Source organism: Canis lupus, chromosome 9, assembly GCF_048164855.1.
Source record: "Canis lupus baileyi chromosome 9, mCanLup2.hap1, whole genome shotgun sequence".
Taxonomy (NCBI): Eukaryota; Metazoa; Chordata; class Mammalia; order Carnivora; family Canidae; genus Canis; species Canis lupus.
This window is the reverse complement of record NC_132846.1, coordinates 50,696,384-50,984,741: the sequence shown is the minus strand read 5'-3', so window position 1 is coordinate 50,984,741 and position 288,358 is coordinate 50,696,384. Positions and strand designations below refer to the sequence as shown.

General features: G+C 48.6%; 1 protein-coding gene, 4 long non-coding RNA genes and 1 pseudogene across 13 annotated transcripts; 4 read left to right on the top strand and 2 right to left on the bottom strand.

The window, feature by feature from the left end:
- Positions 1-63,357: 63,357 nt before the first annotated feature.
- LOC140640287 (uncharacterized) lies at positions 63,358-74,222 on the bottom strand. Its single transcript, XR_012036955.1, has 2 exons — positions 73,947-74,222; positions 63,358-63,612 (listed from the first exon to the last, which is right to left on the bottom strand). It is a non-coding gene; the product is annotated as an uncharacterized lncRNA (long non-coding RNA).
- LOC140640288 (uncharacterized) lies at positions 74,168-79,821 on the top strand. Of its 5 annotated transcripts, none has more exons than XR_012036957.1 (5): positions 74,168-74,308; positions 75,399-75,542; positions 76,649-76,702; positions 78,281-78,370; positions 78,595-79,821. It is a non-coding gene; the product is annotated as an uncharacterized lncRNA (long non-coding RNA). The 5 variants fall into 5 exon arrangements; XR_012036956.1 differs by having other exon boundaries at positions 78,239-78,370; XR_012036958.1 differs by lacking the exon at positions 76,649-76,702.
- A 7,041-nt stretch (positions 79,822-86,862) lies between these two features.
- Positions 86,863-201,420, bottom strand: ESRRB (estrogen related receptor beta). Of its 5 annotated transcripts, none has more exons than XM_072839424.1 (8): positions 146,023-146,494; positions 145,543-145,907; positions 143,897-144,306; positions 125,929-126,045; positions 104,935-105,045; positions 104,324-104,485; positions 95,635-95,904; positions 86,863-89,931 (listed from the first exon to the last, which is right to left on the bottom strand). In XM_072839424.1, exons 2-8 carry the CDS (start codon positions 145,767-145,769, stop codon positions 89,687-89,689), a joined length of 1,542 nt encoding a protein of 513 aa, XP_072695525.1. In that variant the 5' UTR covers positions 145,770-145,907; positions 146,023-146,494; the 3' UTR covers positions 86,863-89,686. The 5 variants fall into 5 exon arrangements, with proteins under 5 accessions (XP_072695525.1, XP_072695530.1, XP_072695528.1 ...); XM_072839425.1 differs by lacking the exon at positions 86,863-89,931 and adding an exon at positions 93,507-94,826; XM_072839429.1 differs by lacking the exons at positions 145,543-145,907; positions 146,023-146,494 and adding an exon at positions 201,123-201,420.
- Positions 169,569-170,734, top strand: LOC140640620 (small ribosomal subunit protein uS10-like; annotated as a pseudogene).
- LOC140640286 (uncharacterized) lies at positions 197,045-208,522 on the top strand. The gene is made up of 3 exons (XR_012036954.1): positions 197,045-197,818; positions 199,981-200,110; positions 206,493-208,522. It is a non-coding gene; the product is annotated as an uncharacterized lncRNA (long non-coding RNA).
- Positions 208,523-249,929: 41,407 nt separating this feature from the next.
- On the top strand, positions 249,930-256,005 carry LOC140639446 (uncharacterized). The gene is made up of 4 exons (XR_012036162.1): positions 249,930-250,063; positions 252,002-252,143; positions 253,824-253,954; positions 255,375-256,005. It is a non-coding gene; the product is annotated as an uncharacterized lncRNA (long non-coding RNA).
- Positions 256,006-288,358: the final 32,353 nt, after the last annotated feature.

The following is a 288,358-nucleotide window of genomic DNA, read 5'->3' as shown; positions in this document are numbered from 1 at the left end:
TCCAATGCCACCATAGGCTTTTCCCCCCATTGTTTTTATTGTGATTTAAAAAAACTCTCATGTAACATAAAATTTACCCTCTGAACCGTATTAAAGGGTACAATTCATTAGTGTTAAGTATATTCACATTGTTGTAAAACGGGTTTCCAGACTTTCTTGTGTTGCAAATCTGAAACCAGCCCTGGGCCACCACCATTCTGCTTTCTGTTTCTAGGGATTTGACTACTCCAAGGGCCTCATAGAAGAGGAATCATACAATTTTTGTCTTTTTTGCAACTGGCTTATTTCACTTACCTTAATTCCTCAAGGTTCATGCATGTTTTAGTAGGTGGCAGGATTTCTCTGCAGGTTTTTAAGATCACCTTATGCATCTTATTATTCTATTTATAAGTTGGTTTACAAATCTTGTTATTCTTACTTTAGCAATCATTTTGAGCGGCCCCTGAATTCTAATTTTGCCCCATTTTAAAACCTAGTTCAAATATTTTTGAGAACTTAAAACTGCATTTGTAAATATAGTTTATTTCCTTCTTAAGTACTTCCATTTCCTTACTTAACAGTCTTCCCAAGTACTCAAATAATTTTCAAAAATCTATAAAATTAAACTAATAAAGTACGTATAAGTTCTTTAAATGTTCTAGCATGTACAATGCAAACTCTCAAGTCTTAAATCAATGATATAATGACACATTTTAAACTGGAATAGGAAGTTCTTACTCTAAAGGCCAAAATCCAAGTATAGAGGATATCCAATTTTTAAAGATTCCCTAATGCAAAAATATTAAAATGTAACTTTGATTTCTTTAATTATATTTCCTAGATTATAAATTTTCCTGGGGTTGAACGATGTATGGTCCTTGGAAAGCAGTGACACCAGTTAGCTGAGGTTACTGATGATTGAGATTTTACCAGGGTGCTGCCTGGATTCTAGTCCATGCCTCTTTTGGGATGCACTAAATCTTATTTATGGTTGCTATAATGTTGATGCCTCCACAACTCAAAGTGGGTAGTGGTGAAGTTCACTAACCATATATCCACGTTATATGCATTCCAGAAAGCCAGCAACTTCCAATTAGGTGTTAGAGGATTGCATCTTCCTTTTTCTTTCCCCCTCCCAAATTTTATATATGTCTTCTTTCCTGGGTAAAAACTGAATAAAATTCTGCATTCTTATTATATCCTTCCTATCTTTTTAATATATGTACAACTCACTTATATTAATATCAGATTGAATGTTGGGTATTTTGGATATCTCGCTTGGTTTTGTCTGTTTTGCAATTATATCATGTGAGATCATTTTACTGACCCAGATGAAGAAACTGAAGCACGGAAAGCTTAAATGAACTCCTTTGGGTCTCACTGTGAATCAGGGACATAGCCAGGATTTGGTCTGTGGACTCAGGGGCTAGTGGTCTTTCTACTGCCACATTGTAAATGGTGTAAGTCAGGCATTTACAGGTTAGAGTAGAGAGTTTATATAACTCCTTTCAAAATAATTACTCAATCAATCAACAATATTGAGCTCATGCTGTGAGCCAGGCTTTTGCCACCGTGGAACTCATAGCCTGGAGGAAACCCGTGTTGGCTGCCGGCAGAGTAAGGAAGGGCGGTCTGGGAGGTCATAAGGGGTGACTTAACCCACTCTGAGGGGTCATGGGGACTTCCCAGAGTGGACCTGAAGGAGGGTGAACATTCCCCAGGTCAAAGTGTGAAGGATCACTGAAATGATCGTGGAAGTTTTGTGCTCAATGACATGTTTCTAGTTTTTAGGAAATATATTGATACCACAGTTAAGATCATGGAAAAGAAACGTTAGAAGAAAGAATATGAAAACCAAAGACACAGAGAGAGGCCAGTCAAATGTAGGCCCTTTTTCCTGTGCTCATTCCCATGCCAGAGACAGGTCAGGTCCTAATGCCCTTAACCCCACCTGTGGGGTTGACCTCAGATGTTAAAATGCTAAAACCTGCTTCCTGCCTCTGGTTGGCTCGACTTCCCTACAGGGGAAGAGCACAGTGGCCATTTTTCCTCTCTTCTTTCCTTTCTCTTTTCTCTCTTTTCTCCCTCATCTTGCTTGAGTTTCTACTAAGTTCCAGGTCCTATGCTAGGGGCTGGGTGACATGAGCAAAAACAAAAGTGGTCCCTGTCCACCATGACGAGGTCTTGATGCGATGGTTTTTCCTATCCCTCTACAAAAGATTTCAGTGCAGGAGTTTTTTTGCTTGTTTTGTTGTTTTATTGTGTGTCCTCTCCCAGTGAACTTAAACGTTCATAAAGCCTGAGCCCATTTCCTACATCAGATGTGGTTCTTTGACCTAAAATACTCCTTACGAAGTTTCTTCTTATAAAGTTCCCATGCATTATACTTCAGATTTTAAGGCCTCATTCGTCAGGTAGATAAACACACACACAAGAGCATGCATGTGTATTAAAAAGGCCACTGCATGGAAAACAAATGAGGAAGAAATGTCAAGAGGGTCTTATCAAGTGGGTTATCTTGGTATCTTTTAGAGAGAATCCCAACCACTGACTGCAAACAGATAAGGCAGGAGGGAAACAATGATAAAATAGAAAACATTATAATATTTTACTCTGTTGAGTGTGTGTCTACAATAGTTTCTGAGGCGGAATTCCTTTATTCCATTTACGAGTCCTCCCCGCCCTGACGCGTATGAACACGCATGTACCCAGCATCACACGCCGCTGTCCTTGGTTCCGGGAGTGTGTGTTGCCTGGCCATGGGCACGCAGCCCTGCTGTCGATGCGGGCAGCATCCGTGATCTTCCCAGCCCATCCATATGCATGTGTGTCTGTATCCCAGCAGCGGCCGGCATCATTCATTTCCAAAACCAGCATGCATTCATTTTCATAACTTTTTGTTCCATTACAATATTAATGGGACTCTCAATGGGAAAGGACAAGAGAAGCATTTTTAATGTTTATCTGACAGTTGCAAATTTCACTTGAGGTTGTTTACTGGGATCTGATTGTTGGCAGAGAGGAGCAGGAGAGGCGGCAAGATTAATGGGATCACAGGAAGAGGAGATGTATTTATGGGCCTTCTGAACACCATCTAAGAGTAATAAAAAGTCCTGCCGCACCCTTCCCCAAGTGAGACTTAAGAAGTTTTAAACGCTGAGAAATGAGGGATTGTTTTAATTAACTTCCATCTAATCCAGGTGGCCTGTTCAAAGTGAATCATGTTGCATTTATGTCTCAGTCTATTAAAAAATAGACAGCCCTCTCCCGTCCCCCACCTCTCCTCTCTCTGTCTCTCTGTCTCTCTCTCTCTGCTCCCATTCCTCTGCCCCACTCTGGCCCTGGATTGCTGTCATTCTGGCTTGCCCTATTTTCCCCTCTTTCTTAAACTCCTATGCAGTCTTCAGAGAGGACCTGGCTGGGCCTTTGCCCAGGAGAACAGGAGAGAGAAGGAAGAGAGGAAGATGCTGAGGTTGCTAGGGGGTAAGGAGGTGGATACTTAGCTTTGGACTGGAGATAGGAGCTTCATGCTTCCCCCAGAGCCTTTCTCTCTGTTTCTGGCTGCTTAGGTCTGATGCCACATGGCAATCCCCCCCAAAATCCCCAGAGAACCTCTGGAAAGTCACCTTAGTGAAATGAAGGGCTTGAGATAGATATATAGGAGGACCCATCCTGAGCCTCCCAGGAAGAGATTTGGCTGTGGGAAGAAATCTTCCCAGGAACAGGCTCCAGGCACACCAACTTCTTCTATGACTTGCTGTGACCACTTGCCTGGCTGAGCTCTCTTTCTTCCTAGGGTCCTCAGTAGGATTACCAATTGAAATACAGAGCATCCAATTATTTTGTTTTGTTTAAAGATTTTATTTGATTGAGAGAGAGAGTGCGCACCAGAGACAGGGCACAAGTCAGGGGAAGAGGCAGAAGGAGAGGGAGAAACAGATTCCCTGCTGAGCAAGGAGCCCAGTGTGGGGCTTGATCCCAGGACCTTGAGATCACAACCTGAGCCAAAGGCAGATGCTTAACCAACTGAGCCATCCAGGTGCCCCCACATCCAGTTATTTTGAATTTTAGGTAAACAATGAAACTTTTAAAAGTATAAGTATCTTCCAAATATCTCATGGGACATATTTATACTTTAAAAAGTATTTGTTGTTTATCTAAAATTCAAATTTATCTGGTTTCCTGTATTTTTATTTGTTAAGTGTGGCAACCTGACCGGGAAAGAATCCCTACCTCAGTTATGGTTATGATCCCAAAATCATAAAATCATCATTGGGTTATGATCCCAAATCCTGGTTCTGCATCACCTGCATTCAGAATCTAATTGCTATTAATTTTGCTTCTCTGACTTCAATTTCTTCATCTATTAAATGAGGACAGCAACATTACCTATACCTAGGAATAGGATAAGGATTAGATTAAATGCACCAAGTATTTAGAACAGGGATCAGCAGACTTTTTCTGTGACGGGCCATATCGTAAATATTTAGGCTTTGTAGCCCAGATGACCTGTGTCATAGTGACTCCACTCTGCCGGCGTCGTGGGAAAGCAGCCACAGGCAATATGGACACCAGTGAGGGCCACTGTGTTCTAGTAAAGCCTGAGTCACAAAAGCAGTCGGTGAGCCCCATTTGCCCACTGGCTGAAGTTTGCTGAGCCCTGTCTGGGCATAGAGGATATGCTTCAAAAGTGCAAACCATTGTTAGTATTTATATTATGAGTCTCCCGGCCAGGATTGCTCAGTAATGTGAACTGAGTAGTGTCCCCAAAAAGCTCTTCTTGCCTCTCTCACTTGCCTGCTTGCTTACTGACGCCTACAATCCCAGAGATAGAAACTCAGTCTTTGGGCCTAACTAGCTCTGGGAGAAGTCACTCTTTAGCCTTCATCCTTTAGCGGGAAGGCTGATACTTAACACTGACCAGCATTTAGAGAGCACTTAGGCTCTGGCCAAGCAGGTGGTGTCCTGTATGTCATTGCCCTCACCCTCACAGGGTAGAGTGCCATTATTATTTGCAACTTACACCTAGAAAGCTGGAGGTTGAGAGTGCAAGTCATCCTGGGCCATGTAGCCAGTCAGGGCCAAAGCGGGTGTTTGGATCCAATTCTCTGGCTCCGCTGCACAGTTCCTGGGCCCCTGGGGGCATGTTGTGTCAGAGCCCGGCAGGGCCTGACACCTTCATCATACCAATGTGGAGATTAATGCTTGTCGTCTCCGGGAATGGGGCTGAGACCACGAAAGCAGGACAGACCTGAGGTTGGCAGGAAGGGATGAGGGAGAAGAGGCCGGAGGAAGAAAGTGGGCCTAGAAATCAGGATAGAAAAATCAGAGGAAAGATCTCAGAGAACTCAGTTTCGCTGAGCCGTGCTACCTCCCAGCCTCTGTTTCTGACATTGAGTGGCTCCTAGAGCAATGGCTTCATCCTTTACCTTCCACCCTCTAGGCACTGTCTGCGGGTGTGGACCAGGAGGGCACATAGCCAACTTTTCCTCAAGTCTCCACCCCTGGACTGGGATGCATGCACCCAGATGTTCAGCTTCCCTCCTGCTCCCCTCTCCCCAAATCACGCTCATCTACAATTAAATGCACCATGTGAAACAGAGCAAACAAACTGATGTTGCAGGCATATAGAAGAGGTCTGCAAGCTTACCACTTCACCAGCCCCGCCTTCCACGCTGAGTCTGAAGCTGCAGAAGAAGGAGCCCTGGTGCCATGAAGGATACAAGCTCCAAAGTTAGACCCACTGCCCATGTCCCAACCAGTGAGCCTCTCTCTGCCTTGGGTTCTTCCTTTATAAACGGAGGTGAGACTATGTCATTCTGGAGCTATTGGAGGTTTAAAATGAGAGGCGCAGGGCCAAGCTCACTGTAGAGCCCAGAGCTCACTGTAGAGCACTACAGATGCTGTCAGGGCAGTGACCATGTGTGAAGTGTCTCCAGTAAGCCAGCCAAAGGCCTAAGCTCGCTAGGTATATCTCCTACCCCAGCAACCAAGTGGAACAGGAAAAGATGAGTCAAACATCTTGAGGGTCATTCTTCCCTCTGTCATCAGCTTGTGCTTCAGCTTTCTTTTTTTTTTTCTCTATCAATTGTCATTAGAATATATTCTCATCTGACAATGACCCTCCAGAGTCATTCCAGGGATTCCAACAGGAACAGAGCAGAGTGAGCAAGCAGGTTCTGGAGTCAGACCACAGTTCATAGCCAGTTCTACCTTTAACCCCACTGCATACTTCATTCGCCTCCTCTGGGAAATGGCTAGAAGAACAGCACAGACTCTTAGGCCATTGAAAGGTGAAGCATGCAATGGGCTTAGCCTGGTGTCTAAAAGTAAATACACGTTCACCACAGTCATTATTCCCTTAGTTCAGTCACTATTTGTTGAGCACTGACCACATGCCAGGCTCTGGGCCATGAATATGGTGGTGAATAGACCCAGGCTGTGTCCCGAGAGGTCCTCTTTTTGGTGGCTCTCGGATCAGCCACCTCCTCTCCACTGCCACCCAACCTGCTGCCCCTGCCAGCCCCTGTCAGCCCCTGTGGGGGTTCCATACTCCTCTCCGTCTCTATCCAGCTCTGTCCTCTACTTGACAGCAGGAATCTCCTCCTTCCTCAAGACCTGGCCCTCTCTCTTGAAATACTCCTCTGGTCACTCGGGGATCAGGACCCGTGGGATAGAAATCCTGTTTGGGAGTATAGGGACCTGCAGCCAGAGAGGTTTCTGTTTCCTAGACACTGCACTGCCCTCGCCTTGACTACACCTTCTTTGTACCCTACTGTCAGCCAGGAGACCTGCATCCCACTTTTCCTGTAGACTTCCTACATGTGCAGTGCTTCACAGATCATTTTTGAGGCTTCATCCCTCCACATGCCCTCAGACATGACCACCCCCTGATCTCACCTTTGCCCAGATGCTGACCAAGGCCAGAGTCCTAGTCTTGGCCTATACCCATTTCAGACAAGAACAGGTGGGGGCCCATGGACTGTCACCTTACTTTCTGTGCACTCAGAGTCATGCAAATAAGCATGTAATTAACTTGAGAACCAAACTATCAGCCTAGGTATAAACCAATAATTTGCTAAGACATATCTGGAGTATTTAGGCCCCAATATACATAGGATCAAAAAGTCTAGAGTTGAAAGGGGCATTCTGTTTACTTGACAAATGAGGAAATTGAGGCCCAGGGAAATAAGAATGTTGTCCATAGTGCCATAATCATCATCCCAGGACTCTAGGACTTCTTCCAACTTCCAGACCATCAGCCTATGCACACACCTCCACTCCCCACCGCTCACCGCATGCCCCAACACAAGCAGAGTGCAATATGTTTGTCACTCATTTGTGTTTACTTTAATAGCTCTTTGACTGGTCATTTGTCCAGCCTCATCGTTAGATGGTAATACACACTGGGACAAGGGCTAGCCATCAATTCTTCCTTGGGGCCTAGTCCAGAGATTTTCACAGTATGGGCGCTTATTGACTCTCTGATGCATAGATGGTGTTGAAGAGCCTGCAGGGCATGGGCCCTTTCTAAACCCCAGAGCCCTGCCTCTCAGCTGGAAACTGTCTACTCGGTGTTTGCCATGAGTCCAGTAAGCTAGTCCGATAAGCTAAGGAGGAATGGATGTTTCCTATGGAAGAAAAATGGGCCACACTAGGCCACTTTCTTGGATAAACTTTGGGATAAGGAATAACCTTTATAATATGAGCTTTTCATTGAGAAATCTACTTCATTTTCATTAGAATTTTTTCTCATATATAAAAGAGTAATAATAAAATGTTTCAAGAATAATAATAAATTGGGCATCTCTGTACCCCCAACTCAGCTTAAGAAATAGAATCACTAGTATCTTTGAAATCCCTGTGTGTGTGTGTGTGTGCGTGTATGTGTGTGTGATGCTCAGTGCCATCTGAGCCTTCCCACTCTCTTAGTCCATTCTGACTGCTGTAACAAAATATAATAAACTAGGTGGTTTCTAAACAATAGAAACTTTTTTTTTCACAGTTTTGGAATTTGGGAAGTCCTAGATCAAGGCCCTGGGGGATTTGGTGGAAGGGGTGAGGGAACTCTCTGGGGTCCCTGTTGTAAAGGGCCTCATCCCAGGCAGGAGACCTCCACCCTCACAACCTGACCACCTCTCAGCACCTTGCCACCTACTGTCATCACACTGGGGGGTCAGAATTTCAACACAGAATTTCAGTCCCTAGCATCCAACTCGTAGAAGTCTGTGTTGATCATTCCTTACCTTTCTTTAACAGTTTTGCCACATGTGTATGCGTCCCTGAACAATATGTTGTTTAGTTGTGTCTGTTTCAAACTGTGTACACACAGATAAATATAGAGAGAACCATACTCAGTGTATTCTCCCACAATTTGCTGCGTTCAACAAACACTATGCTTTTGAGTTTTATCCACGTCAGTGTGTGGCTGTTTGTCCGATTTCACAGTTGTGTGGTTTTCATTGCATGATTACACCAACATCTACTTATCCGTATTCCTGTCAAAGGACATTTGGATTCTTTCCAAATTTTGCTGTTATGATCAGTGTTGGTATGAAGATTCTTATTAGGTTCATCCTGGGCGCACAAGTTCAAGTTCCTTACAATACGTACCGAGAGTAGAAGGCTGCAGGACGCAGGGTATATGTGTTCAGCCTTCATAGTTATAACCGAGTGGCTGTGCCAGTTCCCACACCCACTAGCATCCTCATAGCGTTTCATGTCACACTCAAGTTTTGGCCAATAGTGGATGTGAAATGGTATCTCAGCATGGTTATAATTTGCATTTTGCAGATTACAAATGTTTTAGGTTTGTTTTCCCCTCTTATGCTCACAGACTATTTCTTTTAGTGGGTATTTCTTCTTCATATCCTTTGACAGTTTTTATTGTGTTCTTCCTATTGATTCATATGCCCTTTTTATGTATTCTAGATATTAATCCATTAATCCTCTGTTAATTATCTGCATTACAAATATTTTCTACTTTGTGGCTTATCTTTTCGTTCTTATTACAGTATCCTTTGGTGGATGAAAAATCTTGATTTTAATGTAGGCAAGATGTAATAAAATTTCCCTTATGGTGGTTTACACTCCTGTGTCATAAGAAATCGGGTCCTACAATGGGGGGCATATAGTCCTATTTCTTTTATTTTCTTCACTAGGGCTGCCATCTTAAGGGAAGACATCCCTGAGGCCCTCACTGGTGGGTTGTCTGCTATGTCACCCTGACTGTCCCTCCTTCACAGCTCTCCCACTCTCTGTTGCACTGATACTCATTTACCTTCCCGCTGCCGGGCTGTGAGCAGGGACTTGACATCACTGAGTTCTAACTTGGCAGCTCTTGTAGTGCCGGGCACACAGTAGCCTCTCTTCTCTATGCCTCATTTCCTGCCCTCCTGCAACCTGTTTTTTCTTTGACTGCAGCACTGGGTTCTCAACCATAGCTGTGCACCTTGCTAGGCCCCTCGCCTAAGCTTTCTGACTTAAATCGTTCTGGGTGGGGACCCCGGCATGAATGTTTTCTTTAAAGCTGATCTCATGTGCTGTCAGATCTGAGAACCCCTGCCCTGGGGTTTTGTGAAAAAGGCAGTGTCCGGCATCAGCCTTCTGTGAAGCAGACTCTCACATCACCATCCTCTGGCTCCCTACTTCAGCTCCAGTCCCAACTAACAAGTCAGGAGGGGATGCTGAAAATGGAACTGAACTGCAGGCCTTGGAAAGTCCCAGAAGGTGGCCTGCCAAGGGCCCACCAGTCTCCACCCATCCAGGCTGCCATATTGGGTGGTATCAGTCACCACTGATGGGGAAAGGATGAACATGGGCATGAGGAGGTTTGGAAGGGGCAATAGGACATGAGTGCCATCTGCGAGAAAGGCAAAGGGATGGAGGGAGAAGCGAGAGAAACATATTTTGGAAAGCGCCAAAGTTTTGACAGGAATCTGCCTCCTTCTCCCCTCCTTTTCCCATCTGTTTTGGAGAAATGTAAATGCGCCCGTGTTCCCAGGTGACTGGCCGGCGGGTAGCCTCTTTGGAATTCTGCGAACTGGCCATCTGTCGTCCCGTAATAAATGATAGCTATAAAAGAAAGTGATTATGGCGCCGATAGGGGGAGAGGCATTTGTTTATATTCTTATAATATGTATCAGATTGAATAGAAATTATCACTTAAAATTGACAAATGGAGAGCAGGGTTCCTTGGAGAGGGAGTCAGGGACACAGCAGCAGTGATGGGACCACGGGCAAACTTTATTTGACCAAGTGTCAGAGACCAGCTCAGCCTCAGAGGTTCCCAGAATACACCAGATCCCTGACGGTGGGAACCCAGCTTCCAGCCTCTGGAGGGCTTGGGTGTGCATTCGGGGAATGTGACTTGGCTGCTGCGTGAGAGGATCATCTGTCGCTTCCTGCTAGGGAAGCAGGAGGGGGTGTCGGTTTGAGATCAGCACAATGCTGGATTTGGCTCATCTGTCCCGGCCAGGGCTACTTGACCTTGTGGCTCCTATGCATGCCCTTCAACAGATGACTGCTCCTCTATTTGATTTTTTCCCCTTGCAGCCAAGCTTTTCCAGCCTCTAGTGCACAGCCTGCCAGCTGGGTCTCCACCCTTCCAACGTTGCCTTTCTCTTCTCCCTCTCCCTGGCCCCCATTGCCTTGTTTCCTGTCCTTTCAGGGCAGCGTGCTTCCTTGGAGGTTCCTGGGGGGGCTCACTTCCCTAACATGTGGCCCCAAATTTCTGGTTACCTCCTGCTTCCTGGCCCAGCCTCCAGGGAGGCCACAGCTCACCTCCTCCAGAGAAAAGCAAAAGACTTAAGTAGCTCCACTGTGTCCCCACCTCCTTCTGCTCACACACTTTGGCTAAGACCCCAGCTCCCCAGCTCTAGAAGAGAGTGTTCTCACCAGGTCTCAGAATACTGCAATTTGATGTTTACAGAGTGCTGGCCACTTCTACATACCTTCTAGGATAGACAAGAAGGTTTTATTCCCCCATCTTCCAGCTGAAATAATGGAGCGTCAGAGAAGTTACCTGGCCAAGGTCACATATAGGCAGGCAGAGTGACCCACTATTCATTCCTTGCCGTAGCCTTTTACGTCTGATTAACACCTACCAGGCAGTCAGAAAGCTTCTTTTAGATTTCACATACTCTTCATAAATTCTCCCCCTTTTTGGATAATTTATATACATCTATACATATACACATATTTGTTGACATAAACATAAAAATACATTTATATATTAAATATAAATGTTTATGTATTAAATACATTTACTTTTTTTTAAAAAGATCTTTAAAAAAATTGTATTCATGAGAGACACAGAGAGAGAGGCAGAGACACAGGCAGAGGGAGAAGCAGGCCCCATGCAGGGAGCCCGATGTGGGACTAGACCCCGGGACTCCAGGATCATGCCCTGGGCGGAAGGCAGTCAGCGGTTGCTAAACCGCTGGGCCACCCAGACGTCCCCAAAACATTTACATTTTTAATGCTTATCTCTAGTCTTGGTCAGTATTGTTCCAATCATGCTGTCTTTGTTCATTTTTAGTGAAGTCCTTAGGAGGGGCTCTTGGGGATTTCTTAACATTCTATACTTGGCTATCAGTTTGTATGGACATAACATCCTTCACTTGCTTTTACTTTCCTGGAATAGCCTTAATATTCTGATCTGTTTTTAAAATTTTGGGGGGCACAAAGCATTGCTGTTGAAAAGTCTGATGACAGTTTGATTTTCTCTCCTTTATAAATGACTTGGCCTTTTTGCAGGACATATGATTCTAATCCTTTCCCCTTGCTCTCTTTTAAGATTTGTGTTCCTGTACTGTTAGGAAGGGAATATGGGCAAGACAGCTTTCCTAGCTTTCTGCTCAAGACCTTGCTCAGTGGTTGTTTTATCAAAATGATTAAAATATATATATATATATATGACCTTTTTCTTTTTTTTTTAATATGACCTTTTTCTTTCTGAGCTCTCTGCTTCTGTCCCACACCTTTACCTCTAGCCCTTTCCTGTACAACTCTCTAGGATGATGGAAATGTCCTGTGGCTGCACCGTCCAATACAGTAGCCATACAATGGAAACCACCAGCCACACGTGGCTATCAAGAATTTGGAATGTGATGATTGCAACAAAATAATTGAATACTAAAATTTAATTTTAATTAGCTTAAATGTCAAAAGCCATTTGTGGCTAAGGGCTTCCACATTGGACAGCACAGAATTTCAGATTTTCTCTCTCCTTTGCCTTATTGTCCCAGGCCTCCTCAGTTGGAAGACCAGTAGTCCCTCCTCTGTGTGGGGTTCTGAACTGAAACAGAGCTCCTCTGTGTTAGTTTTGACAGTTATGAGGTCCAGACTGCTCTAACACACTCTCACCTGCATTCCTGAACCTGCCAAGATCCTCTCCAGCCTGAGTGTTCTTTTTCCATTGGCCCGTCATGCTTTCGGGCCAGTACCTGCCAGTTGCTTGGAGGGTGTCTAGTTTTTTTGTTTTTTGTTTTTTTTTGGTTTGTTTGTTTGTTTGTTGTTTTTTGGTTTTGTTTTTGTTTTTTTTTTTCATGAGAGATAGAGAGAGAGGCAGAGACAGACAGAGGGAGAAGCTGGCTCCTTGCAGAAAGTCCGATGTGAGACTGGATCCTGGGCCTCAGGGATCATATCCTGAGCTAAAAGCAGACGCTCAACCACTGAGCCACCCAGGTGTCGCAAGAGGGCATCTAGTTCTCATGGCCAGTAGAATAGCTTCACCTCGTCACTGCTGCCTCTGGCACAATTGCTGATACCACAAAGGCCTTACTGTTATTGGAGGCTTACCCTCACCCACTCATATTTGGAGGTTCATAGAATTTCTCTCCACCAATTTTGTCATAGATATTGTCTATGGATTTGTTTGCTTCCATTTCTTTGTTCCTCTGCCTATTTACCTGGGAGGGTTTAGGGAGGTTTGAACCTATGCTGACCTTGGTACCATCATTGTTTTTATTTTGAAGACCTTGCCCATGTGTGTATATCTCAGAAGTATAACCATTCTTGTGGGTTTTCTAATGCTTGTGTCCCAGCAAGAAAAGCTACACATAGTGAAGTCCTTGGTATATGGGAAGCACTTAAAAAGTACTTTATTTATTTATTTATTTATTTATTTATTTATTTATTTATTTATTTTGGAGTTCAATTTGCCAACATATAGCATATCACCCAGTTCTCATCCTGTCAAGTGCCCCCCCTCAGTGCCCGTCACCCAAACACCCCCACCCCCCGCCTACCTCTCTTTCCACTACCCCTTGTTCGTTTCTCAGAGTTAGGAGTCTCTCATGTTCAGTCATCCTCACTACTATTGTCACTCATTTTCTCTCTTTTCCCCTTTGTTGCCGTGTACTATTTTTTATATTCCCCAAATGAATGAGACCATATACTGTTTGTCCTCCGATTGACTTATTTCACTCAGCATAATACCCTCCAGTTCCATCCACGTCGAAGCAAATGGTGGGTATTTGTTGTTTCTAATGGCTGAGGAATATTCCATTGTATACATAGACCACATCTTCTTTATCCATTCATCTTTCAATGGACACCAGTGTCCATTGGGAAAAAAAGTACATATTAAATGAACAAAGGCTCTTAACAATACTGGGCCAACTTTGGACACTTGAATAGATCCTACTAGTGTAGCAGAAACTCTGGGACCCTGTGCAAAAATGGCAGAAATGGACTTCTGGTGCAGTGAAGATTTAGTGGCCAGGGCTGGGTGGCATCTGTGACTTTGAAGCCCAGTGGGTAGCCAGCTCTAGAAGAGCAGTGATCCTCAATAAACTGAAGCAGGATCTCCCAGCAGTTAGGAGGGAGGCAGTGAATCTAGAGCTGAGTGCTAGAGGAAGTGACAGATATGGCTTATGGGGAAATATTTATTATGTGCCTGGTACAGCACAGGTATTGTGAACTGAATAAGGGAGGACCAAATGAATGAATAAAAACTTGGGGAGCGTGTGTTGGTGAGGAGGCAAATCTTGAATGTGCTGCATGCGGCTTAGCCATCCTGGTACTATAGTTCTCAGGTTGCTCTCCTGTGTAAAAATAGCCTCACAGGGGGTCCCTCTGGGTATTGACCCCCTGGACCCCCCAAATCCTATACCTATGACAATGTCTGGCCTAGAGCTATCTCCTGAGCCTAGTTGGTTTTGATCCCTCCTTGGTACTCTCTGATGAGTTATACCATCATCCTTTTGCCCTTGGAGGCGAAGCCCTTATACCAAGGGCCCCAGGTGCTGTGAGGGTGGGTTGCTGCTCTCCCCTTAGCTCTGGGGCTCCACCCAGCTCTTGAGCAAAGGTCCCACTAGAGAATCAGAAACTCTTTCTGCTTACCCTTGACTCAGTATCAACTAAGAAACTTGCAAGAAAGTGTGGTCATGGACCAGAGATCTGCAAAAGGCCCACAGAAGCCAAAAGCCCACCAAGTCTCCATGTACACCCAAGGGAGCCAGAAACTCCCTGACCTGGTGTATGGAGGCCTCCACTGCTGCTCACCACCTAGGGCTCACCTCTCCGTATCCTTGGCCTCAGGCCCCAGCCCATCAGCAGGAACCTCAGTCTACCCTCTTTCTAACCAGTGTCCTTCCTTCAAACACATGTACATGGCAGCTTCTCTTCAGCACAGCCTCCAGGGAGTCCTAGCAAAGAACGGCCTTTTGGCCCCTTGGCTTCTCTTCTTATCCACTTCAAAGAGCTGGGATTAGGGGAGCCATGAGGAAGCAGCCCACTTATACTTGCCTAGGATGTAGACAGCCCTTCCTTGTTGCCTGCAAGAAGTGGCCACTATCCAACCGAAGGACCAGAACAGAAGGAGTGGAGAACCCCAATCTTGCTCTGGGCTGTACTGGCAAGGTGGTGCACACTGCAGCCCAAGGACCATGATTCATTGCAGGGCTAGAGCCCTCACTGGACATGGACTCAGAGGAGAACTAAAGAAATTGTCCCAGGGCCTTCTTTCAACCCCATCCCAACCTAATAGTGACTTTTTGAGGCTTTCTGGAGGGCTACTGTGTGGGCCAGAAACATTTGTGCTATCCTCAGAAGCATGAATTGAGAAATGCAGGTGGGTAACACCAGTGTCTATCCATGTGACCTCATGCTAATAAATAGATCTTCTGGGGGCTTCCTTCCTTTCCTGACAATGGGATGTCCAGGAGCCTGTGTCCTACACTGGTTCCTAGAAGGCCTTTGTCCTCATTGTTTTGATGAGAACAGTAATAAGACAATCACTACCTGACTTGGACTCACAATCTAGTCCAGTGGACTTCTGAGGTTACTTAACATCTCCCAAACATGCCTCCACCATACCCCACCTTCCACAGGTCACCCATTATGGATCTATCAGTATATATTTCTCTAACTCTCCAAGAATCTATTTCACTTTTCTTTTTATTTTTTAAAAAGATTTTATTTATTTATTCATGAGAGCCACAGAGAGAGAGAGGCAGAGACATAGGCAGAGGGAGAAGCAGAGTCCCTGCGGGAGCCTAATGTGGGAGTTGATCCTGGGGTCCCAGGATCATGCCCTGAGCCAAAGGCAGATGCTCAATCACCGAGCCACTCAGGTGTCCCTCTATTTCACTTTCAATCTATGTCAGGTAGGATTGGTTTAGCAGCAATTAACAGAAACCCCAAATGACAATAGTTTAAACAAGTTAGGGGTTTGTTTCTCTCTCAGACAAAGGACTAGAAACAGTAGGTCCAGCCCCTGGATGTGGCCAATGGGCCTGGCACCTTTAACTTTCTGCTCCACCACCCTCAGAGCACGGCTTCCAACCTCAAGGGACCTCAAGGCTGCAAAATGGCTGCTGCAGCTCAGGTTGTCCTATCCACCTTTCTGGCTTAAAGAAGTGGGGAAAGAATAACTTTTCAAGAAGAGTCAGCCCATGTTAAAGGGATTTCCTGGAAAGTCCACACAATAACTTCCTCTAACATCTATCTCATGGGCTATCCCAACTCAAGGGAAGCTAGGAAATGTAGTGTTTAAGCTGGACATCTTGCCATCCTCCACAACATGAGGATTTTGTCAGTAAAGAATGATCTGACACCTAACCTTTATTGGGCACTTATTTTATACTGGTTCTAAACACTTTACATATTACCTCATTGAATACTCATAACAACTCCATAAGATAAAAACCATCATTACTCTTATTTTCCAAAAAGGGGAAACTGAGGCATAAGAATTTAAGTAAGAGGTTAACCCTTAGATTCAAGGAAGCAGGGGAGACAGCCCAGTTCCCCAAGAGATGGCAGGTGCTGCAGCCAATTCAGAGAGAACAGGGCACCAAGCTCCTCACTCAGCTGTTCTCCACCTGGGCCTCTTTGCCCTCAGTAGGAGCCGATCAGTATGACCTTGCTTTATTTCAGGTCCCCAGAAACCCTGTCTCCACAGCCTGTTGCCTGATGCAAAAGCCTGGCCTTTGGGGTCAGAGAGGCCAAATCTGAAGCAGCACTTAGAGATCTGAGCAACCTCCACCACCTCTGAGGCTCCTTGCCCCTCCGTATAGCATGCCCAACCTTGTCACTAGCTGGTCCCCTGTCCTGTCCCACCTGCCCTCCCCTGTCCCTCTTTCCATTGTTCTCCCCCCCCCCATTTCTGTCCTCCCCTTCTGTCTTCCTCAAACAACACCCTTTCTTTCAAATTGTCCTTAATCCTTTCTTTAAAATGAAAGAAAGGGTCCTGCACCCAAGATTTAGGTTTTATACCCTCGCCCTGCCCCACTCCCTCCCCTCTCTCCTCATCCCCCCACAGCCCCAGGGGCGCCCCCCTCAGCCTCCACCTGGCACACAGCCACCCCCTGAGCTCACCTGGGGAGCAGGCCCAGGGCCCTGGCCGCCAAGCTCGAGCCATACATGTGACAGAGCTGGCACAGCCCCGCTCCCCAGGGCCAGCAGTCACTCACTGTGGCTCACAGGCCCATGTCCCCAGCTCCCTTCAGGTGCTCAGGAGGAGAAAGCCCAAATGAAGGGGACTTTGAGTTTCCTCCGAGGGAGCTTTGACTTCCAGTGGCCGCTGCGATTCTCTCTGCCCTGCTCCGGGCCCAAGCTGGCAGCTTGAAAGAGTGTTTGGCCCAAATGGGCCTCTCTCCTTCGCTCAGCAAGCACTAATCAATTAGCAAGAATAATCGATAGAACCCATAAAGAGCTTGTGGGGTGGAGACTGCATCTGGGGAACGGAGGGCTGCCCGGTGTGTGATGGGGGTGCTGGCGCCCGGGCCTGGGTCTCCTGTCTCCCCCTGCACCTCCTCCGACCCTGGGGCTGTGATTTCTGTGTAAAAGTAACTCCTCCTGCCACCAAATTGGTGCAGCTCATCTTACTCATCCTCGGAGCAACCCCTCTTCATGGGTGAGGCGGCGCCCAGGTTCAGACAGCGGCGGGAGCCAGGCTCCTGCCAGAGGCCGCCCTGTTTCAGCAGGACCAGGGAGGACAGAAGTGGCCGCCAGCCTGAGGCAGGACTGTGTCCGGGTCCGGCTCTGCCCAGCCTAGCCGTGTGAACTCGCGTGGCTTTGGAGTGGCTCTGGGTAGCCACGTGTCGACTCCCTGTCTTTATACAGGATGGAAAGCCACATACCGCATCCCCAGGGTCCTCTCCAGAGACAGCCATGTAACTCAAGTCCCATGGGTGCGTGCACAGAGAAGTTTGTAGAAAGCTCCAAGGAAGATTTGTGGTCTTGGTGGATTACAAAACAGGGCTTTTTCTGCCTATTCTTTTCCTTCCTGCTTGGCGCAGTGGTATAGGGGTATCATGTTGAGAGCTGAGGCAGCCGTTTTGTGGGCGTGAGGTGCCAACCTTTGGGATCAAAGCCAAGATATCAAAGGATATAAGGAGCCCAAGTCATCAAACACCGCCCCCAAATCCCAACTCTCACCTCCAGACTTCTTATTCCAGTAGGAGAATAAACCTCTATTTGTTTATGTTGTATGTTGCTACCATACCAGAATAATGCCCCTCACCCCAAATATGTTCATGTCTTAATCCCCAGGACCTATGAACATGTTAGGTTACATAACAATAGGGAATAAAGGTAGCGGATGGAATTAAGACTGCTAATAAGCTGACTTTAAAATAGGGAGATTAGGCCAAGGGAGACGCTTTCAGATGAGAGGAGAGCTGGAGGCTACTGGGGATAAAGGGAAGGAGCCAAGAATGACAATAATGATAACCAAATCCCCGAAAGCTCCGGCCCTGCCCCCCCCACCCCAACTTCATTCACCATTATTCTTCCCTTGGTGTCGTGGCCTTTCATTTCCTGAGCACACCATCCTGTTTCCTGCTGTAGGGCACCCACCACAGCTATTCCTGGAATCCTCTTTCTCAAGGCCTTTTCCTGCTCATTGACCTCATCATGAATGTCTCAACTCCAATTTCACCACCTCTGAGAAGCCTTCCTTGATCACCCAACTTCAAATCATCCCTTGCTCCACAGCTACCCCAACACTCTCTATTGTATCACTCTGGATTACTGTCTTTCTAGTATTTACACTCTGAAATGGTCCTGTCAGCCCATATGGTTACTTGTTTGTCTTCTGACACTAAACATTTTACTATGAGGCTTTTGTCTTTTACTATGGGACTCAGTTTTGGTAAATGCTGGGGCTGGTATCCTCAGCCTCTTGGAAATATCCCAGCATTGATTAAACATTCAACAAATGCTTATTTATTAAATGACTAGGTGAAATAAGAAAAAAAAATTAAATTTAATTACCTGAAAAAAAAATAAAATAGAGAGATTAGGGACGCTGCGGGGCTCAGCGGTTGAGCATCTGCCTTTGGCTCAGGTCGTGATCCCGGGGTCCCTACAGGGAGCCTGCTTCTCCCTCTGCCTATGTCTGTGCCCCTCTCTGTGTGTCTCTCATGAATAAATAAAATCTTTAAGTAAAATAGGGAGATTATTGTGGATGATCTGATCTGGGTGGGCCCAATGTAATTGTATCAGTCAGGATTCTTCAGACAAACAGAACCATATAGGATATATTTAAGGAATTGGCTTATGGGATTGCGAGGGTTGGCAAGTTTGAAATGTGTAAGAGTAGGCCAGCCAGCTGGAAATTCAGGTAAGAGCAGATCTTGTAGTCTTGAGTGCAGAATTGACAGGCCGTAAACCCAGGCAGGGCTCCATGTTGTCGTCTTGAGGCAAAATTGCTGCTTCTTTGGGAAATCTCAGTCTTTGCTCTTAAAGCCTTCAATGGATTGGATGAGGCCCACCTTCATTACGGAGAATAATCTGCTTTACTCAGTCTACTGATTCAAACGCCAATCACATCTAAAAGTACCTTCCCAGCAACATCTACACTGGTGTCTCTGTCCAAAGAATTGGGCCTCATAACCTGGTCAAGCTGGCACATAATATTAACTATCAGTAATCACCAGGTTCCTTAAACTGTAGAAGAGAGGTGGAAGGGTGAGTGTCAGAGTGATTCCATGTGATAAGGACATGACTGGCCATTACTGGCCATTTAAAGAGGGAAGAGGGCCAAAGAAAAACAGGGAAGGGAGCCCTTGAGACCTTCCAAGGAATGTGCCAGGGAGTGTAGGCAGCCTCTGGAAGGCATACGAGGCAAGAAATGGGTTCTCCTCTGAGCGTCCAGACGGCAACATGGCCTTATGACACCTGATAAGACCCATTTGGGACTTCTGGTCTTCAGAACTGTAAGATGATCTATATGTGTCAAGCCACTAAGCTTGTGGTAGCTCGTCACAGCAGTCATAAGAGTGAACACAGCCACCAGATACTTGCAGCCCAAAGCATCCCTATCGTTCACTTGGGAATGCCAGCTTATCCCCGGATGTTCAGTTCACCTCTAGGAAAGGAGACTGGGGAACAGGCGCTACACACAGCACTCTGCCTGCTCCGGTCCTGCCTGTCTTGGGTTCCAAGCCTACCCCACCTGGGGGTGACCCATTACTCCCTTGCCAGGTTCCTCCTCTGCAGGATTCTACAACCAGCACTCCAGAATATTGGCCTGTTTGTTGGCTGCTACCTTTGAGTTTCTCTGGCCACATGCTAAGCATTTCAGGGAAAGGAGCCATGTCTTCTCTTTTCCTTATATCTCCCTCCAGCACCCACTGCATGAGTCAACTTTTTCTAGCATGCTCCTCTCCCCAGCTGTGTGGCCTTGGACAAGTTACTTAGCCTCTTTGAGTCTCATGTTACTTGTCTATAATAAGAAAAAAATGTACCTACCTCGTGGACTTAGTATAAGGAATGCATGAGCTAGGGGGCCATAAATATCGAGTGCAGTATCAGATATACAGCACACGCTCGATAGATATCACTATTCTTGGTGGTGGTGTTTACCACAAGTAAATTGTTCACCACAGTAAATATATTGACAAGTGTTGCTCTCACCATTTTGCTAATAAGGAAACCGATGTTCAAAGAGGTCAACAAACCTGCTTGAGACTACAGTGTTAAGGCGCACTTAGACTTGGAATTTGGATCCCTCCGGTTAAGTCAAAGGAAACCACCTGGTAAAGTACCTGAAACGGTGCCTGACACACAACAGCTTCTTGGTAAATGGTAACTGCCACTATTTCTACTATCCTGATTTCTGGCTGATTCTTCCATTGACGTTTATTGAGGGCAGGCTATTTTTGTGTCAAATCCTGTGCCAAGCCGGAAGAATACAGTTTATCCATCCTCTTCAACCAGTTTCTATAACTTAATCACAGTAGTGCAGCCAGCCTATCCACAGGAGTAGGGATGAGGAGGTGGGGTGCAGGCCACATGGCAGGGATCCCACTCTCTAGCCTCCCCTGTAACCTATGGGGCTACCTTTCACCTCTGGAAACAGACTTTCCCTTGTTTGCCCTTGGTCCTTGCTTGCTGACACTTCCTTACCCACCCTGGGAGGCACTTCCTCTCCGTCCCTCTCCCATTTCTGCCTTTGGAAATCCCATCCATCCTTCAAAGCTCAAATCAGCTACTCCCCACCCCACCCCACCCCACCGGCCCCCTGTGACCACAAAGGCTTCCTGGACAGCCTCACGGATCTTTCTTTGAACAACTCAGGCTACTGTATCCGTGGGTGATGGTCTAAATATTTGAGAACTGTGTGTCATGGGCACCGGGCACCCATGGGTCAGGATGCTCCCCAGCTGTAAGTAATCATAAGGCTCTATGGGCAACCCCGCCCCTCTCCCTGCCCCAGCTGAAGAGCAACCCCTAGAGGCCACTCTGCTGGCACTTGGTGTTTGTTGGCTGCCTTGGATGGGAGGTATTTTAAATTTGTCACCTTTTTGCTCTTTCTCGTGACTAAATTGCAAGTTTGTTTGAATTTCTTACAACACCTGGCTTCGTGCCCTTATCGTGTGTATTTATTAGGGACACTCTTAGAGGTGCACTGGGTGTTACCTTATATGTAGGCAAATTGAATTTAAATAAAAAAAAACCCTTAAAGTGAAAAAAATTTTAAAAATAAAGTAGGTTTAGATGCACATAACAGAAAGAACAATTTGTGTTTTACAGAAATAAAGGGTTATTCCACCCCCCCCAAAAAAAAAACAAGGAGTCTGAGAGGTGGTTCAGAGGCTCAAGAGTGTCAGCATCTTTACACATCCTTTGGCTTTCCCCCTCATGTCCTACCAACAGCTGCCAGTGTCATCACCAGTATCTATCTGCCTTTTCAATCTTGCCCCCCGAAATCTTATTGGCCACAACAGTGTCGCGTGACCATCGATAGCTGCACAAAAGGTTGGGAATCTAAATATTTCCCCTTTTTCAGCCTCTGAGGTGGAGGCTGCTAGGAATGGAGGGGTTGGAGCTGGGCATCCTATTGGAGAGCCAGCCACCAGTGCCCGGTGCCCTATCCATGAGTGAATGAATGAGTGCTGGATCTGAGACGGAGTTCCCACCTGGCCAAGTCCAGGATAGAAAGGAACTTGGGGATCTGGTTTTCAGAGACCTGGTGGTCACCAGGGTTGCACCTGATGAGAGCTTGCTTGCAGCTCTCCCTCTGGCCCACCTTCTCTCCCTCCTCTGCAGAGGCCCCTTGCACGCACCCCTCAATTGTGGAGCAGCCTCACAGAGTTTCCAGGCAGGGAGAGACAGGCAGGGGTCCGTCCCTTCTGCGGGTCCCTGCCCCCATCCTGTCCATACAAGATTGATAATGAAACCAATACCTTTCACCAGCGTAATTTTCATATTTAATGAGCGTGACTCAAAAACTATTACATTAATTAGTCAAATCCCACAAACCGTTAATGGTGCACGCGGTAATTAATATCGTATTCAATTAAAAAATGACCTGTTTGGGGGGCTTCTCCCAGGTTGGGGGCCCGGGGGCCCGGGGGCTGTTTGCAGACATGCTGGCACAAGCCGTGCGGTGGTGGCCGCTCTTTCTTTTCCTTCTTCCTTTCCCAGTGCTCTGCGGAGGGAGAAGGTGCCCGTAGAACATGGTCCTCCCGGCGCGGCTGCCCGGCCAGCGGCTTGCTTCCCCTCTGTTTGGCTGCTCTCCCCCTCGGCCCCTTCCCTGTCTGCCAGGCAGACAGCCTACTTGCTGTGATTTATGGGAGGACCTGGCACAAGGCTCACAGACTGGAAAATTTCCAGTTTACACAAGAATTCCCTGAAAAATGAGCTTGGTTAATTTATTTCTTTCATTAACGAGTTTGAACTGTGAGATAATCTTTCTGAACACCCCCCCTCACCCCCCGCCGTGCCCACCCTGCATTGTTCATGCATCCTGACAAGCTATGCCCTCTCCTCCCCTCCCACCTAGGCAGGGTCCCTCAAGGGCTGAGAGCCAGCCTCAGTGGGTCTCTGCCTATTGGCCCATCTGCCAAGACTGGGGGCCTATGGCCAATCAAGGATCCTTTTGTCTCCCACCCGGTTAATTACCGGGATTGAAGCTGGAGCTAAACCAAAAGACCCCTTGGCTCCGTATTGGCTCAATATGCTTACAGAGGGCAGAGCACCTTGTTCAGGGCCTGGGTGCCTGTGGCCAGAAGGACTTTAAGTCAAAGTGCTCCTAAACTGGGAACGTAAGGCTGAAGTTTGGAACTAGGACCTATCAGCAGGGTACAAGTAGAGGGCAAAGTCTGAGACCCAGCCCACCCCTCACCTGCGTGTGTACCAGGGGCATCCTCAACTTGCAGCTCTCCTACACCTTTTCCCCCAAGACACCCCAGCCTCCACTGTACAGTTTGACCCTCTGTGCCACACAGCTGCCTCTTGACCTTCCAGCAGGCCAGAGTGAGCATGATGGTGGCTCAACTCACCTCCCCATGGGGGACCTAGGCCCCCATGTAGACAAAGGAAGCCACGCAGGCCCAGGTGGACAGCGACTTCTGAGAATGCAGAAGATGGTCTACAAAGGGTCATAGGCTTCATTCCAAGGAGTCATGGGGAGGAGCACAGTTAGAGAAAAGTGACAGTGGAGGGATAGGGACCCTGTTGTCCAGATGTAAGGGCAGATCTTATGAGATTGTGATGGAAGCACAATTTGAAGCCAGAAGGAGGACAGGTGAAGCCAAGGAGGCAACAGGATGTGTGGGTGTAGTACCTGGGCTTTGAAGCAGAGCTGCTTGCTTGGAATCCTGACTCACCCACTTTCTGGCTATGCAACTAGGGTCATGTTACTCAACATCTCTGGTCTCAGTGGTTTGGTTCTATGATTGGCACAGAAATTGTTTCATCATAGGACTATTAGGAGTTAGGTAACATGTATAATGCACAGAGCCGCTCTCTGACACATAGTAGGGATTCCATTAGTAGAGTGATTATTATTATATTAATGGCAGCATTATTAGGAGACCTAATGACAGTGCTTTGGAAACACCCAGTCTTGTGGTTGATAGTGAAGATTCTGGAGGCACCTGTTTCTACCTATTACCTGCTGGGAGATGGTGTTCAAACCACATAAATTTTTGTGCCTTGGTTTCCTCATTTGAGAAAAAGAGATCACCTGGTAAGACATTATATAAATGAAGTGGGATAATGCAGGTTAAGGTGAGCATGCGATGAGCACACAGACAAAGTCAGTTATTATTCTCTGTTAAGCATTGGAACCACATTAAATATTTGGGATTTGTCATCACCACCCTCTGAAGCTTGGTGGGATGAGTGTGGCAATGTACACGAGTCCCCGGGGATCTTGCTAAAATGAGTTTCCCACTCAGCAGTTCTGAGGAGTCTGAGATTTCTGCATCTCTGTCCAGCTCCCAGGAGCTGCTGCTGGTCCACGGACCACACTTTGAGTAGCAAGGCATTATTTTTTTTTAAGATTTTTAGGTTTATTTATGAGACAGAGAGAGAGAGAAAGAAAGAAGCAGAGGGAGAAGCAGGCTCCCTGCAGGAGCCCGATGGGAACTCGATCCCAGGACCCTTGGATCACGCATGAGCCGAAGGCAGAGGCTCAACCGCTGAGCCACCCAGGCGTCCCAGCAAGGCATTATTTTACCTACATTACTGATGTGCCAATGGAATTTCAAAGAGTCGTGCTCCTCGCACCGCTTGACTAAGACTAAATGGTAGAACTGGGGTTCAAAAAGAGGCATTTTGGCTCCACAGGACCCTGAAGAAGCCTGTTTGGGATCTGAAAACTGTCAATAAATGAAGACTTGATTGTGCTCCAGGTCACTCCAAGGTACAAACGCCATTTGCATACCTAAACCCTGGGAAAGGTAAGCTAACATGTGATTAGTGCTACACATTTGAAGTTCATTGTCTCATGCATCCTATCTGCCTTTTCTTTCTTTGGCTCAGTTGCCCACCTCTGTAAAATGGGTACAATAACAGTTATTATGTCCTAGGATTGTGTGAGGAAGAAGTGAGTTCTTTCAAACAAGTCACCTAGAGCAGGGCTCCCTGTGACAGACGATGTGGCACAGAGGTTAAGCACACATCCTCTGGAAGTAGAAGACTGGCTGTGCCATTTATTAGCTGTGTGACCTCTGGCAGTTGAAATTTGCTACTGCCTGGCTTAGTTTCCCCATCTGTAAGAAGGGAATAATAATAGCTGTTGCGAGGATTAAACTTCTTAGAATAGTTCTTGTTTAAGTCCTATTGTTATTGTTAGTCTCTTTTTTAATTTGTTTTTTATTTGTTTTATCGAAGTTCGGTTTGCCAACAACATAGTATAACACCCAGTGCTCATCCCATCAAGTGTTCTCCTCAGTGCCCATCACCCAGTTACCCCAACCCCCTCCCCACCTCTCCTTCTGCAACCCTTTGTTCGTTTCCCAGAGTTAGCAATCTCTCATGGTTGTTATTAGTCTCTTTAAGGGACCTGTGAGATAGTTACTATTGTCTTACCTGTATTACTGATGTGTAAACTGAGGCTCAGAACTTATTGCCCAAGGTCATGGAGTTAACAGCAGATCTGGGATGTGAAAGCTGGCATTCTGAAGCTGTTTCACTCCAAGTCAGCACTGTTGGGGGTGGGGCCAGGTGGGGCGAATCTAAGAGGGACTTCTCTGTCCTTTTCTGTGCAGCGGAGGTGGCCCTAGCCCATAGGAATCCCCAGGCACAGTGTGTCGGCAGCCCCCCCCCCCCCAGGAAGGGGTAGGATGTGTTGGCAACAGCAGTTATGGTAGCTCTGGTGCAGGAGGGGTGCTGGTTGCTTTAGGAGGCCTGGGTGTTGCCTGCCAGCCCCTGCCAGGCTCTGGAAAGGTAGGTTCTATGCCCACCTGGCACCCTCTCAGCAGCCACTGGGGCGGTGGTGGTAAGGGGGAGTGGTCCCAGGGTACCTGGGCTGCACCCAGCCAGGGAGGTGGAAATGCTTGGCAGCAATGTCCACAATAGCCAAACTGTGGAAGGAGCCTCAGTGTCCATCGAAAGATGAATGGATAAAGAAGATGTGGTCTATGTGTACAATGGAATATTACTCAGCTATTAGAAACGACAAATACCCACCATTTGCTTCAACTTGGATGGAACTGGAGGGTATTATGCTGAGTGAAGCAAGTCAATCGGAGAAGGACAAACAGTGTATGTTCTCATTCATTTGGGGAATATAATAATAGTGAAAGGGAATATAAGGGAAGGGAGAAGAAATGTGTGGAAATATCAGAAAGGGAGACAGAGCATAGAGACTCCTAACTCTGGGAGGCGAACTACGGGTGGTGGAAGGGGGAGGAGGGCGGGGGCTGGGAGTGAATGGGTGACGGGGCACGGGGCGGGGGCCCTTGACGGGATGAGCACTGGGTGTTATTCTGTATGTTGGTAAATTGAACACCAATAAAATAAATTTATTAAAAAATTATAAAATAATAAAATAAAATAAAATAAAATAAAATAAAATAAAATAAAATAGAAAGGAAGAGCAGAGCTCACGTACTCTCCTCCGTGAGAAGACACAGTGAGAAGGCAGCTGCCTATAAGCAATGAAGAGGGTCCTCATCAACCCCAAACTGGCACCCCAGTGGACTTCTGACCTCCAGAACTATGAGAAATAAATGTCCTTCATTTAAACCACTCAATCTATGGTATTTGTTCTAGCAGCCTGTGCTGACTCAATAGAAATGGAGAAACAAAGGCGAAGATACTTTTGGACAAATATGGCTAACATCCAGGCAGGGACCCAACAGCATGAAGTGAGAGCGTGGGGTGGTTAGGTAGCTGTGGTTGGCATTCACTCTATCAGCTCTTCACCCCCAGTCCTCACTTCCACCAAATATTTTACTGTTTCCTTTACCACTCTAACATGAACTCCATAAATAATATAACCTCCCTAAATGCATAATGAAAAAATAATATTGTAGGTCCTGAGTGTGATATAAAGAAGAGATAAAATGACAGTCATTTATGTAAAAAATTATGTGACTTCAGATATATTTAAAGAAAAAATAAAATACAAATAATTTACAACCATTTAAATTATATTTATATTGGAGCAGGTTCAATGACACTAGCCGACATAAAGGAAGAATCAGACACAGAAATCTGAGTAAGGTCTATAGTCTAGTTAATCACGTTGTGCCAATGAATTTTCTGATTTTGATAATGAACTATAGTTAACTGAGATGTTTCCTTTGGGGGAAGCTGGGTGATGGGTACATGGCACTCCTCTGTACTATTTTTACAGCTCATTATGAGTCCACAATTATGTCAAAATATGAGCTAAAAATTGTAAAAAAGAAGTTGGAAGCTTGCACCTATTTGGTAGATTCACTGTGAATTTGACAGCTTTAAAAACAGACAGATCCATCCTGCCAGACAAGTGAAATGCTATGAGTGGTGTCCCCATTTTGTGATCTCATTTTCTGAAATAGTGAGCAATTCTTGGCAAGGTCCTGAACAAAACAAAGTCCAGTTTCACCTTGATTTACAGGAATGAATGGCTGGAAATTTTGGTTATCTAAATTTTTGTAAAAAAAATTGCTTTGTGTTTACATGTAAAAAAACGAGAGATCCAGACTCAGATCACTCAAATTAAGTTTTTTACATACATGACCGTCCAATGGAATGTCCGAAAATTCACATGGAACAGGAGACAATCTTTGTTGTGCAGGGTTGTCTTGTGTAGTTTTGGATGCCAGTGTCCCTGGACATACCCAGAAAATGTCGCCGTGGAAACCCCATCAGTGAAATAGCCAACCTTCCCCCTCATACATGAAAAGCCATTATCATGAACTGGGTTCCTAACATGAGGTGGGGGAGGGAGGCTCATTTAATATTAATTGTCCTGAATTTGGGCCTATACTGGTTGTGAGCCAGTTCCCTGCCACTCTAGGAACTGGCTCACAACCCCCTTCCTGCATATGTTTCTTCAACTCTGTCTTTCTTTAGTCTGGCCCACGTCAATCAACATCTTTCTGAAGCCAGGTGCCAGGAGCTGAATTCCTGGATATAGCTGCCATCCTCCTGAGACAACATCCTCCTGAGACAACAAGCATCCTTCTCAGCTTGGTGTAGAAAGAGAGGAGGCCTATTCACAATCCCAAAGACATTCCCCACTGTGCAGTCCAGCCCCGTGCCTAACACACATCCCTGCTCTCCCACCAGCTTTCTGGAATTTAGAAACTAGGTAGGACTTCCTGCCATCCTAATACATCCTCAGAGAATGAACTGCCCAATCAGGCTTCACATTTTCCTACTAAAAAAAGGAAAGTGCAGAACTGGGTTATGCTACCCTTGGCAAAACTGATCTCCAACAGAACCAAAACTGCTTACAAGCTGTGCAACTCTAAGCAAGTCATTTAACATCTCTGAGTCTTTATGTGCTCAAATTACGTACTGACCATGTGAAATAGTTTATATGAAAGAGCTCTGCAAACTGTAAAAGTTATATTAATGTGATAAATTGTTATTTGCACCAATCCAATGATCCAATGCCAATGAATTGGGGCATCCGGGTGGGGTCAGTTAAGTATCCGACTCTTGGTTTTGGCTTGGGTCAAGATCTTAGGATTGTGAGATTGAGCCTCATGTTGGGCTCAGGGCAGAGTCTACTTGAGATTCTTTCCCTCTCCCTCTCCCTCTGCCCTTTTCCCCACTCTCACTCTCTTTTTATCTCCACAGTAAATAAATACATAAAATCTTTAAATGAAAAAAAAAGTATGCCAATGAATAAAAGAACAATGGTTGGGAAGCCACATGAATAACAGGAATATAGAATACACATGCTCTTCAAATCTGTCACCTAGACCAGGGATTGACAAACCATGGCCTGTGGCAAAAATCTGACCCACAGTCTGATTTTGTAAATAAAGTTTTATCGGAACCAAGCCATGCTCATTCAGTTACATTGTGTCTTGGCTGTTTTTGCACAACAGTAGAGTTCACTGATGGTGACGGAGAGCAGCTGGCCTGCAAAGCCTGAAATACTTATTTTGTAGTCCTTTACTGAGAAAGTTTGCTGACCCCTGATCTCTATAGTCAGTGGAAAGATCTATCTAAAGGGTGCAACCATGTCTTTACCCACCCCTTCAGTGGTTCCTGATGATGACAGAGGAAAGCCTTTAACATGGAAAGGAGAGCCCTGCCCAGCATGGCCGCAGCCACCAGCCAGCCTCACTCTTCTCCAAACTGTGTGCTTTAGAAAGTCAGCTTCTTTATTATAATTTCCTAGCTCAGCACTGTGTCTCACCCTGTGGGTTGGCCAAGGACATGAGGCTGGCTTGGGATGGTTCTGGCAGGCTGAAGCCAGAGCACCTTTCCCAGCTCAGACTTGGATCTCTTGGCTCCATCCCTGGAGGCCTCAGCAACTCTGTCCTTGAAACATGGATGCAGTGTTTTCCTCTCAGCCTGGGAAGACCCTAAGGAGTGAGCATCACTCAGGAACTTGGCTCTGGGGTAAACAGAGCCCCAGCTCTGTGCCTGTCACCCAGGAAGTAGCAATGAATAGCCGCTATTATATATCACCACCTTTAGGCACTGCCAAGGCCCAAGGTTGCTCCAACTTTCATGGGACCTTGAGGATTCAAGAGGAGAAGACTCTTCCCCCACTACCTGCCTGCCGCCTCACTCTCTCTCCCCTCTCTGGGAGATGGCAGGGATTCTTTAAGGCAGATGACACTATAATTTCAAGTGCTGGGATCCCTGGGTGGCGCAGTGGTTTAGCGCCTGCCTTTGGCCCAGGGCGTGATCCTGGAGACCCGGGATCGAATCCCACGTCGGGGTCCCGGTGCATGGAGCCTGCTTCTCCCTCTGCCTATGTCTCTGCCTCTCTCTCTCTGTGTGTGTGTGACTATCATAAATAAATAAAGATTAAAAAAAAATTTCAAGTGCTGTAGAATAACTTCTTAGTTACACAGACGCTTAATAGAATTTCCTGAGAAAGGTTGTGTCCATAGTCATTCTAGACGCCCTATCGACTTCGGTGTAACTGCTGCTTAGTGGACAAAGGTATTTAGAGTGTAATCAGCCTTCTGGTTTCAAAGCAAACAGTTGCATGTGCTATGTTTGGGCAGATCTGAAGGGCGTTGCCATGGTGCCCAGACTCTGCCCTGCTTGAAAAAACCTGGTGGTCCAGTCAGCTATAGGACCACTGTACCAGGAAGGGAGCGGGTGTCCCATGGTAACCAGAGTAATGCCTCCCCAAGATGTTCACACCTTAATCCCCTGAACCTGGGAACATGTTACATGATGTAGCAAAACGGAATTGAGGGTGTAGATGAAATGAAGGTTGCTGACCTTAAAATGAGCAGACTCCTGGTTTATCCAGAATAACCCAGTATAACCCCAAGGATCCTTCCATGTGGAAGCGGGAAGCAGAAGAGAAAGTCAGAGAGAGGTGATGGGAAATGGACTCAGCCCACCACGCTGGCTTTGAAGAGGGAGGAAGGAGATCACACAGGTCAAAGAATGCAAGTGACCTCAAGAAGGGGAAAAAAGCAAGGCAGGAGATTCTCTTTGCAGAGCCTCCAGAAAGGAACACAGCCTGGTTACTGGTCAGCTATCATTTTGGAAAAAGCTTCCTTTGTGGGCTCAAAATCTCTGTCCCGTAGGTGTCGTTTGTCTGGAAACATGTCCCCTGCTTTCCAGCTGTCTTGCATTCCATCCCTGCCCCACCCCTGGCTCTAGGGGCTGCTGGTGTCGGGATGGCACACGACTCTGCCAGAAAAACTGGAACCAGTGCGACCCAATTCTTGGATTTTGGTGGGAGGACAGCCCCTGAGAATGAGACACTCTTCTCCCGGGAGGCTCAGGAACCTGAATTTGGAACAAGTACTCCAACTTACTGTATTGCACATCTACCGGTCCTACTTCGAGAAACACCTCATGGGTGGTGTTTGTCTGGAATCTCAACCTAAACCCCATACATGTGGACTCAAATACCAGTCCTGGAGGTGACTTTTAACCAGGATCTTATGAAGGCAAGAAAAAGATTATCTGAGAAAACTCGAATCTACATGAGAATAAACTGTGGGTAGTTTTGTTAAACATTGAAATATGTAGCTAATGAAGAGGATTGTAATTATAGAGTCACCCCAATTTACTTGAGGTCTTGTCAACTAGCTAAATAGTCAGCTAGGCTCTCTCTGTCTCTTTCCATATCTGCTCTCCTTCTCCTTCTCCTTCTCCTTCTCCTTCTCCTTCTCCTTCTCCTTCTCCTTCTCCTTCTTCTTCTTCTTCTTCTTCTTCTTCTTCTTCTTCTTCCAGATTTTATTTATTTATTTGACACAGAGAGAGCACAAGCAGAGAGAGCAGCAGGCAGAGGGAGATGGAGAAGCAGGCTCCCCGCTGAACAGGGAGCCCAATGTGGGACTCGATCCCAGGGCTTCGGGATCATGACCTGAGCCGAAGGCAGATGCTTAACTGAATGAGTCCCCGAGGTACCAGCCTCTTACCTTCTCATGCAGACTTCTCATTCCCAGGTTATGGAAAACAAAGAGGGGCACAGTCCTAGGAGCCCTCCTTTGCTCCCCCAGCCCTAGGACAACCAATGCACTCCTCCATACTATGCATCCATAAAGAGAGAAAAAAAAATGGGCATATTTTGAAAACAGAAAAGTTCTCCACACGTAGGAAGATGTGTTTTTAATGGCTTCACGGCATTGTTGAGGACCAAGAAGTTTACCTGTGAAAGAAAAGGTCTGGAAAGTGTTAGGCACCGAGCATAGATATTTTTATGAAATAATTATCCCATTACTGTGAAAGCAGAGCCGAATCTGATCACCGGCCTCTCTTCTCCCTTGTACCCGCTTCTGATAATTTCTTAACCATTGACACTCCTCTCTCTGCCGGTTTCTATCTCGCTTCTTCCCTCGAATGCGTTGCAAACAGGAAGAAGCAATCATCCCCGACAGCCCAGTTAGGGACACCGGATGGGTTAACCCAGCTCCCCGGCAGGCAGTGCACAGTTACCACTCCCCACAGGGGGCTGGGAACCCTTGTCTCCCTCTGGGGGTGTGTGTGTGCACTCATGTGTGCCCCCGGAGCATAGGGAGAGGATCCAGTGATATTTCACACAAATGAGAAATGTTATTCTGCAGATTAAAGCCTCGCCGAGCCTGGTTTTGTCTTTATTTATGCTTTTCCATTTCCCTCTGCTCTGACATGGGTGCCCATGCCGGGGAGCACCGAAGGACGTAATTGGCGTGGTGAAGGATTGTCGTGCAGCCCCGACGCTCCCTCGCAGGGCTACCCCCCCTTCTCTCCCCCATCTGTCACCATCTAATGTGACAAAGTTTTTATCGGGCATTGAGGCACAGGAGATTAAAAGTAAATACTGCAATCAGGAGGCAGCTGGGGAGAAAATGCAACGCATTTCACAGTAAGCTGCACAGCTCATCAGAGTAGCCTTGTGGCTCCAGGAGGCAAGGGTGGTGGTGGGGGGGGAGGGATGGAGAACTCCAGGTGGGGGTGGTAGGGGGAGGCCCCAGCAGCTGCGCTTTCACACTTTGGCCAGTAATAATAAAATGAGAGCAGCCACCATATATCAAATGTCTTATGACGATCATGTAAAGTTCAAATAGGCTCCTTCTTTAAAAGAACTTGATGGCCAGAGGGGTTAAGAAACACGCCTCGGGTCACACTGTGGGTGAATGGCCAGGATCTCCTCCCTCCTCCCATCACTTCCTGCCTTCTTCTTCAATGAACAAATATTGGAGTTTGGGTTGGCAAGATGAATTGCCTTAGGAGAAATTTGGTTTTGTTGCATCTTCATGACTACGTTGCACCAAACCATAAGCTGCCGTCATTAACTCAATCTATATTGTTTCATTTAGAATGTAAGCTCTATGTTCTGTTTGGATTTTTTTCTATTTGGTACCTCTAGCACTTGGAACATTCATTGACTGGCATATAGTAGGTGCTCAATAAGTATTGGTTGAATGGTTGATTGAATGTCTGTTGGTCCAGTCCAATATGGTACCTAAAGTATGGTTCATAGACTAGTAGCATTGGCATCATCCCGGTGCTTGTTAGGAATGCAGGATCTCAGGTACCACCCCAGACCTCTTGAATCAGAATCTGCATTTCAACAAGCTCCTCAGGTGATTCACATGCATGCTGGTGTTTGAGAGACATTGGCATATATATAAGACCCTTTGTCTTGATGACCCAAGCTTTCTTGCTTCATCACCATGGGTGAAGGGAGGTTGAATTTCACATTTACTTCTGTGATAGTGCTTTACACCATGCATCATTAAATCCCATTGTTAAATCACCACCATTATATGATCGTTTGAGGTGGTCCAAATCAGCTATGGATGGGCATCTGCAAATCCTTTCTTTCTTTGTCTCCCTGTCCCTTTACTTTTTCTCCTTTTTCTCAGGATCAGCTTTGTGATCCTGGCCAATGGTGGATCCTTGAAACCTTCAGACTGGGTACTGTCCTTGGCCATGTTACTCTCTCTTGAAGAGTTGATCCTCTCTCGTGGGGAAGAATACAGAGGGTGGGGAAGAAAGAGGACTCTAGCTGCCAAACTTTGAGCCAAATAAGACTTTACTTATTATAGTTCATTGGAAAACAGGGTCATATAGCTTGGGAAACTGAGGCCTGAGAGGAAGCAGAGGTCCCATGTAAACTGATGACACAAAACACTGAATACCATCAGGTCCTTGATAGGAAGCTGCAGCACTGGGCCAGATAATGCCTACACGCTACAAAAACAATTTCACTTGTTGGGCCTGTGTGTTGTTTCTCCTTTTCTGCTTCAGGCTTGTGGGCTCCACTGCCTTGGGGGCAACCATGAATGACTGTGACACTAGTTTCATGCTCCAGCCTCTAACATTGCCGGCCTCTGGCTGCCAGCCTTTCAATGATGTAGAATTTAGAGCCAAAAAACATTATGTCACCTACTTGATAGCATCCATTATCAAATTACCACAAATAACATTCAAGTACCATACATTTAAGTATGTTTTTCATATTTTAGTATTTCCAAAATTAGAGTGCAACTTACAATAGATAAGTACATTTAATATATTGCTTAATTAAATAAAAACTTTTATTGAATTGATGGTGTGTATTATAATTGATGGCATCTTAGAGTTGAGAGATTATGGCACTAATGCTCTACTTGAATGGGACACACACAGCACAACAACATTTTGATAGATGGTAAGGAGCTTAGGAAATGTAGGAATGAGGATAAATAAGCACTGAATAATCATAATTGATACTACTTACTGGTGCTTATTTTATGCCGATTATACATTTTCTCTAATTCTTAAATAATCCCCATAAGTAAATAATGTGACTTTATTCATGTAATCATTTTAAACATATGCATATTATAGTCTCCAAACTGCTCTTTTCCTTTCATAATAGCTTTATTGAGATATAATTCACATGACGTAAGATTCACCCATCAGAAGACTACAATTCAGTGGATTTTAGTATATTCACAGAGTTGTGCCCCTAGTCTCTTTACCTGAATTTCTTGAGGATATGATCTTATCTTCTCTTATATCTGCCATTATTTCCACATGGTGGATTATTTCCTCGTGCATTTTGTGATTTTGGATTGTGAGCTTATCTTGCTGAAGGGTTGATGTGTGAAGATCCTCTATCGATTGGATAGAGATGTGTCCCTTCAGAGTGGGGACTTGATCCACAGGGTCCAGAGAGGGGATTGGTGGCTCCCCCGCCTGGGTCCCAGCATCCACCCTATGGAGTCACTACTTGTGGCTATTGAGGAATGCCAAAGACGACGAAGCCTTACCAATGCCACCTCCACACTAGGGTACAAGCTGCCTGAGAGCAGAGGTTTGTCTTACTTTGTTCACCACTGCCCTCCTGTGTCTATCTCACTGCCAGCTTTGGTAGGTGTCCAATAAGTAGCTCTTAGAGGAATTAGTCATCCCCTGGGGATTAAAACAGGATATCTTCAGGGTACGATTATTCAACCTACCTCAGATCAGAAGGGACCTTATAAATAATCTTTTCAAATTTCTTGACATTATAGAGACAGAGGTCCAAGGAGGTCTCCTGGCATGCAGCCTCATCCTCTTTTGTCCTACATACTACCCTGGAAAAGAGGGGCAAGGCTTGGTGGGGACAGAGTCCTTGCGGGAGGAGCAGGGGCAAATGCCTGTTTATTCAGGAGTTTCCAAATAATCTTCCATCTGGATACTTAAGCCAAGGATGGAAGTAGTGATGGTTCTGTTCCATCTACAAGTATTTTTTGAGTGCCTCTTGTGTACCGAGTGTTGTACTGAGCTCAGCCACGAGAGGGATAAGACCCAACACCTATCTAGGGGAGAGACTCCTGGAAGTGGCGTATTATATGTTGGAAAAGAAGCCTAAGCTTTGGAATAGGACAGGTGTTGAGTTTGAATCCAGTGTTTCCACTTACTAGCCATATGACCCTGGGAAAATTAACCTTAATGATAATTTCTTCATTCATAAAATAGCAATTGTCATTAATTCTTTATAGTATATGGTGAGCATTAAAAGATTTGTTTTAATTTTTCCCTTATCCGGGAACCAGCACTTAATTGTGTGACTTTGTAACTGGCAAGCCTCAGTTTACCTATCTTTCTAATAGATATTTCACTCCATTTTAGAGACTGATGAAGCGCTGACTAAGCACTTTTACACTCAGCTCTGGCCACTTTGACAAGAGCCCAGGAGGAGTCTCTAAATGGCCAGACAAGTGAGCCCTGGGGCCCTCCCATCCTTCCCTGTCTGTCTCAAGGGGGTAGAGGGGGGTTCCACTGTGTGTGACCCATTTGTGCCCCTGGCACCCAAGCTGGAAAGTTCCACCTTGGAAGGTTGTGAGGAGAGCTAAACACATGATCCATGGCAGTGTTTCTTAACCACTGCACTATTATTTTAAGCTAGATGGTTCTTTGTGATGGGTGTTGTTCTTTCTATACTTTGTAGAATGTTTAGCAGTATCTCCAGCTTCTACCCACTAGATGCCAGTAGCAATTCCCAGTTGTGACAATCAAAACATGTTTTCAGGCATTGCCAAATATGTCCCCCTCTGGGGGACAAAATAGGCATTGGTTGAGTTATATGGAAAAACACTCTGTAAGTCTAAATGTGTAAGATGTCATTCTGGTAAGGAACTGTTATTATATTGCCAAATGCTGACAATATGCTACCTTTGAGGCAGTGTGTGTCCATTCTAACCAGAGCCCTGTGAAAATAGTTTGAGATGAAATTTAAACCGGGAACTTTGAGAAAACCTTAGCAAACAGGCAAGAAAGTGCTTTTGAAACAGCCGGACCGCATGTTGTGCACTGTAAGCAGTGTCTGCTGTGGCAGCTCCCATCTCTCACCACTGGAGCCTGGGTTCCAAGAGGCAAGAGACCCCATTCTGGTCTCAGCCGCTTTGCCACCTGCTAGGGACTCCAGGCAGGTCCCTCTCTTGGGCCTCTGTTTCCTCACTAGATGGACTCTGAGATCCCACAATATGTCCACCTACTCTGACCATCAACGTGGCTGTGGGTGAGGGAGTGTCACTGCAGGCCCCTGTAAGAGTAGACAGTCTTGAGTCATAATGGACGTGTAAGCCTATCTGCATGATGCTTTCATCAGATAGTTTTTGAGTGCCCACCTTGTGTTCAGCTGGGGAGGGGCTTAGATCAGAGTGGTGGTGGTGGAGATACAATAGAAGGCAGTGGCAGGGAAAACCGACAGAACTTGATCCAGATTGACTATCAGTGGTGTGGGAAAGGAGGTGACCTGGCTAGATCCTAGGCTCCTGGCTTGAGGATGGAATGGCCTGAGATGGGAACATTACAGATGACCAGGTCCTGGGGAGGAGGGGCATGGTGAGTTTGGTTTCAACCGTGTTTCGTGTCTCAGGCCTTCCCAACTTCCAAGTGAGAGTGTCAGATAGGGAGCCAGACACACAACACTAGGGCTTGGAGGAGAGGCTTGGCTAGAGTTACCTGAATAGTCTCTTGCCCACAGATGCCGCTGAAGCTCGGGGTGGAGGGCAGTGGCTGGAGATGCTTTCACATGAGACACAGAGGCCTTGGGTTGGGGACTTGCAGAGCACCAGCAGGAGGAGGGACTCACAGCCAGAGCCATCCTCTACCCTGCTCCACTGGATGCCAGGGTTGGCTCTGAGCCACTGCTGTCCTGACTTCTGACCTTGACTTCCTGGTCTTATTCATCTGAAATAAGCTTCTTAAAGGAAGCAACTGGGTCTTTCTTGTGCACTCCTGAGGAGAACGATGCTGGTGTGGCCTACCCTCTGTGCACTTGTCCCTCCCCTCTGCACCCCCTTTTTGCTCACCCTGCTGGTACTTGCTAAGGACCTGATTGGCCGAGGAAGCATTCTTGGTCTGCACAGGGTTAGGCTGGAAGGATCAGGGCCCTGACTCCCTGGGAGCAATCCTTGACATTCCCCGATGACCACTGGGAGCTAAGGGCAAATACCTCAGCTCCTCTGCCCTTGGAAGGGAAGACTTGCTCACACTCTTGCATTGCCTCACCTCCCTTTCCACTCTCAGGAGCCCACTCCCCTGGAGCTGCTGGTCATGCCTCTACCAACCACCTCACCCCCGTCCTATCTTTCCCTCTGCCTGGGGGGGAATTCAGCCTAGGACAGCTGAGTGTCCATAATGGTGCCCTACCTATGGCCAAATGGCTTTTTGAAGGAATCATGAATTCATGTATTTGCACTCCCTGGCACAAAGAGGCAACCCAGTGAACTCTGATTGGAATAAAAACCATTCATCCTGTCACTTACCCACCCACCCAACCTCTCCGCCTGTGCACATACCCTCAGGGGCTCTGGGTGGTCACCACTCAGCCCATCCCCCCGATCAAAGGAAGCCACCTGATGAACCAGGTCCCCGTGGCCCATGGAGCAACTTTGCACCGGCCACAGCAGCATGGGCTGGGGCCAGCGGAGCAGGGCTCTTGTATTCTTGGCAGTGGCCTGCAGACCTCCAGGATCTCATGACCACATCCTCTTCCAGGGGCTCCCAAAATATGGGCAGCCCCAACAGCATGATCTCCTGGTTGCTCCTGTGCTTACAAACTGGGGCTGATCAGATGACTGAGTGCCTGTGTGCCTGGCATTTGTGTGTGCGTGTGGATGTGTTTCGCTCCTGTGTGTGCGTGCGTGTACACATACCTATGTGTTTTTTTGCTTCCGTGTGTATTTGTGTGTGCGCACTGGCTGCTGTCATTATGCTGCTAATGGAAATACTGCCACGGATCGCAACTCTCAATTAGCTCCCGGGGCGATAGCTGTGACAGCCAGTTACTGAACAGCAAGGCCTAAAGGAATGAATTAATTTGTAGTACACGGCACTTAGAGTCACGGTGTTAGCAACAGTCTCCACAGCCAGAGACCCTGATTAGACGAGCCGGGACCATTGGGCACCTGTGGGTACCTGGGAGGTGTCTTCCTTGTGGGCCCGACCTGGGAAGGGGATCAGAGGAACATCAAGGACCTTTGCTGAGCCTAGGACCACATAGCCTGTCCACTGTCGGGGGCTGCATCAGCCACTCCCAGGAGAAGAGGGCCCCCGCTGGCACACAGCCAGACCAGAGGCCAGGGTGCCAGGAGCTGGGAGGGGCGGGGAGGTCTTGTTCTCTCTCTCTGCAAACAGGGCCTCCTATGGACTCATTTGGCTGGATGAGGCCGAGTCTCTTCAAGGAGGCATTCTTCCCAGGTCAGCTGGGGAAACCCTAGGGCACCAGGGAAAGGCAGAAGCCTCTGCTCCCTCCGTGTGTTAGGATTCTTTCTTTTTTTATTTTTAATTGAGATGAAACTCATATAACACACAACTGGGCCAGCCTAGTGGCATGTAGTACATTCACGGTATCATGCAGACACCACCTCTCTCTAGCTTCAAACCTTTTTCATCACCCCAGAAGAGCACCTCATTCCCTCCGTGTACACCTTCTGGCTTTCAAAGAGAAGAAAGAGTGCGGTGCCTGACCTTCAAGCATCTTCCTCAGGCCTTTTCCTCCTCATTGGGCCTTGGGAATAATTATAATCTCTTGTAATGCAGAATAATTGCTATAAAGCACGTACAGTGGGCTGGGAGCATTGCTAAATTTTGTTGGACAGATTATCTCATTTTCAACAACCCTGTATAATAGGTTCTAGCGTTGTCATTCCCATTTCTCAGATGGAGATACTGAGGCTTATAGATGTTTCCCATGCATGGTGCCCACAGTCACATGGCTTATAGGTGGCAGGGCTGGAACTTGAATCCAGGTCTGTGTGGCTGCAAAAACTGTGCTCTCCACCTCTACATTGTGCTGCTTCCTATGTCATGAGGCCTCTTATTTTCAGCTAAGTAGTTTCAGGCAGCTGCAGACAAAGCCAGGCAGGTCTTGTAAGATGCTATCCAGGCACGCAGCCCCAATACATATTTAGCTACTGTTGTCATTATTTTCATAATTAGGTAGCAGAATTTTTTTTTTAAATTGTATTTATTTATTTGGTGGGGAGAGAGAGTATGAGCAAGGGGAGCAGCAGAGGGAGCAGCAGAGGGAGAGGGAGAAGCAGGCTCCTTGCTGAGCAGAGAGTCTGATATGGAGTTTGACCCCAGGACCATGGGATCATGACCTGAGCCGAAGGAAGACATTTAACCTACTGAGCCACCTCGGCACTCCTTGGTAGTGGAATTTTTAAAGGAACATAGAATTTTAGACGAATGGAAGGCATCTCTGACCAACAGAGTCCTGGGTGAGGAGATGAAGAAACTGAATTTCTTTCTTGTCCCTGCTGATATATGATGTGCATTTGTCACCATTTTTCTGCTTCTGGTTGAGAAATGTATTATTTTCTTCTCTCATTAATGTCTTCTTGTGGAGGCATCATCTCTTTGTCCATAATCGAGAGCTCTGGTGAGTTAAAGTGTCCACCCTGGTGACCAAGGACAAGGAGACATCGGCCATGGCCCTGGTGCCACTCCAGCATTCCCTCAGTCAGAATGCAGCTGCTGTGGAGGCCAGAGAGCAGGATGGCCATGCCTACCCGGGGGTCGCACTGACCCAGGGCGACGTGCCTGCCCTCTGAGAGTCTTACAGAGCAGCGAGGAAGGGGGCTTCTTGAGCCCCAAAAGGGAATTAAAATATCCTTCAGCCCCATTGTCCTTGTTTTACTTTCTCACCTCCCTCTTTCATACTACCACCAAACTTCTTCAAGCATCTTCCGTAGCCTTCACCCATGCCCTGGATTTCCTCCTTCCAGTCTGGCTTCCCCTCTCCTGCTCCACTGAACAGGATGCAACAGCATCAGTCAGAACACAACTACCACATCCAAAGCCAGACCCAGCCTCCCAGTGGCACTTACACCTGCTGGCCGCTTCCTGCTCATCCTTTGTGACGCTTCTCCCCACAGGTCTCTGTGACCTTGTCTCCTTCCTTGGCTCTTCCTGCTCCTTCTGCCCCCTAGATTCAGGTACTTACCAAAGTTCTTGTTTATTTCCCAACCACCTCTACTTCTTCCCCTTGAGGAGTTTCTCAATCTTCCGGGGCTGCTGTAACAAAGCACCATAAACCAGAGGCTTCAACAATGAACACTCATTTCTCACAGTTCTAGAGGCCGGAAGTCCAGAATCGAGGTGCCAGCAGATTTGGCATCTGGTAAGGGTTCTCCATCTGGTTTGCAGATGGCCACCGTCTTGCTATGTCCCCACAAGTGCAGAGAGGGAGGGCTCGTCTTCTTCTTATAAGGACACTAATCCCATCCTAGGGGCTGTACTTTCATGACTGCATCTAACCCTAGTTACCTCCCCAAGGCTCCACCTGCACACACCATTGCTTTGAGGATTTGGGCTTCAACATTTGAATTCGGGGTGGGGGTGTGTATAAATGTTCAGTCCATAGCATAAGGGCACTTTGCTCCCACAGCCTCAAAGAGCAGCTCAAGGCAGATGATTCTATGCCCATCACTTCCTATTTTCCTGGTTCTAGATTTATAAAATACGTGTGTTGGCACTCTACTTTTGCAAAAATCTCTCCAAATCCAGGTACTGCAGCTTCTAATCCAACCTGAACATGCAACCAGAGTCATTGTCCCAAAGTTCAGCTGTATATTTTTTTCCTGCTCAGTAGCTCTCAATCGCTTTCCTTTGCCCTTGAACAACATTAACAATCCTTACTACAGCATTTACTCAGTCTTATTTTTCCACTACTTATTCGCTACAACCTTGATATGTTTTATTTTTTTATATTTTTATTTATTTATTTTTATTTATTTATTTATTCGTGAGAGACAGAGAGAGAGAGAGGCAGAGACATAGGCAGAGGGAGAAGAAGGCTCCATGCAGGGAACCCAATACGGGACTCGATCCCAGGACCCCGGGGTTAATGTCCTGCGCCAAAGGCAGATGCTCAACCACTGAGGCCCCCAGGTGCCCCAACCTTGATATGTTTTAAACTTTAAACCACTTGCATATCTCACCTCTATAAGTTTGCTCATTTCCCCGCCCCCTCTACCTGGAATAACCCTCCTAAGCTTTAAAAAAGTTCATTTTTTTCTGATTATAAAATATATAGAAATTATAACAAATAGTCAATAAAATCTGTGAGGTCTATTAATCCAAGGCATGATATTACCCAGAAAACACCCCCCACATCCCCAGATAGCCTTACCTGAGAATTCAGTCCTCTGAAGAACTTGAATTTAAAGCCCAACTTTGGCTTATGAGGTATTTCCTGTTATCAGAACTGTTTTTTTTTTTTTTTAATTCTAAATACTGTACTGGCTTTTTTACCTAAGAACAAAGATATTTTCTTAAATAACCTTAGTATAATAATTAAAATCCAATAATATCATAATTATCAATTCATTTAACATCAATATGGCACCAGTCTCTAATTCCCAGTTCATATTCACATTTCATCCGTGGTCCCATTAGTACCTTTCTAGCTATCCTTCCTTTTTTTTCCAGGACCCAGGATCAGGATTACATAGTGCATTCAACTGTCATGTTTCTTTCCCTCTCCTCTGATCTGGAACACTTCTTCAGCTTTTCCTTGCATTTCTTGATCTTGATATTATTTTTTTAAGAGAGCAGGCCAGTTGTTTTGTAGTGCTTCATTTTGGGTTTGTCTGGTGTTCTTTTTCATGGTTAGTTGTGGCTGCATTTGGACAGGGATTTCACAGAAGTGATACTGCGTTCCTCTCACTGGATGTGGATTTGCCCCAATACTAGTGAAATTAACTGTGATCATTTGATAAGGGGACATCTACCAGGTGACTCCATTGTAAAGCCCCATTGTCCTTGTTTTACTTTCTCATTGTAAATCATTGTAAAGTCACTATGATTCCCTCTGGGGTGAATCAATAATTTATGGGAAGATGCTTCGAGGTGATGAAGATATCCTGCTCCTCCTCAAACTTTGACCAGTGGGGTTTTAGCATCCATTGATGATTTCCCAACTCCATCACCCCTTCTGTGTTTATTACTTGGCATTCTACTACAGGAAAACCTTTTCCTTCTTTCTCATTTTCTTGTTTATCTATTTAAATCAGTATTTTATTCATGCAGCTATAATTCATTACCATTAATATTAATTCTGATGATCTAATTACCCCAGATTTGGCAACCCCTTCAAGATGGTTTTTGTGTCTCCATTATTCTTCGAGCATACATTACTATCTGGCACAACCAGATGTTTTGGGACCCTCTTGTACTTTCCTTGTTGCAGAGACAGAATCAACTTTTTTTCCAAGTAGGCTTCCAAGCCCTATTTGAGTTCACTTATCTGAAGAGCAGTAGAGGGCCTCAAAAGAACAATTGCCATGCATATGTCATTGTCACAGTGGTCCAGGTGGCATGTGTTGTATTAAGCTCTCTCACAGTATTTGTGGTTTAATAATATATAGTAATAATTATATCTTATTTATTGTCTACATTATTTTCATTTTTGATTTCTTGTGTTTTTTCTTTAAAGATTCAAACACACACACACACACACACACACACACACACACACACAGTGATATGAAACTACAGACCATCATACTGCAGGAATAGATACTGAAAGATTAGCAAAGTCTTCCTCCAGAGAACCAGATGAAAAACCAATCTAGACCAAAGGTTGGCAAACTACAACCATCTCCTGTTTTTGTAAATAAAGCTTTATTGCAACACAGCCATACTTGTTAGTTTATCTATTATCTGTGGCCACTTTCACCCTCCTCCACAGAGTAGAGTAATTACAATAGACTGGGTGGCCCAGAAAGCCTAAAATATTTACTATCTGGGTTTCTACAAAAAATGTTTCCCAGGGCAGCCTGGGTGGCTCAGTGGTTTAGCACCACCTTCAGCCCAGGGCGTGATCCTGGAGACCTGGGATCAAGTCCCACATCGGGCTCCCTGCATGGAGCCTGCTTCTCCCTCTGCCTGTGTCTCTGCCTCTCTCTCTCTCTCTGTGTCTCATGAATAAATAAATAAAATCTTTAAAAAAAATGTTTCCCAACCCCTGGTCTAGATGAACAGATGTTGAGAATCCAAACCAATAAGAAGAGCTAAACATTGTTGAAATAAATGAGGACCTTGATGCCTATGGATTTGGGCTCCCACATACAACTACTTACAACAGCCTTGCATCTTACATGAGGGACAGCTTGTGTAGTCAATATGTAAAGTGAAAATCACACACAGTCAAACTCACCCTGGAAAGGCTCTTGAAAGTTGCTATGCTGGAGACTGATCAACTCTTGCCCACAAAGTCCAGCACCGACTGTCTTACCAGGCTCTACAAATCTGCGTGGAGCATTTCAACAACGAATGCACACAAGGTGCATGGAGCTGCTCTAGGCAGCATCGCCAGCCCTGAGACCAGCAGGCTCAAATCTGCAGTGTAATCAACTGCAATTCTGTAACCAAATCACATATGGGTTGGCAGTGTTTACAGGGAATAAATGATTAAAAACCCTAGAATGGCATTCCCCAGAAGCTCTCTCATTTGGAAAATTGCAAAAGGAAATTGAAGAGAAGTGGAAAATGTTTTGCCAACATGAAAGCTAGGGAAAAAGCCCTCTTAGACATATGTTGAAAGAGACTTTATATTTTATATCCGTATCTTTGTAAACTACCTTGATTATTAGTGAGTGCAATAAACACTATCTAACTATGAGTGATTAGAAAACTGATTTGAAAGACCATTCCAAATATGTTTGAAATTCCATGCCCTGATTAATACAGTGACAAGGCACTATTTCATACCCATTGGACTGGCAAAACATACGTTGGATTACAAGTGATGGCCAGGATGTGGAGAGTTGAGAATGCTTGTATGTTACTGGTGGGATTAAAGTTAATAGACGCTCTGAGGAGCGATTTGGGAGTGACTAGTAAAGGTAAAATGTGCCCACCCGACCACTCGGCAATTTGTCTTGTGGTTAAACGCCCCAGAGCAGCAGTTCTCAAAGTGGGATCCCAGACTCCTGGGGATCCTGGAGGTGCTTCCAGGGGATCTACAAGGTCAAAAGTATTTTCAGAATAACACTAAGATGCTATTTCTCTTTTCTGCCGTGTTGACATTGGCACTGGTAGTTTAAAAGCAATGGTGGATAAAACTGCTGGTACATTAGCGCAGATCGAAGCAGGAGTTTTATTATTTTATTTTTTATTTTTTTGAGGCAGGAGTTTTGTTGTTTTTTTTTAAGATTTTATTTATTTATTCACGAGAGACACACAGAGAGAGAGAGAGGCAGAGACACGGGCAGAGGGAGAAACAGGCTCCATGCAGGGAGCCTGACGTGGGACTCGATCCCAGGTCCCCAGGATCAGGCCCTGGGCTGAAGGCGGCGCTAAACTGCTAAGCCACCCTGGCTGCCTGAGGCAGGAGTTTTAAACTGTACCAGCCGTCCTTGTATTCCACATTGCCATGCACTTTGTGGGGAGAAAAAGAGTTTTCTTAAAGAATACTCTTAATGGAGCAGTACAATTCTTAATTTTTAAAAATCTTGACCCAGTCCCTGTCTTTATAATAGTCTGTGTGATGAAATGGGAATTGCACATAAAGTCCTCCTGCTGAATGCTCAAGCACAACCATAGAAAATGTGTCCCCAAGGAAAGCATGTGTGTGACTGAGTTGAAAGATGAACTGGCTACTTTTTCCGCAGAACACTATTCTTCTTTGAAAGAACAGCTGACCGACAAACTACAGTTCTTTGGGTTTGGGGATATTTAACAGATATTTTCCCAGAACTGAAGTGAGCCTGTCACATTGAGGAGAAACAAGTAATAATATTTGTTGCCACTAATAACATTTGAACTTTGAAATGTTAGGACACTCATGTCTGCTACTGTGAGTGGGACAACTTCCCACTACTCAGGCTTTTCGAAGATCAGAGGTGATATCAATGAATGATAATTTGTGATATTGTCTACTGAAGTGTGCTAACATCTGTAAGATGTATAGGGCCTAGTGAATCAATATTTTCCAAATGATTCATGTATGATACAAAAATTATGAGTTAAAAATCCATTCAAAATGCAAGATAGATCAATGCATCTTAATGTAAGAATGCAAAAAAAGTTCACTGATAGAGTTTGAGATTTCACATTGCAGCTGATCTTTAAGAAATTATCACTGGTTGAATTTTGGTGCATTATCAGAGGATATCTATAATTATTGGAGCAGTACTACCCCTTTCCAATTATGTGTTTATAAGAGGACAAGTTTTCCTCATAGATTTCTACCAAATCAATGTAGTACAACAGATGCCAAAGAGATTTGTAAAAATGAAAAACATTATTCATCTTAGCATATATATCCTGGAAAACAGTTATTTTTCATAAAAATATGTTATTTGTTTTAACATGCAATGGGTTTGTTATCATTGTCTTAAATTGATGAATAAATAATTATTTTAAAAATTCTGTTTTAATGTATAAAATGGTAACTATGATACCTGTTGATAGATACAACCCCCTTAAACAGAAGGTCATTGGGGTCCTCAGTAATTTTTACGAATATATTTTTTTTAATTTTTAAGAATATTAAGGTGTTCTGAGATTAAAAAGTTTGAGAAGTGCTACCTTAGAAATCAATCTCTTCTACTAGTACAAGAAAAAGTGTATAAGGAAGTTCACGTGGCATTGTGTAAAATAGTGGAAAAACTAGAAAGAACCTGTCTCCCAGTAGGAGAATGGATAAATAGACTGTGGTCCAGTGATATAATAGCATGTGAATGAGCAGCTGAAATGAGTGAATTAAATCTGTATATATAAACATGGGCAGGTTAAAAAAAAAATCACAAGGTTTAAAAAGCAAGTTGCAAGGGACTATCAAAGCAATTTGATATTATTTATATAATTTTTAATTGCAAGACAAAATTATTAATGGGGACATATATAGTAAATGTATTAAAAATATGCATGGTGGGGCTCCTGGGTGGCTCAGTTGGTTAAGCAGCCAACTCTTGATTTTGGTTCAGGTTGTGATCTCAGGGTCATGAGATCAAGCCCCCTGTGGGGCTCCATGCTAGGTGTGGAACCTGATTAAGATTCTTTCTCCCTTTCCCTCTGCCCCCACCATGCAAATGTGCTCTCTGTCCCTCTCTCAAAAAAAAAAAAAAAAAAAAAAAAAAAGCATGGGGAAGCATACCTGATGGCTCAGGTGGTAGAGCATGTGATTCTTGATCTCAGGGTCATGAGTTCGAGCCCTACATAGGGCATGGAGCCTACTTAAAAACAAATGCATGGAGATGATTTACTTCACCTTCTAGACAGAGATTTCTCTGAATACAAGTAAGAGAAGAAAAGGTAAGAGAGCGAGTCTTCTAATATGTCTGTAATGTTATAAAATTTCTTAAAAACTTAAAAGTTCTAAAGCAAGGGATTTAAGATGCATAAGAATTTGTTTATGTTGTTTTCTATAATTTTCTGTATGTTTCAAATATTTTTAACATATTTATATTAATTATAATATATAATATATATGATATTATATATTATATAATTATATTTTAATATAAATATTTTGCAAAAGAAAACTAAAAAACCCTTCTTTTCAATAAATGTTTTATTTCAGAATAGAAATGGGTAATTTTGTTCTGTAAGTACCAGTTGTTCCCATCCTAAACTAGGATTAAATGTGTACTTAAAAACTGTCAGCATAACCTCTGTTAATTCTTTCTCTGACTGGGGAGCCCTTACACCTTTGCTTGGCCGTATGATTGGGGAATAGGAGGCATAAGGGAAGCTTTCACTGTTGTTTTAAGATATTATTTATTTATTTATTTATTTATTTATTTGAGAGAGAGGGAAAGAAAGAGAGAGAGAATGTATGAGTGGGTGGAGGGAGAGGGAAGAGCAGAGTTCGGAGCCCCATCCCAGGACCCTGACATCATGACCTGAGCCAAAGTCAGATGCTTAACTGACTGAGCCACGTAGGCGCCCCATGTGTGCAAGTCTTTTAAATTAAAACTGAGATCAAGTCACATGCTTTACCAACTGAGCCAGCTGGGCACCACTGTTTGTATCATTTTTACTTTTTCCTATAGTAATGTTTTATCAGGGAAAATAAATTAAATATGTTTCCACTGGAAAATAGCAAAAAGTTATGGCTATTTTCACTTTTAAGACCGTATTGAGATCATGCTCTTCATTTCACTATGGAGACTGATTTTTCTCATTAGACCCTGAATGATTTTTCTGTGCCATTAGTTAATTTTCAATATCACTATCTTCCAGGTTGCCTAATATTCCATCGTACAAGGTGCTGTTTTGAAAAATTATTCTTGTGTTTTTATTCACTTTGGCTGCTTCCCGTGTTTTGCTATTGTAAACAATATTGTGATGCATCTCAGCTGTTCATAGGTCATCTTGACTTTTGATTATGAAGTAGTTCAGAACATAGTACTCCAAAAATATGCCACTCTGGCACATTGGCTATTTTGAATTAAAGCCACTTGGAAAACAACAAATACAAGAAAAACATTCTAACTTGTCCTCTTTTTCTTAAAAGCAGGAGATGTTTTCCTGTATGAAAGATGTCTTTCAGGACACCTGGGTGGCTCAGCAGTTGAGCGTCTGTCTTCAGCTCAGGGCGTGATCCCAGGAGTCCCACATCGGGCTCCCTGCATGGAGCCTGCTTTTCCCTCTTCCTATGTCTCTGCCTCTCTCTGTGTGTCTCTCATGAATAAATAAATAAAATCTTAAAAAAAAAAAAAAAAGAAACATGTCTTTCCTATACCAGCAGGAAAGGAAAATAACATTCTTATCATCAAGGACAAGAAGTTGAGACAGAGAGAATTCTATCCAAACAGTCCTTGTTGAAATAACTCTTAGCTTTCATTAGCCTGCTCACATAGTTAAGTCACTTTTCTGCAATCGCCTCTCGTTGTTCAACTAATATAAAAGCAAGTAGGTTTTGTCATTTCTTTTTATTTTTTTTTTTTTGGTTTTGTCATTTCTTTGGGCCTTCATCCCTTGTGACAGCTCCCACGTCATGTAAAATGTGCATTAATAACTCTGTGTGCTTTTCTCCTCTTGACTGGTCTTTTGTCAACCTGATTTTCAGGGCCTGCCAAAAAGAACCTGAAGCAAAGCTAAAACTTGCCTGCCCCACAATTATTTCCTGAGATCTTAGCTGTGTAACTTCCCTTGGACAAAGAATTTAGCCTTTCTGAGCCCCAGGCAGGGCTGGAATCCGTTCTAACCAGGGGTGATTCTGTCCCTCAGGGAACATTTGGCAACGTCTAGAGACATTTTTGGTTGTCATAGCTGGGCGTGAGAGAGGCAGCTGCAGGCACCCGGGGGGTAGAAACCAAGGGTGCTGCTGAACATCCTATAATATACGCAGGACAGCCCCCACAACAGAGAATGATCAGAGCCAAAATATCAGTAGTGTCAAGATTGGAAACCCGGGAATAGAATGATCACTAATGTGTCTTTGGGCCCTGACAATTCCTGGGGACTTCTGGAGGGACTCCCTGTTTGAACAGGATTGGAGGAGGGGTCCTCACCCCACCTTGGCATCCCTTGAGGAGGATAGGCCAGAGCACTGAGGGTGTTTCCAAAATGACTCCTCCACTAGTTGGGGTACTTGTTACGCACAGGCTCTCCCCAGGGAGTCCCGCCCAGTAGGTTCAGGGTGAGGCCCAAGAATATGTGCCCAGAAGGAGCGCCCAAGGGGAATCTAATGAAAACTCAGGTTAGGGGGTTGGGTCCTACCAGGTCGCTATCAGAATCCCCCGGGGGGCTTTCTAAGCAAGGGTGGGGGTGGGGTCCTGGAATCTGGGTAGTTTTGTTAAATTGCAAAAGTGATTCTGATGAGACCGGCTTAAACGTTTACATCAGCTTTGGGAGCTATCTGTGGGAATTCCCTGAGCACTCATTCATTCATTCATTTGTTCATTTACATTCAAAGTGTTTAGCATTAAAGAGATGAGTTAGACACAGAGTCCACCTTCCGGGCCTCAAGATCTAATAAGGCAGGTGGACCCACTAGCAACTAATTAGCAATTCAACTGCCTTGTGACAAAGGTGGGCTAAAATTCTTTGAGAGCACAGGAGAGGGAGGGACCCACTGTGCCTGAGGGCTTCAAGGAGGAGCCTGACTTTCGAAGTGGGTCCTTTTTTTTTTTTAAGATTTTTTATTTATTTGTTCATGAGAGACACACAGAGAGAGGCAGAGACATAGGCAGAGGGAGAAGCAGGCTCCCCGTGGGGTGCCTGATGCGGGACTCGATCCCAGGACCCCGGAATCATGCCCTGAGCCGAAGGCAGATACTGAACCACTGGGCCACCCAGGTGTCCCCAGCTGCACGAATTTTAGAAGTTCGTCAGAGAAGGCTTCTCTTTGAAATTTCACCTGTCTCAAGTCATGTTTACACGTGTATGTCTGCCTGAGTTTTTGCCCTGTTTGTATGAGTAGGTTTTTGCCACTATAAACTCCATGCTTGTCTCTCACACTGTCCACAGGACCGACCAAGCCCAGGGCTGGGCCTTTTGTGAGTATTCAAAAATGCTTTCTGGATGAATCGATGAATATGAAATGACATAAACAGAAATGGAATGACCGAATGAAAGAACTAGAAAAAGAGTCCTGCTATTCCGCTGTCTCGAATTTGGGCGTCTAGGCCAGATGTCACAGAGCCTCATGTGGCATCCAGGCCCAGCCAGGGAGAGACCCTCCCTCTTCTGGTGGGAAGAAAAGGAGTTACTTTGGGAAGGGGAGAGCACTGGGTGGGGCAGGAGAGGGTTGGGCTGGGCTGGAAGGTGCGGTGGGATGGGGTGGAGGGTGAGGCTGAGGTGGGGGTGGAGAGGAAGCAGAAGAGCCCAGAAACAGGAGGGAAGAAAACAAAAGATCAATAAGGACCGTCAGGAGGTGACAGCAGCCAGCCGGGGAGCGCTCCTCCCTTGATTAGAATTCATGAACTCCCCTCTTACATTAAGTCTTTATATGACACCTGGCCTTTAATGCAAAGCTGGCTGCGAACATTAAAAATTAAAAGCCGAAGGTAGGCTACATCCATCTCTGATAGCGCAGCTCCCCTCCTATCTGAGGTCTGCACAAAGCTATTACACATTGATAAATTATTTTGGGTAATAGCCGAGATATTACATTGTTTCTGAGTGAAGGTAAAATCTCTCCCTGACACGGGCATTTATCAGGAGTGCCTTTCATCTTATTTATTATGGGCCAGGTGAGCATGGGACTGCGGCCAGCAGGGGTGCGGGCAGGGGTGCGGGCCAGACCCCGGTGCCTCCCCCACCTCTCCTCCGTCTCCCTCTGTCTCTCCCTCCAGGGGGTATTGGTGGGCTTGTGACAAGTTCATTATTAACTAGAGACATGCACTTCAGCTTAAAAGGGGCAGGGGCTCCTGGGGAAGAGGGAAGCTTGGTTAGTGACCCACCTTGGTCCCACCTGGTAAACCTGACTCTAGGCCCCGTTCCTGTCCTGCCCTCGTCACCTGGAAGGAAATTGGAACAGCCAGTGCCCGGCTCCCCTGGGCACCCCCCACCCATTCTGACAGTGGGCAACCAGTCAAAGTTGCTGGGTGTTTGCTCTGTGAAGGGACAAGAGGCTTGGAGGTCTTCACCCGCAGCCCCTTCCCAAAACACACACACCAGAAGCATGTGCCCAGAGGCCATGCTACCTGCTGCAGAGTTCCCAAACCGGTCATATCTGCTCCTGCCACTCCTTCCCCTTTTCCAACCTCCACACGCATAGGGTCCTTGGTACTAACAGTCCGAGGAAAAGACAGCCGTTGGCATCTGGTTTGACCGTAGGCCAGTCATTTAAACTTTCCGAGTCTCTGTGTCCTCAGCTGTAGTGGGAGCGTAATAGCAATGCTGACCTCTCGGGGTCACTGTGATAAAGGGTCACATCAGGCCTGGCTGGGGACCCCCGTGGGGCCTCGTGGGTGTGTGTGTGTGAGGTTGTGGGTGGACATACGTGGTAGCCGCTGTGCCATGTGGAGCCACAGCTGCCAATATGGGCCATTTGGTTTGGGGTGCTCAGGGGTCATCCACCCACATTCCCTTTTGGAAAAAGCCTTCCTTCTAGAGCTATTTGCCAAGTGCGTTTGTTTTCCGAGCACTGCATTAAGCGCGGACTAGATGGGAAGGAACATAACAGACTTAGTTCCTGTTCTCCAGCTGTTCACATCTGCTGGAATTGGCCTACTGTTCCCCAGAGCGGGAAAAGCAAGTGCCCGGGATGACTGTGTCCCCAAGGATAGGCTGGCTCACTGACCTTCCAGTCCTGGGTGTGTCAGCTTCATCAGGTGTGTGGCACACAGTCAGTGCTCGCTAACTATCCTTGCAATGGATGAGTGGGTGGCCAAGAGGCCAACGCCAATGCCCAAGTGGACCGGCATAGGCTGGCTGAGTCTCACTGGGCCCGAGGTATAGTCAGCCCTGCTTTCTAGGAGACAAAGGCTGCCAGCTCAGCTCAGGGTAGAGGCCATCTCAGAGCCCCAGGCAGGCAAGATGACCTCCAGCAAAAAAGGAAATTGGCCATTGTTGTTGGGTGTAAGCCAGGCACTGAAGTCCCTATAGCTGCCAGGTGAAGCCAGAGTGAGTGTCTTCTTTCCGGAACTTCTGCCTGTTGGCCAGACCTCCATGGTACCTACCTACCAGTAGGAGGAAGAGGAGAAGTTCACCCCAGGAGGAGAAGTTCACCCCAGAAGTTCACCCCAGTCCCTCTGGGCCCAGCTTTCCACTCAACCTGGGGGGTGGCTCAATGCAGAGGCCAGGTGGGTCCTGAAAGCGGCCTGGGGAGAGGTATGTCACTGTAGTCATGCTCTACAAGCCTGGCTGGCACCTCTCCCGTCTCTCTGGGTCCCCAGCCCACCCTCTTGAACTTGGGTAGGACCATCTGACTGCTTCTCCTTTTTGACTTCAGCCTTGCTGGCTGTCCATCCAGCCTCCCAATTCCATTCCTTGCCAACCAGGACCAGCCCCACCCGGGTACCCAGCCATGCTTCCCAAAGTCCAGGAAGGATGCCTGGCTCCCAACGGTGGATGAGTGCCGCCACCTGTCTGGCTTCTTTGGGGATTTAGTTGTCAGGCTGAACCAGCTCCTTCTCAATGGGTGTTTTCTTAGTAAGGAAACATGAATCTGAAACGGTGATCCCCAACCACTGTCGTGAGCTGTTTCCTCCTCTTCCCCAAGGCGATATACCCCACTGGCCAAACTGAGAGCCATTGCTGCATACTGCTGAGAGTGGGTCTTATTTCACAAGTGTGACAAGGCAAAATAAAGGCTGAGATGCTGCTCTAAAAAGAAGATTGTGTAAAGTGAAATGAAAAGAAACACCTTCTAAGATTAGCTCAGCGATAGAGTGATAATCAATCATCGTCATCATGATTAGAATAGCAGCTAACACCGAGTATACACTATGTGCCAGGCACTGTGATAAGCATTTTGTGTTCAGTCTCTCATTTAACTCTTCATAAAAACCCAGGAAGTTAGTTACAGAGGCTCAGAAGGATCAACAGTGAGAGGCAGAAATGGGGTTGGATCCTGAGTCTCATTCTAGACCACATGCTCTTAACCGCTACCCTGGAAAGGATCTTCATGACTAGCCACTCCATCTCTTACACAAGGAGACTTTACTTCCTTACTCTCCAGAGAGGGAAACCCATTGCCTAGAATCTGGCAGTGCAGGGACTGGATTCTGAGTACCCTAATTCCAAATCCAGAGCTTTTCTCTACTGTGCCACTTGTTCACTAGGAAGGGCTCTCCCTTCCTCTCCCCTGTCCCTCTGCAGCTGAGGGAGATCATAAGGGCAGAGAAAGAACTCAGAACTAGGAGAGCTGGGGTTGGGATATGAGCAAAATGTTGCCAAACTAACCAATAGGCATTGCCTGGAGCCCCTGGGAGCTCCAGGGAGCTGGTTTGAAGGACGGAAGCCAGAGTCAGGAGCCAAAAGAGCAGCCGGAGGTAAAGAGTGTATAGGAACCAGAGGGCCCAGGTAGGTCAGGATTCAAGAAATCCATGAAGGCAGCCGCAGCTGCCATGAGGCCAGTGTGTTGAGGACACTTTGGAATAGAAGCTGGTGGAGCCAGGGGTTTGTTGAGGCAGGAATGATCCCAACGGGCTTGAGTTAGAACCAAGAGAAAACAGGTCAACAGGCCAAAGGCAGAGATTTGGGAGCAGCAAGGCCCAGTGATGAAAGGGGGCATGTGTCCTAGTTACCACAGGAGAAGATGTTGGAGGGATAAGTGGCAGCTACAAGGAGTGGTGAGCTGGGGGGTAAGGGTTGGGGTTGAGGGGGAGCTTCATTGCTTCATTGCTTCACTGCTTCATTGCTCAGCAAACTAAGACCTTTGGCTGGGGCTTGGAGGGCTTCTTGGTTTCAAGTTGAGACTTAAGGAAGGAGAAGATATCCAGAGCATCTCAGAGGTCTTTCCCGAGCATCAGATAAATATTTTCCCTTTGTTATTTTCACAAGTAACTGTTATAAATATTTAACTTGTATTGATCACTTTTTTTGTCAGACTGTTTTTTTTTAATGGAAATTTGCGTTAAGACCAGACTGCACTGGAGCTTGAATTTTTAAGGGCTGTAGTTGAAATCAACAACAAAAAAATAAAAGATAATAAAAGGACGTGATGCTGCTGGAGCTACTACGTATGGCTCCCTCTCTGCATCATGTAAATTCAAAATTGATTTTTTTAAAAAAATGCTGCTAAGGGTGGGGTGCATGATATAGGGTATCATTTATCTTGAATTTACCTCTCATCAGGGCTTGCCAGGGTCCTCAAATGTCTTTCCATCTCCAAAAGGAGTGCTACAACCCAGTAGGAAGCATGTCCCCTACTCCCCATCTTTAAGAATGCAGAGGCAGGCTTGGAGAGGGAGTCCCCTCATCAGATTGGCAAACTAATCGAATCGCAACCATTCCGGATGCCTAAGCCCGGCAGGTCTTGCATCTGTAGTCTTCACTAATTCTGCACGTTCCTGATCTTAGCAATATTTCAAGCCGCTGGGCTTTGGACTTGGCTATTTAGAGTTAATGTTGCTCTGGGGGGAGGGGGGTGTGAGGAGGGGTGAGGAGTTCCTGCAAACCCAATGCCTCTGCACCCAGAGCCTGGTAAGGGGGCAGTGGTCAGAGGGAAACAGAGGGAGAGAAAGATATCAAGTGTAGTAATCAGAATGAAAAATGGAGCCGCGGTTGCTTTAAACAAGAGCTAATTCATCACAAGAACGAGTGGATAAGTAGCTGAGTTTCAGACGTTCAGTAAGTTCCCCGTTCTGCTCCAAAAATTATTCCACCCCTGTCTGCATGCTCCCATAAATCATCCCTTCTTCACATCAGCTCCGATTACCAATTACTCCTGCCTGTAACACGCATTCCTTGCCCAACACCATCTGATGGGGCCTTGCCTTTTAATTTTACAAATGCCTTCTCTTCCCCCACGTTTTCTTTCTTCTTTCTCCTCTGGTCTCTCCCCTCCCCCCCTTCCTTCTCTCCCTGTCCTCAGCCATCTCTTACCTGCATAGGGCCTCTCCTCCTCCCCGGGGCTCCTGCCCACCTGGCCATCTGCACTTGTCCCTTGGGAAGGGAGGGAAAGCCACCCTGGGGAGCAGTGGCCCTTGAGAGGCTTGGGAAAGGTGTAGGAGAGGGATATGTGGCATTCAGCCCTGGCCTGGTTCTTGGTCTGCAGACCCGGATGGAGTTTGAGGCCACAGTTCTGACAACCTGTTGGAAAGGGCTATTGATTGTCCCTACGAGAACAGCATTACACACCCCCACCCCCGCCCCACCCCATTCCCACCCCGGCACCTGCCATGATGACAGTGGTCACTGTAAATGTTTATGGTGATCTGTGTGGGCTGCTGGCTATGTGAGAGCACAGAGGTCTCTGCAGGGCTCTGCAGGGCTCTGAAATTCCTTCGAAGCAGCTCTGCCTACTGGCTCAGCTTCTGCTCCCGACAGAAGTCCCCAGCGCTGTGATCCCCAGACTTCAGTACAACTGTGGCATGTTCACGTTCTTTGCCACATGGACCATGTGTTCTTAAAACCAACTGTCAATTGATTTTGAGACTTACCTTTGACCTGAGCAAAAATACATGAACTCGTGTGTTTGAGGTGATAGGTCTATTTCCCCCAGTACCAGTGGAAATAAATGCTTAGCTACTAACCAACGAGTAGAGCTACATCAAGCAGCACCTGTACGCAGGCCACATGTTAAAGCTTCACTCTCCCCTGTTCGCTCAGGTATGTGCCCTGATCACCGAAAGGGGACAGAAGTCAGAACAGCTGGGACCTCCGAGAATGTCACTGCCCATTCCAGGCCCACCAGAGCCTGAGTCAGGAGGCATGGCACAGGTCCAGAAACCTGGAGTCAGAAAAGTCCCCCTGGGGGCCTCTGCCCCTGCCTTTACAAATACTAGTCTAGCTGTACTTCAAGCCTAATTTGCTTTGTGACCTTAGGAAAATCACTTCTTTCTCCATATCCTAATTGCTTAAGCTGGGAGAACCCTAGCTGTCCTTCCTACCTTATGGAGGTCAGAAAAGACCCATACTTGACAAACTCAGTATAAGATGGATTCTGAAAGGTGCCCAGCTCTGGTCAGGTGAGGTAAGGAGGAGTGGCTTGCCCCCTATAGCAGCTGCATGGGAGCGGGACCTAGCCCCACTCCCCCATGGGCTTTTGTGTGCTGGCCTTGCAGCCCCGCTTTCCCATCTTTTTTTTTTTTTATTATTATTATTCATTTGAAACAGAGAGAGAGAGTGCATGAGCAGGGAGAGACAGAGGGAGAGGCAGACTCCCCGCTGAGCCGGGAGCCTGATGTGGGGCTCAATCCCAAGATCTTGAGATCATGACCTGAGCCCAAAGCAGACACTTAACCATCTGAGCCACCCAGGGCCCTGCCATCTTTTTTGATTGGCTTTGAAAACCACAGATTCCTACAGGCTTGAGGACCCCAAAAGTGGACTCTAAGCTGGTTTCATCATGGTCATTTCAATACAATTGTATATGAGGTATGGAGATATCAAAAGTCACCCAGAAGTCCAGGGTGGGCACCAGGGTGGTGCCATCCAAGGATCCAGTGAACGACATTTAAAGAGGCAACCACTCTCAGGGGCTGACCCTGCTCTTGCACAAACCCGAGAGGGAAGGCTTCCTTAAATGCTGCGCTCTGGTGTCTGTCTGCCTCCCCGCCAGGCCTGGCTCTGCAGACGCCACAGTGTTGCTGGATGGGAGTCCTTGCAAGGCAGGGTGAAGTCAAGAGAAAACACCGTAGTTAACTAAACATCCAAGGGAAAAGGCACTATGCTAGTGTGTCCGTGCATGTCCTATCCTTTGATCTCTCAGGGGCATCATTAATTCATCTTACACCTAAGAACCTCCAGGCTTAGCGAGTAGAAGAACCTGCCCAGTAAAAAGGAGAGGAAGGAAGGAGCTCATAGATCTGGAATTCGAACTCAGAACTACCTGTGTTCTTTCCACTTTCCCTTTCTTGCCCTGAGTTAGTTAAAATAGAATTGATTCCACCTCGCAGATGAGGCGGACAAAGACCCAGACCCCTCATGTTTTCTATGCATTTAATAATTTATCACTTTTAAATCACTCATTGCCCAATAGGGTTTTAGATCACCGGTGTTCATTTGGACCTCTCACATCCATCTGCCCATCGAACATGACTGAAGAGGCATCCACGCAGACACAGCAGAAAATTGCAGAGCTTCTTTTTGGGGAATCTGAGAAGCCAGTTGGGAGACAAAATTAGCTAGGGATAATAAATGAGACCGAGGAAAGTAAAGAAAGGAGTGTCTCATGTATAAACAATGGGAGAGAGACTTATTCCAGAAAACTCAGGCCGAAGATGATTGTCAACAGACAACAGAATTTAACCCTGAGCTTCCCTGATAGAGCTGCTGTTGTTAGCCAATAACCCCCCCCTGCAAATCAGATGAGAGGGGCTTTCTCTACACTAAAGTGTAAGCGTAATTTGTTGCTGAGAATCTTTGCACAGGGGGCATTAACAACAGCAAAGCCAAAAATAATAATATAGTAGTAGTAGTAATAATAATAAAAATTATTATGGCTACCATTTATTGAATAGGTACTTCCAAATGCAACTTAATTGAATCTTCACAGTGAGCATTATTGTAGCCCTGTAATAGCACAGTCCCATGGTCAGAAGTGATGGAGAGTGGGTTTTTCCAAAGTGGCCTGTCTCCCTCAGCCACTCCATCTATAAGGCCAAGGCCACTGGTCACAGGAGGAAAATCACCGTTTACTACTGAAGGGAAATATTAAATAAATGACACAGATATTGTTAATTCACTGTTTCGCCCCCTGCCCTTTTATTTCCTGATCCACCTCGGTCTATGGAAGACAGAATTTCTTCATATCCCCAGTGTATTAAAGTCCTCTCTTCCTGTGTATTTGGGTTGCACAGAGCTGTGGGGGGAGAGCTCCCTCCCGGGAGGGGGACACAGTAAGGGAGAGAGCCAGCGTATTCAGGGGCCGGGGAGCGTCTGCATGATTAGGTAGGGTTTGAGTGAGGCTGTCTAGGGTGGCAGTTCTCCGAGTGTGGTCCAGCAGCACCTGGAAACTCAGCAGATCTGTAATCCTCAGGTCCCATCCCAGACCTACTGAATTGAAAACTGGGGTGGGGCCCCACAATTCGAGGTTTAACTGTGATTAGTCGTTTTCAACTGTGGCTGTGCACTGGCACCATCTGGAGAGGTTTTTGTTTTTGTTTTTGTTTTTTTTTAAGAATTTATTTATTTATTCATGAGAGACCCAGAGAGAGAGAGAGGCAGAGACACAGGCAGAGGGAGAAGCAGGCTCCATGCAGGGAGCCCGATGCGGGACTCGATCCCCGGACCCAGGATCATACCCTGAACTGAAGGCAGATGCTCAGCCACTGAGCCACCCAGGCATCCCACCACCCGGAGAGTTTTAAGAAACACTAGTGCCTGTGTCACCCTACCCCAGGATGTGGGATGTGTCTGGGCATTGAGAATTTCTTACGTTCCCCAGGTGATTCTAGAGTGCAGCCAAGGTTGAAAAGCCCTGGTTTGGTTTAGAGGTCAGAGGATCCTAGACTTCATCTCAGATTGATGCTCCCCAGTGACAGGATGGAGGGGTGTTCCCATGGTGTCAAGAGTTCAGACTTGTCACTTTGGTCTGAAATTCTTCTCAGCTTGAAGGTTTAGATTTAAGGTACTGGGAGTAAGGAGATAATATACTATGGAGAAAAGAATCTCGAATTGGAAAGACTTTGGAGCCTAGTACAAATCCGACATCCACCACTGATTAGCTATATGACCTCTTCCAGCCTATTCCTGATCTATAAAATAGTGGGATTAACACTTGTTTCCACCTCTGTTGATAAAGCACCAAGGGTTGTGGCTGGTGGTGGGCTGTAACTCATTAGATAGAAGACATGGTTTTTAAAAAATGGAAACTGGTCAAGGGGAATCGTGAATGTTGGGGGCTCCACTGTGACCCATAAGGTCGGGGAAAGGGAGAAAAGTGAATGATGATGTTGCAAGTAAGGAAGAGGCTAGTGGAAAGGATGAGGGGAAGGCAGCCTCAAGTCTGTCCTGTGGTGGTAGAAGGGTTCAGAAGAGAAGGGGTCCCCTGGAAATTAGCCTCACTTGTTGGTGGTTTGTTTAATCCTTACAAACCTTTGTGCATAGGTACTGTTACTATGTCCATTTTATAGATAAAGAAACTGAGACACAGAAAGATTAAATAACTGTTCAGGATTTCATAGTTGGGCAGAGCAGAGATTCAAATTCAGACTGTCTAGCTTTGGGGCTTAGTTTTTAACCACTCTACTAAACCTCCTTCAAAAAAATAAATAAATAATTAAACCTCCTTCAACCATCCTTTCATTTCCACCAGGCAGCACACTTGGAATGGGGTGTGGAAGACACTAATAGTTCTCCACCTGGTACCTGGTCCGCATTTCATCCCTGCCACTAGCACCCTGATTTTATTTAGGACTACAACTCATCACATTAGAAATACTCATTTTCCCAGATTTCTAGAATGATCAGATGACCAGAGTCTAAGTAATGAGAAATAATCTACAGGATAGGGCTTTGAAGGAGACAATCCCTATGCAGAAAGACGCCCAGCAAGACTAAATGGGAACAGAGTCAGTTGGCACAAGCCTTTCTGCCTTTGCTCTTCTCTCATTCTTTCTCCATGGAACATGGTAGAGAAATATGGAGGTGCAGCAGCCATTTTACAACCATGAGGATGAAAGTCACATGTCAAGAGAATTAGAGCCTGGGTTTTGATGATGTCCTTGGTGCTGCACTAGCCCTGGACTATCTTCCTCTGGACTTGTTGTTACAAGAGGAAGATAAAAGCTTTAACTGGTCAAGCAACTGCATTTTGGCTTCTGTTATAGGTAGCCAAATGCCGTACCCAATAAACACAGAGGATCATGCATCCTTATAGGCTCACCTTAATGGTCAGTCCTAGTAGTCCACTATTACCAACAGCAGTGTCCTTAAACTGGAGTATGCAGCAGAATCACCGAGTGGGCTTAGAAGAACTTGGTTGCTGGGCCCTACCCCCAGGGATTCTGATTCAGTAGGATGGGGGTATTTGCGTTGCATCACTAACAAGCCCCCGGATGATGCTGGTGCTACTGGTGCAGAAACCATACTTTGAGAACCACCACCGTACAGAGTGGGGCTCAAACTACTACTTTAGAACCCTTAGCAGTCTGACTCCAGGGACGCCTGGGTGGCTCAGTGGTTGAGCATCTGCCTTTGGCTCAGGGCATGATCCCACGGTCCTGGGATCAAGTCCCTCATGAGACTCCCCCCAGGGAGCCTGCTTCTCCCTCTGCCTGTGTCCCTGCCTCTCTCTGTATGAGTCTCATGAGTTAAAAAAAAAAAAATCTGACTCCAGCTGCTCCTCCAGCACCATCTCTGACTCCCTGCCTCTCCGTCCCCAAAGTGCCCTGTTCTCCGGTCGCACCAGGCTGGAAAATTTCCCCAGCACCCCCACCCATGCTCACCCCTCCAAGCCTTTGCCCAGGCCAGTCCCTCATCTTGCAGTGTCCCTTCTTCCCATTCTTCTGCAACCAAACCCCACCTGTCCTTGAAAGCTCAGCCTTCTTCTCCATGACCTACTCTCCAACTTCTCCTGATAATGAAATACTCTTTCCACCGAGTCCCCCAGCACTTTGCTTTTATCTGTTCTAGCATTTCTTTCACTCTGCCTGGAATTATAGGCAGTTGTGTGCTTGCTGTCTTTCACCAAGATGAGAGTTCCGTGGGGGCAGGGACCAGATAATAGTACTCAGCCCTGTGACTGTCCCCTTTGACCTGGAGCAATGCTATAAACACAGGAGCTGCTCAGGAAATAATCAATTGAGAGCACTTGGATGGAAAAGAGCACAGCTAGTGCTTACTGAGCGTAGTAAATGTCTCCTGAGCACTTGCTACGTGCCAGGACCCAGTCTACTTGCACTGTCTCACAGAGTCCTACCACAGGGTGTTACAGTAGGTTCTATCATCTGCCTTCTAGATGAGGAAACCAAGGCACTGGCAATTTAGGTAACATCATGCAACCAGGATGTGGGGGAGGCAGGATTTGAACTGAAGCCAATGGTTTAACCAGGCATTCACCTGCCTCTCAAGTGCAAACTCAGATCCGTCAGGTCAGAGACAAAGAAATATTAGCAAGAAACGTGATCCATTCCTGAATGACTAGGAGGTGAGTGACATTAATCAGGGTCCTTAAGTGGCCAAGAAATGAACTACCTATTAAAACCTGTCTTTAATAAGAAAAATAAAGTTAGGAAATGGGTGCAATTAGTAAGTCATAATAAAAAACAGGTAAAGGGTCACTTAGAAAAATTAAATGCTAGGGAGATACATAAATCAGGGGGTCCTATGGCGTGCAAACCGAAAGGTCTGGCCAGAATTAGCTAATGAACTTGAGGGACCCTTGACGTCTACTTTCAGAAGTAAGAGTGAACCGCGGGGGCCGGCACAGAGGAGGAAAATGTGGGACCGGACTTGAAAAACAGGAAGAAAACCGATTCCAACAATTTCCCCCCAGGGAAGCCATAAGTTCCGTTTGTAGGCAAGCCATAGAACAAATTTTATGATTAAAAATTTACGATAAATCTTATGAGTAGAAAATCCAGTAAGCGGCTGGAGGGCAACAGAGGCCTGAGCTATAAACTGAACTGGCAGGTTTACGCAGAAGTCATGCCGGGAAACCATAACGCTGTTTTATTCTAACTAATTTGTAATATTAGTGGGAAGAGGGTCCCCTGAAGATTTAGTGCTTTTTGATTTTTAGAAAAGCCTTTGATTCAGTGTCTCATGAAATCTGACTGGCAAAATTAATTTAAATTGGCATGGACAGGGACCGTCTCGGGATGGGTCTATAGTTCGGCTGAAAGGCTATAAACAGAGGTGTGATGAATGGGAATCACAAACTGGAGGGGCGAAGGGGCGGGCCTGGCCATCACTGGCAGGGTGAGTGGAGCAGAAGTGGGTACCCCATCACACTGATGGTCTCCCTGAAGATGAGGTTAATGACTGATCAATTAAATCTGCATGTATAATTTAACCAGGGTGACACAAACAGGGTTGGTGGAGGGAGGAGGCACTGAGAGACACAGAAAGGACAGAATTATTCCCAGGAAACAGTGTGTGTTATGTAGCAGTTGCCTGAGACTGGAAGACCCAAGGTCCACCTGGCTGGAGAAATCTGAGTCTAGGGAAGTTTTTGGCAAGATCCTTAATGGCTGAGGACACACATATTGGTCAAAGCTGGAAAGAGAAGTGCAAATTCACAGAAAAATCTGCCTTGAGCAATGGAGAAATTTATCTCACATGTAGAAATCAGAGACATGGGGTTAATTTCAGGCACAGAATGATCAGGGCTCTGACTTAGTTTCTATGCCACTTGCTGAGTCTGCCCTCCCCCATGGGTTGTGTTGTCCTCAGGCTGGCTTCACTCAAGATGGCAAGGGGTGAGTGATGGTTCCCAAAAAGATACATCCCTGTCCTGGGACCTGTGAATATGATCTTATTTGGGAAGAAGTTCTTTTCAGATGCAATGAAGTTAAGGATCTTGAGATGAGATCATCCTGGATGGGCCGTGTGGGCCCTATATCCAATGACAACTGTCCTTATGATAGACAGAAGAGGAGAAGACATAGGCATAGAAGAGGAGATCATGTGATGGCAGAGACGGAGATTGGAGTCATGCAGCTGCAAGCTGGGCAGCACCTGGAGCCACCAGAAGCTGGAAGAGGGAAGAAGGGCTCCTCTCTAGAAACTTCGGAGACAACATAACCCCGCCAACACCTTGATTTCAGACTTCGGGCCTCAGAACTGTAAGAGAATAAATTTATCTTCTATTAGCCCACCAGCTCATGGTAAGATGCTACAGAAGTTTCAGAAAATGTATATGATGCCTGCCAGGAAGCTGTGTGCTTCCTCGTGCTCACGCTAGCATTGTGTGGCTCTCTGGTAAGAGTGAAGAATTTACTATCCCATAAGTCCCAAGCAAGCCTCTCATCACATATCATTGACTAACATTAGCCCAGCCTCACCCCCGTAGGCAAGGGGGTAGAGACTCTATCGCGTGGCTTCCACTCATCACCTGGGTGGAATGGGGCGGCAGCCTGTGGTACCTTGGAGGTCGTGGAGCCTCACAGCCTCTGACCCCTGTGAGGGAGAAGTGGGGTGGAGACAACCAGCCTCCATGGCAAACATGCAACCTGGGTGAGAAGGGATCCCTTCCTCTGTACCCAGGCACTGCTGAGATCCGGGGGCTGGTTGTTACTGAGGCCTCCCTGACTGATACAGAGGAAATCACTGTGATATCTGGAAGGACTGGCAGGATTTTGACAGGAAGACGTGAGAGACAGTCCAGGCCGGCAGAACTGCATGAATGAGAGACCCGGGGGCAGCCGGTTCTGGGAAAGGCATAGCTGTGAATGAGGAAAAAATTGCTGGAAAGAAGAGTGGGGCCCAGCCAGCGAGGGACCGTGGCTCTCTAGTACAGCTGGCATGTGAAGCAGACGGAACACAGGTGCTCAGACAAATTTAGAAGCCTGTTTGCCAAAGTCCAGGTAAGAGTGAACAGAACCTGACCCAAAGGCAACCGTGAAAAAATGATAGTAATAGAGATATTATTTATTAAGGCCGCATGACGCGCCACCGACTGAGATGCTTCTGTGGCTAGAGAAGGCCTTCACGGCAGGTGTTCACGGGAGGAAGCCCATGTGCTGGAGACTGTGAGCATCGACACTCTCCTGCTGTAGACGATCCCCAGCAGGAAATAAGAGGCTATTACCAGGGCAGAGGGCAGGAACGCGGGGCAGGCGTGAAGAGCTGTCGTCTCCTGCTGCCAAGCTCCCGACAGAATGTGCCCTGGAACAAGACAGAAAAGCTGATTTCTGACACCACCTCCCAAATTTGTGCATGCTTCTGAACAGAATGTCCAGAGGTTTCATTGGATACTCAGACAAGACCGGATCTTTTTTCTTTTTTTTAAAGATTTATTTTTTATTTATTCATGAGGCACACACACACACACACACACACACACACACACACACACGGGGAGAGAGAGGCAGAGGGAGAAGCAGGATCCCTGCAGGGAGCCCGATGCGGGACTCAATCCCAGGACCCCGGGATCATGACCTGAGCGGAAGGCAGACGCTCAACCACTGAGCCACCCAGGCGTCCCAAGATCGGATCTTAATTCTGGAAATATTAAGAACCATTTCTCTAAAGAACAACCAGATAAGGTAGAATGATTCATGCTAATAAGGAATGATGACAGATCCAAACACTAGTCGCTAATCACTAATGGTAGATTCTCATGCTGCACAGGAGTGGTTCCCAGGGTAAAGATTCTTGGGATGAACTTACCCGGCCTTGACACCCCACAGAGAGTCATCCTCTCTGACCGATTACATATAAGATGATGGGACCACAGCTAATAAGAAACATTACCAATTTTGGATCTTTTAATAAATAATCTGTAGGGCAGGATGAATACGTATCATCCCACTTCAAAGAAGCAGAGGCTGGGGCTCAAAGTGGTCACACAGCAGGGCAAGCTTCTAATCTGGCTTCTTTAACTGCAACGAGGTTCCCCTGTTGTCCCACAGGTGACAAAAGGCATTGGCGAGAAAGTAGCACTTGGCCATGGGACTTTATCCCTCCAATTCAGAGCATGTTCCTTTAAGACTTTCCCCATGGCCCTAAGCCTTTGCTTAAGTCCAGATCCCACATGGGGGCTGCTGTCAGAATGCTAAGGGGTAGAGTAGGAGGAAAGCATGGGGCCCCAGGAGCCAAGTTCCAAAGAACACTACTTAGTAATAATGGCCACCCACTCACTAGGGAAAACAGGACAACAAATATCTCACCGAATCTCTAAAAGCATCCAATTACTGACTCGGCAGTCACTCCATAGAGCATTTTTGTCCGCTCTGTGCCCTCTTATAAATGTGCAAGATAAAGTTCCCACATGTCCCAGAAACATGATCTTTCTAGGTAACTGCACCTCTGGGCACCCATGCTAGCAAACTGTGCCCCCCACCCTAAATCACACCACCCAGTCAGCTCAAATTAATTCTCCAATGTTGGTGTTCAGAGGACAGCCATACCCAGTGGGAGAGAAAGAACTCAGAACACCTGTACATGCCCACGAGGGCTTGCAATCTGGCTGTAGTGGCTGGTAAAGTCTGGCTCTGGAGCCAGGCTATGTGAGTATGAGTCCTGGCTCTGGGACTCCCAGGTTTTATGATCTTAGGCAAGATTCTTAACCTCCCTTGTGCCTTTGCTTACTCAACTGTAAAAAGCAGATTAATAACAGTACCTATCTCTTGGATGGTTTTGAGAATTAAATGAATATATATAAAGTGCTTAAAACTGGCCCATAGGAAGTATTCCATAAATGTTAGCTACTTGGATGATTAACAAGAGATTGTGTGAAAGATGCCCAGCACTAGAGCAGAGGCCCCTTGAGACTTGTTGGTTGGTTTTATTCCGTCAACATTTGGTGACCTCCTGCAATGAATTATCATTTCATTGCAGTTTTCCTGTGGCTCAGAGATGAGTGTCTTGTGTCGAGAAGTTTTAGATTTGCTTAAATTTCACTCCCAAAAGGAAGAGGGGGGCGGCCTCCTTTAGTTTGACTGTGCTCATTGAACAGAAGACAATAGCCAGCTGCTTCTCTATCTCCAAGAACTTATGGAGAGGAAACTCCCTTGGGCTGAGGGCAGGAATTGGATTAGCTATTGGTCAGGCATGCTTTAGAGTCTTCTCCCTGAGAGTCCCGAGGATGAGCATGGAGGCCGCCTACCTCCACTGGGGACAGCCAGTTATTTGGGGGGGGGGGGGGTCATTGTCCTTCCTACCTCTACCCATCCTTCTGAATCTTGCTTGGCCTATTTTCTTTCAGGACAGAAGAATCTCACTATTTTATTTGATCTTTATAATAGTTCTCATGAGGTAGATACTATTTTATCTCTATTCTAGAGTTAAACAGAAGCACAAAGAAGCTAAGTAACTTGCCCAAGGTCACACAACTATTAATTAGAAAAATCCGGCTGCAAACCCAGGTCTGTGCATCCAATTCCAGAACCCATGATCCGAACTATTGCTGATCAGTAGCCAAAGAATGTCTGTAATGCCCTTGGCGGCCTTCAGTGATCTGCTCCTGAGCAATCAGGACATGAGCTTCCTCATTTAGATCCCTAACTCTTGGCTGCTCTGATTCTGCCCTTTCGTGATTGCTATGATGTAGGAAGCCCCAGGAGAGCGGAGCTCCAAGGCTCCTGAGTTTTGTTAATGGGAGAAGAGATCAAAGGAGTTCCCAAAAAGGTTCCCCAGTTGGATGACCCAAAGATGGTGATGATGCCACGGAGGGGAGAATCAAATGCAGTAAGAAGAAGCCAGATGCAAGAAAAGCAAACTTCCTACAAATTCTGTTTGCTAAGACTGGCTAAGACTGGCTCTGCTGGCACCTTCCTTCGCAGGCAAACCTTCCCAGCCTCCCCAGGCTCCCAGCCCCCAGCCCCCAGCCCCTGACCAGGAGGCAGCATCACAATGGGCTGTTTTTAATCCTTGCTAGATCTCTTTTATTTTTTTCCCCCTTTGCTGGGCTTCCTGGGCTGTAATTTTTCCCTCTGTGTCATCCATCACAGACACAACGTCGCTTGTGCAAATTAAAATGCACCTCAGAATAATAAAAAAGGGGCCTTCTTCCCCCTCCTTTTCCTTCCCAGCAGCAACTTCTCAACACAAAACATTTGTCTCTGGGCAAGAGCAGGAGCATTAACCCTGCGTATGCCATCACCAGGCCCATACGGTCCTCACAGCCACGTACGGTCAGTGATCAGGGACAGAGAGCAGCTGGAGAAAAGCAGAGGCATGACTTCACTGTGAGCCAGGCACTGTTCATACATTGCCTCTTCTGTCCTCTCCACACCCTGATGGGGCAGGAACTATTAATGTCTTCATTTTGCAAATGTAGAAACCAAGGGTAGTTAAGTGACTTTCCCAGTCACTTGTGCCAGAGCTTGGATTTGACCACTGTCTGACTCCAAAGTCCACACCCTACTCTTGCTACTTAAAGTGTGGTCCATGGACCAGTAACATCATGAGCATCACCTGGGAGCTCATTGGAAATACAGAATCCTGGGCTCCAGCTCAGACCTACTGAATCAAATCTGCATTTTTAACAAGAGACCCAGGTGATTCTTGAGCATAGTCAAGTTTAAGAAGAGCTACTCTAAACCACCATGCTGTATTCTCTTCTGCTCCCCATTCCTACCACCTTGATGTCCTCAGCTTGGCAGTCCAGAAAAGAACCTTTTCTGAGAATGGATTGGGAACTCCAGTGGATTCATCTCCTTCTCCATGAAGCTGGACTCCAGGAGCATCTGACCAGGTATCACAAGTGTAACGGGTAAAATAAATATACTTGCACTTATTTACCTACAAACCTGCTTTATCTCTCCTTTAGCTTCTGGAGCCTGGATTTGTGCCTAATTTTGTTTTGTCTCTGCAGTTCAAGTACAGTGCCTGGCACCTAACCAAAAGGCTGACAGCCACAATATGCCTATATCTTAATGCTCACACACACACACACACACACACAGAGTCACTCACTTATACTTTTTTCCTAATTATACAAGTTATAGTAGGACATTTGCTTCTGGGAAGATAGGCTAGGCTTACATTTCCCTATTACTTCCAACAGCAATTAGAAATTTTGGACATCATATATAAAAAGTATTCTGAAATGTGGAAGAATGAAGTAGACTGGTAAGGATGTTAAAACCCAAAGAATAACAGAGTGGTAAGTCTGGCGTGTTTTCTTTTTGCCTCATATCCCCCCAACTTGAAGCTAAAGCAGCTGGAAACTGGAAATACCAGTAGGCATGGATTTTAAAAAGCTCAAACAAAAGCCTGCTTTCTCTAGCCAAAGGATCAGGAAGGGAGCCTAGCAAGACAGAAATTTTGTAGACAGTAACTATTCTATTCTATCCAGATGCTGTCAAAAAACCCCTGAGGCCACACACCCCCCCTTCCAACAATGAGGACCAAGTGGGGAGCCTAGATGTCCATCCTTACCACGTTATGACAAGGTAAGGATGGACTCTAACCTCTCCACCAGGGCGCTATCAGAGGAGGCCATGTAGGGAGCTAGGGATTTCATCCCCTAGCTCTTGGTTGATAATGAGACCTCTCACTCCATAGTGTCAGTAGAGTCAAGGTGGAGAACAGTAGTGAGGCACTCCTACCCCTCCCAGCCAAAGAGGTATCAGTGGAGGACTGTTGGGACATCAAACTCTCATCCCCACGCAGAAGTGATAAAGAGCACCATCTTCTACCCACATCTGGCAGTATAAGGCAGCAGCATCCTCTCTTCCTCTGCCAGAAGGATGTGAGAAAAAAGTAACTAGAGAAGGCACAAACAAGATCCAGAGTCTTATAATGCCAACAATGTCCAGGTTTCAAAAAAAAGTTATACTTGGTGCCTCGGTGGCTCAGTTGTTTGAGCTCTCAATTTTGGCTCTGATCAAAATCTCAGAGTCCTGAGATTAAGCCCCACATTGGCTTCACATTCAGTGCAGAATCTGCTTGTCCCTCTCCCTCTGCTCCTCTTCCCACTTGCTGTCTTGCTCTCTCTCTCTCAAATATTTTTTTTTAAAAATATTTTAAAATTTATCATACCAAGATCCAGGAAGATCTCAAAATAAATAGAAAAAGAAAGTCAATAGATGCCAGCACCAAAATGACAGAGATGTTAGAATTAACTGACAAAGATTTTAAAGGAGCCATTAGAAAAAAAAGGCTTAAGCAAGCAACAAATATGCTTGAAACAAATGAAAAAAAAAAAAAAACAGTTGAAACAAGTCTTAGCTAAGAAATAAAAAGTTTCAATAAAGTAATAGTAAAAACAGCAAGGGAAAAAAAAGTAGACATTTTAGAACCAAAATGTACAATAACAGCAGTAGCAACAATGAACTATATTCAACAGATGGGAGGGGACATAGAATGAAGGGGACAAAGGAAAAAAACCAATAAACCTGAAGATAAAACCGTGAAAATCACCCAGTGTGAACAATAGGCTTAAAAAAGATGAACAGAGCCTCAAGGACTTTGGGGACAATAATGAAAGAGCTAGCATTTGCATCATCAGAGTTTTAGAAGGAGAGAAGAAGGGGAGGTGGAGGTAAAAAGTACTCAAAGAAATAATCACCAAAAGTTACCCCAATTTGGCAAAAGACATAAACCTACAGATTCAAAGTTGACCAAACCACAAATGGGATGAACCTAAAGAAATTCACATCAATAAAACAGTCAACTTCTGAAACCAAAAGACAAAGAAAAAACCTTGCAAGCAACAATAAAGGAATGCCCCTTATAAGGGAAAACCAGCTTGAATTGTCATTTAAGTAGATTTCTCATCAGAAACTATGGGGCCGGAGGAAATGACACAATAATTTTCAAGTGCCCAAAGAAAAGAACTGTTGACCTAGAATCCTGTCTCCAGCAAAAATAAAAGGGGAAGTCAAGGCATTTGAAGATGAAGGAAAACTGAGATATCTTGAGGTTATTAGATCTAACCTAAAAGAATGACTAAGAAAAGTTCTCTAAGCGAAAGGAAAGAATAAAAGAAGGAATTCTGGAATACCAGGAAGAAAGAACACAGTACACAGAATTATGTGTAAACATCATAGACTTTGTTTCCCCTCTTGGATTTTCCAAATTCTGTTTGATAGTTGAAACAAAAGTTGTAACATGTTCTGATGTGGCTCTAAACGTGTGTAGAAAAATATTTAAGACAATTACATAAAAAATAGAGGAGGGTAAAGGAATAGAAAGGGAGGTAAAGTTTTTATACTTCATTTGAACTGATAAAATGATGACACCAGTGAATTGTGTTATGTGTATATATAATGTAATAACTAGAGCAACCACTAACAAAATTATACCAAGAGATACATTTAAAAAAATCTACAAAGGAATAAAACCAAAATTCTAAAATATGTCAATAACCCAGAGGAGAGCAGGAAAAAGAGAACAGAGAAACACAACAAAGAGAGAAAACAAACAAAACACAACTTAAACCCTCAACATGTCAATAATGACATTAAATGTAAATGGCCCACAGCACATTTAAAAGATGGAGAGAGGTTTTTTAATGACCTATCTTAGCTCAGGCTACTATAACAAAATGACATAAACTGGGCAGCTTAAATCACAGAAATTTATTTCTCACAGTTCTGGAGGTTTTAAGTCCCAGATTAGGCGCCAGCATGGTCCAGTTCTAGTGAAGATCCTTTTCTGAGTACAGACAGCTAACTTTTTATATTTTCACATGGTGGAAACAGAACTAGCTAGCTGTCTGGCTTCTCCTAAGGATGCTAATCAAATTCAAAAGGGCTCCATTCTATGACCTAATCACCTCCAAAGGCCCCACCTCCAAATACCAACATATTAGGTGCATCTGGGTGGTTTGGTTAAGTGTGCAGCTCTTGATCTCAGCTCAGGTCTTGATCTCAGGGTCCTGAGTTCAAGCCTCACATTGGGCTCCATGCTGGGCATGAAGCCTACTTAAACAAACAAACAAACAAAAAGCCCAAAACAAAACAGACAAACAAAAAACAAATATCAGCACATTGGGATTAGTATTTCAACATATGAATTTGGGAAGGGACACAAACATTCATCCGTAACACCAGTTGAGTGTTACCTATAAGAAATTCACTTTATGTATAATATTATAGGAAGGTTGAAAGTAAAAGAGTGAAAAAGGTATGCCTCACAAATATTAATCTGAAGAAAACAGAAGTATCTATATTCATGTCAGATAAATTAGATTTCAGAGCAAAGAAAATTACCAGACAAAAAGCAGTACTTTGCAAAATGACAAATATCAACCCACAAGGAAGACATGGGAATCCTAAATGTATATAGACCAGACAACAGAGCTGCAAAATGCATAAAGCAAAATCTGACAAAAATGAGCAGAGGAATGGGGAAATTCATAATATGCTTGGGGACTTCAATACCCCTCTCTCAACAATTGATAGAACAACTAAACAGAAATCTAAACCCACAGAGTCTGATCAACATTTATAGAATACTTCACAAAGCAGAAAACACATTCTTCTCAAGTGCCCATGGAACATAAACCAAGACGGATCATCTTGGACCATAGAATAAATCTCAACAAATTGAAGGTATCTGACAAAAATGGAATCAGGCTAGAAATCAAAACAGAAACATAACAGAAAAATCTCCAACAATTTGGAAACTAAACAGTACACTTCCACATAATCTATGAATCAAAGAGGAAAGTTTCAAGAGAAATTTTTAAAAATAAATTGAACTAAATTAAAATGAAAATGCAGCATATTAAAATTTGTGATTTTGTACCTAAAGCCATGCCAAAAGGGAAATGCGTAGCATTAATGCTTATATTAGAAAAGAGGAAAAGTGTTAAATTAACCATCTAAGCTCCCACCTCAAGATCTTAGGAAAATAAGATCAAAATGAACCCAAAGCAAGTATAAAGAAGGAAATCAGAAAGATAAGAACAGAAATTAGTGATATGGAAAACAAAAAAATAAGCAATGGGAAAAAGAGCTAATTCTTCAAAAATATCAACAAAATTGACAAACATCTAGCAAGGCTGACAAAAAAAAAAAAAAAAAAAAGAAAAGAAAAAAGAAAGAGAGAGAGAGAGAAAAAAATGCATATTACCACTACAGGAATGAAACAAGGAATATCACTATAGATATTGCAGATATCAACAGAATAATAAGTGAATACGACAAACAACTCTATACACATAAATTTGACAATTTAGATGAAATGAACCTGTTCCTTAAAAAACACAAACCACCACAAATCACCCAACATGAAATAATTTGAATGCCTATATACCTTTTCTTCTCTTATTTTTTAATTGAAGTATAATTAACATACAATGTTACCTTAGTTTCAGGCGTACAATATAATAATTCAACAATTCTATACATTTCCTCAGTGTGCTTTTAATCCCCCGTATCTATTTCACCCATTCCCCGACCCACCTCCCTTCTGGCAATTGCCAGTTTGTTCTCTGTAGTTAAGCGTCTGTTGTTCTGTCTTTTTACTTTTGTTTCTTTGTTTTGTTTTTTAAATTCCACATACGAGTAAGGTCATATGGTTTTTGTCTTTTTCTGTCTGACTTATTTCACTTACCATTTTGCCCTCTAGGTCCATCCATATTGTTGCAAATGACAAAATTAAAAATAGAATTATCATATGATCCAGTAATTTCACTACTGGATTTTTACCCAAAGAAAACAAAAATGCTAGTTCAAAAGGATATATATATCCATATGTTTACTGCAGCATTATTTACAATAGCCAAGATTTGAACAGTCCTATAACTTTTGAGGAAATTGACACTGTAACTTAAAAACTCCCAAAATAGAGCTCTCTAAGCCCAGATAGTTTCACCGGAGAATTCTACCAAATGTTTAAAGAAGAATTAGTACCAATTCTATAGTAATCAAAACTGTGGAGATGGCAGAGAGACACATACATCAATAGAAAAGAATAGAAAAACCCAAAAATAGAATCCCCACAAACATGCCCAACCTTAATTCCCCTTTGTTGTGATTTCTAACATATTCTATGCTCCAAGAATTAGGATATAGACATCTTTGGGAGGCCATTATTCTGTCTGCCACAAATATATCTAAAGAAATCAAAGTTTTAAAATAAGACCAAGGAGGATGTAGGGCCACTTGACTATGAGATCTGTCACACCACTGATCGCCAGGGTTGATTTTGCTGATCTGGTTGGTTGTCCCCTTCCTCCCTCATGGCTCCATGTGCATCCCTCCTGAAGCATGCCTGGTTGAAAAAGACAGCATTACCTGATAGAGGAGGACCGGCTTAGGTCAAGGGCATATGAGTAGCTGTGCTCTCCTGCTAGAACCTGCAAATAGGCTCTCAAGGTCCATTTATAGGAGAATATGAGGTAGTCAAGTTTCCAAAACTCTAGACACATCCAAATGAGGTGCTGCATGTGGCAGTCTGCCTTTCTTTAAAAATAAAAATAATTTAAAAATAAGACCAAGGAATATGAAGAGAAAACAAACGTAAGTTGTAAAAATGGAAAACATAAAATCTCCATGGAAAGATTAAACAGAAGATTAGATACAACAGAGGAGAAAAATACTAGTAAAATGAAAGACAGATTCAAAAATTTCCTAGAATTTAGCTCAAAAAGACAAAGATAGAAAATAGGAAAAGATGTTATAGAGGCACAGAGGGCAGAGTGAGAGGGTCTAAGATAAACCTGGCTCAGAATCAAAAAAGGAGAAAAAGGGAATGGGGATGAAATGTTTGTAGAGATCATGCCTGAGGACTTCCTGAAGCTGTTGAAAGACATTAGTCCTACATCTTGGAGGTCCAACAAACTCTAAGTACAATAAATTAAAAGAAAGTCATACCAAATGCAGCACATGTAACATTGCAAAACATCAGAGAAAAAGAGATTCTTTTCAGAGGGCCAGCAAGAAGACAGATCGCTTACAGAAGAACAGCAACTGGGTGATGGTTCACTTACCAGTAGCAATAATGGAAGCTAGAAGACAGTGATGATACTATCTTCAAAATGTCAACTTAAAATCTATACCCAGTGAAACTATCTTTTCAGATATAAAGTTAAGTAATACATTTTCTCATGATTAATGACTGAGTTTACCTCCAGTAAATATTTTATTAAGTGCCTACTATAGGCTAAGCATGCTATATGAACCATCATGAGGTCAGCATCATAATTCCCATTTTGTGTATGGGAAAACTGAGGTTCAGAGAAACTAAGGGACTAGCCCAGATCCTTTTGATTTCAGAATCCATGTCCTTTACCCTATATCATGGGGACACATCTTAGATTGACAGTGGAATCTTCCAGGATCCTTCTATTTCAAGGTTGGATTCAGGATGGATATTCTGAAGACAAGACCTCACATTTGAGGAGAGGTAGCTTCAAACTCCCAGATCTCAAGAGTTTACCACTTCCATCCAGAAAATCTGGATAAGATTGTGAAAATAAGGGATCAGGGTTTAGGGAGGATGAGCTTTTTATACTCCTTTTTATACATGGTGATGTCCTGCGCAATGCCATGGAGGCAAGGTTGTGGGAAGAGCACACCTCTGACTTGCCCTGTTATACCCACCTGGACCTTACAGGCCTGATGCTCTCTAGTTTGGACAATCCTTCCATGATAGTTGTCATATTTACCCCTGCATTGTTGTCATAAAACCTAAGTGAGCAAACATCAAGGAGAGCACCTCCCAATATATACACCCCATCATGGTTATTCTCCTCCTCTCTGTTTGATGCTCATCTCCATTGGCAACATTTGATGCCATGTTCCATAACTGGGGCTAAGAATTCTGTGACAAAAATACCAGAATGGTATGACCATCATGGTCTTACCTAGCCAACATTCTCTCAGTCCCCAGTGGGAGAATAGTCAAGGAAGACATCATAAAGAAGCAAACATGTAGCTTTTCTGTGGGTGGAAAGGAAAAGGAGGTAGGGGGAGAGACGGGAAGAGAAATGGAAATCACCATTATTCTTAATCATTACATGGCGCATTAGAATAATACGATTATTCAGTGGCATTCTAATTAGGCTTAATGAAGAGTAATGGGTGTGAGAGAAGGCCTGGAACATATATAGTTTTACATGGTATATGTGCTACTTCCTCACACCCCCCAGCAGGAAAGTATAAGGACCCCACATCAGGACCCCAAGGCTCAGAGGCTAGAGCAAGATGCAACCTGGGCCAGCTGGTGTCCAACCATAACTTCTAATGGGTGTGGTTGACAGGACTGGTATCCAGGGAGCCATGCTTACTCAGTTTGTCAAAGAATAGACAGCCCTTGGCAGGTGAGGGGTGGGGACTAGTAGAAAGACATTTTGTGAGCTGTGAGTAGTATGGACTCTTGCTGTGGCATGCAGAGAGACAGGTGGTACAGGTGTGATATTGTGTGAGTTTGATCCTTTCCCTTTACTGGGTGTATATACCTACATATAAAGGGTATCAGGATACGTATGAGTTAGGAATGGAGCAAGGGTCAGATTTAGTGGGTAAATGCCTTAGGAGGTTTAAAGATCCCCAAATAACTGGCTACAGAGAAGACAGAAGGGGAAACTACCCAGCCCTCCCTTTGCTGTCTGAGGTAGGGCTGGTCTGCCTCCATGATGATGAACTCACCATGGACTTTGTAGTTTTTGAGGCCATGTCTCCCAAAAGCTGTTCAGCTGGATTCCTATTTACTAGGAATCCCTCCCTCCCTACCTCCCTCCGTTCTTCCCTTCCTTCCTTCCTTCCTTCCTTCCTTCCTTCCTTCCTTCCTTCCTTCCTTCCTTCCTTCCTTCCTTCCTTCCTTCCTTCTGTTTTGGATGAAAAGGGGACTGTTCAGACTGAGGGCAACATAGGCCATGATCCAGACCAAAACGAGGACAGAAGGGTAGAATGTAGTTTAGATTAGGTCCTTTGAGCCCTGCGGGCTGCATGGGTATGCCAGTTGGGACAGCCTAAATTATGTCTGTTAAAAAAAAATTCAAGAGCTTCTTAAAACAAAGGCTTAGTCTCATTTATCTTACATGTTATTCACAGGTCAGCTGGGGGCTCTACTCAGTGTTGTTGTCACTCCAGGACCCCGCTTGATAGAGAAGCTGCCATCTGGATTATTACAGGTTGTCAAAGCAGAGGGAAAGAGAACTCTGGCAATTAAATGCTTCAGCCTAAAAGTGACACATGGTAATTCTGTTCATAACTCATTGACCAGAATGATCACATGGTCCCTACCGAACCACAAGGAGGTCAGGGAGTGTAAACCTACTGTGTGCCAAGAAGGTGGGGAGTTAGAAATATTTGGTGAACAGCATGAATGAGTTTAAGACGCCCATAGTCCCAAGCCCATTGTCCATGCAGTTTCCCAGACCTGTGACCGTCAGCTACTCAGTCTTCAAATATTTGCTGAGAGCCTATTCTCAGTCCATAACTGAGCTAGGTTCTGGGGATACAAAGGTGAAAAAGTATGGCCTCTGGCTCAAACACTGTAAGGATTTATGTGGCAGGTAGACAGGTAAGCAAACAATGGGGACCCAGTATAGTAAGTGCTGTGATAAGTAAATGCAGGTGCTATGGGAACATAAGATCCAGATTGAGAAGTCTGGGCTGGCTTCTTGAAGGAGATGATGCTTGAGTGGATCCTGAGGATTAAGGAGTAGTGAAGCAGAAGAAGAAAGGGAAGGGCATTTCAAGCAGTGAGAATGGTATATGCAAAGGCCCAGAAGCAAGATGCTTTCGGGAAAGACTAAAATATAGCTGGCACATAGGGTATGGAATACAATTGTAAGAGATGAGACTGGAGAGGAAGGCAGAGGCCGGGTCACGAAAGGCATTTCCTGCCTTCCTGAAGACTGTGGCCTTCACCCTGTGCACACAAGAAAGAAGACCTCAGACGATGAGCTGCATTTTGGACAACTGTTTGGCTGCTGTGTGAAAAAAAAATCACTTAGCTGGGATAAGACTGGAGTCAGGAAGAACGGTTGGGAGATGGTGGCAGAAAGTATGTCCAGTAAGAGATGTTGGTGCCCTGGCCCAGGCAGCAGCAAATGGGGATGGATGGCAACAGACAGAAGTGTGTAGCTTGAAGCTGCCTATCAAGCACATAGGACTGATTGATTGACCAGTTGGACAGGGTACATCCGTGGTGAAAGAGAGGCCAGAAGTTGTGTCCTGGTCTTCTTTCTGTGCAAGTCTGCTCTGTGTTGTCTCCTTTAACTGTTTTCTAGAACAAGGCAGGGCATAAAACTATTATTCAATCTGTTGGTACTTCCTGTTTTGGTGGTGCACTACAGAGGATCCAACATGAAGGAGTCTGGCCCACAGCTGGAGTGTCTCACAGTCTCGTGGTAGGTTCCTCACCCAGTCATCTGCGGAGGGATAGGACTGGCTGGAGGTAGGAGTGGGGTGGGGGTTTCTATACTCCCCTTGCTCAGGTGCTGTCCAACTTCATTCCAGCTCCACCCTCACAAAGTTCACCAAACCCATATCCCACTTTATTACTATTTCCTTAATATCTTTATTGAAACCACTCACTTATTTAGCCTATGTATCTACTGTAGCTTCCTCCTAAGCAAAGTATCTGTAGAGCATATGTTGGGACATACTAGTGACATTTTATGCAATACACACAGAAATAAAGGAAAACAAAAGAAATTTAAAAATAAAATCTTTTAAATGCCCAAGTGCCACCAGAAGACATCCTGCAACCACACTCTGAGAAACCCTGTCCTATAAGGAAGGACTTAGATAAGTCTAAAATTGTGATTTTTTTTCTAGGCTATCTCCCTAGGTGGCCAAATGACCTCTCTTTAGCATTTTTATATTCAAGTCCTTTTGGCAAATATGCAATCCCTGACCTCGACTCTTGCTCAGGTTCTTTCCGGATGCTCAAGCTTTAGACATTCAACAATACACATGTTAAGGGCTTCCTGTGGGCAAAGCCCACTCCATAAGCCCATGGAGGGCACCAGTGGCTACTTCCTTGCTGACTTGTTAAATACTACCAGGCAGTGTCTGGTCAAGGGCAGTTCTGAGGTTTTGTGCACTGCTGGCTTACCTGGCCCCATTCTGAGACGGGAGCCATCATTCAGGTCACAGGGATACCCGTGCTTGGGCGTGGGCATGGAGGAATTCACTTGCTGTGAAATGCCAGGAATCACTGACGTTTACATCTTCTCAGGGGTCCTCGAAGTTCTGTTCTCCAAGAGCTCCCCGATTGCTGGACGGGTGCCTTTATTTCTCAGGAGACAGGCAGTGAAGCTCAGCCAGTTTCTTCCCTGTTTTTTCTATTAAAAGCCTCTTTAGTCAGGAGGCAGCTTCACTGGCAACTTGACCTGTGTGTTTTGCAGTCACTCTCTGACCCTAGATTCAAGATTCTAACAACAGATCATTAAGGTCATTGATTGCAAGCACCAGGCACTGACTCTGGAGAAAAGAGGATTTTATGAGAGCAACACTGGAGAATTTGCAGAACTAGGGGGGGCAGATGGACAATATGACTTCAGGTAGGGCAGGAACCTGAGCAGGTAGTTGGAAACCACAGCAGGATCCGTGGGGGCTGCTGTCATGTGACCCCATCTCAGAGTTTGATTGACTGAGCTCAGATCCTGGCCGCACCCCTTATGGGGGGGAGGACAGGATAGGATGATTGACAGGTCTCCGGAAAGGGAAGGAAAGAGTGGGGTGCCGTTGTCATAAAAAGAAGAAAGAAGGCTAAGTTTGAGAAAACCCAGATATCTACTTCTGAGATGCACAAGGAATAACAGAATGAGAGAACTGGAAGGTAACTTAGGGTTCCTTTACTCAACCCAACAAGTTGGAGATTAGGAAATCAAGACCCAGAGAGGTGAAATAATTGTCTGGGGTCCCTGGCTCTTCCACAGCAAAGCTGGGCCCCAAATCCAGCCAAGTTCCCTGACTCTCAGTACAGGGTTTCTTCTACTTCACACTCTGTGGACAAAGAAAGAAAATGTGTGGCGGTTAAGTCTCTGGGATCTTCTCATCACTCCCAGCAGGTGTGTTTCCATTTGCTTATTCTTAGAACATCTTTACTTTAAGTTTAGTGCTCCCTAAAAGAGGACAGAACAAAAGCCCCACAACATAAATGGAAGCAACACCATCTAGTTGACCCCAGGCATGAAAGGGTCCAGTAGGGTCACATGAGACCGCTCCTGCCCCAGCAAGGGGACATTGAGGACAGATGGCTCAGGTTGACTTCCCTCCTTCTCACTAACCCCAGGACACCCGTCTCCCCGCGGTTCCAGAAGACACCCCAAGGAAGATGAATTGGGCTGTTGACTCGGAGCAGAAGGAGACCGAGAGCCTATGCCTCTTCCAAAAGCAAGGCACTGCCTGGTGCCCGCGTCTTGGAATGTGCTGGCTTCATCGCTCTGACAGCATGAAGGATGTTTGGTTTTGTTCCCAGTGCTGTTATCATTTATCATCCTTTTGTAAAAGCTGGCACCCTCCACCTGCCCCGTCTTCCTTCTCGCTGTCTCCCAATCCCCACCTCCAACCCAACCTCCCCATTCTGCCCATACCCCCTGCCACTGAGGGGAGCCCTCTCATACTTTACCGCCAAGAGAGTGCTCCCGCATCGGTTTCCAGAAGCCCAAGAGATGCCCCAATTGAATTCAACTGAAACATTTGCTGAGCAGTTCCTGCGGGCAAACTAATGTGCTTTGGATGGTAAAAGCCAAGTCCCTGACTTCAGGCACCTTGCATTCCAGTAAGGAAATAACCATGAAGAACCCCCACAACACGGGGGTGTGCAGGGAGCAGGGGAGAAGAACCACACATTTGAAGAGCCTTTTAGATAGCGGAGGCAGCTGGGTGGAGGACGGTGACAGAATGGGGAAGTCTTCTGGAAAAGATGGCTGAGAACACAAAGGGGATGAAGTCACAGCTAGAAGAGGAGCTGTCTTGGCTGAGCTGGTTTGAAGGTGGGGGGAGCAGGGGCTACCGGAAGGAGTGAGGTTGAGGAGTCAAGAGACAGGACATGGTCAATGGTGCAAAGGCCCCATAGGGTCTGCTGAGGCAGGGCCCAGTCAGGCTGGCTACAACAACTTATTTCAAGAAATAAGAAGGCATCTTATTTCAAGAGCAAAGGAAAGGAAGACACTGGTATGTGACCGTGGGGGGACACTTGGTGACAGAAGGGAGCTGTATTAGCTCCATCTTCGTAGTGAATTGGGAGGTGACCTCACCTGCTGAAGAACAGGATTGGTCTGAGACCTTAGCATGCTGGAGGTTGGGATATCCACTGAGGATAAAATAGAAATACAGGTGAAAATATTAAAAAAAAAGAGTCTGAGGGATAAAAGAGCTGTTTAAGGGGCGCCTGGGTGGCTCAGTTGGTTAAGTGTCTGCCTTCTGCTCAGGTCATGATCCCGAGGTCCTGGGATCAAGCTCCCTGCTCAGTGCAAAGTCTGCTTCTCCCTCTCCCTCTGCCCCTCCCCTTGCTCGTGCCCTCTCTCTCTCTCTGAAATAAATAAGTAAAATGTGAAAGAGAGAGAGCTGTTTAACATGAAGGCTGCTGCAGAGACTCATTCTCACCCCCCGGGCCTTTGCACATGCTGCGTCCCCTACTAGGAGCATGCTGCCACCCACTCTTTATATGGTTAGCATCGTCTCATCTTTCAGATGGCGGCTTTGATGTTGTTTCTTCAGAGCAGCCCTCCGCATCCCATTATTCTCCATCCCAGTTCCTTTATTCCTTTCTAGCGCTCACACTTATATTACTTCACTAGCTGCCACTTCTTTTTCTTAAATATCTCACCCAACTAGTATGTAAGCCCCAGGGGAGCTGAGACCATGCCTGCTCGGTTTTACTACTGTATCCTCAGTGTCTAGCCACGGGTCAGACACATAGCAGGAACTCCAGGAATACCTGTTGAGTCCAGGAATGAGTATTGAAGAACGTGTGTGTCACTAGCCGAGCTAGCAGCCAGGCTGAGCAGCGCTTCCCAGGGTTGAGGGCTGCAGGCAGAAGCTAAGAAGATGGGAGTGCAAGACATTTATGGGTGGTGGGAGGTTGGAGGTGATCTGTGAAAGAGAAAAGGAGGCAAAAACCATAGCATGTGGCCCAGAAGGCAGAACCCGGGTGAGTGGGTGGGGGGGGCGTGCGATGGAGGGAACTGGTGGGGGTGGGGATGGAAGGAGCTGGGTAGAAACAAAAGGAAAGCAGAGGCAGGCTCAACCTCAAGAGTTGGTGATAAGATGGTTGCAGAAAATAGAATGGATTGGCCAGGATGTAGGCTTGCCAGATTTAGCAAATGAAAATACAGGGCCCCCAGTTAAGTTTAAATTTCAGACCAACAACAAATAATCCCATGCAATTTTTGGGACATGCTCAGGCTACAAGATCATTCCTTGTTTATTGGACATTCAGATGTAACTGGGTGTCCTGGATTTTTCTCTGAGAATCCTACTGGGATGCTAAGTACCAGCCGGGTCTGGAACACCGCACAGAAGGCTCCGGTATGGTGATGGATTGAGACATCAGATGGGGGCTTAGGTTCGAGGGCCCCACCGCACCCCCAACCAGCATTCAACTTCTGCAGAATCTCTCCCTGGGGCAGAGCGTTCAGGCAAGGGGCGTCCTCCTGGCTCCCCCAGAGGATTTAATTCACTGTCCCTGAGCCTGGCAGCTCCTTGTTTAGAGCTCTGTCCTTCAGTGGCTTGTATCCCACACCCCACATCCCGCATCCATCAGTCTCTACATCTGCATCGTTGAGCAGCTAGCCTGGGGAGGGGGTGGTGGTGCAGGTGGCCGAGCGGTTCCTGCCCCCCAGGGCTGGGCTCCCTCCTCCACCGGCTGCCCCTTATCAAGCCATTCTCCTGGGTGGTGAGCTGTCACCCGCCCCTGCGCTGTTCCCTCGGCCTGCCATCACCACACACACTCGATTAGGGGATCCGAGTGACTTACAGGGGCTCCTCTTCCCCAGGGTCGGCATTTGCATAGGGTGATGGATGCAGAGATGTCATCTAAACACATCTGCACTTTGCATTTTAAACAAAGCAATTTCCAGAGGAAGCTGGGAGAGCTTTGTCTCCTTCCAGGAACATTTCCTCGGAGCCAAATTCTCTTTCCTTTTGGCCAGCATTTACCACCACATCTGTCCCCAGGCCGGCTCCTCTGCTGGCCTCCTGTGCACTCCCCACATCCCACCCATCCCCACAGTAGCGACCCTAGTGTGGAGCCAAGGTGGGTTGCATGTTCCACAGGATGAAGAAGGACGTAGGTCCCCGGCAAGGGCCAGGCAGGGATCTCCTGGCCCCGCCATGTGTGCCTGGTCACCCTCTCCCGGGCCCACCCTGCAGGAGACCCTCCACTAGAAGAGTCACCTTCACCAGGACCAACCACCTGTGCGACACGGTTTGAAGGATACAAAATACTCGCTCCAGACATCCATGTCCACCTTCCCCTTCCAAGATGCAAGTCAGCCGTGGTCCCTAACGTGTTCTGTCCGGGGGGGCACCAGGTACCTTCGGGAAGCTCTGACCTCTGACATCACACAGCTGAGACATTGCCTGTTCATGAGGCTAAGCCTTTCCCCTAGGGACCTTTAACATTCATGATAAAAATGTCACCATCACATCGGTCCATAATGTTAAGCTGATTTTTTTTTTTCCTCCAAAGACAGGCAGGACTTAACGCAACTGCCAGCCTGTGAGCCTGGAGGGGGGCCCCGGACGGGCATGTTCTGGTTGGGTGGAACTACCTTGTGCATGGCAAGGCCTGCAGGCAGGGGAAGGACAGCTCTCTGCGATTCTGGGGGCTGCTGATCTTTGGGAGCGCCGTGAATTTACAACAGAGGCACAATAAAGTACCTGAGGTGGTAAGGTTTTCAGCCTTCCTCGGCTGACTGCACCCCATACCCCAGGAGATTTTGCTCCCCGGATCGGCCTCTGGCTCTTCAGCTGGTGCAGGAGCATGGACTGAAGCTCGAGATGCCGGGGCTGGCCTAGAGAGGAGGCCCGAGGAGGGGCACCAGAGGGGACTGCACGGGGAAGCTGGGGCAGTTTGGAGGGGCACCAGAGAGATCCATGGGAGCAGCTCTGTGGGGGCCAGGGAGATGCAGAAAGAGGTCCCTGGGGAAGTTTTGCAGTGCATCAATAATGTGACACCCCATAGATAGTGTGGCCAGTGCCGAGGGTAGAGATTTGGGTCACTCTGGGTTATTTGGTGGCCTGCTGGGTTGTTGTTTCTTTGGCGGTGACTGGCTGGGGCTTTGTCTAGGACTTCCATTTAATGAGAGGCCTTGACAATGGGCCCCAGGGTAAAAGTGCAGCTCATGTGGCCACTGGGTCATTTTCAAGTCTTCTTGAGGGCCAGCCAGGCTGGCCCTATTTTGGGCTTGCTCCAAGCTTGATTGTGAGGGCTTATCACGTCTGCCTGTGGGAAGAGGGGACGGGAGGGTCTGGTTGTCCCTATTCTCCACAGGGGAAGTGAGGAGAAGCTCTTCAGTACCCAAGTGAGAGCCCTAGTGCCTTCACTTTGCTGCGTGACAGCTGCCAAAGCGATCTTTGCACAGATGGGCTGAGGGAGGGACATCTGCAGAAGTGAGACCAATTTTCCAGAGAAAGGGTCTCTGAAGATTCCTAAGCTTCCCCCATATCCCCTGTAGAGAAGGCTGGCTTCTGACCACCAGACACAGGCTCTCCTGCCCAGCACAGAGTAGGGAACAAGAGAAAACCCACAAATGGAGCAGAATGTGGGGACAGTCATGGGCACAAGCCACGTGGGGCTCGGAGGTGGTGGATGTGGAGTCACCTTTTTCCTTAACACCCCTCAACAGGGGGCACCTTGGTCTGCCAGAGGGGACCCCACTTCCTCCAGACAGGAAACCACAGGTGCTTCCCCAAACCTCAAGTTTCTGTGGAAAAGGATATTGGTCGCGACCTCACCATTGAAGGACTGTAGGACCCAGGGGCTCCCCTCCTTTGGCTCGCTTGGATCTGAATGGGAGCTTGGATATTTGCCCTGGATGCATGCTTTGGGGTCAGAGCCAGACAGGCGGGGCAGAGGTGGCATCTAGTAGCAGGAAGAGCTTAGTAATGAGTTGACACCTTGAACTGTGGAACCCTGCGTGTTTTTATCTTGATGATGCCCAGGATATGTGTAAATCAGGATTTCTCAGCCTTGGCACCGTTGACATTGTGGATCAGGGAATCCGGTGTGGTGAGGGCTGCCCTGTGCCCTGTAGCAGCATCTGGCCTCTACCCACCAGATGCCAGTAGCACCTCTAGTGTGACAATAAAAGACATCTCCAGACATTGCCAAGTATGCCCTTGGGGGCACAGTCGCCCCATTTGAGAACTGGTGGTCCAAACCAAGAAAGCAGCCATGCCCCTTCCAGTCCGGCACCCCTCAGTTTTTGAGAATCGAGAGGGTTAGAGTCTGGGCTCAGTTCTCTCAACTGTCAAATAATGGCATAAAAAGGCAATCACTAAGGCCCTTCCGCTCCAGAAACCTGTGTTTCTAAGACAAGTTTTTACTTTACAGCCTTCGAGGCTAGATAGAGAGCAATAGGGGGCGTTGGCTGGGTGTGAGGAGGAATTCATGGCTGAATATCGATCCTGTGTGAACACCTGTTATCAGAGAAGTTCATTCCCTGTTCCCTATTTCGCTGACCCTATGGCCTACTGCCTTGCTGGCATCTTCCTGGACATTCAACAGCATCTCAGACTTTACATGGGTGATCCTCCCACTTGGCCCCCAGAATTGCCTTCCCTGCGTCTTTCCACCTCAGTGGATGCCAACTCTGGTAGCTTCAAATTAGATCCAGGACCCAAGTGCTTCGTAACACCTGCTGTCCTCAGACTCTGGTCCAAGCCAGCCACCTCATCAGTGGTCTCCTCATTGGTCTTCCACCCTGCTCCCCCTACAGCCTGTCATCAATACAGAAACCAAAGGCATGTGATCACAGAGTTCCTTTATTCAAAGTCTTCCACTTAAGAGTAAAATCTTCACTTAGGATGACCTCATGTTTCCCCCCATGACTTGCCCCTCTCCCCCTTGCCTCACCTCTTCCACTTCAGCCACGCTTGTGTCCTTGATGTTCACTGAATACACATGGCATACTGCTACCTCAGGGCCTTTGCACGTGCTGGTCCTGCTGCTTGGGGAGCTTTTTCTCCAGATATCCACGCGGCTCTCACTTTCTTCACCTTACTGTTAAATGTAGCATTCTCATTGAGGCTGCTCTGACCATCCCTTTAAAAATTATATCCTACCTCCCCATTCCTGATCATCCATACTCTGCTTTTCCCACTCATTGAACTTATCTAACAAACTATGTAATTTGGTTATTTACCATGCTCATTGTCCCTCTCCTTTTTCCATTAGACTTGTGCTCCGTGAAAATAGAGATTGTGCTTGTTTTCTTTACTGATAGTTTCCATGCCCAGAACAGTGCCTGGCACAGGGCAGAGCCTCAGTAGACATTTGTTGAATGAATGAATGAATGAATGAATGGCCCTTAGTTGTGTTTTCCCCTTTCACTTCTTTGGTAACAAAATAGGGACAATATTATTTAGAGAAGAATGAGGCTTAAATCTTTTTGAAAATGAGCTATTAGGTAGTCTGATCACAATTATCCATACAGATGAGAGGTAGTTTGGAAAATCCTAAAATACCGATAGTCCAATAAGTATTTCTATTTTGATTATATCATGTGATGTTATGGTTGACTGTTTCCTGAGTATTTTTTCTTAAGATGGCAGCATGAATACCAGGTTTGTGTTTGTGTGTGTGTGTGTGTGTGTGCATAAGTGTATATGTGTACACACATGTGAGGTAGTGAGGGTACATTGGGAAATTACCTAAAACTGAGTACATTCATTCCCATAATACATTCCATGCATAAGACTTGCTAAGTATTAAGTTCAAAGACTGCTATGTGAATGCGATCTTCCAAGAGCTTCAAGGAACTTACAAACAGCTCATTGAAGGTTGACCAGAGCCAGAACTGTACACGTATGTGTGTTCTGTGAGCCTCATTATTGGCTGGTTGTCTTCTAGGCTTGCAACCCAACCCTTTTTGTGTTAACATCTGTACAGTTAAGTGGGACTAGTCCTACTTGAAGCTGGTCCCAATGGTCCCTTGAGATAAGCACAAAAGCCATTGGGATTCAGAAGGACACTCAAGATAGTTTCCATGGTAGTAGGAAGAGATGTTCTCTCTTACAATGTGAAATAAAAAGCTGGCAGCCTTCTTGCTGCCATGAAAGAGGCTAGCTTGAGGACGAAGCAGACAGAAGAGGGCAGAATGAGAGACACAGAGAAGTGGAGTCATAGCCTTATTGACTTTGTGAACCTCTGGACCAAACCCTGCCTGATGTTTGCCCCACTTCTGGACTTCACAGAAATCCAAGACAATAAACCCATTAAGCTGACATAAACTGGGGTGTCTTTACTTGCAACGAAAGGCATCCTGATAAGTGCTCTTTGATTTTTTCAGGCCATCCCGTAGGCTTCCCACTGGGTCCTGGGTGTGGATTAACACACGCATCCTTTGTGCGGTCAGCACTGTGGGCATGCTACATGGATGCACTTCAGAATCCTAATTCAGTGAACTGTTTTTGGTTCACATACATGTGACGCTCCATTTCTCTGGCATAAATGAAAAGTATTTGAGTGCCTCACACTAATGTCAAAAGTATAAAAAGTAGCAGGGGGCTTCTCACACCATTATCATACTTCTCATGTTGCCTTCTTCAAGTCTTGCTGCTGAACATGCTTTTAAAATGCCTACCTGAATGTCCAGAGAATTCTGAGGCTGAGCTGGTTCTCCTGGCGGCCAGGCCCAGCACCGGCCTGAGGCCTGAGGGCAGTGCTGTCCAGGGGACAGCAAGCCCGGAAAGGCAACGTGTGAACAAACTCTCCAACTGGCCGTTCCTTATTTATTAGATTCCAGATACATGGGACCAGAAGAATCCTAGGGCATTTGATTTACATGGGGTGGGGTGGGGGATTTGGGGGAGAACACATAACAGAGGCAGAAATACGTACAGATGGGGGATGCAATGAGGGACTGCCATTTTAAAAAATATATACATCTTAAGAAGCCATTCCAGCCATTTAATCATTATCAGAAAATAAAACAATCTTTCCACATCGTGCTTTTCTTTGGTGCTGTTCCATGGGCACGGGCCCCTCTGTCTTGTCACGTTTGTCACTGCTCACCTGCTCCTTCCCGCCACTCCAACTTCTCCCACCTGCACAAAGGTTGGGGAGGGTCTGCAGGAGGGAAGGGTGGCCCCTGCCACGGAGCTGGGTGCCCATTCTCGCTCCTCTAAAGCCCTGCCTGGCCTCTCCACCAATGCCCCGCTCCGGTCTTGAGATTTTCCTAGTCGGTTCTTCATTTGTGGCCTGGGAAATAATCGAAGTTTCCTGTATGCAAAAAGAACCTGGGGGCCACAACCTCACATGTAACAAAACCAGTCTAGAAGCTTTAGAAAGGGTGGGGACATGGGGACCAAATAAAACCCAGCCAATACCACCTTCTCCATGGTTGGATTTTTACATTTTATTTCTTGGTTCATTTCAATGACCTGTATCATGAGAGTACAAGTGAGAAGGGCAATTTCCTCTTTACAGATTTTCCAGGAACAGCAGATTTGGGGGGGGCAAATGAGTTCCATCCCGTTTGGGGGGTGGGGCGTCCTAAACTCTCCTGACTTCACCATCCCCCACAAGTCAGGGCCCCTCTTCCCCGGGAGGCCCCAAAGCTGGTGCCTCCAACTAACAAGTTGGCCTAAATTTTTTCTTTGAATGTCCAATGGCTCCATGAGTATACACCAGGGCCTTTCTCACCGGACAGAGTTCCCATCGTGCCGGATCCATTTCCTGTGGCCACCGGGGTTTATGTGTATGAGCAGCATCCACCTCGCTGGCACAGAGCCACCAAGATCACCACCTCCCCCCACTGTTAGAGGCTCTAATGACAGGACAGTTGCCAAAGCACAAGATCCATTGACACACTGTGTACAGGACACCCACCCACCCCAAACCAGTTGTACCAGTAACTGAGATGCTTCTCCTAAAAAAGGATGGGCTGCAAATGCCAGCCGTGCATGGGCCCCTGACAGCTCGGGTCCTCCTGCTTGAGCAGGGAAGTGCTACTCGGCGGAGGAGATGCCACCCCCAGTCCCACCTCCTCAAGCACACATTCCAACAGAAGGCTGGGGAAGGCTCCCAAGGAGCAAACTCCAACTTCTATCACCGTTAGGACCCTCTAGTTCAGACCTTGGGGCATGGCTCCTAACAGCTGTCAAACTGGGGGCTGTGCTCAGGTCCCTTGATGCTAAGGTGCCTGTGTGTCCACCCCGATTGGGACTGCCCAGAGACCTAGGGATGAAGCATCTGGGCCAATAATAATTCCAATGCAGACAGTTAGGTGGCTTTGGCCTCGGATTCCCCACAGGCCAACGGGACAGGAACACACTTCACTATGCTATGAGGCCTCCTGGAAGCCTTTACCTTTTGTATGTGAGGACATCAGAGAGACACTCAGTAACCACTGGGTCTCAGCCAACCCTTGGGTCTGGGGTGACCTCAGCAGGTCCCAACATAGGAGTTCAGAGGAGTGGTATCTGGGGTGGAGAGGTAGCAAGGCGAAACCAGCATCGGCTGCTTCACATGGAAGGCTGTAGGGCTGTGGGGGACAGCACCTGGCCCCCTGGTGTCCAGGCTCATCCACCTGCTTCTCCAGATGCTAGGAGGTTGGGGTAGATGGGTGTGGATTCCCCAGGAAAGTGTCTCAGGTAGGGCTACTCTGATCCCTGCTTCAGAAGGCAGCTGCTTAGAAGATGCTTTTACCACACTTAACCCTCCTTCATCTTCAGGGGATCCTGAGCTGCCATCAGCTAACCTGTGTGCAGTGGATGGGGTGCTAAGGGCTGCCCTAAGTGCGTTATAACCGACTTTGAAGGCCATTCACAGAAATCAGGTGACTGTCCCCATTTGCGTGGGACTGAGGCGTTTCCCAGGACATGGCTTTTCAGTGCTAAAACCATGAACATTCTGGGCAAACCAGGGTGGCCGGACACCCTCCACAGCAGCCAGGAAGACAGGGGGTCCCACCACAGAGCTGTGCCTTCTCCGTGCACTCAGGGAGCCATGTCACACTTTAGTCCAAAGGTGGCAGAGCAACGCCCACCCCTCAGGGCACTGATTTGCCCAACCTTCTGGAATGTTGGGAGTGGGGTGTCCTGCTGTCCACCGTCCACAGTAGCCAGCCCCTCCAGTAGGCTGGCATGTTCCCCTGAACTCCCCGTCTTATCTCACTTCTAGAACTTTCTGCACTCTGCAAAGATTGGGTGGAGCCTCTCCCCATCTTGGCCCAATCCTCCCAGGACCACCACCCTGGAGACCAGTGCCCAGGTGCCCGCAGATGGGGGCGGGCCTCCTCACTCCCCAACCTCCCGCGGGCCCACCTGCTGCGGACCTGCCCCGAAGGCTGACAGCGGGAAGGGGAGAAGCAAGCAGAAGGGGGAGCTCTGGGGAACAGTGCCTCCACCCTGCCCTTCTCTGAGCCAGCCCCCTTCCCAGCTATGGACCTTGAGGTCTCCTGGGCTGGCTGAACCCACTGAGCGAGCTCTGAGGTAGGGGCAGCAAGCGGCAGGGATTTCCTGGGAGAGGCAGGAGGGGAAGGCAGTGGGCCCCGGAGCAGTGGTGACAGGCGGGTGGGAGGACCCGGGGGCAGGTGCCCAGAAGATGCAGAGCGCTGGCAGCGGCTGTCTTGATGATGAGTCCCTCACGGGAGCTGGGTGTGTGCCAAGCTGAAAAGATGCAGGGCTGGGGGGGCCCTCTGGACCCCAAAAGGTGTGGGGCCTCTTGTGGGGTCCCAGAGAACCTCAGAGTAGGCGGGGCCTCTGGAAGCAAGCACCTGCCCCGTGGGAAGGGCAAACTTCCAGGAGGCGCCCAGCGGGAATTGGGTGGGGGTCCGGGGCGCTGAGCACCGCCCACCCAGTGCAGGGGGTCGGGGGGGCCGGGTTAGGATCTGCACTGCGGCCTCTTGCTGGTTTGGGGGAGGAGGGGGTGCTTCCTCGCTGGTCTCCAGTCTCAGGGGAGTGGGCCCTGGCCCGGGGCCTCAGCAGCGCCCACGGGGAGGAGGAACACACCAAAGAAAAAGCCGGTTACAGACGAGCCCCCGCCGCCCCCGCCGCGCCCCGCCGCCCGGGGCTCCGCACGCTCCTTCCTGCGGGCGCTGGGACTCGGGGACTGCTCTGGCCATGATACAGGGCTTGAGGGGCGAGGCTGGTGGCTGTGGAGGTCTCCGTCCGGCCGCCGCCGGTGCGGGCGGGAGAGGGTGCACGTGCCGCCGTCAGACCTTGGCCTCCAGCATCTCCAGGAAGAGTTTGTGCATGGGCACCTTGCCCTGCAGTTTGACGCTGTAGAAGTGCTGCACCGCCTTGGCGGCCGTCTGCCGCAGCAGGGGCAGGGTCAGCAGCAGCTTGCCCGTCCTCCGGGGCTCCTCGTGGCGCTGGCTCAGCTCGTAGTCCTGAAGCGCCTCGTGCAGCAGATCCTGCAGCTTCTGCACCGCCTCCAGATCCTCGATGTACATGGAATCTGAGGGCACAGGGCGGTGTCAGCGGGTGTGGCCCGATGCCCTGGGGTGTGTGTGTGTGTGTGTTTGTGTGTGTGTGTGTGTGTGTAGCGGGGATGCCCTGGGGCCTTCCAAATCCTCCCCTGACCGAGAAGGAAGTGGAGGCCCATGGAGGCTACGCTGCCACCCTGGGGCACAGAGGCCCATGGCAGAGCTGAGGCTCGGAGCCAGGGAGCCACCTGTATCTACGAAGGTCATCTCTTGAGAAACCACCAAGAGGTGGCAGCGGAGGCCCGGAAGGCCTTGGACGTGAGCAGACCTGTCACTGCCCTGGAGGTACTGGGTGGGATCGGGAGCCAGCCTGGGGGGGAGCTGGAATCTTGCATCCCTCCCTTGCTAGCTGTGTGACTTTAGGCAAATTACCTAACTTCTCTGTGCCGTATTTTTCTCCTTTGGTAAATGAGATGATAGCCACCCCTACCTCAGAGAGGTTAAATGAGTTAACATGGGTCAAGGGCTGAAAACAGGACTTGGCCTGAAGTGAGTGCCCAGCTGGAAGTGAGTGCCCAGCTGGTGGTATCATGACCAGCATCGTCCCCCGTACTGTTGTTGCTGCTGCCACCAGGCACCAGCTGGTCTTCAATGTCATCACTGGCCTGACAGGATGCCGCTTACAGAATGCAAACGCAGACAAAGGGGCTGAGCTCTGTACCTAGGGGCCCTGTGGCAGGGGTCTGCTGGGGGACTGAGACAGCATGGCTGGATGCAAGGGCCACGGTGAGGGAGCATGCTACTGGGAGTCCTCTAAAAATCCTGAGGAGGGCTTTGGATTCAGGCACGAATTAGGGGTTCAAATGGAAGTTACCTAAATCCCAGCAGGGCAGCCAGGAACCCGAGGACAGCTGGGTTACAGTGGGGTCTCAGCTGAAGCAAAGGCAGTTTCCTAGAACCCAATCGCTGGCCTCTGACATAATAACCTGCCTTCTGACATTCCTTAAAGATCTCGAGCCGCCACCCAGAACTGCAGTGCCCAACGCAGGCGGGAAGTTAAGGGTGTGTGATGCATCCAGGCAACTGAAAGCTCTGCGTAGGCTGCCGAGGAAGGTGGAGCGAGGAGCAGAACAATGCCTTTGCAGGCTGGGTTAGTTTAGGTACCAGACCAAGGGCAGCTGTTCCAACTGGCTGACCCCAGTGACGCCTTCTGACCTTCTGCATCCGTACTCAGTCCATGCCTCCTCTTCCTCTTGAGAGAAGAGCAGAAAGGGGAAGACAGGACTCTGGAGTCTTAGATGCTGTATTATTTTGGCCACTGTTTCCTCCCCCATAAAACGAAGCAAATGCCTCCATACCTCATAGGGTAGTGGCAAGGGTTAAAAGAAATTGCACATTGCCAGGCACTTAGTAAGCACCTACTACATGTAATGTTATCATTATGATGAGGACCCAGCCTGGGGCAAGTGCCTTTAGTGCGCAGGGGTACTAATGGCCCCACGGTCAAGATGCTTCCACACTGTTCTTCCCCTTGTTCCCAAAGCAGTGAGGACTCCTTTGCTGCTTGGAGATGGAGCCTGGCTCCATTCCTACACTCTCAGCTGTTTCCAGAATGTGTACCCAAGATGTGCCGGTCCCTGTGAGGCTGGGATATGGCCATCCAGACTCCCCGCCTGCCCCAGCTTCCTTGCCCCACCCCCACCCTCCCCCAGGAGGCCAAAATTGGCAGCTGCCTTCGACCAAAAATGAAATAAAATAACATCGCAAGATTAATTTCTTTGCAATCCATCAGTGAGTCTGTATCGATGGCATTGATAAACTGTTAATTACAAAATCAATGGCTATGAATTTTTTCTGCTGTCAGGGAGCCTTGGAGATGGCCAGGATTTGGGGTGAAAGACGGCCAGCAGGCTCCTGAGGGGCTGGGGTTCGGGGCCACAGCCCGTCTCTGATGTGCTTCATTCTTCTGCCGAGCATCAGCCCCCCAAGCCACACGTGAGTGGTCCTGTCTCGTGCGCTCAACCTCAGCAGTGGCACCCACAGTGGCCCTGGGGACCGCCACCAGGACCACTCCTCCGATGACCTCCTGGAGCTTATCTCTCTTCTAGTTGGCACTCTGTCTGACTGGGAGACTTTCCCACCTCGCTGCACCACCTCTCATAGCCCCCTGGACCGACCCTATCACAAGCCAGTCCCTTCACAGACCTGGAGCCTCTGGTCTGAGCTCAACGTTCTTTTCTGGCCTTACCTGCGACAGGCCTATTCCTTCCTCATTTCCTGCCCAAGGCTGATTGCTCCACCTTGCAGCCAGGGCCTGTGTGTCACCAATTCCACCTACATTTTGATCTACGTGTACCTGCACAGAAGCTGCAGGATGGCCTGGGAGATGCCACTGGGGTAAGAAGTGCAGATTCCTGGAACTTTGTCTGGCACAACAAAGTGTGTACTCAGGCGAAGCTAGATACCAGCAAAGCTCCTGATGGGTTTGTGTTACTAAACCATGAGCAATCCTCAGGTGCTGTGTGTGCATGTGTGCATATGTGTGTCTGCATGTGTATATGTGTGTGTGTGTATATGCGTGCATGAGTGCTTGTGCGTGAGCATGGGTACACATGTCTATTTGTAAATATGTGTGTATACATGGATGCGTGTCTGTATGAGTGCAAGTGTGCCCGTACACGTACGTGTATTTGTGAGCATGCATGTCTGTGTGTACACGTACATACATACCTGTGTGCACGCACGTGAATGTGTCTGTGAGCATGTGTGTGTGCACACGTGTCTGTATTTGTGTGCATACATGTCTTCATGTGCATGTGTGTGTGCACGCATTTGCCTGTGAGATCAGAACAGCGGCAGCCTAAGCCAAAAAGCCATCTGAAAGCTGTCACAGCCTGACGTTCAGGGGTGGGGAAGAGGTAACAATTAAAGGGCCTCTCGCCTCCTCACTGTCCTCTCCTGGCACAGGCCAGCTTGAGCTCTAGGTCAGGTGTGAAGCGCTCAGCAGAGTCTAAAATCCAGCACGTGCCCTCCAAGGCCTGGCAGCCTTGCTGGTCTCACGGTTCCCGCTCTGTGTCCTCTCCTTCCACCTCGTTCCCTCCACCACACAAACTCCGGCCCCTCTGCCAGGGCCAGTACGGCACTTCCCTCTCAGTAGGTGAGCGCAGGCTCACCAGGGGCGAAGCTGTTCTGTATGGTGGGTGATGGGGGCACTCTGTCACTACCCATTTGTCACATCTATAGACCCACACAACACAAGGAGTCAACCTTGATGGCAACTAGGGACTTTTGTTAATAATAATGTATCAATATTGGCTCATTAATTGTAACAAATCACCACACCAATACAAGATGTGAACAGTGGGGGTAGATGCCAGTGGTGGATGTGGGTGGGGTGGGGGCCACAGAATTGTACTACCACCTGCTCAATTACTCTGTACATTTAAAACCACTTAAAAAAAAACAACCACAGGATAAGCATTCTCTCATAAAGAATACACTCCCATTCTGGAATTTTAAGATGTAAATGGTGGGTACAGAAGCATTTCAATTTTTAGTTATTATTTTGCATTTGTTTATTAATAAAAGGGAGTTAAACTAAAAAAAAAAAAAAAAAAAGGCTTCCCTCTCTGTATTAGATCAGGTTCCTCAAAAGTAGAGCCCAAGACCAGGGTTCGGGTGCATGGATTTCTGGAGGGTGTGCTTTCAGGAGGAGGGAAGTGAAGGAGGCAGGATAGGGTAAGGGCAGGAACAAGGAAGGTGAGTGAGGACATGGCCTTGGCTTGGGCCTGATCCATGCACAGCTCTGATCCCACCCTGCCAGGAGCCCAGCATTGGGCTGCAATTGCCAACGTATGTAACTCTCCAGGCAAGGCAGGTGATGGTAGGTCTTGGTGAAGGAGGCAGCTGGGGGCTGTTAGCAGCCAAGCTCAGCAGCTGGGCCATGGGCGCGCTAACACAGTAAAGGGGGGCTGAGCAGGGCATCTGCATTCCTTAGGAAGCTATTTGCTGGGGGACCAACTGTCTGGGTTTACCAGGGACTGGGGTTTCCCAGGACACAGGACTTTTACTAAAAGCATGACAGTATCAAGCAAACCAGTTGGTAACCCTATTTGTACCGTCTCCACCTGGGAACCAGCTCCCCTGCTTCCCCGTGCTGGTAACACTTTGTTTCCTCTAATATTAATAATAATGATAACAATTAATATTTATTGAACATTTCCTCTAGGCCAGGCACCGGGCTAATGCTTTATCTTCAGCCGATCATTTAATAGCAAAATGCTTGGAGGAGGTACTGGGATACCCCCATTTTACACACAAGGACAGGGCTAAGGAAGGTGGCCAACGTGCCCAAGGTCACACTGCTACTAAGTGGCAGAGCTAAAATCTGAACTTGGGTCCGTCTGACCCAGACTTAAGCAATGAACTCTAGCACACGCTGCCCTGCAGCCGATCTGCCTGACACTCTTGAGGACAGGGAGCAGCCTTTCTCTTGCCTTCTCTGCGCACTACTTGGCATGGTACCCTGCACAGGGTGGGCGCTCCCTAACTGACACACATTATATTCTAGCTCGCTCACCTGCATCGCCAATCGCCTCTCCCTAGAGATTCTAGCCAGAAGCTGGAAGGGGCGAAGGAATGGAATGAAGCCTCCTTTTTATGTTTTTAATTTTTTTAAAAAAAGGGTTTTTTTTTATGATTTATTTATTTGATTGGGCTCCCTGCAGAGAGGCCTGCTTCTCCCTCTGCTTATGTCTCTGCCTCTCTCTGTCTCTCATGAATTTAAAAAAAAAAAAAAGGAGGGTATTTATTTATTAGACAGAGAGAGTAAGGGAAGGGGAGAGGGAGAGAGAGAATCTTCGAGCAGACTCCTCACTGAGCATGGAGCTGGATGCAGGGCTCCATCCCAGAACCCCGAGATCACGACCTGAGTCAAAATCAAGAGTCGGATGCTTAACGGACTGAGCCGTCCAAGCGCCCCACGAAGCCCCTCCTTTTTAATGACAGACCAGACAACTCAGCTGGGAAGGTTTGTTTTTCTCTTGTGTCTGAGCAATTTGATTGGGAGATTTAAGGAGTGGTTAGAAGCTGGGGGTTGATTTTGCATTCAGAGGACTTTGGTCTAAGTCCTAGCCCTGACACCCCTTCACAGCGTCACCCTGGGCAATTTTCTTCACCTCCCCAAGCCTCAATTTCTACATCTGTAAAAAGCACCTTGCTCATAGGGTTGTAAGAATTCAGTAAGTTCATGGCTATTTAACAGGTTGAGCACTTATTATGTGCCGGGCATGTTGTGAGTGTAATATAATTGTATTTAAACAAATGCCTTCCGTAGTCTGGTGGGGCAGGGACTCTTTATTGTTCCCATTTTATTGATAAAGGAAATGAGGCACAGAGGGAAGCAACTTGCCCAAATGATAAAAGCGGGCTTTGACTCTTAGCCACTTAGCTATAGAGTCTGTGTCCTTAACCAGTGTGCCGGACTAGCTCTCAGAGGCCGAGCCTAGTGCCCTACAAACCCAGGGCTCAGGAAGGATGTACCTATTGCTGGCCTTCACCACCACCCTCTCTGCTCCAGGCCAACCCCTCACAATCTTTGGTGGTAAAAGTCCTGGCATCTTCACACCATCCTGCCCCTGTGGTGGCCTGGCTCACAGGCCCCAGAGCTGTGCTCTCCCAGCCCAATAAGACATCTTGAAGCTCCCGCTGCGGGCCCCACACCCGCCCTTCCTTACCTGAGTTGGCCAGAGCCAGGGCCTTGAGTGTCACAAACTCCTCCTTCTCCACCTTGAGCTTCTTGTACCTGCGCACCAGCTGCAGGATGGCCCGGTAGAGCTCCAACAGCCCTGCGAGGCGGGAGTGCTCCTCGTCCATGATGTAGTCCTCGGCATACACCAGCTTGTCATCGTAGGGCAGCGAGCGGTACACGATGCCCAGGATGAGGATCTCCATCCAGGCACTCTGCAGCAGGCTCATCTGATCTCCAAGAGAGAGGTTCGAGAAGCCTGCGGGAAGAAGGGGCAAGGAGGGTGGCAGCAGTCAGGTGGGCTGGCTGGAGGAAGTGATCCTGGGCTGGATGAAGGAATTCATGGGAAAGACTTAGACAACAAAAAGACTTCAGTCAATGTTGACAGTTGTTACCACTATTATTGTTAGTTCTATGCAATTTTTCAAATGTCTGTAGAGGCTTTTCGATTAATTAAATGCATCTGTAATTTAAGGAGTTATTAAATTCATAATAGAACCAAGAGGCAGCAATACAGGGTCCCCTTCGCTCTGGGGACTTTCCAGATTCCTCTCTCCCTGCTCAACCAGGGGAGGTTCTGGTGTTTTAAAGTGACAGCTGATCCTTAGTGCAGTCTCAGCTGTGTGTGTTGACCCAAGGGCCCAAGTGGAGAAGACGACTCAGCTGTTCCTGGCCAGTGACCGACCCGGCCCCCCACCCCTAGTGACCACAGCCTGGGGCTGCTAAGAGCTCAAGAGCCCCCAGGGTCAGGGGGCACTTTCTCACAGGACAGCCAGTCCTCCAGAGGTCAGACCCCTGCAGCCCTGGCCATCACTTCCCACCTAACAATGACTCAAGCTGTCCTGCATTCTGGGAGCATGGTATCCCGGGAGGAGTTCCCCCTCCTTGCTAGCAAGGAGGCTGACTCCAGAGTGAAAGGGGGTCAGTGCTGGGCATGGCTCCAGAATTAGGACACTGTCTTGTCTAAGGTGCTCGAGAGATTGCCAGGGCCTGGACCCTGACTTCCCCATTTGAAAGCTGTGTAATTGCCCCAAACCTCAGGGTCCAGTTCTATGAAATGCGTATAACTGTAGCATCTGTGTCAGACTCGCCGTGAGGTCTAAATGAGATAATTGTGGAACATACATCGTGTTCACTGAGCTCATACAATTGTTATTAATGGGGAGATGAAAAGTCTTCATCTACGAGATGAGAACAGTGTCTAGAATTGCATTGTACGTGCACTTGACTTAGGCATGGAACAATTAACATCCTGACTTGAGAGGGAGAGTAGAGAAGACGCAGGGGGAGGAAGTGAAGGAGGAGGAAGGGGGGTAGGAAGTGAAGGAGGAAGGGGAGGGGAGCAAGTTGATTTTCAAACATCTCGGTCACTAAGCACAAGGTGTTAACTTCAACCAGAGACCCAGCGATTGGCTGCCATGCTGACCATGCCAGAGTGATGGAAAGAGCAAAGTGTATCCACAAAGCCATTTGCACCATGCGTCACAGGCAACTAGGAGGGGGATTTCTGGGGGTAAGTTTGCTTGTGTGGGTGAGCGTCTACTTCACTTGCTGACCTGGCACCTCACCCTGCAAGGGTGCAGCACTGATGTGGGGGGGCTGCGAGGATAAAGAGGTGGTGCACGGACAGGACCCAGCTCCACTCTTCACACAGCTGGTGCCCAGCGAGCCCGAGTGAGGATGGTGGTCATTACTATTACTGTTTTTGTTGTTATTAGCATGCTGTTGGCAGGGCTCTCCTCTCCCTTCTGGGCATGTTTGGAGGCCTGGGGTGGTCCCGAGTTTCTGGACAGGCCCATCGTTCTGGGCTTCCATGGAGTCTCCCCTACTCTCCCCTGCTGTCCCCTGATTCTAAAACCCACTGTCCCCTCCATTTTCCAACCAGTGCATGAGTGTTCAGCTTTAGGGGGCACCCCCGGGGTGGGGGGGAAGCCCCTTTGCCAGGCGGGTCCTCCTCTGCTGATGAGCATCCTCTCAGTCCCATCCTCACGGTTCCTGGGTGCAATCTGTACACCCCAGCCTGAGCTCACCACCCGGCTGGTGGCATCCACGGGTGACTGACAAAATAGCTGGGCAATGACAGCGATGGACAGGGGCGGGCCTGGACTGAGGCGCCTCCTCGGGGAGAGGCTGTGGCACCGAGGGGCCGGGCGCGTGTGTCGTCTGGCTCCTGGCGCGCGAGGGGATGTGTGGCAGCCTGGGGCGGCAGGGACAGCCGGGAGGTAATAAAAGGCAGACAGAATGGACATCCAATTTCCCTTATCGGGCCTCTGAGCGGGAGAGGCCTTGGGCGACATTAATTAACAGATCCCAATCAGCCGGCTCACGAGGGTGTGCGCGTGCGGGGACGTGGGGGGCTGTACTGGCAGCAGACACACCGGAGGGAAGATGTAGGAGGTGGACGGGGCAAAATTAACGGACAATTGAATCGGAAGGTGGCAAAGAGGGAGGCTTCTGGCAAGGAAGGAGGAAAGACCCCTGTGAGGCCCATCACGCAGGTACCGCCACTAGGATTAACCGTGTGGTTCTCTTCGTTCGCTCAGCAAATCCTCCCTGGGCACCTGCTAAGGGCCAGGCCCTGGGGACAGAATGGCGAGCTCAAACCAGAACGAGGCCCCGGGTGCAAGAGCCTGCAGTAAAGAGGGAAAGGCACGCCCTGAGCCCCGAGCTCCGCTGTGACCTCAAGGTTAGGACAGTTAGAAGAGCCAGAGGGATGGGGGGGCTCCGAGAACACATCACGGGTGAACTGGGCCCACACGGGAAGTGTGGGAGGCTGAGTGAGCCCTGAAGGGTGAGAAGGGCTCCAGAGGGGGCGGTGAGAGCGCCCTCACCCAGGGGTGAGTGCACCCAGGGGTGCCGGGATGGGCTGCCCCGTGTGCACCCATCTTCTGGCCCCGACTGCCGAGCACCCAGCCTGGGACAAAGCTATCCCCCAGCACAATAGAATCAACAAATGCCACAGGGCCCTGACTCCCAGGGGATAAGACAATGGACCCCAAGAACTCAGGAAGACCCTCTCCATTCTTTAGACACAAGTTCAGATTTCACCGCCTCTGCCCAGTTGTGTTGGAGTCAGAGACTGGCCTGCCCTCTGGGGGAAACGCAGAGGAAGGGAGACGGCGCCTCTGAGAGTTTGTGCCACCATCCAAGGCTCGACCTCTCTGCTAGTGGGCCCGGGCCCTGACTCCTCTCCTCCTCCTTGAACGGCTTCAAGGGGAGCTGGAAGGGGCTTTGAAAATCCAAATGCAAAAAAAAAAAAAAGAAAAGAAGAAAAAAGAAAAGAAAAGAAAAGAAAAGAAAAGAAAAGAAAAGAAAAGAAAAGAAAAGAAAAGAAAAAAGAAAGAAAAAAAAGAAAAAAGAAAAGAAAAGAAAGAAAAGAAAAGAAAAGAAAAGGAAAGAAAATCCAAATGCATGGAGCAGTACAGAGGCTGCTTCATTTTGTGCAAGGGAGGGGGGAATAGGTGATATATTTTAATTTTTGAAAGAGCCCAGATGTTTTCTAGTACTTGAAAAAAGAAAACACTGGAAGGGAAAATGAAAAATAAAAACTGGTCTAGGAGGAAAGGGAGGGGGGAAGCGACAAGGATGGAAGGAAGGGTTTTGTGTGCACATTTTTCTCTAGTTTTGGCTTTCGAACCTGTCCAGATTTAAGATGTTCTCAAAATAAAACCAAATCAAGCATTAAACCAAAGTCATGCTCCTTTCAACCTAGCAATTCCACTGCTTGGATTTTCTCCCCCTAAATACACAGAGACAAATGTGAAGCGGTGTTTGTTAGATTGGTCTGTAATGACCCCAAGCAGGAAACAACCTAAATGTAACTAATGTGATACATGTAATCACTATATAAATGTAATTATTAGCTAAAATGAATGGCATATTAGAAGCCACTAGAAAGAATGAGGTAGAACTGTTTTGGCAGGTGTAGAAAGATAACACAAAAGTGTAAGGAAGATGTAACAATAAGGCACAGACATTAGAACCAGATTGTCCGCTGGAATCCCAGCTCTGCTGGCCACGGCCTGTGACCCTGGGCACATCCACTTCTCTGAGCCCATTTTTTCATCTGTAAAATGGGGATATTACTACTATTTCTCTCATGGCACTGTTGGGATTAAATGAGCTAACGTGTGGAACACTCAGTGCAATGCCTCCCGCAAGGTAGGCGCTACTATGTGATATAATTAAATGAAGGAAGCAGGATGTAAAACAGTGTTCAAGAATGGTCCTATGGTGGGGGGGAGAACACGCATACACACACACACACACACAGATATACACGTGGGCATGCACACAGTGGCTATACATGCACAGGAAATTCCCAGAAGGATGTTTAAGAAAGATGAGGGATTTGGAACTCCTAATATCCATCCCTCTGTCACCTCTGACATCTTTACTAGAAGCACAGATTCTCTCTTTTACTTAAACCCAAACGAAGGGCTGAAGCACTCCTCCCTGCCCTTCAGCCGAACACCCTCCACTTCTGCTTTTCTGTGCCGGGCCCAAGACTCCTCCTCCATCCAGCAATTAGTGATTCTGGCACAGGGGTTGCTGCTGGGGGAGGCTGGTGTGGCTCAGGCCCCTGGGCACCACGTACTGCCCCCTTGAGGTCCTGCCCCGCCCAAGCTGGCTGCCCCCACCTGGAGCTCTGCTGTCCCCCCACCCCCACCCCCACCCCCCCGCCACTGCCCCAAAGTTGCTTTATCTGCACCAACTAATCTGATAACATTCAGGCTCTTCCCGAGCCCCCATCCCCCTATGATGTGACAGCATGAGCTCCTAGAATTTAAGAAAGGAAAAAAAAAAAGCATATAATTTGTGGCAAGTGGAGTTCATAATCTGTTAATTTATTATCGTTTCTGTCGACCTGGAGGGCCATTAGCAGAGGTAATAAAGGGAGATGTAATTATAGGATCTGAGGCCACTCCAGACACAGCTGCTGTCACTCGGCAGCCCATATTTCATTGGCCGCTGGCATTCCCTCCCCAGTGGGAGCCAGACGGTGGCTACCTGGTAGCGGGCTGCTGAGGAACCCCTCCGTAGGAGGCCTCTGGGGGGTCCCCTGCAGAGGTGTGCACTTGTCAGCCTGGGCCGGGCAGGGCTGTCCTGGCTGGGGCAGCCTCCATGCCGCCCGGGGTGGCGGGATAACCAGCTAATAACATCTGGACGCTGCAATTCATCAAGGGATTCCCTCCCTCTCGTAAAGGCTGCTGCCTCTGGTTCCAAACTGTCACTCACTGGGAACAAGAGGAGGGCACTCTAAAGACTGGGGCCTGTCCCCTGAGCAATGCAGGACTGCATGTGGCATAGGGCAACTGCAGATGGACTCGAACAAAAGAACGGCCACTGGGGCACCTGAGTGGCTCAGCAGCTGAACACCTGCCTTTGGTTCAGGTTGTAATCCCTGAGTCCTGGGATCGAGTCCCGCAACAGGCTCCCTACAGGGAGCCTGCTTCTCCCTCTGCCTGTGTCTCTGCCTCTCTCTCTGTGACTCTCATGAATAAATAAATAAAATCTTTAAAAAAAGAAAAAGAATGGCCATTATTCTGAGTGAGTTGCCATCAGCTCCAGTTCCCCATGGAACTCACCGGTGTGACTGTCCTCTGTGCTCAAAAACAGGAGTGAAAGGAGTGGGGCTGCTGGGAAATGAGTTTGTGCTCAAATGATCCTCCCTCCTGGCCAAGTGGGCCACTCAGCGCCTGTGTGCATAGGTCAGCTTCTGGGCTTGGCCTGAAAACTTGTGTTCATGGCGCCCTGATGCCCCTCTGGCCTTTCCCTCCATGGCCACTGCCCATCAGGCCTGATGACCTTGCTCGGGTTCTGCTCTCTGCCCCTGCAGCCCCTGGCGTCCCTCCTGCCTGGGGACTCTGTCCCACGGTTGTTCTTGCTGCATTCTAAGTGTTCAGGGTAGGAGATAGGACATGGGGTAGAGGCGAAGTGAGATGGGCTGTGGGGTCCCAGCAGCATTAACGGAGCTTCCCGATATCATTCGGTCTGTTTTTGCAGGTTTAGAATTTTCCATGAAAAATAATTTTGTTTTCTTAAAAAATTATCCATCTTATTCCCAAATGAAGTCCTTGGGGGCAGAAACTAATCAAATTCTTTCTATCAGCACAACTTCTAGCAAGAGACCTTACATAGAGTTAATGCTCAATCAAAAAAAAAAAAAAAAACCTCAATCAATGCGTGCCAAGGCAAGTATTGAAGGGCCCTCTGTGTGCCAGGCTCTGGACAGATACTGAAGGCTAGCCCATCCTGAGCCATGACATACGGTTTCCTGTGCATAAGGAGAGTGGCCTGGGCACTAACCTGAGCTGCCTTAAGTGAGTGCTCCTGCGGTCCAGGAACCAGGGCAAGCAGGAGCCGACACCAGTCCCAGGCTGGGGCCCTGGCTTGCACCTATTCTGCTAAACCTGCTCCCTTTCTGGCTCTCTCTCTCCGTCTCTTATCTAAGGGCTAATGAGCAGGATTTCAGGTGAATTTTCTGTCTAATCTGAGATGGGATTAAGTCGATTAGTTTAAATATATCAGGCACTTGATATGTCATCAGCCCTAATATGAGGTTTACACGCAGTGGCAGGAGACTCTTAATTAATTTTACCTTAAACACAAGAAGGTCAGGCCCAAATAATTCAGCATGCAAATGTATGCAAAATAGGGCAAATTAGTGTTTCAGACAGACAAATGAGGCCCTATGTTTATTTTATTTTTTTAATCAGAAAGAATTCAGCTTTGGACAAGGAAAAATGAAGACGTGAAAGGAGGCTTTTCATACTATTAGCAGAGAGGACAATGACACGGTCATGGTCCTGCCACTTATCAAGCACCCACCGCGTGCGGGGGCTGGGATGAGTATGCTGTACCCTCTATTATGATCCCCAATTCATAGGCAAGGATGCTAAAGCTCAGAAAAATGAGATCCCTTGCAAGGCCCGTAAGGACAGAGCTGGGATCAGCTCTCAGGTCTGCCTGAATACAAAGTCTGTGACCCTAACAATCACTCTGCCTACTGCCCTCCTGGTGGCCACCGATGGGAGATGGAGCTGGGGGTGGGGGGAGGACATGGGAGAAGAATGGGTGCATGGGAGACAGGTGCCTCCAGGTTCTACGCCTCTGCTCAGAGGTGTTGAAGGAATTGGTGGCAGGAGAAGGAAGCAGTGACGTGGGGGGCCGCCAGGAGCCACTCCTGAGCCATTGCTGGGATACAGTGGAGGAGGAGCGTGGGGTAACAGGGAGGGCAGGGTGCGAGGGGCAGGGGGACGTGTACCAGATTTGGCCTTGGGTTAGTGGAGCAATCCAGGCTGAGGTGTCTTAAGCAGTGGCCTGACCCCACATCTGTGCTGAATCAGCACAGGCCAGATTCAAAACTACTGAGTGTGTAATCCCAAGAACCTGAGCTCCTTAGTAAGGGTGCGCCAGCTCAGATCCCCCACCCCACTTGGAGTCCACCCCGAGTCAGAATGCCAGGGGCCAGCCACCAGGGAGTCCCTGCGGAAGGAATTCTACGCTTTCTTCTGGCTGAGTGACACGAGCATCGCCTCCCAAGCCCCTGTCTGCAGGAAGCCTTCCTGTAGGCTATGCACGCACATCTTATATAGGGACATTTTGACTCACCCCAATCCACTGTGGACTGTGGCATCTAAAGTCTAGGGCACCTCTGCTACATCACCATGCATGCCATATTCATTTTTCAGAGCTGGTGACAAGCACGAGAAGGATCTATAGACAGGAAGATAAACTGCCCCATGTCACATAGCCAGTGAGAATCCAAGTCCATGGTGATCATTCCCCGAGGAAAACAGGATATCTCTACCACACTATGGACAGGCTGTTAGAACCATAGAGGGAATAAACCACACAGGCTTTAGAAAGCTCCCCAACAAGTGTATAATGCAAAAAATGTGGGTGTTGGCATCTACAAAAATAGAATTAAAAATCAGTTTCCACCATTTATCCACAAGGAGGAAGCTGATAGATGGGTTTGGGCCACATACAGTAAATAAAGTCTGTATCACCTGAAACATATTTATTACATGTACTTTCCATGCTGCCTATTAAAAGCTAGGCCTCCCTTATCCTCAGGCACGTGGCAATAGTGAGTCTGCAATGAACACTAGCGTGTTCCATGCATCATACTCTTATTCACATTTCATCCTCACATCAAAGCCCATGAAGGAGGCACTGCTGGTATTCTTTATAGACAGAGGGCTCGGGTGACCTGCCCAGGGTGACACAGCCAGTAAGCTACAGATCCAGAACTTGAATCCCAGTCTGATTCCCCGGCCCATGTTCTTAACCACTCCAGTCCCCTGGCCTCTAAAGGAAGCAAGAGACTCAACTCTCTCCTGCATTGTTTCCCAGCACATTTCCAATAAGGTCTACTATGAAATGCCTTCAGCCTTCAAGGATTCAAAAAAATTTGCTTTTGAATCTTTACCTATTGTAGATGCAATCATCACCCCTCTAGAATGATAACTGGTTCTGAAGAGCCGCTAGCAGTTCAGGAATGTTACAAGGACCTTCCAACACCTGCTCACCTCCAATTCCACAGAGAAAGAAAAGGAGTGCAGAAGAAAACATGGCACCTGGGTCCTGGCTCCCACGCATCAGAACCACAGCAGTGGGGACAGTGGCTGAGCATCCCTGGCTCTACCCTCCCCCCGCCCTACGTGACTCACCTGGGATGTGCTTGGCCCAGCCAATGATGACCACGAGCTCCCTGTCTGCCAGGTCACAGAGAGTGGTCAGGGCCTTGATGTCACCCTCGGGCATGCCAGGGGGAGGCATGGCATACAGCTTGTCCGGCTCGGCCACCAGCAGGTAGGAGACAATCTTGGTCACTGCCAATGACCAGAGAAGAAATGTAAATGTTGGAGAAAAGAGGAAGGGGCTGGGGTGGAGCCTGAGATGGCTTAGGAAGAAAATTCGGGTTCTGAGGAGTCCTAGGAGGTCATCTCCCTTCCTTCTCTGACTCTACAAACTTGCTGGGCTACTGATAAATGTCCCTCCAAGGGAAGCTGCTGGTGAATTCTCTGGAGAGGAACATGCTTTGAATGGGAGGCATGGGGTTATTATGTTCTGGATGCTGGGGCCCATGTCTTCTTAGGATCATGCTTCACTTAGAGCCATATTCTGTAAATCCCCCATGGAAAGGCCATCCGAACGAAGCCCAAAGCACCCAACACCAAGCCAGGCACTAATCCGACCTCACTAAGATCCATATTGTCCCATAACCAGCAGTGGGAAGGTAGCATTGCCCCAAGGGATGCCAGACATTCCAGGCACTCACATGGCTTTTTAGCGGGTGGAGAAATCTGTAAGCTCAGGTACGGGCTGCTCTCAGAGTCCAGCCGTCGTTTGTACTTCTGGCGGCCTCCACGCACTCGGTCAAGGCGTACACCTGTTGGGGAGGAAAGGGAAAAGGTGTCAGGTTGTCCAATATTTGGGTGTTACCACTAACTTGTCAACACTGGCTTTGGACCCCATGATTAGATGCCTTTCGGATTGCCCCTTGGCCAGTCTCAAGCCAGGGAGTCAGACAATCCTAAAACAACTGTCTTGATAGTAATGGCCCATCCCAGCTGCCAGGGCCTGGCCCCGTCTCTGGATTTGGCATCCTCTTGAAACTTATCCCGAGCAACCTTGAGCTCTCCAGTCCTACTGTTTCCAAAGGGAAGGCACAACAGAAGCACTCCTCTAGGAGTCGGGGATGGAAGACTCATTATCGTAGATCTGCTGTGAATCCAGGGAGTGTTGAATTAGCTTGCAAGAGAGGAAAGGAATCTCTGCCACTGGCAGGCACCTCAAAAAGAATGAAAACAAGGATTTTCAAACTTTTCACATAAGCAGCATCCTGATGGGTGTTCACTACAAATAATTAATTTCTGGATCCCACCTTCAGAGATTATAGGATGGAGTTCTACAGTCTGTCTTCTAAAACAGAGGGAAGGTGAGGATTGGTCAGGGCAGCAGAAGCAGGGGTGTGGGGGCACCTGGGTGGCTTAGCAGTTGAGCATCTGCCTTCGGCTCAGGGTATGATCCTGGGGTCCCAGGATCGAGTCCCGTATTGGGTTCTCCACAGGGGTCCTGCTTCTCCCTCTGCCTATGTCTCTGCCTCTCCCTCTGAATAAAGAAAATCTTAAAAAAAAAAAAAATAAAGGCAGGAGTGTTCACAGTCCTGGGCCACATGCTCCTAGATGGGGATGCAGGTGAGGTGGTCCTGGCCATACGAGGAAAATAAATACCTCAAAGTCTCCCAGGAGCAGGTGCAAATGCAATCGTGGCCACTCACACTAATATCCCTCTCCAGGAGTGAGGCCCTATCCTAGAGAGATGTGCTATTTCCCTGGTTTTATATGGCTTCCAGAAACCCACCCCACCCATCAGCTCCTGCTGTCTAGACAGACGTGTTGGTGCCATTTGGCACCCTTCCCAGGGTGGACAGGACCTCAAATGGCCTCCTCATCCAATGGCACACAAGCTCGGACTGGCCACCAATCTATGGCGCCCAACCTGAAAAACGGATGGGCTCCAACAAACTAGCTCCAAGGAAGCAGAGCAGCCGGCTCCCTTCACCTTACCATGAAACAGGCCTTGACTAAAACACATCAAAAGTCAGAGCCAGAGTCTTGCGAGGAGGAGAACTTGGTGGCCACCTCGGCCTCTGAGGTGACAGGCCAAGTTCAACTTCCTGTTCCTTTCCCCAAAGGGCAACAGCACCACCCTCACAGAGCCCCAGCAGTTGATCTTCATTCGGGGCCCTGCCTGGCACTTGCTCCCAGCCACTTCCTCCTGACAGTCCTCCTGGTTGCTGGTGGCAGAGGCCTCCGGTCCTATCAGTTCCGGCCCTTCTTGGGGAGAGGCAGGAGAAGGCAGGAATTAACTGTAACTGAATGGAATGAGGATTTGGATCCCATTCATGCCACGGGTGATTTTCTGGCAGTTTCTTACAACTCCCGGCTACTACATTTCCGCCCCTGGGGACAGAGAGGAAGTTCCCCAGAGCAACAGGAGCCATGCAAAGTAAGATCGCTTTGTTTACAGAATGGGAGGGAGCAGCCCTTCTACTGCAAGTTGCCCTAAAGCAACTTGAGGTGAGGAGGCTGATGGTACCAGGCCCATGGGCCTCCAGTTAAGGGCTCAGATCGCCTCCTCCTCCAGGGCCACCAGGCCAGACTGCCCAAGGGGACAGTCTCTTCGTGGCCAGTCACTGCTCAGTGTTTCCATCAATAGTGTCCTTCTTACCCCACAGATGGACACTCCTGTACTTGATGCAGAGCATGGCTGGAGTGAGCATTTTGGAAGGGGGGGGGTTCGACCTAGCATCCCACCTGTGCCTCCCCTATTGTGTGAGTCATCTCATAGGAGGCCTGCACCCATGCCCACTATGGATATCCAAGTGGGGCAGTTCCTCCTACTTGCCCCCCTCTGGCCAGCATGGTCTGGTGACACAGGCATAGTCAATGACAGGAAGCTTTGATCAAATGTCCCCAAGACAGCAAGAGGGTAAGGACTGGTGGGGGCAGGTGGGCAGCCTCAGGCCACACAGTCCTGGCCATTGCACCTGCTGCACCTGGGCTTTCCCGAGCTTCCCCTGGGCCTTGTCTGGCTTCTCAGTGAAACTTGCACCTCCCAAGAGGCCTCTAATGAACTCGCCTTCTTCTTTGGGGGGTTGGGGGGTGAGGTGGGGAACAGACTGCAATGGACCCCATCTGCCCTTGGGTTCTCCAGGATCAGACCGTGAGGCGAGGAGAGTTTGTTAGGAAGGCGAACTAAGGAAGAAAGCCAGTGATGAGTGCATTCCTGAGGTCAGCAGGCTCCTGGTGTCAGCCGCTGAGGCTCGGCCTCACCGAGGACCCTGGGAGACAGAGAGGACCCGCGCCGTCACCCCTGCTGCAGACACGGGCCTAGGGGACTGCGGCCACCACCCGGGCAGAGCGGATGCAGGTGGGGCACCTGCTGGCTGCTGCCCTCCTTCTCAAAGGGTGTCGTTGTGGCCAGGCATCACCTGGGGCCTTGTCTGCAATGCAAGAATCTCAGGCTGCCCCCTAGGAATCCGAGTCAGCTTGTTACCAAGGCCACTCCAGGCTACTGCAGCCGCGCCGACGAGCAGGGCCCCGGACCGTGAAGGGGGCAGCTGAGGCCCACGCCGCGCAGGACCCAGACCCGAGTGCTGGCAGGACTTCAGCTCCCACCCCCACCCATGCCCTGGGAGCCTGGCAAGACTGAAAGTGACAGTGCCGAGCTTCATTCACACAGGACGGCGAGGACACCCATGTCCTGCGCACCTACTACACGCCGGGGTCTGCCTGGAGTCCAGGATGAGTCCAGGATGAGCCCCTTCCCCACTTCAACGCCTTGCTCTCCCCTCCAGGCCGCCCATCCGACCGCAGGCAGCTGTCAACAGGAGCGGGAAATGCTCAATAAAACAAAGAAAGAGCCAGGTGATCCTTAGCAAGGCAAGGGGATGGGCAGTTGCCACTCCGTCACTACCTCCATCTAGAATGTTCTCTGTCCTGATACAGGGCCTGGCCCTTAGTGGGTGTTCAAGATGCACCTGTCTTGATGCATCCATCAATGGGCCTCCTCCCTCTGACCCCCATGAGGGTTGGGTGCTTCTTCCAGGGGTCCAACAGCACCCTGGCTTCCCCTACTGACCAGACGCCACTACGGCCAGCGGTTCTGCTCTCCGTCCCATTCCAGGGTCTGTCGTGGGTCCAATGCCCAGCAGATGCTTAGAAAGCCAGAGCTATTACTAACATCATCACCATTATTATTACTACTCTTCCCCAGCACTGTGGACACCTCTCTGGCGAGTCACAGTAAGAATAATCAGGAGAACAGGCTAACTTATCCAGGACTTTCTCTACGTGTTGCCTTTGTAACCTGTAGCATATACGACGGCACCATTATCCCCATTTTATAAATAAGAGCCACTGAGACTCCAGCAACTGGGTAACGTGCCCAATAAAAGAGCCAGTACACACTCTTTGTTACTCCAGGGTACAGTCCCCCAGGGCCCAGCGGGTATAATCTTTCCTCTAAATTTTCTCCTTCAGATCTTCACAGCATGATGGTCAATGGCTCCAATCAATACACGCATCAATTACCAGCTTATTCTGTTTTCTGAAGAAAAGTAGTCTGTTGGGTTTGATTATGCCCCCAACTGCTACCTGACATGAGCCAGGCTTCCTGCCTGCTTTCCCAGGTCGTGTCCCAGCCACACATCCACGAGGGCTCCAGCCCACAGGATCCCATGAGCAAGGGCCCAGGCCTGTCCTGACCCCTCGTGGCTCATACGGCCTTGGCCCAGGTGGCTCTCACAGCCTCGGTCTCATCATCAGGTACAGGGGCGACGAGGCCATGGTAACACCAACTCTGCTCACCGAATATGGCTTTTGGGACAACAGAATGACATCACTGTGGGAAAATGCTCTGTAAACTGGCAGTGGTTCCAGTAGGCCAGGGGAGGCCATCACTCCCAGCAGCACGCATGGCAGCATTCACTGGAACTTCACATGCATGCCTCCTTGTCCTTGTTTCCCTCTGTTGTGACCCACTCTTAAATTCAGTGGGTTCTTTTTTATTTTTTTAAGATTTTTAAAATTTATTCATGAGAGACACACACAGAAAGGCAGAGACACAGGCAGAGGGAGAAGCAGGCTCCCTGCAGGGGGCCCGATGAGGGACTCGATCCTAGGACCCCGGGATCATGACCTGAGCCAAAGGCAGATGCTCAACCACTGAGCCACCTAAGTGCCCACATTCTGTGGGTTCTTAAGGGAAAGGGCCCACTTCAGCACTGCTTTCTGAGCTCCCTTCCTCCTCTACTGTCCCAGGCAGGTTTTATTCATTATATTTAGGGTAGAGGGGTCCCAAGGTATAGGCCTGTGCTTCCCAACCCAGGGACCCTCTCCCCACAGGCTGGGCCCCACCTAAGTGATGTACCCATGTCCCTTTTGTCTGCACTGTTCCCAAAGGCAATTAAGATCTGGATTCAGGGACACCTGGGTGCCTCAGTGGTTGAGCATCTGCCTTCAGCTCAGGTCCTGGAATCGAGTCCCACATCAGGCTCCCCTCAGGAAGCCTGCTTCTCCCTCCGCCTATGTCCCTGCCTCCCTCTCTCTGTCTCATGAATAAATGAAGCCTTAAAAAAAAAAATCTGGATTCACCCTGGAAGGCCCAGTTCAAGTACCATCTCTACTGAGAAGCCCTTCCTGACCACCCGCCACCCCGCCCAGAGCTGGCCATGCCCATCTTGAGCTCCCTTTGCTTATTCTCTATTACAGCAACTTTTCATATCACACTGTGTGCTCATCCCCCTGGTAGACCAGGGGCATCTCCTGGGCAAGGACCTCTTTCATCTTTCTCGCCCAAGCTCAGCACCCAGCCCGTGGGAGCCACCAAGCATCTGATGCACCAGCTCAAATGCAGCCTTCACATTCAGGAAAACAAAAGAATCGTTGGGTCTGGTCCTTTTTCCAGCCTCCAGAAACGCACTCCCTTAGGACAGCCCATCCCTCATCAAAGTTTCCCTCATATTGAGCTAAATTCTGCCTCCAGATCACTTTCTACCTTCTGTCCCACCCAACGAAGACCATCCCCCCTTTCATAAGACAACCCTTTATGGACTGGAATATCCTTGGGCACCCTCTTTTGATGGCCAAGCACTCTTTATTTTCTATATTTGTACGATGTTTTCAGGCCTGTCACCTCCCTGCCTTCTACACATTAGTCTTTATTGATGTAGTCTGCTCTGAACTGAGCACGGTCAGCATCTCAAGGGCAGAGACAGTGGACAGGTCTGAATTCCTCTGCACTCTGCCAAAACAGACATTGGTCAACTATGTTTATATTTATTATCTGCCGATGTGTTTTTATATTTTCTAGAGTACACCGCTCACAATTTTAGCAAATAAGATAATGGCCCAGGCTGCGTTCTCATCCTGAATGTTGCTGCAAGATGCTATATCATGAATCCCTTAAAAATGCATCAAATTCTAATGGCTGGGTCTAGCAGACATGATTAGTTGTCTACACAATTGTCTTTCCATTCCCTCTTTCATGCTCAGGGAACTGGGATTTTGTTGGTAGAGGCAACGTGCCCGGGGCCACTCCTACCAATTTAGGTCCCTCCCTGCTTCCCCAGTTTCCGTGGTAGCAAGTGCTGGTCATATGACCTGGTTCTGGGCAATGGGCTGTAAGGGGAAGTCCATGCTGGGGGCTTCTGGGAATGGTTTTGCTTTTCTGATACAAGACACAGACAGGTTTGGTGCAGCTCTGCCTTTCTCCTGCCCTGACCTGGAAGGTGAAGGTTAGAGCTTTGGCAAGCAACCTGCAGCCATGAGGCAGCCAAGTGAGGACCCCAAAAAACACCAAAGAAAGACAGAGAGAGCCTGTGCCCTCGATGCTATGGCTGAGAAGCCTGTAAAATGCCAGCAATCGTCCATCTCCAGAGTCCTTGGTAGGTGGGAAAATCGATCTCATTTATCGATGCTTAAGCCACTAGCAGTCAAGTTCTCTGTAACTTGCAGCAGAAAGCAATTTTCAGTGATAAAACGGGCAATTATTTCCTAAATTAGGATGCTTAAGTCTTACAAACACCAAATGGGGGCCAAAAAAAAAAAAAGAAGAAGACAACTTGAACTTGAAATGAGAGTTGCCTTATTGTTTGTGTTCTCATGGTTTTACCAAAATATCTAAAAAGCAGGCTCAAGGAGCCTATTAAAATACAATTAACTTATAATCACTGTCTGGGATTATTAGATTATATCACCTCATTGATACTTCTTGAATTTAAAAACATTAATAGTACTTTCGTGCGAAGTATTTCAGACCTCTAAGTACTGTGATAAATACATATCCTTTGTTTTAATCAACGTTCAATACTGTGAATCCCTGAACATGTGCAGGCCAAAATTTAAGTATTCATAAATTTGCTAAGAATACAAAAAGACTGGTAATCTCTGGAATCCATGTTCTTGTGCAGACTGGGTCCTGTGGTTGAGCCCAGGATGGGGTAGGGAGCTGTCCTCCTAGACCAACATGATAACACCCCTAAATCTCGTAGACACGAACGCATATAAGGAGAAGTTCACAACTACTGCCCAGCTGTTCCTTGGTACCAGCCTCTGCTCTAAGAATTGTACATATGTTATTTCACCCAGGGATTGCCACATCCCTATGAGGGAGATTCTATGAGCCCGTTTTACAGAATGGAGAAATTGAAGCTACGAGAGGCTGAGTAACTTGCCGAGACCACACAGGTAGGGATGAAGGCTGACTTTGACCTCTGAGAATGGTTACAGTTCTCACCTGCTTGCTGGGGCAATTCCTGCCAGGTTTCTGCAGGCTGGCAGTTGTTAAAAATTCCCCACTCTTGCTAGTCCTGGGGTACATCACCACTTCTGACTGGTTCTCACCCACCCTTCTGTAAATAGTTCCTTCATGAAGTCCTCTTTGGTGTCCCTGTGAGGAGACCTCTGTTCCTTCCCAGCCCTGACCAGGACAGTGGGGAGGTGATATGTGCTTGGTCAGCCTTGCCAGGAACGGGGGAAAAGGCAATGTGAACAGGAGGAGTAGACAAGTCCACGCTGAGATGCTCCATCACAAAGGACTGAAAGCAAAGACCCACGGCCCTCCTGGCTGTGGCTTGCCAGGCTCATCTGGGGACTGTGTTTGTTCTGTGGGTATCAACTGTGCGGATGCCCAGAGAGGTATGTGCCTCCAAAGCAGAAGAGAGAAGCACTAGCCTCAGGGTCAGACCTGGATGTCATCCCTGACTCTACCTCTTGGTACATGAGTGACCTTGAGCAAGTTTCCTCACCTTTCTGTGCCCTGATTCCTGCACCTGTATGACAACAATAGTATGTGCCTTGGCTCGTTGTGAGGGCTGGATGAGTTAGTACGTGTAAAGCACTTGAAATACTGTAAATGGCACCAGAAAGTGTCAGTTAATATTATTATGATTAAAAATACTCTTCTCTATTCTGACCGTATCACTATCAACATCCTGGCTATGATACTGTGCAAGTTTTGCAAGATGCTACCATTGGGAGAAACTGGGTAAAGGGCACGTGGGATCTCTGTATATTATTTCTTAACAGCTACATGTACATCTCCCAATTACCTCAAAAATTAAAAAGATTAATTTAAAAAACTATCAGCTATTTGTGGAAACATAAAATGGTGCAGCTGTTGTAGAAAACAGGTTGGCAATTCCTCAGAAAGCTAAATAGGATTATCAACCATATATCACCTAGTGCAGCGATTTCATTCCTAGGTACATCCCAAAAGAACTGAAATCAGGAACTCTAGCAGGTATTTGTATTTTAATGCTCATGGCAGTAATACTCACAAGAGCCAAAAGCGGAAGCAAACCAACTGTTTGTTGACAGATGAAAGGATAAACAACATGTGGTGTATCCATACATAATGGAATATTATCCAGCCACGAAAATGGATGACATTCTGACCAGCCTGCATGGACCAACCTTGAAAATATTACACTCCGTGAAAGAAGCCAGATATAAAAGGAGAGATACTGTATGATTCCATTTATAAGAAATATCTTGAATAGAGAGAGGGTGGATTGGAGGTTACCAGGGGTAGGAGGGTAGAGAATAGGGGTCACTTTTGTTTCATGAGTACAGGGTTTCTGATTGGGATGATGAAGGTGCTTGAGAACCAGAATCACTGTCAATGTGCTTTAGTGCCGCTGAATTGTACACTTAAAGATGGTCTTCACAATGGTCAGCTTTGTTATAGATATTTTGCCACAATTAAAAAAATTAATAACACGACATACCCGAAACCATTGAACTGGGCACTTTAAGCGGGTGAACTGTATCTCAGCCAAGCTACTAAAACTCTTAAAAATACTTCATCTTTCTAAGGTTGGTGGAAATAAATAACATAAAATGTGTGCAAGTAGCCAAATGCCTAGAACACAGTAGGTGCTGAATAGTAACTTCTTTCCTTTCATCTGCCTATGGAAGGTGGTAGGGTCTGGCAGGAAACTGATAGCCTCCTTCTTAGAAGAGAGACACACATCCCCTTAGTTAAAACTACATGAGTCCGATACAATTAAAAAAATTCTTAAGGAACTATGGCTCAGAGAGGTTGAGCATTGTGCCCAGGAGCACACAGCTTCTTTCTAGAACATGCCCACAGGGCGGAGCGCTGCCTCCATCTGACACCTGGGACAGAGGCTCTGCTGTGGCTGCAGCTGTGTGGCCCCCAGCCCCTGCCAGGCTCATCATAGGGAGGTGCCCTCCATCTGAGTGCATCCCACTTCCCACACAGGAAATATTAGAGAAGCAGCAGGGCCACTCTGGGGGCAGAAAATCCCTGGAAGGAGGGGTGCCAGGCTCCCCAAACCTCTGTTTCCACCCACGCCTATCTGCTGACCTCTCCAGCCCCCTGCGGTACGTCTGTGTCCAGAGGTGGCAAATGCCACATCCTGGATCAGAAGTCCACTTGCCAACTGGATAAGGTCAGGCTTCTGACTTTTTTTCTTAATGGAAGTAAAATAATTCCTGCTTCCCTCCACCTCCCTCCTTTCTTCATTTTCCCTCCCTAAGCTGGACGAGATCCCAGTCTTTCAGAAGTAAAAATAGCCAAGTGTGCAGGGGCACCATGGCCGGGGCAGTTCAAGTTTCTTTCTTTTCTACCCAGGCACTAAAAATACCCAGCTAGGGCTCTGAAGAGCGTGGCCCTGCACCTGGCCCAGAGCCTGGCCCAAGTGCTGCTCCTGTCACATTTCTCTTCCCACAGGAAACGTCCAGACAAGGCTGGAGAGGGAAAGGCCTCGGGAGCTGTGTCCTCCCCCAGCCTCCTCTGCAGAGCTGCTGCCTGCGTCTAAGGGCAGGATCCCTCCTGACATTGCAAAGTCTCCACGGTCAGGACCCTTCCCTTTGCCTCACCCACAGACCCCACCCTCTCACCCTCCTCCTCCTCAATTCAATGTCCCCGGTTTATGAATGATGTGAGCAGGCTCACACCTGTGCGGTGCTTCACAGCTGACAAAGCGATTTCTCTATCTCATTAGTTCCACATAAGAATATGGAGGGAGAGAGAATACAGGATTGTTATTATTCTCCTGTGAAAACTGAAGCTCAGAAAGGACAGGAAACTTGCTCAGGGACACACAGCCAGGAAACATCAGAGGGTGGATCTGAACCTTGACTTCCGAGTCCTATCTCCTCTTCTTGGAACTTGAGACCACCAGTCTCTGGGATCACATGCCATGGAAAACCTCTAAATGATACAGACTTTGAGTACTTGCGGCTTTGAGGTTCTGAGTCAGTAGGTATGGGGTGATGTCCAGGAATGGATAACTTTTCAATGTTCCTCCAGTGATTCTGACTACTTGCCAGGTCTGGGGAGCACTTACTAAACCTGTTTTACTCAGTACTTTATCAGACCGGTGTTCTTCCCTGGGGACTCGGGTTGACTCTGTTGGTAAGTTCTACCAAATTACAGCTGACTCATCTCTAGAAAGAGGAAACCACCCAGAAGGTGATGTGGGTACCAAGAGGCTGCAGGTCATGTGGGCATGCTGACGGTGTCCCAGCATGTGCGGGGCTTGTCCTTTAGTGACTTGTCCTGCGGGGGAATCTGGGTGACAGGTGAGTTCAACTTCAGCCTAGGACAGGATGGCTATTTGGGGCTGCCTCTAACCCTGGCGCCATATCATAACGGTGAAGAGAGAGAGCCTTGTGAGTGGATAAACCTTATATTCTGGGGCTTGTGCCAATGGCTCCTGGGTGGTGGGTACAGTGGTCCTGAGTGATGAGTTCCTGTCCTCTTGTCTGTTAGAGTATCCATCAGCTGCTCTCTTCTCTGGACCCTTCTCACTTAGGCCATCACGTGCCCAAGGACATTTCGGCAAGCCTGGGTTGTCCCTGCATTCCCAGCTGCCAAGAAGTCTCCATCCTACATTGTGCACGCTAATAGGGGAAAGCTATTCAGGCCCAGTCTCCCCTTCCTTTCCCTTCCTCTCTTCTCCCCTTTGAGGAAAAGCTATAGGCTAAACCATCTACACTGAGTTGGAATGGGCTTCTTAAAGGAATCCTCATGTAATCCAGGAGACTAGCTACCACTCAGCTGTTATTTACTAGCAGTGTGGCCTTGGGCAAATTAAACTCACGAATGAGGTCTGCCTCCCATTTCCTAGTCTGTGGCAGACATTGCTAATCGCTTACAGCACTCTTGCCTACTGATCCCAACTGAGCGAAAGCCTTTGGATCCTGTATCTAGGCAGCCACTCCCTACTCTACAGCTGATGGTCCAAATAAAGGCAATTTACCATCCAGAAGCCTGGAATATTTCTCAGGTTCTTTGTACCTCTAAAACTTTGATTCTGTAATAACAGATCTTAATCTGACTTTGGGAACCTCTTAGGTGGGCTTCAGGAGTTCTGTGTAGCCCCTGAAACTACAAAATTTTTTTTTTTTTATTTATGATAGTCACACAGAGAGAGAGAGAGAGAGAAAGAGAGAGAGAGGGAGGGAGGCAGAGACATAGGCAGAGGGAGAAGCAGGCTCCATGCACCGGGAGCCTGACGTGGGATTCGATCCCGGGTCTCCAGGATCGTGCCCTGGGCCAAAGGCAGGCGCCAAACCACTGCGCCACCCAGGGATCTCAAAACTACAAAATTTTATGTGCAAGTTCTTGTGTGTGTTCTATGATAGAATTTCCACGGGATTTTCACAGGAATTCATGAAACTCTTAATCAATAACAATTGGGTTAGAGGCTGTCACAGTAAACAAGCATGCAAACAAACAACTGAATAAATAATTTCAAGCTGAGAGAAGTTCAGTGAAGAAGCAAACAAAGGGATATGATAAGAAAGGAAGTGGGAAGAGAGGTCTTTCTGAGATGACATTTAAGTTAGGGCTTCAAGGATGAGGAGCCAGCCACGGGGAGAGCCAAAGCTCCTAGGATAGAAAAGAGTCTGTCATGTTTAAGGATCAAAAGTAAACCAGTGAGACTGGAGCAACAGTGAGCAGGAGTGAGGGGGCAGGAGAGGAATGGGACCAGATGACACTGAAAAGGTAGGGAGGGGGCTGCTGGATCACACAGGGTCTTGAAGACCAGAGTACAGTGCTCAGATTCCGTACTACGTACAACAGAAAGCCATCGAATACTATGAAGCCAAGTGACGGAATCATATGAGTGTTTTAAAAAGATCACTCTGACTGCTGTGGAAATTAGATTAAATAGGAACTGGAATCAGAAGTCCAATTAGGAAGCTGTTGAGGTCTGGGAAGAAGATGGTGCTTCCCAGAACCAGAGTTCACGGCCATGGAGATGAAGAAATGTAGGAGGATCCTGATATACATTTTTGATATTGACTCAGAAGGAGTCCAGGATGACTTCTAGATTTTGCTTGAGCACAGAGTAAACAGGGGTGCCATTCCTGAGACGGGAAGGCTAGAGTGGCAGGGGAGGGGTGGGGCACAGTTGGAGGCACCCTCTAGATGTGTGGAGAATGTGATGCCTCCTAAGGCACCCAAGTGGAGGTGCCAGCAGGGCAGTTAGACACTGGTATCTGGAATGGACAGGATGAGCTAGAGCTAGAGGTCTAGGATGGAGAGTGAAGAGCCCAGTTCCAAGTCACATAACAGCAACACGTAAAGAGCACGAAAAAGATACGTTTGCGAAGAAGACTTGATAAGGAGCACGGTGAGAGAGGTAAGGGGGAAACCTGGCCAGCAGGGTATTAGAGAAGCCAAGAGAAAAGGGCACAAGGAGGCTGGCCAGCTGTTTGGAATATCGCTGAGAGGCTGAGTGAGGGAAGAGAGAGGAGTACCCGATTTGGCGACCCAGGGGCTGCAGGTTGCAGTGTGCAGGCTCAGGGCTGGGGCGTGACGGGGGACAAGCTCATTGTACTCAAAAATAGATTCCAGCAGGATCAGAGACCTAAAGAGTAAGGCACATGAGGAAAGCATTTTTTTCGCCTTTTTAAAGATCTTTTATTTGAGAGAAAGAATACAGGGAGAGAGAGAGAAGCAGACTCCCAGCTGAGCAGGGAGTTGAACACAGGGCTCGATCCCAGGACCCAGAGACCATGACCTCAGGCAATGGCTTAACCAACTGAGCCGCTCAGGCGCCCCATGAGGAAAGCATCTTTACAAAAGCAGGCTAGGAAAATAACTTTTTTAATAACATAAAAGTGCAAACCATAAAGGAAAAGATTGATAAATTCAATTTATTGAAATTACTAACTTCTGGGGCGCCTGGCTGGCTCAGTCAGTTAAGCATCTGCCTTTGGCTCAGGTCATGACCCTGGGGTTCCTGGGATGGAGACCTGGGGGGCAGGGGGGGCGGGGAGTCTGCCCCTCCCTCTCCCTCTCCCACCCCTACCCTGCTCGCTTGCAAATCTTTAAATAAAAAAATTACCAACTCTTGACCATCAAAGGGCTCTGCCAAGAGAAGAAAGCCAGTGGGGAGCTTTTTACAACACCAACAACTGAAAAACTGGAACAAACAAAATGACCAGAATATATAAAGAATTCCACGACCCATGAGAAAAAAATAAAGTAGAAAAACAGGGAAAAGGCTCAGACAAGCATCTCACAGAAAAGGAATCAAGTGGCCACATTCTCTCTGACAACGGAGAGAATACATATTAAAGCAATAAGACGACACCACTTTACGCACACAAGCAAAACCTAAAAAGTATTGGTGAGGATATGGAGCAACGAGAATGTTTGAACACAAGTAATAGGTCGGGACAACCAAATCAAAAACAGTTTCCTATCACCTCGGAAAGCTGAAGATGCACATACCTGGCACTTCTCCCGCAGGCCTGAAATCCCTTAGGCATGGACACCGGGACTCCAGGATGTGTGCGGTCCTGCTTCCTCAGCGGAAGGAAGGAAGGAAGAACAAACTCTCCGGAGCTCATCCAGTGATATCAGAGTGCAGGAGTTTGCAAACTAAGGTCTTTGAGCCAAACCCGATGCTTTGCCTGTTCGTCAGAACACACCGCTGTTCATTCATTTCTACATGGTCTGTGGCTGCTTTCACACCACAACAGTGGCAGAGTTGGGCAGCTGCAGCCGAGGCCCTCTGGCTCTCAAAGCCTAAAATATTTATTCTCTGGCTGCCTCCTGCTATCCAGCAATGAACGTGCCTGAATTACAGCACCACACGGCAAGAGCATTCATCTCAGAAATATTGACTTTACGTATATTTTTGGCATGTAACAGTGCTTGCCCACAGAAATACATCATTCATTCCCCTTTTCCCATGGCCTCCCATCCAACTCCAGACTACAATTCCCAGACTTCCTCGGAGAGGCATGGCCACATGACCAGGTTCCATCCATGGGCTGTGAATGGAAGGAATATGTGCCACTTCTGGGTCCCATCCTTCCAACGACTGGGTCCCATCCTTCCAACGAGCTGGCTGGGCTAGGCTTCCTTCTGGCTGCCTGAAAGATGATGATAACTGGGTCCACCTGCTAAGGCTGGCCAAGCTGCCAACCAGTCCTGGATCACCTTTGACTTCTGGACTGTTACATTGAGAGAGGAGAGAGGACCACATTTCTATCCTGCTTAAGCTTCTGGTTTTCATTTGTTTGAGAGGGGAAGGGAGTTTCTTTTTTAAAGAAGCTTAGCCTTCACCTAATTATAACTATTTTTCTGGATCTACTCAACGTTTACTTTTAAAGGAAGTTTTTGGGTGTTCTGTATTTATTTATTTGTTTGTTTGTTTAAAAAGATTTTATTTATTTATTCATGAAAGACACACAGAAAGAGGCAGAGACACAGGCAGAGGGAGAAGCACACTCCATGCAGGGAGCCCAGTGCGAGACTCAATCCTGGGACCAGGATCATGGCCCTGAGCCAAAGGCAGACGCTCAACCACTGTGCCACACAGGCTTCCCATTTTCTTTTGATTTTAAAATGGATGGGGTAAGAAAATGGATATAATAAATGCTATCAACTCTTAGGGGAACTTTTGTTGGAAAGAGGAGCAGGGTAAGGTAGCAGTAGGTAGATGAAGGCAAAAGGTCAAAATACAGTTGTGGGGTTTTTTTATTTAAATATTTTGTTTTTATAAGGGGAGAATAGAAGTATGTTTGTCTGCTAATGAAAATGATCCAGGGGCAGACTGGGTGGCTCAGTGGTTTAGTGCTGCCTTCAGCCCAGGGTGTGATCCTGGAGACCCGGGATTGAGTCCCACGTCAGGCTCCCTGGATGGAGCCTGCTTCTCCCTCTGCCTCTTTCTCTGTCTCTGTGTCTCTCATGAATAAATAAATAAAATCTTAAAAAAATAAAATAAAATAAAAAGAAAATGATCCAGGAGTGACGAAGCATTTGACGATGCTGGAAGCAGAAATGATACTACAGGATACTACAGGACTGAAGTCCCTGAGGAAGAAAGAGAGAGCACAGGTGGAGAGACTGGCTTTTGACAGAAGCAGAGAAATCTCCAACAGGGGTGAAGACAGGAAGCAACAGGTAGGCTTATGGCTTCAATAACAGGTGAGTAAGAAACTCCCCCACTTGACTATTTTTAATTTGTTCAAGAAAATGTAAAGCGAGGTCATTGGCCAAGGATTGGGGAGAGAGGCTCTGGGAGCTTCAACATTGCCTTCTGGATCTCGGAAGAAAATCAATTACGTAACATGATGAAGACTATCTATCTCAAATCAATGGCTGACACCCTACTTTGTGGCACAACTCCAGGACTTTCCCTGAAGAGGGGAGCAAGATGGAAATGGCTATGAATAGGATTCCCATGTTACAAAAGAGGAAAACGGGGCTTAGAGAGGCTTAAGTGAAGTACCGGAGGAGGTGATCAGTGGTGACGCTGGGGTCTCGGTGGGTCTTTATGACCACTGAGCCTGTTATGTCGTGCTTTGGCACACCCAAAGTCCTGCATGAACAGTAATAAGGATTCGGCACAGACAAGATCATCCCCTATGACTTCATGCGGTCAACATCTCCCCCACCAAAGGTCATCGGGTCATCATGCCTGAGCGGCCTCGAGGCTTCAGACCACATGGGAAGCTCTCGTGGGCTGTCAGACTTGAGTGCATATGCGCACGTGCGCATGTGTGTGCATCGGTGCGCACGCACGTGACGTGTGTAAGATGGAACGTGGTGCAGCAGGGCGGGGGTGGGGGTGAGGGATACAAATATACGCCAGTGTTCTTGGGCTCTAGTTCAAAACTATTCTCTGAAGTGCCGGAGAGTTGGTTTGTTTCAGAACACTAATGTATTTTGGAAAAGAAAAAGAATGTTTAAAGGCAAGTCATCTCTCATCCTCTTTCTTCCTTCGCAGGGCCAGAAAAGTGGTATTTCTGGCAGGGGCTAGAGGCAGAATAGTCTATAAATACAAAGCCATTAAATCCCATGCAGCGGGAACCTGATCGGAGCCTCCTTTTAATTTCCTGACATGAGCTGGCCACTAACCCAATTACCCAGAATCCCCGGAGGAGCCCTCCGCCCGCCCAACAAGCACAAAGACAGTGAGAGCATATTGCATGGATGTCGGCCCAGCTTTCACTGAAATCAAATATCTTTTAGAAAACACTTGGGGAAAGGCAGGCAGGGGCCGAGGGGAGGAGGAAATGGAGCGGGACAGGGAGGCCGCCGGCCTGAGGCAGGTGATGTGAGGTGAGGGGAGCTGAAGGGAAGGCGAAGCTCGCAGGACGAGCCTTCTAGAGAGAGCTGCTGAAAGCTCAGAGCTGTGCCGAGGCATGGGGCTCCCTGAGAAATGCAGCACATGGTTTTCCAGGCTCTTCCACGCAGGGGCTGTCAGGCCAACACCCTGGCCAGGCCGGGAAGCCCGCCTATCAAGGGAGAGCTTCTCCACGGTTGTCCCAAGGGAGATGCTCATCATCCTGACGTTAGACCCCACACAGGGGGGGCCAGCTCGGGCCGGACACCACCTCTGAGATGCCCACCAGGGAACCCAGGAGGAAAACCAGGGCGGCCAGTACGCCCCGCCCACCACGATGGGAGGGCTGCGAAGAAAGCTCAGTGCCAACCCGACTGCCTTTGAATCAAATACTAGAATAACACGCCCACAGAGGTGACATCCTGAAGCGACCCCACGCTGGATTTCACCAAGTCATGTTCCATCTGGTCCCCACCTTGACCCGCTGATGGGGAGAGCAGGTTTCAACACCCCTGCTGTTCCGGTGAAGGGTAGAGGCCCAGGAGCGTAAGGGAGAAGTAGCACGCACAGCGAGCTCCCCTCAGGGCCGGGGGGACGGCCCGGGCATCAACTCCCAACCACCTGTGGATTTTGTATTCGATTTTTTATGATGAGAAAAATTACTTTTTTTCCCCTCCCTGAAAGTAAAGACTTTCACACACTGGATTTGCTTAAGGTGGGCAGACCTTTGGGCATTGCCTACATGGCTCAGTGGATGATTCCAGAGCCTAAGGCAGCCTCAAGGAAGAGGCTGATGTATACAATGGAATATTCCTCAGCCATTAGAAACGACAAATACCCACCATTTGCTTTGACATGGATGGAACTGGAGGGTATTATGCTGAGTGAAGTAAGTCAATCGGAGAAGGACAAACATTATATGATCTCATTCATTTGGGGAATATAAAATATAGTGAAAGGGAATAAAGGGGAAAGGAGAAAAAAATGAGTGGGAAATATCAGAAAGGGAGACAGAACATGAGAGACTCCTAACTCTGGGAAACGAACAACGGGTAGTGGAAGGGGAGGTGGGCAGGGGGTGGGGGTGACTGGGTGGCGGGCACTGAAGGGGGCACTCGATGGGATGAGCACTGGGTGTTATTCTATATGTTGGCAAATTGAACACCATAAATAAATAAATAAATAAATAAATAAATAAATAAATAAATAAAAGGAAGAGGCTGAGCCAAAGGAAGCCACAGGACCAGATATGCCCCTGCCACCCCGTAGTGGCTGCCCCCCCACCCCAAATCATGAAGCAGTCCCTCACGCTGTTTTACTTGAGAAAAGCAAAACTGTTAAGAGACCTCTAGGGCTGCTGGACAGAGAGTAGGAAACAGCCTTCGGATGCGTAGGTGGGATGCAGAGGAAGGGGAGCAGGCATTCACGTCTTTTCTCCAGCCTCCCGCCACCCTGCACCCCTGCACAGAGGAGGGGACCCAGGTTCCCCCACGCGAGGCCCCCACTGTGGAACCTTAAGGAGGAGGAGCAGCTCCCGGGAAGCCTGGAGTCAGGTCAGTCTGAGGGAAGGCAGAGGGAGGCAGGGGGGCAGGGGGGCAGGGAGCCCGCACCTGTCCCAGGGGCCTGGGCTCCTGCTCACCAAGTGGTGGAGGGACAACCGAACAAAAGCAGAAGCCAGGGCAGCTGCCAAGAGTCCCTGCCTGGCAGGGACCCAGGCTCCTCAATGAGGCAAGCTCCTCCTAGGGGGGCTGGTCCCCGTGGATCTTCTGATGGCAGGATCCCGCCAAGGCTCAGCCCTGCGGGGGACAGAACCGAAATGGAACCGCTGGGCTTTGTCCACGCTCGGCGCCTTTGTGTCATCCTGCCCCCTCCGGATTTGGAACTGCCAGTACCGGGGCGGGTTCTGGTGACTGCCACCTCCTCCTCCAGGCTGAGCTCCAGAAAGGGCCTCTCCAGGCTGGGTTACCTCAGCACACCTGCTCTGCTCCTGCCAACAGTCTCAACCCTTTCCCACATCCCGGTCCTGGGCCAACTACAGGGCTGTTTAGAGCACAGGGAGGCCGAGGTCGGGGCCCACCGGAGGCAGAGCTCCTCTGAGACACCCCTAGCTCTCCCTCACAGAGTCCTGGGACACACAGCATCTACTTCGCTTCTCAGAAGTGGCCTGCCGGGTACCTAGCTGCATTTGCCATCACTGTGCCCTTGGCCACACACTTCTCTGCCATCAGTGGGCCCCCCTCATCATTCCTCCATTTGGGGGGGGGCCTCCAGGAGGCACCTGCACTCTCTTCCCAGCACTGGGTAGTCCCCGAGGAGAGTCTTCCTTAGACACTGTCCTTAGAAACCGTCAGGGATGTCAACTCCCATGTCCTCAACTCTCCTTCTGCCTCCCCAGCTCTCCAGCTCACAATCCTGGGCTGAGGGTGGGGTGGCCTGGGCTTGGGGCAGACACAGCACAGAGCATGTGAAAGCTCCAGGCTCTGGGCCCACCTCCCCACAAACCACAACCAGCAAGTGGCCGAGGGTGAGAGTGGCCTCGAACCCCAACCCTGAAGACTCAACTCTGTCATCCTTCAAACTCAGGAGCATATTGGTAGCACGGCAGCTCCCTTCTGCTCTAAGATCCTCAGATGCTGTTAAGTAAGCAAAGAGAGGCCACAAACCCCAACCAGGAAAAGGCCACTGGACAGCTGCTCCCAGCCTGACCCGGCGCCCTCACACCCAGCTTCCCAGGACAAGGTGGCAGGACTGAGGAGTGAGGAGCATCTCTAAGACCTAGACACCCTTAAGTTGGTTTCCAGCAGGGCATATAAGAGGAAGTCAGCACTAAAGCAGCCTGCTGAGGTTCTTATGCCTCAGTTTCCTTCTCTGTGCACCCCAGGATACTCTGGGGAAGCAGAATGAGCCTGGTGTAGGAGTCAGTGGACCCGGGTCAGCCACTAGTTGGAGTCACACCTTACAACCAGGATAAGACCAAAATCATGTAGAATCAAAATGAACTAACACAAAATCTTTTGGCAGGTCTAAGACAGCCTGTTTTGTTTTTGTTTTTGTTTTTTCTAGAAAGAGGACTGTTCCTCAGTTGACCCCCCACACACATACCCATGAAGCAGCTGGCGTGTTTCTAACAGCTCAGTGGGTTCACCATCTCAAAGGCGGTAAATGATGTGGTAAATGATGCGGCTAATGAGAAATGCAGTTGAAAGGCCAACATCTATATGATACGGGGGTAGTTGAGGCTGCTTCAGGACCTTCTGCTTTAGAAGTGCACACACTGGGCGGGGCTGGGCGGGGCTGGGCTCAGGCTCAGGGCTCAGGGGGGTGGTGATGGGAACTGGGGGAGGGGGTTTCTGATTTCAACAACGAGGTCCAAGTTGTCCAACTGACAAAGCATCTTATCTTAAATTCGTGCCTTCTTTTCTCCAGGGGATGCAAGGAGAGGACAGTGGGAGGAGTGCTCTGGGGCCCTCAAAGGCTGGGCTGGACTCTGGGCTCCCTCTCAGTGAGGGACTACATTCCAAACTGGCTTCTTCCCTTTCTCTCCCAGCCCTTCCCCATTATGTGATCATCAGCACACACCCCTTTTCTTTTCCTGCCTCCTTTCACTTCTGGAAGGATCTTAGGGCCCAGAATCATGAAAGATATGATTGATACGAAAGAACCTCCACCAGCTCCCTCGAAAGCTGGGGCAGGGGAGAAATAGACACACACACACACACACACACACACACACACTACCCATCCCCCAAAATGGTCTTGAAGGAGGGTCACCCATCTGAGCAGATCAACAGGGAAGGTGATGAAGAGGAGCCCCAGAGCAGCGAGGTCCACATAATGAGAGCCACGTTATCATTTTAAATTTGCAAGTAGCCACTTTAAAGAAGGTAAAACAGAAGCAGGTGATCTTAATATCATCATGTTTTGTTTAACACACTACATCCAGAATATTATCACCTTAACATGCAATCAGTTTTTTAAAATAATGACTACACTATTTCGCTACTATACTTTTTATCATCCTAACAAGTCTTTGAAATCTGGGTGTGTCCTACCCTCAGAACCCGAGACCTGTGCCTCCAGGCTGGCCGGCTGACACAGCTGCAGAGGAGGAGGAGACAGGAAAGTGAGAGGATAAGGTGGCGGGGAACATGGCAGGCGGAAAACCTCCACAAGGTGACAGTGGTGTCCTGCCCATGTGCAGGAGAGCACGGCTGCTCTGCTCAGGTGAAGAGGACATTATGTGTCATTCTGGCCCTTAATGTCTCTGCTTCTTGTACTCCCAAACTCTGGGCTCCGCTGCGAGGTAGAGCAGCATCTCATACAGCATCTGAACCGGGGCCTCACCCCACCCAAGAGGAGGGCCTTCCCTGGGAGGCCAAGCTAGCTTTCTAGGGTCCAAGTGGGGTCAGGGTTTCCCAAAGGATACTCAGTGGGGAATGTCTAAGACCTGCCTTCCTGACGCCCCATGTCTCCCTTAGGAGTGGAGCTCTAAGGCCACTGTAAACTCGTGTGCAGGGTGTATGTGAGCAGGGTCCTCACCTGGGATGTGTGCAGAGATTTCCAGGGTCTGCACTGCCCTGGGGACAGGAACACAGGACCCTGAGACCCCCAGTAGAGCACAGCATGAGCATGCAGCCCTCTTACCTTCCTTCAGCATCCCCACTTTGAGGCATTTCATGAAGCGGCAGGCCTGGCATGACTTGCGTCTCCGTTTTGTGATCTCACACTCGTTGGTGGCTGGGCAGCTGTACTCGATGTTCCCTGTAACCAGACACAGACAGGGTTGCCGGGTGGCATCCAGGGCCCCCACCGCCAACCAGAGGCTGGATGGGGATTAACCGGCCAGACCCACAACTGCCCCTCATCCCATAGGGCAGTGGCTCTCCAAGTAGGTGCTCTGAGGCACTTATCAAAATGCTTCCAACTCTCTCCAATACAGAGATCCCAGTCCCAGCAGTCTGAGTGTGCCAGGGCAGCCACAGTTCTGAGGAATAGTCACCGTCAGCTCTGAAGACACCACTGAGCTGGCATTTTATCCCAGGCAGAGAACACCCCCTGCACTGACCAGAATGTTGGTCATTCTAAGCCCTTCCTCCAGCCTGGGGTCCCAAGTCACGGGAAAAGCCTCTCAGAAGCTCTGGCCCCACATGGCCCTGGGCCTGTGCTCCACACCCCACTAGAGGCTCAGCCCTCTCCAGCCTGTTGATCTTGAAATCATTTTACTTTCCCTGAATCTTAGTTGCCTCATCTGCAAAGCAGTGTGATGTCTCCAAAATGAAAGATTAGCAAGATCATGGTTATAAAATTGCTTTAACAATTATATAAAAACCCTGGGGTGCCTGGCTGGCTCAGTTGGTGCAGCACGGGCTCTTGATCTCAGGGTGGTGAGTTCAGGCCTCACATTGGGCGCAGAGATTAATTTAAAAAAATACATATACATTGTAAAGCACTCTTCAACGTCGAGCTGATGATTATATAACCATAGTTCATTACTAGAGAAGGAATTTGTGATCATTTTCTGTCTCACCCCTTTAATGAATTATAATGGCTACCCTGAACCTGACCCACGATCCCTCCGATTACCTCTCTGGCCACACGGAGGTCAGCCCCTGCCATGGAGAAGCCGAGCAAGAAAAGCGTGTTGAATGAATCACCTACTGAGTCCTCATAGTGATCCCATGGAGTAGGAATTGATGCTGTCTCCGTTTGACAGGAGAGGCTGCGGCTGCCTTTGCAACACAGGACAGAGCCTCTGTCCTTTGTACTATTACCTGCCTACAATTACTTAACAAAGATGGACCCTGTAGCTCTACATGTGAAGAACAAACCAATGGGAAGGAAAAGGGGGCTCAGTGGAGTGGGGAGGGTGGGAGGCAACTGGAAGGTAAAATGCAAGGCAGCGACCCCAGGGCTGTTTTGTTTTTATTTGGTGTTCTCGGCCCCTATCCCAAATCTGTGGGGTCGTCCAGAGCCTATGGTTTTTGGAGAACAGACTTTGAACTAGGGTAAACCTCCTGTCCCCACCCCATCCAGATGCCTACCTGCTGAGGGAGCAAGAAGTGACTCCCAGAAGGCTGCCCACCTGACTCCCCTCCTGAGGCCCAGGGACACTCCCCTGGAGCAGGGGTGCTGTCCCGTCCACCTGGCCCAGTAAGAGCAGTCCCCGAAGGATCACTCCCAGCCTGAGACAGGGCTTGAGAGGGTAGTTCCAGGTCTGCCTGGCCTCTGAATCCCCCCTACACACACACACACACACACACACACACACACCCATCGATGTTAGTGGTTCCAACAGTCCCTTCTACTATGCACCTGCTGGCTCTCACTCCTCACAAGAACCCTCGGAGGTGGGCCTCTCAGGGCCTCATTTCACAGACCCAGAAACTGAGACTAGGGGAGTGAAATGAGTGATTAAAGCCACACAGATCCCCTGCACCACCTTGCACCCCACGAGAAGCTTGGGAAGACCAGCCAGGCCCCTCTCTGCTGCTAACCCAGCAGCTAGGTGGTCTGGGGCAGTGGGGAGGGGGCGTACCTCAGCCTCCTCATGGTGGCCTATGAACAACAGCAACTGCCAGATTTTCTGAGAGCGGGCCGGAACCAACTCCTACCCCTGACAAAGTGCTCTGGAGTACTAAAATTGTTGGGCCCCAGTCACAAGGTGAATGCTCACAAGAACTTCGTGGTATCCTTAGCCCCCTTTTGTACTGGTGAGGAAGGGAGCGGATCTGCCTGGGGCACCTTAGGTCTCCATTTCTCTTCTCTCCCTGTCTTTGTCTCTGAATTCTAGCTACCTCACCTTCTCACCTTTGTCCCTCCCAGTTCCTACGGGTTAGGAAGCTCTAGAAGTCACCCTCTGTGCTGGGGGGTGGGAGAGGGCAGGAAGGGGGAGGGATGAAGATTCTGAGTGCCCCTCCCCTCTTTCGTCCAACGCTATCCATTTCCTAAGGCACTCTGGCTTGTGTGACTTCTTGGCAAATAATTTCAATATTCCCAGAAGCGTGAGAAACTGAAAAGATAAACAGGAGAGAAACACAAACAGAACCTAATTCATCCAAGGCCATCTTGGCTTTGAAGGCTCTGTAGAATTTGGGCCCTGCCGCTTCCCACCTCACCCCTCTCTCTTCTGCCTCAACATCCCCATCACTTTCCATAAGTATCAGTTCCTGCAACTCAGTGATAACCGACGCTTCCAGGCCTTGGTTCCAGCTGCCCAGAACAACCCCAGTGAGCTCTCTCCACCACCCCACCGCCCCGCTTAGAACCCAGGGCCCCCGGAAAGTAGACGCTGCTTCTCCTCCCTCTCGCCCGTCTGACCCCTAGATCAGGTGCCTTGCACACGGCAGGTGCTCAATCCACACCCAGAACCAACAGTGACAAGTGCTCATCATGAAGCAGCCACCGTTCTGCTTTTCATACAGGGCCTGTTTCATTTTCTCAACAACTCTGAAGGGGAACATCTTTTTTTCTCCATCTTAGAGTTGAGAGAGGTGAGCAGAGCCCAGGAAGAGGCAGAGCAAGGACTTGAACCCAGATGGTCTGGCTCGAGTCTGCCTCTGAACCACTGTGCAGTGAGCTCACAGGGCCCGCTGCGGGCCCGCGTTCACCTGGCAAGGTAACTCACGCTGCCTTGGGAGGCCACTTGCATGCTGCCAGCCCTTCACCTTCACTGGTCTCTGCTGCACAGCCAGCCTGTCATCCCTTGAAGGAAGATGGGTCCCGGGTTTTGCGGGGTTGTCGCTCGAGCAGGAGGTCAATAAATGTCTGTCAATTTGGCACCTATGCCCTCCCAGGACAAGGGGACTGAGCGTTAACAACAAGAACCCGAGCAATGTTCTTGACCTCGTGTGTGTGTGTGTGTGTGAGAGAGAGAGAGAGAGAAAGAGAGAGAGAGAGAGAGAGAGAGAGAGAGAGAAAGAGAGAATTCTAATTTTATTTATTTATTTTTGTTCCTTTCAATTTGTTTTATGGCCCAAGCGGCTAGCTGCCAGCAAAGCCAGGCTGGTGGCCTTGCCTTGTAATTTCTATAAGTGCCTCCTCGATAAAGTGATGAGATTAATTCATCAGAATTCCTGTGGTCTCTGGAGGGCAGTCTAGGAGGGCTCAGGAGCAGGGAGGGGCGTCTGGGGTGCACACACACATACTCGCCACCAGCTGCAGTGAGGCAGGTTTGGAGGTGGGCTCTCATAGGACAAGGACACAGCCAATGGCTAGCATACATTCGGGGTTCTAACACAGGAGTGTGCCCTGCAGAGACACAGGCAGATGTTACTTCAGGCAAAGTCACCTAAACCTCTCTGGGTCCATTTCCTCATCTGTAAAATGGGCCTGGCACATTCCTATCTTCTAAAGTTGTGTGATACTGGGACGGAAAGCACATAAAGGGCTCAGTGAGGTCAGCGTGGGGGATGGAAGCAAGGGATGGAGGCAACTCTGCTTACTTTGACATCCAGGCCTGTCGGTCAGGGTCAATTCAGCAAAAGTCTCCGGGGTAAGCCTTTTCTAGGTGTCAGACGTGAGGCTGGCCACTCCCTGACATTTAAACACATCAGCACCAGTGACCTCAGAGTTGGCGCACCTGCCCCTGTAGTGTGGCAGGGAGGCAGGAATGCCCAGGACCTGACCTGGACTTCTGCATGACCTCTGACCTCAAGGTAGAGGGGAAATCCCCACCAGCAGCCCTCTTTGATGCTGTGCCCCAGAAGGAAAGCCCAAGGGCATCCCCATCAGCTGTCCCTGGCAGCTGCAGGCAGTGGGCAATCCTCTCCCAGGGCTCATGGGTGGCGCCAGGGGGGCTCAGAGGGCTCCTGGGGGATGCATGTGTCAGAGGCTGCTGGCTAGCATCCAGGCCTGAATGGCCACTGCTTTAGGTCACTGTGGTGCAAGGGCGGGGATGGCAGTCACCTGGTTCCACTCCCCTATCTATTTCACCTCTGGGGGACACAGACTCTGTCTTCCCATGTGGCCCATGGTCCTCAACTCCACACCCTTCCTTCCTCCTCACCCGCCAGCTGGATGAGCTCATTCGTGCCACCAGCCCTCGCTAGCACCTGTTTGGTAAGGATCAGCAGCAAGAGGCACTGCCAGTGCTCTGCACCCTTGTCTCCCTCTGCCTGCTGGATGTGTCCACTGGGTTCCTCACACTTCCTCCACTGAACCTATCTTCACCCAACATGCTCCTCTCACCATGTCCCTTGTCTCAGCAGAACGACCACTAAGCCACCCCACCGCCTTAGGTCAGAAACGGAGGTGGCATCCGGAATCCTTCCCTATCAGTCCGAAGGTCTTTCTCATCCTATTCAGTTTATTTTTCAACCCTCCATCCCCTCTGGCCACAGCTAGACCCCACACTCAGGGCCTCTTGCCTCTCGTCTATGCACTAGCCTCTGTTCAGTGTAGTACCCACACTGCCCCTGGAGTGACGCTAATAACCTTCCTGTGCAAAACTCCTCCATCACAGCACACTGAATGGCAGCATGACAGTGAGAACTGTTGCAGAAGAATGGATGAAGTAAAAAATCAAAGTAGCCAGGAGCGCCTGGGTGGCTCAGGAGGTTGAGCGTCCAACTCTTGATTTCGGCTCAGGTTGTGCGATCTTGGGGTCCTGGTGTTGAGCCCTGAGTCAGGCTCTGTGCTGAGCATGGAGCCTACCCAAGATTCTCTCTCTCCCTCTCTCCCTCATCTCTCCCCCCACCATGTACTCTCTCTATATATATAAAAACAAAACAAAACAAACAAATAAAAGTAACCAAAGAGGCTGGAGGTCTAGATGACATGACATTTGTACCGCAGAACCTCGGAAAGCCTCAGGCATGGAAGGCTCAAAATACAGAGGAAGATGTAATGGAGTGTGGGGCTGAATACAAGGAAATTTGCTGGTAATCTGTATGTAGAGAATACTTAGCTACCATTCCATGTGGCCACCAAGGAGTCCTCCACGACCCATCCAAGAGAAGCCAGCTTAACATGAGCAAGTTAAGTTCTGGACTCAAGAATCTAGACTCTGCTGTGAGCAGAGGGGAAGCTAAAGCTGAAAACAGGATGACTGAACAATGAGACCACCCAGCCCACCCCAGGCCCACTCCCAGAATTCTAGCAGTCAGTAGCACTCCCACCTGAAGAAAGGAATTTATAGAGTTCTTATTGGGGAGACTGTACAGCATCAGAGAGAAGACCAGCAGATAAATATAAACCAAGGGAATGCTCCTTCTATGCTTTTTATCCCTATTTGTATTTAAGACAGACAGCCAAGAATTACCAATATATTTATAAAAAAAGAAAGTCTTCAATCTGAAAGACTAAACAAAACAAATAAATGAGGGAAAAGGGTGTGAGAAGAAACCAGGACAAAGCAATAAAGTAGCAACAAGGCTCACAAAGCAATTATCAGCATACTATCAACCTGAGAAGGAAAAAAAGCCCACTGCATTCATGAAACAAGAACAGCATGCAATAAAAAGGAAAAAATGTATAAAATGGAGCTCATAGAAATTAAAAATAAGAAAGCCACTAAAGATTCAGGAGCTAAGGAGCTACTCTAGAACAGAACAAACAACCAAGAAATAGATGACAACAGGCTAGAGAAGACGTAAGAATCAGACAGATCCTAGAAGCTCAGTATCCAATCACCAGAAGTTTTTAAAAGAGAAAGGGTGAAGACGAAGTTGTCACAAGGGCAGATATCAAAGAAGAGAGGTAGGAGGGGAGTGGTGAAAATTTCTAAGACTTGAAGAGTATGAGTTTCCAGACAAAAGGTAAAAGCCCAAAAGAATGAATGAAAAAAGCCCTGGATAAAATTGTAGAGGTGGAGAACAAATTAATAGCTGCCAAAGGTCAGGGAAGGGAGAGAGAGAGGGAGGTGGTTATGGTATAATAGGGCAAAGCCAGGAATCCTAGGTACATGCAGCTCTATCTGATTGTGTCCATGTAGTGAGAAAATTGCATAGAATTGCAAAGAATTAAACACACACACACAGAATATACAACTGGTAAAACCTGAAAAAGATGTTAACTTCGGGGGAAACTGGGTGAAAGGAGTATGGGATCTGTCTGGATTATTTCTTAAAACTGCATGTGGCAACTCTTTGATGCTCACAAAACAAAAATATGAAATTAAAAAAATACAACACACAAACACAGACTATACCATAAAATTTCAATCCAAGAGAGCATAGAAAGAAAAGATTCTAAAATTTTTCAGAAAGTAAAAAACAAGTCAAATATAGAAGATCAAGAATAAGACTGGTCACCATATCTGAAACCACAAGGGAAAAAAAAGCCCAAAAGAAACACACACACCCTTTGTGTGTGTGTGTTTTCTTCTTAGCACTCATCACCTGACTTCATTTATTCATCTTGTTTCTTATCTGCTCTGTTCACTGAAGTTTCCCCAGCACCATGTGTGCAAGAGCAAGATCTCAATATACAGTGAGTTGCTAGAGGATGACTTAAGCTTCTTGAGGGCAGGACCAGAAACTAAGAAAAACAGCAGAGCATCATCTGGGGGGAAATTACTTCCAGCCAGAATTTTATACCAAGCCAAGATATAAATCTCACGTGTGGGTTGAAGGAATGAGTAAAGACATTTCTGCACTTCCAAGACGTCATCAGTTTTACCTTCCTCGTGCCTTTCCAGCACCTGCTCCACACAAAATAGTAGAAGCAGAAAGAGGAAAAGGTAGGATCCAGAAGAAAGGCGATCTAACCTGGGAGAAGAGTCAAGGACAAGTGGAGGAAGAACTAACAATAGGCAAAGAGATTTAACCAAAAATTGTGATGCAACCATATTCAGACAATGGAAAGATGGGAAATGTGTGTGTGGTTGGGATGGGTTGTGTAATTGGGACTAATTCTTCATTGTCCGTAACAGGAAGTCAAGAAATAATGCCAAAATGACCAACTCAGTAAACGGAGCTGTAAAATCATATTCATAACTATGACGACAAATGCTAGAAGAAAATTTTTCTTAAAGGGCTAACTCTGGATCATGAGGGAAGGAAAGACAATATGAAGGGCCAGGGACTGTTACTTTTCATTATGAGATTTACACTTCTATTATACTTTTTAAAACTGTGTGCACACATTAGTTTGATAAAAGTTAAAAATTAACTTAGAAATTAAGTTTAAGAAATTGTCCAACTGCTCCTTATTATGTAAAGAATGAAATCTAACCTCCAGGGCAAAGCCAACCAGACTTTTCATGATCTGGCCAACTCTGACCTGTCCATCCTAACCTCCTCAACCTGGGCCCTCAGTTCCCTCTCCTACCTGCCTCCACCTGAAACACCCCACCAGCTCAGATCTCAGCTCAGACACCATCCTCCCTTCTGTCCCTGGTAGGTACACAAGAGAAATGATCCGGAGATCTTGCAAGAGGCCCTGCCCCCCAAGGCCACAGCCACCACCCTCCACTTAAAGCAACCCACTGAGTGTTTCAGAATCAGGATTTTAGGTGTTGTCCTCTTTCTATGTGTTTATGGATACAAGTTGTCGGGATCTTTCATTTTTCTATCTCAAGTATAGTGCCCAGTGCCTGAAAACATATGTTGATCAAAGCAAATAAATTGATGGACACCTGGGTGGCTCAGTTGGTTAAGCATCTGCCTTCAGCTCCCATCATGATTCCAAGGACCTGGGATCAGGTCCCCCACACTGGGTTCCTCTGCTCAGCAGAGATTCTACTTTTCCCTCTGTCCCTACCCCTGCTTGTGTTCTCTCTCAATTAGAAAGAAAGAAAGAAAGAAAGAAAGAAAGAAAGAAAGAAAGAAAGAAAGAAAGAAAGAAAGAAAGAAAGAAAGAAAATAATAATAATAATAATAATAAAGCAAACAAACTGAAAGCAAGAACCTCCACCTGGAAAACTCTAGAATTCAGCAGTGAATTCTAGACTATTCTAGACTGACTATTCTAGACTATCTGACTATTCAGTCAGTTGTCAAATGCAATCGCCTGCTCCAGGTCCTCCCCACCCCCAGCCACCCCGCCCGAAGCAGAGGCAGAGGACACCTAGCTCTTAAAACTCTGCTGTTAGAGTTCATCCCCCCTCCCTCTGCAGGGACTCTTACAAGGTCTCTGATCACTTCTCTGCTCATCACATTGACTCTACGGGGCTCTGCATGGTAAGACTGCACCATTATTTTATGCAGCATCAAAAAAAAGGAAATGTGCCTGTCAAATGGACTGTGCTTCCTCGCCACTATCATTTTCATTTATTTCCTTATTAAAAGATCTCTTTGAGCTTTACTGAGATAGAGATTTGATCTTACAGTTTTCCTAAGCATACATGGAAGAGGAAATAAAAGAACAACAAATTGAACACTTCTCTGAGTGTGACTCCGGATTCATCTTTGATCAAAGTCATTGTTTTTGTGGTTTTCCACAGAATCATGGTCTCTGCTAACAAGGAAGCCCACCACGCTGTGCTTCTGAGGAATGTCCATTGTTGTCAGTGACGGGGGACAGGGTGTGGGGGGTGGTCCTCCCAGATCACCACCGCTTTTCTGCAAGTTTTGATGTGCACATGAGGGCAGGGGCGGCCACCTGAAGTGACCAGCACTCTGCCCAAATCAGAGATGTTGGGGTTGGGGGGAGTAATGTGTGTGTTGGAACTCATGCGACATGGGACTGCCGAGATGGGACTGCCAGGTCTCCTTCCAAGGCTCTTACTTCCCTTCCTTTCACCAGCTCCTCCTGTGGTTCCCCACCCTCTGCCCCTCCTTCAGAAGAACTTTCTCTAAAATAAGCTCTCCCTGAGGGCATGAGACATCAGAAGGCTGGGCCCTGCCCCCCAGTCTCAGATTAGAGGCCTAGGTGGGGCTAGAAATTTGCATTTCCAACTAGCTCCCAGGTGCTTCTGGTCTGGGGACCGCACTTCTAAGAACCACTGCCTAGATCTCATTAGATCCCAAACCTCACTCAGATTACTCTCTTAGAGCTCTAGACCCAGATTTCCAACTCTCCAGGGTAAGTAAGGCCTGTGAACTGAGCAAACTCAATATGTCCCAAACTTTGTCCCTGACCCCAACCCCATGCTCCCAGCCAGCCTTTGTACCACCAGGAAAATTCTTCTTTCTAGGTTTCCTTGCCTCCAGTAACCTTACCAACCCCCTAACAGCCTAAATTTGAAATTTAAGGGTCAGTCTGTCTCAATCCAGCGGATTGAGATTAGCGGATTAATACTAAATCCACTTCCAAAAGTTTCTCTGGCCTAACTTCTCCTGTTAACCCTCCTGCCACGTTGGCTTGGACGCCTCCAGATGGATGGTTACCCAGATCTCTTAACTATGAAAATCACCTCCTGACCGGACTGCCTGTCCCTAGATGCTCCCACTTCCAGACCATCTTCCCTGAATTATCTTGCCAGAATCACCTCGCTAAAAGAAGATGGGATTAATCCCCTGTTCAAAAATCTCCTCAGTGGCTTCCTGTTGCAGAGCATAAATAGCAAAAACAAAATGCATTTAAGGGTTATCATGGGTTGGTTATAATATACCAGGCACTACACTGAAAACTTTACATGCAGGACTCATTTGTTTTCTGCAAACAGCAAGAACTGGATCCCAACAGCAGAAACTGTTTATCAGCCCCTTTAGTCCCATTTCATTGACGGGGAAATTAAGGCCCAGAAAAATAAGTAACTTGGCCAAGTTGATCAAGAAAGGAATCATCAAGTTGGGATCCTAAGCCAGATAAAACGGCCCTGGAATACCCTATATACTCTTCTTTCACAAAGCCCACAAAGCCCTGGTGACATCACGCTGCTTTCCCAGTCCGTCCTCTGCCACTGAGCCCCCCATCCCTGAGCCAGCCCTCTCCTGGCCCCCGCTCCTGCTGCTCTGCCAGCCACGTTCACCTTTCATTCCTGCTTGTCTGGCCTTCCAGATGCCGTCCCTCCCCTGACTGGGCTCCGTCTCACCTGACCTGCACTCTGGCTGTGTCTCTGAAAAGAGGAACTGTGACTTGTTTTTCCTTTCACTGCCCCAGGGCCGTCTGCGCATTTAATTGACTCTTAGTACAGATGAGGAGACAGACCAGAGGACCCAAGTCCCTGCCCAAGGTCAGGGGGCTGGTCAGGGGCAGGGCTGGGACAGCAACCCGCTCCTGACTCCCACTCTCTCCTGGCTCTGTCTCTGCAGCCCCCTTGTCTTGGGTCCCCTGGGATCCCCAGCCTCATTCTCCAGGACAAAAGGCCTGGAGGCAGTCCAAGGCAGGATAACCCATCAATCATCTCCCTGCCCCCTTCCTGGGGGAGTTTCCTTCCAAGCCTGCATCTGGGCCCCTGGTGAGCAGAAACAGCACCTGCCTGCCAGGCCTTCTCTCTTACTTGCTCTCATCTGAAGTCACAGAGCAAGGAGCTGCTCTAAGGGCCTCTCGGTGACCTGCTAAGTTGGCCACATGCCCTGAGGATGTAGGAGAATGCAGGGTGGTTTTACCCTCCCCACAGCAGTGTGTTCATCTATTCATCAATGGCTTCCACTCCATCTAGAAGAAAGTCCGAGTGCAGCATTCCCCATGCCCCCCACCTCTGTCCCCGGCGTCCTCCCCAGCCTCCCCAGCCCCATCTCCTCCCCTGGACTGCCCTCCCTCACACCAACCACTCTGCCCTCTTTCAGGTCCTGAAGCACATCAGCTGTTTCCTCTGCCTGGACTGCTGGCCCCAAGGTTCTTCCGCATGCTTTGCCTTACCTTGAAAGTCATCTTCTCGGCACAGCCTTTCCTAAATCCTCTGTCTAAATGAGATCCCTTTCTCCACCACCTTTGGTCTCATCCTTGGCTCTGCTCATTCACAACATATCTCTCAACTGTGTCATGATGCTTCTTTACCTGCTATCCTATTGCCTGTCTGCCTTTCCCCAGGACATCAGCCCTGCCGGGCAGGGGCCCCTGCTCCCAGCACTGTGGTTAGGACTCAATAAATATTCAACACAGAACTGAATAGCTGCTTCATAAGCTCTGACGTAAGGCAGGTGTGTTTCCCCCCACCCCCCACCAGCATTAAGAAAAGAAATTGCTTAATATCCCAGACTTTGTGACATCTCCTAACAGAGGTGCTCTGTGCAGCACCACTTTATATGACTGACCATCATGATGGAAGCCCCACTGCCAAGGAGACCTCAATCACTGCTAGTCATCTGACTGAATCCAGAACAACGGAGCAAAGAAATTTTACATCAGTGTGGTTATTCCCAGGGAATATGACCTCACGATTACAAATGCTGAGTGCCAAAAGCAGTAGGGCACCTAATACATCGTGAAAATCATTATTGTAAATCGACACAAATTAAAAAAGAACCATCTTAATGGTCTAGGAACTGTACTCTCAGCTCAAAATGAAATTTTTAGGGACAGCAGCACATATATACTCATAAAATTTCCAGTAAGGACGACGGAAGTAAAGAAAGCACACTCTGAAAAACTGTGTTAAGTGACTCAAAAAGTGGCCCTAGGAAAGGCAAAGGCACTTTAGTCAAAGGTCCGTGTGAAAAGTTGGATAAACCTCGCTTTGCAAAATGTGAGAGGAAAAAGTTTTTCAAAAAAAACGTGATGCTTTACATAAGGTGATTCGAAATATGAATCCAACTAACATCAACTCATTATTTTAAGTAGACGTTTAACTAGTTTATCTGGATCCCCGCAAGTTTGCATATGCAAATTAGCCAAACTTCCTCAGTTTGTCCTCATTGGATCCGGATTACTCTGGGGATTACCTTCTATGCAGACACACTGAGAACTTCCAGGCACTGTTGGAGGATGTGGGGGTTTAGCAAATCATCAAAGTAAATGCAACCCTACTCCTTAGGAGTTTACAATCCTCCTGGGGAACCAGTCAAGTCAGCAAAAACCACACTGTGTGGTAAGTGTTGTAGATGTGCTGCTAGAAGGTTCACAGGAGCACCCAGGAGAGGTGTCAGATATGAGGAAGTGGGAGAAGACTTCCCGAAGGAAATGCCAGCTACCCGAGACCTAATGGACACAAGTAGGGACTAGAGGTTGGGTCCGGGAGGCAGAGTAAAGGGAAGAGTATGTGCAAAGTCTAGAAATTGATAGCGTGCAACAAATTCTGGGAACCTGGAAAATAGAGCAGTCAGGCTGACCCACAGTCTGCAAGGGAGAGTGGCAGGGGATGAAGCAACCAGGTCAATGTGGGACAATCCCAAAGGACATCCTCAATCACATTCTGTAACTTTGATTTACCCACAAGCAAGGTAGGAGAGTGCCATGTTCAGATATGTGTTCAGAAAGGTCTCCCTGGCAGCACTGAAGAAAGCAGACTGGAAAGGGGTGAGCCTGGCAGCCGGGAGACTGGACTAGAAGCTGCCGGGAGACTGGACTAGAAGCTGCTGTGGTCAGGGGTCAGGGGTGGCCTGGCAGGGACCAGGGCAAGTGGAGAGAAGCATCAGGTCAGGGAACATGAAGGAAGGAGACTGCACAGGACGTGGCTGCTGGGGACGCTGGTTTGGGATGAGGGGCAGGAAGCAGAGTGAAGGGTAAGACCCAGTTCTGGGGGTGCCTGAGTGGCTCAGATGGTTAAGGGGAACACCGAGTTCTGACCAGCACACTCGGGGAGCGAGGAATGGGAGCCCAAGGAGAAAATGTTCAGTTTTGGACTTGTCGTATTGGGGTGCTTCCGGGACACCCGAGTGCAAATGTTCTTTAGGTGTGAAAGGCACTGGAGTGCAGCAGGATAGGACTCATCCCGCTGCACTCATGAGCTATGGGACTCATCTGGACTCCAGAAGCAACTGGGGCATGGGCAGGACATACTGGCCCACATGGTGGGTCATGATTTGAGCTGAGGAAGGTAAAGGGGGCTGGAAGTGGAAGGGTGAGGGGATGTGGGTTTTGTTTTCTTTGTTTTAGACTGGAGATATTAGAGGTATTTAAATGCAGGTGGAAGGAAGGAGACTAGAAAGTGAGAAGATAAAAGATAGGGGGAAGGAGGGTCTCTAGGAAGCGGGGAGGGGGTGGGACTCAAAGCCTGAGTAGAACAGAGCCGGGGTGGGAGACCTCTCTTCCAGCGGGCAGTCGGCAGTGGACAGCAATACGTCACTGTGCAATCAGTGACCACAGGCACCACAGATGCAGCGGAGAGTGGGCGGGTCTGGGGGCATCTTCTAGTTTCCCAACGGAACAGGAGGCCAGGTGACAGGGTCAAATCCCCCAGGTGCCCCCCCCCAAAAGGTCACTTCATTACTCGGGCACTCATTACAAAGGTTTTCATTACCATGAGGTCAATATCATAACCCAGGCAAGGGGCTCCATCTCTCGGGGCAGACTCCCATTGCCCAAATTCAAAAACCTGATGTATAAGCCCAGGGATGCACATCCAAGTACAAAGAAAAACTGATGTGCCTAACCAGCAAGTTCACTCCAAGCAGAAGACCTACAGGGGAACTAGATCACAATCAGAAAGATGTTAATCACATCAACTGCATGTTTAATGACATCAGTCTGTCCCCAGGCTGACTCTGGGCCCCTGGGAGTGGTGCCTTTGCCAAAGTCTGCCTACTTTTTCTATGCCTCTGGGACTGATCGATCCTCTTTGATGAGCACATTTTTTTTCTTTAGATATGCTAGCAAATTCAATCAGGTTGAGGATTATCTCCTTTGCTATGGAGCCACTCTGTCCCTTCAGTAAAGTGCCTTTTTTTGTGTCTAAGCTCATCTGTTCTGGGTGTCATCACCGCCTCCAACAGTGACAACTCCCTTTCACAAAGAATTGGGCAGGCGAAGTTGCAATAAACACTTAGCACACACTAGGAGGCGTTGACTATAAGCCCCATGAGGGCAGAGGGCCTGCACCTACCTGTTCGATGCTATAGTGCAGGGGAGTGCAAATTTTTCCTACAAAGGGCCAGACAGCAAATGTTCTAGGTTTTGTAGCCAGAAGATCTCCATGGAAAGGACTTAATCCTGTTATTGCAGCACCAAAGCAGCCAGACTCAATGTAAACGAATAGGTGTGGCAGTGTCCTCACCCACCTTGATCAACAAAAGCAGGCTTCAGCCTGTAGGCTGTACTCAGGCCACCTCTCCAGGCCCCTTCCCCCATCCTCAGTGCCAGCACCTAGCACAGCACATATAGAGTGCCCAGTAAATATTTATAGAAAAGAAATGGCTTGTGGGGGGGGAGGCAGGGACTGCTCCTGACCGGCTCAGTCAGTCAAGCATGCGACTCGACCTTGAGGCTGTGGGTTCGAACCCCACTTTGGTGTAAAGATTACTGAAAAGTAAAATCTAAAAAGAAAGAAAGAAATGGCTGAGAGTTGTTTACCATGACATCCTTGTTTCTATAAAACTTCCTCTCATACTGGTATGGGAAATGAGAGACTGAAGCCATCGAAGGAGGGAGCTAGCATGATTCTCAGGGCTTTCTAAGCATTTACATAAATTCACTAATGGATCATTCTGTGACAAAAGCCCCTCAGTCCAGGTGATCAGACTTAAAAAAAAAAAAAAAAAAAGGCCTGAATATCCTCCTTAATTGGGTAAGTGCTTAGGGGACCATGCCCTGGTTTGGAGCCTAAGGCCAGGCCTACAGACTCACATGCTCTAAGCCTTAGATTCCAGTGTCTTGATGGCAAGTGCCATGTCTCTTCTGCTTCGGGCCAGTACCTCACTCAGAACACCACGCCACACAGTTCCCACCTGTCTCTGAGGTCATCCAAGAGTCACAGTTTTCCTCTCTATGCTTTAACTATGTTTCCAAATTTTCTACAGCCATAACATTCAGAAACAACAAAGTCAGAATCAATGTTAGACCAAAACCAAAGAGTTATCAATAAAATAACCAAAGCAAGTCATCAGCTTTAGAATATACCTTTCCTCTGTCCTGGATAGAAACCTCTTCCTGGTTCTAAACAGGAATCAGGACTTGTGACAAAGAAAAGAGGCAAGAGCAATTCAGTTCTGACTGTACTAAATGCTGCTGTTTGTCCTCTGACTTCTAGGAAAAGATCATTATCCTCTTCGTGGAGCAAATAATTAAGGCTATTTACAAATCCTTCATGTGGGCTCTTGATATGCTGAGGACATTCTCAGCACCCAGGCCTCCGCTGAGGGACAGAAGGGTTTCTGAGTCCACACCAGCCTTGACTTTCAGAAAAGTTGCTCCAGAACCCCTCCAGCTCATTTAAGAACAATAGGGAGTGAAGAAAATGTGGTTGCCTCCTAAAAAGCAATTTTTCAAAAACTGACTTCACAGAATCTAAAATAATGGCAATCTTAACCAAGACTACCTCCTTATTTGGGCAGAAAGATACATTGCTACCTCCATAACTTAAATTGGTTTAAACATCTTATGTTTATTTGTCAAGTATCCAATGATACTGATTGGCTGTCAAACTGGAGGTTTTCAACCCTGGCTGAGGCAGGAACCTTAGAATTACCACACAGTGCTTTCCAAATACAGAGACTCCAGGGTCTTCCCCCAGACTCAGGGCCATGAAGCTGGCAGGGACCAGGATGTGTTCATTCACCACGCTGGAGGCTAGGACAGTGCCTGATGTGAATACATTCAATAAATATTTGCTGAATACAGTGTGTATCATGACTCCCTCGGGTAAGTTACAAGGAACCAGAGTCTCGAGTTTTAGGAAAATCTACTTTTTACTGCTTTATTCTTTTGTACTGGTTGAATTTTTAACATGGTTGGGTTTTTTTTTTTTTTTTGAGGGTTCATTTAAAAAATAAATATTATATATAACTAAAATAGCTAAAATAATTGAAATCCTAAGTCAAAATAATTACACCGCTTTACTTAAATATAGGTAATTATAAAAGCCAGCTTGGTAAGATAAATTGTGTCTGTTGTCTTAGTAATATGCTAAGTGATATTGTGAAAGTGAAAATAATACTTGGAAATATTTATTTAGCATTTACAAAGTGCCCGGCAATATTCGAAGTGTTTTATAAACATATTAACTCACTCTTCTTTCAACATCTCTAAATGGGGAAGGAATGACAGCATCTCACCTTTCTGAGGAGGACATGAGCGCAGGGAGAAACTGAGGCAGCATGCCCAGGGACATTCAGCTGTAAGGTAATGGATGGAGCCATCCGACCCAGGAACCCAGGTAGATAGTCACTATACCACAACATCTCAACTAATAGGTAGATTTGGAAACATGGCCTATCCTAAGGCCCTCAACTGATTTAATAAATACATTGTCACAAGAAATTTAAACAAATATTTGTTGATTGAATAAAGTCAAGTTATCCCAGGAAAGCTCAACTTGACTCTTAAAAGTGAATGGGGAAGGGGGGAGGGAGGGCACCCTCAGGACAGCCAGGCAGGGCCAAGGACAGGACAGGTGCCCCCTGGGTTTTGTCCAGTCTGCTTGTGATTTCTGTCCCAGTGAACTGACATCAGCTCATCTCAATTACATGCATGAGGAGGGCTTTTTGTTTATCCCATAAGATAGCGCCTAGGACGACGGCTGGTGCTTAGTAGGTGCTCAATAGAAATTTGACTGTATGAATGGCACAAATGCTCTACCCACGCCCTGCTGCAGTAAGAATCTCAGCTATCCATGTGCCAGACCATTCCTCTGGGCCGGCCCCTGGGCCATGAACTTGATATGAGCTCTTTGAGGGTGGACCCATCACCATCCCCCATTTCCCTTGGGGTGACTTTACAGAGGGCACCCACCAAGGCTCTTGCACATCTTCATAGGAATAAATCACTCAGTTACCGGCTGAGAGAGGCAGCCACCCTCATAGCCATCAGAACATGATTCAACTGATATCAACACCATAAAAAGCCCTTGAAGACAGGCCATGCCGAGATCAGACAGGGTGAGTGGCTGTCCCTTGCTCTGTTGGCCCCTTTCGCAATTAAAATATCCGTGTTTTATTTGTCCATCCATTAAACAGCCCACTCTGGATTTCTACTCAGGTCGTGATCTCAGGCTCATGAGATCAAGGCCTGCATGGGGCTCTGCACTGCGTGGGGAGTCTGCTGGAGATGCTCCCTCTCCCTCTGCCCCTCTCCTCACTCTTTCTCTTAATAATAATAAAAAAAAAGAAAAAAAAGAAAAAGATCAAAACAAAATGACAAACCCTTTTTATTGCAAAGGGTCTGGAACTGCAGGACAAAGAATACTACTTCCTCCTCCAAAATCAGCTTTCAAGGGACACCTGGGTAGCTCAGTGGGTGAGCATCTGCCTGCCTTTGGCTCAGGGCATGATCCAGGGGCCCTAGGATCGAGTCCTGCTAGGGCTCCCCGCAGGGAGCCTGCTTCTCCCTCTGCCTATGTCTCTGCCTCTCTCATGAATAAATAAATAAAATCTGTAGAAAAAAAAATCAGCTTTTGAGGGACATGCTCCAGACACATCCTACCGATGAGAGGGACACGCACGGCGAGGCATTTGCGTGGCTTCTCTTTGGATTTTCTGGGGCACCAGGTGGGAGCACCTGCCGACTGGACCACAGCCCTGGAGCTGAGAGTCTGGCCTGCAGTCGGGACTGGAAGCCCGCAGAGGCGGGACCCTCCGGATCCCCCCAACCGCTGCAGAGGCGCGGCCCGACCTGGCACCTGGTTGCCCGCTGCACCTGCCGGCAGGGCGCCCCTGGCTCACCCCCTGCGCCCCCGGGGGGCCCTGCCCACACGCACCTTGGATGGTCCTCTTGAAGAAGGCCTTGCAGGCCTCGCAGGAGGCCACGCCGTAGTGGTAGCCGGAGGCGATGTCCCCGCAGACGAGGCACAGGCGCTTGGGGATGGCGTTGAGCATGTACTCGCACTTGATGGCCGAGTCCTCCATGAGGCCGCTGGCACAGTCCTCGTAGCCCTTGCGGCAGGGGGGCCCGCCCAGCCCGGCGCCCGCGAACATGGGCGGCGAGTCCAGCCCGTTGGCGTGGGCGCCCAGGGCCAGGCCGAAGCCGCCGCTGGCGTCGGACGAGCCGCTGGGGCTGTGGTGGCTGAGGGCGTCGATGCCCGACGATGGGCTGGACGGCTCGGTCTTGATGAAGGAGCCGCAGCTGGAGCCCAGGTGCCGGTCGTCGGCGGACATTCTGCTCAGCAGCCTGCGGACACAGAGCGGGCAAGTGAGCTCCGGAGGGCGCGGTGGGTGTGACACCGCCCCAGGAATTAGCTCTGGGCTCCGGGCACCGCGTGGGCGGGGAGGCTGGGAGCGGCTCAAGGCGAGGGCGGCGGGGAGATAAAATGCTGGCCCCGAAGGTCAATCGGTCAGGACACCGCACAGCCCAGGGCAAGTGTCTGGCATTACCCCCCACCCCCCCAGAACGTTGGGAGTCCTCAAAGAAAAAGAAACTTGATGTTTGATCAATAAACTTCAGATCAAACACCCCAGCTCTCTGCAGATTGCTGGCATGAGGGTAACACAGAGCGGTAACCATTCAAAGTCCTTGGCCCACCTTCCTGCACGACGAGAATACGTGGTGGCTACAGTTGAGAGGCTGGGTGTGCAGGGCCCTGGACCAGACACCCTCAGTACTGTGACCCAATAACCCATTTCATCCTGCCCCTCCTGGGGCTTCTGGTAAGCCCAAGCTTGGAGCTCTCCCCCCGCCCCCCGCCCCCGTGTGCCACCATCACCAAGACTGGGCCTAGAGATGCCAAGCAAGGCACCCGGCCAGGGCAAGAGGCAGGGCTGATGACAAAGGCTGCCCTCTTGGGGTTGGCCTCTGGCCCAGGGCACATTTGGAAAGTGGCTCCAGGCTCCCTCCCTCATGTCCCTTCCTAACCCTTCAGCAGCCTGGCTTCCCAGCCCCACCCGGCCCCAGACACTGTGTCTCCATGAGACATCACGAGGGGGCCTTCCAACCCCAGCTCCGTGTGTCCCCGGCAGCTTCTTCACCCTAAATCTCAAACTTTGAGAGTCCCTGCCTCACTCCCGGAGTCAAGGGAGCATTACCAACATGACAGGATCACTGTAAAGGATCAAATGTTTCCCAAAATGAAAGTCCCCTCCTCCCAGAACCATGCAGGGTAGGTAAGAAGGCAGGCAAGGTATGACTCTCCCACAGGGTCCCAGGACAAGGGGAAGAGCCTCTCTCCAGAGGGGCAAGAAAAGCTCACAGCAGAGTGATGAAGGTGGATGTTTAGGGAAACCCAGCTGTGGCTCACACTCAAGACCCCTGGGGCCAGCCAGGACCTGGAGTCAGGAGGCTGCGTCTGGCTGGGTCCATCGGCCCCTGACCTGGCCTGGCCATGTGGAGGTAAAGAGGAGCCCAACTCTTAACGCTCAGAGAGCAGAGGAAGGAAAGAGAGAAAGTTCCTGGAGAATGAAAAGGGCTAACCGGTCAGCGCTACAGCCCCATTGGCGGAAAGATGGCTCCGGCTGGGAGGGAAGGTCTTCATGCTGGAGGGTCCACTGGGTAACAGCCACTGTCCGACCTCCAATAATGCTCAGAGGGAGCCCCTGTTTCCTGAGCAGTCTATTGAGGAAAGGACTGGTCACCACTAAGGGAAGGGGCTGCTTTGCCACACCCTCAAAGCACCCCCACACCACCAAATGCAATCTCATAGCGGGGAGGGGCCTTCGCCATTAACGATTTCATCTCTAGCACGCCTCCCGAGGGGTTGTCCCATCCATCTACAGTTGAACACGTCCAGAGACAGGGAACTCACTTCCCCATAGGCAGTTCTAATCAGAACCAGGGAGCTGCAGATACAAAGATAAAAGATACATATAAGGCTCCTACTCTCAAGTTTATCTACTGGAATGTAGTGTTTGAAGATAGAGGCTCTCCATCTCTTCTGTTCCAAACCAAATGTACCTGAGTCCCTGAGATGCCTCTCCTACACGCCCCATGTTTCCCTTACATCGGCAGAGCGTGCCCCGGTTGAGGGTCTCCTCTGGATCCTTTTACAGCTCTGACTGGTGCCCCGTTATTCTTCTGGGTTCCACACGGCCACCTGCCTCCCCTCCGTCGTCCCCCAGCAGGTTCCTGGCATGACCATGGCATGACCTGGCATCACCCAGACAGAAAATCTACCCGAGCAGGCACAAGAGCACTTTTGGGTGACCTCCCCACAGAAAAGAGCCGACCAGGGGCCCTTTTACGTGCAATCCCCTGCTGCTCACTGCTCCAGGCTCTGCAGGTCACAGGAATACCCCAGGCCCTCTGTGACAAGCCCTGCTGGGTAGACAGCAACCAGACCCCAGCCCTCATCCCCACCTCTCCCCAAACTCAAGAGAATTTGAGATTTCGGGATGCCTGACAAGCAGGAATTACAGCAACTACAGTAGTCCCCCCAGTTCCTTATCTGCGGTCTCAGTGACCCGCGGGAACATCGGGTGGGTAGCACTACGTCACAATGCCTACATCATTCACCTCACTTGGCCTCCTCACACAGGCCTTTTATCATCTCATCTTCAGAGACTCCAGGGCTGAAGGAAGCAAACTTGACCCTGACCCCTGAGTTGCATGGAAATCCAGCCACTAATTTGTCGCCTGCATCCCAGCTGTGCATGGAGTTGGGGGTGGGTACGGAGGCTGTTGAGGGTTTCACTCCTACAGTCATCTCTCCCATGACCATTATTTTGGTGCCTCGCCCACAGTGTCTTTTCTAAGGAGAGTCAACGCCTCTTTCAGGCACCTAATATGTGCCAAGTGCTGGCCAGAGAACGAGACAGGTCATGATAAGCACAGCCCACCATCTCAAGAAGCTCGATGGCTCTCTGAGAGGGCAGATGCTAAACATACACAAGTGTGCAGAGCACCAGAAGGGGCCAGGGGGTACTAGGCTCACCGGGGCTCCCCTGCTGTGCCCCACTGGTCTTCCTACATTCATTCACTCACTCATTCATTCATATTTGCAGACAGAATGAAGAGACCTTGCAAGTGGGGCCCACAAGTCTGCATTTTTAGGTGGGTTTGCTTTAGCAGCCCAGATGTGTGACTCTTGGGGGCATCAAGTTTGAGTACCATGGGGATGATGCAGCCTGAAGCTTGACATGAATCTGGTATGAGAGAAATGAGATAAAGCAGTAAGAGAGAGAGGGAAGTTTGTGGGGGGCAGAGAGGAGAGCTGAGACCCCTCACCTCCCTGCCCCCTCCACTCAGTCCACGAAGCCCAAGGCACATAGAGTGAAGGCTGAGGGCAGGAAGTCCAGGAAAAGAAAGGAAACTTCCAACAGCAACTGTGCAGGGAGGAGAGAGAAATCGGAGCAGGGTTTACCAGGCTTCTTAGTCCACTCTGCAGGGGCAGCCCCGTCTCCTCCAGCAGCTTTGATCTGGCCCTACTGACATTTGGGGCAGGGGAGTTCTTCACTGTGGGGCCATGCTTTGCACTTGCACTGCAGGTTGTTTCCAAGCATCCATGTCCTCTGCCCACTAGATGCCCATAGCACCCTGCTCCCTGCCCCAGAGAGAACAACCAAAACCTCCAGACACTGCTGAATATTCCCTGGGGGATAATCCCCCACAGATGAGAACCACTGACATAGATGTATGAGGAAGGAGGAGGGCCGGGGGACCTGGGAGCACAGGGTTGGGCCAGTGAATGGTACAGGTCTGAGACAGAGGGGATCAGAGCAGAAGGGCCAGAAGGAAACAGGATTGGGTGGGGGGAGCCAAGAGAAGCATGGTGGCTTCTGGGGGTGCAGGCCCAGGGTAGACCAAAGGAAGGAACAAGAAAGCCAGGGGATTGGAGAGGGGGTCAGGGAAGATGTCAGAGGTATAACCTGGTCGCCAAGGCCCAGGAGGATACAGCGCAGGGTGGGTGCCCAGATGGCCTGCAGGGAGGGCGCAGCCTCGGGATGGGGGGAGGTGGCTGACACTTCACTCTGGGGAGGAAGGGGTCACATCGAGTCCATCATCTGTGGTTGGCTGGGACCCAGTTCCCAAATGGGTCGATGACTATCGACTTCATGGGAGGGGACAGAGGCCCCGTCTAAGCAGGCTTTGAAAGAGCAGTAGTCAGTGGTTGAAGGCCCTGGAGGCATCACTGCCCCTGTGACCCATGGGTAACAGAAGCACAAATAGAGCTGTCCTGGCCTTAATTTCACCACTGTCTGATTAGGCACGGCCCCCCTCCCGCCCCAGCCAGCTCTCCCGCCCCCCTGGCCCTCCAGCACCCAGTGTGAAGCCCTGTGCCCCAGAGTGGCCTGCCCTCCTGGCTGCTTCAGCTCACCAGGCAGGACGGGTGCGGGGGGGTGGGGTGGGAGACACTCTGCTGGACAACGAAGTGGGCTGAAGATCTTCCTCATACCCAGACCAACAGAATTCTGGAGATTCTGAATGAAACTCCAACTGCTGAGCTATTTTGCTACGGATCTGTAGAGCTGGAGAAATCCCAGTGTGCTGGCAAGAGACAAAGCTGGAATCTCAGAGGTCTGGCCCCCTCGCAATGGCCTACTGGGGGGGCAGGCAGCAGAAGGGAAGCTTCTAGAAAAACAGAAGCTAGAGGGAAGGGGTTTGGACTGGCCTGCTTGCTCTCCTCTGTGGGATAGAGCCCATCCCCCCTACCCACAAGGATCCGCGTCACGTGCAGAGGGGCTGTGCTCCCAAGGCTCTCTTGGCTCTGTGCTGAGACCACACGTGTAAGAGCAAAAACAGCAGCTCTGTCACTTAAGGGTTGAAGCCTGCTCTCTGACATCAGATGATACCAGCTGTCGCTGTCTCTCAGCCTGAGTGCTCATCTGTAAAATGGGCTCAGTCATAGCACCTCCTTCATAGGGTTGTGCTGTGTGAGTGTGAAGTATTGGAGGCAACACACGCGGCCCAAGCTGGTGCTGAGCAGGTACTCTGGGCTGCCGGCCACTGTTGTGATTCTCCCAGGAAACCCCTTCCAGAAAACCCAGCACCTGGCCACCAGCAAAGCTCTTCCCCCAACCAAGTCCCCAGATAGAGATTCCATAAGGAACTTGCCATTTGCCAGGACTGGAGAGTGGTCTGTTAGGCAAATTAAGAGAATAAATAAGCCTGAAACAGGAATCCACTATACAGAAGAAAAATGGTTTCTGAACACTTGAGAGACTCTTATGTACATTTCCATAATTAATTCGTTAACCAGGGGCCACCGAGCTATTCATTATAGCAGACCCTCAGACCCTCCAGCAAGGCTTTACTTGTTATGAACCAGCCCCTCAAGGAACCTGAAAGTAGCACAGCTAAACTCCCTTTAAAAATGTTAAAGAATGCAAAAAAAAAAAAAAAAAAAAAAAATTTACAGAATGCAGAAGGAGCCTTTAACAGGGGGAGAGGCTGGGGAGGGCTGCTTGGCTGAATGTGAGTAACTGTCCCAGCTTCCTGTTGGGATATGGATTTGTGGGCACTTATTACATGGGAGGGAAGGAAGGAAGGAAAGAAGGAAGGAAGGAAGGAAGGAAGGAAGGAAGGAAGGAAGGAAGGAAGGAGGGAGGGAGGGAGGGAGGGAGGGAGGGAGGGAAGGGAAGGGAAGGGAAGGGAAGGAAGGAAGGAAGGAAGGGAAGGAAGGGAGGAAGAGAGGAAGGGAAGAGGGAGGGAGGGAGAAGTGGCCAATGGTGACAAGTATTAGGAATCAAGGATTATAATTAATCCAATCCTGTACATATGAGGTCCAATAATTATATATGTTTTTTTAAACTCACATATTTCTTTAATTCAAACCATTTTCCCCCGAGTAGTCTGAATCACCTCTTTTAGTAAAAGGATTTTCACAGCTCCTGGTGATCGAAATCTTGCATACGTGTGTCTTCCAACAGTGAACCCATTTTCCTGGACAGACACACCAGCACAGCTAGGAGTCAGTGGGCTGTAAGTTCTCCAGGATTCTGCTGCCCACCCGGTGACAGGTAGCTGAGGAACCGAAGCCCCAAGAAGCTGTGATTCTCGAAGTTACTAACGAAAGAGCTAGGCTGGTTGGGGGGCTGCCTGGGGTTGAGAGGCACAGTGAGTGGTGACTCAGGCAGCGGCCCGCGTGCCACCCTCCATCTGCCACGACACTACCACAGCACCGCTCTGGTGGCACCTCGATTTGATCTGGTCTCCTCCAGGGAGACTTTTCCTAACCCCCCTCGTCCCTTCCTCCCCGTGGAGCCCTCTCCGGGACCCAGGACCGCAAAATGACCCAATGGCAAAGTGGCTTCAGCGTGAGCCTGCCTCCCCCTGCGTGCTGAAGCTACGGCAGAAATCTGTAATTAAGCATCTCGTCTTAGAAAGATTAGTCAAAACCAGGCTGGTCCCGGACAACTGATTGAAATCTCGTTCCACACAAATTACGGTGTGGAAAATAATGATGGGTAATTAGTGCCTTTCAATCGGAGCCTTTTATCCCTGATTTTCCAGGCTGCATCCATCATAATGAGAAGAGAGACGCTCTGCCGAAGCAGGGACGGACGAGGGGACGTGGAGCAGCCGCCCCGGGACAGCCCGGAGGGTCCCTGCACTGGCCGAGCTCGGCCCACTGCTGACAGCAGCTCTGGGCAAATGAGTCACAGGGGACCCCTCTGGGGAGGCCCAATTCACAACCTCAGCCTTCCCCACGATCCTCTTGGTGCAGTGCCCCCAAGCAGGACCCAGAGATGGCTCTTCCTTGGGTCTTCCTGGTCAGCTCTGGGCTCTAGACACCACAACAGGGAGTGTCTGGAGGAAGGACAGCATCACAAATTTGGGGGATGCCCCCCAACGAGCCACCAGCATCCTTCCTTTCCACAGCTACTGGAGATCTGATATCTTTGAATTTATCTGAACTCTGCTTGAGCCTGATTTTATTTTCGCCCTACGTCAAGCCACGATGTGGTAAAAACCTCCCACCTACGGTCACTAAACACATCTGGCAACTTCCAGATGGCACTTCATCCTCACAGGAGCCACGGTGCTGGGCCATGGAGCTTAGTGGTTGGAGCTGGACTGCCTGAGTTTGAATTCCGGCTCGGTCCCTTCTGGTGTATTTAACCCTTCTGTGCTTCAGTTTCTTCATCTGTAAAATGGGGATGAGAATTATCATAGTCATGTCATAAGGTGGTCTCGAAGATGAGCGAATTAATATAGAAAAGAGCTTAGAATCGTGCCTGGCACACAGTAAGTGCTCAATAAATAAATGCTAGCCGAAGTTACAGCAGCCCTCTTTTGGGGATGAGATGGCTTCCTCTTAGGGTCCCTTAAATACCCAATCCCACTCCAAGCAAGGCTGCTTACTCTCTCCTCCTCCCAGCATTCATCCATCCGGGCACCTACGTATCAACCACTTAATCATGCATTTGTATGCCTCTCTGCATGCTCAAACTTCCACCCAGAAAGTCCCTTTTCAGGCAAAGGGGCTCCTTATTCAGGCTCTACCAGAACCAACTATCAGAACTAACTAGCCTCTCTCCTAGGAGCTGACACCCAACTTCAATATTCTCTGTCTCTTACTGGCATGAACATGACCATGCTCACACGCACGTGCACAAACACACACACCCCCACACACACACAGACGGAGTTCCCTACCACAGGAACTGCCACGTTCTTACAGACCTCTACGCCACTGGCCCAGCCGACTGACCCAGGGGTGTGCACCTGACCCGAGTTGGGCCAATGGGTCCCTCCCATGAGCTGTGTGCTGTCCAGGCTGCCTCGCCAGGAACAGAAGCAGTAAGATGGACAGTTCAAGAGTGAACCAAGTCACACTTCACACCAACGTGCAGCGAGGGGGAAGAAAATAGAAGCTGGCAGCAGAGAAGGGTGCTGGCTAGGGGCAGAGTCCTGGGAGTCCTGGTCAAAAACCCAGCAGCACCTCTGCCCAGGTGGGTGAGCACAGTCTGACTCCCTGACACAACAGCCCACTTGAGGGGCATTCTGATACTTAACCAAGAGAGGAATTCACATACCATCTCATCCATTCATCCACTCTCTCCCTCTCTCGGCCATTCCATTATGATTCCTTAGCTATCTACTGGGTGCCAGCCACTCTTCTAACCCTGGGGATGGATTATTGCACAAAGTGGACAGCTTCCTGCCCTCAAGGAGTGACTACTGTGTCTCGTTGACCTTAAGCTACACCATCTTTTCATATTTTAACATCTTGGCAAACATGAATGCATCTTGAGTGCATCTTGAATCGATGGTATGCTCTAGTTTAATTTGATTAGTGGTTCCAAGAATAATGGTGCCTGTAACAATAGATGATGACATGGATTCAATGGAAAATGATAAATAAGTATAGCTGAGACTGCTATGAGTTCACCAAAAGCAATTTCATTTCTTCCCAGACATCAGGGAGACTACATTTCCCAGCCTTCTTTTCAATGAGCTGCGGACATCAAGTAGGTCCTGGCCAATGGCATGTGGGCAAAATGATGTCAGCCACTTCCTTATCCGGCCCATCAAAATCTCCCACGGTACTCCCGCCCTGCACCCCTGCTCTGTCTTCCCCGTTCAGGCAGATGGTCCAGGAGGGGGTCCCAGGGCCCTGAGGGATGGCAGAGCCACAAACTGGAAGGAGCCTGGGCCCTTGAATAACCTCATAAAAGGCTACCTGTCAAGCAAAATATCATATGGGCAAGCTGGAAAAGTCTACTGTGTTAAGCCACTGAAACAGTGGGGTTGCATGTAATAATAGCTACTGTGAGCCACCCTACCTCACACAGCATGTAAACAACCAAAATAGTATACACTCAGTTAGTGATGGTGCAGGGGAAGGGGACAGATGGGAGGATGGGGCAGCGCCAGATAGGCTGGCCAGACAGAGGAGGTGACAGTTAAGCAGAGCGAGAGAAGAGAGGCGCTCAGGGAAAGCGCTCTGTTGGAAGAAGAGTAGGGAGGTGAGGAGAGGAAGGCAGGGCCCTCTTCCAGCCAGAGGCATTCAGAGCAGACCAGGACCTCAAAGGGCCTCTGATCTGTCCCTGGCTGCCTGCCTTTGCTAAAGATCCCAGGGAAGAGGAGATCCCTCATTCGAGAGGCAGCTGTGCCCATCTTCCGACCACTTGGGAGTGTATTTAAAAAAAAAAAAAAGTTATTTATCAAGAGCCAAAATACTTCTCTTTGGAACTTCCAATTACAGTTTATACAACCCTTTCTCTCAGGACCTACAGAACAAGTCCGACCCCCCTCACCCCTCTATATGACAGCCTTCCTGATTGCTGAAGGCAGCTTCCTGCTCCCTGGGGAACCCTGTCCTCATGAGGAGCAGCATCCCCTAGTCCTGGACTCACCCCTGATCACACTTTGTCCTCCTTGGAGAATAACTCATCTGTTCTCTCTGCTCCTCACGAAGAGGAACACCAGAACAACAGAGCACAGCCTTCCAGGTCCATTCTGATAGGTACAGAGCAGAGCAGTACTCATATTCTTCTCATCTTTGACACTATACCTCTGTTGATGCAACCTAAGACTGAGGGAGCATGCAAGGTGCGCGGCTCACACTGCTGACCCCCCTGCTGCTCCTTACACAATCACACACCTGGGTCTCGTTTGTGCATTACTGTGGCTGGGCCTTACACAATCACACACCTGGGTCTCATTTGTGCATTACTGTGGCTGGGCCTACCTCCCACTTCCCCACGTCTGTGCCTGTAGGGCAGTGTGCAGACCCAGGGAGGGGGACAAGGCTTCCAGACACCACCTGGCTAAGGCAGGGGGCCTTCCTGTGTGGCTTTGTGCACTGCAGGGATGACACAGGAGGCCTGGGGCTCCCAGCACCCTTTCATCATCCAGACTCAAATTTTTAGTCCTTGTACCAATGGGCAGCCTGGGCAGATGACAAAGAAACATCTTAACTCAGCTGGACAGGTGGGGACCTGGCACCAAAGCCAATTGGGAACCTGCTTCTGACCCCTGTAATGCTGGTGAGCGTGCCCACCTGCCAAGGCCCTGCTTCCCGCCAGGCAAGGGACCACATGCATTATGTCCCTTGTAACAACCTGTGGAGGTAGGTACTATCATTTCCCCATTTTGCAGAGGGCCTAAATATCTTGCCAGGGGTCCCAGGGCCAGAAAGTGCCAGAGTTACAAGGCCAAAGGGATTAAGTCACAATACTCCTCTGCTCAAAACAGCCAGGGGCTTCCCATCCCACTGCCAGGAAAGCAGGAGTCCTCACCACAGCTCAGAAGGCCCCCAGGATCCAACCCCACCACTAGAGATGCTGTCACCTGCTTGCTCTGCCCTGTGCTCACTCTGTGGCAGCCACACTGGCCCCCTAGCTGTTTCTTTCTTTTTTTTTTTAAGATTTTATTTATTTATTTATTTATTCATGAGAGACAGAGAGGCAGAGACACAGGCAGAGGGAGAAGCAGGCTCCATGCAGGGAGCCCGACGTGGGACTCGATCCCTGGTCTCCAGGATCACACCTCAGGCTGCAGGCGGTGCTAAACCGCTGCACCACCCGGGCTGCCCACCCCCACTGTTTCTTGACAGCACCACTGAGTTCCCACCGCAGGGCCTCTGCCCTTTGTACTCGAGGGCAGGGGCTGTGTCTCTTTCCTTCTGTTCCCTCTGTCTAGAACACTCCAGGCACACAGGCTCACATTGATTGAGTGAACAAATGAACGAAGAGGTCTGAGAGTTGGGTGGGATAGGAGTCCCCAGGCCCTGCACCCAATCAGGATGGGACAGGCCCAGGCCTGAGCCATAGCACAGTACCACAGTCAGAGCAAGGAATCCAGCCAGTGTTGTAAGAGCAGAACCCAGAGACCCAAGTCCAACAATCCCTGATGAAGGAACCTAAAGGAACCTCACCATCAGTGCCCATTGAATTCCACCAATCCTGGTTTAAAGATTTTAGGAAGGAAGTATGGATTTTTCTTACTTTGTTGTTCTTGTTTAAGTACTCAAAATCATGTAATGTGTTTATAAGAAACTTCGAGAAGCTAACATCTCAGATGCACTAATCAACACATCTGGGTTCAAAATGTTTAAAAAAAAAAAGGGGGGGGGACGCCTGGGTGGCTCAGCGGTTGAGCAGCTGCCTTTGGCTCAGGGTGTGATCCTGAGGTCCTGGGATCGAGTCCCGCATCGGGCTCCCGGCATGGAGCCTGCTTCTCTCTCTGCCTATGTCTCTGACTCTCTCTCTGTGTCTCTCATGAATAAATAAACAAAATCTTTTAAAAAAAAAAGTTTAAGAAGATATTTTAATAGAAAAATCAATGTAATTTATAAAAACCTTTAAAAAGTAGGGTTGGGAAATCTTGCCTAGACATCAGAGCCAGAGCCCTGACTCCATACAAGTGGGAAGGGTTCACTGCCACTCCCCGACCACAGGGCTCAGGCGTGAGGGTCACACACTCAGGTCCCCTGGGTTTGGATCCTGGCTTTGTCACTTACTGGTCGTGCAACCAGCCTCTCCATACCTGTTTCCTCGTCTGCAAAATGGGTCACATCAAGATACCCACCTCACAGTTTCTCTGAGGGTTAAATGACACAATCAATGCAAAGCCTCTACTGGAGCACCTACACGCAGTGAGTGCTCAATAAACACAATGCTGTGGTTCCTCAGCTCTCCTGGGAGCAGGTCCTTCCAGGCACAGCAAGTGGGGTGGGTGGGGGGGGGTGTCTGACAACGCACAGGGTCTCAGGCATCTCCTCTGTGGACTGGATACAAGAAGAAAAATGAAGAAAAGGGAAAGCTCCTTGGCCCTTTCCTAATCTGAGCTGGTGGGGGTCGGGATGGATTCACCAGGCTTGCCCTTGGAAATGCTGTCACTTATCACACAGGACTTCTCCAGATGGGGCATTCTGACTATTGATCTGGTAAATAAACAGCCTGCTGGCTCGATCAAAATGTTATTTTGCATTTCAATCACTGCTCACTAATGCAACCTTCATCCCACCAAGATGCTGCTGGCAATGACACCAGCCCTGCCACTGGCTTGCGAGGTGGAGCCAACCTCTGACAGTGCAGAATGGGATTGGGGAGCCCTCCCTCCCTGGGAAGTCTGAGCAGGCATGGGGAACACAGCTGTTCTTGGGGAGGGGAGGGAGGACGATGAAAAGAAATGTCCTTGTGAGTGGAGATCGGAGGGGCCAGGCTGCTGTCATGCCTGCCAACAAGGCCCTGATGGCGGCAGGTGTATCAGGCAGGACACACCTAACCTAGCCGGTAGCCCCCTGGGACCTCAGGGTCAGGCCTCAGTGCCCCCACTGCTTTACTAAATGGCCTTGGCCATATCACTACTCTTGTCTGCATCTCAGCAGCTATACTGGTATATGGGATCCAAAAAAACTACCCTCTTCGCTTGGGTTGTTGTAAAGACTCTGAGAAAACAGACGTGAAAGCCTTTGGAGAACAAAAAAGGACAGTAATGCTGCTGTATTATTTAATGGAATCAAAACACTGAATTTCCTTCCTTGCTAAGCACTTACTGTGTACAAAGTGGCTAACACATAGAAGCTTAGTGAATCCTCACAGTAACTCTGGATTTTTTAGTCCTGTTTTACAGAGGGGAAAAAAATCTGTTGAGGCCCACTGAAGTTGAGGCACACGGGTTCTATGGTCCATTGAAGGGTCACGTCTTGATCTCTAATCCATCCTAACACCCATGTCTAGGAATTCAGCCCCTCGGGGTGCCACCCACCTCTACAAAGATCAAGGCCAGCCACCAGGACCAGCAGGTGAACACAGCCTGCTCAGAAGATACTCGGTTTTTCGGAAATGTGAACACCTGGCCGATGATGGAGGATCAGCAGAAACGATGTCACCTAGAACTAGAAGAATTCCCAGGGCCACATCATCTGTGTGCAGACCTATGGGGCAGGTCGGGGGGTGGGGGAGGGGGGTGGCCTGTGAGCCCTGAATATAGAAAGTTCAATGTAGATGGAATAAGAACCCCCCATATCAAGGGAATGGCAGCTATAGGCCCCAGGAGCCCCTTCTGGAAAGGACTACCCACCCTTCCAACCTTTCCATGCCTTGATAGAATTAAGGATAAATTTTGGCTTTTTGGTCTAGATGCCAAAACTGTTTATATTTTTTTTTCCTTATCACACACACACACACACACACACACACACACAAAAGGGCAGAACTGCATTTTTATAGTTTACATTTCTGGATTTTTTTTGTTTTGCTTTTGTTTTTAAACAAACAGCACAAGGGTCTCCTGAGTTCTTACTACGTCTGGTAGAAAAAGCCTAACGACTGGTCTGGCTTGTGCCCCAGCTCCAAGACTGTGTGTCCTTGAGATAGTTACTTGCCTTCTCTGGTCTCAGTCATTCTATTTCCCTTTCAGAAAAATGGAGACAGCCTTAGCCATCTGCCAGAGAGGCCTGAAGACACATGACACAGGAGGTGACACAGTGGGCCCTGTAGAAGAAAGAGGAACACTTGGTCCTGAGATTTACCTGGGAAGCTGGATGCCTGTTTCACAGGTAACTTAAGGGTTAAAAATGAAATCACCTAAAGAAAAAAAAATCCACATTACAAAATGAAACACTGCCTATAATACAATGGCCTGAGATCAATATGACAGGTAAAGACTGGGAATCCATAACTCTCCAGTCTCCCGCCCTGATGCGTCTGCCTAGCCAAACTCCAGTCCTCCGGCCCCCACGACAGAACCCCTCCAGCCCAGGATCAGAAGAGCAGGGCTACTGCTCACACATGCACCCGACACATGCACCCGACAGGTGCCGGCCCGGCCAGCGCAGCCAGGCCAGGCTGGGAGGAGCACGACACCTGGGCCCGCCCCAGTCCACGTTCAAGTCTCTGCTCTGTCCCTTCCTTCCTCCATGACCTTCAGCAGGTTCCTGATGACCTTTTCTGAGCCTCGGTTTCTGCATCTCCAGAGCAGGGAAAACCCATCCTTGCAGCCTCATGGAGTTATTAGAAGGATCAAATTAAGAATGTCATTTTCAAAAGCTTTGCAAAGTGTCGGCCTCCTGCAAAGTTGTCACACCCTGTGGCCTTTCACAACTGGCTCCTGGAGAGGAGGTGAACAAGGTCTCTGGGATAATCAGTGCCACCAGGCGCCCACCCACGCATGAAACTGGAACTGAAACCCAGTTGATGAGTACTTACTTGGCTACCCAGTTGACCTTCGGGGGGGCCCCTGGGAGGTAAATATTCTTACCCCCCACTGTAAGGGTAGGTTTCCTTGTGAAATGTTGTTTCATGGGCCGGGGTCAGGGACTGATCCCAGGCCCCTCGGACTCCTAGGTTCTGAGCTAGATCTCCCCATCTCATGGCTTCTCAAAAGCAGGATTCCAAAAGGAAACAGAGTTTAAAAATGCAAAAGCAGAATACCTGACCAGCATGCATCCCAACTGTCAAGGTCACGGAAACTAAGGAAGGTCTGAGAAACTGTCACAAACCAGAGGAGATTAAAGACGCAGGACAACCCAGAACAGTGCAGGATTGTGGGCTGGATCCTGGAAGATCGAGAAGGACAGCAGTGGGAACGGGAATCAAATCTGGATCCAGCACAGAGTTTTGTTTTGTTTTTTTTTTAAGATTTATTTATTTATTCATGATAGAGAGAGAGGCAGAGACACAGGCAGAGAAGCAGGCTCCATGCTGGGAGCCCGATGCGGGACTCGATCCCGGGACTCCAGGATCGCGCCCTGGGCCAAAGGCAGGCGCCAAACCGCCAAGTCACCCAGGGATCCCCCAGCACAGAGTTTAGAGGATAGCAATGTACCAATGTCAGGTCTCTCCATTGTGGCAAATGCACCACGGTCACAGAAGCGATCGGTGAGAGGGAAAATCGCACAGGTGTGCACAGGGACTCACTGTGCCAACCCTGTGGTTATTCTGTAAATGCAAAACTACTCCAATAAAAAGCTTTTAAAAATTGGAAAAAAAAACCAAAAAGCTCCCCCTTTGCCTTTTGAAAAGAAGGTGAAAAAACCATGCGTGCTGACCTGTTTGCAGGAGGCATTTATTTACATTCTGACCCCCTAGGTGCCTCCTTCTCAGCCAGAAGTCTCTGAACTGAGGCTTGCTCTTCCTTAGCTCTGTCCCTCTGTGCACATGAGTCCACTGCCTAGAACACCTTGTCCTCGCTCCATCAGAGGTCACGGTGTGGCCCTATCGGCCTAGAGTCATACAGATGATCAAACACTGAACCCCTTACCTCATTCCTACTGATTTAGACTGAGATTGTTCATCAGACATAAAAAGTCACATGCTTGAAGTGTAGCCTCTAGTATTTACTTCAAACACACACAGACACATGTGTACACACATGCACACACATGCAAACACCACTGGAAACAGTCTCAACGTTGGTGAATAATGCCATATCCACTGGGGGTGAACTGCCGAGGTGTTGATACCAGAGGAATTGGAAGACAATGGAAGAACACTTTGAGAATAGAATCTAGTCCCAACTCTGGTCTGCAAAGCCCCAGGGGCGCTAGCCCTGGCTGTCTTTCCAACATCACTTTCCCCTCTTCTCCCCTTGTTCCAGCCACATAGGCCTCTTTCTCTTCCCCAAGTACTCCAAGGGCGTTACTACCCCAGGGCCTTTGCACCAGCTACACATATACACAATATATAAAGGGTATACATGGAAAAGAGTGTGCAAAAACGAAAAGAGAAGTGCAATTTGGGGAAATCAGCTGAACTTTTTTAAAACTTTTCTCAAAATATTGCATATTATAACATGGTGTGAAACTGTACGAAGAGGACACTCTTTGATGTTGTTCAGACTCATTTCGATGTCTACTTCTCCCACTCACTGTGTGACTTCAGGTGAGGAACTTAGCATCTCTGAGCTTCAGGTGTTTCATCTGTAAAACTGCTATGGCATTCCCTTATTCAGAGGGCTGGCGTGAGGATTAAGGAGAAAAGGAGAGGAACGTCTTAGGACAGTACCTGGCACACAGTGGGGTAGAGGTGGGGGCTTCCATTAAAGGTCCCTTCCCCCCACCGGTCTGTTCAGTTTTGTTTTCTATCATTTGTTTCTCTTTTGAACTGAACCCATAGGTCACCCCCTCTACAGCTCTCTAGATTTAGGGCTCCCTTCTCAAACCCTGTTTATCTTAGGACACAGTTATAAACACTAAACTTCCTGCTTGTTGGGCTTCCCCTGCCACTCAGTTCTTAGATGGCAGGAGCCTCACCTTGCTCACATCTGGATCCCACGACACCTGCCTAAGGGCTGGGTACAGGGCAAGCTCTCAGCGATGCTGGATACATGAAGGAATGATTCACAGACTGGGGATGAGTAGGGATCTCAGATGGAGAGTTTTCATAGAATATGAGGGTAGGAAGGGATCAGAGGCCCGTTTTAGTTCAATCCCCTTTTTATAGATGAAGAACTTCAGGCTCAGAGAGGTAAGGACTGGGCCCCAGGTCACTTGGACGGACAAGGTCAGGTGCTTGGCTCCCAGCCCACCAATTACACCACTGCAAGTCTGGGTAGGAGCCCCGAGGAGGGCTGAACCCCAGACCCCAGCATTCAGCCCTGGTCTCCTCTAAGGGACAGATGGGCTGGGGGAGGAGAGGGTTACAGAGTATCTCCTTCTAGTCGGTGATTGTGCTAATCAATCAACTCAATTAAATCTAGAATGGTTTAGAAAAAAAAAGTAATAAACAAAAACAGCAGCAGAAAATAATGACTAATAATCAAGTTAAATTGGATTATTTCTGTGCTGACTGGTTGGGGTGGGTAGGGAAGTGAGAAAGTTCACTGGAGTGAGGAAAAAGTCAGAGAAACAACAAGCTCAGCAACCTGGGGATGCTGGGGGCCGGGGGAGGACCCAGAGGGATCCAGCGAGGTTCCAGAATTTGGAATTCTGATTCGAGGGCCTGATACTAAAATCCACCGTCAAACTCGGAGCTACATCCAGGCACTATTATTCTAAGTGCAGCACACATAGTGACTTGCTTCCTCTTTGCAGCAACCCTAAGGGGTCAGAACTGCTACGATCCCATTTCACAGATGGGAAATCTGAGGGGCAAAGGCATTTGGTCACACGGCTGGGGTAGAGCCAGGATTTATCCGGAGTTCTGTTGTCTAACACCAGAGTTTTGCCCTGAAGGACAAGCTGTATGCTTCCTGGGGTGGGCAGGAGAGAGGCTTCATGTCCCTGAGGATGAAGCACATTTATATTAAATATAATTAAATTATATTTAATTTTTTTACATAATCTCTTCCTCCCAACATGGAGCTCGAACCCATGACCTTGAGATCAAGAGTCACACGCTCTATCTAGCCAGCCAGGTCTCCTCCCTCATTTACCCCATAGTAGTAGTAGTTACGACTCATTTATTTATTTAATTTCCTTTACCACACGTTTGCTGAGGGGAAGAGGGTCAAGGAAGGCTTCCTGGAGGAGGAGCCATCGAAGCTGTTTTATAGGACAAGGAAGGTGTCAGCCTGGCCTGTAGGGGAGCAGGTGTGGAATAACCTTCCAGGCATCGCTGGGCCAGCACCGGGCAAGTCCCAGGGTGGGAAGCTGGGGGGACACATCCAGGAAGATGTACCAGGTGCGCGGGGGCCGGAGGGGTGTGGCAGGGGGCGGGGCCAGGAAAGCCGCAGGTGAGCGCAGAGCCAGAGAGCCATGGGGGGTGGGGAGAGGTGGGCAGGGGCCAGGTCCCCCCAAATCCCTGGGTGCTAAATTAAGGGGTGTGGGCCTGGAGCCTCCGCTGGGAGCGTCTGCGGAGCTGGCGGCGTCGCACCCCACCCCGGGCGGTGCGGGTCGCCCCGGTTGGAGCGGCCCCCCTGGAGCCGCGGGGCTGCGCACCGCTCGGCGTCCCCCCGCCCCCACCCAGGCTGGGCAGGGCAGCCCCCCCCTTCTCCAGGGAGACCTCCAAGAGGTAAAGTGCCCATCACGCAGATGGCTGAGAACTCGGACCTTCTGCTCCAGAGTCGGGTCCCTCCTCTCCCCCCACGCACCCTTTCTTCGCAGTGCAAATGCATTAGCAAAGCTAGCTCTTTAAAGGAACCCCGCAGCTGATCCTTGTGTAAAGGGAAAATCTTTAAGCAAAGCTAATAATCGCTGGTAATCCAGCTGTTACATAATTCTGGCTTTTACCGCACAGCACTGGGGCTCAGGTGTTCTGGTCCCTACAGAACCTCCTTGTGGGGAGAGGTTGGGGTTGGGATACGGAGGTGCTGGAGGTACAGCTTGTAGGGGAGGGGCGGAGGGTCGTCAGGAGCCCGTGGGGCATGCTATATTCGTGGGTAGGAGCCACCAAAAGGAGAAGTGGGGATGGAAGGCCTCAGGCTGGCAGCCCATGCACTCCTGCAGCCCTGCACATGAACCTCAGCCCCATGTTTCCAGCAGACGTGGCAGGTGGGGAATGGAGTACCTGGCGTGGGGGAGAGGTGATGGGAAGAAGAGGGGGGCTTGAAACCACATGAGTCAGGTTGTTCCACATCTTCCAAATACCAAGAAGCAAGAGAGGGAGGTAGCTCCACTTCTCAGGAGGGGAAATGGAGGTATTGGGGAGCCTGAAGTCCGTAAGTCTGTCCCTTTATCCCACCTGCACTCCCCACTCTCCCACCCCCCAGACAGCTCACACTACAATTGATTCCCCTGTTCTGGGTCAGTCTCCCTATCTGATTATTAGCCTCTTGCTGGCAGGGTCCACGGCCCGTATTCGCCGTTGTGCCCCAGTACAGAGTACCAAGTGAATAGCAGGTGCTCAGGAAAGTGCTGAGCAGGGAAATGAAGCTGGTTCACTTTACAGAAATTAGATTCAGAATAGGGATAAAAGAGAACCAAGATCTTGATTTAAAGCTGGTGAAGGGAAGGGAAGAAAAACGGGAAATCACATTAACCAGGCATCTCCTGTATGCATGGCATCACACTAATTTTATTTATTTATTTTTTACACTAATTTTATTTAAAACAATGCTATTTTAAGTAATATCAGATATTAAATAACATATAATAAGAACGATATACTGTTCTTATTTTTTTATATATACTGTTCTTATACCCTTGCTATTGTAACTTGCACAGAATGGATGAGTAATGGGTTAAAAGTTATCTAGCTAGCAATACTAATAATTGAGTTTGTTTTTGTTTTGTTTTTTTAAAGATTTATTTATTTATTCATGAGAGACACAGAGAGAGGCAGAGACATAGGGCAGAGGCAGAAGCAGGCTCCTCGCAGGGAGCCCGATGCAGGACTAGATCCCAGGACACCAGGATCACGACCTGAGCCAAAGGCAGACTCAACCACTGAGCCACCCAGGTGCCCCTACTAATAATTGTTAATATATCATTATACCAAGTACCATGCCATTATATCATTCAGACCTCCCAAGAACCTTATGAGGTTGGTAGTTACAAAGCTGGACACTGACTCTAGGATCCAATGCTACACTTACTTTGCAGCATACACTACCACTGGCACATGTGCGCGCCACACACACACACACACACAACAAGTGCCTGGTAGGGAAGTGGGCAGAAAGAGCCTGGCTGCAAGATCCCACTAAATAAAGCAGGCAAGCAGCTCACTCTCTTGAAGGGCTGTCAAATTGAAGGAGGCTGTAAATAACCTAGATGCCCTCGGAAGTTTCCCTTTTGTTTTGAGGATGCTTGGGTACAAGTGGACAAAGTGACAGCACGAGTGAACCCAAGGTGAGGGTTAGAGAAGTAAAGATCTAAGTACTTCATAGTTAGCTTTGAGCAGCCCCTTCTGTTTGGATTTAAAGCCAGATCACTGACATTTTAGGTCCTGGCCCTCCCACCCATCAACTGGCATTTAATCAGTCTTAGCCTCAATTTCTCCATCTGTAAAATGGGACACTTAGGGTTTCCTTGCAGGTTTCTGGGAGGGATTAAGAAAACTATGCATGTAAATGGAAACCCTGCATAAAAGATACAAGATAGGCAGAAAATTAGGTAACAGTGGTTACTTTGGGGAAATTATAGGGAACCAAGGTTTAGGGAAGAAAGAGTAACACACCAGTCACTGCCTATATCCCCATACTGTTCGACTTTTTTTATTACACATGTGAATATTACTTTTTTAAAAAATGAAAAAATATACATACATAGATACATAGGGGCTCAACAAGTGGCAGGCAATACCATACCAAGTCCCCGTAGAAGTTTGCTTCATTCTCCCCAACTGGGCAAACCCCTCAGAAATGCATACCCTTAGGAATCACAGGTACAGTGAACATCCAGGACCTACACAGAGAGACCCCCTTCTTCATTAGCTCAGCCTTCCAAGGGCTTCCTGCCCCATCCCCCAAAAACCCTCTTCCCAAAGGAGCCCCGTAGCTTGTTTGGCTAATGTATTCGCAAACCAAATTAGGGGCCCTGGCTCCCAGGGAGGTCCCCCCAGCCAGTTGCTAGATGCGGGGGAATTAGATACCATCTAGTGCTCAAATCCGATTAGGTCCCACCCCCACCCCCCACCCCACATGCAAAAGCCCACTTTCTAATCAATTTTACAAAGGGCCCTCTGCAGATATACACTAATGGTATTGAGCTGAGATCTTTAAACCAAGTCTGCAAGAAGTCTGCAGAGATAAAATGTACAGACTGTAGGAAGGAGGAAGCTTGTCGCCAGAGTGTCCTTCCCCTCAAAGGGAGAGAGGGCTGGGGGCGCACTACAGACAGATGCCATTCCTACTCCGCGAACAGCAGCCTCAACGACTTCCTCCTTTCAAACCCAACCCCCTGCCCTCCTAACACTTTCCCCTAAGGTTCCAACTCACTTCACCTTTCCACACTCGAGACCCAATAAGTGACCCAGAGACTAGTGTTATTCTTTCTCCCCTCATCTTTGGTTCCCTAGACAGCCTCCCCAAAGGCAACCACTGTTACTAGGTTTTTAGTGAACCCTATGACCCTTTTATAGATTTTTCCATGTGCATTCAAGCCCTAATTTTCCTAATCTCTCCAAAAAATCTACCAGAGAAGCTCAAGTTTTTCATTTTACAGATGAAGAAACGGAGGCTCACGTTGTTGGTTAAGTGATAGGGTTAAACCTGACCCTGCCACATTCACCTGCAATGGCCTGGGGCATCCATTTAGTCTCTGGGCCTCAGGCTATGCCACTGCAAAATGGGAGTGGTGGCAACAGGACCCATCTCAAAGGATTAAAGAGAAGATGTGTGTAAAAAGCTTACCATCACCTGGTTGGCACTAACTGCTCAATGAAAGGTATCCTTTACTTCTCTACACTGCCACTCCCATCCAATTCCTTCTCACTCCTCAAATATTTTATGACTTTCTGTTTTTCTATTTTAGAATATTCTTTTTTTTTTTTTAGATTTTATTTATTTATTCATGATAGTCACACAGAGAGAGACAGAGAGGCAGAGACACAGGCAGAGGGAGGAGCAGGCTCCACGCGCCGGGAGCCCGATGTGAGATTCGATCCCGGGTCTCCAGGATCGCGCCCCGGGCCAAAGGCAGGCGCCAAACTGCTGCGCCACCCAGGGATCCCTGTTTTTCTATTTTAAATAAAAAAATAATTTGCCAACATGAACACCCAGTGCTTATCCCATCAAGTGCCCTCCTCACTTTCACACCTTTTATGTGGAATGCCTTTTCCTTTTTCCTTCCCGAAGACTCCTCCCCTGGTGTGTTTCTCATTCTCTCCTCCATGCTCTCCCAGCACCTCGCTCGCTCAACAGAGATTTACAGAGGGCCTACTGTCTATTTGGGGGCTGCTTGTCGCTCTATGTACATCTTGTGCCTTGGGGCTCATTTTGTCTAGTTAAGGTCCTTGAGGATGGGGGCCACCTGACTCATCTCTGTGTCCTCACAGAAAATGCCTAATACGTCTTTGTGGAATGAATCTGTGGTTAGGGCCAGATGACCAGAAGCAATTACGAGCCTGTTTTTTTTGCACCCTTTCTGGGCCAAGGCCTGATGGCCCCTCAGATCTGCCTGGTGACTCACGGGTCTCCACAGCCTTATTCCCTGTCTTCCACAGGTTGCTGGTGCACATGTGACCTGTCTGCTGTGTACTGCTTGGTGCCTGTCAGAGGCCTGGGTAGCCAGGACCTGCGGTCCAGCGTCAATAGGGACCACCCCAGGGCTGCACCAGAGAAATTCTCAGGCCACTTGGCACAAGCAGATCAAGCTGGGAGGAATGTTTCTGCTTTGGGGAAGCAGCAAGTGGCTGCCTTCACGCATACAGCTCACTAGCTTTGGGCTGCTCTGTCTCCAATGTCAGCACCTCTGTGCTCCATTCCAGGATCACCAGGCAGTAACCCAGTACCTGTGCCCTCTTGGAGGCACCCACATGCTCCAGGTGCCCCCCCTCCCCGTCCCCATCGTGTCTTTATCTGCAAAATGAAGCCAAATTTCCAGCTAGTTCTCCATGAGGGCTTCTTCCAGTGCAGTCTGGTGACCAGCAGCACCAGTTCTGCCCAGAGGGTGTGTGCAGTTCAGATTACCCAGGCTCTGCCCCAAACCCAAAGAATCAGAATCTCTGGGCACGAGGCTTCCATCTGTACTTTAACATGCTTTCCAAGTGACTGTCACCCAGATGAAAGTTTGAGAACCGTGGTGTTCTGTGAGCCACCTAGACAGCCCTTTGCTAACAGAAAACATGTTCTGACTCCTGGGGCCACTGCCACATTAGTTTCTCATTTGCACAGTGTGCCTCCTCTTGCCTGATTCCCCCAACAGCCACGGGAGAGGCAGTGGGGCAAAGATTCATTCACGCACTCATGCATGGAGCCAAGTTCTTTATCGTATGAGGTTGGATGCCAGACACTGTTCTAGGTGCTGGAGATGCTGCTGCAAACAAAACACAATCCCTGCCCCCAGGAAGAGGATCCAGACAGACCACCTGCAAGTAAACAAACTAATCCATGACAGAGGACACTCCCTACCCCATTGTCTTTATTCATCTTTAGTATTAATTGCTTTACACTACATCAAGTGTTACAGAAGGTTGGAGCCCCTTGAGGAGAGTCTTGAATATAGTGAGGGAGGGGGCTGAATGAATCTGTGGAGGCACCCCAGGCAACAGTACAAGGTTCAAAAACCCTTTTAGATTAAGTTAACTAAATATCAGAGCAGAGTCCAGAACCTAGCTCCGACTCCTAGTCCCAGCCCCATGCACCACCCCAACCAGTTCTCAGAGACCCTTGACTTCCCCAGCCAACATCTCCTTCTCCTCCACCTCTATCCCCAGCTCCTTCCCGCAGGGGAGATGAACAGAGTTGGTGTGTCCATTCAGCTCTATATACACAGAGCCTCTGGCCAGTGAATTAAAAAAAAATACCCTCACATGTATGAAATATGCAAAAAAAGTATTAATTCTCAAATATGTAGAGGAAAAAAATGCAAAATAAAAAAAAAGTTAATGTTTAGTTAAATGTCCACAAAGCATACCATGATGTCAACTTGCTTTATTAATGATCTAGTCATAACATTTTGTCACATCTGACAAGAATTGGTAGGTGAGATTATCTTAATAAGTTGGCTCGATGATTTCCAAGAAATGAGAACCTATTTTAAATTCAATGAGTTATGGCATCCAAAATATTCCAAATTAATTTTTAATCCTTCCAAATAATTTTTGCAATAAAAATTCTATTAACGAGAACTTTTATGTATGTCGTGCTATGGATTTGTAAGGATCTTAGGGCAGCCTTGGCTGGGAGTGTGCGTGGATCCCTGCTAAACCACGAGGCCTCAGCAGGGTCGATGGCTCTAAAGGAGTCTCAGCTCTCCTGGGGCTTGGGCAGGAAGCTGCAACAGGGCCCAAGGGCCAGCACCATGGACAGAACAAGGGGCCTGGATGGCAATGTGTAGACCAGGAGGCAGGGCACAGTCATTCTATCCTGTTCCACCTCCACACCTGGGAAAAGCACGGCCAGCTCCCTCTATCCCACCCACAGCCCCAGGAGAGGCCAGCACACTCCAGGGCAGCTGCTCTCCCAGGCAGACAACAGGCACAGAATAGAGTAAGATGCCCAGCCAAGGGCAGGGCTGGGCTTGAGCCCAGGAGAGGGGAGCTCATAGTGTGAGGGGGTGGTCCCTGCCATGGTCCCACCGTGACACTGTGAAGCTGGAGGAGGCATGGCCCAGGAGAAGAGCCCCATCCCAAGGGTGGCTTGCCAACCCGACCATAGCAGGCACCTGATGACTCCAGGCTTTGTCCATGTCCCTCTCTGGTTTGCAGAGGCTCTGTCCCTCCTCAGGCTCACTGGAAGAGACTACCCAGCACATTCTACCCTCTTGTGATCGTGCCCATGAACTGCTGTCCGAGGCGAAGTTCTCACAGTACCTCACGAGGAAGTGTAGGAGGTAGTCCTCCCCACTCTCCCGGCACTGGGCCTAGCTAAAAAAAAAATAATGATAATAATCCTAAAAAAATATTAGTCTGATTCCTACACTTCATTTATCATCTCTGGGTTGGTTACCAACTAGGCCAACAAACAAGCTCATCTGCTTGGTTCCAAATGACTTCCTGTCTCTTAGGGAAAAAAAATAGTCAAAATCATCATTAAGCAGAGTCAAGAGGCTGGGCTGGACCCAGGGATGCCTCTGAGCACCAGGGTGTAGAGGGGATACTAAGAGGGCAGGGGAAGGAGGAGGGAGGGGAGGTTTGGAAAAGAGGGGAGGGGATAGGGAAAGGAAGGGGGAACTAGGGGAAGAGGAAGGGGGTAAAGGGAGAAGGGAGGGGAGGAGGAGAAAGGGAGGGAGGGGAGGGTAGAAGGGAATGCTACGAGAGGAGGGAGACCAAGGGAAGGGGGGAGGCAAGGCGGGAGGAGGTAGGGAGAAGGGGGAGGAGGGGGAAGGGATGGAGGGTTAGGGTTAGTGGGGTAGCTAGGGGCAGTTCCCAGAGGGGCTCCACCGAGGAGAGCAGTTTATATACAGGTGTAAATTTCAGGGCACTTAAGAAAAGATCACCCCAAGTCACTCATTGGGTATGGGGATGTTGGGGACATTGTGTGGCTTTAAAAATAAGGTCTATGACCTCAGCCAGCTTTTATTTTAGCGGGAGCGATAAATGATGAGATGATGAACAAGGAGATCATATTACACTGTATTATATTAGGCTACATTGTATTACAGTGTAATCTCATTTTAATAGTTTTTTTTTCTTTTTTAAAGATTTTATTTATTTATTCATGAGAGACACAGAGAGAGAGAGAGGCAGAGACACAGGCAGAGGGAGAAGCAGGCTCCACGCAGGGAGCCCGAGGCGGACCCATCCCGGGTCCCCAGGATCCCACCCTGGGCTGAAGGTGGCGCTAAACCGCTGAGCCAGCAGCGTGCCATGCAGGAATCCACTCGGGTGTGGTGTGCAGGTGTGATGTGCAGGCACATCCACACATCTGCAGACACACTGCCCGGGAACCTGCTTCTGTGGCAGGGGCGAGGGCCCTGAGGGGCACTGGCTGCTGAAGACAGACCCAGCCACACGCATGCGCACACCACTCTTCCCCCGTGGAGCCCCTGTATGCAAGACAGGACGCAGCAACTTCACTGGGGCAGGCGTCAGGCCAGGTATTTGAGAGCACCCGGACTTGTCCAAGTCATGCCAGTCGCCAGTCCAGAAGTCCTGCTCCAAATCAGCACAGTCCTACGGCCTGTTACGGCCTCCACCCACATGGCCCTCTCCTGGATCACCTCGGGGGACGGTGGGGGGACTGGGCCCTTCAGGCACTGGAGTGAAACACAGAGCTCAGCAGGGTCTGTCTGTCTGTCCCCAGCCAGGGGATGCCGGCCCAGGGCATCCTAAGCCAATGTTCTTCCGCTTTGCCCTCTGAAACACGAACACCTTTTACAAACACATGCCTCTCTTCCCCAGCTGGCATTGTGCTTCCTGAACCCTTTCCCTAACATCTCTAATTTTCCCTTCTGCCATCAGAAGGGGTCTTATCAATGAAGAGCTTTCAGATAAACTGCTCGATTTCAGACTGTACCTGGTGAGGACTCTGCTTCCTGTGCTCCTAAGAGGCCCCTGCCGCACAGCAGGAATGGGTCTGGCAGCGATAAAGGGCCTGGTACTGAAGCACCCGAGCCTGGGTTCAAATCCTGCCTTCCCTCTTACTAGAAAGTCATAGAAACTCTCTGTGCCTATTTCTTTCTCTATAAAATGAAATACCAGTTCCTAGTTCAAAGGGTGGTTGGAAAGATTAAATGAGATCACGCAGATGAATCACTTAGCACCATTCCAGCCCTGAGTGAGCACCCAATAAAGCACCCTAATTAAGAACTCTCAGAAAGGCTCTTTGAGGAAGACGTGGTGGCAGCCAGAGTGGAGCCCAGGACGCCCCGCTCCTGCTCCTGACTCACTGCTGTTCGCTGAGGAACAAGTCGGTCAGGAAGCTGCACCGCAGCCTTGGCACTTCAAGACACTGGGAAGACACCGGTGGAACCAGAGGTGGCGATTCACCGAATTAGAATTACTCTAACCAGCCGCAACGTAAAATCTTTGGAAAAGGTTGTGCTGACTTGATCAGAGGTTAGAAGGAAAAGAATCTCAAAGCGGAAGGACCAGTGCGGATGCCTACCAAGACTCTGAGAATCACTACGAGAAAGACTCCTTGTGGTGAAGGTTCTAAGACTTGGGATCCTTTTCAGTTGAGGATCCACGAGCGACTCATTGGTCTGCACAGTCCTTCTGAGATTATTAAGCAGATTACCTCCATCAGTATGGAGCCTAGAGTCAAGGTTGAAGTCACCATCGCAGATGCTTAGATCAACCTTTTTAATAAATTGATCATCAGTTGTTTAAAAAAAAAAAAAAAAGCACTCTCAGAAAGTTCTCTCTTGAGTCCTTTTACTTTTGCAGGCAGTTAGACCATGACATGGCACGGCAATTTCAAAGTGCATGAGAGCCCCCATCATGGGCCGGCCACCTTCTTGGCAGCCAGTGTGGCACACCAGACATCAGGTACGACAGAGGTCCAAGAAGCCAAAATCAAGTATTTGCAGGGATGGAGGTTACGACAGAGGAAGCTCTGAGGACTGGTGGTGTCTCACTTGATGTCTCCAGGGCAGTTACCCAGTATATTATCCATGGAATCCAGTTCTAGGGGATTATCACAGATATCTTGCCCCATTACTACATCCCCTCCACAAAAAATAAAAATTAAAAAAAATACTGTTGCCAAATAGATAAGCAAAGCACTTAGGTGAGCAAGTCAAATAAGTTTCTTACTGCAGACCTTCTCAGAACCTTTTAAGACACTAACGCACTGGAAGGTCTAAGACAGGGCTATTAGTATACATAATTCCCCCAAATTCCTTTGATCACTCTGATGGTTAATTTTATGTGTCAACTTGACTGGGCCCTGAGGTGCTCAGATATTTAGTCAAACATTGTTCTGGGTACTTCTGTGAGGGTGTTTCTGGATGACACTAACATTTATTTTTTTTTAAGATTTATTTATTTATTTATTCATGAAAGACACAGAGGAGAGAGGCAGAGACACAGGCAGAGGGAGAAGCAGGCTCCACGCAGGGTGCCCAACGTGGGACTCGATCCCAGGACTCCAGGGTCACGCCCTGGGCCAAAGGCAGGCACCAAAACATTGAGCCACCCAGGGATTCCCGACACTAACATTTAAATTGGTAGACTTGGGGATGCCTGGGTGGCTCAGTGGTTGAGCGTTTGCCTTTGGCTCGAGGTATGATCCTTGGGGTCCTAGGATGGAGTCCCGCATCGGGCTCTCCATGGGGAGCCTGCTTCTCCCTCTGCCTATGTCTCTGCCTCTCTCTCTGTGTCTCTCATGAATAAATAAATAAGTTCTTTTAAAAATTAATTAATTAATAGACAGACTTGAAGGAAGCAGACTGCCCTCCCAAATGGGGGTGCGCCTTGTTGCATCTGCTGAAAGCCTACACAGAACAAAAAGGCCAACTCTGTCCCAAGTAAGAGAGAATTTCTCCTGCCTGACCCCCTTCCAGTTGGGACATTGGCTTTTTCCTGCCTTTGGATTCAAACTGAAACACCACCTCCTCTGGGGTCTCAAGCCGGCTGGCCTCTGGCTCTATACCACTGGCTCTCCTGGGTTTAGGCCTTTGGACTAGCTGACTCACCTGCAGATCCTGGGACTTGTCAGCATGAGCGGATTCCTCAAAAATCTCCCTCTCGCTCTCTCTATATATACATGTACACACACACACACACACACACACACACTCATTCTATTTGCTGTTTCTCTGGGACCCTGACAAATTAACCACAGAAACCTCTCCACCCACCCCACCCCAGAACACCTTGTAGGCCCTAAGTTCCAGGTAGGCTTCAAGGGACACTGCAGTCAAGGGTGAGAATCTAAGAGGGCTGCAGGCCTCGGTCCCAACCGCTGCTCCTACCCCGTGCCTAAACCTCAAGGTGCTCTCTGAGGTAATGTATCACTGGGGTCTCCATTCCTCATGATCTCTTCATCTGAAATGTTCCAGGTGGAAAAGACCAGAATGGGGATTCAGAAGGCATGCTCTTTCATAAATGAAACTCCCATTCTGTCTGAGATTTTCCTTTCTTGTTCCCTTTGGCTTTGCCACCAGGAGGTTAGGGCTTTTCTCCTCTTGCTTCTCCCCCGTGAGTATCTGGGATGGTGGCGGTCTCAAGAGGACCCCAGACCTGAAGTGCAGGTGCCACAAGGGGACTGAGGGGCCTTTCTTTGCAGATGGGCAGCTGGCATCTCCCTGAATCCAGGGAGGGTGAGGACAGCGCTCCACGTGGTACCCGGCCAAAGGGGTGAAGAAACAAAAGCCCTCTCTCTGCGACTTTGAATTCGCTGCCCTGTGAAGAGCATGAGGAGCAGGGCTCCACAGAAGGGGGGCATCCTGGATGGACCGAGCCCCATCTTGTGGAAGCCTCTCCTTCTAGGACAGCAGGTGGGAAGGCTGGGTTCTCGTGTCTGCACTTTCCTTCCCTGGGTTCCCGGCAGAGCCTATAGTTCTGGGTTCGGGGTTCTAAGCCAGGGGTTCCCATCTTTCAATTTCACAGGGTAAACTCTACTCCACTCAACACCACTGGATTTGGGAACCAATACAGGGTTGACTATTTTATCAAGTAAGAACATTAAAAAAAAAAACAAAAGAATCTAGTCTAACCATTATTTTACAGAAGAAAAGCTATGTTAACACCCCAAGTGAGGGGCTCTTGGGTGGCTCAGTGGTTGAGCATCTGCCTTTGGCCCAGGTTGTGACCCTGGGTCCGGGGATCGAGTCCCACAATGGGCTCCCTGAAGGGAGCCTGCTTCTCCCTCTGCCTATGTCTCTGCCTCTCTCTCTGTGTCTCTCATGAATAAATAATAAAATCTTTTTAAAAACAAACACCCCAAATGAGGAAGGCCATAATCTCAGGATAAAGGGCAGAGTCCTTCTGGAAGGCTCCCAGGGCCACTCTCACTTTCCTCCTTTTGCTCTCATTTCTGCAGACTTCAGACTGGCCAGTCGGTCCATCTGCCGCTGCTGAGTGTTCTCTGCCCCCAGGCGCTGCCCGTCTCCCCACGCTGTGTTCTCCGCTTGCCGTTTTCTTAGTCAAAACTTGTAAATCTCTACCTTTTCTGTAACAGTTTCTCCAAATGTTTTGCCAGAGGCAAAATGCCAGGGGATGGCAGTACAAGTAAAGGGGAATCAAGTGCCCACTTTTAGGGTTCTCATTGCCAGGCTAATTCTCAAGAGCAAACAACATACCAGGCATCAGGAGGGGAGTGTGTCCCTCTTCCTTTTTTTTTTTTTTTTTTTTAAGGGAGATAGAAATGTATTGAACACACCGCAAGGGAGCAGTGGGCAGGACAGCAAAGGGGAGACAGTCTGCAACAGGGCATGTGTCCCTCTTCCCTTTTGCCTCCAGCTAGTCTCTTGAAAGCTCTGGCTCATTTGGCGGCTCTTGGTCAAAGCAGCAGCATGGGTTCTGCTGGGTTGTTTGCAGCTTTGGCTGGTAAGACAAGAAAGTTAGAGGTATCTTGCTGGGCCGTTACGTATTCTGCATGGAGCAGGGACTGAGCCTGACCCGTGGCGGCCACAGTTCCCCGGGTTCCCTGGGATGCCTACATGAGTTCCCACCAAGTTTGCTCCACGAAGTGATGGCAGCTGGTCAGGAGCAGTGGAGTGTGACTGTGACGTCGGGAGACCAATTGTGACCAACTGATATTTATATACCCTGGTGAGTGCTGTCCCCTTCAGCGGGGTCACCTTGAGCACCTCTCCCCAACTCCCTGGGATGCTGTCTTTGGTCAAAGCATTTCTGGAGCTCCTCTGGGGACCTGCCTTTGGAGCCAGATTATATGAGAAATAGAGTCCCATCCTCACTTCTCTTTGTAATCAAAAATCGCTTTGCTCAGCTTCATCACCCAGTAATTCCCTACCCTTGTCTCCAAATGACCTTGGCGGTATTAAAATTAAATCCACCCTCAAAGGAAGAAGATTGGCCACCAGCGAGCCCAGAGGTGATGCAGACTCCACCGGCCTACTGAGGAGGAGTGAGGGATGGAGGTGCTCCTGGGACAGGCCTCCTGGGGGTCACATCTCACCCGTGTTGGACTAGAGTTCACCTAATCCTCACAGGTACCCAATGAGATGGGGTGCTATCATCCCCATCATGCAGATGAGAAAATGGAGGCTCAGGGGCTGAGTCACATGTCTATGATCACAGACCGACCAAAGGGGCCAGGTGAGGGCCTCAGACTCCACAATACAGAGCTTCTTGTCGGGTGGGTCACAGCACTTCAGCTATTTTTTTTTTTAAGATTTTATTTATTTATTCATGAGAGACACAGAGAGAGAGAGAGGCAGAGACCCAGACAGAGGGAGAAGCAGGCTCCATGCAGGGAGCCTGATGTGGGACTCGATCCCGGGACTCCGAGGTCACATCCTGGCTCAACCGCTGAGCCACCCAGGCATCCCGCGCTTTAGCTATTTAAACAAAGATAGGGATGCTGATGTTAAAAAGCTACCAGCCAGCCAGCAAATTATCCAGCCTCTTTCCCCTGTGCACAGCTTCGTCACCATCTCCTCCTAAATGGTCAGCTTCTGCTGTTTGGGCCCATCTGGAAAGGAGGGAGACTGAGGCTGGGCTGGAGCCAGACATGCATGGAGGGGCCTGGCGCTAGCTTCCACCTCAACTTCTGACTGTAGCAGGACACTAGGGGGCCATAGGCTCTCCATTTACAAAATGAGGATTAAAATAATCCCTAACCCATCTATGCAACTGAGTCCTTTCTATTTCCCCTACATCCCCTCCAAAAACAGCAGCAGCCTTGGGTGGTGCCGCTGAGAGCCCTCTCCCCTGCAGCCACCTGCTAGATCTGCCAAGGCAGTAAACCGCAAAGCAGAGACCACCCAGTCTCTTGACTGCCTTTGAACTCTGATGGGCATCAACAGTGGCAAAAAGAACCAAACAATTTCCAACAAAGAAAGAAAGGATATCGCGGGGAACCATCTGTCATCCACAAGTGTGTCCAGCAGAGAGGACTCGGGAGGTGGATCTGGGTTCAAATTCTGGTTTTGCCCTTTGTTAGCTCTGTGACTTTGGGGATGCTGCTCAACAGCTCTGAATCCCTGTCTTTTCACCTAAAAATGAATCACATGTGCCTACTTTGTAGTACAGTTGAGATTCAAAGACCAAAAAAAAATAGGTAGAAGCATGCAGTGCGGAGCCTGGCACATAGTAAACATGCAGATGTGCATTGGCTATTAGGGTTACTGAGCCAATTTTCCAACATGTGCAAGCTGGTTTAGGAGGCCCTGCCCCGCTTTGGGAAGATCAAAAGGGAAAAGTGAGGCAATGTCCGATGCAGCCCCTCTCAGGCCCACCATCTGCTCCCCACTGATAGGAAATTCAGGGTCTTACTTGAGACAAGCAAAGTGTACAACAGAGAGCTCAATCCCCTGCCCAAGGCTGTAGCCTCCAAGGACTTCCAAACCGTTCCCCTTTCCACTTCCATACCTCTGGCGATGGACTCCTCACTACTCAGAGTGTCGTCTGCTTCTAAGTACCAAATACCCAGGCTATTGAAGACCCTCCCTTTTGCACAAAAGTACTTTAGCTCAGATAACCCTATTTTGGAATTACTCTAAAGCCAGCAACCTCTGCCTTCTTAATTTTTTTTAAGATTTTATTTATTTATTCATGAGAGACAGAGAGAGGCAGAGACATAGGCAGAGGGAGAAGCAGGCTCCCTGTGGGGACCCCAATGTGGGACTTGATTCCAGATCTCCAGGATCACGCCCTGAGCTGAAGGCAGACGCTCAACCACTGAGCCACCCAGGCATCCCAACCTCCGCCTTCTTTTTTTTTCTTTTTTTTAATTTATTACCAACCTCCGCCTTCTTAAAGAAAATACAGATCTGAGGCCAAAGCCAAGGGTCCTAGGGCCCAGGTCAAACTCTACACATTTGCTAGCACCCAGATTGGGTACCTGACACCCTGGCTGTTTTGTGTGGTTACAGTCGGGCTGCAGAGAAGTAAATGCAGAGCGGGTAACGCCAGGAAGTTCTGCTGCCTGGCCTTGCCTGGGGGCGGGGGGGGGGGGGGGGGGCGGTACCGGCCTGCCCTGAGCGGTGAATAGGGTCCTGCCCTCTGGGAGGCCCCGGGTGGCCCCCTGCAAGCCCTCTCCCCGCCAGCATCCATCGGACTGGAAGGTGCCAGGCCCCACACGCAGCCTCTGGAGTCTTGAGTCTTGAGTTTGCCTGTGACCTTGAATCTAAAAGCCCTGCCAAAGGAATAACAATGAGAAATGTCCCCAGACATACACAGCTCTCTTTGATGTGTCCCGACCTGGGGAATTGGTGTCAGAAGACACACAGAAAAGCCAGATGGTATTTTCCAGGGTCATGGTCCACCATGGAGAGAAGCCCAGGGCCCCCTTTCATGTCCTTTTCAAGAGTCGGTCGGTGCCAGGGCGGCTGGGGGGGTGAGGGCGGGTGGGGAGGACAAGTGGCTGTGGAGACGCGAGATTAATGGCTTCCTAGGCAGGGGAGAAGCCGCCCACTTGCCCAGTCACGATCCCCCAGTGGCTCTGTGAGGCGTGAAGTGTAGGAAGACTGTGGTGGAGAGGCCCACCCTTGCCAGGCGGGCAGAGCCCCGGCCGCCCATCCGCTGTCCTCGCCAGCAGGCCCTGTGGCCCTGCCTGCCTGCGGGCTCCCCCGCTCCAGGGGGGTCTTTGGGGCTGCTTCTAGCACACGTGCCACCTGGCGAGGTGCACAGTGCCCTCGAGGCGACAAGGGGAAGCAGCTGGGCAGGCAGCCGGGACAAGGACAGCCCAGCTTCTGGAAGGTCCTCTGTCCTGAGCACTCCCTTCCGAGTTTGCAGAGGGCCCCTCTGGTTTGGAAGTTTTTCTCAGGAGGGTCCGTTAGTTTGCTTGCATGCTTTGGCTTCCGTAAACTTTTAATTAAAAGTCGTTTTCATCATAGAATACTTACTTGCAAACAATCAAAAGGGCAATGTCAAAAGTAAAAATCTAAAAAAAAAAAAAAAAAAAAGTAAAAATCTCTCCCAATTCCAGCATCCTCAAGCAGACTCCCCAGAGGTAACTCAAAAGACGGCTTTGGCTGTCTCTTTCCAGAAGTTTCCAAGGCAGATGCCCAGCATTAGGAATTTAAAAAAAAAAAAAAAAGAAAACCACAAATGTGACTTTTCTACGCAGTTGGCCCTTGAACACCACGCGTTTGAACAGTGTGGGTCCACTCCTATACAAAACTTTTCAATAAACAGTACAACACCATAAAATGTATTTTCTCTTCCTTGGGATTTTCTTATAACATTTTTCTTTTCTCTGCTTACTTTATTGTAAGAAAATAGTATACAATACGTATAGATGTATAAAATACGTGTTAGCTGACAGTTTATACTGTCAGTATACTGTCATGAGCAGGCTGTTAATAGTTAAGTTTGGGGGGAGTCAGGAGTTACACTTAGATCTTCTACTGCACGGTGGGGGGGTGCTGGTGCCCTCACCTCGAGGCTGTTGGAGGGTCAACTGTATATTTTGTTCAGCCCCAACCTTTCCCCACTGAACTCTCTGCTGCCTGAATTTCCTGTCACTTCATGTGGACCTGGGAGGGCCTCTTCTTAATATCAAAACATTTGTTGATTCCCCCCCGTATCATGATCTTAGTCCCCTTATTCTTTGTTAGTTGGAAAAACACATAATGAACTCACAATTCAGTAATACCTTTAAATGGATTTGCATTTTTCCCTTCGATGACCACAGCAATGTTTCCAGAGATCGCTTGGGCCAGGGCCGACGGGGAGAGGGCCTGACAATACCCTCGTGTGAACATTTCATAAGAATGATTTGATCAGATCTTCCCACCACCCCAGAAGGGAACAATTGGTAATCTGTTTCTCAGATGAGTCCAGCTGGGCACAGGGAGGTTAGGTGACTTGCCCAAGGCTACTTAGCAAGGGGGCAGGAGGAGCCAGGTGAATTCAGGCCTGTAGGACCATCAAAGGCCCACCCTGTCCACCACAACCACATGGGGCTTGTCTGTCCCCATGTGTCCACCTAGTGTGAGTCACGACGCAGGAGGCTCCCTCTCCCCCCTCCCCGGAGGCCTTCTCTAGCCTTGCCAGCTTGGTCACAGCCGTCAATATATACCCAATATCGCCAGACCCTGACGACGACCTCAGATAGGGGATGGCCAGTTAGGTGCTGACTGTGGACGTGAGCTACAGAGCTGGAATGCTGCCTGCGAGCGCCGCAGGGTTGGCAGCAGGGCAGTACACTCCTCTCTTCATCCAAGCAGGGGATGGGGCATCAGGAAGGCCAACATGAGCCAGACAGATGACATGGTCTTGATTATCCCGTGACTCAAATCCCCTACCCTCTCCTCCACACCCTCGCCGGGAGAGGAGCTCCTGACCACGTGCAGGCACCGAGCAAAGCCTAAGGAGAGGGAGGGGAATGTGAAGGGGGCGCAGGCCTGCATCAGGAGGCATAGGGCAGAGGAACCAGGTGGAGGAGGAGGGAGGTCAACTTGTCCAGAATGACCAGGTCATCTTTCATCCTACCAGTTTCCGTCTATTAAAACTCTTTCCATTCCTTGATATATATATATATTTTTTAAACTCAAAATTGTTCCTGTCCATCTGTCCAGCCCTCCTCTGGTTCTCTATCTCCTACCATCTCGTGGCCTGGCCTGGGGCAGGCCCATGGCATGGCAGTGGAATGTGGAGTTGGGGATCTGTACTACTTAGTCCTGAGGCTCACACTTCCTAGTCCTCACAACCACGAGGCCAGGGAGGCCCTTGCGAAGCAAAGGGTCAAAGAGAATGGCCATCCAGAGAGCCAGGCAGTGGAGGACAAAGTGCTGGAGGGCAGGGGTGGGGGTGGGAGGCCAAAAGGCTGGGGCCCAGTCTTTCATTCTACACATCCAGCCCAGGCTCAACCTGAAACAAGGCCTCACACACTCCAGGCTTTGCTTTACTACCTGTAAAATGAGAGCTTAGGTGCCAGTGAGCCTCGCGGGGCTCCCCCAGCCTCCACATTCTGCCTCCTTCCTCAGGGAAGCAGGAAGTCTCACACCCCAGCCAGACAGGACTCTCAGAAGTTCCCAGAAAGAGAGACGGAGAGGTGTGGGGAGCCGCGAGAAGCAGTGTGCAGGTGCGCAGGTGCCTGGCTCACAGGGGGCATCTAGTCGATATTAGCAATCACGACTGTTGTCCTTGGCAGGGGCAGAGGAATATACGGGCAAGGATGACAGAGGCAGAAACAGGGTGCGAGGAAGAAAGTATGATGGAGAAAAAGGAAAGAAGTGCAGAATCAGTGAGAAACTGGTTTAGCCTGGCGTGGCCAAGCCTACCTGTCCCGGGCACGATCTCTGGCCTCACCTGCGTGGCCAGGAGCAGAGGTTACCGCACAGGCCAGGATCTAAAGTGTCCCCCAGGGCAAGACTGCACGGATAGATCCTAGCCTGAGCCCACCGAGGCACCCTCAGGTTCTCCCGCCCTCTGTGGGGAGGCTTCTGATTCGGCTCCTGCAGGTACCTGGGCACCTGCCGCCAGCCCAGCCGCTGCTGGGAAACCCTTCAGACTCACCCAGGTGCAGCTGCCCACACCTGGCCACACCCCCAACACAGACACCGTCCGGGGGACCCCCCTCCTGGCCTGACCTCCGGTCCCGCTGTGGACATGGCTGGGGTGCCACGGATCCCTAATTTCTTGGACTGCTCTTAGCCCAGGCAACTTTTTCTCTTGCACAATAAAGGTATTGCACACAATGTCTAGAGGTCATAAAATGTAAAAATTTTAAAACGCAGGTAGAGACCAAAGAAAGAGAGAGAGAGAGATCCACTCCCAGACCACATGTACCTATTTTTATTACTATTACCAGCAGGAAAAGTAGCTGGCAAAGTCTGAGGAGGTTACGAGGGGTAGGGGAGGGGTGAGCCAGGCTGAAGGCCACAAGCACACGGGGACAGGGACGTCTCACTGAGCCAAGTGGGAGGCGCTTGCCGGGGTGATGACAGCCTTTTTGCTGAGGGTTGCCTGTCCCTAGGGAGGGCAGGGCAGGTCCCTGACTGTGGCCCCACATCAAGCCTGCAGGGTCTCCTCCTGGGACCGCTCTGCTGAGCAGGTGTGGAGCTGAGGGGCTCAGGGTATACAGGGGAGATGAATATCTCAATCCCCCTGTCCAGGCCTGCTAGATGTTGGCCACGGCACCACACAGACCAAAGCAGGGCTCTCTCTGCCACACGCAGGCAAGTGGCCTCTGGTGCGTCCCTGCCCCGCAGACCCACACAGAGGCCCTCCGAGGTGCTGACCACAGGCCCCATGTCCCAGTTCCAACACACCGACCTCTCTCTAGCAGCTCCTCTCCACGAAGGCCAATGCCATCCAGGGCAGCTGACCCGGGCAGCAGTGAGGGGGTGCTGTACTCGGCTCTTCCTCCTTCCTTCCTGGGAAGGGGCCTCAGCCCAGCACAGCATGGACACTTACAGATGCCCTGCCCGTTGCACAGCTGTCCTGTTAGAAGGACCTGGTGGCGGCCACCTGAGCCACATGCCCTTCTCAGGGGTGGTGCTCCCGTTTCCTGAGCCCTGGGTCAGCAGAGAGGTTCGGCTTGGGACCACATTAATGTGCCAAGAAGAGTGTCAGGAGACTTGGTCCTGAACCACAGGGGTCTGTGAGAGAAATAGCAGTTCCCTCCCCCTCCAGTCCCCTCCAAGTTGCCAAGCTCCAGCACAGCCCAGAATCTACTTTTGGAATCCAGGGACCAAGTGACCCTTCCCCTCCAATGTGGCCCTGCCGGCCAGGGCCCCCCGCTCGCCCACCTCCATGCCCACACATATCTGGCACGTTAAGTCTGGCAGCACAGGGTCCCAGTATGTCTCTGCTCCCGTGGGCATCCTGAATCAAGTACAGCAGGAAGAGCAGAGCCTGGGTGTCCCTTCCTGCCTCTTGCCTGCTGGGAGCTGTGGGGGACTGACTGGGAGCTATAGTTAAACAGAAGAGAAAGCTTTCTGAAGAGTTATCAAGTCTAAATTCAGGCTGCAGGGGTGGTGCTGGGCAGACAGGAACAGCGGCCTATAGAGAACCAGGGTTGGTGTAAGCCAGGGGTGCTGCTCCCACTAGGAGTCAGGGCCTGGGGCTCCTCATCCCCCTCTAGGCCTTGAACCCCTTGGATGCTCACCCCCTTTCCTCTCTGCCATGGGTGCCCTGGCATGAATTACAAAAACTAGGTTGAGACCTACCCCCTCAACCAGGCACTCTTTGTCAGTGAACAACATGTACAACTGTCCTGGTGGCCACCAGCAATTCAGCCATTGCACAAATTTTCTCAAGCTTTACCTTATATTTACCGAAAGCTCTTCTGCCATTTCCAAAAGCATTTCTCTACAGACCAGGGATTCAAAGAATGAAATGAGACCTCAGTGACCAGACAAGCCTTCCAGTCTATAAAGCTGTGTAGACTTAGCCATTACCTGGTGTCTATAGGCTTGCAGTTCACTTACCATTGAAAGTGGGCTGGGCTGGCCCAGGAGCTGTGCGTGTCACTAAGTCACTGAGCTGGGCCTCCTGACCAGAGATCTGAGCCTGAATATGTTTCCAGGTAACTGCTGGGGCAAAGCCCTCCTCCAGGACCCTGAGGAACCTGCAAGGATGAGTCTAGGACAGCCCTAGTGCACTCCAGCCCTCTCCTGGGCCTCGGATGCCCTAGGAGCTACAGACTAGATGCTCTCAACTCCCCAATTTCCTGTGGCATCCCCACAAACTACAGCACAGCCAATGCAGCCTCAACTCAAGCTGTTTCCAACTTGGGACACTAACTTGGGAGTGGTCTAGATAGTCCCTCAACTCCCACTTGCCTTTGTGGGCATGGCTGCACTCTCCAGCATTCCCGGGGAGAGGAGCTGCCCCTCACACAGTCTTTGGGACCTGCTGCAGCCCCTGCAGAGCCTCCCTTCACACTGAAGCTTGGCTGTTCTTGGCACCTGCTCCATCTCTCTCCTGACCTCACCTGTGCCGGCCTCACCTGTCGGCCACGTTGGCAGCTGCTGCAGACCCAGTTCCTCACGGGGTCTGGGGCACAAACCCCTCCCTGGCTGGAGGCTTGAGCAAACCTCTCCATCAGGGCCTCTTCCCCATGGAAAGAAAACTAGCGTTTTCTGCTCCCCTCTTTAGCAACAACAGTCAAATCCCTCGGGTAAGGGTCCAGCACGGGAAAGCAATCCCCTCACACCCCAGGCACATAGCTCACACTCCACTGTGAAGATTCTCAGTTTCAGACAGAATTTGGATAGGGCTATGCCTGGATCAGGGAGGAAGAAATACTAAAGAGAGCCAAGGCGTGTAGGTACTACTGTGTGCCAGTCTCTACTCTTAGCAGTTGATGTGGGTCAATTTTTCATCTTTACAGGAGTCCAACAAGGGGATCACTGTGGATGAGAAGTCTGAGGCCCAGGGATGAAGTCACTTATCCAGGGGCCCAGAGCTGAGAGGTCTGGCAGCTAGGCGGGTGGGGGTGGTGGTGGTGGTAAATACCTGCCTACTGGCTGGAAAAGGGGACCCATTTGTAGCATCTGCCAATTTCCATGGTGTCCATACTGCCCTCAGAGCCAGCTGCAAGCCACCCATGTGACACCACTGACATGGCACTACTGTGAAGACACAGTCAGTAATGACCCATCACATGGCATCTCCACTATGCAGATCTGTTAGATGCAAATTTACTTCAAGAACGCAAAAGGTAGCAAAATATCAGGGAGTAATGAGTTTTGAGTACTTATTACCTTTGTCGCTCATACAATGTATTTAGCTGCAAGTTTATATAATTTCTTTTTTTTTTAATTTATTTATTCATGAGAGACACACACACACACACACAGAGGCAGAGACACAGGCAGAGGGAGAAGCAGGCTCCTCGCAGGGAGCCCGACACGGGACTCCATCCCAGGACACCAGGGATGATGCCCTGAGCCAAAGGCAGATGCTCAACCGCTGAGCCACCCAGATGTCCCTATATAATTTCATTTTTAGTAACAGTTGTGTTTGACGAACAGCTTACAAAATTCCTATAAATGTTAACGATCCCCTCTCCCAAGCCATTGACTCTCCCAGGCCAGTTTGAGCTGGCTCCAGCACCCCACTGGGGCCAGGACTTAAAACTCAGTCTGTGGCCAGAGCCTTTCCTCCTAACCACTATACGTGCTGCCCCCAAGAAGGGCATGGATGCCCATCGAGCCGGCCAGATCTGCTCCAATGATCAACCAGGCCACAGACCCACAGAACTGGGCCCCGCCTGGCCACTTTTCCCATGGCCTTCTACTTGTTCCTCATGCCCCAGAATTCCCCTTCATCCACCTCGGATCTCCCTACGTCAGCTCCACCAACATGCATCAAGCACCTACTCTGTACCAGGCAGGTGCTGTCGCAGGCAACACAGACACACAGATAAGCTTTTACTCCCAGGGTTTATGATCCAGTGGGGAGAGATGCATTCAAATCCAGCAGATTACGACCCAGTGGGGGTCCGGAAGGAGAGAGTTCAACTGCCCCAGGAGGGCTCAGGGCTGGCCCCACCAGAGGGGAATACATGAGCAGGGTTGAAAGGATAAACAGAAGTCTCTGCCAGGCAGACTGGGGGCTGGAGAGTAAGTAAGCGACAGTATGAATAGGGAAGATGAGATTGAGTGTATATTTAGGTAAAATCTGTCCATCTAGGGCAGGCGTTGGTCAATGAGGAGAGAGAGCAGAACCAAAGTGATGCCCCTTATCTTGGCTGGGTGCCCCTGCATCAAGGGAGGGAGAGAGATTAAGGAGGACCTGGGGAGAAGTAGGTTTGAAGGCAATGCTGGAATGCTCTTTTGCAGGTGCTGGTGTGTGGTACCCCCAGGTGCCCAGGTTGGACACAACTGTCCATCACTGAGATTCCAGACCTAGGGGTTAGAGGACCAGTGGTGAACAGAACAAGGGGAGGGCATGAGATTAGAGGATTAAGCAACCAAATGCATTAGGACACACTTAGAGGGAGGCATGAGGTGGATCAGACCATCAGGGAGCCCTGAGTGTTGGCCATGGGCCCTGGGAGAATGATGTTAGGAGGACCCAAAGCTCCTTTCTGCAGCCTTTCCCTGTGCTGGGCTGAGGGGGGAAGAGGGACCTAATCTCCAGGGCCAATTCTTCCAAGACATGGAGCGCAATTTTCCCCTTCCACCTCCACCCTACACTTTACACACGTGTCGGGCCCACATGGGTAAGAAGGGGTGTTCTCGAAGCTGGAATTAGAGAGCTGAAGTTCTAGACACAAATGACACATAACATAGTGAGGAGTGCAGGCACGCAACCAGGTTGCTTCTGAGTAAATCCCAGCTTGGCCAGCTGTGTGACCTGGGGCAAGTGACCTAAAGTCTCTGTCCCCCAGTTTCCCTACCAGTAAACTGAGGAGGGCAATAGGATCTCCTTCACAGGGCTGTTGTGAGGAAGCAGTAAGTTAATAGTACATCAAATATTCTTAGGACAAGGCCCAGCACATAGTAAGTGCTTAACAAATTGTGATGACTGCTACTATTACTATTATTACAATTGCCCGCCTCTGATCTGACTGTTTTTGGCTCCCTCATCTCCGCCAAAACTTTTCTTCCAGCAAACCCTACACTGATTCTCCAGGGAGTTAGGTGTCTTGGAGAAGAGAATCTGAATATGAGTATCAGACTCTGAAGGGGTGCCGGCCCATTGCTTCTGCGCATCCAGCAGCTGGAGGGCTTTCCTCACCCTGAATGAGGCTTGAGCCTTTCCAGCCTGTTCGGAGGCCAGGCAAGCCACAGACATAGCGAGTGTGTTGTGCATGTGTGCATGTGCAGGTGTGCACGCACGTGTGGATGTGTGGGGCGGGGCAGCACCTCACTGGGAGGCAGCTGCGCGCTGAAGAGCCTGAAGCACGGCTCCGAAAGGCAGGAGCAAAACCAGAGCTGCTTCCTGACGCTGAAGTCAGGGGCTCACTCCTCCGGGAGCTTCTGCAGGCTCACCCTGTGGGAGCCTCCACGCTCCCTCCTGCCCTGGGAAGGCTCCGTAGTGGGACTGTCACCCATGAGGTGCAGTGCCACCGAGGGCCTGTAGGGGGCTCTAGAGCTCTTCCATTTCCCCTACTCGGGGCTGCGAGGGTAGCGGGCTTAAAACAATGGTTGTGTTTACCCAGGCTCTGTGACTGTGCTGCTCCGAGAGGCAAAAGCAGCTGGGGTTCGTTCATCCCCCCACTGGGGAGCCCCAGTCTCTCCATGTTTCCAGTTGGCTGTTTCAGGTGCAACCCCTTGTCCTCCCTAAACCACTTGATGCTCATTTGGGCAGTCTCCCCACCGCCCCCCACCCACCACCCCCCAGCCTCCTTGGAGGCTGTCTCCAAAGGGTCAGCCTCCTGCCCTTTGTGGGAAGGTAGCAAGAGACCTCAGCTTTTGGCCTCCCAGGTGCAGCAAGGGGAGCTTCCAGTTGCCAGGAGCTCAGGTTCTAGCCGTAGGCCCTTGACCTGCTCCTCATGCAAAGGCGTGTTTCCAAAAGGACTCTGCTTACCCTGCTCTGCCCCCTAAAGCAAAATTCAGTAGCTCTGAGCTGCTATGTTAGGAGACCTCATTGGGCAGATTTACTTACCTGATTGCAATTGTATCAATATAGCTGGATGACAGAAAACAGTTGTACCTAACTTCTAAGGATGTGGCCAACCTAACAAGTTAGTGTGGGCAAAAAGTCATTTAAAAGACAATTTGAAAAACAACTAAACACCTAATTGTTCTCTTGGACTTTGTCAAAAGCAGAAAAAATAAAGGAGATGTAGTTCTTAATCAGACCAACTTAAGAAAAACACCTATGATTGCATTGCCAGATTTGGCAAATATTGCACAGGGCCATAACCCTAAAAAATAATTTGTTGTTTATCTAAAGTCCAAATTTAACTGGGTGTCTTGTATTTTATTGGGCAACTCTACCTACAGGGTGGAAGATACAGAGATTCATTCAGAGAATAGTTCCTATTCATCATCCCAGGCCCACATCATAATTCCTTCTCTAATCTCCTTGTGTTGCATATGGAAACCCAAGCCACATTGATCGCATTAAATGAAGTAATCAGTTCACGCACCCCAATCTCACTGCTGAGGAGGACTATCATTGTGAGGTTATGTCAAAGGAATGAAAAGTAACTTCCAAAAGATGACATCAAAAAATTAGTGAGAGCCTGGAACCTTTAAGACACCCACTACTTGCCCAGCACTTGTGAATTACCTCTGTTTACTCCTCACAACAACCCTGGGAGGGAGATACCATTAATAGAAAGTAAAAAGAGAACCTACAAGCCTAATTTCTCTAGTTCTGGCAAAGGCATGTAAATTTCTGGTCAATTACTTTCCAGGCAAAGGAAGGGGAGGAAAACCAAGAAGACCCCCTGGCATTCATGGAGGGGCGTATTCCTAGGCAATGCCAGCAGTGTTGCTGTTTGGTTATGTGCCACTTACACAGGAAACTGTCTTAATTTCCATGAATTATCACAGGTTATGGGACTGTGGGAGAGAAGTGGGTGGGAAACCCATAATAGTCCTCAGCAAGTTGGCCTTACAACTGAGAAAGATGCGCTACACCTTGGGATAATAAACAGCTCATTTGCTGTGAAGAAAGGCACACACGCAAGCTACTCCGAACACTCGGTGACAATGACACGCAGATTCCAAATGTTCTCTGTAAGAAAAAACACCCTTTCTCCTAATCCTTCTTAAACTCAACAAGACTGATTGGTTTTTATTATTCATGAATTAATTTTTTACTCGGGGTCCAACAAGGGAATTGAAGCTGTAACGTTTCTCACCGATTGAGGGGAAAAGGCAGCTCTTGACCTGAGCGGCACAGCCAGACTCTTGCTGGGATTCCTTGGGGGTAGGATGTTTTGTTTGTTAAATCAGTTAATAATCAATTAATAACCCAAAGCCCAGAGCTTTGGGTCTGGTTTGTTTTGTTTAGGGAGAGAGAAAAAAAATTGAGTAAGGACACAAGTAAGAATATTAAAGTAAAAAAAAAAAAAAAAAACCAGAGCCAGCCGCGGGACTCTGGTTTATTAGGCACTCCCTATTATATTAGGCTGGTGTATTAGGCTGTCTCCTTTTTCCAAGGCACACATACAAAAAAAAAAAAAAAAAAGGAAAGGAAAGGGAGAGGACATAACAAAGGCAGCGCCTACTTCAAAAGTAATGCACAGATGAGCAGAGTGTGCAGATGAGTTGGTCCGGGTCTGGGAGTGAGCACGAGGAGTCACAAGAGGGGTCACAGGGATCCAGCGGGTCAGCTCCCTGGTGCCCTCCCTCTAATCTCTGCCTCCAGAGGGCAGGTCCAGGTGCCCAGGAGCAGGGAGAGACAGCCTCCAAGAAACTGAATGGCCAGGAAGGCGATCAAGGGTGGCGAGGTGACTCTGCCTCTTTCCACACAGTCCTTTTCCCATCTATTCACACACGCCAAGCCATAACCCCCCTTGTCCTCTGTGTGCCTTTGGTCTAAAACCTCTCCCGAGGTTGCCGCCAGAAGAACTGAGGAAGGTGGGGGGACCGAGAGGCAGAGCATGGCATGGACCTAGAAGCTCGTGGCAGTGGGGTCAGACCTGACACCGCATCCCTTACAAGAAACAGAAACAGTTCTCCCTCCCTAGTTCAAAGGCAACACACCCAGCATTTCTCAGGGGGGCCGTGTGCCTAACACCATATTCTCTTCTACCCGTCTGCTCATATTTCAGAGACCAGGCAGCTTTAACTCCTGAATGAATGTAGACGTGCAAACCTGAAGCCTTTGCATATTTTTGTTTGCAGCAAAACATTTATGTTAGGGGGAGGGGGGGACGGTGGGGGCAAGACACGGCAAGCCTCACCGGGTTACTATGAGAAAAACCCGTTATGAGAATTGCTGTGCGCTTTTGGGGAAGAAAAAGCTGCAAGCTGTTATTACCGTTGTCATAATTATTGCAACCATCGCATTATTGCTATTATTTCTGTAAAAGCGGTGTTGTTTCTGGCAAAGCTTGTTAGCTTGACTGCTTAGGTAGACAATGTCAACACACCCAAGAGACAGATGACAAAGAGTGAGGCGAAAAGGAAGGGATAAATACCGCACTCTGCATGTGTGCTGAGGGGATGTTTCACCATCAAAAGGGAATGTTTTCTGCTGATCGATTACGGAGGCAAAAACAAAAGCATACGCCAGCTCATTCACTCTGCATCGCTAAGATACCAAACTCCAGCTCAAAGCGCTGGGCAGTGAGATGAGATGAGATGAGATGAGAGACAGAAAAATTGGTTTTGAATAAAGTTTAGAGCTTCCTGATACCCTCACCCACACCTCCAGTCCCTATCGCCTTGTTCTCAGGCAACAGACACCTCTACCCTGGGGGATCTTCGGGTGAACAGGGGGTCTGTGACCCTTCCTGCTGTCTCCCCCAAAACATGGGAGCAGGAGACATGTTAAGGGGTTAAGGTGGGTTAAGGGTATTGATGGCTGAATCAGAACAGGGTGGACAACAGGCATTCCGCTTTGGGACTCCCCCTGACTAATCAGGTTCAGCACCTCCAAACTGCAGGAACATACCCACACACTCCCTGTGTGCACACACGCAAGCGGACACACACATTCACGCAGGTAGACAGACGCACAGATCCTACACTCCTTCCTCCGAAACACATAAAAATCACAGAGGGATAAAAGGACAAGAGCAGACCAGAGCAAACTGGAATGAAAATAGAGGGGGAAAAGAATTAAAGACAAAGGAACATGTTACATGATAAGACATGAGAGAGATCATGCCCAAAACACGAGCTTTCGCATCCTCCACCCTGCCCCACAGCCCTGCATTTGTTCTTTGCCCTTCGGAAACCAAGAACACATGAAAAGACCTGCGAGGCTCACAATCCCCTTTCCAGGGATCTTTTTAAAACTACAAACCCCCAAAAAAAAATAAAAAAAATAAAAAAAATAAAACTACAAACCCGGTGAAAATACCTAAAACGCAAATCTAAATAAATATCACAAAATGTTAAAAAATTAACAAGAAAAAAATGATTTATGAATTCAAGTTAATTCAAGCAATTAAAAAAAAAGAAGAGCCAAGTCAAAAATTACACTTAGCACAGAAAAGTTGACTTCAATTGGGCACTTCATATTCGTGCAATTTTCAATGCAGTGTTTCAGTAAACACGGACAGCCAGGCGTGCAGCCTACCACTGCCGTCACTGGCACGAGAGGACCCTGATACAGTTTTAAATGAAAATTGATCACATTTGAAACCAGAAGATAAAAACAAAACCTTGTCGGAGTTTGTTTAACTGCCTTTTGACCTCTGGATGAAATGACATTGAAAGTAAAATAACATTATCCAGAAAACCATTCCCAGAAAAAAGGGCTCAATCCCAGGGATGCTGAATGACAATATTGAATAGAATATTTTAAAGTCCTAAGGAACAGAAGAGAGAAATTTAGAGAGAGAATGAGAGTGAGTGAGAGAGAGAGAGAGAGAGGAATTTCTTTGGGACTAAAATATGTATAGTTAAAAAGCACAGCAAAATGAGGATTAAAAAAAATGAATGGCTCTGACCCCCAGGAAAACTTGTTTGGGGTTTGTTTTTAACTCAAGCTCACAGAACTCTGAATTTAAGACATTTAGCCAATAGATTTTTTTCACCTTGTCCAATTCCATACTGAAAGTCCCATGTGCACACTAACGGGTATGATTTTCCTCGATTTAGGAAAACATTTGATTCATTAGGCTATCAGCTCTTTGTGGCTATCTGCAGGAAGAGAAGGGGAAGTTGAGAACCTGGAACAGAACTGCCCAAATGCTCCTTTGAGTGTGGCCGTCTGTTATTCCAGAGAAGGACAGCACTGCCTTTCTACCCTCTCTGGAGTCTCCCCACCTCACCCGGGGCCAGAAAACTGAAGACAGGATCTTAAGAAAGAGTGAACTCCTCCAGCTGCAGGGACAGCCGGCCCTTGGGTCCTATGGAGTTGCCTTCCACTCCATGGAAAAACCCCAAGGCTTGGCAGCCCCCACTGGAATGTGGCCACAGCCTGACCTCAGCCCAGGCAAGGGGTACGGTGGCAGGCAGCAGGGACTGTGTTTCAAGAGCAGAGCCCCTTGCCCCCTGTTACTCCCATCTTCATGGGGAATTCCACCGTAACACACTCTTCCACATATGCACACAGTGGAAGCTCTTCTAGGAACGGACGCAGCCTTCGATATTTTGGGGTTCAGCGCTATCTTCTACAAGAGAAGCATTAACAGCAACAGGAAAGGGCCTGACACTCCTGTAAGCCATTGCTTATAAATAAAGGTGCAGTTAAGATCCTTTCTATTCTAATCCTGATCCGTACAGAAAGGTGATCTAGATGGGCAAGTACCAAAAAAGGCCGTGTGGCTCCCTGTCTCCCTACTGGTCTGGTTTTCCGATGTCTTTTGTCAGATGATGGGCTGGGGGTCTCTGGGCCAAACTAAAACCCGTGCCCTCACTTATGGCCTGGCTCCCCACATGGCCCGAGCAGGCCCGGCCGTGGCTGTCCAGTTCTGTGGAATGCCCAAGCAGAAACGGAGAGCCAGCAGGCGGTCACCTCTCCCCTGCCCACTGAGTGTCAGGAACACTGCTGAAAGTCACCACGTGTCCCCTCTGCAGCCCTGCTTCCTCCCACAAAGCCCCCAGAGCCACCGACCAGCGTGGACCCAAAGTCTTCTGAGCACATCTTGCTAGTATGGTCAGGAAAGTGAGGGAGAGAATGTTCCAGAGTGGCTCGCTATACAGGGTCATGCTTGTCACAAGAGGCAAGGATCACTTGCCCAGTGGCCTTGGGAGGAAATAACCCCGCAACTAGGGACCTTCCCCAGTCACTGCCTTGACTTCCCTTCTGAGGAAGGGGTCTGGCTCTGCCACCAGTTACCCAGGATGCTCTGCCATTATCAGTGAAAGGTCAGCGGCCCCACCAGAAGGAAGGGACAGGCTGGCCGGGTTAGGGTTAATCCACCCGGCCAGCCATCACAAGGGTCACCGTGATACGCAGAGAAGTTGAGCATCCCAGTCCCCCAGAGCTGGTCTGCTAATTACATTTGCAATTATAAACACCACAACCTCCCTGCACGGAGACCAGACCACACCAACCAATGGGGCCACCAGGATATAATCCCACCCCAGCCACGACAAGGGACACCAGCACCGACCACTGAAGCCTGTGGGCCCCTCCTCCGCAGAATGGCCAGGAATATGACAGCTCCCAGGAGGTATGAGGCCACAGGGACTGGGAAAGGGAAACTCACCGGAGCCGAAGCCCAGTCAGGGGTCATCAGCACTTGCTTTTACAAAGACATTTGATTATGCCTAGAAATCGGCAAATGGCGGGATGCAGGCTCAGATTCGTTGGGTCCCTGCCGGTCCCCAGGTTGCACCCTCGAGGGCATCCTGGCAGAGTGTGTTGACTCTCCAGGCCCAGCCCCCTCGTTGGCCGCACACCCTCTAGGAATGAGAGTGGCTGCAGAGGACACCAGGGGTGGAATGCTCAAGCCGTGCCGGGGTCTCCCACAGGAACATTCAGTCAAGAGCCACCAGACCCCCAGACAAGCTCCCAGTGGAGCTGTGAGTTGTTCTGGCAGATTCCGTGCAGAACCTCCCTCCCCGCCCCCAACCCAGGTCCAGCTCTCTCACTTGGGGAGGGGGAGAGATGGACAGAGACCTATGCTGGCAGGTAGGTGTGGGAAGGTGACAGCTTGGGGGGTTCAGGTGTTCAGGGCTGGACATCGCTTGGAAGGAGTAGGTTATGGTCCAAGTGATGCTGTTCCTTCCCCTGAAGATCGAACCACAAATAATTTCAGTCATGTTAAGGAAGCCACTTCAGGCATCTGGGAAGACAAGTTCTAGAGAAGGGCACTGCAGGACTGCGTCAAAAGCGTCCTGTGTCTTGTGTAACTGCTTGACTGTCTTCTGAATTGTTTCTTGAATCGGCAGGTTCCCACAGCTAACTCCACGGCCCACCCCGACGCACACACCGTCTGGCTCTCCCTCACACACCCTGTCCTGTGGCCTGCCCGACTCCCGCAGATCTTTCCAGTGCCAAGCGCTCCAAAGACACAAGGCATTTTGCAGAGGACCAAAGAGAAGGAGACAAACTTTTTCCATAAGTTTAGATTATCTTAAAAAAAAAAAAATTGGCCAAAGGTACAGTGATCAGGAACTCAAACACTCCAAAGTTACAAGGGCCCCCGGAGGGAGGACGGGAGGCACCCCAAGAAGGTAGGGGTGGACCACAAAACACGAAATCTCTATCACGGCCACCTCCCTGGCACCTCCCCAGAAGGTCCCCTCTGTCCCTCCTCTCGCAGCCTAAATGGAATATTTATTGATTATTCCCAATCAGGAGAATGAAAAGGTTCCTGTTTGGTGGGCCAAGGTGTTTCCTCATCTCTCTCTATCTTTTACGAAACATCTTTTCATAGTTCCTAATTATTGGTATAATAGAGGACTGTTTCTAACACGGAGTTGGGAACTAATAAGCTCCAAGAGGAAATTTCCAGTTGATGTCAGGATCTCACTGAGCTGGAAAGGGCCTTCCCTGGGACTGGGGCCCTCCACGCTGACCCGTTTCCTCCTAGCTCATTGCCTTGGGGCACGAACAAGTCCAGCCTCCCATCACCCCATCCTCTTCCGCGGCAGCCCACACCTCCAGAAGGGTGGCAGGCACATTAAAGGTTTATTTCCTAGAGCCCCTCCCTTGGAAAACCAAGACTAATGTCCTCATTCTGATTTATTTTTAAATGTACCATTAAAAATTAATTTCCCCTTTGTTTTTCTCTGGGTCACTGATTCTGAATTACCATGTGGCATTTCTTCCTACGTGTGAACCCACATATTTTTCCTTCAGGACAGCTTGTTCTTTGTTTCTTTAACCACAGCAAAGTGGTCATCGGACGGATGGACAGAGGGTAGGTGAGGCAGTCCCCCCCCAACCCCGCTCCCTTGGTTTTGCCGACGCCGAGAGGTCTCCAGCTGGTCGCGTCCCGGACACATTTGTACATAGGCACACACAGGCCAGCACACTCACTCCTACCCTGGCTGATTATATATGTACATAAAATATTGATTAGAAATGGTAATGGAGTCACCTACAGGATTGGCTACAGGAAAATGAAAATGAAGGAGAGAAAGGTATGAAGGTATGATGTATCTGTGTGGGGTGCGTGTGTGTGCGCACGTGTGTGCACGCACGTGTGTTAATTTCTCACCTGGGATAGTGAGAATAACACTAAAGCATTAAAAAAAAAATGTTCCCTGTGTGTTACCAAGTGAGAAGAGGGCTAGAGAGTTCTTTCCGGCTGAGCTGTGGTCCCTGTGCTCTTGGCTTTTCTCAAGTCCAGGAATGTCAACTAAGCCACATGGGTGGAAACTGTGTGTAGAGAGCACAGGAACCCACTCATGTCTATGTTCCCCCAGAACAATCATCACCAAGGGTAATGGATGGTTCCTTCTCCTGTCCTTCCAACAAACCAAAGAATGCAGTCTCCCAGGTTTGGTACTTTGCTACCAAGGGCTCCAAAGCTACATGTCATGAAGCCCCCCCACGGTGGGGGGGCAGCGGTGGATAGGGGCTGAGGTCAGAAAGACGCCTCCCCCACACTCCAGCCTCTGACCTCCACACACGCTCGTCCTGGAAATTCTGCACCCCTGCACCACAGCAGATGCAAACCCTCACCGGGAGGCGCACATCTCTGCACGGGACCAGTTCCCCAAAGCTGCTGCCGCCCAGCATGTCCTGCCTGGGCTTTTGAGAAATGGGATCTCATAGGGACGCTTAGTTCCTCTGAAGAGTTGGCGGGTATAATTCTGGCTTTTCCCGTGTCCCGTGGAGTGAGAAGTGAATTCTTTGCAAAGAAACCCGGGAGGCTAGAGAATTCAAAGCACTGTCAGACTTACTTCACGAATGATTTCCACTTCAGACCCTTCCCAGACACCCAGGACCTCGGCCCCATCATTCCCCTTTGGCTGCTTCCCTGACATTCCCTCTTTGCCCATATTTCTCCTCAAACTCAAGCCAGGGTTGCCGTCACCTCGATGGATTACCCAGCTGCTAAATCCTCCATCTCTCCTTGCTTTTCTGGTCAACATAATCCAAGGATGTACTTCCCCCATACGAATCTTCATATTTATTGGCTGTGACGCGAGCCAGGGACAAATACATAGATATCTCAAGCTCGGCTAAAGAAGTCACCTCTGAAGAGAGGGAGCCTAAGTAATTTAAATATCCAATATTTGTGGTACTTGCTGTTATGTGAGAAAATGCCCCCACAAGCATCAAACACGGTTCCCAGCCCCATGCACCCACCCGCCCGGAGGCTTCGTTGGCCCCGCTCCGCTGCTTAGTTCGGAGGAGCACCGTGGGGCACTACCCCCATCCCCACCCCCACCCCCACCCGCCACAGCAGCTGGGGTCAGCGTAACCTTTAAAAGAGAGCGAAAAGGCACTTTTCAGGCTGATGGCAAGCTGAATTCTTTATAATTAAAGATTCCCCTTATCGCCCATCCCAAGTCCTCTCCTCCTTCCGACACTCTGGCGGCGCCCAAAGGACCCTCTGCCCCGGGGAAATCCGAAAACTGTAACCAAAGAGGTCAGCGCGGAGGCTGGGGCGGTCTGGTCATCGACAGGAGCCGCTGCTGTGAAGTTGCCTCCGCGCTCGCGCGTGGTCCACCGGGGTGGAGGCGGTCTGTGCAGCCAGGAGGGGTTTAAGCACACTTGCTGGAACCCCACATTATCCAGAGCGTTTATTGCAGGGATGTCGTGGTTCCTTGGGGGGGCGGGGGGAGGTGGGGTACCAAATGAAAGGGTGGCGGAGCCAGCACTGACTTTGGTAGTTTAGTTTGCTTCAGGAAAAAGAAAAAAAAAAAAAAAAAGAGGAAGAAGAGCACGAAGTTAAGCAGGTCCGGGAGACCCGGAGTTCCCATTTTCTTACCCCTGCGAGCCTTCCGAGCGTCCCCACCGCGCGCGCCGGCACACGGACGCGGGACCCCCAGCCCGGAGCGCGGCGGCACGCGGGGAGCCGGCGGGGAGAGCGAGGCGGGTCCCCGAGCAGGTGCGGCGACGCGCGCGGGGGCCCTCGCCGGGGAAACCGCGGGGGGCGCGGGCAGGACCCCGGGGAGCCCGGGCTGGACACGCCGGTCGCGGGATCGGTTCTCCACTTTCCCCCGCGTGAGCGCCCGGCGCGCCGCCGGACCCCGCCACCCGCGGGGCCTGGGAGTCGAGGTCCCGCAACTCCCGCCGCCGCCGCCGCCGCCGCCGCCCACGCCCACGCCCACGCCGCTCGGACAACCCGGGGCTCCCGCGCCGCGAGCGCTACGGTGCCCCGGGGGGCGCGGACACCACCCCGCCAGGTCCGCCGCACGCAGCCTCTCCAAAGCCGCGAGCCAACTTTGCCTCCGCCCGCAGCCCCGCTCCGGCGGGCCCCACCCCCGGCGGCATGCGGGGGGCCCCCGGCGGGGCGTGCGGAGCGCGCTGCGCCCCGGGCCGGGCCGTGCGCACCTCGGGGCGCCCCTCCGGGACCGCGGCGCCTGCAGTTCCCCAGCCCGCGCCGCCCGTTGGAGCTCGCCCCCGTCGCCCCGACCATCTTTGGTTTCCCAGCACGGAAATCGACATTAAAGTCCTAAGGACTCCCCCGAGGAGGCTTTCTCGGACGGGACGGGACATCCTTGGGACATCCTTGCGACATCCGCGCACCTGTGCCGGGCTGGCTCCTCCCTAGTCCACAGAAACTCAAATATTTTTCTCGCCGCGGGGGAAGAGCGGAGAGAAAGAGCGAATGGGAAGGCGCGGCTCTTACCCAAAAGTAAGGGTTTAGTAAAAGGGGGTGCGGGAAAAGTTAGTGGCGGGTTTACCCCCATCCCCATCCCCACCCCCACCCCCACCCCCACCGCGAGAAGGAAACCCAGGAAGCGTGCGGCCCCCTCTCCCTCCCTCCCCCGACGTCCCCCCCGAGCGCCCCCGGGATTCCTGCCACTTCCAAAATGCCTAGAAGGAGAACTGCGACACCCAGGACGGAGACAGCCGGACAGGCAAGAAGGGCAGACGGACCGACACCCCCGCCCCCCGGCCCGCAAAACTGAGCACCTACTGGTTGTGGTAGCCGAGGGGGTCCGGGATGCAGAGTTCTGACACGTCCATCAGTCCCGTCTTAGCATTCCCAGTTGGTGGAGAACGGCGGCGGGGCAGTCGGGCGGAAGAGCGAGTGAAGGGCACGGGCGAGGTGCGAGCCCGGGCAGGGGCACCGGGCGCGGGAGAAGGCAGAGTGGGAGCAAGCGCCGTGGCGGGGCGCGAGGGCGGCAGGCGGCCGAGCCCGAGCTGCGCACAGCCCCGCGCTCCCACTCATGCACACGCGCGGGCGGGCACAGGGGACGCGACGCCGTGGAGGCGGCTCGGGCACCGCGACTTGGAGCCCACTAGCCCTACTGTAGCTTTAAGGCTGGGAGACTGATGTATGGTTTGGCTCCTATTGGCTATCTCTCAGGGGCTGGACTTAAAGTGACAGACTCGAGCAGGGGTGGGGGGAGGGGGGGGAGCCGGGGAGACTTCAATGGAACCAGACGCTCGGGCGAGGTCCCCACCTCCTGAGGAGTAGGAGGACTGAGCGGGAGAGCCACAAGGCCTGTCCTCTCGCCATGGAAGAAAAGAAAAAAAATTGTCCAACTGGCTAGTGGGACTGGGGGGTTGACAGATGTGCTGTTTACATATTCCCCCCACCTGCATCCTGTCCTTTAACCGGCAGGCCTAGCAAACTCACCTCTCTCTCTCTCTCTCTCCCCGTCTCTCCCAGCCCTTTAGAATGGGTCTGTCTTGCAAATTAAAAAGGAGTCACATTCCTCCACTGTCACACCCGGTGGAGGCCAGGGCCTTGGGAATTCCCGGCCTCAAGCCCTGTGCTTGGTGCACAGAAGTGCAAAGGGTCAGAGCGGCAGGTGAGGCGTAGTCAGAGCAGGAGAGGCACAGATTCCCTTCCCACCGCGTCACCTGGGCCAGTTGGTCCTGAACTGCGCTCGTAAGGCTGGACGCAGGACGTGCATCCATAAAACTGCTCTCTAGATGTAGAAAATGATGCTCGTCATTGGCAACTCTCAGAAATGTACTGAGGACGCAGACGTGGGCAAATAAATCCCTGTCTGCTTAGGAAAATACAGTTGTGGTTAAAACAACCAACTTACCTGCCACATGAACTTGGAGGCCCCGCAACCAGACGCTTCAGCATACACACCTGAATCCCCAGCTACAAACACACCTGTGTCCCTGTCTGCTGCTGCCTCCAGGAACCTGAATGTGACGGGCTGTCACCGGTACCAAAACAAGCTGTAAGTTATGCCCCAGTCCTTCTTCTGGGGCTTTTCATCTTTTGAGATGTGCCAGCCCCAGAGATAATAATTTGATGGTTCAAATGAGTGTGGGGAGCAGATAGGTATAGAATTATTTAAAGGGGGGGGGTTGTGGCTGGGAGGCGGGATGCCCTCAGGAGAGACCACCACCTTATTCTCCTACATTCTACAGAAGACAATGAGCGGTAGGGGGGGGAAAGACATAATTTTATCATCAAAATAAGGTCTAAATGGAGTGTAACTGCAGGCAGTATTCAAGCATTTCAGGAATAAAAGCAGGGAGGCTGGTGAGAAAGCCCGGGAGGGGCCAGGCGCCCGGAGGGGCTGGGGCTTGGGCAGCAGGGCCACAGATGATACTTGACTTGGATAAATGCAAGCGCGTGCAGGCTGGGAAACGGAGCTGAGATTTTTCATATGTGCTGAAGTGGAGGAACGAACGCATGGGATTCTCCAGGCTCGGGGCTCAGGCAGGCATCTCACAGAGAGATGGATGAAGATGTCTGCTCTGTCAGCAGAACCCCCAGCAGCCCCGGATTTTTTTTTTTTTTTAATCACATAGGTACTTGGTTGTATTAGAGACAGGGTGCGGAGACTCTTTCATTAACTGTGGCCTCTACACAACCACCGTGTCTTGCCAAGACCTCAGTGACTGCTTTCTCTGGATCCTGTCCAGCCTCCTGAAACCCCTTCTCCAAGCACACAGCACCCAAGTGTGCCTTTGTTGCAGTTGGGAAAGAGGCCCCCCAAGGGAAGGCCTTGCAGGACAGACGGCCGTGTGTCCCTCTGTGCCCCTCCTCAGCCCGTGCCATACTACTACCCTCAGTGTTTGTACCTGCTACCTAGAACTCGCTGCCTCCTGGCCAGCCCTGCTATTCAGGCGGGATTATATATGGATCCGTATGAGAAACACCCACCCCCCACTAGATTATAAGCCCTATGAGGGTAAGGGACCATGTCTCTTTTTGTTTCCCAGAGAATCCCCAGTGCTTAATGGTGTTGGGTACAGAGCAGCTGCTTGATAACTATTTTGTTGAATGAATAGAAGCGTGGCAATTTGGGGCGGCGTAGTAGGGCCTGCTGGGGGACAGGCTGGCCACACCAGAAGGGGGTTAGGTTGTATGGGGTCCGTGGCTCCTTGCTCTGTGTGGGTGCACCATTTTTAACTAGAGACAGAACACACTTGATAGAACCTGAAAAGAAAGACAACTTCACAGCCCGGGTCAGTGGATTCAGAGCCGCTGGGGGCAAATGAGGGAAAATAGGAGGTTTTGTTGCTTTCAAAGCTAGGCTACCGCTCACACACAATCACTGCCCACATCCAAGGCAGAAGGAGGAAAGTAACTGAGGGCTTCTCTCTGGGTATAGCTGACTGGGCTCCAGGGAGGGAATGCGGTCCTGAGACCTGCTTCCTTCTCCATAGGGCTTGTCCAGCTGCCTCACCGATAGCCTAGGGGCAGAGTTCTTTCTCTCTCCCTTCTTGGCAAGAGAGCGGGGTAGACCCAGCTGGAGGGGAGAAGAGGGCAGGCCAGCTAGGGGACCGGTGACCTGATCTAGCCTGGCAGGGCCAGCTTTTCCTGTGGTTCTCCAGGCAAACCCCATGGGGTCCCACATTGTTCATGGGACCAGTCTTTCTCCACTCTGTCCTCACCCAGCTCACAGAGGATGGGGTTCCTTCCCCCAAGCCAGAGGCTGGTCCCATGCCTCTACCTGGAGAGATGGCAGTGCCATCCGGAGTGCAAAAGACCCCACAATCTGTTCCTGACGTCTCTGTGTGATCTTACCAAGGTGTCTCTTCTCCAGAACACGAAGGTGGGGGTGGTGGGGTAGGGGTGGAGGTAGAATGAGTGGGTGAGGGGGACTTGGGTGCCTCCAACCCTGAAATTCATTCAACCAGTTATTTCGTAGTGGCACCGCTCACCCAGAGCAGGTGCCGTTTGTAATCCACCCTGAGCCCCAAGCTCTAAGCCACCCACCCCTTTACTATCTTGTGTCCCAATACTGGCACCCCCAGATAGGCATGCCAGCCAAGGGGAACTGGGACGAAAGGTATTAGACAAAGTAATTGTGAATGGTGTATGGGGACAGCAATCACTTTGTTCTTGCAACAAACTCCTTTAAATAGATATTTATTACATTTACAGAACCTTACAGCTGGGAGGGGCTTGGAGAATCACTGAGAACCATCATCGGACTTTACGAATAAGGAAACTTAGAAATTTCCCTGTGTGGAGAACTGACCTACACAAGGTCACCCAGTGAATAACTGGCAAGGTATTCTATCTTTGATGCCTGGATTTCTACTTATCAACTCTCAAACCTTTGTACACACGTCCCTTCACTTTCCCTCCCCATTCCTCCCTTCATATTCCTTGCTCTTTGCTAAGGAATATGAAGCCAAACAAGGACATTGCCATCGGCAACACCCTCCATACATACTTCCGCCTGATAGATGATGGGGACCAGGCTGCTGTGTCCCCACATGGTTTCCTGGGAGAAAAAGGAAGCACTGCTTGGTTGGTGGACACCAATTTCCTGACCTGCTGTCCCACCATGAGAAATGCTCCAGCTGGCAGATAAGTGGGAAAACATACCCAGACACAGCCTGGCCCACTCTGCTCCTCCAGGTACAAAAAACAACCAAGTGTGTCAAGGATAGCTGAACACGGATCCACACTGACCATCGGCTCTCTTCCACCCCAGTCTGGCTGAGTCCTTAAAATGGGCTGTCCTTGTGCCTATACCTGGACCTTGATAGCCACCGGAGTGGCCTTGCCATGATCTCCGCAGCTCTCCCCCCACCCCTCCCAGCAGCCCTTGCCACTGGCCTGGTGAAAATCTCCACCGTTAGCAGAACCTAGGCTTGGTGGTACCTTCCCCCTCTCGTGGCAGCCTCCCCTGACATCAGTCATTTCTACACACATAAGGCAGCAGCAAGCAGTGTCTCTCAGATTCTTGAAAGAATCTGAGCACCCCTCCCTGTGGTGTGTTGTCCTGTACCCACCATAAGCAGAGGCTTTCCCCATCTTTTAGGCGGGGTAACTTAGCAGGAGCTGGTGAGCTCAGCATGGGCCCCGGGAGAGTGGAGGACCTGATGGCTTCATTAGTAAAAGATAAGAACCAACAAGAATTTTTGAAGAGTGGGCCACAGACTCCTTAAGTGGAGTGAATGTAGGACACTGGTTGTTTGGTGATGCCACCCTAGTGCTTCACCTTCATATTCCCCGAACCCACACTTCCAGGCGAGATGATTGGGAAACACACAAGGCAGGTAGCCACGCCTTACCAATGGCCCGGGAAGGAGAAGATGTCTCCGTAGAAGTGTCTGAGTCACAATCCAAGCCTGTTTCCGATCCACCCCAGAGAAAGGGCTGGGGAAGGCGAGTCCAGGAAGTGCATCCATTGACCATCCACGGTGACTAAGGTGGGCCTGGCCTAGACCGCGAGCCTAACCTGTGCATCCCTGGGTACATCACTGATCAGGCCATTTCCACTGATCATGGACTCCTGGCCAGGGAAAATGTCCCCAGCCACATACCTCTTTGGGCCCCCTCTCTTCTCACATGCCTGGATTTGGGGTGTGGGGTTATATTCCTGAGTGGTGGTCAGCAGACCGTCAGCCCATTGGCTGGCACATGTCCCAAGGATCATAATTAACTGATAACGCTAATACAATGTGGGCTTGTGCTCCCATAATAGTCTCCTGCTGACAGATAAATGCTGCGGAAACATGATGGCTTTTCCTGAAGCTGTAATGGCCCATTATTGGGGCAAGAAGGCTCGTGTATATTAGCGCTGCCGCCATGACACCAAAGATAAAGTATGAAGGAGATGTCTTGGATGAGTAAATGCTTGGGTTTCCTCTCACCACCACCATCCATTTCATGATCAGAAATCCCTACCGGGGGTCTTGGAATTGCTTCCAGATATTTCGAAGCTCCCGTATTCATTTTTTTTCTCTAAGTCTCAAGATCCCATTCTCACCAACACAGCTGAATAGTATATTAAAGTTCTCTGCCTACCAAAAAGATTCCTTCTTCCCGCAGGTCCTAATGTGAGATGGCAACTACAGCGAACAGGCAAGTTGGGGAGATGAGAAAGGTGAGATAGGTCTCTCCAAAGAAACAAAGATCTTTTTCCCTTCTGACTGGCAGGAGAATAGGAACACATCAGGAATGTGATAGCTTTGTCCTCTGCCAAATTTCTGGGGGGGAAAAGGAGGAGGAGGAGGAGTGGGGGGCAGACACAGAGAATATGCCTTGATAGTACCTGGGACCTAAGAGGCATTGAATAACTAGCTATTGATTGAATGAATGATCTAATTAAATATTTTCCATTACAGTGCATGTGGGGTTTTTACTTATAACAAAGAACTTTGACCTTATTTTCATCTGTGTCACATATTAATTTATCATCCAATTTCTTGTGACTTTTTCATCAATGTAAGTATACAACAGAATTGGTTTTGAATAGTCGAATCCACGGTTTGTTTCTAGGGTCCCATTGTTGGGAAAAAAAGACACTTCTGTGGTTGTTGGTAGTTTTAACTGCAAAAACCTCCTGGTCAACACGGACCACAGAAAGAACGAACAGTTTGCTTTGCAACTCACAAATTATGCTTCCGCGCATATTTCTATTCTCAAGAATACTTTTCCTAGAGAAATCATAAGGTACATGAAACTTTGGGAAAATGAATTCTAAAGTACCACACACATGTCAAGGGTTAGTATTAAGTGGGAACAAAGAAACATGTTGGCTAAGCTTGTCTCCCCAGCATTAACGACACCAGATTCAAAACTGGGAACATTCAAATGTGTTTTCATTTCCTAATGGCTCAATTAAGGTGGAGCTTCTGATTTCATTATTTTTTCAGAATAAAATGCATTTTATTTTTGCTCTAATAAAATGCTTTATGGAGAGAGGGGAAAAAACAGCAAATGCTTTTAGGTTTGAGGAAAAAAATCAAATGTACATGGTTTATAAACTGTAAAGTGCTCTCGCTGTATAAAACATGATTGAGATGATAGCTTTTACCTGTGTTCTTATATGGGAAAGTGCCGCCCAACCACTACCTTCACAAATGTATACCGTAATGAAACCAGTCCCATTGGTGAACTCTGAATGGCGTAATTACAAACGGGTCAGTAGCAATTCCCGATGAAGGCCCGAGCTCTGTAGCAGGACATTCGCTAACATCTTTATTCTTCATCAACAGTTGGGAATGTGAAGCTTCGGTAGAACTCCTGACTTAGGAGGGTTTGCCTTCCAGAGAAGGACAAGACAAGGCAAGAAGGGAAACTGCAGAAGAACCAAATTGAGTTTACAGGGGTGGGTAAAAAGCAGTCAACGATACAAGATTTAATATGGATAAACACCGGTAACACACTTGTCAGCAGTGACCCTAGAGTGAGCCGGCCCACAGGAGAGCTGGCGGGAGGGCAGCGATGCAGAGAGACATCTGGGGTCAGAACAGATAGCATATTAAGCATGGGCCTCCAGCTCAATGGCATGACAAACACTGCTTTGGGGTAATTCTACAAAACCCAGCCGAGCAAGGAGCAGCAATAATTCCTCTTTACTCTCCTTTACTAAAAGCACAAATGGAATTTTATGCTCAGCCTTCAGGGACTTGCTTCGAAGGCAGACTGGAAAGGTGATATGGAAAGGACTTGGAGAGGGCTGGAGAAGGTGTCAAAGGCCTCCCGCAGGTGTCTGAGCCCCGCACGAAGAGGGACAAGCTCGGGATGAGGAGGGATGGGTTTGCAGGGCAAAGGCTTGGGTCCAGACACCATCTCTCTCTCTCTCTCTCTCTCTCTCTCTCTCTCTCTCTTTCTGTAGGGACTGTCTCCATTTCCTCAACCACCTCCCTTTCTCTCTCTTGGTCAGCAGCCCACTCAGGCTGTTCCCCCTCTACTTCCAGTGCATGAAACCTGGCCCACTGAGGGGCCACCTAATGCACCCTAGAAGTACAGGGGGTAGCTCTCTGAATTCCTCAGTTTTTATGCTGTCTGCTGTTTCATGCTGTAATTTCTTTGTTTAAACCTTCTACAAAAGACAGGAGTGCCAAGAAACCCTCAAAGTCTCTCTGAGGCTGGGTAGGAAATGGCAGCCAGCATAGCAGCAACACCATGCCACACTGCTTGGCATCAGCCTTCACCTCACTTCCTCCTTCTAGCTTCCCTGGGCTTGCGCCTTCCAAATGAAGTGTCAGCATTTTAATGCTTGCCTCAGGCTCTGTTTTCCAGGGGACTGGGGCTCAGATAAAGACAGTCAGCAAATGGTTTAGGGTCACTGACGTTCTCTCAATTTAAACTATTTTATTATCTACTACCCCTTTCCTTGGTGAGAGGAGAGGGAGCATAACGAGCACAATGATCCCTGGATTGCTATGGCTCGTCTCTACATGAGTTACAGACCCTCCAGGTTACAAAGGCCCACATGGACTCTGTTCCACCCACCCACTCACCATCCACTTAGACATTATGCTTCTGATTCGGCTGCCAAAATGTTCAGGTGAATGGTGTCATCTGGAGCTAACCAACCCTCCCCCTCCCCCACTCACCTTTCTTTCTTCTTCCATACTCAGGAGGCCCAGTACATATGACGCTCTCCCTTTCCCTGGTTTTCTTCATACTGAGCTCAGCTACTTGTCAGGTGACCATCCTCGCCCCTCATACACCTCCCCCAACTCTAAGGGACTTTTGGCTTCAAGCACCAGAAGAGTCCAATGGCTTCAGGTGGACGGGGTCTACAATCTCACACAGCAAAATTCCAGGGGCAGGTGGTTTCGCCTTTTTGGTCTGCCACCTTTGGCATATTGGCTTTTACCCTCGCCTCATTCCCTCACAGTGGAAGGATATTTCTTGGGGTGTCAGTATCCCTTTCTCATCTAACTGTGTCCAACTCCAGGAAGGGAGGGTGTGCATATGTGTGCTTATGTTGGGGGGAAAATATTGACCTTTATGACTTTTAAAAAATCTTGATGTCATTAGTTTGCTTTTCCCTTGGTGGTTTTGATTTGCTTTTAGCCCAGAGGAAAATCTCTCCTAAGAATTCCTCATCCCTAGGCCAGCCAACTTGGCCTCACATCTTCTTGGCCAGAATCCAGGCATGTGCTCACCCCAAACCCATCACTGTCAGAGAAGGAATGGATCACCATGATTGGTTTCAAATACATTCACTCCCTGAAGCTGAGGGGAGACTCACTTTTCCTGGCTACATTAGTATTCAGTGACAAACTAATCGAATCCACTTCTGTTAGAAGAGGCAGCAGGAATGGCTGTTGGGTTACCAACGTGGTAGACCAATGGCAACAGGCCACCTTGAATGCAAATAGTAAGAGGGTCATCATCTATAGAGATGTAAAAACAAGAGTAAAGCTGAGTAAAAGCTACTTTGTGTCATCACCTTACTCCAGCAAGTCAAAATAATGTCTGTGAAAAATTCTTCTCCCTGAGAAAATTTCTTGTTGGTCTGAGTTGTGATTGCTGTTGCATTTTAATAATATATGTAAATTCCAAATTAGCATATTTTCTTTACCTAGTTTTCAATACAAATTGTATTCCGTGTAGAAGTTACAAAGTCAGCCACACACACACTGACTTAGCTGTACTTGGCTACGGCAGCAGGTGGGTGGTCCTCAAGAGTAATTCCTAGTGGGGTTCACAATTGTTCACAGTCACAGAAAGTGCAAGGGTGTCTGAGTGTCTGTGGTGCTATGCCAATCCTGTTTTCGACGGGTGGATTTAAAAGAAATGATGACAGTGGCAGAGATTCTAAAGGCAGAGAAAGTTTAAAAAGAGGAGGGGGACACCTGGGTGCCTCAGTCAGTTAAGCATCCACCTTTGGCTCAGGTCATGATCCCCCCACCCCAGCACGGCAGTCTCCCTACTCTGCAGGGAGTCTGCTTCTGCTGCTTCTCCTGCTTGTGCACTTTCTCTATCAAATAAATAAATAAATAAAAATCTTTAAAAAAAAAAAAGACTGAGAAGTCACTTGAAGTGCTTCAGTCCTTTTCTTCTATGTGACCACTTGGAGTTTTCGTTTGCATTTAACATTTGAAGGCGTGTAAGGGAACTATGCGTTGTGATATTTGTTAGTTCAAGAATAGTCCTCACGTGACAAGTTTCACTGGGTTTGCATCATATCTTTGGTGTAGAACATCTTTGGTGTTCTATAGTGTTATGGTTTGTTTTTAAAGTTAACAAATCGGGAAAATAATGCTATTAGTTATTCCATGATTATACTAAGGATAATTTTGTTGCACAGAGAAGAGTGGGTCCAGGTGTCAAATATTCAAGGTCTGCCCACCATCCCTCCTTTTGTCTGATTGTTCCTTGTTTCAGCCCATCCCCTGCTGGGCTAGCCATCCTGAGAAACAGAAAAAGACCAAAGTCCACATTTCCTTAAGATAGTTTTAAGGGAACTCATATCCAAACAGATCAGTGACAACCATCCCGGAGCTCCCAAATCCCCTCAGCATCTTCACCATGCCCCCATCTACTTCATTCCTCTCCAGTTGAATAGTTCTGCCTTTTACCAAATCCCAGCAATGAAGACAGAAATTCTATTTCTTATTCATTATTCCCTGGTTGATGCCCTGTTTTGGTCCATCACTAGTATTGTAACATTTTAATTCTTTCCCTCTCTTTCATAGTTCATTGGAGAATGCCAACTCTACTAGGAGGCTCCAGGCTCAACAACCAGGAGTGAACAGGGCTATGGGGTTGGACAGGTACTGAGCACCCACTCTGTGCCAGGTGCTCAGCATTGGCCTGCCACCTTGCCCTCACATATGGCCATCGAGCCCACCTTACACCTGCGGTGCATATCATCCGTCTCATTTTATCTATTGAAGAGAAAAACTGAAGCTCTGAAAGTGTGAAAAGCCAGAAGACAATCTGAGATTAGAACCCAATTCTGGCTCACCCCAAAACCTGTGCTGTCTGTCTATTCCATGTCACCTTCACAGCGTCCATACCAATGCTGCATCCTATGACAAAATAAGAAGCTTTCATAAGTCAGCCTGAGAACCAAGGTGCAGTGGGTAACTGGGAAAATAGTGCTTAGGTCCAATCAACTGATGGGTAAGAGGACTTTAGGAACACAGCCTCTGGGAAGTCACTAAAGGCCAACCTATCCCCATGTTTATATATTTAGCCAACACATGTTCATTCCTTTTTTTTTTTTTTTTTTAAGATTTTATTTATTTATTTATGAGAGACATAGAAAGGGAGAAAGGTAGAGACACAGGCAGGGGGAGAAGCAGGCTCTATGCAGGGGAGCCTGAAGTGGAACTCAATCCCAGAACTTCAGGATCACATTCCGGGCCGAAGACAGGCAGTAAACCGCTGAGCCACCCAGGGATCCCCACATGTTCATTCCTAATAGAGAAGTTCTTTCAAATCAGGATGGCTGTGCTCACAGTGCTGGAGGGAGAAAATGTGAGGAGTGTAACATTGGGGAAGAAACCAACTGATTTTACGGAATGATGCCAAGGGGTAAATTGTAACTTTCTATGACTCGGAGAAGGTGAAGGGCAGCCGGAAGAAGGAGGAGGTGACGAAAAGGAAGACCATCTACTGCCAAGCAAAATTTCCTCATTAGGGCCAATTTGCTTAGTTGGAGCAGATTCAAATGGGCAGCAATTTTGAAACTAGCTGGATGAGCTTCAACGATTTCTGCAGTCACACCCAAGAAATCTGAGGGTCCTCCCTGTAGGTGGGAGGTGAGGGAGCATAACGAGCTCCCATAACTTCCTATTAACTTTCTCCCTCTCTGCTCCTGGTGGTTTGAAGGCCTTGGTGAGATCGAAGAGTTGGTTTTGTTTCCCTGTTTCTTCCAACATCAACAAATGCACATTTCCTTTCATTCCTTGGATCCTAGCTAAACTAGCCATTCAAGCAAAGAGACTCATTTCTTGCCCCAGGAGCAAAGGATGGGTCTTTCCAGAGACTCTTTTCCTTAACTCCTTAATGAAAGCCAACCAGCTGGTCCACCAGAGAGACTCATCCACAAGCAAGAATGTTTTTTACCTATGGGATCACAAAAGCATCATTTTAAAGCAATGGCTTTCAAACTTTACAAAAAGAGCCCCAAAGAGTCTTTCTTCAGGTGGAAACGTACACAGAAGTTTTGTCATATGAAACAGCCAAAGAGTAGCTTTTCTGGTTTAGGCAAGCGGGTCCTTCACCCCCACCATAGGAAATCCACTGGCCACCTCTATAGAATCCCTAGTTCTCGGTGGAGCACACTTTGAAAATCAAAAGGGTTTCTCCAAAATCAGTGTTCTCTAAACAGTATGGAGTCAACCAACTTGACCAAGCCTCCAAGATTAAGAAATGGGAGCAATAGACACATTTCTGAGGGTTGTCTGGGCAACAACTCTTCTTGGAGTCCCCAGGACCATGCGGGAGGAAGTGATGGTTAAAAAGTAGCAACCTGCCCAAACACTCCTGCTTTTTGTATCCACATCCTTTGCCATTCAGAATGAGAGGCCAACCCTACTTAGGTGGCTGGTCTTGCAGCACCCCTGTGACCGAGAACCAAAGTCCTCACCACAGCCAGTGCTGCATGGGGTTCTAGGCACCAGGATGTACACAGGTGGATTTCCTATCAAGGATGAAGACAGTTACTGAGAGTATTAACATTGGTAAAGTGGTCTCTCTCCTGAACTACTCGATGATATTAAACAGTATTTAATAATGTCACTTTCATTCGCTTGTGTAGGACATGCTTTCTTGAGTGGGAGCACAAGGGGTGAATCAAGACACTAACTAATGCTTTGTGAATTATAAGGAACAGTCTGTGTGCCAATGGGAGAATGTCTGTAGGTAAAAGTGTCCTGTTGCAAGTACCTGGGGGGCGGGGGATGCAATTGAGAGGTTTTGGCAAAATAAGGAAGAGCGGACACGCTCAAATCTTCACTCTGCCTATAATCAGCTTCATGACTCTGGGACACGTTTCCTCCCTGTTCAGTTTCCTTAAACCCTTACAATGGTTTGTTGCAGGGTAGTGTGTATACAGTACTGTGCGTCATGCCTGGCACGTAGTATTTGGTCAGCAGACTCTGGTCCCACTCCATGCTTTCGTAAACTGAGATCCTGACCTCAACTCTGAGAAGGGGAAGGCTGCCTCCCACGGTGATCTTCCTATGACATATCGTCCACATTATGCTCAGCCCCTGGAGGGGAGAGTACAACCGAGGCATTAGCCAGTGGCTGACTTTGTCCACTGTGACAACCCATATATGTTCAATTTTCCTGCTCCTTCTCCGTCCCATCTTATCTCCAAATCCCCGTGGATGTGGAGCAGCATCTTCTTGGCGATATTTGCAGCATGGCTCCTTAGGGTCCGGCCACCCTCTGCCCACCTCACCATTAGCTCCCTAACCTCATAACCCAAGTGCCGAATGCCTGGCCCATCATGGTGAGCTGCAGATGCTCGTGCAAGATTATGGTCAAGCCACACAGGACCACTCATGAGAGATTCGCTTGGGCGTGCTCTGAGTCTCTGTTGTGATTTAAACATGGAACCCCATGCTGACCTAACAGCTCACTGGGATCTGAGTTCTTCAAGCGGGCTTAGAAGAATGGCCATTCCTGCAGCTTCAGGCTTATTCCATCCTTGGAAATCCTCCCTTCTCCTACACACCTATTAATAACACCAGGTGTTGCCCAGACACCCCTCGGAAGTATGCATGTTACTTCCATTTCTTAATCTTGGAGTTAGAGTCATCAATATGTAAAAATCCAAACACTGGCCATTTTTTCCCTCAAAGAATCTTTCAGGGGTAATGGAGAGACAAGGAGTTTTTAATCTCCCACAGCTGAGCTCACCTCACTTCACTGCTGTGGCAGAGAGGAAGCTAACTACCTTGAGGTCCCCTTTACACCCCAGCCTCCTCTCTCTGGGGACCCTTTAATGCAGCCACATTGAATAGCATCAGACAACAGCCCAAGCAGAGCGGCATACAAGCCCTGAGCCCACCTGTCTGGCCGCTGGGCAGCTAAGACATCTGGGATGTGTTGGGACCATCTCTGGTTGTAGGAACGTACAGTGCAATGAAAACACAGGGTTGGCTTCCCTAATGTGTCCTTTTATGATTCTACGACCAACAGCATGAGAGAGCTCCCTGCCCAATGTCTGCAAGAGGAACCAGGTGGCAGCCTCTCTAAGCGCGGGTGGCAGCTGTCTGTCTGTAAGTTGCCTTGCCATCTTGCCATTTCAAAGCCCTCACTGGATAGTGTCTCAGGGATCTTGTTAGCTCAGAATCAGAGGCAGAATAGTGCCTTCCATCTGGCAAGGGGGAAATAAATAAAGTCAATCCACCCTCTGTGTGACACTCCTGGGTCCCTTCTTAGTGGGGGGGCTTATGGAATGAAAAGATAGTGAAGATTAATAGCACGTCCTTGGAGTTTGAGATGGAACAGCCCCAAAAGGTAAGCAAGGGCCTGGTCTCAGTGGGACAGGGCAATAGCACATCTTTATCATCTGTTAAGTCTTGTTATCCTCAGTGTCCACGAACACAACAGAGCCCCAGGATAAAGCAGTGGCAGAGCAGTGAGCTTGGTGAGGTGCCTAACACAGCGATATAGGCAAAAAAGAAAGACTCTCAACCCCCTGCCCCACATTGTCACCTCTGCCCTCAGGAGAGTTGTTAATCCCGTGGTCAGCGCCCAGGACATGCTCCGGGCCATGCTCTCCCAGAGGCAGGGCCGCTCCGTGTTAAAGCTAGGCACGCCTGCCCAGGACCCTTTCCTGCCCTCTCCATCTCCAGAGCTTCCGGCCTCTTACAGGCAGCTCTCCCTCTTTATTCTTCGACTTGCTCTGTCTGCAACCGAGCAGGTCAGGGGCTGCTGCAAAGGTCAGCGCATCTTGGAGTCAGTGGGGGAGGAAGCAGGGAGCAGGAGTGAAGAGCAAGCAGGCACAGGAGGAAACCCAGGGGTACCCACAGGAGCCCTACAAAGGTACACTAGCTTCGAGATGTGCCCCCGGGACAGGACTGGCACCCTCTCACGTGATCCCAAACACGGAGCATAGCAACAGGATGGTGCAACTGGGCTGCGAGCTGCCAGCAGGGCACTCTCGACCTGCTGTGCTCCCCCAGGGAAGGGAACAGGAGCAATCTTTGGAGGCCTCGAGGCAGGGCAGCAGGACCCTCAGGTGGCTAAAAACTAGCCCCGCCCCCATCCTGCCCACAGGGCCACCTGAGGGGCACCTTTACCCTCTTCATTTCTCTTTTTCTATGAAGTCCCTTGTAGACAGGCAGAAAATAAGGAGCTGCAGAGTTCTGAAGGCCCCGGATCCAGCCGCAGCTGAGGGTAGGATCTGCAGACAAGTGGGGCTTTGGGGCTTCTGCTTCTGTGAGATGCTTGTCTTGCACTCCCAGGGGCTCGGCAAATACAGCCCATGCTACCTTGCTTCCTGGATCTTTTCTCACACCTTTCCTCCTCCTCCCTCCTCCTGCCTACCGTGCCCCTGGCCTACCTCCTCACCATCTCTTCCAGGGAAGCCATCCCTTCCCCAGTCTGCCCACGTAGACAGGCCTGGCCTCCCTCCTCCCCTGGCCACTTCCACAAGTGGTTCCAAGAGAGGGTGATTGTGCGTCCATCACCTCTGCCTGGGTTGGGCCCCAGGCTCTGGACGTGGCTTTCCATCCGTGTATGAGCTACTCAAACCTCGGAGTCTCTGGGCCATGGAGATAATGGTTGTATGGACTCTCTCCGGGGGTGGCTCTGAGGATGTTGTCTACAACTAGACAAGGTATATAGAACTCTCGGTCTCATGCCTGGCCTAGAGTAATCGCCCAATAAGTGTTTATTATTTCTTCACCCCTCAAAAAGCACTCGCTTGTGTTTAAAGGTATAATGCCAGAGTTTTACTCTGTACGTTCCCCACGCTGGAGGAATTTTGCCTCTATGTCCCTTTCACACCTGGCAGCACCAGTACCAGCCCTGGCAACAGTTTCGGAGGGCATCAACAGGGCCGGTCTAAACCAATTTGTTCTGCACAGAGCAGAGTGCCCGATGATCATGGGCACTTGCATCTTCTTGGATGATAGAATTATTATTATAATCAAGACCTAGCACCTGTTTCGGCTTTGCAGAAGGAAGACTGTGCCTCGATATCCATCAGCAATGGTCCTATCCTACCATCATGTGTGGGATTCTAGGGGGTTGGTTCAGAGCAGTGGTTCTCAAACTGGGTTCCACAGACCAGCAGTATCGCCATTGCCTGGGAACTTGTTGAAAATGCTAAGTCTTGGGCCCAGGCCAGGCTCGGGGTGGCGGGGGTAGCAATCTGTATTTTAACAAGGAGTCAAGTCATCCAGAAGGTCTGGATGCATGCACAGGTTTTGAAACCACTACTTTAAAGGTTTCTCAAACATTAAGTATTATAAGTCTATCTTCTTGCAGACCCTGTCTCCAGACCCTTGTCTTCAAACAAGCCCAGACAAAAGGACTTTTGAAAACAGTCATAACTAATTTTTAATAAGAATACATTTTAGGGGCAAAAAACCCTTTACTGATCATATAGGCTGCATTTCACAGTGTGTCTTATTGAACACAAGGAGATCACCTTTCTGTTTTTAAGATTTCATTTTTTTTCCTTTTATCTTTCAACTTCTGATTGAAGTACACATACAGAAATGCTCACGTATCTAAGGGTACAGTTCACTGAATTTTCATAAAATGAACACATCTAGGTACCCAGCACCCAGATCAAGACAACAAACACTGCTGGCAATCTGATGTTCCCCCTTCCTGTCACTATCCGCGCCCTCTTGCATTTATTTATTTTTTATTGTAGGGATATTTAAACAAGGAAAATTATTTTAAGGAAGGAGTCCGCAATCACCTTGCTTACACTATTATTTTAATTGTGCTCATTCCCTTCTGCACATATATTTTATGTACTTTTGCATACATGTATGTATTACATAGTTATATGTACACAGATTCCATGTGGTTAATACTTTTCATAAGCATCATTTAAAAGGACCCCACAAGGCAGCCCAGGTGGCTCAGCAGTTTAGTGTCACCTTCAGCCTAGGGCCAGGTCCTGAAGACCCGGGATCGAGTTCCACGTCAGGCTCCCTGCATGGAGCCTGCTTCTCCTTCTGCCTGTGTCTCTGCCTCTCTCTCTGTCTGTATCTCTCATGAATAAATAAATAAAATCTTTAAAAAAGAAAGTAAAATAAAAGGACCCCACATCACACCATTGCACCAAAGCGCCCACCTGTTTCACTCTGCCCCCATATTTATGCTGCTTCTCATTGTCCACCTCTGCGGTGAACCTCTCTGAACCTCATGCTTCCTTCTTCTTCCCTGGAATGATCTCCTTAGAATCAGTTCTCGGAAGTGAAATTCCTGAGTCAAAGGCCCTGCACGGTTTATTAGACCTCTTTATTACTTACACTGTTTTTCAAACTCATCTGCCATCACATCTTGTTAATATTTTGTGCATCTCTGAGCTCTTCCCAGCATCTTAGAATCCTGGAATCCCATCCTCCTCTGAGCCCAGAAAAATACTTCTGGCTTCTTTGGGTAGAGGTGGAGAATGCTAGTAAATTAGCCACATGAGCTGGGCTGCAGCATGGCCAGACAAAAGGAAGGAGCCAGGAGTTGGGACAACTTTCCCCTGGGGTTGGGGGTGGTTTGAGAATGTAAACCTTCCCCAGAGATCCCCAGAAGCAGCTCTTAATGGCCAGCCAAAGGCTCAACAAAGCCCCTCTTGTCTTCAGGAGAAATGAGAATTGTGGTGGAGGGGTGCAGTGTGGATAAGAGAGTAAGAGTGAGTTCAAACCCACAGAGTCCAGCTGCCCAGAGCCATCGAGAGGCCATGCGCTGATGGGGCAGGACAGGAGTGGCTATTTACTCATGCACTGCTTGTTCTCCATTCTCCAGGGGACTTGCCATTTCCCCTTGAAAGCTGGGCAGGGCCAGGAGGGTAAGATGAGTCTGCAGCGAGCTCAGAGTTGGGAGGTCTGGGGTGGGAGCACTCGCATGGGGCTGTCTGAGACTAGAAGAAATCAGGCTGTGGGGTTTACACGAAAATGTTTTTCTGCATCCTGGAGACATGGTCTAGCCATGGTAGGGGGCACAGGTTCCAGAGCTAGTTTGTCTCAGTTATCTTGTCTATAAAATGTGAGAAATACTGTACCTAGCTCCTAGGATTATTGTACAGATTAAGTGAGTTAATACAAGGAAACACTTAAGAGAATCACATTCAATAAACCTGCCCCTGCACACTCTGTGGGAACCAGTGTTTTGGCTTGAAGACACAGCCAGGTGGAGAAAGGGTACAAAGGGTCTGCTCATGCCCTTGTGCCATCGCTCACAAATATAGTGAGTGCCCAATCGGAAATCCCTGTCCCCAACTCCGCCACCCGTTTGTTCATCTGTCGCCTGTGGAGAAGGTGGCAAGAGACTCTGGAATAGGTCAAGTCAATGACAGCCACTCCCACAACTTGGACTTCTGGCTCCTAGGGCTACAGCTGGGCCTTGGGGGAACCACGAAGAGCCACTGAGGTCCTGGCCCGTTCCTGCCAGTCCTCTGAGGTGGGGGACCGGCATCCAGAGGAGAGGGCCTTGGACCTCTGAACACGGTTGGTCCGTCGTCTGGGTCTAGGGAGGAGGGAAAGAGCACACCTGCTACTCACCAAGGGTCATTCCCAGTCCAACAGGACGTTGGGGGCTGAGGGAGGCCTTTGTTGATGGGGAAGACATGGAACTAACACTGAGTAATTGCCTCCCGGGTGCTGGCCCCTGTACTAGGTACTCGGATGCATGGTCTCATATTTGCAAAAATATGTCCCCATTTTACGGGGGAGGATACTGAGACTCTGAGAAGCCCCTAATGGAGCATCTATTAGCTCCTGGCATTGTGCTGGCCACTGAGGGGTTGGCAGACAGAACAGAAGACCTGATCATACTCCCTAAGAAGAGCTCCTGGCATTGTGCTGGCCACTGAGGGGTTGGCAGACAGATCAGAAGACCTGATCATACTCCCTGCCGGAGCGGCTGGTGTGAGAATCACCTGCAGTGCTCCAGGCTGAGACAGACCCGAGTGCCCTGTGAGCTGGCTCAATGGGGTGCAGTGCGAGTGGGCCAGAAGGGGAGTGGGAGGCTTGGACTGGACCACGAGGGCTAGCAACCGTGGAGGGGGGAGGAGTGGGGAGTGAGGCAAACATTGCAGTCACTAAGGGGAAAGGGGTGAGGGCACACCAGGCCCTACCCAGGCACACACTCTGCCTTCTGGGTCGCCAGCCGCCTCTGGGGAGCAGCACCTCCACGCCTGGTAGGGTCTCTACTGCCTCAGACTGCAGAGAAGGCTGCCCGGGAAGGAGACACACCCAGAAGGAAGAGGTGCCCCTAGGATCAGGTCCTTCGAGGGGAGGCCCTGCAGAATAATACAAATGTTGCTTTCAAATTCTCTCCTCCGTGGCCTCTCCAGATAAAGCACAGGATCTCCCTGCACAGACACCCCTACGCTTCCACCCCCATGACCCATGCCGCAGGTCCTCATGGGGCATCCCCCAGGGGTCTCCCACCTGAGGCAGCTGAGCACAGAACAAGGGACCGTGTGATAACATCTCCTGTTTGGTCCACTCTGTGCAGTGGGTGGAACCCCTCACCCCCGTGACCTTGGCATTCCCATCTCTAAGGTGGGACTGATGCACTTTACCTCCCCACTTCAGAAGGCAGGGTATGTCCCTGGGAAAAGCCTGCTGCTGCCGGAACCTGGCTCCACCCAGTGAGCACCTGCTGTGTGCCCGCTGCTGCGCTCAGCAGTGGGGGAGCGAAGACACCTAGCAAACGACCCGGCTGTCAGCAAGCCCAGGGCCTCATAGCAGAGGCTAGCAAAGTACCAAAGGTGACAGGTGCATGGAGAGATGGGGTGAGAATGGGGGTCCTGGAGGCCACAGAGAGGCAGGAGAGGAGTCACAGAGGAGCTTGCCAGGGAGGCATCCTGGGCTCGAGGATGGGGCGCTTTCAATGGGAGATCAGGGCACCCAGATACACGGGCAGGGGAGCAAGACCAACTACGGAGAATTCGCCCGGGGGGGAGGGTCAGGGGGGTAGAGACATCAGCTTGGAGCCAGACTGCCGCACTCTGCACAAGTGAGGTACCTCTCTGAACCCCCTCCGAGGGGCCACTGTGCCTCTGGGTCCTACTGCGGTGGGAGCAAAGGAAGGCACCACATCCAGCACTTAGAACAGTATCTGGCCGGACCGTTAGAGACACTGCTGCTCAAGATGCCAAACCCGTCCTCGCAGCCGCAGAGGCAGCCCGAACCCCCCCCCCTCCTCCAGCCTCACGGTTGGAAATAGCTGGTGAGGCCAAGATCCGCCGTGCGAACCTTCAAACAGGCCCAGCGAGCCGCAGATCCTAGGCCCTTCAGGGGCCCGCGCGGCTTCAGCATCACGCGAGGGAGAACAGTAGCGGGGTGGGGGCTGCGAAAAGGGCCGCTCTCCGTCCGCCCTGTCCCCTCCTTGCAGCGGGCACCGGGGGCCGACCCTGGCATCCCCGGGGGCAGGCGAGCAGGTGCTCCCTGCCCGGCGCTCTCTGCGGGGCCGCGGCACGCTCGCCGGGAAGGCCGCCGAGGGAGGCAGCTTCTCCCCCGGACCGCACGCAGGGAGCAGGCCCACGGCCGAGGGCGCCTCGGAACGGAGCCCGGGTGCGACCTGGGCGGGCCGCCTGGCAGCAGTGTCCCCCGCCCCCGCCCGCGCGGCCGGGCCGGGCCGAGCGCCACCAGAGGGCGCGCTGGGTCTCGGAGAGCGCGGAGCTCGGCGGGCGCGGGGCGGGCGCGCAGGTGCGCGGGGCGGGTGGGCAGGTGCGCGGACCCGAGCGAGCGCCCGCATCCCCGGAGTCAGCGCCACGCGAGGGGGAGGGGTTTCCAGCCATCCCGCTCCGAGCAAGCAGGGCGGGGGACTCGCCAGTGATCCTAATAAAATACTAACCTTACCCATTTGTCACCACGTGCCACGCACTGGAGTTGGTCCTCACCACAGCGCCACCAGGTCGGCTGTTACTGCCCCATTTCACAGTCGGAGGAACTGAGCCTCAGTGTGCCCAAGGCCACGCAGCTGGCAAGAGCCGGCGCTGGGGTCTGAACCCCAGAGCCTGTGCCCTGGTCCCGCCCTCTATGATAATCCCTCTCCAGGGATGCATTCTCTTCCTTCCCCCTGAGGGTTAATCATCCCTCACTAGCAGACCTCTCCGGTTAAAGCAGCTCAGCCCTTCCCTGCAGAAAAGTGTGTAGCTACATTTTCACTCAGCAGGTTGGCATCGCTCCAGCTGTAAAACTCAAAGACCAAACCACAGCCGCTGACAGACCCCCATTCGATCAGCAGGCACGGACTACGGACTACTTACTATGGGCCCGAACTGAGCTGTCGCATTCACAAAGTTTCTCCAGCAATACTCCCAATAACGTGTCAGTTATGTGTGCTCCTTCCGATTTCCATTTTACATGGGAGGAGACAAAGTCAGGGAGGTAAGTGATTTTCCTTGGGTCGCACAGTTATAACCTGACAGCTTCTGGAGCTCCCACCACCAAACCCATTCATTCATTCATTCATTCACTCAGCAAACCTTTGCACCGGGCACTGGTTAGATGCTGGGGATTCACAATTGACAGGACAGCTAAAAACCCTTCCTTTCTTAGAGCTTATATTCTTCATCGGTTTAGAGGGAGGGCCCTGCTGACTTTAGCCCTATTCCTGTTTCTGGATAGCTTATGAGAAGAGGCCGTGTGTACAGAGCAGAAAGGAAAACCAGCGTTTTGCATATGACTCCATACAGGAGATAACATTCCTGTCCTTCACCTGGAAGATAAGATATAGTCGTTATGGGTAGGATTGTGTCCCCTAAAATTTGTGAAGTCTTAACCCCTCGTACTGTGGATGTGACCTCTTTAGGAAAGATGGTCTTTGCAGATGTAATGAGTTAAGATGAGGTCATAGAGAGTAGGGTGGGCCCTAATCCAATGTGACTAGCGTCCTTATAAGACCAGAACACACACACACACACACACACACACACACGTGTGCCTCTGTGTGTGTGTGTGTAGGGGAGAGAACATCATGTGACCATGGAAGCAGAAATTAGAGAGCTGCATCTGTAAGCCAAGGAACTCCAGGGATTTCCAGCTACTGTCAGAAGCTAGGAAGAAGCAAGGAAGGATTTTCCCCTACTGTTTCCAGAGAAAGCATGGCCCTGCTGATACCTTGATTTCAGACTTCTAGGCTCCAGAGCTTGGAGACAACAAGTTTCTGTCATTTTAAAACACCCAGTGTGTGGCACTTTGTTAGAGCTGCCCTAGGAAACTACTATAATGGTATTAACTTTAATTTTTTTTCTCATGAATGAGGAAGAACCTGGCCTATCCACCCATGGTTTCTCTCACCCCATGGCCGCAGTGGTCATGGTCAAGGGGATTGGCACGGCCATGCCATGGTACAAAGCTCACTGGCTGCGATGGCATCCGTCCCAAGCCTGTGGTCTCATCGCTGTCCTCTACCTGTCTGAACTAGCCCATGGTTCCCCGTCAGGATGACAAAGGTGCATCTAGTTGGCAGAAGCAGGGCAGCCAGCAGGCAGGTGTGCCTAGGCCCCCCCACCTCACCTGTCAGTTTCCCTTTGCCAGCCTCACTCGGCATTGCCAAAGCCCAGTGTCGCTGATGTACTGTTCGTGGGTTCCTGGAGAGGGGAGGGGCAGAGGGAGAGGCAGCATCATGCCAGTCCATCCAGCTGTGTCCAGGTGGCCCACCACAGTGGCAAACAGAGGGCATCAGCCCCACGGGGAGTCATGCTTGGCCTGGTCTCTCTCACTCAGCAGTTACCCCTAAAAAGTGCCTTGATACATCTGTCATCGTGCCTGGTTCATCTGAGGGCTCCAGGTTCTGGAAGGCAGACTACTGACTCACTTGGCTTAGGATATTCCAGTTTGGAAGTACACAAAGTGCCAAATCTGTGGCACTGTGGAATGACCCAGTCCTTCACTGTGGAGCTGCGGGTACATATGGCTGGTGGCTTCTACGATCCCTGCCGTGCTCACTTTGAATATCCTGAGCAGGCTTGCAAGCCTCTCTGTAAGCCCCTCAGCTAGCTAACTGGAATTCTGGGCATCCGGGCTTTTCATATGCAGGTCCCCTGTCTCTCTAGGAAGACAGCAAACTTTGCCGGGGCTGGGGCTCTTCTGGATTAGCTCTCGGTCTAGCACAGAGCCTTCCATGCAATCAAGGAAGCTGGGCACATGGCCTGCCCTCCCCGCAGCCTCAGCTGGCTTGAAGGGGGACAGGCTTTTGGGAGAAGCAGACGTTCCTTCTGGATTGTCCGGCCCAGTTTTACGAAGGAGGGAAAAAAGCAGATTCCATTTAGATGTCCCGTCTGGGATTGGAGACAACTCTCGACAGAAATCTCTTTTGGAGTGGATATTTCAGAAACTGGAGCAGGTTGGTAGGTGGCAGTAAGGGTGTGGGGGAAGAAAAGAAACCTCCGGTATCATTCACAAAGAGAATATCTGTCTTCCCCGTGAACAGGTGCCTGAGAAATGGGTGAGAAGGGACGGGTGGTAGAGAGAACAGTGTCGCTCTCACTAAGCTTCCCTGGTTTACATTAGACCTGCCCCAGGTGCATGGGTTCCCCGCCCCCCACTCTCCTCCCTCCCTCCCTCTCTTTTTTCTCCATTCTCTTATCATTTAACAAATCTTTTTTTTTAAAGATTTTATTTATTTATTCATGAGAGACACACAGAGAGAAAGGCAGAGACAGAGGCAGAGGGAGAAGCAGGCTTCACGCAGGGAACCCGATGTGGGACTCGATCCCAGAAGCACAGGATCATGACCTGAGCTGAAGGCAGATGCTCAACTGCTGAGCCACCCAGGCGCCCTTCATTTAACAAATCTTTAATGAGCTCTACTGAGCCAGGTGTTGTTCTAGATGCGCGGGACCTAGCAGGGAGAAAACACACTGAAGCCCTGCCTTTGTGGACTTACAGTCCAGTAGACCCATTTCGCTCTTGCCTTTTAATACCTCATTTCTTTCTGCTCTTCTCTAGCCACCCGCCCAGCTATCAATAGCTAGGATAAACCAAATAGAGAGTCTAAATCTCAATCATTCATTCAAAGCAGTCAATTAGGTGCCTACAATGTGCTGGACACATTCTAGCTTCTGGACATCTCAGGCACCTATCATAAGGGCATGCCTTCCTGGGTGAAAAGCAAGTCTAAGAGAATTATCCCTGGCCACCAGACTAGTCTATCTCACTGGGCATAGAGAAATCATAGAAAACTTTTGTTTGTTTGTGAATACTGTATAGAGAATCCAAAGGAAAATGGAAATAGCCAATATGAAGCCAAAGTGTTGAGCTTGTCTGGAAAGCTACCTCCCTCCTTCTCTCCACCTACCCGCCTAGACCCAGACCACCCCTCTCATGACCACAGCCCCTCCTGTGCCCTTTGCAGCCCAGCAGACCCCAGCCAGAAGCCCTGGCCCGCACTGGACCCCTTTCCCGATGGGAGTCATCTCCTGACCAGCGGCCAGGCCGCCCCAGACTCCAGCTGCCCCGCCAGCCCTTGCACTTTAATTAACTCAGCCCGGATGCGCTGACTCACTCGTGGGCTCCGTGACCCGCCTGGTCGCAGAGGACACCTCCTCAGACACAATTACATTTGAGGATGAAGCATTTCCTCTGGGCACAGAACAAGCCAATGAAAGCTTTTCTGGGGGAGCAGGGAGGGGCCTGGTTTGGAGATGACTCATGGAATAGGCATTGAGGTTGGTGGTTCCCCAAGGGCAGGTGCGGCTCCCTCAACCCTTATCTGTCCCTGGGCCTTATTACCCTGTGACATTTCTCTTCTTGGGGAAGGAAGAAAATGTGCCCACCTCCCAGAGAAAAGGAGCCTAATACATGCATTGACATGGGGCACATCAGGCCCTGGTAAAAGCGCCCATGCTTAGAATTCTGGAAGCTCCAGGTGGCAACCCAAAGCTCTACAATCGATCACGTACATGCATTTAACACACTCTATGTGCCTGTCAAGACACAGAAGAAATGAAATATGACCCTTTATCCTAGCCTTGGGGGGAACTCAAAGACCCCCAAGCCCCATAATGTCCCTGTGAGACAGATGTTCTTAGTCTCATTTTATGGATCAGGAAATCACAGCGACCTGCTTTCTCAGGAAACACACTGCCTTCTAGAATGAAATTAGTCAGGTGCCTGGGTGGCTCAGTCCATTAAGGATCTGCCTTCAGCTCAGGTCATGATCCCAGAGTCCTAGGATGGAGCCCCATGTTAGGATCCCTGCTCAGTGGGGAGTTTGCTTCTCCCTCTCCCTCTGACCCTCCACCTGCTCATGCTCTCTCTGTCAAATAAATATAAATAAATAAAACCTAAAAGAAAAAAAGAATGAAATTAGTCAAAAGTGATGCTAAGGTCTCGCATAGGAGTCTGGGGAACAGCCCAGAAAAGATGGAAGCCTCGGTCCCCTTTCCTGACCTATGTTTTGAAGATACAAGGAGAGGGGAGTAAGGAATCAGCCAATGGTGGCTGTGATGCAGCAGCACCCGAGTGGGGAAGGGCCTGCCATCTGCTGAGTCCAGCCCCAGCAAGTCTCATGGGAAAGGGGCAGTGGCATCAAGCCTCAGCCACCCACTCCTGGGCTGGTTCCGGCCCTGAACCCAGGGATAAAAGGTCATGGTGTTGCCTCTTCTGGGAGCCAGCATCTCTGTTTCAATTGAAGCAAAGGAATGTGTATTTTAATGATGATTTTCCTAGGTTTGTGCCACCTTGAAGTGGCTATTATTAGGAAACTGGACAAGAGAGGTTCAATGGGAAATGTGGCATATATTTTAAAATGCACCCAGACAGTTTTCTTATGAAGCTGGTAGGGATATATCCCTCCTTCCATCCATCCATCCATCCATCCATCCATCCAGGTACTTCCTTGTCCAATTATCAGGTATAGGAAGAACAGCGAGCTGGGCACACATGCTGCACACCCTCAGAACCTCAGTCTGGGGTGTGTCCTATAAGTGATAAAGATGCTCTATATAAAAAGACAAATATCTCCTAAGCTCCACCCCCAACCCCCACCAGCGCTGAGCAACAGGATAAGGGTTTAAGCTTTACAAGGAGGATAAATGTCCATCCGAGCAGCCCCTGCATGGGCAGGAGAGAGAAAGGAAGGGACTGCTGCCTTAGCAACTGGACTGTTTGGTGGCTCAATGGAAGGGGGAAGAAGCTCCTTTTGAATTGTTTGCCTGGAGTCCTTGACCTCCAAGTGGGTCTACTGGAGATACCCTGGACCTTAGGACCAGACAGAGCTGGATTTGAGTGTAGGCTCCATCACTGCATAGTTGTGCAACTTGAACAAATTGCTTCACCCCCTCTGAGCCTGGAGTTCTTTATAGGCAAAATGGAGCCATACCCACCTGGAACAGTCGTCAGGCAGGCTGGTGGGCCAGCTCAGCATCTATGGTCGGCTGCACTCAGGCCGTGACCCGTAGCACCACGAGGATAGCTGATGGCGGCTGGCCTTCCACACCATGCTGGGTGCTCTCAAGAGTTCTCAGTGAATTCTCCCATTACAGGCCCCCTCCCCCCCATGTGTGCATTCATGAATGCTGTTATTACTTCATCCTACAGATAAGGAAACTCAGACAAGTAACACATAACCAGCCCAGGGTCCATAGGTATCAAGAGACCTTGCTGGGATTTGAGCCACATCTATCTGGTGGCAGAGCCCATGCACAATACTAACCTTTCCTCACTGCCTATGTGCGTAGGTATAGGCCAGCGATGGGCTTGTCTGGGGTCGGGGACTCCCCTGTAAGCCCACAGAGAATAACTCCAAGTTGGATGCAGAAAAACGAAGGCTCAGTGAAGCAATCTCCCTACAGAGTGAGGCAGCAGCCCAGACGACTAGGCCCCTTGGTCATTCCAGAGGTCAGGGCCGGGGAGAAAGGCATGTGGGGAGCCTCACCCCACGCTACCTCCCAGCAGCAGGGTCTGCAGACCCAGCAGGGCCCCGCTCTGCGGGCAGTGTTTGCACCAGCACGTGCCTGTGCGCGTGTGTGTTGGGGCGATGTTATTCACAGCCGCTGGCCAACAGTAAATAAGACAGTGGGGCTTGATTCATGAGGTCTGACAGGAAATCTATAGCATGTGGTGTCTATAATCCACACGCTACGACGTGGCAAAATGAAAGAACAACAGTCCAATTATGGGATCCTGGTTGATCCTGGGCATACTCCTCAGATGTTGCAGGGCCTTGGCTCAGCCCGGCTAGAGACAGCCTGTCGGAAGCATCTGGGGGCCGACCCCCCCCAGGGCTGTGTGGGCACAGGGCCCCAGAGGTGGCGGGCCAGCAGGGGTGTGCGGGCAAAGGGGGCTGCCCGGGAAACAGGAAGGAGCGGCCGGCCACCCACTCCGCCAGGCTCCTGCCAGCGCACCTGCCACCCGGCCCCCCTGGGCCTCCCTGCTGGGGGTCTGGAGGCCTAGCCCCACAGGAGGTCCCCCTGGCTGACAAAACACTCCCATCCTCTCTATCTCTTGGTTTCAAACCCAGGAAACCAGGTGTGCCACCCTGGCTGGGGAGGGTCACTTCAGGGTCTGGAGGGTCTTGAGGTGTTTAGGGAAGGCCAGGTTCTGGGCAGCTCAGCGGGTGAGGGCTGTTCACTTCCCCACGGGGCACATCCTTTCCTACCAGTTCTGACAGCAGCCGATGTCGTGGTTTTCCTGAACCTTAAGGGCAGGACCTGCAGCGATTCAATCCCCTTGGCCCCAAGGACGGCGTTGCCAGTGAGCTGGATTGGATCCTCTCCCACCCAAGTTCACGTCCACCCCGTGAATGCGACCATTGCAGACGTAACCAAGGTAGGGTGAAGTCATCCCGGACTTGGGAATGTCCTTAGAAGAGGAGGGAACCTTGGGCACGGACACACAGACACACAGAGATGAAGGCCACCTGGACACACAGGCAGAGACCCAAGGGGCGCATCGGCGAGCCGAGGGGTACCAAGCCTTTCCGGCAGCCTCGGGAAGCTAAGAGAAGAGGCCCGGAACCCATCCTTCCTTAAAGCCTTTGGAGGGAGCACGGCCCCGCCACACAGCTTGATTTGGGACTCTAGCCTCCAGGATGGCGGGAGAATTCATTTCTGATGTTTTAAGACACCCAACTGGTGGTCGTTTGTCACAGCGGCCCCAGGAGACTCACACTGGCAAGTATCTTGCACGCCGTAAACAGCTAGTCACCTCCAAGTGTGCAGAGCACCCGGAGGGTCTGCGTTGAGGTCTTGGCCCTACCATCTAAGCCGGCCTCCCTGGTCCTACCCTAGCGGCCCTATGATGCCTCCCCTACCGGGCAGCCGGCACAAGCGCTCCCAAGCATTAATCTAATAGCAACAGAGAAGGTTTTGAGCACGTGAGATGTGCCAGGCACAGTTCCAGTCCTTTACGAGAATTAAATGGATTTCCTCACGACAACCCTGTGAGGCAGGTACCATCACTAATCCCATTCACAGATGAGGAGACTGAGCCCAGAGAAGTTATGAAACATATCCAAAGTCACACAGCTCACGAGCAGCGCAGGCGCCACCGAAACGCAGGCAGCCTAATTCAAGAATCCGCGTTATCCCCCACTACACTCGCCATCACCTCCTATTTAAAATCATCCAGGGCAGCCCGGGTGGCTCAGCGGTTTAGCGCCGTCTTCAGCCCAGGGCCTGATCCTGGGGACCCGGGATCGAGTCCCACATCAGGCTCCTTGCATGGAGCCTGCTTCTCCCTCTGCCTGTGTCTCTGCCTCTCTCTCTCTCTCTGTGTCTCTCATGAATAAATAGATAAAATCTTTTAAAATAAATAAATAAAATCATCCAATAACTTTCCACTGCTAAAAACTCCTTGGCACGCCCGACGAGGTTCTGTGTGACCTGTCTGACCTAACCTCTGACCTACCTCTCCCAACTCCTTAGTATGTGGCTACAAATTCTTCACTACGTCTCCTGTTTTGAAATGGTACCTATTGCTGTGCCCTTGAGTTTGGGCTGGCCCTGGCGACTAGCTTAAATGGATAGAGGCAGAAGGGATGAGGCAGGATTTCTAAGGCTGGACCAGAAGAAGCCATGCAGCCTGGAACATTCACCTTTGGAACCCAGCCACTAGGCTATGAGAAAGCCCAGGCCCACCTGGGGAGGAAGGAGGTCCGTGGCTGCCAGCCCCCCTCGCCCGAGCTCCCGGTTATACCAGCACCACCTGCCAGACGTGGGGGTCAGCCACGGACTCCTGCTCTGCCCCAGCCTGACGCTAACTGAGCAGAGAGGGACCACCCTCCCCAAGCTGCCCCCACATTCCAGATTTGTGAGCAAAATTAATGATTTTTGTTGCTTTAAGACACAAGTTCTGGGCAGGTATGTTTCCACAGGACTCAAATCCAGACAACCTGGCTCCAGTCCCATGCCTTCAAGCACCTGCAAAATGCCCTCACTGCGCTACTCGAAACCATGCAAGGACTTTGCGTCATGCTTAGAGTAAACTATGACTTACTAGGCCCTGCCTGGTCTGTCTGTCCAACTTCTCCCGGGACCATCTCTCCCTGAAGACCACCCTCCTCCTTACTGGGCTCTCTCATTTCTGTTCCTCGAATATTCTAAAGACCCCCAGCTTTGCACTTGCTCTTTCTCCTACCTGAGCTGCTCTTGGCATGACTGAATCATTCTTACACTTCAGGCCTGAGGCCAGGAAGATCTGAGAGGCCTTCCCTGAGCATCTCAAATAGAAGATTCCCTCATCATCACCACCCCCACTACCCTCTCCACCACCCTGTCTTTCCTTCATCACTGCTTATTCCACTTTGTAATGATCTCATTCTTTGTTCACTTGGTCACTGCCCATCTCCCCACTAGCACATAAGTGCCTCAAGAGTAGGACTTGGCTGTCATCTGCTGCTGTGATCCCAGGATGTGGCACCATGCCTGGCATGGGGTAGGTGCTTGACAAGTATTTTTCTCCATGAATGAACAAATGAACAAACAAGCGAATGAATGGATGGATGGATGGATGGATGGATGGATGGATGGATGAGGAATCCAAGCAGTTACTATTCATCAAGTTTTTACTCTGTGCCAGGAAACACACTTAGTGATGGCCGTCTGACAACTCTGTCGATTAAGTATCACTATTCCCATTTTAAAGATGAGAAAATCAAGGCTCAGGTGGACCGAATTCAAACCAGAACTCATAGGCTCCACAGCTCATGTTCTTCCTTGCAACCCCCACCCCACCCCACACCCAGTCTCCCCCGCTCCTACAGAAGCCTCTTCACTTGCCTCGGTTTCCAAATCTGAACTAATGGGGTTGATCTTACCACCTACCCCTCAGGGTGGCTGGTGCCTGGGGAAGAATGCAAGTGGAAGTATGTGTAATGTGTTACGTGTCCGGTGAAGGAACACCTTTACAGGGATCAGCAGCATCTCCCTGGAAAGGTCCCAGAGCTCGGGGGGCATTGCCTGCAGCCTTGCCCAGGGCTCTCACCAGGTTCCCTGCTGACCCTCCACCTTTGTTCATCATGATCCCTCTTCCCTTCTAGAATGACACCTCTTCTGGAAGGTGTGCAATCTAGACAGGCAGAGGAGAGAAGGTAGCTCAGCACCCACCCCACGGTGCCCACTCCTTTCTGTGAGCTCTCATGATACCACCCATGAGCCCTTCGTTGTTCTCGTGCAGGGTCTTGTGTGTTAGCTCTGTGTCCCCACCCACAGCCTGATGTCTTTAAGGTGGGGCTGTTTCCCAACCTTCTGCACACCCCCATCTCCATCTCCACTGCCTGTCCTCCCATGTCCCAACCAGCCTGGCATTCTGAAACTCCTCCCTGGGGTCTCCATTGGCCCAAGTCCAGGGTCGTCCAGGCCAGTGGCCTCAGGGGTACTCTCAGGGACACGGTAACTCTTGCCTCCCAGAGTACTGTGTTCCCATACCATTCTCCCAACAGATCGTGTGCTGTCAGCTTGGAGACATGTGAGCGTGGGCTTATCAATGCTTCTCATGAGAGTTCTCCAGGGACATGCTCGACTCCCCCTCTAGCCTATGCTGCCCAATCTCATTCTGGTTTGAATGCTCTCACTTTCCTAAGTAGTTTAAAGACTACCAGCTTAACCACTAGAACTAGGTTCCAGTTATGGCTCTGGGAGATAGTGGGTGAGTTGGTTTATCTCTCTAAGTGGGATGGAGATCTCTGTCTAGCAAGGCTGTTTTGACAGATTCAATGATTCATAAAGAACTAGCACTTAGCCTTCATTTCCCCATTCTACCCCTGGAACCCTACCACCCCCCCACCCAGGGCCTGAGCTTCCTTGCTAGGACTTGGTCCTTGACCCTAGAGGCCAGAAGCATTTAAAGCCTTCAAGCCAGGGCACCTGGGTGGCACAATTGGTTAAGTATCTGACTCTTGGTTTGGGCTCAGGTCGTGATCTCAAGGTTGTGACATTGAGCCCCATGTCCAGCTCTGGGCTCAGTGTGGAGTCTACTTAGGACCCTCTCTCTCCCTCTGTCCCTCTGCCCCCCAGTCTCTGTCTTTCTCTCTCCAGTAAACAAATAAATCTTTAAAAAATAATAATGAAGTCTTCAAGTGAAGTCCCTCCCTCAAGAGAAACACTGGCCTCTGGAGCCAGGGACCAAGGGCTCTGATGGAGTCAGAAGAGCCAGGAAGCTTTAGGGGCCAGGAAGCCATGGCGAGCCATCACAGAAACTGGTTATTGGAGGCTCAGCCAAACAGGTAAGCTTCTGAGGTATCTCTGCAAGAGGTTGGAGTGTGGGGGCCGGGGAGGGGACAGCAGGACACAAGGCCCCGGCCCAAGAACTGGTGAACAAAGAGCCAGGAAGGTGACCAGACAGGGTTAGCACCATGCAGGCTTCCCTGGGAGAAATGACAGGTCCCAACCCCTGGAGAAAGAGAGAAGGGAACATTCCACGTGCGGGAGGCTGGAGCACGTGTGTTAGAGCTGCGTCTGGGGCAGCCCCGTCTTGCTTAACCCACTGAGCAGCCACCTGGGTACAGGGCTGAGCCTGGTCTGTGTACTTCGTGTGCCCCTGCATGTGCCGGCCCCGAAAGGGATGATCACACCCCTGCCGCCCGTGAGGAGCCGGAGGCTCAGAGTGAATGCCTCAACTCATTGGGTTCCTAACAGAGCACACACATTCCAGTTCAGGCCCATGCCTCTGCGCGTGCTCTCTCCGTCACCTCTAAGCCAGCGGATGTCACTCGAGTCAGAGTCTGTCAACCTGCTGCTCTGGGCCTCATTTGCCACTCCTGGGCCCATTGTCTCTCATGATTGGTCCACACTGCTGAGCAGAAAACTCACCCCAGAAAGGCAGGAGCCATTATCTTTAGCGTTTGATGACCTAAACTGTCCCCCAAATCCCTAAATAAAACTGTTCACCAGCTAGACAGGATGGAGGGAAAGGCAGGGAAGGAGAACATACATTTCTGCACACACCTCATTTCACGTCATGGCCTCAGCAATCCTATGAGTAGGTGGGACTGTTCCCCTTCACCAGGGAAGGCAACTGAGCCCAGAGAGGTTAAGCTACCCAACTAAGGTCACACAAATTGGTCGACAGGGAGCCAAGCCATAGGATTCAAACTTAGAACTGCCTTGCTCTTTCTACTACGTCATTCAAAACACTGAGCAAAATTGAAATTCAGAGCTAAAGGAAAGAAAGAAGTGCGTGTCAGGAACTGGGGCCAGGGGATCCTATAGCTGTCCATCTTACTGACCTGACCATTCTCCACACCGCATCCCTGCAATCACTCTGAGGGCTCTTATCTGAGGCCTCATCCCCTGCCCCTGGGCATCAGAGCCAGAGCGATTCCTTCCAGGTTGCTTAGGAAGGACGTGCTCCTTGGGTGAATGGCCACTCTCTGGGCCCTGCTGTCCTTTCCCTGCCTCCTGGGCTCCCCACCCTGCCCCCCAATTGTTATCTGTCAGTACACAGTAATTAGAGATGTGGCACGCTTGATAAAGATTGCCGCCTGCCCCAAGATGGAACTGCCCTCTCGGACGTGTCTAATTAAAGTCCTGATTGATAAGATGAAGAAATCCCACCCGGATGCATGTGTGCCGGCCTAGCCCCTCCTCTGTGCTCTCAGCCTCTTCATTACAGCAGCGAGGGAGCGAGATATAAAGGACCCCAGGAAATGCTCCTACAAACCAATCAATATGTCCTTTTGTGCGACGTGATGGGGCATGCGGCATAGCCTTTTGAACCCTTCCTGGGGCCACGGAGGCGGCTGTGCAGCTGGAAGAGCCCCTTGCCTCAGGCTGGCCAGCAGCTGGGGGCTGCTCCTCTGCACCAGCCTGGGTCGGCCCAGGGGATGCGGGGCTGAGGGGCCAGACTGGCCAGCTTCTCCCACCCAGCCTGCTTTCTCCATACGGTGAACCGTAGAATTCCAGGACTCCTTGACAAGCTGGGTCTGTCTGGACTTTGCACACCGTGCATCCTTAGCAGCCTACAGCTGGGCAGGCGTGACCGTGTACAGTTGACATGGAGCCCAGGAGCCACCTCGAGGTGCACGTGGAGGGGGGAGAGAGGATGGCCGTGTGTGCATGTCACCCGTGCCAGGCGCTTTGCTATGTGCTTTACTCATTTTATCTTCGCAACACATCCTAAGGGGGTAGTGCTATTATTACACCCATTTCAGAGGTAGGGAGACTGAGGCATTGAGAAGTTAGGTCACTTGCCCAAGGGCCCAGAGCTACAACCTGCAGCTTGATGCCAGAGTCCCCACTGATACCTGTGATGCTGCAGAGTGGAGGTGGGCAACTGTACCCAATAGATTGTACCATCCTCGGATATATGTTATTTAAAAAGAATTTTTCAGGGCCTAGAAAAATACACAACAAATTCATAATACTTGTCACTGGAGAGGGGAGAGGAATAGTGCAACTGGGGAACGGGTGCAAAGGAGTCTCTAACTTGCAGGCACTATTAGCTCTGTTATTAAAACGTGAAACAGACATAACAACATATCATCACTTGTCAGTTTGGGGTGATAGATACATACTATTTTCTGTAGTTGTTTTTTTCCTTAAAAATACTATTTTCTTGGGCAGCCCGGGTGGCTCAGCGGTTTGGTGCTGCCTTCAGCCCAGCCTGATCCTGGAGACCTGGGATCGAGTCCCACATCGGGCTGCCTGCATGGAGCCTGCTTCTCCCTCTGCCTGTGTCTCTGCCCATCTGTGTGTGTGTGTGTGTGTTTCTCATGAATAAATAAATAACATCTTTTTAAAAAAGTACTATTTTCTTAAAACAAACTGGGATCCCTGGGTGGCTCAGCGGTTTAGCGCCACCTTCAGCCCAGGGCGTGATTCTGGGGACCCGGGATCAAGTCCCACATCGGGCTCCCTGCATGGAGCCTGCTTCTCCCTCTGCCTGTGTCTCTGCCTCTCTCTGTTTCTCCTGGAATAAATAATCTTTAAAACAAACAAACAAACAAACCTATTTCCCAAAGGAAAACAAAATAGTCTATATTCTTTTTCTCCCCAGGTAGGGGAGAGTGTGCGTGTTCTTATAAAATCCACCACGATCCCTTGCCAGCTCTGCGGAGGACAGGCAGGCCGGGACTGAGACGCGCCCTGTGGCTAGGAGAGCACGCAGGTCCCAGGTCCCCGTGTGGAGCCGTAGGGACGACTGCAGCCACAGCTCCTCCCTGCTCTGGCGGGCAGGACAGGTGCAAAGATGTCAGTTGGGGAGCAGAGAGGCTGGGCCGCGGGCAGCGGGCGGCCCAGCCCCCGGATGCTCTGGTCGCGCCCTCCCCGGCCGGAGCCGGGACCAGGACTTGATAGAATGACACACTGCTGTACCAGCTAATAAATAGAAGTAATTTGATTAGCTTTCTCTAACTGGCGATAAGATCCTGACAAACCCTTTGTAATGCGTTTCTGGAGCAGGATGAAATTGTTTCATTCGGAGAGTAGGGCCCCCCGGGAGGCGCCTTGAAGCTCCTTTAGTGAGAGGTAAAAATATGCCAATCATTAATGAGGGGAGAATTACGGAGACTTTAATACAATCAGAAAGAGGAGCCCTCAGGCAGCTCGGGAATAAAACCTGCCCTTAAATCAGAGAGAGGCGGCTGGAGGCAGGAAGGAGGAGACAGCAGAAGCCCAGAAAGCAGAAGCCTCAGGCTCCGGGCAAAAGAGCCTTAGCCCTGTGGCTTGTCCCCACCAGACCCGAAGTGCCATTAGGACTCCCACCAAGGCTGTGAGCAGGAGGCCTCGTCCACTGAGCCAGTCCCTCCGGTCAGCCCCACCTCAGAACAATGACCGGGGCCTCCTAAATTCCTAGAAAAGTCAGGGATGGACTGTGGCCCTCCTTCCTCGGGAAGCGGCTATGGGAACAAGAGCTTTGGGAAGTCCTTCTCTGGAGCAAAGAGAAAGGTAATTCCCACTGTAAAGAGTTCTGGGTGATGGGGCTTCAGCCGGATGAAACACCAAGCACCTGCCTCCCACCCCGTCACGCACGCAGTACCTACTCTCTAGAAGGCTCTATGGATTCCCCCGCAGAGCCAAGGCAAGCAAGAGGAGGATGAGGGGGTGTGAGTGGACCAGGCTGTTTCTGGAATTCCCTTGGTGACAAGGCAGGGCTTGGAAAGAATAGGAACATCTTCCACGGTATGTGCTTTTTCGCTGCCAGCTAGTTTCCACAAACCCCTCGTATGGATCCTGAGCCAAGCAGGGCAGCTCAGAGAGACTTGATGGAAGGCCTCTGCCTCCACCGGGTTTGATGCCAGATGCCTTCCTCTCTCGCTGGGGCACGAAGCCTCAGCCCCAGCAGAGTTTGGGCCAAGGTGAGTGATTTCTCTTTCTCTCTGGCACCTGTGGTCCGTGGCATCAGAGGGTGTCCACCTTGAGACGCTCATATCTCACTGCATCTTCCTTCTGTTCCACACCAGCCACTGGCCTCCTTGTTGTGCCTTTGGACGCGCTGGACCTGTTTCTACCTCAGGACCTTTGCACCTCCTGCACATTCCCGATGCCTGAATGGCTCTTCTCCAGACCTTTGCAGGGCTCCCCCCCTCATTTCCTTCACATCTTTCCTCAACTGTAGTGAGGCTCCCCCGCTCCCTGTTCTTATCTCTCCATGACACTTACCCATCTAATATGCGAAATTAGCATCATATTATCATCCTAGGTTTTGTTTTGTCTTATTTTTATCTGCCGGCCACCCTCCAACACACAAATGAATGTAAGCTCCATGAGGCCAGAAACTGGTCTATGGCGTCCACTGTTGAATCCCCCAACACCCAGGACATGCTAGCACATATGTCGGAATGAATGCAAGAGTGAGGAGAGCCCTTGGGGCAGATTCAGCTTGTGGGGGGCAGCTGTCTCAATTCCCACCCCTGCCCTGGGTGGCTCTGGGGAGAAGCGCAGGTGCTGCCACCTGCCACCTCGGGGAGAAGACAATGGAAAGGAAGGGGAAGTGCCTGCTGTGCAGAAGGGCAGGAGGCCATGGGTCCCAGATTGCCCAGGAATGAGGGTCCCTGGAGTTTCAAGGACTGCCAGGAGGCAGGTGCAGGCTCAGGAAGTCAGGGGCCGCTTCTAAGCCTTTCTGCCCTCTTCACACGAGACCAGCTGTCTGCTGCCCAGTCACTACGAACCCACATGAAACCTGCTCAGGAGGTCAGCCTGGGGCTGTAGATAGCCTGGTTGGGAAAGCCCCTCGGTCAGGACTTACTTTGGAGACCCTGGATCAGTCCCTTCCCATCTCTGGGCCTTGGCTGCTTTGGCTGAAACATGAGAGGGATGCAGGAGGGGACCTCTGAGGGCCCCAGCAATTCCATGCTTTCCTGGGCCATGTATTCAGCGATGGCTCCCTGTCAACTAAAAGGTAGAGAAGGGATCCCTGGGTGGCGCAGTGGTTTAGCGCCTGCCTTTGGCCCAGGGCGCGATCCTGGAGACCCGGGATCGAATCCCACGTCAGGCTCCTGGTGCATGGAGCCTGCTTCTCCCTCTGCCTGTGTCTCTGCCTTTCTCTCTCTCTCTCTGTGACTATCATAAATAAATAAAAATTAAAAAATAAAATAAAATAAAAGGTAGAGAATTTCTGTAAATGGGGTGAAAATAGGTCTTTCTGACCTGTTTTCTACGTGCTAGGATGCAGCTGCAGAATCCTCCGGCATGGTTCAGGGTACAGACTCTGAGGCCGGACTGCTTGGGTTTATATCTCAGTTCTGCCCATTGCTTATTGTGCAACCTCAGACAAGTGACTTAAACTCTCTGCACCCAATTCTCCTCTTTGATAGAAGAGATGACGTAATAGTACCTATTCCACGGGGTTGTTGCAAAGATTAAAGGTTGTATAACCTGTATTACCTGTAGTGGCCAAGTGTTTAGCCCCTGACACGTACCAGGCACCTAATAAAGGTTAGTGGTTGCTACTACTAACTTATTACACCTGAGATCAGAGCTAGTCAGAATCAGGATAGGGACTTCCTGGTGGCAAATGGCTAAAAAGCCCAACCTAGGAACCGGCCTTACAAACATAAAGCAAGGGGGAAAGAAAGCAGCACAGTCAGAGAATTAGCCACCTTGGAACCAACCAGCCAGCAAGCATTTATGGAGCACCTGCTGTGTGTAAGACCCAAGGGAGGGATGTAAAAAGAAACTCCGGGCACCTGTTGGTTTGTTTAATCTCTGCCTAACTGTGAGTTCTGTGAAGGTGGAGACTCCGTGGTCTTCGCCACTGTTGCTGCAGCACCTGGCACAGTGCCTGGCATGCAGGAAGTCCTTCATAAAGGTTAGTGGAACAAACAGCATGACGCATTTGCGTGTACTGGTCCCTGCGCTCCTAGAGCTTCTTACGGCCCCTGCTACAGTACTTTCCATACAGTGTAAAGGTTTGTGGGTTGTTTGCCTTCCCCACCATACCGAGCCTGCAGACATAGCCCCAGATACATACTGGGTGCCCAGAGATCGGAAGAGTGGACAGAGTGATGGTCGGAGGGCAGCAGAGGCGCCAAGAGTGGTGCAGACGTGGTTGGAAAGGAGACAGATTGCTTGCTGTTGCGATCGGCTGGTTAGGGAAGGCTCCCAGAGATGGGATTCGAGCTGGGCCCTCAGAGACATCAGAAAGATTAAAAGAGAACATTCCAGGTTGACTCAGTGCAAAGCCAGTCCCCAAACAGGGTGGGCCAGGACTCAGCAGCCCACAGAATGTGATCCGATTGGGAATGAAGGTGCCGCTTCCATCAGAAGAGACCAGCTCATCACCAGCGACCAGCAAGGTGAGGTCAGCTCAGAAGTACCCGGCTGGCTCTGGGGTACCCCAACCCGAAGCCGCACAGAGGACTGGAAGAAAGAAGAATGACTCCAGGCCTCAGGGGGATGGGCAGGGAGAAGCCTCCTCTGTGGCCACCATCTCCACGGGGCCCCTCGCCACTGCCAGGCTTCTTCGTCCCTGCTGTGGAACAGCCAAAACCCTCAGGGGGATGGTCAAGTGTCTGCTACCCCCAGCTTACCAGTTCTGACCTGTGGGCACCCATGGGTGGGTGCTTCCCCAACCTGGTAGGTAGCTCCCTTCTGGAAGAGAGTCACTGCTCAGAGACAATGACTTGCATGGCTGTGGCAGGGCCCTGGGGCTGGGCCCATAGCCAGATTCTCTCTGAAGTTGGGGGCCAGAATGAGGACTGTCTTAGGGGCTGGGAAGCAGCTCCCCCTCCCTCCAGGCAGACCCTTGGGGTGGGGGGGTTGGCAGCCAGCAGGGGCTGCCTCACTGCAAATGACTCCCTTTGTCATTCTGTTTTGTTATGATTAAAAATGCATGTCGCAGGCGAGGCCCTGGAGTGGAACCCGGTTGAAAATTGAATCATTAATATTCCCCCTCCAGCTGATGCCCCGGCCTCTCAGTAGGCTGTGAGGGGGAGGAATGCAACAGTTTCGGAGGCAGAGCAAGATGGGGAAGACTGAGGGGTGCCCCAGGCCCCCCACCCAGGACTCACACCCCATCCCTTGGGAGGGCAACAGGTGTCAGACAAAGTCCTGGCCCCCTAGAATTTTTCTTTCTGGTTTCTCAGGCTCTGCTCTTGGAGCTGAAAAGGAACCCTTTTCAAGGCTGGGTATGATGGGTGCCACCCTACAGGCCTCCTCTGTGCCCCCTCACCACCCCTGCTTTGTGTACCCCCCACATTCCTGCTCTTCCTTCTATTCTCTGTCGTCCGCCATGACTGCTTTTCCTTCAGAGATGTATTATTCTTATTTTTCTAATTCTTCTTATTAATAGCTAACATTTAAATAGCACTTTCTACCTGCCAGGCACTATTTTAGCTGTTTATGAGTTTATTTCATTCTCACAACAGCTCTAAGTGGTGGGTTCTATCGCTAACCGTTTTACAGATAGAGAAACTAAGGCACAGGGGAATGGGGAGACTGGGTGACGGGCACTGAGGGGGGCACTTGACGGGATGAGCACTGGGTGTTATGCTATATGTTGGCAAATCGAACTCCAATAAAAAAATATACAAAAAAAAAAAGAATAAGAAAAAAAGAAACCAAGGCACAGGGTGGTTCAGCAACTTGCCCAAGGTCACACAGCAAGTGGTGGTGCTCTGACTTCTAGCCTCACGCTGTCAGATACAGTGGCCGCTGAGCACTTGAAATGCTGCTAGTCTGAGTTGCAAAGTGCTGAGTGTAAAACAGACACCAGCTCAAAGATTTAGTAAAAGAAAAAGAAGGTACAATATCTTAATAATTTTTATATTGAGTCCAGGTTGAAATAATATTTTGATACATTGGGTTAAATTAAATATATTATTAAAGTTAGTTTTCCCTGTTTCTTTTGACTTTTTAAAACTGTGGCTACTAGATAATGTAAAATTACCCAAGTGGTTCCCATTTGGGGCTTGCATTATATTATAGTTCCACAGGGCAGCATTCCTCTGGCCCCTATGGCTCCTAAATCGGCTCTCTCCCAGTCATTCAGGCTGAAGCTCACGTGTCACTCCCTCCCCAGAGAGAAGGGGATCACCAACTCGTCCCCTCATTCACTTGTTCGCACTGGGTTCTCTTGCTCACCACATAATAGACGCTCCCTACATAACTGTTGAAAGGCTGTTGTAGAAGGATCTGTAAATCGAGGGGTGGATGAAGAAGAAAGCTGACTTGGTTTTCTGGACTCTGAAGCTAGTGTGAGAGGCAGGGATCAAAGCCCTGAGGAAATGTCCTTTGAGAGAGCTGGGGGCTGGGCACCAGGCCTCCCAAACTCAGGCCAGGGCCAGGAGGACCCCCCCAAGTCAGCATAGCCACCCTCTTCCCCCCATGACTCACAGGTGCAGGGCTCAGGAACCGGCCCCAGGCCTCCCCACCCCCACCCCAGAACCACACAGACAGGGGCAGGGCTGGGCCTCAGCCCCCAACCCCTGATCAATGTAGAGACCCCCAGGTTAGCCCCAGACCAGAGGACAGGCTGCAGCGCGGCCCCTCCCAGCGTTCTTCAACCTGAGAACCTTAGAGGATCCAAGTGCAGCCTCCCTCGTCCCACCTCAGAGATGAGGAAAACAACAGGTAGAAGAAGGAGCAGTGAATCCCCCCTCCCAGACCCCTCACATGCACTCCCCTCCCCGTTCTGAGTCTTTAAGAGCAGGAACTAGCACAGTGTGTTAACCCATGTGGGGTAGGGACTCCTCACCCCCATTTCACAGATGAGGGCACGAGGCAAAGTGGTGAGTTAGCTGCTAAAGCCAGGATCTGATCACAGGTCTGCTGATTCTAGAGCCCTCCATCCCAATCACCACGCACCAAGGCCCCAAGGAAATGTTCAGAGCTCAGAGCCAGGCTGTGAGGAGTCAGGCAAGGGCTATTCATCTCTCATGTCCCAAGACAAGTACCCCATGGCAGGGACTGGAGATTGCAGCTGCAGAGGGTGAGGGCGGAGGCTGGGGAACTGACCCCTTTCTCTCTGGTCCCCTGGAAGTCCCTGCTCTGGTCCAGGCCTTTTCTTTTGTACGTAAACTACGCCCAACATGGGGCTCAAATTCAAGACTCCAAGATCAAGAGTCCCATGTTCTACCAACTGAGCCAGCCAGGTGCCCCCTGTCCACGCCTTTCCTGAACAAGGGCTACTGCCGTGGAAAGCCCAGGGTTTACCCTAATGCCTTCCCTCTGGGGCAGAGCAAGTCCAATCAAGGGCTCTCCAGCAGGGGCTGTGGCTATGGATTTGGGGGCACAAGAAATAAAGACTGAGCCCTCAGCCCACCAGTCGGTCCAGGGGCTGGCCTCACTGTCCATTCCCAAATCCGAGTCCTTGGCAAGCCCTGCCCCCCATCCCCGCCCCCCAGGACCTGCCTCCTTCTACCCCAATCCCGGAATTCACCCTCCACCTTTGCCCCTTCAGCCCCACCCCAAGACATCTTCACCTCTGTACCTGCATTTCAGTTTTGGATGGAGGCTCAGCTGGAGTCCCAACCCTCCACAGAGCCACCTGAGGGCCCAGCCCATGGGTCTTGGGGATGTCACCCATACCATTCTGCCAGTGCAAGTGCGAGGTGGCCCCTTGAGGCATTCTAACTGGTGACCCTCTGCCACTGTGCCCAGGTGGGATGACAGGCAAGGTCTAGGAGTTGACAGGCCTTGAGCCCTTGGTAGGATAGAGGGCAGCCTCCTTGGACCCCACCACAGGGCCCTGACCCTGACTTCTTCTAGATCTCAGCCCCTCAGGCCCCGAGGGTAACCAGAACCCAGAGCCCAGAGCCAGGAGCCTCCTCCAGAACTCAGGGCTCCCCCCCTCCCCGCACCAGGGAAATTCTGGACTTCTTGCCACTTGGCGGCCGCCGCAGAGGGCTGGCGAGGCCAGTCACTCACCCGCGGTGGGAGTGGGTGCAGCCAGGGGGCGGCAGGGGAGCCAGCAGGTGCCCTTTCATTCGCTCTTCTGTTTCCCACCCCTTTGCCCCAGACTCTCACCTCGCCCCACCCTCAGCCACTCGGCCCCTCCCCCTCCCCTCCTTCTCCCCCCCCCCCACCTCCCCAAGGACAAGCAAAGTTATTACAATAATGAATTAGCCAGCCCGCTTACTGCCGCCACTGGCGAAGACAATTATCCCCCCGCACATCCCTAGCCGCTGCTGGCTCCCTCATAAAGACAGGCTTTTGGGGCCGCTTTGTGCTTTGATTGGAAATGAAGAGATTGCTAATTAGGGAACACCTGCTGGGACCCGGGCTGGCAGGAACAACGGCAGGACGGACTGAGTGGCCATTTGAGGCGGGGCCTGTGCAGGAGAGCGCGCCCTGGTCTGCGCGCCCACAAGGCTGGGGGCAGGCCGGGGAAGGAAGGAGAGCCAGCGCCACATGGGCACCCCAGTGATTTAATCCAAGGCTCTGTCACCCCCACCTAGAAGCCGTAAACAAAACCCAGACATTTTATGGAGCTTTTCACCTTTTAAAGGATGCTAATTTGTTTATGGGTGGCTATAATTCTGCTTGTGTTTGCATAGGTCAGTGCCTGGCTTGTGATGTGAAGCATCTGTGCTGTGCACAGCTGTTTCCAGCTGGGCCAGCCAGTGTTGGGGTGCACAGAGCCTCCAGCTCCCTGCAGAGGCCCAGGATAGGGAGCTGGCATGCAGAGGTGACCTGCCTGGCACCTGGACCACCTGGTGGCAGTGACAGTCAGGGACATGAGGTCAAAGGGGAAATAAACCTGAGGTTGACTTGATTATTTATTCTTGGGCCAGACACCACCCTCTTGTCCCTACTCCTTCCTGGGCCCTAGGAAAACCAGTTCGTTAGGGGCCCCTTTCCCAGAATGAAAATTTAATTTCACACTAGAGTTAGTGGGGCGTAGTGGCCAAAAAGATACCCAATTGCTTTCTCCTAAAGAACAAAAAGTCCTGGCTGATGAGCCCATTCCTCACTCTCCTACCCTCAGCCCATGCTAAGTGCTTAGCTCTCCTGACTTTTTAGCCACCGTTCCCTTTCTGAACTGGATTCACAAGTATATTGAGCAACTATTATGTGCACTGAGGATTATACACACACACGTGCACACATACACACACGTTCTTGAGGGCATTCTTTTGAATATTTGCAACACGATTCTTGGCTCAAGAGATCTCAGTCCTGGGAGAAAGATACACACAGGACTGTAACTTGGGGGCCACTGTGGAGGGGGCTGAGAGTACATGGGTAGACCAGGGCAGGAGAGATGAGTTCTACAAGAACGGGTGCAGTGAAGGCGGCTCTGAGAAGCGGATAACCTCGCGAGTCATAAAGGCATCTGTGTGAGCTGGGACACAGGAGTGCCACCCGTCCTGGCCCTTGTTCAGGAAAAGAGTGTCTCAGCATAGCTGGAGCATGGGACGCAAGGACAGTGAAGGACAGGGAAGAGTAGAGGTGGGCATGGAGCGCAGGGGGAGCTCTGGCCGTGGAGAAGCTCGACTCTGTGATCACATACATGCTTCTTAAAGTTGCCCGCTGCACTTGTGTGTGGATTAGAGGCATCACCCACAGTCACCCAGAAGAGGGTGGTCCCAGAGCCTGGCTCGAGGGATTTAACTGGCCTCCCAAACCAGCACACCTCACTCCTGGGCCAGCTCCAGTTGCTTCCTCACTCCCTCTCATCTTCTACACTTTAGGTTTCCAAAGCACATGAGAGCATTTACCCACAGAATGGGACATTTGCTAAAATGCGGGAAGAGCATCCCACTGACCCCTCAGTTCACTCTAGGAGGTGAGGACCCTCACAGTATCCTGTATGGGCATGAGCACTGGACTGAGAGTGCTCTGCCCACTGGCCTCCATTTTTCCAGCTACAGGATGGGGACGTGCTCCTTACTTGTTTGGGATCTCCTGCAGCTTTGATATTCCAAAAGTCTACTGAGCATTACAGAGTTTTGAGATGCAATGCAAGAAAGAGATTAAAGGTATGGGTGTTACCAAAAATAAACCCTTGCATGATTTTTGACTAGGGTTTTGAGACCAATTAAGGAGTGTACAGTCTTTTCAACAAATGGTGTTGGGGAATCTGAATATCCATAGGCAGCAAAATGAAGTTGGACCCTTACCTAGCACTACACAAAATGTGTCAAGTCCTAAGTGTAAGAACCAAAATGATAAAACTCAGGGCACCTGGGTGGCTTAGTGGTTGAGCATCTGCCTTTGGCTCAGGTCATGGTCCCAGGATCCTGGGATAGAGTCCTGCATCGGGCTCCCTGTGGGGAGCCTACTTCTCCCTCTGCCTGTGTCTCTGCCTCTCTCTGTGTATCTCTCATGAATAAGTAGATAAAATCTTAAATAAAAAATAAAACGATAAAACTCTTAGAAGAAAACATAGGGCAAAGCTTCATGACATTGGATTTGGCACTGACCTCTTTACTATGACACCAAGGGAGGGCACAGACAAGAGAAAAACTTTATAAAAACTTCTGTGCGTTAAAAGACACCATCAACAGAGTGAAAGGCAACCTATGGAATGAAAGAAACTATTTGCAAATCATACCTCTGATAAGAGATTACGATCTAGGATCTAGAGAAAACTCCTAAAACTCAACAGCCTCAAAAATCAAACAACCGATTAGAAAGTGGCCAAAGGACTTGAAATGATATTTCCCCAAAGAAGATAAATGAATGGCCAATAAGCACATGGAAAGATGCTCAATATCGCTGATCATCAGGGAAGTATGAGACAAAGCCACAAACACCACCTCACACCCATCAGGATGGCCACCATCAAAACACTAGAAAACAACAAGTATTGGTGAGGATGTGGAGAAATTGGACCCTCGTTCACTGCTGGCAGGAATGTAACATGGTGCAGCCATGGTGGGAAACCAGTACAGCGGTTCCTTGAAAAATGAGGGATAGATTTGTCATATAATCGAGCAATTCCACTGTATGTAACCGAAAAGGATTGAGAGCAGAGTCAAAAAGAGATACTTCCACACCCATGTCCATCGCAGCATTATTCAAAAAGCTATAATGTACACACAACCCAATTGTTCGTTGGCAGATGACTAGGTAAGCAAAATGTGGTATTATGCACACAATGGAATATTATCCAGCCCTAAAAAGGAAGGAAGTTCTCACCCCTGCTACAACTTGGGTGAGCCCTAAGGACATTACGCTCAGGGAAAAAAGCCAGTTATAATAAGGCGAACACTGTAGGATTCCACTCATATGGGGTACTTAGAGCCATCACATTCATAGAGACGGAGATAGAATGATGGCTATCCAGGCTGCGGGCAGGCAGGATGGCGAGTTAGTGTTTAATGGGGACAGAGTTTCTGTTCCATGAGACGAGAAGAATCCTGGCCATGGATGCTGATGACAGCTGCACCACAGTACGAAGGAACTTAGTACCACTGAACTCCACCCTTAAAAATGGTTAAAATGGTAAATTTTGTGTTATGTGTGTTTTACCACAATAAAAAACCCTGGCAAACAAAACAAAAACCTGCAACATCAGCTGTCAACCACTTAATTTTTAGAAATTCTTTAAGTTTTTGAGTATATATTTGTGGTTCAAATATTAAAATATATATAAAAGTATGTAAAAAAAGAGTGTATATTAGAGAGAGAGAGAGAGACACCCAGGTTCAAATCCCCTGTGGCCACTCAGCAGTTGTGTGGCCTAGGGCAAATCATTTAACCCTTCTGGCCCTCAGCTTTCTCACCTGTAAAATGGGGGAAATCACAGCACCTATTTCCTATGGTTGCTGAGTATGAGCAGGAACAACAGGAGCAGGGCACCAAACGTGATGCCGCCTCATTGAGTGTGCTGGGGCACGGGGCTGCCTCCTCTTCTTGCTCCTGCTCCTCCTCCTCCTCCTCCTCCTCCTCCTCCTCCTCCTCCTCCTCCCCCTCCTCAGTCCCCCTCCTCCCCCCCTTCATTATAAGCCATTCACTCTTCCACAGAGTCAGGGTAGAGAACTCATACCTTAGTGTCAGTATCTTTTCACTACAATTTAACAAGTGTCTCTGTTTTCAGAACCACCTGCATGATTTTCCCTCTTGTCTCATATGAAACTAGATATCTTTCAAGGAGTTTCCAGACCTGTCAAAGAGAAATGGAAAAGCTGGCAAAGCCCTACCCCCATTTGGGGTCCCCATGCCTCTGGTGGGACAAGCAGGTGGCCACGGATGCAAGAGACACAGGGCCTCTTGGTTGAAAATCCTTTGCCAACTGCTGGCACAGGCCAGGCAATGTGAGCCTCTGGTATTGAAGGACAGTGGGCCTTCTGCCCGGCAGCCGGGATGGGCCCCTGAGAGAGACAGAGGCACAAGGCCCCGGGGAGCTGAAGGCACAGCTGCGAGGTCATCCAGCCCAGGCCTGGGCTCCCCTGACCCAGGCAGCTGCCAAAAGCTGGGGATGGGGTCCTCCCGGAGGCTGGGCTGGTGCTGGGCCCAGGCATGGCGGCTCCAGCAGATGGTGGCCTGGGCACCCCAGAGCCTCCCTATACCCAGGGAAGCAAACATGCCAGACACCGGGAAAAGCTGTTGGCAGCAAGGTGCTTTCTTCACCACTCTGTGCCTGCCACAGCCAGAAAAGAAAGCGGTGTGGCTTTTTCGAGTGTCCCGGGGTCCTGAATGTGGAGGAGTGGACAATTATGTGGCACCAAATGTCTTCCAAAGCAAACCTCATTCCCACCCTCTTCCCATGCCTACTGTCAAATTCTTGAGTCAGCAACTTTTTTTTTTTTTTAAGATGTTATTTATTCATGAGAGACACAGAGAGTGACGCAGAGACCCAGGCAGAGGGAGAAGCAGGCTCCTCTCAGGAAGCCCGATGTGGGACTCGATCCCAGGACCCCGGGATCACGCCCTGAGCGGAAGGCAGACGCTCAACCGCTGAGTCACCCATGCGTCCCAAGCAACGTTTTAAATTAGACTAATATTGTCATCATCAGAACCCCACTCCCTGCCCCCCATCCCCCCGAGTTTGTACTCCTAAAAACTCCATGATGCTCCTTGTCTCTGAGTTTTAACCACCTCTGTCGCAAGGACAGCAGAGTTCCTGAGCCCAGCCCCGACCTTGTGCTTCCTCCTGCCTCATCTCACTTGCTCCTCACAACCACCGGGGAGCCTGGACGTGACCACCCCCTTTGCACAGGAGAGAATACTGAGCGTAGAGGGACCGATTATCGTCCCGGGACCATGAAGCGGGTAAGCAGCAGAGCCGGAATCTGAAGCAGATTTGTCTTAGTCTGAGGTCAGGATGTTTGCCGTCCCTGCGCCCGCATCAGGCCACAAGGCTCCCGTGTGCGCGTGTAGGTTCTTTGAGCACGGGGACAGCATGGTGCTTTGAAGTCACTCTGTAGTTCGTTTCGACAGTGCAGAGCGCAGGGCAGGTGTTGAGGACAGACCTGCGAGTGGCAGCCCGAGTGGGTGTGCGAGGAAGCTCTGAGCAGCTGGCACACCAAGCCTGACTGCGCAGCTCCAGGGGCACGGGTGGGAACGGCTGCGTGCTCGGGGCTCGTGGGTGCTGGACATGCAGGACGGGGGCTGTATCTCACCAGGGCAGCGTCAGGATGTGGTTTGGCCTGGGCCTGGGGAAGGGAGCTTGATGGCTGGGCGTTACAGGTGGGTGGGTGGGAGGAGGGGCTTCAGTAGGGTGAGGAGCAGACTCTGGGAGAAGTATCAAGCCCTGGGGCACAGGGATGACTGTGGTAACCTGGACACACCAGTTCAGCGTGCCCTCAGGGACCTGCCCCGAGTGTTCCCAGAATTTAGTACCCAGACCCTCCTGGATTTGTGCTAAGATGACATGGAGTTATGGAGGCAATAAGGCTGGAGTTGAAAGCTCATTTTTACCATTTTGTAGGCGTGAAATGCCCCCAGGTAGACTGATGGGGGAGCCTCTGTTCCCTCGGCCATAAATCTGAGATACTAAGCCCCTCAGGGCTTGCAGTGGTCCTCAGAAGCAATAATGCAGTCTTTGGGCATTGGCATCTTCAGAGGCCCTGTCTTTGCAACCTGCCATCTTCAGCACCCACGGTCCTGATGCTTGATAATGGCTCTTCCCTGGGCTCAACCCAGAGAGTGATGGGAGCTCATCATCAAATTCCAGAGTGGCTCACATAGAAGCCCACACCAGGCCCCTGCCTCCTATAACCTCTGTGTAGTAGCTATTGGTAGTGCTCTGCTCAGTTCCCTTTGCCACCCATCCCCAGCTCTGAAGGGCTGCAGCCTTCTCCTGAGAACTTTCCTTGACCAGTGGGAGCCCCTTTGGTCCAGAAGAGCCTGGGAGGTTACCGAGGGCAGTTTGCAGCAAATGACTGATTGATACGAGGGTACAGCGGCCTAGTATGCTTGTCCCACATCAAGGCGGGAGCACTCTTCGGTGGCATTTATGCTCCAGAACTCCCCATGGGAACCCTCATCCTTCTTTAGCCCCCTCCCCCGCCCAGTCCCTCTTTCCTTGCTCTTGACAGGTTTCTTCAGACAGCACTCCCTCGATGCGTCTCTTACCCAGAATCCCTGTTTCAGGCTCTGCTTCTAGGGACATTGACCAGGGCCACTCCCTCCCCCACCTCTCAGGAGTCTCCCCGAAACAGCCAGGATTAAACACACAAACGAGAGAAATGCCAGAACCATCTAGCAGAGACACTTGCATGCCCATCAGATGAAAAGGCAAAGATTTAGCCATAGGCTCACTCAATCTGGGGGGCATGTCTGTTTCTATCTGCAAAGGCCCCAAGAATGGGGGAGAACATCTGGTCTCCTCTGGGTCACTCCTATCTGGAGAACAAGGGCCAGGGTCAAGGCCACAGCTCAGGAAACCAACATATCCTACAGGTCACCCGAATCCTCTGTCTGATGCTGCCGTGGACCCAGTGGCCTCCACTGAGAGCACCCGTAGTCACATCAAACAGGCCTTCCCTCTCACCCTGGAGAGTTTTCATATTCTCCCCACAAAAAGAGAGATGGGAGACCGGAGACCCTAAGAATCTTAGACATGGTGGGAAACAAAGTCCCCAAGGAATATGAGTCCTTCAGAGACAGAAAATCTCCCCGCTAAATGATGTAAGGAACTTGAATGACCAGATAGAGGTTGTCCGTGCCACACTGTGGCTCAGGGATATGAGGGAAAGACAAAACATTGGGAATTGTACCAGCTACAATCAGATATTAGTGTTTCACTGCACAGGCCAGGCCAGGGGCCCTGGCTGCCCCACCACTGCAGTCAGGAGGCAGACTGCAAACGGTGAGGGCCCCCTAAGAGTCAGGGAAGCCAGAGGAAAGACAGAAACCTGAGGAACCTCTCCCCAGGGAAGGTCACGAACAGGGAGATGACAAACACTCTCCCAAAGAGTGAGCGCATGCTGGACTTCATCCAAGGTGGGGAAATATTATAACTGTCCTCAGGGATGTGATTAGCATCCCAAGAGCCCAGATGGGTGGATCAGGAGGAGACAAAGGTCACAGGAGATTGGGCAAGGAGACCAGCCGTCAGAGGCAGTGGCATTGGCAAGAAACCACTCCTTCCTCGCCTTGCTCCCTCGATAAGAAAACCGTGTGGTGGATTATGGTTGGTGGAGAAACACAAAATAGGAAACAAAGGGAACAAGAAAACAGTGCTACTGGTTGAATGAAGGGAGGATGGGACATCAGAAGGGGAATGGAAGGAGCAGCCATAGTAAAGCAGGAGAAAACAGGGATGTGCTTCTGTAAGAGGACCCTATATCCCGGGAGCTCTTAAAGTCTACCCATTGTAGCCATGGGCCTCCATTTTACCAATATGGTCACTGGCTCCTCTGAAGAGAACTTTATTTTTTTTAACTTTTAAAAATATTTTATTTATTTATTTGACAAAGAGAAAGAGCACAAGTGCAGGGTGGGGAGCAGCAGAGGGAGAGGGAGAAGCAGTCTCCCCGCTGAGCAGGGAGCCTGATGTGGGGTTCTATCCCAGGACCTGGGATCATGACCTGAACCCAAGTCAGATGCTTAAACCAACTGAGCCACCCAGGTGTCCCTCTGGAGAGAATTTTAAATATTTATTTAGGAGGCCCAAGACGGTTAGCAGGGGCAAAGGAGAGATTTGATTAACAGGAAGCTCCCTGGAAGTGTGTGTGGTGGTACCTAACAAGGATGTAGAGACTTGGCGGATGGAAGCAAAAGCTGTAGGAACTCTCTTATGGTCTGTAAGATTGGGCCAAAGTTGGAAATGTTGGGTCAAAGTCAATGTTTATGTAAATGCTACCAAAGAGTACTGTTTCTTTTTTTTTTTTTTTTAATTGGTTGCCTTCTTGCACTTAGCTCTGTAGTATATTGTGGAAGATGGTGTCATGATAATACTACCTACCACCTGGGTGACTTCAGCAAGGTCCCTAGCCTCTGTGTCTCTATTTCTTTTTCTGTAAAATAGGAATAATAATAATAATAATAATAATAATAATAATATTTTGGTTGTTATAAGGATCGGGGACGATAAACTGTGTAAAATTTCCAGCACATAACATGATCTTGATACATGCCTCCCTCTTTTTCCCACGCTCAGAAGAGTAGTAGTTGCAGAGGTAGGACACATGAAAACATCATGAAACTAGGCAAGCACTAAGCAACAACATAAAACACAATGGTAAAGAAGTGTCTCGAGGAGGGTATTAATATGCTGAATGAAATACAAAGACAAATACTGTAGGATTTCACTTCGCATATCAAACCTTAAAAAACAAAACAAATAAGCCAACGACAGAAGCCGACCCATAAATACACAGACCAAGCTGATGGCTGCTAGAGGGGAGGGCAGTGAGGGATGGGTAAAGGAGGGAAGGGATTAGGAGGTACCAACTTGTGGTTATAAAATAAATAAGTGAAGGAGGTGAAAAGTCCAGCACAGGGAATGCAGTCAGTAATACTGTAATGATGTCTGGTGACAGATGGTAGCTACACATACTGTGGTGAGCACCGCAGAGTGTATAGAATTGTCGAATTACTGCATCGTGCACCTGAAAATAACACAACATCGTATGTCAGCTATATGTCCAAAATAAAAATTGTTTTTTAAAATTGCAAGCCAAACATGTTTTGTATTGATGTTGTGGAATATTATTTAACAATAAAAAGGAATGAAGTACTGAAAAATAAAGCAGCAATGTCTCAAGGAGATATCACGCTTCGGTATCCGGTAATAGTACGGTTAACGTGTGCTGAGATTATTGTCAGGGGAGAAAAGTGGAATCTTTCACAACAGAGCACAAAAGAGAGATACTGAAGATTTTTTTAAGGCTTTCAATTCCTAATGTGGTTCATCCGCAGTGTGAAAGGTGCTAGTTGAAGGAAATATGAGGTTTTAGGCAGTAGAGAACAAAGCATGTCCCCAGGCTCAGTATGGAAATGATAGAGATCCAAGACCACCTGAGCAGTGAAAGTCCAATTGTAAGAGCCGTTCTTCTGGGAAATTGGGGGGGGGGGGGGCTAGGAAAGGGCCAGGATCAAGGGTCCAACATATAAAGGAATCCCTTTCTAAGTTTATGAAATGGCAAATACAGAAGTGAGAAGTGGCACAAGGGCTCAATCGAAGTAGAGGTAAGGACTTATGGGAGAATATTCTAGAAATAAGTTAGATGCAGTAAAAAGAATTGTCACACAGTGATTAATGATAGAAATCAAGGCCATTTAGTAAAAAATAAGAAAAAAAATCTTTACAGGGAAGCACATAGGGACCCAGAAAATGGATAAGGACACTTTGTGCTCCGAGATCTCTTTATTTAGCAAGCCTCCAAATGTAATATTTTTAAATTAATAGGATATGATAGAGAGAGGGGGGAAAAGAACAGAAACAGACAGTAGAATCGACAAGTAGAGAAGTAGTTGTGGCAGATGGGAAATAATGTCCTTCCTAAAAGGTGTTTTCGGTGGGTTGGTTTTAGGCAGCTCAATTTACATATTGCAAAAAGATTTTCCAATTTACACCATGGAGGCATGAACCACCAGTGAGGGGGACACAGAAAGTAGACACTGGAGCCATTAAGGATAATGGCATTTCTGAAACAGCCAAGTCGATACTGAGTTGGGTGGGGGTTGGGGGGCTGGCATTTACTTAAGTCCTTTATTTCATTAGAACATTCAAAGTCATGTTGAGAGACTCATGCTGAGGGATTGCCCTGGGGGATAGGACCACCAGTCCCTGCTCAGAGCCTTCATTCTGGAGGGGAAACCAGGAAACCACCCTGCAAACAGTTGTGAGACTGTTGTGAAGATGATCACTGCCTGGGTGGGACACAGAAGTTCAGCACCCAGAAGAGGTCAGCTAGTCTACTCATTCCTTTCATAGGTAAAGAGAAACAGAGGCAGCGAGAGATCAAGTGGCTTGGACAAAGCTATCAGGCAGTGTGAGAGCTAGGCCTAGAACAAGGGCCTTCTGGAAGTTCTTCTAAAGGCTTGCTCAATATGCTGCCATAAAAATCAGTTATGTTTCCGTAAACAGTTTGGTAGCCTCCACAACAGTGTCCAACTACATCAGTAGAGTGTCCTATTTCAAGGTAATATTTCTGATATTTTTAGCAAATAGATTCCACAGGTTTCATTATCAAGCATCCGCTTGCCTTCCCTCTGCCCCCATTCCCGACCGTCATTGATGAGGCAAAATCATCCCCAAAAATAAATGGGGGAAGAAAGCAGGAGAGGAGGCTAAGGAAGCCAAAGCAAGCACGCACACTTGGCAACTGGGCATAGAGAATGCACTCATGAGAGACAGAGAGAGAGACAGAAAGAGAGAGAGAAGCAGGCTCCCTGCAAGGAGCCTGATGTGGGACCTGATCCCAGATCCCAGGATCACGCCCTGGGCCAAAGGCAGCCACTCAGCCACTGAGCCACTCAGGCGTCCCAAGAATGCACTCTAATAGGCTCTCAGCCTTCCTCTCCTGGAGTTGGTGTTTCTCACTCTCGTGTATGGCAATGTCTGACCCCTAGGCAATGCCGAGCATCTCTGCACGTTTCAACTTTATATAAATGCTACAGTCCTGTCTCTAGAATCTTTCTGAATGCCCTTCCCTTATCAATGCTGCTGACTGTCCAAATCCACCAACGCTGCTCATTAGACTAACAGTTGCTTCTGCTTTGAAGCTTCTATCACTAAGTGCAGAAATCTGAGTGAAAATTTTGCCCGAGAAGGATGCTACCACCATATTTCTGTTGCTCAAGAGTAAAGCCTGAACTCACAGGGACTAAGATCCACCTAGTGATCTTTTCCCCCGGGCTAAAGAGTGGTGCTTTGTTGCCACTGGTTTCCGAAGGAGCAACAGCAGATGGGCGTCTGAAGGCAGAATTAACTCAAGAGTCATTACATGAGGGTGTTCTCAGTTGAGTGCCCTAGAGTAAATAGTAATTACATGTTCCTTCAAGATTACTCTCAGCCTGAGGTGGGGGAAAGAAGAGAGTCATGGATGGCTGACCACGGTCCCCTTAACGTGCACACGTGTGCATAGAAACACAGGCCAGTCACAAGCCTGGATTCGGAATTTGCCCCTAAGAGTGTGATATCAGTTCTACAAGTCCCCTGAAGTATACAAATTGGACTGCCTCGGAGACATCAGAAATTGTCCTTACCTACTCGCATTCTTCTTTCCTCGAGGAGTATCCCCTAGAGATGCACCCCTGAATATGTGGAAGACAAGCCATCCATGCTTGGTCACACTGTACGAAGAGGAGGAATTCACCCTGTGCAGAAACTACACTCCAGTGACGGACTCCACAACACTTAGAGATGCACAAGACCATCTAAACCATTTCCAACTTTCACTCCTGGACTCTGCGAGGGAATGGAGAGCAGGTCTCCACGAAGGCTGGAAAGCTTGGCCACATCTCTCCAGACCCAGGCAGGCACTGGGAGGATGCTCACTTGGTTCCGGGATATGGAAGCAGGGAATTGTGGAGGGCTGGGGTGGGTCTCTAAACCACCTTGCGAGGAGCACTTTCTGCTGTATCTGTAAGCCGTCATCAGCACCAACATCAACAACAATGGTTCTGAGAGCTTATCACCTAGGAGCCACCGCTCTGAAGGCCTCTGTGTAGGTCTTTAATCCTCACAATGACCCCATGGGGAAGATGCTCTCATCATGCCCATTATACAGATGATGAAGTTGGGTGTGGGGTGGAGAGGCTGGGGAAATTGCTCAGGGTCACAACTAGTACAGGGGGACAGGAGTCCAGCATGGCTCTAAAGCCTTATGTAGTCACCACCCAGACTACTTCATGGAGTTCATCTTAGGGGACCAAGTTAGTCTAAGACTGGTAAGCACTTTCTATTTCAATGTTGTTTTGTTTTTTTCCTTTTAGATTTTACTTATTTATTTGAGAGAGAGAGAGAGAGAGAGAGAAAAAAAAACACAAGCAGAGAGTAGGGGCAGAGGGAGAGGGAGAAGCAGACCCCCCTCTGCCCCCTGCCAAGCAGGGAGCCCGACACGGGACTTGATCCCAGAACCCTGAGATCATGACCTGAGCCAAAGGGAGATGCTTAACCGACTGAGCCACCCAGGGGCTCCCATGTCCCATTTCAAAGGAATGTTTACACTCTGATTCTTTTTTTAGCTTCACACCAATGTCCCTGAGGCACTCAGAGCAGGTTTCTGCCCCCTTCTCCGTGGGTGAAGGCAGGGAGGGGTTAGGTATTTGGTGAGGTCGCCCTGACTAGGAAGCCTCTTCCAAATCCCAGCATGCTCCTCTCTTCTGAGGCTACAGAAGGACTTTGAGCAAACCCCAAGGAGCAGGTACCCAGAACTCCTGGGGTGGAGGATTGTGGGGAAGAATGTTAGGACCTCAGAGGTGTGAAACAATAATCTCTACAAATTAAAAACAAAATAAAAAATGCAGAGTTTATAAAGTGTTCTGGGGCAAGTGGGCCTGACCAGTTTTTCACTCACCGCCCAGATGTACTTCCATACAGGGGGAGCTGAGGAGAAAGAACAAACTGAGGAAAATGATAGATAATAGGAACTGTATGAGGTTGGTCAAGGCATGAAGCCAGAGAAAAGCCATGGGCCCGTGGCCTTGCATTAAAGGGACATAGGCTGGCAGACCTGTGGTTCAGTTAAGAGCACAATATGTTGGCTCCGTCATGAACCACAGTTTTAAGGGTCAACGTTTAGAGTGGGAGGGTCCAAGAGACCTCTTCCAGTCCATCATTTTATGATCAGGGAACTGAGGTCCTGAGAGCATGTGCATCTTAATTATCACTGGTCTGAGGTGGGACCTGGGCTGGGCCCACCTGGTCCCTGCCTCTGTCCACGGCACCTGTCTGCTCCTCTGCCCACCGAAGCTATAGATGCAAGCAGCCCTCAACATTTGACCTCCTTCCAACAGACTTTGTTTTTTAGCTTTTTTAAAAAAGATTTTATTTATTCATTTAAGAGAGAGAGAACGTGAGTAGGGGGGATGGGTAGAGGGAGAAGCAGACCTCCCATGGAGCAGGGAACCCAAAGCAGGACTTGATCCCAGGACCCCCCCTGAGCCAAAAGCAGATGTTTAATCAACGAGCCACTCAGGAGCCACCCCCTTCCCTTTTCAAACTTTTTTTTTTTTTTTTTTTTTATTTATGATAGTCACACAGAGAGAGAGAGAGAGAGGCAGAGACATAGGCAGAGGGAGAAGCAGGCTCCATGCACCGGGAGCCCGACGTGGGATTCGATCCCGGGTCTCCAGGATCGCGCCCTGGGCCAAAGGCAGGCGCCAAACTGCTGCGCCACCCAGGGATCCCCCTTTTCAAACTTTTTATTTCAAAATAATTCTAGATTTGCCAGAAGTTGTCTGTCCCCGGCTGACCTGTACACACACGAAGTCTCAATATAACTGTGGATGTATGTGGGGTGATGGGTCAGTTCTGGGACTGACTTAGGAACAAACAATTCTTCTTTCTCAGATCTTATCTTACCCCATCACTGCCTTGAACCCTAACACACACACACACACACACACACACACACACACACTCACACATGGCCTAATCAGCAATAGTTTCACTCCTGAATATTGCTGGAAGGATCACTAAGCCAAGCTAATCAATTGTCTCAGCCAGCTCCCAGCCCCCAGGAGTTGCCTAGACCTTTCATTGCTATCATTTAACTCTTAGCAGCCTGAGTTTTTATCTACTGTCTTCCAAAAGAGAGCAGAAATACTCTTTTGGGAAGAATCTGGTGCCTAAGATGATGTTCCTCTCTTGCCACCTTTCAAAAGCCTTGTCTATGCTAATGGAAGCAGACACTCTGGAACACTTCAGAAGGCAGGCCTCCCTCTTATGTATACCACCCGGGACCACCGTGGTTAAAGCGGGAAGAGAACGAGGGCCCCCCAGAGTGTGAGCAGCCAGAGGAGGCAGGTAAGTATAGCCCAGAAAGGGGAGAGGACAGGGCATGACAAACGAGGGGAACAGTCACAGGAGAGATACCAGTTTAGCAATTAAATCTGACATTGGCTTAGACAAAGCTTCTTTACAGAACAGAATAAAATTCCTAGGAAGGTTTGTGCACATCTAAATAAAAGACATCCCTCTTTTTTTATTTTTATTTTTTATCTGGCCAGAGGAACATGAAAGCAGGAGGGACAGAGGGGAGAGGTGCTGAGGCAAGAACCACAATCCATGGGTCACAGTTTAATGTAGTTAAGGCAGCTGGACATTTGCAACTTCCAATCACTCCTCCCACAATTAAGGGATCAGAGATGCCCCCTTGAGACAAGCAACTCCATGCAACTCACTTTGCATGTGTTGATGGAACACACACTATGTGCCAGGCACTGTCCTAGGCACCGAGGAATTTCAAAGATGCATAGTGAGGAGGCAAAGGGGAGGCAGTGATGATTCCAGGGTTTTAGTAGTGGTACCCCCAAATCTAGGAGGGAGACCAAAGAAGGGGGCAGTGAGAACAATGTGGGCACCTCGTCAGTTTGAGTGGCACCGGGATTCACAGTCTGGATCCCTGCTTCAATCAGGAAATACATGGTTTATCAGTGGGGAAAGAAAAGGAGTAGGGCTCATTGCCTCGCAGCATAGGAAGTCCCTACACAGAGAAACAGAAGGAGTGTTGAGGACTTTGGAACCGGGGGCATCCATGAGAGGACAACTCTTCAGGAACTGCGGTGGGGCCCACTCAGCAATTGGATTCACTTGTCAAGCAATCGTGTTGAGAGGAGGACAGAAAAGGCACCTGCTGCTCTCACAACACAGCCCTGTTGACTTCACAACCAGGACTGGCCTGGCCTTGCTTGGTGGATAAAGCCCAAACTGCCCTCTAAGAGTGGAGGGTAGAGAGGGGTGCAGGAGTGACCTGGGGACCTTAGAACAAAACTGCTTGTCTCAACGTGAGCAGGGCCAGGAGAGCTGACCAGACTCTGGTTCTATGGAGCAAAAAAGAGCCTGGCTTTCTTCCCCACACCTAGGACTGCTGTCCAAAGCCCAGTTTCCATCCTCTGTTCTCCCACAGTGGTTTTTTTTTTTTTATTTCATTTATTTATTTATGAGACACACACACACACACACACACACACACACACACACACACACAGGCAGAGACACAGGCAGAGCGGGAAGCAGGCTCCTCACAGGGAGCCCGACGTGGGACTCGATCCCTGGTCTCCAGGATCACACCCTGGGCTGAAGGCAGGCGCTAAACTGCTCAGCCACCTGGGGACCCCCTCCCACAGTGGTTTAAAGGCTCTTAGTTCTTTCCAGATTGGTGGTGGTGGTGGGTGTCCTGATAGGCCTTGATCTCTGGTTTACCTGTGGAATAGTTCATTGGCGGTTGAGACTGGAAGTCTTGCTGATCCAGGATTCCACCCACCAACATTCAGGAAAATAGCCTGTTACAAACTGAATGTTTGTATTCCCTCAAAGTTCATATGTTGAAGCTCTGATGTCTAATGCGATGGTCTTAGGAGGTGGGGCGTTGGGGAGGTGTTTAGGTTTAGATGAGGTCATGAGGGTGGGGGCTCCCATGATGGGATTAGTGTCTTTCTAAGAAGAGGAAGAGACCAGTGCTTTTGCTCTCTCCACCCTGTGAAGATGAATGAGAATGCCATTGGCTTATAAAGAGGGTCCTCACCCAACCTGATCACGCCACCACCCTCATCTTGGGCTTTCTGGCTCCAGAACTATGAGAACTACATTCCTGTCATCTAAGCCACCTGGCTATGGTACGTTGTCATTGCAGCCCAAGCTGATTAAGACGTAGCTCCTTAGTGGGAGGTGTGGGAGCCTGTCTTTAGTGGTATGACAACCCTGTGAGGTAGGCTCTATAATGATGCCCAGTTAGCAGATAGGAAAACTCAGGCCTTAAGGGATTAATTAGCTCAAGTCTGGGAGCTGAGAAGAGGTGTGGTGCCAGGGTTCAGACCCTGGCTGCCTGCTCAGAGTGTGTGCTCTCGACCACAGCTCTGTGCCATCCATGAGAGGTACCTGGTAGGGAAGGGGCGGGAATGATCAGTGATGAGCTGGACGTAATGACATTGTAGCTGCCCTTGGGGAGTGTCTGGTGCAATGAGGGAGACCCACAATCACACCCTAGAGATGAATGCAATACTGGAGGGAGATCTGTTGAGTGCTCCAGGAAGAGGGGGATGTCACCCATGTAAGGTAGTTTTCACAGCAAAGCTGATGTAGATGGGCTATAAATCACATTTTTTTAAAAAGAAGATTTAATTTATTTGACACAGAGAGAGAGACAGTGAGCAAGAGCACAAACAGGCGGGAGGGGCAGACAGAGGGAGAAAGAAAAGCAGACTCCCTGTTGAGCAGAGCCCGACTAGGGGCTTGATCCCGGGACCCTGGGATAATGATCTGAACTGAAGGCAGATGCTGAACTGACTGAGCCACCCAGGCGTCCTTATAAATGCCATCTTGACTCCAGCAAGGGCAAGTGCAAGAGGACTCACGGGCCACTGAGCATGAAGTACTAAGAGAAGGAGCAGTGCCCAGGGAAAAGGGGGAAACAGAAAGCCAGGGGCCTCCACTGATAGAAAGTCCGCTGTCTGGAGCCTCTGCTAATCTCATGAAGCGGGGAAAATAGGCCCAGGTGAAAGGACTAGAAAGTGCTCACTTGGTTGGTGGCAGAAAAGAAAGGCAGGTGTCCACAGAGCATTCAGAATCCTTCTGTATCAGGGGTTCCTGCTTTTCCTTCCCAAGCAGGAGACCACACACTCCAGGAGAGCCAGGGCACGTTTGGGCAGCCATATGGCTCTGACTTTCCCCTCTCCTCCGCTGTACCCCAGAGAACGAGGGGAGAGGGCAGCCAGAATGTGTGGAGAACTTAGACTCCTGACCTCAGCTTTGCCTTGACATTGCTCGACCTTGGCCAGGTTGCTCCTCGCCTTCTCTGGCTGAAGATCCCTGAGATCTCCACCTAGCTTTCTCCCGGGAACAGTGAACCAGACGGGCTTTGAGGTCCTGGTATACAGAGAGCAGGACACGGGGACCAGGGACCCGGACCCAACCACAGAGCAAAAGGGAAAGGAGGGGCTGGTGGAGCTGTGAATTTGCTCCAGAAGGGGGGACAGCCCACAGAGGTTCAGCCTCAGGACCGAAGTGGGGGCGAATCCTCTCCACCTGCTCCACCAGGCAGCAGGGGAACTCTCCAGTTGCTGGAAAATTGAGCCGTACTCCTGTCTCCATGTTCTCACCTCTGGACTGGCGGAGGAGAATTGATTTGGGGAGTTGGAGGCGCACATCCCCTCCAGACCCTTGGTTAACGGAGGATCCGCATCTGCTGTGCTGCTGGGGACTTTTTCTGAGCACATCAGCTGACTCTGGCTTCAGAGCTCCTGCCATAGTTTCCATTCTTGCTTTGTAGAACGATTCCCCTCTCCCCATCTTCCACTTTGCTGAAGTTGTACAGCAGCCTGAAAATGCTGATGGCTTAACTGGTTTAATTTTTTTTTTTTCCCCAGCAGCCCTGAGGGGTTTTAACTCTTTCCTCCTGCAGAAACCCTGCTTTTGGAGTTGAATGTTTAAACTCTCACTGGGAGACTCATAAATATTCGGAGTCACTCTCTCCCTCTCTGTTTGATTAGGAAATGAGCCTTTAACTCAATGTAATCCCCAAGCCATTAACAAAAAAGCCCTCAACAGCTCCACTATTAGAATTTCACTCTTAACCCGCTGAGGATTGAATTAGATTAACATAACTACCCACAATCTGAGTTTATTTTCTGTGCCAGATAGAAATGTGTTTTTCAGGGAAGGCGAGAAGGGGGAGGGAAGGGAGGAGGGAGGGAGAGAGAGAGAGAGCAGGAGGGTAATGAAATGTAAAAATAGAGATAAGAAAAAGATGGACAGATACACTGTAGAAATGAAGGGATGGGGAGAAAGAGCGGTGCATGGTCTCTGGTTTAAAAATCCTGCCAGCTGCCGTCTTTTATTTACGGGGTATTTGGAGAGGCCTGAGCTATGTGAAATTGTTTGAATTAGGGGAGCGCTTTCCAGGTATTTGCAATTCCTTCTTCCTGGAGATTGATGGTCCTGCACCTGAGCCTGCTGTATTCCAAAGCACCTGCTCATTGGCCCCACTGTCCCCAATTTGGGAGGAGATCGGGCTGGGTTTCCATGCTCAAGGGAAAGGGGGGGGGGACACATAAAACAACAGTGCAGGCACACAGGCGACTGCGCGTTTACAGTCAGAGAAATAAAACAACGACAAAGATGGAACGGGTTAGATTTTGCAGACATGAAGTCACAGACAGCCCCGTGACCAATTGCATTTAAGAAATCAGTGTGGAAAAAAAAAAAATGAGTTTGACGGGAGCTGGGTCCACACAAAATTAATCGTTATTGAAGCAGAAACTAAGTAATCAGAGGCTGCCTTAGGCAAATGCATTGAAGTTTCCCCCAACTGCATCTCCAGAACTAAGCCCAAAGGGAAAAACCACCCTCACCCTCCTGAAGTTGGGGGTCAAAGTGAGGCCTTCTATCACACTGCCAAACAAAGCTTCCATCCCCCCCTAAAAGCATCCACAAGTAGCAAAAGGAAGGACTGGTTCTTGCCCAAATGTTCCAACAAACATTCTCAACCACTCCTGCTGATGAGAACACAGCACTTGTTCAGAAATGCCGGACTCTCTCCTACTGCCTGTAATCGTGGGCCAGCAGGCTTCGGTGTGCATGTTGGGGGTGTGGGGCACTGGGGGTGGTTTACTCTTGCATTAAAAGATTAAAAAATGTCACACTTTCTCTAAAAAGCCTTTGAGATCTGAGAGTCCTCGGCTAGAAGTTCAGTTGTGCAAACAGCTGACTGCTGCGATTTCTGAATGCTACGTCTCAATCGCTTGATTCGCTTGAGCCTTAATTAACAACAACCCACCAAATCTCACTTCGACATTATTGTGGGGAACCTTAGCAGGATATATTTATCAAAATGGAAGCCTGGAAATAGAAAAAAGCGATCATGCTACAGACAGAGGACATTCAACTTCTGTTTATTTTTTTCTTGATTCATGGGCTTTACCTTCCACACTAGGTTTTAAATAGTGACCAATTCTCCAACCCACTTGCCCTATTTTATACCAAACTCCTTATTCTGAATTTTCCCACCAGTACATGTGGTCTTACTAGCTGAACATGTGAGGCTGACCTTCTAATTTCTTATTCTTTCCTGATTCCCATGTTCCCCTCCAAAATAATAAATGAATGGATTAAAGACATCAGTAACCCTAAATAAAATGTGGCAGAGAGTAAAGAACCAAAAGTAGAAGTTTGAGAAAGGTCCGAAGTAAAAGGAGATCAAACTGGCTCTCTAAACATATGTGTGCTCATATTATTTAACTTTTGCCAAGTTAGATTTATTGTTAAAACTATTTCATTTTTAATCAAAAATAATGCAGGCCCATCTGTTTTGTTTAATGCTTTTAAATTGTTGGAAAGATTATTATTTTTTTTGTTAGGATATTGTTTTCCCGAACAAATCTAGGAGTAGTCCCTAGCAATAAACTATATGGTCACCATTGTATTAGTAAGTAGAAATCCAGGCGTTACTAGACTACTCATTCTAAAATTTGTATATGATATACATTAAACATCATCACATCCCCCCCCCAAAGTTAGGGCTACTATTCCTTTGTAAATAACGTACAGCAAACCTCCCCAACTGCAGGATTCTTAGTTAATACTCTGCATTATCCAAAAACCAAAGTCCCAAATCTTCCACAGGAAGCTGGTGGCACGTGGGCCCTGTGGACACATGACAATGTCTGAGGACTGTCAGCCCTGGGAGCCACTGATGTGCTCACAGAGCTTACACCCCGACTGTCTGCAACTGCAACAAGCAGATTTTTTACAAGAATTGCGATATTAAGTTTCTCTCTTTGGGGGAAGGATGCAGACAGAGCACCAGGCATCAACAGCACCGCCACACCTGAGTCCGTCCTTTCGAGAGGCGCTTTCTCCCCCACCCCCACCCAGTTCCCCTTTCAGGATGAAGAAAATACACTAAACACCAAAGGTGTGAGCCAACAAAAGCCTGGAAGGCAAGACCAATCATGAGCTCTCATCTGGACTCCTCAAAGCAAACTCACTCCGTGGAGGAAAAAAAAAAGAGAGAGAGAGAGAGAGAGGGAGAGAGGGAGAGAGAAAGCAAGAAAACAAGAATAAAGTCCTTTTTTTTTGAGGTGCTCTAGCAAAACTGGTCACCGGTACTGCTCTGAGTGCCCCTGAACCTGCCGGGAGCCCTCCATCATCACCTGTCCTGGGTGAACTGGGTCCTGCTTCTGTAACCTTCTCAGCTCACCCAACGCTGGAGCTGCCAGCAAATAAAAGTTTTCACGCTGGGAGACATAACCACCCCCGCGGAGCCGCATGTAAACTTTCCCTTGCCCTTTTGATTTACTTACTTTTTCTCAGCGAAAACAAATAAAAATAACCGGGAACCTACGGGATTGCGAATGAGTTTGGGTAGCAGTCCCACCCAGCCGCCCGGTCCCTCTGACCTTCCCGGGACAGCCTGCCCAGGGCAACCCTTGCCCCCGCCAGCCCCGCAGGGATGCTTTCCTGTGCCCAAAACCAGAATGAAAGAGCAGGCGCGGGGAGATATTTTTATCCATAAAAAGAGAGAGAGAGAGAGAGAGAGAGAGAGAGAGAGAGAGGAGGGAAAGGAGGGGGGTGTGGAGGGCAAAGGACAGGCCGGTGCAGGGCAGCGCTGGGGCAGAGACAAGGGAGCAGTGGCGGTACTTACATGCTCGGGGCGCGCAGAGGACCGTCTACACTCAGGTGTTTCCACGGGCTGATGACTCGGTGCTCAGCGACTCCGGCACCAGCTGACAGTCCCCTGTCTGTGTCTCTTTGTGACTAAGGACACAGTACTCCCAACCTATAAATAGATCCCGACTCCGTGATTGATATAACAGGCAGCTGACAAAAAAAAAAAAAAAAAAAAATCCCACAACCATAACCAGGTCTTAAACAAAACAGCCAAGAGCCCTGGGCTTCCAGCTCCACCGAGCCCCAGGCAGGCGGCACAGCCACCGATGAGCGCTGCAAAGCGGGGAAGAGAAATGTACAGTAAAAGGGAGGCGGAAACGGGGGAGGACACACAAAGGGGGAAAGTGTAAAAGTTATTCCTCTAGGGGTGGAGCAGTCCCTTGGGGTCACAGTGAGCTGAGGAATGAGGGTCGGCAGGGAGAGCCAGGGGAGGAGCCCGGCTGGAGGTCCTGACCCTGGGAAGTAGGAAGGAGAGGCCCCATCCTGTCCTGAGCCCAAGGCCCTGTCAGGGCCCAAGTCAAAGTCCCAACTGGGGAGCTTTGGTCAGTGCAAGTGCTTTCCACGAAAGTTTCCATTCCTGCCGCCAGATGAGAGGGAAGGGAGGGAACAGAGTTTTCCTAGCTCAGGGGCCAGACTGGCTTCTTGGGGGACCTGCAGAAGGCGCCTGGAGGGTGAGGGACAATGTCCAGATGAAGGGTTGGGACAGAGCATGGAGTCACCTGTGCCTGGTGGGCCATGTCCAGCGGGCCCAGCTGCAGCACATAATGGGTTTTTAAAAGGCCAAGGAACGACATTCCTGACGTGAGAATTGCCCAAGGTTGAAAGGCCTTGGGGGTGTTGGTGTCTTTTTCCAGAAAGATTTCCTAGGAGAACACGTCGAAAAAATTTCTCCTTGGGGGAAATGAATCCCACTCTTTGAGATGCGGAAGGGTCTCTTAAGAAACAAGGTTCTGCCAAAGTCCTGCAAAGGTGGATGGCCTCTCCAGGGCAGGCCGGCTCAACTCTGAGAGGGGCCACGGGGCAAAGTTTCCAGAAGACGAAGAGTCATGGTGACAGAAATGTGGGCTGTCCAACAGTTAACCGGGTGAGTTCCTGGTCACCCGATGGACTTCCATCCTGCCACGTGCAGACCCACTTGCTTTGGTCACATCTGCCTGGATGATCTGCTTAGGTGAGGTTGCCGCTTCCAGAAGGAATCGGTGCTTTATAATCCTTGAAACTTCCTGATCCCTATTTTTTTTTTAAATAAAGTTGAATTTCTTCTTAATGTCAGATCTGATCCCTTACTCTCCAAGATAACAGAAACTGAGGATGGTTAAAGTCAAAGCCCATTTAATATGTAGGACCTCAAACATGCCCACGAGTAGCCTGCCACTGGAAGGTAAGCTCCAAGAGGGGAAAGACCCTGTGTTTGTCGTATTCACCATTATTCTCCAAGTGCTGCCATGGAACCTGACACATAGTAAGACCTTCCTGAGTAGGGACTGACTGACTTATTGAATGAATGAATGAATGAATGCACGAATGTGTGATGTCTAAGACACCCACCTCAGTCCTTTGGACTAAGACACCCACTGTAGAATGTCTGTCCTTATAGAAGTGTCCCTAGGAAGGTAGAGAATTGGGGATGGGCCTTCAGGGTTCCAGAAAAGTCCTGTGCCACCGTTGAGGTGATAGCCCCTTCAGCACACATTCACCACTAGGCTCCTTGTTAGGGAAAAACCTTTCACTTCTGAGGCAAACTGGGGACTTCCCTTCATTATTTGCTTTCTCCTCAAATTCTCCAGCCTATCCTCCCTGATTTCCGGCAAGGTCTTCTCCATGGCTGTGGCCTCTCCTAGAGGCACGCGTCTAGTCTGCAGTGAGTGCTCATTGAATGGGATGAACCAAGCCACTTCTCCTGGAAGGTACCCTTCCCTAGAAAGCATGGTGGGAGCTTGGTGTTGGCTTTTTACCTCCAGGCCAATCTCTGAGTCACTTCAAAGCTTCAGTCACAATTCTTTCAACTGAACTAAGCCTTGGTGTTTGCTCCCTGTAAGTGGCCCTGGGAGCCTGTGGTGGGGACCAGCCAATCACCAGTGGACATCCCTCTGCTCATACAGGCCTCCCTTGGAATGCTGGTCATCATCTTGGGAGAACAGACGCCTTTGTTTTCAGGAGCCTTCAAGGGCCCCTGGAAACACAGAGACGTGCCCACACACATCCCTAGCGGTTCAAGCACAGACTCTGGACCGGGTCTCCCTGGGTTGGAATCTTGCCCCTTCCATGGACCATTGGGAAACTAGCAAAACCCCCTAACTTCTCTGTGTGGCAGATTGCCCATCTACAATGTGGAAATTCCCAGGGTCTACCTCCTAAGACTGGCAGGAGGATAAAATGGCCCAATGTAAAAAGCCATGCTCAGGGCAGCCCAGGTGGCTCAGCGGTTTAGCACCACCTTTGGCCCAGGACCTGATCCTGGAGACCTGGGATCGAGTCCCACGTCGGGCTCCCTGCATGGAGCCTGCTTCTCCTTCTGCCTGTGTCTTTGCCTCTTTCTCTCTGTGCCTCTCATGAATAAATAAATAAAATCTTAAAGAAAAAAAAAAAAAGAAAAAGCCACACTCGGAACAGTGCCTAGCACATGGAGAGTCCTCCAGCATGTGGCTGGAGATGCCACATGCTGCAGGTGGCATCTCCAGCCCCCATGCATGCCCCCACACTCATCCTCAGGTACCCCCTACTCTCACCCCTCACTGCCCACCTTAGTTAGCCACACTACTGGAGCTTGCTTTGGTTCTTCCCCCAAAGCTAGAGCTTCGTGACCTCAAGATTTGATGACTCTTTGTGAGCACACACCCATTTGTGTGCCAGCTGCTTCCATAAACCCATGGGAGGATTATCATTGCCCTGTACTCGTTGGCTGGGACTGCCACAACAAAGTACCAAGAACTGGGTGGCTTAGAACAACACAAGTTTATTTTCTCACAGTGCGAGAAGCTGGAAGCCCAAGATGTTGGAAGAGTTGGTTCCTTCTAAGGCAATGAGGGAGAATCTGTTCCAGGCCTCTCTCCTGGGTTTTGGTGGTTTTCTGGGAAACTGGTATCCCTTGGCTTATAGAAGCATCACCCCAATCTCTGCCCTTCAACTTTGCATGGTGTTCTCGTGTGTGTGTGTGTGTGTGTGTGTGTGTGTGTGTCTAAATTTCTCTCTTTATAAGAACACAGTCATATTGGATTAGGGCCTACCCTAATGACCTCTTTTTAAGTTGACCACTGGCAAAGACCCTATTTCCTTTTTTTTTTTTTTTTTTCAAAGACCCTATTTCCAAATAAATTCACATCCATAGGTACTGGGGGCTAGGATTTCAATATCCTTTGGTAAGGGGGAGGCAATTTACCCATAACATCCCCTTTTACAGGGGAGGCAACTGAATGTTCGGGAGGTCTTGCACTCAGTACGAACCACAGCTGAGTGAGTGTCACCGTGGAAAAGACAGCCCTAGGTAGGTGAAGTGCTGACAGCCCCTCTCCCTGCCGTAGGGACACCGGCTCCTGCACTGGCTGGGTGCCACCAGACTCCACTCGGCTTGCTCCGGCGTCATTAGTGCCGCACATCAAGGTGACTTTACAATGTTTACAAGGGCCACCGAAGGTACAGCCATCCCCGCCCCCACTAGCTTATCAACTCACTTACCTTTCAGAGTTCCGTAACAGACTGCAACCGAGAGGGGTGGGCAGGGACCCGCACACAGCCCAGGAAGGGCTTGCGTTCGTTTTATCTGGAAAGAAAAATCTATCTGCTTGAGAATAGAACTAAATACAACACATCGGTGCAGCTAGGCCATTAATCATCTCCTGCCAGGATGCAGGAGACCTGAGAGTGGCCATCGTGGGCACTGGCTTTACACAGGAGGGTCAGCTGGAGTCAGGGACACTGCCGGCTCTTCCCTCGGGAGGGCACCCTATAGGGATTGGGGAGGGGTGGTGTAATACTGCTCAAAAGGTGGTGACATCTTGCTTGGGTAGAGGAGGTGGGAGGGGCCGTCCAACTCCATCCTATATGGTTGGGCCTGAAAGTAGGTTCCTACCAAAGCAAATACCACCCTCCCACTCAACCAGGAACTCAGTCTACCGGGAACTGCCATGTCCGGTAGTGTGACACCTGTTGCAACTCCCCCCTCCCACCAGGGGAGGAGCCTATACTGTTCTTAGGGGAAGGAGAAGTGCCAGAAAATGGGAATTATAGGAGACCTATGGTGGGGCCAAGCCAACAAATCAAAGGCCCCAGACTCCCAAGCCTGATTTCTTCCATCCCTTTACTCCCAAGAGACCTCACCTACAGGTCTCTGCCCAACCAGCCTACACAGAGCCCCATAAACCTGCTGCCCTGCTGGGTGCATTCCTGGCTCTACTGCCTGTCCTCTGTCTCCCCTACTTTCTACTCATTCTTCATGGGGCACCTGGAGCATGGTCCCTTCCCGGGTGCTCCCTGCCCACAGAGGCCCTGACTGTAGGGCTCCTCCGCTGTCTATAGAACAGCTCACCTGAGCCATCAACACACACCCCATTTTGCCCCCAGTCACGTGCTGACTTCTCTTGCATGTTTGCCTCATGCTACAACGAGGCAGTCAGAAGGGAAATAAGTGACATTGTACTGAGCGCCCACCTTGTGTCAGAGTCTGGGTAAGGCCCATGATCTACATTGCCTTATTTAATCCTTACAAATACCCTAATGGGCAAGGATTATTCTTCCCCATTCATCCTCTGGGAAGCTGGCAGTCAGAGGGGTGAAGTGACTTGCCCAAGACCGGGCAGCGGGTTAGTGGGGCGGGGGGTGGTGGGGCGGCGGTCAAGATTTGGGCTCACATCTGCCTGAGTCGAGAGCCTATGCTCCTATTCACGGTTTAACCAGCTCTGCTATGACATGCCCCTCCCCCAACCCTCATGGCTCTCTATGTTCCATGGCATAAAACCCAATGCCTCACTCTAGCTTATATTTAAGAAATCTGTTCGCGACTATATTCCTGGCCACACCTCTCATCATGGCCTGCCATTGGAGCCTTTCCTTGGCAACGCTGCAGTCTCTTCCATACTTTGGCCTGGAATGTACCATTTGGACATCGTGACCCAATTCCACTGTCCCCTCCTCTGAGAGCCTTTCCCTACTTCAGTCACAACTTCCCCTGAACCCTTACAGGATTGCGTGACACACTCTGCTATGGCACTTGTCACACAGTGCTATAAATATTGGCTCACGTATCTGTCTCTATCCTTGGGATGTCGCTCCTGGAGGATGAGGACTTACTTTTTTTTTTTTTTTTAATTTTTATTTATTTATGATAGTCACAGAGAGAGAGAGAGAGAGAGAGAGACGCAGAGGGAGAAGCAGGCTCCATGCACCGGGAGCCCGATGTGGGATTCGATCCCGGATCTCCAGGATTGCGCCCTGGGCCAAAGGCAGGCGCCAAACCGCTGCGCCACCCAGGGATCCCGAGGACTTACTTTTTTCATGTTTTGGTCACCCTCCATCCCACTGCCAACCAATGCCTATCCTGGCAGGTATTGGTGACCAATAAACTATTTGTTACTAATGAATGAAAGCTAACAAATTAGGAGATAGAAAGTAAGAGGGTAAAGAGTGAGGTAAGAGATGAGTATAAGGTGAGTGGGAAATGGTTTAGAGAGTTGCTGGTTATGAAGGTTGTGCACTATACAACTCCAGGAGTGGTTCCTGTGATAGCCCCCAGGAACTCCCCAGAAACCACACCAATGACAACCTGCATGGGGGTGTGAAGGCACAGGCCCTCTTCTGGCCAGTTACTCTGACCTGGAGGGGACTTGGGAGAAGGGAACGTAGATGAGAAGTATAGAAGAGGTGCCTGAGCAAGTGTGGCACATATTACAGGTTGTCTACCCTACAGTCTTTCTGTACCACATTTTCTGGGCCTGTCACAAGCTGTAGAGGCTGAAAACACTCACTTGTTTCCCAGCCTTCTTTGCAATTAGAGGCTGCCATGCATCCCGGTCAGACAGAGACTTAAGGGGCAGTCTGCCAGAAGAGAAGGGCATTTGGGCAATGTTGTCCTCCATGACAGAGAGATAGACTTGAGGAAAGAGCTGCAGAAACCACCTGGTAACTATGACACAAGAAGCTTGGAGGAGAAAAGCCAATATGCAGAGGATGGCGGAGCACAAGAAGGGAACAGGCATGGGTCCTCGATGGCATTGGTGAGCTGCTGAACTAAAACCAGCCCTGCACCCATATACTTCTTGTTGTAGGAGATGATGTGTGTGCTCATTGCTTACCTCACTATTAGTTATGTTTTCATTAATTACATTCCAAAGCATCCTAACCGATGTATTAGAGAGTAGGGATCATGCCAAATATGACAATGCAAGCTGGGAGCCAGCCAACTAATGTAAATCAGTAGGAAATCAGACCTCCTGGATTAAGAGAGTCTAAATGCAAACGTTGGTAGACTAATGCCAATGGTGTGAACTCTTTTTCATATTTTTGGTTATTCCATTTCTCCAACTTATATGTGATACATTGGCACTATCTCCCCTTAGCTGTAATCCAAGCCTTGCCCTTAAAAAATGTTTAGTCTTTGGGACAGAAAAAATAAAAAATAAAGCAAAACTCCCCTGCATATTTTTTGGAGCACTTTACAAAATGATTTTCCATTGGTTAAGTCACAATAGCCCCCAGACAGATGGGACAGGGGTGAGGAAACCAGCCAAGGGATAGGGGACAACAACAAAGATCACCCTTCTTTCTCTAAATTGACTAAACCTCGTGAGCTTCTTGAGAGCTCCTCGTGCACCTGAGCACTTCCTTTGTGTCCTGTTCTAAATATTTTGTATGTGTTAAGTCATCTAATTCTCAAAGCAAGCCTATGAAGTGGAGATACCTTCCTCATCCCTATTCTAGATACAGAAACTGAGGCAGAGAGAGACCCTGTAATAGTCCCACCCTGAAAGAGGCAGAGCTGGGATATGAACCAAGTCAGTCCCACTCTATACCTACACTTGCCCCCAACAACGATGCCACAATGATGGTGGCAACTCCCTCCTGAAAAAAAAAGAAAGTGGTTCTATGTTTATTAATCCATGTCCTTCCAGGAAGAACCTAAAGCGTTGGGAGGAGCTGAGCAGCCCTGTGTCTTGGCTGGCCTTTATTTAAGGGTTCTGCAGTTCTTCGGCTGGATACCTCCAAGATCGAAACTTTTCTAATTGGGCTTCCCTCCCAGGGCTAACACCCACAGGGTGGGGGTGAGGGGTTGGGTCACCATCAACGCCGTGAGGGCTACATAAGCCTTACTTAATAAATAATCTGGAACTCCATAATCTTTCCCCATAGATTGCTTGGTATTTGCCTTCAGTAGATTTAGAAGTAATTAAATTACTGCACAACCAGCCTCCAAGTCTTAGGAAAAGACCTGAAGTAAAGCCTTACTAATTCAGACAGACAGGGGGAGTGGTGGGGGAAAACCAGAGGGAACTGTGGCTTTCCTTTTAGAAGAACCACATTTTTTACATTTCTGGTACTTACAGTAAATCACACTAAACATTAATAGCAGCCAAATGGAGTTCTTGCTGAGTTTGTGTGAATGAATAAATAAAACTAATTTTAATTAGCACATTCCTTGTATACAAATATCTTCTATTAAAACTCTTTTGAGAGCTTGTTGTTTGAAGGTTAAACATTCATTCATTCGTCCAAGAAGCATCATGGAGAATCATTATTGAGAATCTACAACGTGCTGCTATGTGCTCTGTGCTAGAAGCGAAGGATAAAGAGATAAACAAGATTCAGAGGATGCCTTGGAAGAATCTATATATGCAAACAAATAAACTATGAATATGAGAAGACTTACTAGAAATATATAAGCAAGGTGTTGAGCCACCACAATCGGGAGCAACTGACTCTCCCTAGGAGGAAGTAAAGGAAAGCTTCACGGGGAAGGTGGTATTTGAGCTGGGTTTTGAGGGATGAATAAGAGTCTGACAGTAAGAGAAAAGGTTAAAGGCAAGGATGGCCACAAGACAAGGGCCACAGAGTCCCTTGATGATGCTCCAAAGTGGCTATTCATCATTCATATGTGCTCTGGCTCATGTTACAAATTATGAATTGTTGGAGTAGAAGTTTCCAATTAGATGACTTAATGCAGAAAACATTTTTAATACAGAAAAGTGCAAAAGGTAATAAATACCCATGTACTTGCCAAAACGAATCAATGGTAACCTTGTGTCATTAGCTATTTATTTATTTGAGAGAGAGCATGTACAAGTGGAGGTAGGGGCAGAGGGAGAGAGAGAGAAGCAGACGCCCCACTGAGCATGGAGCCCAATGAAGGGCTCCATCCTAGGACCCTGAGATCATAACCTGAGCCAAGGGCAGATGCCTAATCGACGGAGCCACCCACGTACCCCCTAGATTTTTTTTTTTTTAAGAAACAAAAGTTTACATCAAGACATTGACCCTGTTCATTACGTGATCTGTCACCTCCTCTGATGGTGCTTTCCCTGGCTGCCCTTTCCAGAGCAGATCCCTCTCCTTTCCTTTCTGTCAGGGGTCTCTGCTTATTTCCCTTAAAGAATTTCCCACAATTTTTGGTCACCCTGTTGATTTGTTGATTCGCACCCCACTGTAATGTCATCTCCATAAAAGAGATACCGGATGTCTTGTTTATCATGGGCCCCTCCGTCACTGACATACATTAGGTGCCCAATACATATTTGTAGAAGAAATGGGGGAAGGGAAGGAGGGAAAGCAGATAGGTTAGCATGGACTTTTCTAAGGAAACGAAAACAGTCTTCAGAGGAAGGAATCTCAGCAGAGGGAGGGACAGTGATTTGATTTAACTCTGCAAATACTCTCTGAGCATCTCCAAAGTACAAGACTCTGCAAGAGCACAGGACAAGTCCTGCCCCCAAGGATCTTACTCTCAAGGGACACCCAGTGCTACTAAATGCTGCCCCTGTGGTGAGGGTGGGTTGAGGGGGGTGTCTGGTGGATTTAGGAGGCCTAGCCCTGGTCAGGCACCTGGGGCTAGAGACGAGGGTGTCAAAGCCCCTGTCAGTCAAAGTGGAGCGGAGGTGGCTAAGCCAGTGACAGGTCTGCAGTGGGACTGGAACTGTAACCAAGGAGATCAAGCAAGGTGAAAGTGTTATGGACAAATAAAAGAAATTGACATTCAGGAAAGGTGACAAGTTACACATTAAACCATGGAATGGGAGAGGGCCAAACCTCCCCCACGGCGTAGCCCCAAAGACCTGCCTTTGTGCTCAACATGTAGAAGAAAGTCTCTCCCTTTCAGACATTACTAACATATCCCTTCCTGGTATTATAGGGGATGAGCCTTTGGGCGGGATGTGAGGACTTGGTAGCAAGTGATTTGGAAAGAGGAGCCAACCCTGGCTCACATTCTGACTAACTGCCCTTCCCTGACAAGCCCCCCTGATATCATTCACTGAGCAAATGTTTACTGAGCCGCTACTATAAGCCAGGCATTGGACTAAGGACCGGGGATGCAGAGATGAACAAGCCCTCCTAAGAAGGCAAAGATAGAAAGACAAGATCTAATACAACATAGCAGAGGTTGGACCAAGTGCCTTGAATGCTCAGAGGACTCCAGTAAAATTGTGGAAAGAGAGTTTATGAGATGGGATATTTGAGCGAGGCTTTGAAGCCTGAAGAGGAGGTTGTGGGCAAGAGCTGTTTTCCATGTAGACAAACAAGAAGCATACAAGGTCCTGGCGAGCCTGGAGAAGGAGGGGGGGAGAGGAAAGAGTGGCAGGAGGTAGTCCCTGTGCCTATAATGTTCAACCCTGCCTGGCAGGCTCCTTCTTGTCACTCAGATCTTAGCTTCATGGTCACCTCTGAGGGGCCTTCCCTGGCCACCCAATCGGTCAGAGTGTCTGTAATCTACCTTAAAAGACACCAGCATGTAAGTGTGAGATTATGTATGTGTGGCTTAGGTTAAGCTATAACGCAGGGGCTGCTAGCATTTCAATCAAGAATGCACAGCACAGGGTGAGGCTTGGTAATTAGCCAGGAGGCCCCTGTCTGGAGCGTCTGGTATTTGTGTCTAGATCAGTGAGCAACACTTGGCTAAGTAGCCTAGTGAATGCCAGAAATGAATTATTACTGGTAAATTAGAGGTAAGTTCTGTGAAATTTTCAAGATCTATGTGAAATGGTGCTATGTGGGTGCCCCACCCCAAGATCCCTCACCATCTAGGTTCAACTGCTTCTGAGATGGTCAGTATTCAACAGCTTGGCCACCTCCCACCTCAAGCATCCATCTTTTCTTTCTTTCTGCCTGACTTTACTCAGCCACTACTGGAGCTTGCTCTGCTAAAAAACAGGTCTAACCGGGAGAGCTAATACCCCCGGGAGCAATCTTCAACTGATAGGAGATAGGAGTCATTGGACAAATACCCCCAGTCTCCCAGTCTGTTGGTGGAAAGATTCCACAGTTTGCTTCACATGGTGTCTGAGAGGGTTCCCAGATGCATTAAGGCACAGTCACTCTCCTTAGCAAACCTTCTGATTTCTCCCTTTGCTGTCTTCTTTCTTTCCTTTCATTTTCTCTTCTCCTTCATTTGTACTTCCTGAAATCATCCCTGAAGTAACATAGTTATACCCATGATCTTGTCTCAGGGTCTGCCTGTGTGAGATCCCAAGGTGAGACATTAGATGGGCCAGCTGAAATGTGTTGGAAACATTCTCCTGCCCTTTGTATGCACAGAGTATGAGAAACCAATGGATTCCATAGGCTTTACCCACTGGGGTGATGCTCTAAGCCAATTCCCAAGAATTGGCTATCATCAGCCAGCTATAAACTCTGGAAGATTCTGGTTGCTGGTGGGTTATCAAGGTAGTAAGAATCCTGCCTCTGGAATCTTGGTGTTTGTTGGAGTACTTAAAAGGACAGAGAGAGCTGGGATTTCCTTGAGCCTACTGAACAGGTGTATGAACTGGTTTTGTGTTTGCTTCTTGGAAAAGTTTAGTTGATGAATTTCTCTTTTGGTCTGCCATTGAATTTCTTATAATAACATTGTAAAATCGCAGTGGGTAGCTAACACTCATCCTCGTCAAACTTCTTTAGCCACTCCCATGGTCAACCAGAAAGAACCTTGGAGTTAACATTGACCAAATTGGCTAATCCAGTTTACAACACTACCTAAAGTAGCTTCCACTAGCATTCATATAATCTCACTTTAATTCCCCCAAATGGTACTTACTGTTTTTATTTAAATATTCTTTTGATTTATTTATGTCCAGATCCTCTCCAACCCCATCCCTTAATGAAAGATAAGCTCCATATCTTATTTATCTCTGTCTCCCCCAGCACAATACCTAGCACTTAGTAGTACAATAATGCCAAATGTTGTGTTAAATGTTGAAGAGTGACAGCAGGTCAACTGAGGAAAAATAATGGGGAACCTTATAGTCTCAGGCAGGGAGTTCAAGCATTACCCTTTGGGCCTGTGATTCCTAGGCGATCGAGGTCATGGACATATCTGAGAATCTGAACAAAGTTATGAGCCACTGCCTTCTCCAGAAAAAAATGCACATTTAATGATACACATAAAATTATACCTGTGATTTCAGGGAATGTAGAGACCCCAGGTTCAAAATTCCTGCTTCTAAACATGTGCAAGCCAGAAAAAACTTTCAAATAGATGCATGAAAAATCCAGCTTTGCATTTTAAGATAATAACTCTCATGGTCATACAATGATGGAGGAGGAGGGAGCAAGAGGCTAGGAGACCAGTAGAAGGCCTTGAGGTAGGCTAAGAGGAAGAGGATGTGGGTGTCAATTTAGGTAATTCTAAGCAAATGGAGAGAAATGGGGATTTGGGGGAAACATTTCTAAAATAGCAACTATAAGATTTGATCATTGACCAGTTGATGGAGGTGACAGAAGGAGAAGAGACAAGGTAGCTGTGAGAGTTCTGGCCTGGAATCCTAGGGGATAATGACAACCTGAATCATGGCAGAGATGATGCATCCCTTCTTAGGGTGAGGCCAAAGTGATAACCCAACCTTCAGGGCTGGATCCTAACCATAGACTTTGGTCTGCCCTCAGGCTACCTTGCAGTTCCTAGGAAACAGCCTGAACCGAAGGGCATGGGAAGGAGAGAAGAAACCTGCTTTCTGTGTTTCTGAAAGTGCCTCCTTCTCTTGGCACTAGTCTTCCCTCTCTTTGCTGAATCTTTGTTGGAGGAGTCAACTCTAGTATTGAAATGCTTTTAAGGGCAGCCCAGGTGGCTCAGCGGTTTAGCGCCGCCTGCAGCCCAGGGTGTGATCCTGGAGACCTGGGATTGAGTCCCATGTCAGGCTCCCTGCATGGAGCCTGCTTCTCCCTCTACCTGTGTCTCTGCCTCTCTATCTCTGTGTGTGTGTGTATATCTCTCATGAATAAATAAATAAAAATCTTTAAAAAATAAAAGAAATGCTTTTAAAATGTGGAAGTCCTAGGATGAACAGGTCAGAAATCTTAGCCTCTTCTTGCACATCTGTGGTTTAAAACAGTCTTTGGCTCACGCCGACCACATTGCTATTGTTGAGCTGTGGGTGTGACTATGAGGTAGCCCCCACATTGCACTGTATCCCAGTCCCTCTCACCCATTCAAAGACGTTGCTCCTGTAATTCTCCCCGTCCTTTTCCCACATCATTAATTTTTGCCCTCCACTGGACTATTGCAGTTGTTGTCCTGATTTGAAAATACTCTGATCTTTCTTCTCAATGCAGGAAGAAAGATCTTCTGCCCCTCTTTGTCCTGCTTTATTGTGATGTTCCTTGAAAGAATTGCCCATACTTACTACTGTCCGTAATTTCTCTTCTACCGATCTCTCTTGAACCCACATATAACAGACCTTCCTTCCTACTGTGACACCAAAAGGCCCGGATCATAATCAGCGATGGCCTTTACATCACTAAATCCACCAGTCAGTTGCCCATCATTGTGTAGTGGGGCCTCTCTGCAACACACTTGACATAGTTTTTACTCCCTCCTGGACATCACTCACTTCTCATTTTCCTGCTACATCCCTGGATGCTCCTTCCTAGTCTTCTTTGCTGGTTTTCCCACGTTTCTTGGATCTCAAAATGTTGGAAAAGCCTGGGGATCAGTTCTGGTTCTCATCTTTTTTCTACCTATATTGCCCCTGAAGATATCCTCAGGTCTCATAGCTTTAAATGTGCTGATGCTTCCTAAATTTACATCTCCAGCCCAGCCCTCTCCCTTGAATTTCATATTTTTATATCCAATCATCTGATTCTGTTTGAGTAGCTACTAAACATTTCCAATTATCATGTTCAAAGTTGAGCTTCTAAAGCCCCCTTCCTACCTCTACAAACCTGCTCTTCACATTTTAGTAAATGGTTTTTTCATTCTTCCAACCGCTCAGGCCAAAAACCTTCAAGTAGCCTTGACTTCCTCTTTCTCACCCCATATCTGGTCCTTTGTGCTCCATCTTAGCAATTCCTCTATTACACGCTGATCCTTTCCTACCTAGATCATTGCCTTCTAACAAGTCACCTTGCTTCTTCCACTGCTCTTCTTCTATCTAGTCACCATATAGTAATTAGAGTGAAATTGGTAAATCATAAGTCAGTCATGTCACTCTTATGTTTTAAACCCTCCTATGGCTTCCCATCTTATTCAGAGTAAAAGCTAAAGCCCTTATATAAATTGCCCCAATCTCCTCGCTGACTTCCTCTTCTACCCTCCCATCACTCATCTGCCCCAGCTGCACTGGCCTCCTTCCTGCCCCTTAAACATACTGGGTGTGCCCCTTGCCTCACGACTTTGCATTTACTGCTCCATCCACTTAGAATGCTCTTCCTCTGGATATGTGTATGACCTGCTCTCTCACCTCCTTCAGATCTTTATATATATATATGTCACCTTCCCATTGAGACTTTAACTGGATGTCATATATAAAATTATAACTCTCTCCACTAAATATTCTCTATTCCTTTCTCCATGTATTTTTCCCTGACAGTTTTCATTATTAAACACATTATATGTTTTACTTAATCATTTTGCCAATTTTCTATCTTTCCCACTAAAATATAAGCACCACACATACAGTGATTTTTGCTCTTTGCTTACTGTTGTATCTCCAGTGCTGAGACAATGCCTGAAATTATAAGTGGAACTTCAATAAATATTTTTCAGAAAATGTTTATATTTTAGTTCTGTATCAGAGCCTAAATGACAGTTCTAGAGATTATAAAAAGAATACTTGCCACATTCTCCTTCTGTCTACAGTGAAGTGACTTGTATCAGACCTAGGTACCCACAAAACCAAGAGGAAAATCTGAATAAAATACAAAATTCTGTCTGGGGGCACTCTTAATGTCAGACATGAAGAGGATGTCTTGAAACCATTTAGAACATTTGAAGGGCTACACCCTAAGAGTAAGAACATCAGGAGTAGATCAAGACTTCAAAGGTCTCAGGCTAGCTTTAAGTAGTCTCAGTCCCTAATTGGACTGAGGTGATCTGCCCTGCCCTTACTACCCTCCAGGGAATAGACTAAAACCATTCTGCAGGAAAATAACTTTGTCCAGAGCCTCTATGATTATACTTACACAAATCTGGTACTGAATAAAATTTCCTGACACACAAAGGGAGAGGACAAAGACCACAGAAACACATTCACAGATGAGCCAGATATTAGCATTATTAGACATGGACTTTAAAATAAATGTGATAAAAATGTTCAAGAAAATAATTGTCAAGGTGGAGAATTTCATCTGAGAATTGGAATGTGTTAATAACACTGATGATTCTACTAATGAAAAAAATAATGTCAAATAAAAACTGAACACATGGATTAACAGCATAATGAATGAAAATGAGGAGAGAATTATTTTACTAAAAGATAGGGCAATAGAAAAAAATCAGACTGAGACCCAGGATGAAAAATCAAACAACAACAAAACAAAGAGTCATGAGTGTGGTGAAAAGTTTAGAGACTTGTAGTCCCAGAGTTGAGAAAAGAGAAAATTATTTGAAGAAATTATGGCCTAGAATTTTCAAAATTGGTGAACATCAAACCACCTATTCAAGAAGCACTACAAACCCCAAGCAGTATAAGCACAAATGAAATCACAACCAAGCACATTGTATTCAAACTTCTGAAAATTAAAACCAAAGAGAATACCTTAAAAGCAACCAGAGTAAAAAGAGACATTACACTTAGAAGAGCAACAATAATTCTGACAGCTGACTTCCTAACATAAATGATGGAAGCAAGAAGACAAGAAATGGCATCTTTAAAGTGCTTAAAGACTATAATAACCAACCAAGGATACTCTTGAAAATATCCTTCAAAGTAAAGAGAAAATAAAGGTATTTTTAGGAAAATACATATTTTTGCAATAAGACCCACAGTAAAATAACTTAAGGCAGCTCAAAAAGAAGGAAAAAGAGCCCCTATATAACCATGGAAATGAAGGAAAGAATTATGAAAAATGAAAAATGCAAAATATGGACAAATCTAAAAAAATTGACTTTATAGTCATCAACAATTATATAGAACAAGCAAACAAAAAATCGACGAGGATACAGAAGCTCTGCCAACGTGATTAACAAACTTGAACTAATTGACATATATTGGAGAGTTTATCCAACAACTTCAGAATATACCATTTTCTAAAATACATGAAATGTCTACAGAATTATATGCTAAGCTATAAAAGCAACTCACAACAAATTCTGAGACTAAGATAAATCAGGGGATCCCTGGGTGGCGCAGCGGTTTGGCGCCTGCCTTTGGCCCAGGGTGCGATCCTGGAGACCCGGGATCAAATCCCACGTCGGGCTCCCGGTACATGGAGCCTGTTTCTCCCTCTGCCTATGTCTCTGCCTCTCTCTCTCTCTCTCTCTCTCTCTATGTGTGTGTGACTATCATAAATAAATAAAATTTTTTTTAAATTAAAAAAAAATAAATCAGACTATTTTCTCTGATCACATTGTAAACCAGAAATCAATAACACAAATATAAATAGATAACCCCCACATGTTTAGAAATCAAGTATGTTAGGTAAAACACTACTAAACAACCAATAAGTGAAAGAAGAAACTGTGGTGGAAATTAGAAAATATTGATAATTAAATGATAATAAAAATGTAGTAAATCAAAAATTATAAGGTAAATTTAAAACTATGTCTAGAAATTTGTATCCTGATTGTATATATTATAAAATAAGAAAGACTGAAAGCAAATGACCTAAGAATTCATCTCAAGATTTTAAAAATCAAGAGTAAATTAAGTCCTAACAAAGTAGAGGAATGAGAGAGTGGTGATTAGAGTAGAAATTTTTTAAAGTAGGAAATAAATGTGGATAGGAGAAAATTCACAAAGCCAAATATTGGTTCTCAGAAAAGGCTAATATATATATATTTTTTCTTGTCCCTTCCCCCAATATGTACATAAATTTCAGGAATAAAATGAGGAATACCATTATTAATCCTACACACTTTAAAAGATGAAAGAATATTATAATAACTTCGTGCTGATATAGTAGAAAATTTAAATGAAATGGACAAATTCCTTTAAAAATAAAACTTAAAACTCAACAAATAATGAAAAATCTGAATAATTCTCTTTATATATTAAGGAATTTAAACCTGTAATTTCCAGGCCCAAAGGGCTTCATTGTTGAATGTTACCAAAGATTAAAGAAGAAATAAAGCACCAATCTTACCTAAAGTCTTCCAGGGAATAGAAAAAGAAGAAACACTGCCCAAATTGTTATCTGCAGGGGGTCGGGGAGGGGACATAATTTGACCAGCATAATCAGATACAAAATATAATAAGGAAATTACAAAAAAGAAAAATACAGGCCCATATCCCTCAAAACACAGATGCAAAAAATTGTAAATAAAATACCTGCTGATTGAACCCAGAACTATATAAAAAAAGGAAACACATCACAACTTGCTAGGATTATTATAGGAAAGTAAGGTTACTTTAACATTCAAAAATCAATGTAATTCACTATATTTGCAGAACAAAGAGAGGAAACATGGTCATGTTAACAGAGGCTGGAAAATAATTTGGTAAAACTTATGATTAAAAAAAAAAAAACCTCTTAGCACACTAAGAATAAATGGGAACTTCCTTATACTTTAAAAATGGTGTCTGCAGGGGCACCTGGGTGGCTCAGTCCGTTGTGTTCGACTATTGGTTTTGGCTCAGGTCATGATCTCATGGGCCATGAGATGGAGTTCCACATTGAACTCTGTGCTCTGTGGGGAGTCTGCTTGAAGATTCTCTCCATCTGCCCTCCCCCCCACTTGCATGCTTTCTCTCTCTGTCTCTCAAATAAATAAATATTAAAAATAAAATAAAAATGAGTATCCGAAAGAAGCCTACAAAAAACTCTTATATTTAATCACAGATTATTGAAAACTTTCCTTCAAGACAAGGAGAAAGAGGAAGAGAGAGGAAAATCGGAAATGAAACAAGAGTAGCCACTAAAATTACTTCTGTTGAATATTGTACTGAGGTACTGGTGAGAGTAACAATGCATGAAAAAGAAATAAAAAATGTAAAAATTAAAAATGAAATAATATCATCACTTTTGGCAGGCACCATGATTGTCTAAGTGGAAAATACAAAACACATGCTCATAAACTATTAGAACTAATAAGTGAATTTAGTAAGATTTCTGGATATAAAGTCAATACACAAGCCAATTGTACCTCTATATATTAGAACCAAAAAATTAGAAAATGTACTTTTTATTTTAAAAAAATTTTTTTGAAAATGTACTTTCTAAAAAGACATCAATTTACAATAGCATTTAAAAATCACATTCTTAAAAATAAATATTACAAAAGATTTGAAAAAAATTTTTCATAGAAAATTACAAAATGTTATTGAGAGAAAATAAAATCCAAATGGAGGGATATACAATGTTTATGAATTATAAGAGTCAATATTTTAAACAGATCAATTGTTCATGAAATGATCTATATTTTCAGTGTACTTCCAATCAGATACCCAGCAGTTTTTAATTTTTTAATTTTTTTATTTATTTTTTATTTTTTTAATTGAAGTTCACTTTGCCAGCATATAGTATACCATCTAGTGCTCATCCCATCAAGTGCCCTTCTCAGTGCCCATCACCTAGTTACCTCATCCCCCCACCTGCTTCCCCTTGCACTACTCTTTGTTCGTTTCCCAGAGCTAGGAGTCTTTCATGTTTTATTAACCTCTGTGATTTTTCCCGCTTGTTTTTCCCTCCTTTCCCTTATAATCTCTTTCACCATTTCTTATATTCCCCATATGAGTGAAACCATATGATGGTTGCCCTTCTCTGATTGACTTATTTCACTCAGCATTATACCCTCCAATTCCATCCACGTCAAAGCAAATGGTGGAGATACCCAGCAGTTTTTTAAAGAAATTGATAAATTTATTCTAAAATCTATATGGAAATACAAAGGCTCAATAAAAGCCACAGGATTGAATTAAGAATAACCAAACTTGACCAATGAGCAGGTGTCAAGAATTTTTATAAATTTCAAGTAATTAAGACAGTATGCACACTTACAAGTAACACAGGGTCAAAGAAGAAATCTCAAAAGAAATATTTTCAAGATTTTATTTATTTATTTGAGAGAGAGAGAGAGAGAGAGAGAGAGTATGAGTGGGGGAAGGGCAAAGGGAGAGGGACAAATAGACTCCCCACTCAGGGCAGAGCCTGATGTCTAGGATGGAGCCTGATGTCGAGGGCAGAGCCTGATGTGGGGCTCTATCCCAGGACCCTGAGATCATTACCTAAGAGCTGAATTCAGATGCTTAACCAACTGTTAAGCATTGAAGCATCCTTCAAAAGAAAGTTTAAAATACTTTGAATGAAATGAAAATGAAGACACAACTTATCATAATTCATGGGATGCAGTGAAAGCTGCTCTCAGAGGGAAATGTATAGCATTGAAAGCTCATATTTAAAAAAAAAAAAAAAGAAACATCTAAAATCAGTAATCTAAGTTTTCACCTTAGGAAGCTAGAAAAAGAAGCACAGTAAGTGGAAGAAAAGAAATAATAAAAATTAGAGCAGAAATCAATAACATTTGGAAACAGGAAATCAGGAGAAAATCAATGAAACCAAAAGCTGCTTCTTTGAAAGGATCAATAAAATCAATAACCGTCTAGCCAAACTAACAAGAAAAGAGAAAGAGAGGATACAAATTACTAATATCATAAATGAAAAAAGGATACATTACTACAGGTCCTATGGACATTAAAAGAATAATCAAGGACTGCTATAAACAAATCTATGCCCACAGATTTGATAGCCTAGATGAAATGCACCAGCTGCTAGAAAAACACAATCTGTCAAAACTCACACAATAAGAAATAGACAATCTAAACAGGCCTAGAGCTATTAAGGAAAATTAATAACTTTCCAAAACAGAAAACATCAGGTCCAGATGAGTTCACTGATGAATTTTACCAAACATCTAAGGAAGAAATAGTACCAATTCTCTAAAATCCATTTCAGAAGATAGAAGCAGAGGGAATACACCCTAACTCATTCTATAATGTCAGCACTACCCTAATATCAAAATCAGACAAAGATATTACAAGAAAAGATAATGGTATTGGTTCTATGAGATGAAGACTGGTTCTATGAGATGAAGATAAGATTTCTATGACCAAAGAAAGAATATAGAGAAACAGACCCACACACATAGGGTTACTTGATTTATGATGATGTAACTTCCATGAAATAGGACACAGCTGCCTTTTCAATATATGGGACTGGGTCAGTTGGATATCCATTCACAGAAACCATTTCCAGATTGAATAACTAAACGTGAAACGTAAAATAATAAAGATTTTCCAAGAAAACAGGGGAATATCTTTATAACCTTGGAGTAGGCAAATATTTCTTAAACAGATCATAGAAAAAACTAACCATAAAGGAAAATATTGATAAATTGGACTGCATTAAATTAAGGGCTAAAATTTGTACATCAAAAGGCACCATTAAGAGACTGTGAAGTCAGCTGTAGATTAGAAGAATATATTTTCAATACCCATATCCAACAGAGACTTATATCCAGAATATATAAAGGTGTTATAAAAAAAGTTCTCAGTATCAGTTGTCATCAGGAAATACAAATTAGTCACATTGGGATACCACTCCACACCTATCAGAATGGCTAAAATTAAAATTCATCAACCTATATACATATGCTTTGTACATTTTCTGCATGTAGCTTTCAAAAAAACCAACTTCAAAAATAGCTACAAGTCATTTTAAAAATTATTTTTATCAACTTTATTAAGGTAAAATTTATGTATAATAAAATGCACCTATTTTATAAGATATTTATTTATTTATTTATTTATTTATTTATTTATTTATTTATTTTAGAGAGAGAAGGCATGCAAGCAGGGGGAGAAGCAGAGGAGTCAGGAGAGGGGAGAGGACAAGGGAAGAAATCTCAAGCAGACTCCACACTGAACGCAGACCCCAGGTGGGGCTTAATCTCACAACCCTGAGATCATGACCTGAGCTGAAACTAAGAGCCGGGGGCTTAACCAGCTGAGCCTCCCAGGCACCCCAGCACTTATTTTAAGCGGATAGTTTGATGAGTCTGAACAGAGGTCAGGAAACTATGGCTCTTGAGCCAAATTCAGCCACATCCATTTGCTTACTTATTATTTATGTCTGCTTTTATGCTAAGTGATAAAGCAGAGTAGTTGTAATAGAGACCATATAGTCCTCAAAGCAAAATATTTCTTATCCGACCCTTTATAGAAAAAAGTTTGCTGACCTTTAGCCCCCACCACTACAATCAAGATATAGAATATTTTTGTCATCTCAAGAAAACTCCTCCTTTTTTGTCCAATCCCCCTGGGCCCCAGACAACCATTGCCCTACTTTCTGATATTCTACACTTGTTTTGACTTTCCTAAAATTTCATATAAACGTAACCATAGAGTACGTACTTTTCTGTGTCTGACTTAATTTGTCATACTGTTTTTAAGACTCATCCATGCTGTTGCGTGAATCTGTCGTTTGGTCCTTTTGTTTTTTTTCGTTTGGTCCTTTTTATTGCCAAGTAGTATTCCATTATATTGTTATAATATAATTCACCTATTCACTGGTTGATGGACATTTGGGGTTGTTTTTAGTTTTTAGCTATTACAAGTAAAGCTGCTATGAACATTTATACTCAAGCCTTTGCAGGGACATATGTTTTCATTTATCTTGGGTAAATAAAAGTTGAATCCTGTGTATGTTTAACTAGCAAATAATTTTCCAAAGTGGTTGACCATTTTTTATTCCCACCAGCAATGTATGAGACTTCTAACTGGACCGCATCCTCAACAACACTTGGTACTGGCAATCTTCCTAACTTTAGCCCTTCTAATGGGCATGAGATAGTATCTTGTTGTGGTTTTAATTTGCATTTTCCTTATAATTAATGATATTCATCCTCTTGTGTGCTTATTGGTCATTTGTATATCTTCTTTTTGTCTGTTCAAATCTTTTGTCAATTTTTAAATTGGTTTGCTTGTTTATTCATCTGTAAGATTTTTTTTCTGTGTTCTTGGTACAAGTCCTGTGTGTGTGTGTGTGTGTGTGTGTGTGTGTTTTCTTAATGGTGTATGTATCAGTTTTCTTGATGATGTAACTAATTATTACAAACAGGGGGTAAAAGCAACAAAAATTTATTATTTTGTAGTTCTGGTGGTCAGAAGTCAATTTCACTAGGTTAAAATCAAGGTGTTGGCAGAGCAGCATTACTTCTGGAGGCTCTAGAGCAGGACTTATTTCTGTGCCTCTTCTAGTGTCTGACAGCTGCATGCATTTTTTGGCTGGTGGCTCTGCACAATTCTAACTTCTGCTTCCATCATCATATCTCCTCTCCAACTCTGACTCTTCTGGTTTCTTCTTACAAAGGACCTTTTTATATTAGACCCACTGGATAATCCAGGAAAACATCCCCATCTCAAGATCCTTTATTTAATCCTAGCTGCAAAGTCTCTGTTGCCATGCCAGTTGACATCTTCGCAGATTTCAGGATTAAGACATGGACATCTTGTGGAGGCCGTTATTCAACCCTCACTGTTTTTCAATGAGCAAAAGTTTTTGTCTGTAATAGTCAGGTTTCTCCAGAGAAACAGAAAAAATAGGAGATAGATAGATACATGATAGATAGATGATAGATAGATAGAGGATAGATAGATAGATAGATAGATAGATAGATAGATAATAGCTGATAGATAGATCAATCTTTATGGAAAGAGATTTTTTTAATAAGTAATTGGCTCAAGCAATTATGCAAGATGACAAGTCCCCAGATCTTCAGGGTGAGCTGGGGAGCTGGAGATCCAGAAGAGCCAGTGGTGTAGTTCTAGTCCTAAAACTGGCAGGCTTGAGACTCAGGAAAAGCTGAGGTTTCAAGTCTGAAGGCAAGAAAAAGCCAGTGCCCCAGCTCAGAGGTAGTCAAGTAGGAGGAATCCCTTCTTTCTTAAGGGACCATCAGCCTTTTTGTTCTATTCAGGCCTTCAACAGATTGGATGAGGCCCACCCATGTTGAGGAGAGAAATCTGCTTTATTCAGTCCATCTGAATTAAGTGTTAGTCTGATTCAGAAATACTCTCATAGAAACATGCAGAATAATGTTTGGCCAAATATCTGGGCATCCTATGGTCCAGTCAAGTTCACACATAAGATTAATCATCACAGATCTATAGTCCATTTTGAGTTAATTTCTGTGTATGATGTGAGGTAAGAAGAATGGAGTTTTTATTATTTTTTTTCCCAAATGGATAGCCAACCATTCTAGCACCATTTGTTGAAAATACTGTCCTTTCTCCATTGAAAAACTTAGCACCTTTGCAGAATAATCAACTGACCATATGTCTATGGGTCTGTATAAGAACTCTCCATTCTATTTCATTCATCTGTATGCCTATCCTTAGGCCAGTATTTTATGCTGTAGCTTTTAAGTCTTTAAATATGGTAGTATAGGGAGGCCTGGTTGGCTCAGCGGTTGAGCATCTGCCTTTGGCCCAGGGCGTGATCCCAGAGTCCTGGGATCGAGTCCCACATCGGGCTCCCTGCATGGAGCCTGCTTTTCCCTCTGCCTGTGTCTCTGCCTCTCTGTGTGTCTCATGAATAAATAAATAAAATCTTTTTTAAAAAAAGAAATATGGTAGTATAACTCTTCCAACTTTGTTCTTTTTCAAAATTGTTTTGGTTTATTATGAGGTCTTTGCATTTTCATATAAGTTTTAGAATACATTTGTCTATTTTGATTTTAAGTAAGACTACTGAAACTTTAGAATTTCATTAAATCTATAGATAGATTTGGGGGAAACTGGCATCTTTAATTTGAGTGTTTTTTCAAAGTAACATCCTAACTGTTAATCTTAGGATCTTTGCTGTTGAAGATATTTATACCAAATGGTAAAAAAAGAAAAATAGCAATAATTTATTGAACTCAGCCTTGTACAGATACTCTCTATATATAATTTGACTTAATTATCCCAGAAATCTTATGAGGCATGTATTATTACCCTCATTTTTTAACTGCATAGTTGAGAACTGAGATTCTGAGATATAAAGTAACTGGCCTGAAGTTACAGTGTTAGTAAGTGGCAGAGTTAGGATATGAACATACAATTTTTTGCTTTCAAAATCCATCCCTTTTCTTCAAAAACATGAAGGCTATTTTACATCATATTCCTCATTCCCTGCCACCTCTTGCCCTGACTTCAACTCCCACCTAACTGACTCCCTAATTAACATTTATTAAGTCCCTATTATGTGTGCCTGGTGCAGAGCTAGGTGATTTATGCACAGTATTTCATCTACTTCCTCAGAGAGATACACACTTCTATGTCTCTATATGCACTTGCATGGCAATGTGTGCCTTTTCCAGAGGTGTCCCCCAAGACAAGGGTGAGGTTCTGCCTACCTTCCACTGTGCCATGAAGGCAGAGACCAGCTGAAAGCTGCTAGACATATTGATGTCCCCCACAGCCAACCCCAGGCCTCCAGGATTTCAGGAGTTCTTACTCAGCTCACCTGTATGTTTGCTCATTGTAGAAGGGGTTGCAGATTTCCATCTTAGAGTGAATGATTTGATCCTTTCTCTGACTCTCGACAAATAAGCAAACTTGCACAAACTAGCCAAGATGAATCGCAGAGGACCCAACTCTAAACGTGGGAAAACCAGCACTGCTATTTTTAGGTAACCCACTTGCTCTGCTATCTCACCCCTCTGTGGATAGATTTCCTTCTGCTTGCACAGGACTTGCTTGAAGGAAGCAGGTTTCTTGTACACTCTTTCCTTCCCAGCCAGTCTGGTGTGTGTCCCCATACAACCCCGTGGTGTCCCCATGACCAGGCCCTCAGGTCTCAGCCTAGCTCTCAAAGATATGAGATGGAAAGCAGCAGTATCTCACCTCCAATCTCCATCTGTAGCAAGAGCAGCACCTTCTGTAATCTTTATTTGTTTTAATGTCTAAATACCTACCTGGACACATGAATGGTAAAGTGGCTTCTTGGGGGCACTGTCATCTTTCTGCCATACTTAACAGGGAATATTTAGACTCCTGCCCCCGGCTGCCAGTACTCCCATGGGGTGTCTGGGGGACTGCTAAAAATTAGAGAAACATTTAGAGGCAGGCTGAATGCCAGCCAAATAAGGTTGTTCAGGCATTTACTCCCCCATTCAGCAAATATTTGTGGAAAATTCATCATTAGGTCCCTGATACACTATTATGGACAAGTGACACAAAGATGAGTAAGACAGAGTGCTTGGCCTCAAGAAACTCACAAGCTAATATGTGGGCCATAGATAACTACTTAAACAGTAGGAAGAACAGGGCAGCCCCAGTGGTGCTGCAGTTTAGTGTCGCCTGCAGCCTGGGGTGTGATCCTGGAGGCCCGGGATCGAGCCCCGCATCGGGCTTCCTGCATGGGGCCTGCTTCTCCCTCTGCCTGTGTCTCTGCCTCTCTCTTGCTCTCTCTGAATAAATAAATAAATAAATCTTAAAAAAAAAAAAACAGTAGGAAGAGAAAAGAAACAACAGTGAAGAACAGGTCTCAGTAGGTAGGAGCTTACCCAGGGAGGTGGGGTACCCTGTGGTCCAACTCTGCTTACCAGGAAAGGGTGGAGGGAGGTGAGGGGGGACCTGCCCAGGAGAAGGCATGGGCCCTTTTGCACGGCGACTGATTTACTGCTCTGTCTCTAGTGAAGACAGATGTGAGGAAGTGGGCAAACCCCGCACAGGCACAATGTAGCTGACTTGGGGGTGTTGCCACCGGGATGGGTTGTTTTACCCTCCTTTGGGGTCTCTAAGATAGGGAACTAGGTGATAACCTCAGAGTCTCAGATATCAGAAAAAATGGCAAAATTAAAATTCCTGCATATGACACACCGAAGAATATGCCTTAAGAACTTTAGGGCAGGATTAGGGAACTTAGGCAAAGGAACACAAAAGAAGACAATATAAATTGTCCAATGTGCATTATCCCCTGAGCAGTGGTTAAGGGCAGGGCTGGAGTCAGGCTACCCTTGGGTTCCAAACTCAGTTGTACCACTTTTTACTTGCTGTGTAATGATGGGCAAATTATTAAACCTCTCCGGGCCCCAATCTCCTCATCTATAAAAAAGGGCTAAAATACCTTTTCTATAGTTATGAGAATCAGTGAGGCAAACGTATGTTAATCTCCTCATCCCTTTCTCACATTTGTGCAGGGAATGAATGAGTGCGGTGTTATTGACAGGTAGTAAACACTCCAAAAGTGCCTCTTGTCATTATTGCCACCACCCAAATTCCTACCCCATTGATGTCAGTCCCGCCCAGGGCTTATCTGTGCCTGGCCACACTGTGCACATTTTCAAAGCATTGGTAGACAGCCATGAAAAACAAGCACAAGTGCGGGTCCCGGCCATAGGCTGTCTGCTAATCAGCATGTTGCTCCTCCTGTGTCCTCTCCCCTTGGACTCTGGACCTAGGTCTCCTTCTGAATTCCAGCCAACAATTTTCTACAATGAGCAGAAAGGATCCTGGCCTGTACCTCTCTCTCCATTTCTGTTCCTCTCCCCTCCTCCCTGCTTTATTTTGGCCCAGGAATGTGTCCCCAGCATGTCAACAGCAGTGGGAAGTAACCTAATTAGTAGTTATTTGATAGACTGCCCACCCTCATGTCCCACTGGCAATCCAGCAGCCTTTTTCTGCAGACAGGAAAATATTTCCTTGCTAATTAATCTGAGCACAGGGATTTGAGTTTGGACCAAGGCAGGGAAATCCATCTCCACGAGTCTTGTTCAATTGCATCTGTTTCCCTGCAATCATTTCCTTCCCCTGACTCCCCCTGCTCCAACCCACCCCTCTCGCATCTCATCTTCTACCTTTATTAAGGCTGGTTACCCTGATGACTTTCCCACATGCCCCCCGGTGGCCCCTCTCATGAAGAGGCTGTTCTCTGAGGACTTGCTTTGGGTTGATTTTTCTCCAGCATCAGGTGATGCCCAAGGATAGACGAGTTCACGCCCCTCAGCTCTGGGTGGATGAGACACCAGTGGCCCTGTCTGTTCTGCTCCCAGGCCCCATCAGAATAGCACACACCTCACTGCAGTGCCCCCTGCCCCCACAATCCACACTCCCAAACAAATACAGACATCTCACTGTCGTTTTAAATAAGGTTCAGCTTCTGTCCCTGGGCCCTGCCCTGGTCCTCTGTAGGATTGTCTATTTGCATCCAAAGAAGTTCCTAAGAAAGGGGCAACCACACACATCATTTCACACATGTTTCTCCCTATTAGCTTCTGCCCTTTCCACTTATGTCTCCAGAATGCACACCAGACCAGGGCAGTGAGAAGGGAGACTTGGTGTTGATGGGTGTCTGTGAAGGGATGGAGGGTCATCTACAATGAGGTGGTGATGAATTCATTTCTGTTGGATGAGCTTGGGATCGATTGAAAGAAAGCACTCTTTGCCAATATTAACTTATCAGACAAACACAAAGATTTTACATGTGTGTGTATTGTAATAGAGCAGATGACCTATTGTTTTTGTTTGCTCAGCATGCGCTTTTCCTGGTAACTTCACTCTAATTTTGCTTTGGAGAGATGTCCCATGCTCACTCCTTGCAACCTTGGTACAATCAGCAATACGACTTAAGCTAGGCCAACAGGATGCTCTCTCCATGGTGCTGAGTCTTGAACCAGGTGCCCCTAAGTCTGAAAACAGCCAAGCACATCCAGATCTTTAGCTGCTGTAGCTCTTGGCCTCCCTGAGGCTTGGCCCTTCCTGTGAGCTCCTCCATCCTTCCAGTATATTCCAGTTTTGCTTACGTTTGTTCGGTCAGTTTCTATTGTTTGCAACCAGACAGCTATGGTGATGATGACTACATAACCTGGACAGCCTAAACCTCCCTCCCCCCTCTTATTTCCTAAGACCAGTTGGTAGGAATGTTCTTTACTCAGATGTCAGGCAATTTTAGAAGGAAATTATGAAATATAAGGCTGAAAATTAACATTCCTTTTTCCTTATCATGTCTCTGAGTCTCTTTCTTCTCAGAGTATTTCTTAGAAACTTTCTCAGGAACTTTCTCCACCTCCCTTGGGAACCATAGCCCACACAGGAAGGGCTCTCTTTCCTGGCTCCATCCTTCCTATTCCTGTGCAATGTTCCCCAGTCTAAGCCTATCATTCTGGAGTAGTAGACCAAGACCTGACAAGATGGTCAGGATGGACTTGATTCTACCCAAGTGCTATCCACCCAAACTGGGAGGATAAAGGGACTCTGGGCCCTATGGTGGATGGGGGGAGGGGGTCTTTCTGGGTGGAACCCCTCCTTAGTAGCTAAATCAGCATATGCTACAGGAAAGGTGGCTGCTTCATCCACTGGTCCATTAAAGTAGACACATAGTTCCCCAAAGGATTAATTTGGGGGAGATAACACAGTCTAAAGCCAACTTGAAAAACGTAATGTTTTCTCAGTTATGAAGCTATCTTTCCCTTCCTTCAGGTGGTGCTTTCTAGTATCTGAATGAAGCATTTGGTTTCTTTCTTGCTCCATCTGGATTCCACCTATAAAAAAAAAAAAAAAAAAAAAAAAAAAAGCCTTACACTGCCTTAACCATGACTTCCACTGTTCTCAAGGATGAGTTCTGGACTCCACTAAATTATAAAGGTTCAGATGAGATTGGGCACATTCAGGGTGGGATAGCTTGGGTGACTCAGTGGTTGAGCATCTGCTTTTGGCTCAGGTCATGGCCCCGGGGTCCTGGGAACGAGTCTCACATCGGGCTCCCTGAAGGGAGCCTGCTTCTCTCTGCCTATGTCTCTGCCTCTCTCTATGTGTCTCTCATGAATCAATAAATAAAATATTTTAAAAATAAATAAATAAATTCTAAAAGTTCTACAGTCTCCTTCTGAGAGCTTTGCCAATTCTTCCAGAACTGAAGGAAGGATTCACTAAAAGGGAGGAATAATTTCTTAATAACAAATTTATGTTACCCTTACTTCCAGAAGAGACACAGCAGAATTTCGTTATTTAAAGAACACTCTAAAAAAATAAAAATAAAAAAAAATAAAGAACACTCTAATAAAATGCAGATTGGTTCCACTTCTTTCCAGTGCTAGTGAGGTAAAGCCTGGATCATTTTCCTGCTGTAGACAAAGTCCTGCCAACCCTCCAGGCAGGACCATGTTCTATACCACATGAGGCTTCCTTGACTTGGAAGCATTTCCTGAGAACACCATCAGAGATTATTTTCACCTGCTCAGGGTCCATGACTCTCTTGATGACACTGCTTTCCTTAGCTACCAGCTACCTAAAGAATAGAGCTCCTCTAGACCTAAAGAACGGATAGTTCCCATTGTTCTCTTGTACAGAAAGCTAACTTATTCCGAAGGGGGAGAGAGACATTTTCCAGGTGGTATTTGAGAATCTCTTTCCACCACCAAGTTGTTACTTTAGTTTCAGTCTGACTCTATGTCTGAGGTGATGTCAGAAAGACATGTAAGCTCACTTGATGACCTAAGAACCTGAGTGGATAACCCCTTAGGGGCCACGTAGCAAAGAGGTCATGAGTAGACTCCAGAGTCTAGTGGCCTAGATCCAAATCCTGGCTCAGCTATTACTTTTTGCAGAGGTTATCTATTGCTGCATAACCAATAATCACATTCATCAGCTTCAAATAATACTTCTTATCTCACAGCTGTATGGGTCTGGGACCCACCTCTCTGGGTCCTCTGGCTCAGCATTACTCAAAAGGCTATAGGGCTATAGGGAAGGTGTCTAACCAGCTGTAGTAGTCATCTTGAGTATCTACTGGGGATATCTACCAACTTG

Coding starts and splice junctions, on each gene's coding strand:
- ESRRB (XM_072839424.1), bottom strand. CDS start 145,769: ATGAGATTGCATTTGGTGGTGTGGGGGTGCTTTGAGGGTGTGGCAAAG. Junction 104,486..104,934: donor TCCACCCGCTAAAAAGCCAT/GTGAGTGCCTGG, acceptor GGTCATTGGCAG/TGACCAAGATTGTCTCCTAC. Junction 95,905..104,323: donor CTGGGCCAAGCACATCCCAG/GTGAGTCACGTA, acceptor TTCTTCCCGCAG/GCTTCTCGAACCTCTCTCTT.